Source organism: Equus przewalskii, chromosome 14, assembly GCF_037783145.1.
Source record: "Equus przewalskii isolate Varuska chromosome 14, EquPr2, whole genome shotgun sequence".
In the NCBI taxonomy this organism is placed as follows: Eukaryota; Metazoa; Chordata; class Mammalia; order Perissodactyla; family Equidae; genus Equus; species Equus przewalskii.
In genome coordinates, this window is record NC_091844.1 from 67,354,179 (window position 1) to 67,583,851 (window position 229,673).

Sequence of the window (229,673 nt, forward strand, 5' to 3'; positions counted from 1 at the left end):
AAGATTGCTATTAACGAGAAGAGTATTTAATGAGTGCTATTTAAACAAGAATATTTGCATAATTGAATGAGAATCATGATTGAGTCAGCACAGCCAACAAGGTACTTCTTCCATTTGGAGCTCGTGCATCCTTGTGAGGAATCTTTTTTCAGCTGTGAGAATCTTTGAAAGCAAGTTTAGAAATAAAATTAACCTAAAATGAGACCTTTAAATAGTTGTATCACAAAGCTTTAAATCAAGATTTTTAAAAGTAGTGAAACATAATCAAAATTCTCTCCTCCCTCCAAATATTACTACAGTCATGCGACGCCTAAGGATGTTTCAGTCAAAGCCGAACCTCATAGACAAGGGCAGTCCCATGAGATTAGTACCTTATGGCCCAGGCGTGTAGCAGGCTCTACCATCCAGGTTTGTGTACATGCACTCTATGACGTTCGCACAATGAGGAAATCGCTGCATTTCTCAGAATGTAACCCTGCCATTAAGTGATGCATGGCTGTATTTTAGCAAGAGCATAATGTTTATTTCATCATCCTGTTCTTTAAAAATTTTCTTTTCTTGAATGTTTTACAATTTATATAATACAGTAATGTATGTAATTTATAAATATTTCTGTATTGGGGTGCACTTCTAACATTTTTTGCAGGTACACAATCAAAAAATTGTGACAATCGCTACAGCAGTCTGTAAAACCCTTGGAGGCGACCTGTGTCTTCCTCATCGATGTTTGCTCATGGCCAGCCCAGGACATGTGAAATGAGGCTCTGTTCCGTAGGCTGCCCGGCTGATAGACTGAATAAATGAAGATACCTATTGGTAAAAGTGTTTCTGTCATAGGAAGAGCATAAATATCAACTCAGGGAAAAAAAGACAACAAATAATTGCTTGGCAGAGCGACAAAAGCAATCGAATAGAGTATGAAAACTGAGGAGGCTCCTATCAATAACACTAATAGTATCTAAATTTACGGAGCGTTTGCTCTGTGTCAGGCATCACTTTGTGCTTTACACCCAGGCTTTCCCCGAATTCTCACAGCCACCGTATGAGATAAAGTGCCAGCCCCGGGGTTGGTTTCACAGTCACCTGTGCTGCCTTCTAGAAGGAGGGCTGCCCTGGGGACCAGTCAGGAAACTGCGGCATTTCTTTGTCTCCCCAGGGCATCCCGGACCCAAAGAGATCCAGATCCTGGGCCCTGCTGTGTGAAATGAGTTACAAAAATAGAAGAGAAAGGTCGAAATTGAGCCTCCGTGTAAAATCACATTATCATTGATCTGGTGGTCACAGGAGATATGCTGTAAGCTATTTTTCCAGCAAGTGGAAAAAACCAAGCTGCCCTGTGGCCTCCCTTTGCGCAGGGCATCTCATGCCTGGGGCACCTTCCTCTCTAGGGGGTTGGCATCCCTTGGCCTCCTACTTTCCTCTCCCCACAGACGGGGACAGGGGTGTGGTGTGCTTGTCCCTCTGGTTTTGAGAGCACAGAGCACTAAATGGTCTGGGCAGGGCCAGCTCTGTGGGCATGTGACCTGTGAGTCACACAGAGCCCACGCTCAGAAGAGCCTATGCTTGGTTTAATGCCCTGCTGTCACTATCTTAAAATTCTCAATTTTTCAACAAGGGGCCTCGTATTTTAATTTTGCGCTGGACTTAATGCAACTGGTTCCGCATCTTGGTCAGGATGGGGTAGCCCTGGCTTGGGGGACTTGTCCAGCTGCACTGTGGTGGACCCAGGTCCATTTCAACCTTTGAAATCAAGTGTAGAACTCAACTTAAAAACAGACTTTGTTGTATTCCAGAGTCCCCTGGCAGAAAGGGCAGAGAAAGCAGCTGCCTCCCAGGTGATCCAGGGGCTAGGTGGTGAGAGCCTGCCCTCCTTTGTATCCTGGACCCTGAGATGTTCCCCAAGTTTAGGGCCCACTCAAGATGACAGCACCCGGAAGGAGATCGCACCATCAGTCTCTTTCCTAGGCCTTTTGGGATATCAGTAAAGACAGACAACTCAAAACTGAATTTAATGCTCAGAAAAGAATAGTCAGGCATGCCCTGTGGCCACCGTGTTCGCCTCTGAGTGTGGGACCCAGGGCTGCTGCCTCGGTTGTTCTGTCCAAGGGAGGGGTCTCCCCTTAGGTACCAGTATGACGTAGAAGCTGAGTGATTCTGAGCCTTTGCTAGAAGGCTGATAATTTTCTCTGAGACCGAGGTTGAAAACGTGTGGAGAACCAGAGGAGGTGACGCGGTGCAGAGGGCAGGACTCACGGACAAGCTTTCTACACAGATGAGAATAATTACAGCTCCCATTTATCAAGCCCCTCCTCTGCCAGACCCTTTCCATACGTTTTCTCATTTAATCTGCCAACAGTCTTTTAAGGTAGACATTATCCCTGTTTTATTACAGTTGAAGAAATAGGATCATTCATAAGAATTCAGGATTAGAATTCCTTTGCTCCTGTCTGATCCTCAACTCGCCTACGTCCTGTTCAGTGTGGATTCTTCAATCACTGAGCCTGACTGTGCCGGAGACTTGAACTGATCATGAAGAACGACGTTCAAATGACTGGAACATGGACCGTGTGGAATGCATTTAGGCAAAGCCTCTATTTCTTCTCCTCCTCACTTTTATGTGCCTGCTCCCCCAGCACTACGTGCAAGCATCCTGATGGCAGCGTGTTGTTGCTGGATGGTGCAGCCAGGGCCCAGTAGGGGTGGACTTGGGGCCTCTCCAGGAGGGCACATGTTCCCTTGGCGTACTGTAGTGCTAGCTGCCAGAACAGTGGATCAAGCTTATAGTGACAAGTCTTTGGACATCGCACAGAGATACGGGGGTGCACACTTGAGTGGTCTCCTTTTGCTGAAGCCTGGTGAGCCCTTGCTCCTACCTAACAGCGCCCTGTTGCTAGGGAGCTGGGCCCAAATTGGCCTGCTCCTGGGAGCCTGGTTCCAGGCCAGCTCGATCTGAGGCCTGCTTGGGAACAGCTTTTCCACCCTGGCCAGGAAAGCAGAGCTGGCACAAATGTTAGCTCAGTGACAATCTTCCTCAAGCGAAAAAGAGGAGGATTGGCAATAGGTGTTAGCCCAGGGCCAATCTTCCCCACCAAAAAAAAAAAAAAAAAAAAGCTGAACTCTTGGGTTTAACAGGTTATCTTTGTTGTGACACTGTGGTAAGCCAGGAACACAAGCTGGGATGTGGTGGTTCTTTAGGATATGTGTGATTCAGTCACTATGTTTTTTGGTCCATAGGAGGAAGTGGGAGTAGGTATGCTGTTCCTATCATACAGAAACAGAAATTGAAGCCCAGAAGAACACTGGGACTGGACCTCAATCCTCTGGGGACTCTCTCCTATTTTTCCAAAGAGAGATAAGATGATAAGCTTTCATGAGAGGAAGGCAGGCAGTCTTCATCCATACGTTACTGCCCAACTCCCAAACCTCTCTCTGCACCTCTCCACTTCCCTGACAGTCTGGACTCCATCTCAACTCTTCACGGGAGAGAAAACAACCCGCTTTCGTAGGTGCAGTATTTTAGAGTTAGAGCATTTTTATATACGTTTCTTGTTTTCCATCAGTGCCGTGAAGGAGGCGAGCTGGATGCTCTGATTCCAGTTTTACAGATGAGGTGTCTGAGAGACTGGGGTTCCGGCTGCTGGTGGGCTTTGCTCTGAAGGCCACATTCAAATGCTCTATCCTGTTCTTTGTCATCCCAAGCTTTGGGAACAGAGAGGTACTTAGAACGTAGGTAATGGATTCCTTTCGGTTTATTGAGGTGAAATTCGCATGACATACAATTAGCCTTTTTAAAGTGAACAATTCAGTGGCATTTAGAGCATTCTCAATGTTGTGCAACCACTGCTTCTATTTTCAAAACTTTTCATCATGCTCTCCCTGAGTTTTTGTGCAGAATAAAAGAATCTGTAAGACATCGGCCCAGGGCCTGGCTCCTGGCAGGGGCTGAATGACTGCAGCCTGTGTTATCAGACTCTCTCTGGGTCTCTCTCAGAAACCTGGCAACATAGAAGGAGGAATTCTTTCCTAAATTCAGCACCTTGAGGAGACCAGGTTGAGGATATGTGAAGTATTCATGTCCCAATTCTTTTTTTGACGTTTCAAAATCGCTCTCTTCCAGGAAACTTTTCCCAAGAAATTCCTCTTATTCTCAAACAATCAGACACAGTGACCTACCGATGCCCCAGTACTGAATTACACTCTGTCGTGGAGCTTCTTGTTTTTTGAAGGAGTTTGTCTTTTCAGCCAGGCTGTGGCACGTGCAGCCTTGGAGGTACCACTGACTCAACGTTGTCGTGGGTACAAAACAGGTGCATAACAGGTATGTGTTGGATTATAGTGAGTGCTGGCCGGCCAGGTCCGTAATTCCAGCCACCACCTGGGGACCAGTGTTTTGCCCGTGTTTAAAATAGTAGGTTTGGTGACTGCAGGTATGCTCATTGGGTGCTGGGCTGGAGCCTGCCAGGTGCCGGTCTGGGCTCTGGTTGGCCATCACTTGGGCAGCTCTGGCTGAGCCAGAACCTGAAAGGCTCCAGCTCCCGCACCTGCGCTGGACAACAGATGCAAGGCGAGAGCTTCGACCAGGCTGACCCAAGAATAGAATGACTTTGGCCTTTATTTAAATTCGCTAATTACAGGAGCATAGGCCCCAGGCTCCAAGAAGTCGTGACTGTCCCTTTGGCTTCCTACATCACCCAGTGTCGAAGCAAGCGCTCTTCGTGTGGTGTCCAGGGGTGGCTGTGGTGGAGCGCTGGTGAGGAACATGGCTAGGAAATTTAGGATGAGCACCTGTACACGGCTGGGAGCCTAGAGGCCCATACTGTTCAGGCTCATTGGCAGATTTTCCCTCTGGCGACCTCGTATGGCTCTCCACACCATGACTGTGCCAACGCCAACTGCGAGGCCACCTCCTGCTGCTACTGGCACGGCCCAGGAGATCACCTGGGGGCCTGCTTCAGCCTGGTCTTGGAGTAGCCCGCTGTTCCTCAGGGTGTAGAGGTAAGGGCTCTCCTGTGGAGGAGGAGAGGTCAGGGGTTAAGGGCTTCTGAAAACCATCCATCTGCCCACCTTAGGCTGGCTTCGTCCCCATCCCAGGAACGGTACATTTTCACATTTCACAGTTCATCCCTGTGTGTAAAGCTCCTTCCTCTACGCTGTGCCCAGACTTGCCGAGTGAGGGTGGGTGTCTAGAGTGGTCAACACCCAGCTATACCCTCCTGTGGGTTTCTCTCCAGCATCTCCTTTCTTATCAATCTGACTTTGAAAGATTGGGAACTGATAGGTGACCAGCGGACAAGACTCCTGGGAGCTGCCAGGGCCCCCACCTATGTTTCCTCTGGGCCACCAATGGACAGCTATTCACATCCTCCTGCCCCAGGAGGGCTGGGGGAGCAGGCAAGGTCAGTGTGGAAGGACAGCTGGTTCTGTAGGAGATTAGAGAACTCAAGTGGAAAGGGCCAGGAGAGGAGGCATCTGGGCCTGCCTCCCAGGATTCTTCCCTTCCTCTCAGGGAACATTAACAGAGTGTCGGCTGTGTGGACCCCTGTGCTAGGAGCTGTGACAGTACCTGCGGGTCAGACATAACATCTCTCATTGTCCAGCCAGAAGATAAGATGCGCTCAGAAACAATCGCATCACAAAGGAGCCTGGGTCAGTGTCTTATGAGAGGTGTAAACAGAAAAGAGAGACCAACGCAGGTGTGTGTCTGGGGGCGGGAACAGTAGCCCAGAGAGGGCAACATCAGGGCCTTGAAGGCTGTGAAGATTTTCCATTGTCGGAGCTGGGGGATGAGCTCCAGGAGGAGCAGATGGCAGAAGTAAAAGCACAGACACGGGCAATGGTGGAGCTTGTCTGGGAAGCGGCTCCATTTTCCGGGAGCAGAGCGTGTGTCTAAGGTGATAGAGGAAGGTGAGCCTCCCTCTGGACTCTTCAGGGGGCAGTGGGATCCAGGGAAAGGTTTCAGGCAGCCTTGACAAGACTGGAGTCACTTTCCAGGGAGGCAGCTCCACGTCTGGCCATGATTTTAGAAAGGATAGAGAAGAGAGAGAGGAGACCTGGGCAGCAAGTTAGGGGCTTTGTCAGTGGCCCAGGTAAGGGCAGTAAAGGCCTGGAAAATGGCAGTGGTGGAAAGGGAGGAAGAGGATTGCAGGCTCCTGGAGCAGACAAGGAGTCTTATTTCTCTTTGCCTCCCAACCCCCAGGTCCTACTAGTGTGCCCGGCATGGGAGAGCTCCCTGACGAGTGGTTAAGACAGAGGATGTGTCGGACCCCTCAGGGGTCATGGGTGACTCGGGTTCTGGCCAGTGCTCACTCATCTGCCTCCCCTGAGTGCTCTTCCCCGTCCACTCGGACCTGTTGCTTTCTCTTTCCCCTCACTCATGGCTGCCTACACCCTGAGGAGATGAGAAGTGTCAGGGGCAATGAAGAGAGGTGACATCTGAGAATGGTGGCAGTGAATGAAGGTGTGTGATGATCAAGCCTCCCAGGCGACCTTATGCCTCCAGGTAGCTATGTTACACCTCCCCCTCCCAGGCATCTGTTCCACACTGGACAGGCGGGACCCTTACTCACAGGAGAGGGGCACTTGAGTTTGGTCCTGCTGTGGGTGAAGTTGTTGGCTGTTGTCTTATGGCCTACTGGTTCCAGCTGAAGAGAGAAAAAGGAAAGCTTGATTCCTTCCAAAGCTGGAGAGACCTCCCTGTTGGAGGAAATCTTGTACCACATTCCCTCCCTTTGCAAGGTTGACACCAGCAAAGAGGCAAGAACCACAGCAGACACCAGCAGCCCTGGGGCAGGCGTTGGGCCTGACTTCTGACTCACTGAGTGACAGATCAGAGTCTTTCAGAGCAGGGTGGGACCCTGAGTCTGTGTCCTGGATTTGTTGAGGAGGACACTGAGGACCAGGAGAGAATGACCGGCCCACTGGCCACAGCGAGTGTGTGGAAGGGCAGGGCCCAGAACCTCCATCTCTTGCTTCCCTTGTGGGTGGCTGGGACCACAGACACTTGCATTTTCAATTTTATAAAATGGTAAAACTCATATTTAGCAACTTCCTGAAGTGCGTGAGGATAGTCAATTTCAGGAAAACTTTGAAAACATATTGGTTACCATGACATTGTTACTACACTTGGCTTGTCAACCTTAAGAAATTGGAGTTTTCTCACTTGAGCTACTTTGTATGTTTTTCACATAGATAAAAAGGTTTACTTGAAACATTTCTGGGAGCAATTGTTGTTCAGAGAGGTTCTGCTTAATACTTTCGATCCTGGGGCCCTCTGAGAATGAGCTGGAAGCTGGTTCCCAATGATATTCCGGGAACCCAGGAACTAACTGGCACAGAGGAAGGTAATGATCATGTGGGTATGATGACAGCATCAGTTTCTCCCTTTCTACTGGTTCCTTGCTGTCAGCGCACAACCTACTCTCTCTCCCAACCTTTAACTGCTCTCCCCTTCAGCCCACATCCCCTCTAGCTCCCTTTGCCCATCACTCCTAACTCTAGGAGGAGTTGTTTGTAGTTACTGTTTGCACTTCTCAACCGCTCATTCTAATGCCCATTCCAATTCGTCTCCAGTCTCTGTCACTTGACTAAAGCTCTGGTCAGGGTCACCAATGACCTCCATGTTTCCAGATCCAATGGTCACTTTTTTTGCTTGCTTGACTTCGTCTTGCTTAACTTTTCAGCATCATTTGTCAAAGTGATTGCCCTCCTCAAAATACTCACTTCCCTTGGTTCCCTGGACACAGCACTCTTCTTGTTTCCCCCTCCCTCCCCACTCTCTCCTTCTCTGTCGCTGGAGTCACAAGATGGAATGAATGGCCCGGGGCTCGGGAGTTGGTCCCACCCTCCTTTCCACTCAGTCTTTCTCCAGGAGCTCTCATTAATCCCATGATTTTGAATACCGCCTCTATGCTAACGACCCCCAGGTTTTTTCCTACATCTCCATCCCTGACCTACTCTGAGCTCCAGACTCGCGTATTGAACAGCTTACTGGATACCTCTGGGTGGATGTGTGAAAGGCAGCTCACACTCACCACATCCGAAATAGAGCCTTTATTCCCCCCATCCCAAGCCTATTTCTCACTACCACCTCAATCATCCACCCATTTTACTCAACCCCAAACTAAGGAGTCATCCTTTATTCCTCTTTTACCTCGTCCATCAGCCAGTCTAAAACATATCCCAAACCTGACCACTTCTCTCCTTCTCCATGCCATCACCCTGGTCCCAGTCACCTTCATCTCTCACCTGGACTCCAGAAGCTCTTTCCAATTCCATCTTTGCTTCCTTCCTTCCATCTCCACACAGCAGCCAAAGGGGAAACCCGATCATATGGCTCCCCTTTGAAAGCCATCCAAGGACCTGGCGCCTGCTCTTGCCCACCTCTTTGACCTTGCTCACTTCCCTCCAGTCACACTGGCCTTTATGTTCCTGAGACACTTCAAGCTCATTCCTGACTCCAGGCCCACACAGGTCCTATTTCCTCTGCCTGGAACATTCTGGCCCTAGACCTCTGCATGCCTGGCAGCCTCTTGACATTCAGTTCTCAGTTCATGTGTCACTTCTTCAGTGAGGCCTCCTTCTCCCCCACCACTACTCTCTTTCACATCACCTGCTTTATTATTTTCTTTTTTTGGTGAGGAAGATTCGCCCTGAGCTAACATCCATTGCCTATCTTCCTCTTGTTTTGCTTGAGGAAGACTAGCCCTGAGCTAACATCCTTGCCAATCCTCCTCTACTCTGCATGTGGGATGCCTCCACAGCATGGCCAATGAGTGGGGTAGGTCCACACCTGGGATCTGAACCTGTGAACCTGGGCTGGTAAAGCGGAGTGTATGGAACCTTAACCATTCGGCCATGGGGTCAGCCCCTCTTTTATTGTTTTTAAGCCCTGAATGTGGTCAGAAATTACCTTGTTGATTTTTTTTTCCTGTCTTTTCTCTCCTAGACTAGAAGTCCCATGAGAGCACGGATGTCTTGTCCCTAGCACCTGGAACAGCACCCACCACACAGTGGTGCTCAAGGAATAGTTGAGTGAGTGGATGGATGAACCTCAGTCATGGACGCCTGAATGGAGAAGCTCAGGGGGAGGGGCACGGGGCTAGCCACAGGAAGTGGAGTGGTTTTTCCTAGAACCCACCTTTCCTAAGGCAGACACGCCAACGATGTGGCAAATGACAAGACTAGGACAGGATGAGTGCCAAGGGTTCAGGTGGGCCTCTAGCCTACTCTGGGGATTCAGAGAAGACGTCCTGTGGGAGCTGGCACCTTTGAGTGTTGAGGTGGATAAGAGTGAGCCAGGAGAGGAAGGTCGGAAGGGCAGTCCAAGATGAGAGGATGAGCAAGAGCAGATGCACAGAGGCATGAGACAGCACAGGCGGCGCAGGGAACTTCAGTCCTTACTAGATTTCCAAGCGCAAATCAGAGGGTGGTGGGAGCGGCTGCCAGAGAGGTTAACTAGGGCCAAGTTCCAGAAGGCCTGGCGTGCTGTGCTAAGGGGCCTCCCTTTCTTCTCCAGGGAAGGGCGGGCCTTGGGAGTTTGAAGGCAGGAGTGTGACTTGGTCAGATTTTCATTTATACAGACCACTGTGGTGAAGAGATCTAAGGCAGCAGTCTGCAAACCCTGAGCAATAATATCAGCTGGGGAGCTTTTACAAGTCCTGAACCCTGGTGCTACCCCAGACTAGGTCAGAATTTCTGGGGATGAGACTCAGGCACTGATGTTTCTGTTTTCTGTGTTTTTTTTTTTTAAGTAAACTTTTTATGGAAACTGATGTACATAGAGAAACAAGTACAAATCATAAGTGAACAGCCGGTGGATTGTGATAACGTGAGCATACCCCTGTAACAACATCCAGACTGAGGAATAGAATATTACAGCACTCAGAAGCCCCCGGCTACCCTCTTCCCGTACAATCCACTCCCCAACTTGACTATTTATTAATTTGCTTAGTTTTGAAATTTATGTGTAACTTCATGTTGTTGAAGTTTGTTTATTCTCATTGCTGTAAGGTACTTCATTGTAAGAATGTGCCACAGTTTATTTATCCATTCTACTCTTGGTGGACATTCGGTGACTTTCCTGTTTGGGGATTATGAATAGTCTGCTATGAGAATTGTTGTATGTATCTTTTAGTGACCAGTGTGTACCTTTCCGTTGGGGATATATCAAGGAGCGGAATTCCTGGGTCACAGGGAATACATGTGTTCAGCTTTGGTGGCTATGCCAGAGTTTTTCAAAGTGATTGTAGGCACTAATTGTTTTTGAAAGTCCTTAGATGATTCTACGACACAGCCAGAGTTGAGAATTGCTATTCTAATGGCTGTCAACCTGGGGAGAGGGACACCAATCAGGATAATGTTGTCACCCAGCACCTGTTATGCAAATGTTAGCTGAGAGTGGGATTTTGACAGGAGGGAGCAAGCAAGCAGTGGAGGAATAGTTATCAGAAGAAGGAAGGAAGAATTTTATAAGAAGACAAAAGAAGAAAAAGGAAGAAAAAAAAATTCCCTAATGCTGCCGGTGTGTCTGGCTTTGGTTTTGCAAGTGTCTGGAGGAGGAGGCGTAATCTGTTTGCGGAGGAGGGGCAGAAGATGAAACGGTTTAAAGTGCGTCTGTTGCCGCGGTAGGGTACCCTGGGAGTGTCAGCTGAAGGCTGCAGACACTATGTCATGGGACTCTAATTATGAGACATGAATTCACTGGTTATATATGTGCTTCTCAGGGAGGGAGCAGGGAGGCAGGGTGCTGCTGTGACCAGGACACTAGGGGGTTAGACCAGGGTTCTAACACCTGCTGTGACACTAACTGGCTGTGTGATCCTGGGCAAACTGCTTCATGTCTCTGTGTTTTAGTTACAGAGCATTCTGGCTAGATGACTTCTAAGATCTTTTCTAGTTCTAACGGCCTATTATTTTACGTCACTCTAGGGGTGAGATTCCAGTAAGATGATGATCCCAAAATTTGGCATGATGCAACAGCTTTATATCTGAGATGGTTCTGGATGAAAACACTGGACTACATAATTATTTCCCCAAATTAAATAGCATAGGATAAGACTCTCTTAGATGATTTGTTTTGTTTTGTTTTTGTTGTTGTCTTTAAATTCGGGGTATGGCTGAGACAACGGCTGGGGGAGCCACGGACAGTCTCGTAGTGTTACCGATACGGCTCCATGGCAGTGTTCACCTTTTATTTTCAGATCTAAACCCCTCCCACTTGCCTTTATGTATAAAAGCCTCTCACCTGGGTCAATGGGGAGAACTACTGAGTTACTTTGGGAGAGAAGGCCAGAATCACATTAGTTCATGCGGAAAGAGACCAACAGGCCCTGTTGTGTTCATGTCATCAATACGGCCGTCAAACCCCAGGAGACTCCTGGAAGATCCTGGCATTGAGGCAGGCTTGGAATGCCACTAGAAGGAAGATCATACCTGATGGAAACGCTGGGAGGGAAAGGTTAAGGGCTTAGCGTTCCTGGCCCTTCTTGGAATGGGTGGAGTCCCCTGAGGTCTCTGGGGACAAGTGGGACTGTGCACAGATACCCATTCTTTGGGGGGATTTTGAAAGGAATGAAGTCACATGACTCGGCTACTGAAGGACAACTGGACTTCAAAACAAAAATTTACAAAGGAAACAACCGCTCTCAAGAATTATGAAGTGCAAAATTTGATTTAAAAAATTACTGTGGAGGTTGGGTGGGAGGGAATGCAAAGATTTTGACTGGAATTCAGAGTCCCGGGCTGAGGGAATTTGACAAAAGTTTTAGGAGTGGGCAGAATGTGATGTCAACAGGAGGAAACCACCAGAAAAACAAAATTAGAAGAAGGCTGAGTCTGCAATTAAAGGGGCCAAGGATAAAACCTGCTTACATGCTGTTCTGGGACAAAGAGGTTGCTAGAGAGGAGGAGGTAGTGTAGCTAAGGAGAGAGTCAATATTGTGAGTCAGCCGAGTAAGATACCGGACACGCTGGATGAGTTGACAGATTGGGAATATTTGCACAGTGGTGGTTGGCAGAGACACAGCAGGCCTGAAACCGCAATAAAAGGAGCAGGAGTGTAGGTTGTTTAGTCACTGTGGGAGAAATAAGGGAACACACAGGTTGGGGTGGGGACTGGTTACCTGCTGAGCCTAGATCAAGAGAAGGCATTGGATCAGAAAGGCATTTAGTTGCTCTCCGAAAGAGAATACAGCTATTGGGGTTACCGGTTGAGCTCTGCTCCAACGTAGCTGATTGTCCAGTCATAAAGGACAGAGGCGAGGCACAAGGCCAGGTGTCCTGTGTGTTCGTTTCATAAGGTCCCCTTTCCCCTCATCAGAAAGGACTGGAATAGGTGGCAGCCTGGGAAACAGGCTGGGTGGTTCTTTTCTTTTTGATGCTTAAAGAAATAATAGATGGGAAATTGTTGAAACTGGAGTAATGGGGCTGACATTTGTTGAATGCTAATTATTGTGCCGGGTAGTATGCACACATTATCTCAATTTTCTGAGATCTGTGTCAATTTCATTGTTTTTACAGATGTTGATAGAGAGCGCCAGAGAGTTCATTTGCCCAAAGTTACGTAGTAAGGGACTGCAGCTGATGTTTTCATTTAGTTTATCTGATTAAAGTTATCCCCCACCGTATGGGGGTATTACCAAAAGAATTGAATCTGTCAGGGCAAATAAGTTGTGCTGTTATTTTGAGCTTTGGGGAGAAAGGAGCTATGTCAGCCAGTAGGTTTTTCTTTGTGGGAAATAATATCTTTGGGTTGGCTCCTTGGCCCTCAGGCACTCACCATGTTGTTCCACAGAGCGATGGCCATCTCAGCATGACCACGTTCTGAGAAGTGGAAACAGTCCTCCGAGAAGAAGGTGAGGTCAGTGTCTCCTCTCTGTGACCAAAGGCAAGGGGGTTATCTTTCTGGGCAAAGGGAATGGCTGCCTGGCCCCCACATCCCTGAAGATACCCTGGGCATTTCTCCATTTGTCCTTTCAACTCTACTGCCCAACTGGCTTGGATATTGCAATTTTGGAATTTTTTTTTAAAACAGACATGAATTATAGCTACCCGCAGTCCATCCTTTTCCTTCAGCATCCCTTCCCCAATAGTTGAAAAAGAATAATATTTTTAGGAAACTTTCCATTCTATCCCAATCCACCAAATGGCAGGGCCATGCCTGGGGAGCTTGGTCGCTATCGGTTTTCTCCTTATCTTTCCAAATTCCAATCATACCACAAAATAAAAAGAGGAAAAGCAGAAAAAGCAACCCCTTGGGAGCCCTCTCAGAGAGAGACGGTCAAAAAAAGCCCATGTAGAGAAGGAAATACATTGCCTAAGAATGACCTTTACACACGTGCCTCCCAGAACTGCCCACAGCTTACCTCGCTCAAGGGGACAAGAGTGTTCTGGAAGAAGGGCTGCACGACCACCGCGAAGTCCTCACGCTGCAGGTACTGGTGCTGGTAGGAGAACCTGGAAATGCCACTCTGGGGGTGAGGAGAGAGGCTGCTCAAACCTCTGGCAAGGCTGGACAGACAGCTTCTAGTCCTGCTGTTTTGGGGTGGATGTGCTAGGGCCAAACCACCCCAGACAAAGGCGACCTAAAGGGGCTACTCTAGTGCACACGTTTAGTCTGCACCCATGCATGACACCACCCGGTTCCATTCTGACATCTCTGTAAGACCAGACTGCTTGGGCCAAAGGCCGCCTCTGCTCCCACTGCACGAAGAGGTAAATTAGAACGCAGGGCTCCACTTCCAGCTCAAATGGGGAGCATCTCAACCTCAGCTCCCCTAAATGCCCATGAACTTGGGGATGAGTGTCTATGGTGGTTGGATTTACGGAGTCCCAAAATGCGGACCGTAAAAGGGATAGACAAGATGTGCTTATCCTCAAGGAGCTTATAATCAATCTGGGAAAATGAGACAAGATGTGAAAAACGTGAGAACCAGTGAAGCGCGGGAAGTTTAGTCGGGCGGAGCTTCTTAGAAGAGGGAAGACGACGTGCCCTGTGCATGAGATGGATAAGCTACAGAAGAGCTCAGGGTGGGCATGTCAAGGGAGGGGGCAGCAGGAGCAGAGATGGACCTGAGAAGGAGTGTGCTGGGGAAGCAGACACGAGAGGGTGAGGATAATTTGGGGTAGAGGTAAGTAGGGTGGGGCTAGGCCTTCTGTTCTGAAGGCTGGAGGGGACAAACTGGGCAGCGGACACTTCCCTCCCTCCACTGGGTGAGGGGGTATCTGGAACCATGGTTCTGCGGGACGGGTGGTGTCCACCACATGGAATCTACTCTGGGAACCAAGTCCTGCTCACCTGCTCACGCTGACCCTAGGCTGGGAGGTGGGGATTCTCCCAGCTTCCCCTCAGATTTCTCACTTGCCGCCCCCTCCCAGCCTTGGTGTTTGATACGCTTGGATAAATATTTCATGGGCAGTGATCTGTCTTTAGGGAGTGGCCTTCTTTCAGCTAAAGCCCTGCTCTGGGAGTAACAAGGACTCCCAGCTGGGACAGGAAGAAGAGGGGTGCAGGTTCACCTGGAAGTTCCAGTTCACTTTCTTCAGTTCTTGCATCTCTGAGGAGTTGTCCTGGGAGCGTCTGAGGCAAGTGCAGTTGCTCCTATGAGACAAGGAATCCTATGTAGGGGCTCCCCGGGGCGGCCTAGCTCAGTGCCCCAAGGAGGCTGATCACCCCTCTTCCCATCCCCTGCCAGGCCTGGACCCAGTGCTGCCTGATGTGGGAGGGCGGTAAGACACAGGTGCCTCCACCACACAGCCTTGGGTGACTCTTGGACCCAGGTCACAGACTCATAACTCGGCATAAGGTCCAACAGGTGCTTGTTGAGAGAAAAGGTGGAAGAGTTGGCGCCCGATGCCCAGGTCTCCTTGTGGACAGGCTGCCTATTCCCCTTCCCAAGCTAGTGGCTCCTGGAGTTTCTCCAGGGAAGGGATGGGAAGGGTGGAGTTTGGGGAAGGCTGCCACGATGGCCCAGTCTATCCTCATGTTCCTAAGGCCTTCCCATCTCTACCTCCAGCTGCTTAGGACTCTCCCTCAGGGCTCCAGAGTGGAGAGTTTCTTGGCAAGCTGGGGAAGGTCAACCAGCGTGAGATACCCTGATAAGGTGGAATGCAAGACCGGCCGACTCTGCAGGAGCCATTTCTATTCCCCAGCCAGTGGCTGCTCCACCTGGGAACCAGGTTCCTAGCAGAATGGCAACCTCCTGGTCACCTTCCCAGCAAATCCATTAACTCCTCAGCCCACTGCAGAATCTCCTCCCCCATAGCAGCCGCAGGAATTCTGGGTGACCCTCTGGCCTCAGAAGATGGCAACTTCCCGCCAGGGTCATGGCTGAGCTTTAATAAATTCCAGTCCCCAGCAGGAATTCTCAGATTGCACATCAGTACCTTAGCTCCAAGACTGGCTTTCAAGGAGAGTCCTATCAAGGATGTTATAAAAGCTATTTCCTGCGAGCCTACCCACTGGGGCCAGGCACCTCACATGCATTTTCTCTAGACCTCACACTTTCTTTGCAAGGAGGTATTACAGGTGAGGAGTAAGAGGCCCAGAGAGGTTATGTGGTTTGTGCAAGGTCCCACAGCTCCTAAGCTCATTGCACTTTGCTGCTTCTCAAACATGGAATAACTCGCTAAAGTTGGAGTTTGGAATCATAGACAACGTCAGGGAATCTTAAGGATCATTCAGTCTGTCCCATTTTATGGAAAAGCAAATTGGGGTCCAGAGAAATGAAGTGACTTGCATACAGAGGCATTCAATAATATAGAGGCATTTCCAAGTGGTTTTCCAAGCCCCTGGCCAGCTGCTGATGTCCAGCCCTCCTGACTGGTTCTGCCTGTGTCCGTCTCATCTGTTGGTGTCTGTGAGCCCTGTTCTCCCCAGCTGACCTCACCCCGGGACTGTGACCGCCAACTTACTGAGCTCCCAGTGACATGTAGCATTTCCCGCCTTGGCTCTGGTACAGGCCAGCCAGCTCCATGACCTTCACCACATTGACGAAAGCCCTTGGAAGCTGTGGGGAGCAGAGGGTGGGCTTCATTAGTTCCCAGCCAGTTGAGGGGGCGAACTGGCGCCTGCTGGAAGGAGCCTAGGGGATCATCTGCAGTGCAAATCCTCCCTCCCCAATTTTATCAATAGAGAAACTGAGTCCCAGAGGAGGGACGTGACTTGTATTATCTCACTGAATCTTCTTTCTCGCCCCCACTTTATAGATTGGGGAACAGACATGGAGAAGTCACATTGCTGGTAAGCCACAGTGCCGGGCTGCAAACCAGGCCAACTGGCTCTAGAGGCAAGCTCTTTGCCACCACTTAGAATTTCCCCCGCCGAGGAGCTCAGCAGCTGCCTCCACCCCATCCGGGTGCCCGCTGGCAGCGGGGCTCTGCTTGGCGTACATCTCACTGAATACAACTTGCCTAGATGCACCTGGAGAGGCACCTCCAGTGAGGGCGCAGACAGGCAGGTTGCTGGCAGGAAATGAGACCCAAGGACATGCAGCCGCTCTTTCCTACCTCATAGAGGATGTCCAGAGCCTGCTGGATGTGCTGAACATATTCCCCAGCTGAGTAGGCCTCCTGTGAAGAAAGAAGGGGGCTTTCCACACGCCCTGAGTTCCACTCTGTGAGGAGGACAAGAGTGGTCCAGTACCCAGCACAGGAGGGCCCTAGGGACTGGGATGGTGGCAGAGTGGGTACAGGGGCTTCGGTGGCACTGGATGTGCTGGGAAGCCCAGCCCTTGTTGCTGGTTGACATAGAGTCTTTGTAAGAAGTCATCCCTTGAGCCCTCCCTAGACAGCATGAGCAACCCCCGCCACAGCCCGCTCCACCGTCTCTCGAACCCAGAGGGATGCTGACAATGCTGGGCCCCACCACTTCTCCAGTCTAATCCATCACCGGCCTCAGCCTTCTTCACCCCCAATGGTGCCCCTGGGGACCATGCTGTCTCTTTCCTCGGGGCTTTGGCCCATGCCGGCCCCACCGCCTCCCTCTAACTGCCATCCCTTGTGACTCAGCTTGGGGGTCTCCTCCTCAGATCCATCTCCCGAGTGGAAGCTGCTTTAGCCCCTCCGAAACTGTGGCCTGAGTTAATCCTGGTTGTGACCTTCAGGTCCTTTTCACAGAAAGATGCTCTCAGGAGTGTAAACCTGACTGTTCGCATGAGGACAGATATTCGGTAGCAAGTAGGGGCATTTCCTGCACCAAGTGTCCACAGGTGGTTCTGGGGTCACTTTTGGCTTCCAGGCACTCCTGGAGTTCAGGACACAGTGACACTTAAATCCCCACGGGGTTTGGTGACTTCTGCCTCTGGAGTCTGGGCAGTAAGGGAGAGAACCCCTGTGCAGTGGAGGGTAATTCTCATCAGGAGAATTGGTTGGTTCTCTGAGCCACGAGGAGTGACGGATGCCTTCTCCCCTGCCTGTGACTGTCAGACATTCTACCTCCACCTCTGAGTCGGGGCAGCTGCCTTTTTCTGGCCAAATGAAACACAGGATGTCCCCAACTTAGAACAAGATGTATTCCAAACGTTACAACTTCCAAAGTTTGTAAGTCTGGACATATTGCCCCCTAGAAATGACGTTAGGAATGGGTTGGAGTCCCAGGCTGGCTGGCTGAGGATGGTTGACTGGTGGATGCCCCTGAATGGCTGCAAGCCATACTGTTGGGACCAGCTCACTTTTACCCAACCCCCTTTATGAACCTGTTTCAGCATCCCCCTGTGCACCCTCCCTCCCCCTGAAAAGCAGGGGCAGGGACTCCAAGCACCAGTCACCCATCTGGATACCAGACTGCACTGCTCTCCCAGGGGCCACTCAACAGTGGGAAAGGCCAGGTCTCACCTGGTGGGTGTGACCCTGGGGCTGCCTGGGAGAACAGGCCAGTGTGACTCCCCTGAGGGACATTAGGCCTCTGGGCATGGACAATGACAGAGGTCAGTCACTCCTTTCTCAGGTTCCCAATGGGGTTGTCAGGCCTACCGGATTCTCGCAGTAATGACACAAGTCGCTGCTCCCGATGAAGAGTGTGATCAGCTTCCAGTCTTTCTCTAGGTTGATTTCCTGAGGGGACAGAAGACCCTGAGTTCAGGCATCACTAGGGCGCAAACGCAGGTGATGCTCACCAGACCACACAGCCCCCCAAGCGCCTTCCGCGTCTGGACCACAATGGAGAGAAGATGCCAGTGGAGCCTCCTTGCCCTCACCTTGGTGCTGGAGCAAGGGGCTCCACAGAGAATCCGTGTGTGTGTGTGTGTACATGTGTGTGGCTGCTCACACAGTGCGGAGGACTATTTTCCCTTCGAAATCCTCCTAGGAGAGCTGCAGCCTATACTGAAGTAGAGTGTGGTAACACACCCCTGAAATGTGATCTACAGGCCTTCAAAGGAGCCGAGGGCAAAAGATGCATCTACATAGAAGTGAAAGCCCAGAGCTGCCTCTTAGGGGAGCTCTTCAGGTCTGGGACAGTGCGGGGGAACAGGGAGGGGCCTGGAGGAAGAGCCCTGAGTGGACTGAGAGGTGGGTCGGGGCTGGGGGGCCCTCGGAGGAGCCCGCTTTCCCCTCAGCCACCACCATAATAGGAGTCCTGCCAGGAGCAGAATTCCAAGGTGTAAGCGTAGAGCGTTAAAAAAAAAAGTGCAAGTGAGAAGGGTTAGAGGGGCCGGTGAGTGGGAAGGAGGAAGGATTGGAATGAGAAACCTGTGTTTAGTAGCCAGCATTTACATAATAGGGCTCCAAGAAGCCAACTCTTGGGTAAAGTGGGAAACTGCCAGAGGCCAAGGCCAGCATCTCTGCCAACACCCCTCGGTGGTCTCTCCCTCCTGCGGCTGGCCCTCGGGGCAAGCATACGGGAACTAGGGTCAGGGGGCAGCAAAGAGGGCATCTTTGTGGTAAGACCTGCTTCTTGTGGCTCATTTGGGCTCTCCTAAGGACAAGCCAAGAGCAGGAGCTGCTGAGGTGCACAGGGGCCTCTTTTGGGGCCGCTGCACCCACCCCAGCTGGAGACCCAGCTCCTTTCAGGGTGGCCCGGGGTCCTGTACTCACAGGACTGTTTTTCATTCTCTCCACCAGGTCCCGGGCCTGGGCCGGCATGTCCCTAGGCAGAGGGATGAGAAGGGACGTTAGAGCTGGCTCAGGAGCAAGGGCTCAAGCTGTAGGATGTTGGCCTGGCAAGCAGGTGCTTCAGGAAGAAAAATATCAAAAAGTTTATTCCTTCAGAGTGTATTGGAAGGCTTTTGATTCTCAAGAAATCCCAACCTAGTAATAAGGAGCTGCTGTGGACCTCAGAGCCACATGGATCCAGACCCTGGCAGGGGCTCGTCCAGCCACCTGCTTCTGCAGCCCATCCTCTGGCCACTTGGGGTGGGATCTGCTCGACCTTCCCACCAGGGATGTGCCCTTATACCTCATCCAGCTCTTTGATTGCAAGCTGAGCCTGCTCAGCTCTTATTTGGCTTCCAGTTTTAAAAATAACCTTTTGTATACTTGACAAAAGTCATAGCCCTAAATTATCCCTCAGCTTTCTTCTTTCCAGACTTCCTGACTCCTCTGACCTTTACTTCTAAGTCCCACTCTCTGTTTCTTTAATCCTTTTGCTTTTCTTCTCTGTGGTTACTTTGGATTTCCACACCCTTCCCCATCTTCTCACTTTTTTCCCCTCCCAACAAAACAGGATGGGGAGACAAATATGGACAGGCTTAGTTCTCCCTTCATCTCCCAGATTCCTGCTGTGAATAAGGAAATGAACACTCTGGAGAAGAGTTGTGTGTCAATGGAATACTACTCAGCAATAAAAAGGAATGAGCAATTGATACAGGCAACAACACAGATGTATCTCAAAATAATTTTGCTGAGTGAAAGAAGCTAGACGAGGAAAGAGTAAATAGTCTATGATCCCATTTATATAAATATCTAGAAAGTTAAAACCAAACTACAGTGACAGAAAGCGGGTCAGTGGTTGCCTTGGGCCCAGGGAGTGGTGTAGAGACAGGAAGGGGCCGGAGGGAGAGACTGGTTACAAAGGGGCACAGGGAAACTTGTGGGTGTGATGTTTATAATCTTGACTGTGGTGATGATTTCACAAGCATATGCATGTGTCAAACCTATCAAATTATACACTTTTCATATGTGCACTATATTGCAAGTCAATTATACCTCAAAAAAGTATGTTTTTTTTAAAAAAAGCTGTGTATATGAGAATTTATGTCAGCAAAAGGATTCAGCCGTGGAGTCTTCTGTGGAAGAAGTTATAAAAGCAGTAACTGGTACAGGATGGGCATTTTAAATCTTTGTATGCCCATGACGAGCTGGGCACGTGGTCAAGCACACATAGTACCATCTTTGCCCTTGGTTCTCATTTACACACCAGGATTGTACCCCGTACACTATTGCTATTGATGGGTATATGAGAAAGCTAGAAGGAAAGCCTGTCCCCATTAAAGGCCACCACAGAAGTGCCTATAACGTTTTAATAGGTTTACTGTGTGACTAGGGGAATTCATGGGTGAGAAGCCCTCATGAGTACCGGGGAAGCTGGGAATGTCCACTTCCTCCCCTCTTCCCAGCCAGGTTCTTCCCACCCTTCAGGCTCAGAGCAAGTCCTATCTTCCTCAGGAGCCTTCTCTCCAAGTCATTTATCCACACCTCCGTCATTTCCTTTTCTAGTCCTGGTGCGAAGAGCTCTGCTCTGGGAGTTATGGGACCGGGGTTCTCCTTTCAGCTCTGCTACTAACTTGCTGTGTGAACTCACCCAAGTTACCAAAGCCTGCTAGGGTTGGATTTTTTCATCTTTTAAATGGAGAGTTTGGGCTGGATGATTTCTGGAGTCCCTTCCAGGTCTGCGTCTGTATTTGGACTGCCCAGTCTACACTTCACGCTTTTCTGTTCTCTCAGTTGTAGTCCAAGGTACAAAATCATTTCAGTCTACAATATTGCCATATGCAACACTGTTTTTTTTCCTAAAAGTTATATCCTGTTTGTTTAGTCTCCTTTCCCCTAGCATGGGACATCAGTAAGCTCTTTGTCTGGCTAAGGCAGGGAGTGCACCTTTTGATTCTTTAGTATCTTTTAGTAATAACACCTTGGGGTTCAGACCTTGGCAAGTGTTCAGTGAATTCTTGCTTAATGATTGATGGAAGGTAAATTAGATGTTGAATAAAACTTTGAAACGAATAATGGCAAACTTCTTTTTTTGCAAACACATTATATACTGTACTAAGTGCTTTCCATGGATTATGTCATTTAACCCTTACGACAACCCTGAGAAGTAGGCACTATTATTATCCCCATTCAGAGATGACAAAACTAAGACTCAGAGGTGCTAAGTGACTTGCCCAAGGTCACACAGCTAGCAAGTCTGGGAGCTGGGATCTGGACACAGATGGTCTGACCCCGGGCCTCATTATCTTCGTTGTTCTGCTGTGGTTTTATATTTCTCTTTAGGTGAACTCATCCTTACCCACACCGTACTAAAAGATAGAGTACAGATGAAGGAGTCAGAAGACAATTCTCCCACCTTGCTTACTTAAGTCAATGGCTGACTCTCCTTTCCCTGGCACCGGACATCAGAGACACCAACAAGAAGCTGCAGGTCTCAGCTACTTCCCCTGCCACTGATTCTGGTGGAAGCACCGAGCAACAGTAAAATAGAAGAGACAGCAAGAGAAGCAAAGCAAAGCAAGAAAGGGGAGAGGAGCTTGAATGTCAACAGACTAAGGAATCAACTCCCGGTTAATGAAGTCTGGGCTGTGAAATAATAATAAAACCATGATGATTACAATAATAATAATAATATTAATGGTAAGAACAGCAATTAGGTGTTGATACTACGCCCCCATGAAGCCGTTTTTTGCAGAAAAAATAGGTTCTTCCTGCTTATGACGTTGAGGAACTGACATTGCTTCCTGTGGCTCAGAGACTCCAGCGGAGCTGAGGGCCGGGTTACCGCGTCTGAAAGACCGCTCCCTGTAAACAAAGTGAGTCAAGCCGGTGTCGTTTCCCTGGTGATGTGAGCACAGCAATCCTTCTACAAAGCAGATACCCAGCACGCTCTGTGCTGAAAATCAATGAACGCCGTCAGGCATTTCAGCTTTAATTATCTGGGTTGTTGTCAACAACAGAAATCCAAGTGAAAACAAACAACCGCCAGGCTGTTTCAGGGGCCCTAACATCTAACTCCCTAGTGTCAAAATAGCTTTTTCAGAGTCAAGGACTCGATGTTCCAAGGCGAGGGGGAGAGAGGAAGGGCAGCCCTCTGCAGGGTCATGCCCTGAGTTCTCCTCCGGTGCTGAGAACCGCCCTGCACGATTGACCCCCTGGGCAGGGAGGTCGAGCTGAGGTCAGCAGGACGGCACCCGCAGCCTGGGGAGGACGTGCTTCCTGTCAAGCCACCTCAAGTGCTCCCTCCTGCTGCCCCAGAGAAGCAGTAACAGCTCGGTGGGCAGAGTGAAGGCTCTGATTCAGCCTGGTCTGAGGCTGGCTCCGCTGATAACTTGTTCTAATAACCTTAGGCCATTTAGGAAGTTGTCCAGCCTCAGGGCCTTCGTGCTAGTACCCATCTTGGAGGGCATGAGGATTCCATGAGATAATCTATGTAAGGGGTCGCCCAGGTCAGGCATGCACAAGTGCTCCATGCACAGCAGCTATTATTGCCCATGGCGGGCCAGGCTCCCAGACACCATGCTTCTCTCCTCCTCCTGTGTCCCACCCTGACCTCTCAGCCTTGCCTTCCACTCTCCCTCCCATATCCAGGTCAACTCACCGAGCTCTGGCCCCTTCCACTGCTACATTCAGTCCTGCCGTCTCCTCCTGTGTGCCGGTGGAGAACCCGAGGATGTGAGGGTTGAACTTCTTTAGAATGTCTTTTAAGAGAGAGGAAGCAGGGAACAGAGGTGAGAGGGAGATGGGCATGCAGTGTTGGGGCACAAGTGTGGGGCTGGGTGGTTCTGGGTCTCCAGGGCTGGCTGACTTCCCTCCTTGCAGATAACCTTCTCTTCCCTCACTCAGGGGAAGGCCCTGGCCTCAGCAAGGGGTTGTTATGGCCATAGTGATGGTGCTTCTCTGTGTTGCTACTTACTGGGCAGTGTGGTGTGGGTCTCCAAGATTCCATCCCCTCCAATGCTGGGGAAGAGAAAGTATATTTGTTAAGATCACCCTGACCTGCTGCTTCACATATCGTCATATTTATGAGTCACCACCAGAGAGTCTGCCCTGGTGAATCATTCCTATCACCCTTAGGACTGACATGAGCGTCAGGAGTCTCCTTGCATCTCAGCACTGGGGCCTGGGGATCCAGCCTTGTCTCTGAAGGAGTGACCCAGGAAACACACAACTTGTGCCTCTTCAGGGCAGTGTCATCAATTCAAACTGAGTGGAGAGCAGCCTCACCTCCAGGAAAGTCCCCTCCAGGACATGGGTAGCTCACTGGTGTTGCTTGGGCGGGCTCCCACGGCTGTCTGTGAAAGACAAAGAGAAGGCTCCAGACCTGTGCTCGGCCCAGGGGCAGGCGGACAGTGCTGGTGTAGCAGCCAGGACCTGGATTAACCTTTTCTGAAAATGGTACTGGCTTTTCTCCAGGCCGCCTCAATCTCTGAGTCGTGCTGACTCCCCAGTCCTCCACACACACCAGTAACCCAGTCCTGGGAGAACTAAGATTCTTCCTTCCCAACATCTCTAGCTCCCATCCCTTTCTTTTTGTTCCCTTTGCCGTATTCCCTGCTGAGACTCTCATCTCCTCACCATGGACAACACTGTGGCCTCCCACCTGAGCCCATCGTCTCCAGTGCCTGTTCCCGTCTCATCGGGCTGCTCACTGCTCTTCCCAGCACACCTCTTCCTTCACGCCTCCCCTTTCGGGGCGGGGGGGGAGGGGGGAACCTTCCAGTGAGTCTCCCTTACCTACAGGGTCAAAGTCAAACCCCTTCACCAACTTTCTGAGCTCACCATAATCTGGTTCCCACTGTTCTTCCCCTCGTTGATTCCCTCCTTTGCTGTCCACACGAACCTTCAGGTCTGAACAGATTGATCTGTCACCATTTCTGAAGCATGAGGGCCTTGGACCCACTACCCCATTACCACCCGCTCCATCCCTCCCAGGATGCTGAACTCTCACCTTTCCAGACCTTAAATCTCTAATTCATTCTCTAAGACCTTTGTCAGCTCCTACCTCCTCTATAAAGCTTTCTCTAAATGCCCTGTCTTTTTAACAAAAGAAATTCATCTTCAAACTTACAAGAATAACATATCTTCATCATAAGTAGTGAAATGATACAAAGATTTTTAAAAAAGTAATAATCTACCTCTACCTCCATCTTTTTATGTTTCTTTTTAAGATTGGCACCTGAGCTAACAACTGTTGCCAATCTTTTTTTTTCTGCTTTTTCTCCCCAACCCCCCGCCAGTACATAGTTGTATATTTTAGTTGTGGGTCCTTCTAGCTGTGGCATGTGGGACGCTGCCTCAGCATGGCCTGATGAGCAGTGCCATGTCCACGCCCAGGATCTGAACCAGTGAAACCAGGGGCTGCCGAAACAGAGCACACGAACTTAACCACTCAGCCACGGGGTTGGCCCCTACCTCCATCTTAATCTCACCTCCTGCCACAGGTTGTACATCCCCTCCTGGCCCCTTACGCACATATACACACCACCAGAGCTTATTAATGGTTAAGAATCTGGTGTATATCCTTCCACAGCTTTCACCAAAGCTTTCACGTTCACACCAAAATTAAAACACGTTCACACACGTATGGGGATATGGTATGTTTTTACAGAAACCAATGCCCTATTTTAAAAGCCCTGTATATCACCTATCTGATTATCTATCTACTTCTGTGTAAGTTTCTTGTTTTCCCGGCCGCACAAGTTTCTTGAGGGTTACAACTACGTCTCATACTCCTTTTCCCTCAGAATTGCTAGCAGAGTATCTGGCACACAGCAATCACTAAATAGTTGGCTAATACAATTCATTTAGTGAAACTGTACTATGTGCAGGAATTGGGTTCCTTCTGCCCCGAAGAACAGTTTTTTGTGTTTTTTTTTTTGAGGAAGATTAGTCCTGAGTTAATATCCACTGCCAATCCTCCTCTTTTTGCTGAGGAAGATTGGCCCAGAGGTAACATCTGTGCCCATTTTCCTCTACTTTAGGTGGGTCACCTGCCACAGCATGGCTTGACAGAGGTGAACAGGTCTGTTCCCGGGGTCCAAACCAGCAAACCCTGGGCCGCTGAATTGAAGTGCACAAACTTAACCACTACACCACCGGGCCAGCCCCAAGAACACATTTTAAATGGGATAGGGGGCGCTGGGCAACGTGTAGGTAAGACTCACCATACTATGAACCTGGGTAGATGGAAATGAGTTCTCTGATAGAGGCAGGCCGACTTGGGTGAGTGCCATACACACAGATGAACCGCCTGGGAGTGGCGGGAACGGGGATGGCTGGCTTCTATCTGGGGATGGAGGGGAGGCCTTGTGGAAGAGGTGGTGTTTGAGCGGGACTGTGGAGGGGCAGAGGGCAGGGCATTCTAGATTGCCTGGGGATGTCTTGTGGCTGCCTGGCTGTGTTTGGGTGCCTGACACTAGTAGGTTCTCAATAGAGTCAGCTCAGTGCTGAATGTGCAGCCAGTATGAAGAAAGAGGTGATTCTGCATAGGGCCCAGCTGGGTTCTGAGGTGCCCAGGCCTGGCTCAGCTCAGTACTCACAGTCAGGGAGTCACCCAGGGCGGCCACCACTTTGATGTCTGCTGGTTGGAGCTCATGGACTAGAGGAGAGAAGCAAAAAGATGGATGGTCACAGGGAGGTCTTCCTTTTAAAGTACAAACTTGACTAGGAGTCGAGATTCTGCTCTAGTCCCACAGGTCCCCATTATACTTATTTCCAGCCTAGGACTTTAGCAGATTTTCCCCTTTCATCCAAAGCAACCAAGGCACTGAAGGTAATAGGCTTGATGGCTATTGTCCATCTGAGAGGAGTCCAGTTCACACTGGAGGGGTCCAGGAAAGTTCCAGCTGTAGCAGTCATGAGCATAGGCAGATAGGACCTCAATCCCTGACTGTACCTACCTCACCAGGCAAGGAGGCATGAAGGGCTGCCATTGGGACTAAGTGGGGAGGCCCCTCCACGTGGGAGCCCAGCAGTGGCTGCAGGCCAGCTTCTTGTGGGCAGCCCAGAATCTAGGTCTGCATAGCGTGGGAATAATCAAGGCCTACTGGAAGCTCTGGGGTGTATTTGTAGGGTCTCCCCCCAACCTGACACTTAGCAAGGCCCTCAAGTGAAGGAGGTGACGATGTTTTCACTCACCCGAGGTGGGAACACTGTTGGGAGGATTCCACTCGGTACACAGGAAGTCACTGCCCCAGTTCTAAATCAACAGGAGGAAAGATACGACGCCCAACACTCATTGTACAGGAAGGTTAGCTCCAGCCCAAGAAGGACTAGCTAAGGAATTTGTGATGGAGGCTAGAACTATGTCACTGTGGGGGATCTTGTTAGCATAAGACCTGTTAGTTGTAGATGGACTGAGAGGGAAATTAGAGGGGGGAGGATGGGTGTCTGCTTACCCCTATGCACAATACACGTAATGTGTGTGCACCCGTGTGCACACTCACATAGTCCTTCCCATCTCACCCTATCTCCACTCTTACACGGTGCCAGCAGGCATACCAAAGCAGGGGGGAAGCTGGGAATTCATGCTACAGGTGGTCTCCCAAAGGAACACAGATTTGGAAACCTAATAAGAGATTACAGATGGGTTTTGGTGGTGGTGTTTAACATTATGCTAATAGACACTAATTACAATGCTAGGACTGAAACAATAATTAGTTAAAATATTTTTAGGAAAATAACATGAAATTTTTACAATTGCAAAGTTCCTGGTTTCTGCATATCTTTTTATACGTGTGAATATCTTTTTGCATATTTAACTTAATAGCCAACAACTTCCTTATATGTGTACAAATAAATGTCTATACCTGGGCACCTTTAGTCAAATTTCCTGGTCCCTGGAATACAGAGCACCTTTCCAGATGCTGGAGGAAGGGATGGGGTAGGAAGCAGAGGGCACAGAAATGACCAGCACCAGCAAGTGGGGGAGAAAAAGAGCCTCTTTCCCAGAGTCCCAAACACCTGCATGTCCCCAGGAGGGCCTGAGGGACAAGGGCAGAGCTGGGCGCACAGTAGGGCTCCACAAACAGGTGTGGCCCAGTTGACTGATTCTCCAGGATTGTGACTGCCAGAGGTTTGGGAAGCTCCTCTCTTCTGTTTAGTGAGACAACAGCAGAGACAAGCCTTGGTAAAACACTCGCTTCACAAAGGAGTAAAAATGAAACTTCTTTTAAATATTATTGCTTAATCTGATGTAATTTAGTTTATCCCAAGGGATTGCTCAATTCCTCACACTGATGAATTCCTTCTTCTGTATGGAAGTTTTACTGAAATCAAGAACGTGCTTGTGTGCAGATGACAAATATCCGGGGAAAATGCAGTTAAAACAAAAAGTTCTATGGTTGTGAGCACTTTAGAAACATCCCTGATAGCTGGTGAGCCAGAGACAAGCACGTTCCAGGCAGATTAACAGACGCAGGTTGGAACTTGAGCACGCTCGTCTGTTACAAGGGGAGAACCACACGTGCCTCCTAAACCAGGGCACCCGAATCCCCTGGAGGTCTTGTTAAATGCTGATTCTGATTCTGAAGGACAGAGTTAACTCTCCTAGCAGCAGAAGCAAAGATACATGATTCTGTAAGACCCAAGAGGGCAGGCCCAGACCCACTTTGCTCACCACTGTATACCCAGCTCTTAGCACAGCACCTGCTCCATTTGGGCACCCAATACATAAATAATTAAACCAGCAAACAAATGCCTCATTGACCAGATGCAGCTGACATTTTGATTATAATGGATTTTGGTCAATGGTTTACCTGGGACCAGCCTCCATTGGGCTAACGTGAGCCTGAGAGAATCCAGAGAGGCTGGACAGTGGCATCAGCCCAGCCGTGGAGATGTTATGGTTTGTACCCCAGAGCCTAGCATCTGATAGTCTTCAGTAATTTCATATGGGTTAGTCTTAGCTCTTCAGATGGCTTATAAAGGTCTTTCCTCAATCACTCCTGCTGTTCCCCAATCCATTTTCCGTACAGTACTCAGGGAGATCTTTTAAAAAGGCAAATCAGATCACTTCACTCTCTCCTGGGACTTCTAATGGCTTCCCACATCTCTCCAGCTGAAGTCCGACCATCTTACTCAGGGGTTCAGGTTCTATATGATCTGGCCCCCGACAACCCCTCTGATCTCATCATCTGGCTCTCCACCTCATTCACATGCCCTCACAGCCACTCTGACCTTCTTGCTCTTCCTCAGCCCCACTTCTGAGGCTTTGTCCTCCCTAGTCCAGCCTGGGATTCTGGCTCTGGCTCTCCACATAGCTGGCATCTTTTCATCATGCATGTCCCAGCTCAAATCTGCCCTCCTCAGAGAGGTGGGGCCTGGCCTGTACAGCTCATCAGAACTTGCCACTCCTCCCCTGCCCCATCACTCTTTCTTGCATCAGCTTCCTCAGAGCTGTCATCACTGTCTGAAATGATTATGTTTAGCTATTTATTCGATGTCTCCTCTAGTAGATTGTAAGCTCCATCCATCAGGGTGGACCCATCTGTCTGGTCTACTGCTCTGTCTCCCTGGCATGTAGTAGGTCCTCAGTATGGAGTAACCTCTAACTCCCCAAGGGCAGGACCACATCTGGTACTTCTCTGAATTCCCTCCAGCACCTAGCATGAGATTGGACATAGCATAGGTGCTCAAATGAAGCTCGCAGTTCAGCCCCAATCCTGGTGGCCAATAGACCTGGTCTGGACCAGATCCATTCTGCAAGGCCTGGTGTGGTCCAGGATCTGCCAGGCCATGTCTGGAGTAGCAGTCCCTAAAGCCATGAGTCCCAAATCCTTTGGAGTTCCTCAGAGCTAGAATGATTGACTTGAACCAAACAAGCCCTGGGGACCCAAATGGATATGTGTCAGCTTCCTGTTGGGCCCAGCCCCTGGAATTGAGGTTCTTCCCACTTGGCTTCCACCTTATAGGAACGTGATGGCACATCAAATTGCTGCCTCTCCTTCATGCCTTTTTGAAAGTCTAAGCTGCCTAATCAGAAATGATGTCTGTGCAAAGGCACTTCCTCTAGCTGGTTGCTGACATCAGGTAAGCACTTGAGAACATGTCAGGACAATCCTGGGACGTTCTGGTTCAGAAGTCCTTTCTTTACATTCCAATCTCTGGTATGTAAGGAGGGTACATTTGTGCCTAAGCTAACACTCTGAACCTGCACCACGCCCTGAGTCACTGGCAGGTGGAAATGGTTTCTCTCTGAGAGAGGCAGACATGCGTCAGGGTTTACCTCAACGGCTGGCTTGGTGGGGTATGTGTAGTTACTGTTCCGGGAAGTTCTCAGGAAGGAATCGCTCTAAGAGAGAAAAGAAACCACAGGGAGAGGTCATCTAAAAGCATCAAAGACTGCTTAGGAAAGAAAGAATTAACAGTTCTGTCCTCATTTATCTAACAAGATTCTTCTGCATTTAAATAGAAAGAACTGTATAAACAGAATTTCATTCATTCCCTAGAGGGTTTTACATAACAGCTTTGGCAAGAGATGCACAATAAGAGGGCTTTGAAGGGTTCCACACACGTTCTACTCAGGGTCTATGCTTTCATTTTCCCCCCTCACGACTGAACATCTCCCTCGTCCTCAGAAGGATCTACTTTCTTTGCTTTGTAACTTCTCTGGCAAGAGGTTCACATCATAGCATTTTTTTTCTTTTCTGAAAAGTGTTATGCTTATCAATATATTTTCATATGTAATTTTTTCTTTTTGCCTCCTTTGAACTGTGTTGTCTTACCCCCTCAGGTTGGCTTCACACACTTTGGTCTTGTTCTTTCTCATGAAACACGATCTTCACTCCCTACTTGCCTATCTGTGTTACAACTGGCTTCCACACAAGCCTAGCCAGGAATCCGGGTCTCTTTAGTCGCAGGCGATGGGTCATCAAAGAAGGAAGAAGAAAGTAGATGAAGGATGAACAGGAGGAAAGCATGCTAATGAGAAAACGTAAAAATGATAGTGAAGCAAGAAGAAGTTAGTAAGACAGAGATCAGGAAGGTTAGTAAGACCGGGCCCAGGGCTGTAGACACGCTCACAAGATGTGCTCAGTGGATAGAAGGGCCGTGGTCTGAAAGTTCGGGAATAAAACGGGAATAAGAAGGAAGAACAAGAATGCTGGAGAAGGGGTCACTGGAGATCTGTTCCAGGGGTTGAAAACTGACTGCCCATGGGCTGGACTTAGTCAAGAGACATTTTGTTTTGCTTTGTTCTGTCCTGAATGATGGTTAAAAAAAAAAAAAAAAAAAAAAAAGGGAGGAGGACAAGGTAGAGGAAGAGGAAGGGGAGGCGGAGGGGGAGGGGGAGGGGAGGAGAAAGATCTGAATGCTCTCAGAAGAGGCCTGTTGTCTTGAGTTCTGGCCCCACCACGTCCCCTTGTCTTGTACAAGATCCCGTTTGTACAGTCGTGTTCCTGCCTGCCACTGCATCTGAATTTGCAACCCCTGAAAGGCCCCATTTTACAGATGAGCAGCAACTGAGCCCAGAGTAGGGAAGGGACCTGATGCAGGTAGAGAACAGGTAGTGAGAGCAGAGCTGGGGCCTGGCCTGACCTGATAGGCCTTCCTGACCAGGAATGGCCTGCTTCCATTCCTCACGCTGGGGTCAGGCTAACAAAAGACACTGCTGGTCAGACAGAGAGGAAGAGGAAGAGAGGGACTCTGAGGTCACCTTGGAGGACAAAATCTACACGTGTACAACTCCCAGCCCCCAGCGCAGACCTTGGCTCCCTGGAGCACCACACGTCTCTCCTTCCCTCTGAGTCGGGGTGTTCCTAGCTGAAACATGGACCAGAGGAGTAGTCAGGGCCCAGGGTGGGAAATGTGCCCTGGACCATATGTAACAGTGCAAGGCAAAAGAGGGCTCACAATGGCCTGTCGCCATGGTTAACTAGGCTCGTCTCTGGCTAACGTTATTTAGCATCCTCTGAGCATTCATCATCAGAAAAGACCAATCTGGGAGCATTCTCTAAACAACAGACCCACGTTTGCTAAGCACCCCATGTGTTCAGAGCACTTTTCTAGGTGTTAGGATGAGGGGAGGATACACAGAGGCTTACAACCCAGCCAGGCAGAGAGCATGAGAAGCCACGAGGCGGTGAAACACCAAAGAATAGTGTGTCCAGGTGGTGCAGTCATTGCTGAGGAGTGGTTGGAAGATCTGGGATGCGTGGTACTCAAAGATGAGACTCGGTGGGGATGGGTCGTTAATTATGGTTCTTCCCCCATTTCAAGGGAGCCCTGACTGAGCCTAGGGTCTGGGGGCTGAAGCTGGACCCAGAGTGGCCAACATAGGAAGAATCAGAGGACAAAGACCTACCCTGCCCTTCTGGAGTGCTGAGTCAAACTGGAGAGTCTGTTTAGTCATATGATCCAAGGGGTGGGGGAGGGGCCAGAGGAGGAGACTGAGTCAAAGGGGTCAGAGGTCAGGGAGACGCTGGAATGCAGCGGAGAGTGAGGCCAGGGCAGGGACAATGAGAGCAGGTCCAGGGCAGTGGCAGACGGGCGCCCTTGGGTGCCAAGGCTTGTTTTATTGACCACCGACCATGTGGTGTGTGCATGAGTCAGACTGGTTTAAAGGCCTGGAGTTGAGCAGACTCCATGGAAGAGGGATTCCGTTTAGTCAGACTGGCCCTCTTAGGCTAGGTTTGTGACACCAGTAGGGAGAAAGTGAAGCCAACTAAATGCCAGCACAAGGAAGTCTTCTTCTAGTTAGAGCCGTGCAAACACCGAGTGGCCTGCCTGAGGGGGCAGAGCCGGCAGCCACCTGATGTGAGTCACCAGTGTGAGTCAGTGGCTGCGGGAAAAGGTCATGTCATCTTGGCTGTGTTACAAGGTGTAGAGTTCCACAGGGAAGCGGTGGTGGTTTTCTTCTGCTCTGTGCTGCCCGGATCAAACTGGGAGTGTACAGTCAGTCCTGGGCACCAACTTACAGGGGGGCCATGTTCCAAGGAGTCATACCTACTCCATGAGACAAGGTTTGGAAGGCCCGTCTATGATAAAGGGTTGGGGGAACTGAGGAGACTCAGGGAAGGGCGCGGTGGTGGGCAGGAGGAGGATGTAACAGTGCTACACGGAACAGCCTCTGATATTTCTTTCCAATTCCATTCCACTCCATGCCAAACGTGCTGGTTCACGATCTACTACGTTGATTTCACAACCTGTTAGTGGGCAGCCGCTTGGCAGTTTGAAAAGCACAGCCTTGAGAGGGTGGAAATTTAAGCCGAGGCTCTGGCGATGCCTTGGGAGGGATGTGCTGGGAGAATTCAGTTGTTCTGTGAGAGACTACATCAACAGAATGCCAAGGCCCTCCGCTCAGAGCCCAAGGTTGTATAATTCTCTGTAGTTTGGTGATGGGAAGGTAGGAGCAGACAACCTTCAACATACAAAGTGAGGAGGATCTGAACTGGGGTGGCAACAGTGGAAAGGGAAAGGGGACAGGTGGGAGGGAAGCCTGTCAGATGGGGAGCCTGACGTTTCACACCCATAGAACTGCGAAAACCGCACCAATCCTCACAGAACTCGGGAAGTCCTATGGCTCAGAGAGGTTGGGAAGACAAATATTTAGTTTCTACTTTGACACTCCTTGCTCAAAAGATTATTTTCTGAGTGAATGTTGGTTGGGTTTGAAGTGATGGTGAGGACAAGGCAGCACGAGGAGATTTAGAAGTTCAAGGCAGTAACAAGATAAGAGCGTCTGCCATACGTAATTCAAAATAGAAACACCTCCACACAGTAAAGTCAGTGGAAGGGAATCCAAAAAACCGCTGCTTTTTCTCAAAATAAAGGATTGAATGAAATACCCTGTGAAATTATTTCAGTTTCTCTCTCAGCCCCTCTCTCAGGTTCCCTCTCTTTGTTGACACCCTGATCAAACATTTAAGCTGCCTTCTGGGTAACCTTACACCATCTAGGGCAGCCAAGAGGGAACCATCTCTTCAGGGTTAGAAATACAGAGCCAGAGTTTGAGAAAGAAGTAAGAAATGAAGACAGATTGAGGAATCCTGGGCAAAGAGATTTAAACCCTGGAAATGGACAAATCTCAGAGAAAGGGGATGTGAAAAGAGAATAGGGCTCAGACATGAAAATTGCAGAATTTCCACATTTTCGAGGCTGGGAGAGGGAAGGAGGGTCATCAAAGGAGACTGAGAAGGGGAAGCAACTAGAAAAACGGAACAATCACAGTGGCTTTGTGTCCATGAATGTAGTGATGAATGAATTTTGAGGAGGAGGAGGTGGTTAACTTCAACAAATGCTTAGAGAGGCCAAGAAGAGAGGTCAGGTCTTTCTACTGGTTTCTTCAGAGTCTGAGGAGCCACGGGCTACTGCCCCCAGTTAGAGAAGGAGTGGACAGAGAGGTGATGAAAGCAGGAAGGGGACAACAGTCACAATCCACAGGGTGGCTAATGAAAAGTTGGCTGTAAAATAATTTGTCCAACTTGAAAGTCCAACAGAAATCCACAGAGCGCTGTCAAATGCCCAACCTTGCGTGCAGAATGCCCTTGCAGTTGCCTGGGGATGGGAGAGGAGCCGGGAGGAGGCTGAGAAAGCTTCCCAGTACTCACGTCCCTCTCGGCTTCCTCCTCCCTCCTGGGTCCTGCCTGTTGCGTCTATGTTTAGACACAGTTACAACTAAAATATGTGCCGCCTGGCCCCTGTCAGCTCACACTGAGACGCCGGTGGACTTTTATATAGCTCCAGGGACAAAGGAGGGAGCAGATGGGACCTAAGGAACGCAGAATACTACGTTGCCTGGTGCAGTGAACTTGGGCTGGCCAGCAGATGGATCCTGTTGGAATGGGCTCTGGGGTTGCCTAGCAACCGCTTCTCCCAGGCTAGCCCTCTAAGTTCCAGGAGCCTGGGTTTGCTCTCCTAGGCTCACTAAGGCTCAGTCAAGCTCTGTCCAGGGGGAGGAGCGGAGCCCACAGTGGCTTAAGCGCTGGGTTGAGCGGCACCCTTTCCGGGCTCCTTGCCTGGCCTGGGGCAGAGAGTGGCACAGGTTACCTTGAGTCCCATGGTGACAGGGCTCTCCCTGACCCAGTGCCTATGCTCCAACCTGGTACTTAATAAATGTTTGTGGGGAAGGAGAGCAAATGATGGCTCCCTGGTGTGGGTTGTCATTACTTTTACTATTTAATGAAAGGGAGTTGGCAAATTGGAGAGGGTTTTCTGTGGCTGATGTTCAGTATGACCATATGGGTTGTTAAAATATTGAAATGCTTACCTCCAGTATGGTTTGTAGCCACAACTCTGAGTCCCCAAACGTCCCCAGTATCCAGCTTGCCCTGGCTCCTCCCCTATCACTCACCCCCAGAAATGCTCAGGATCTAGCAATGAAAGGGCTTTCATCGGGCACAGTAGGGCCCTTTAGGACCTTGCCCCAGCCCTTCGGCCAGCAGCTGACCCTCTAGACAGGAGGCATCCAAGCTGCACTTGTTGTTATATCATTTGACCATTTTCTTTGCTTCAAGCACTAGACCGGGTAACTGAGCCTTCTGCTACCACTGCCTGCACATCTGCACCCCTTCTTCCCGCTGCTCTTGCTCTCCCAATGGGGCTGAGGGTACACCAGGCCGAGACTGGGTGGGGAAGGCAGCAGACAGGGAGCATGGGTCCTGGCAGGGGTCCACTCTCTCTGGAGCCCTGGCGGACACATGGGGGAGCTGCAGGTCCATTCCCTGCCCTGCCAGGAGGGTGGGAGAGAGTGAAGCAGCCTGACCCAGGAGGGAAACCCAGCCTCCCAGATTGGGTCAGGCCCTCTGCTTTTATTGCCGCTGAGGGCTCCCTGGCCTCAGCCTTATTTGGTTAAAAAGCCATAAGACAGGGCCTAGAAAAGGGAGCCGAAGCAATGGGAATATGAACCTGCCCCCACCCCAGGCCTGAAGTCAAGTTTAACAACTGCTTACATTTTCCTCCTTAAAAGGAGTCCTGAGCTGAGTCTCACCCCAGTTATCGAGAGGCCAGTCCGCCTTGTCCCTCCTCCACACAGCTCCGGGGCTTTCCTCTTTGACCCTATCCCTGCTGGAAACTCTGCCACCACTAAGCACAGCTAGTGAGCCCAGCTGGGCTGGTTTCTCGCTGGGCCTCCAACCTGCTGTCAGGCTTCCCGTCTACACCAAGTGCGTCTGCTGGAGGAGCCTTCCTGTCAGCCTCTGGCTTCCTGACTCCCCTTCTCAAGAATCCACCTGTCTCACCTGATCCTCTCCTCTGCGTGGGCCCTGGCCCCCTCTCCCTGCTGCTTCTCCCATTCCTAAAGAAATAAGTGCTTCTGCGCTCTCTTCCCTCTTCATTCTCATCGACTTCCTTCCATCCTCCAAAGTCCGTCCACTCCTGGAGGAGGCTGTGGTGGAGGATGGAGGGGGCAGGGGGAGGTCTGAGCTCTGGGTTTCTGGAGAGAAACAAAGCAGGTCCTCCCTTATTACCTGAGTGGGGCAGGAGAGGGGGATGTCTGCTGGCAGGTCCAGCGTATCCATTTTCCTTCCTAGTGGTTCAAGCTGAGTGGGGAAGAAAAGGAGACACAGGTGTACTAATCTGTTTCTGCTGAAGCAAACACTCCCTGGCAGCATCCTGCTGTGGGGAAGCTCGGAACTTGATTTTAGGGGGTTTGGCTTCCACTCCTGGCTCTGCCAGTTGCCAGCTGTGGGATACTGGGCACGTCGCTTAGCTTCCCTAGGATTCAGCTTCCTCATAAACTCCTAACACCTCTCTTGCAGGGCTGTTGACAGGCTCTCATGAGACAATGTGGTGTAAACTGCCTGGTGCAGTTGCTGGCACATAAAAGAAAATGTTGAATAAATGTGAGCGCTCTGCCTCGTGTTCAAGTAGAGACGCTCATCACAGTTCAAAGCACGGAGAGGAGGGGCAGTTGATCCTGGGCCTTAAGGATTCCATACTTTCAATTCTATAGATTTCTACAGATGCGCCAGCCACCGCTCCTCTATTGCTTGCAAAGAGAGGCCGAAAACAAACTCCATTCTATAGGGGCTGTGCTTTTCTCTAGACTAGAACCCCAGAGAATGAGGGATGCCCCACTTTACCATGTTGACCCAGAGGGCTCTGGAGAGCTGGGAGTGGAATTTCTGACTTGGGTGGATGCAGTCTGGGGCGAAGAAGGACAAATCCAGGTGCCCATCCTGAAGGAGAGAAACGTACGTCCTCAAGATCCTGTCGGCACAGAGGGTGGAGGGGGAGCCACAGCTGATCGGCCTGACCCCTGGGATTGACTACTCAATGCCCTCCTCCCCCGAGGGTGCTCCCGGCCATTGGCCTTCTACTGAGCCTGCTCACCTCAAGAGGGAGATCAGAGCAATCCCACAGACCAACAGCCTCAGGTGACCTCAAACCGCCACCCTCCTTTCTTGCCCCGCAATTCCCCTTATTTAATCAAAAAAGTGCCATATTTATTTTTAGGCACTTTTGTATAATGCCCTAGCCATGCCATGGTTGAGGGAAAGAGACCCGAGCCTCTGAGGAGGTCTTGGCTAGCCAGCTGGGAAAACCTACTTCCCAGCCCTGAGCCAGCTGGTCCCAGTGGTCTTGGTGGGAAGAACAGGGCCGGGCCTTGGGGCAGACATGGGCAAAGCCAACGCCAGGGCAGCATGCCACCCTCCTCTCTCTTGAGGCACTCAGTGGTGCTCAAAGCTTCTTCAAGCTTCCCTCCAGGTAGGTGAGGCCCTTAGGACGGAGGCCCAGGTGCACAGAACCGAGTCCTCACCCTGGTCCACTCACAGAGTTCTTCTGCTCAGAGTGGAAGTGTCAGGTGGAGAGCACAGCGAGCGGAGAGACGGAATACCCGGCACCCTCCTTTATAACTGCAGTGTTGTGTGTGTGGCAGAAAGTGAATAATCTGGGGTTGGACACATTTAAATCTTGTGTCTCTGTCCCTCATTCCCTACACGATTTTTGGAAGGATATCTCACATCTCTGAGCCTCTGTTACGTGGGGATGCTAATGACCATCTCAAAAGGTAGTTGTGAAGATTTTATGTGTGGGAGGCACAGTGCCTGGCACGTAAGAGGTGCTCAATAAAACGGAGGCTGCTCCTGGCAGTAACCAGAACATCCCACGTCAGGCCGCCTCTGGAAATGCAGCTCAGTGCTAAGGAGGCTGCACCCACCAGAACAGCATCTGGAGAACTGCCTGTGTCTTTCCTGTTTTATTCCTACTCTCATGGAAGCACTGTCCTGTCTGCCTTGAATTTCTGTTTCCTCCCAGGAGCCCCAACGGGGGCGGGGGGGCAGGGAGCATACCGCCAGGATGGGGAGCTGGATGTTGTGGAAGAAAGGCTGCAGGACCACAGAGAAGTCCTCCTGGGTGTCGTAGCGACCCGACTCCACCAGCTCACGCATGCTGCTCTGGGGACACACGCACGGGTGCCTTCAGCACAGGCCCTGGGCTGGCCAGGTGCCCAGTGGGGAAAGGGTGGGAGTGATGGGCAGGACCACTGCCCCCAGCTCCCTGGATGGAGTGGGGTTGGGGGGGGGGCTGACTCAGCCCCTCCCTTGAGAACACAAGTGCACTTGATTGCAAATCTCTTTCCAGAGAATTGAAAACAGGTTGTGTCACCTTTTTATTTTGGTTTTAAGTGAACTGCCAGCTCTCAAGGGCCAGGCAGGAAGTCCCACAAAGAAGAAAAACCTGGGGTCTCTAGAGGGCCCCCAGGCTCGGGACGCAACTGCCCTCCTCACAGCCTGCCTGTTGAGGAGGTGGGTGTGTGTGTGGGGGGGGGCGGCTGGGCCCCCGAGGTGCCGGGAAGGGAAAGGGGTCCCTCGCGGAATCCAGGGCTACGGCCTTCTTCAGGCCAAGCATTGGGGTTAAGCCACCTAGGGCAGCTCAGCTATGAGGACTTTGCCGTCTGGAGTCCTTTGAGGTGACTCCAATCCCGGTATCTGAGACACCCCATCCAGGTGGGGCAGAGGAAGGGCCCAGGATGGCGAAGTCCCCCCTCAAACCCTGAACAGCTCTTCCCTTCCCTAGGTGCCTCCCCTAGGGGGCCCTGGGCTAGTGTGTTAGAGCAAGGGGGAGCAGAACACACAGAATGGTGCCCTTCCGGGTCTCACCTGGTAGGCTTGGGCGATGGCCTCCAACCTGGCCAGCTCTTGGGAGCTCTCCCGCGGGGTCAGAACACAGTTACACAGAACACTGCACAACGAGGGGGAGGCAGGAGACCCAGAGCCGAAGCCCTGGTCAGGGCCCGGCTCTGCTGCACGGGGGCAGCTCCCGGGAGCCCTGGCTTAGGAGTACATGTGCCCTGCGGCCCTGATGCACGTGCTGAGGGGCAGGTTTCAGGCCTGACCCGGGGCCTGGAGAAAGTCCCAAGGATGTATGAATGAGCACCCTCTCACATTAACGGAGTATTGGGCTGCAGGCCCTGGGTCTGCAGAAAATTACGCTGAGCCAATGAATTTAGGCCATGAAAATTCAATGTCCAGTCTTTAAGAATTCATCCTTTGGTCCTGGAGCTGGTATTTTGGGGCCTCTGGTGCTCATGCCCTCAGACACCTCCTTGGTTCACACTAGTGCCCCACTGTGTCCTCTTTTGTTTTATTATGAGTTATTTCACATCCATAAAATACACTTAATGTTAAAATGATATCTCTAAAGTCCTCAAAACAGTCCCTGGTGCACAGTAAATTCTGTAAAAGTATTTGTTAAATAAATAAATGCACGTATAAGGTTGGTGGTCTGACGGTTAAGGTTCGGTGCTCTGACTGTGGTGGTCCACGGTCGTTCCTGGTCAGGCAACCACACTGTCTGTCAGTTGTCACACTGTGGTGGCTGCGTGTTGCTGTGATGTTGAAAGCTATGCCACCGGTATTTCAAATACCAGCAGGGTCACCTGTGGTGGACAGGTTTCAGTGGCGCTTCCAGACTAAGACAGACTAGGAAGAAGGACCTGGCCACCCACTTCTGAAAAAACTGGCCATGACAACCCTGTGAAGAGCAGCAGAGCACCGTCTGATGGAGCACCAGGAGGTGAGAAGATGGAGCCAAAAGACTGGGCAGGGTTCCGCTCTGCGGAACACAGGGTTGTGAGGAGTTGAAATGGACTCAACGGCACTAACAGCCACGTATAAGGTATGAAGAATAATAAAACACACACCTGTATACCTCTCACTCAGCTTCAGTAACAAAACACTCCCGATCTGGAGTTCCCTTGTGTCCCTCTCCAGTTCCATGCTTCCCCATAACGGTAACTGAACGTGTGCATCATTTCCCACTTGCTGTCGCGGGTCGACCACGAATGTACACATTCCTCTATGTACCCCCTTTTCACAGGCCGGGCTCCGCTGTCTCTTGAACACCAGCCTTGTCCCAGCCCTGGTCTCTCCCTCTGTGCTCCCCCACATCACAGAGGTTCCTGCTGGCACCCTGAGGTTGGGTAAGGGGGGCCACGGATCTGACCTCTGAGAAGACGGTGGTCCTGGGGCAAGACCCCCTTTCCAGACTTGGCTTCACGGACAGACCAAGTCACAAAGAACCCAAGGAGTCACCACCATGTGAGCCAGACCGGCGGTGAGCACTTCTCCGGCCAGGGGCAGCCAGCACCTGCCTACCTGGCCTGCTGTACCGGACACTTGTCTGGGTTCCCCAGGAACACCTGCCGCACGACGCTGGGGCTCATGAAGTCCACGAGGTTGACCAGGGCTCTGGGCACCTGTGGGCAAGGCTGCAGATGAGAGAGGGGCCCCAGCGCCTCCTTCGTCAAGCTGCCTTAGGGCCCCAAGAAGGAGAACTGGCTCTAGGGTCCCTGTAGATCTCCAGCTGGTCATCCCTGAGTGGAGTTCTGGGGAGGCGTCTACACGGGGTTACCGCCTAGGGCCCTGCGCACCATGCCACTCACATGGGCTGCAGCGTGAACGGCGCCTCCTGGAGTGGGGACCACATGGCAGACCAGAGTCTAAATGCTGAGAGCTCAGCTGTGTTCAGCCATCAGTTAGCGAACTCAAAATTTGGTGAAATAGGTGCCCCGTCTGCCAGGACGTTAGCCCTCACCAGTTCCCTCTAGCCCAACCTGGACTAACTCTGCTGAGCGGGCTGGGGACTCCACCACTCAGAGAAGCATCTGGCAGTCAGAGTGCTCCCTCCTGGGCAGCCGGAGCAGCTTGTCCATGCTGGGTAATGGGGAGAGAACACGCTGCCGGGAGCAGGACCAGAGAGGGGCTTGCTCTCGACACACCCTATGGCTCAGAGTGCACAGTGCCCAGCCTGGGAGCCGACCAGCTGCTGCCACCAGGGAATGTCCCAGGTAGCGGTGGGGGGACAATTAGTGCACACAGTGCCTCCCCTTCTTCAAGCCTGAGGTCCTTCTGGGCTGATTCTGAATGGAGTGAGGCTTACCTTGACGGTAGAGCCCGAACTCCGGAAAGGGAAGGCGCCCATGCCCTTGGCTGTCTCCTTTACCATCTTCCCCCATCCACCTTGCCCGCACTGTGGGTGAGCTGTGTCCAGCTTGTGGGAGCCCCCCACCCACCTCTCTGTGCAGGATGTCCAAGGCGTTGCGGAGATGCTCAAAAAAATTGGCTGCAGAATACAGATTCTGGGAATAGACAGGAGGGCAGGGGAGGAGCTGGTTAGGGCAGAGGGCAGCTGGGCAGTTGTAGGCCCCCCAGCTGGCTCCTGCCCCAAGGACTTCTTCTCCCTCTCGCCTCCAGCTGTGACAATCTCAGCATGTTGAAATCTGAGGTGAACCATTGACTACTTGCTGTTGTCAAAGACGGGCCAGCCACAAGACTGGAGCTTTCAGCCACAGATTTAGTCCAGGAGCAGAAAGTGCAGAGTCCTCCTTCCAACCGCTTGGGGTTTGCAGCTGCTTCTCTTTCTGAATTCTCAGGAATTGTAAGAAAGGGGAGTAGAAGCACCATATATCTGCCACCTGCTGCCTCACACCACCTGGGATGTGGAGGTGGAGCCAGAACCCTGAGGCTCGTGGGGTAAGAAGTGTGTGAACATGTGTGCATGTGCGCGTGTATGAATTGTACGTGTGCAGGCACACACACGTAAGCGTGTTGGACAAGTCTAGGGACTGCTCTCAAGGAGGATCTCCCAGGCCTACAGGTCAAGGTCAGGGGCAGCGAGCAGCCTGGCCCACCCCTGTTACCGAGTCCGTGCAGTAGTCACACAAATCGCTGTTTCCAATCAGCACCGTGATGACCTTCCAGTCCTCATGGAAATTTACTCTCTACACAGAGGAGGAAAAGGCTGGATGATTCCAACAAATAAACAAAAATGCCACAGCTCTAGGAAATCCAATCAACCCTCTAAGGCTTCCTTGCCCACTTGAACTAGTAGAATCAATCTCAGAGCTGAAGGAATTTTAGAGGTTTATTTATAGACCACAGACTGTAAGGATGGGGAGGGACTTTCAAGGTCATTGTCACCGACAACAAACCTCCCATCATGGACATAATCTCCTCCAGCTGGCCTCACACAGGGGCTGCCCTACTGCTGCTTGAATGCGTCTAGTGACAGGGTGCTTACTACTTTTCATGGCAGTCCATTTCATTTGGGGACTTTAGTGGGTTAGAAAATCAGTGTTTAAAAATAACCATAAGTCTGACTCACATGGTCATCTTTCATCCTCTGCACCAGAGCCTGGACTTGGTTTGTAAGTTCCCTGAGAAGGAGAGAAACATCAGTCCTTCTGTTGAGGAACAGTGCCCAGATTTTTCCTCCTAAAGTGTCTGAACTGGAGGTTTCCATGGCATTATCCCCACTGCATGAGCTGGCAGAGGCTCAGGGACAAGAAGCGACTTGCCTGTTCTGGAGAGTTATTAACCCTTTGAAAAGCCAATTGTGTGTTAGTCCTAAAGCTGTAGTCACGGGTACTGCCAATTATATTTGTTGCTTATGGTCTCCCTTCTAGAACTGCACATGCAGAGTGTCTTTTAGGATTCCATGCTAGGAAACCATTTGTCACCTTTGAAGGACTGGTGTAGACGTTGAATTTAGACCTATGAAAGTTTTAGCATGCTTACCCTTTTCACCCCGGCTGCCAGGAAGCTGAGAATTTGATGTTCAGGCACAATAACCATAAAAATGCTTATATTGACCAGTTGCTTTCTCTTTTTCCCTCTTAGTGGCTGTGATTTTTATCTTCCTTGTTATTTGTATTTTTTTTTTTTTTGTAAACTTATCTAAATGCTTCTTTTAGAAAGAGATGGGGAATAAATTTACACTGTCCATGTGCCTGGGTTTACAACCCCTAGAAGAACTAGATCTCAGGCACCCTGAGATCCCCTCTAACTCAGGCCGCTGTAGGGCCTGGGTGAGATGGATCCACAGCACAGTGTTCTCCCAGGACCTGGCAGTTGGACTACCTGTCCCGAGCTGTTTCTGTTACCAAGAAGGGTCTACCCAGACTGGGTGTACGGGTCTAGGGGCCATGCCCATCAACCAGAGGGTATGGGCCTGAGTAAGAAGATGACAGTTGTGACAGAGGCTCAGACGGCTGGGCCAGGGGCTGCACGGAGCAAGGAGACCCAGGCTGCTGGGGCCTCGAGGAGCAGGTGAGAGGTCTCATCGGGAGAGCATCCTAGAGGCTGAGCCATTCTGCTTCAGCTGCCTCTGGCTTTTTGCTTCTTGTTAGCATGAGAGTGGGCTAGGGACAGGACAGGACTTGTTGCCCCAGAGGCCCCCAGGACTGGAGATTCTGGCTTGTCCCTGCATTTGGTGGGCATATCAGGCTCTTTCTAAGGAATTGCCACTTGTGAGGCTTGGAGAGAGTGACTCTCTCCAGCACCATCATGCCATGGGAAGTTTGGAAACCTGGGGACGGCTGTCAGTTAGTCGAATGATTAGAACATGCTGCACAGGAAAGCAAGGCCAGGCGTTCAGCCTCCAGGGCCATGGCTCCTGTCCAGGCTCCAGCCTCCCAGCTGTGGCCTTGACCACAGGGGCGGCCAGGGGAGCGCACTGCAGAGAGCCCTGTAAATCACTGCTGCAAACAGAGAAATGGTCCCTTTGCACACAGTCAGTGCTACAAGCTTACAGGGACTACGTGCCTCCCACCCCCCACCCTGCAGACCCCCTCCCCAAATGCCGTACTCAGCCTTTGCTCCAGAAACAGCCTGATTGAGGAACGCATTTGTGGCATTGGCGTCACCCGTGCCTACCGCGTAGCCTGTGAGATTGCCGTTAAACTTTCGAAGGATATCTGGAAGAGGAGGGGGTGAACAGGGACAGGGGGCTTAGGACAGGAGGCCAGCATATCTCCTCTGGTCTAAGGTCCTGGGCAGAGGCAGGCCAGGGGAGGCAGGGAGGGGGGTGTGTGCCGATAGGAGTTGAGGCCTCTTGAGTTGAAATGACTCAATGACAGGACGGGCCAAGGCAGCAAGAGCCTCTCAATAGTATTCTTCTTCCTTTTTTTTTTTTTGCAATTCACAGTGCAGCTCATGCTCGCTGTCTCATTGGACTCTCTCTGCATCCTCTTGGCCAGTGGAAGAAACCTGAGGCTCAGAATGTTTGGTAACTTGCCCCAGATCACCTGGCAAGCACACAGAAAGGCCAGGGCTTGAACTCAGGTCTCCAGGCTCCAAATACAGCGTTTATTCCACCCCCTCCAGCCGCCTGTGCACCGGCCTCTTTTCCCATTTCGCGGTAGTCCATAAGGAAGATGTTATTCCCTCCTTTCTTAGCTGAGAGGCGCTCTCAGGAAGCCTGGGGGCCAGATGGGACGAGGGGACAGACTCAAGCCCCTGGCTACTTACTCGGTAAGGTGGTCACATTCTCCAGGGAGCCGTCCCCTCCTGAACTGTAGGGAGTGAGCAAGCCAGTGAGAGAGACTGAATCAATACAGAGTCTCTACGGAACAGCGCCCCCACTTTCCTTAGTGCCCACACCATCAGCGCCTGTAAGAGGTGCCGGACCCTTCTCTCCGTATTTGAGGGATACTGACAAAATTTGAATTCCCCAATGGGTTGGCTCCCCCCAAAGCCGGGATTTGAAGGCAAAAGAGAGCTGTTCCTTTTCTCCACCAAATCAGGAGGGAGAGCACTTAGCGGAGTACATACTTGGTGCCCAGCCATGAACTAGATTCTCTACTTTAGTTATCTCACATCTCCAAACAAGCGTACGACGTTGATGCACCTATCTCCATCTCACAGAGAAGGAAGCTGAGGGGCAGAGCGGTCAGTTAACTTTCTAAAGGAAACTAAAACCCAGAAAGGTAACTAAAAACCAGCTGGAGCCCGAAACCTTTAGAAAATGGATAAGCTCTTCTCTGCCCAGCGGTGAGGTCAGTTCCCCTGGAAGGTTCAGGGGTGGCCTCTCACTGCCTTCCACGCCCTAACTTCATCTAATCTAATCTAGTTTTACGGCCCTCAATCTAACGTCAAGACACACTCAAGAGTTCATTTACGTTCGTGCATTGAATTGAATACCTGTGGGAGACGAGGAGAGCAGTATTTCTGCTTTAATAAAGTCCAGTGTTCAGGTAAACTGTATTTACTGATGTTTTTTCTGTACTTCCCGCCCCCATGCCAGCATTTTACTCCAGGCCAACAGATTTTGAGAACGCAGCGTTAGCATTCACCCTCCAGGACATAGAGACTTCCAGAGGGCAGGCCTGGATCAAAGTCAGGGCTGTTCTTCACTCCAGGGAATGCTTGGAATGAAGGTGACTATTTCATACTAGAGTGGTCAAGGGCTTCCGTCCCAGGCTCAGCAGCGGCGAGAGGACACCGGGTGAGCCTGCCTCACTTCCTCACCCTGGTCTCTCTCCCCAACCTCCCATCAGAGGTCTGAACCTAACTGGGCTGGTGGTGCGGCATTTGTGCGAGCTTACGACTCTTTTCCAACTCTGCACGAAGCTGCTGCTTTAGCTGCTTCCTGATCCTTCTTTCTTTGGACTAAAAGCATTTAATCAACACTTTATACTTGAAAGGAAATTATAAATCCAATCACTGTGTTCTAACTCTGCCTCCTTTCCTCCTTCAATAAACATATAGAGATATACATAAACACACACTTACGCACATCAAGTACTTTCTACTGTGATTTCTCCTCTAAAAGTATCTTTGTTCTAGATGCCGGCCCTGTGGCATAGTGGTTAATGATACGCACTATGCTTTGGTGGCCCAGGGTTTGCCGGTTGGGATCCTGGGCATAGACCTATGCATCGCTTGTCAAGCCATGCTGTGGCAGGTGTCTCACATATAAAGTAGAGGAAGACGGGCACAGATGTTAGCTCAAGGCCAATCTTCCTCAGCAAAAAAGAGGAGGATAGGTGGCGAATGTTAGCTCAGGGTTAATCTTCCTCAAAAAGAAAAAGGAAAAAAGTATTTTTGTTCTAAAACCTGTGTGGTGGCTGATTAAACCAATAGTCTACAGACATCTCTCTCTGAACCCATTTTAAGTGAATAATTCCAGGAAAAAAGAGAGAATTATACAAATAAATATAAAGGGAACAAAAATATTTAAGTTCTTGTTTTGATCAGAACTACATGAAATGTGTTAGAAAACAGATCCATATGGAACATCTAATTTACATGAGACCCTTCAGATTAATGTAATTCATACTACACCATGAGCTCAAAGGCTGTCACCTGTTGTCATCCACAATGCACAGAGAAATACAGAGTAGATGCTCAACAACACTTGTTGAAGGAGTTTTGGTAATGTGAGATTGCACTCCTAGCGAATAACACAAAGAAATGCATTTTTTTGGTATGTAAATTTTATTTTGGTCCTTTGAATGATGCCAAACAAGCACACTTATTTCAACTGAAGAAGAAGCAACACACTAAGGACCCCTGGGCCTGCCACGCTCTTAAGCTGGCCAAAGCTGAAACCTTCCACTGGCACACGATCCTCACAGGCCAAGAGGCCTCAGAAACATTTGCAGCCAAACCTCCTTCTGCAGGTCCTGCTCACGGCCACCCACCTCCCAAGAATTCTGGGCCTACTCCCTCCCCCATCCGACTGTTTGAGGTCCTCTCCCTCCACTTCCTGTTTCCTTGGAGGAAGAGGCTCAAATTGCATTCTGAATTTACCAAAATCATTAATTGCCTAGTATTTCCAATCCAGAAGCTTTAACGGCTTCAGAAAACTGCTTTTCTCAGATCAGTCTACTACATGCCATTTTCTAGGGGATGCTAATAGGTATTAGGAACAAAGAGGGAGTTCTGGGATTAAGGGAAACACTGGATTAAACAGATATGGTTTAAACAGATTTCTTCATTGTAGGGCTTCAGCCTCTTTAACACGCTAACATGCGCATGAATTCCCCAGAGAAAAGACATGGTAGGTAATGTTTCCCCCCAAATACAAAGAATTTTACCCTCTTCAGGAACATGTCTGGGGCTAGTGTTCTATGGGACACACTTTGGGAAACACTAGTCTGTCTATTCCACCAAATGGGAAACTGTCTCTCAGACTCTGACCCAGAACTTCCATCTTCCATACAGGTGGGTCTTGGGACAAGTATTGAAACATTTAGAATAAAGGGTTTAAAGGGACAGCAGCCATTGAATATACAAAGCTTTGGAATTAGAACTAAAAGATTGAAACATTCGGTCTTACTGGACCTTACTTGTAGGAGAAACAGCAATGGCTCAAGGTTTCCATTGCTGCAGAGAGAAGGGTGAGCAGAAGATTGCCCGTTCAGATCTGGATACCAGGAACCTGTCGGGTTGAACTGTTCGTGAAGCTGGGCGCATTACACCGCACAGCCCCGGACTGCAGCGCCAGGAGCAGCTCATCTCTCATCCGTGGGCTGGCTTGTCTACTTTATTTTCCGTTTCCCACTCTGTCATAGGAGGCCACCACCTTCTTTAGCTGAGACTAAGTGCGGCTGCCTCCACCTCAGGCTTTTTCTTGATTGTAATAAGTCTGCTTTCTCTCCCTCTGGCTTTTCTTTTGCTCGAAGCCTCAGTGGGGCAGAGTGGTCAGGAAGCGATGCTCTGTTTCCCTCACAGCCACTTAGAGACACTTGCCTGGCTGAGGGAAGGGGGAGGCCTGGGGGAGTGGGGGACCTGGGAGGCGTTCCCCTCAGCTCTCAGTGGGTACTGTCCTCGTGCTGCCCATACCCTGGGTCCTCTCCCGGGACAGCGAAGGCTGGGTGGGGACGCCTCTCTGCCAGCCGGGGAAGCCTTTCTCTCTGGGACTCTCCTCAGGGTTGACCCCAGAACCGTCCCTACATTGTTCCCTCTCACTTTCTTGGAAGAGACATTTCATCTGAATTCACTGTGAAGAAAAGGGAGAGGGCAAGGCCTCATTGGGCCACCCAACTTCTCATTAGCACTCTGCCCTCTGGTGGCTGGCTTTGTTCTAGTTGTTTTGAATTCTGAGCTAATCGCCAATGACTGTGAAGCATATATTAACACCAACTTTATTAGGAAAGAAAGAAACTTAAGAAAACCCACATCTACCCACTCACCTGACACACCGAGAGCTTTCTACTTCCAAGTCTGGGCTGCCTATTCTTGGCTATCTAATTGCTAATTTGTCAAGACGTAACTGGGGTACCCCCTTCTCTGGGAGGCCCTCCTGTCCCTGCTGGCAGGGTTGGCTCCTCCCTCTTCTATATTCCTGCAGCACTCGGGCATCTTTGATTTTTAAGTAGCACTTCCCAGTTGAGCAGAAGCATTTGCCTGTGCTCCCCATACATCCCTCTCATCCACCGGCCCCAACGCCTAGGACCAAGTCGCCACATGAGAGAGCTTAGCAATGCCTGCTGGCTGTGATTTTTATCTTGGTTGTTTCCCCCTGAAGTGTGTGTTGCATTTCGGAGTTTTCTGGACAGATGTCAACATATACATAAAGGCAGAGGTGTGACTACAGAACGACATGAATAAATACAGATAGTAAACAGATGTAGGAGCATCTACATGTACACAGATACAAGCACACGGGCAGACGAAGACTCAGAGATTTGGTGATTTTCGGGTGCACTTCACATTGGATTTGTTGACCCAGGAGTCTGATAAGAACCCTGGTTTGCTTTTCTGCACAATTGAAAAAAAAGAAAAGGGTTGTCAACAGTAAAATATCCTATCTATTCACCATATTGTCATATCTTGCCGGAACATATAAATTTTCCTTCTGAAAGCCCCTTCAAGGCCTGCTCCTTGCTCCTTTGGTACCTACGCATTTGTAGGAGACAATCCCCCACCCAATCTCCATGGGTGAGCCTGCAGGGGGAGGGGGTCAAGGGTTAACATTACCTATATGACAGCCCCCGATACTGAGTGGTGACGTCAGGAAGGTCGTTTGGTTTGGAGCCAATTCCATTGCCAGCCTTTGAAAACACACCAAAATCCAGAGGAAAATCAGCAAGTCAGAGAAAAGGGAGGCTGTGCAGGCTCCCCACCCTCAGCGCCGCACGAGAGGCATGCTGAATCCGGAGGCAGAAGGCCCTGGGCTGGCCTTCCGAGACACTCCTTCTCAGCTGCGTGCCCTCTCCAAGCTCGGCGGCTTCCCTGCTGAACTGAGGCCACGCCCTGCGTATCTCACAGGATTGTTGTGATGACCAAATTGGATCATAGTTGTAAAAACCATTTTGAAAACTCTACAGTGCTTTGCAAACGTGCGACACTGTTATATTCTCACTACTAGCATTGTGCTCTTAAGTTCTTTCTGAGCACAAAGAAAGAGCGGATAGATGTGAGTGGACTGCAGTGGACAGATTTCTCATAAACGTCACATTTCTCCTCTTTCTCTCTGGGACATTCTGTAAGGCAATCTCATGGCCTTGGCGATCTGGGGGGTAAAAGGCCATATTTCTTGGAACTTAGGAGCAGAGCGTTAGCCACAACTGTGGAATCTTTGCTGCTTCCCGTGCAGATGCAAGAGGAAACAGACGTGAGGGTCTGAGCTGCTCATAGAGCATTATCCAAAGAGAGAAGAGCACCTACACAGGGATGTTTCGAAGACTTTTGGGGTCAACATGACATATTTTTGCAACTGTTAGGAAAGTTTTGTTAGATGTTCAAAGCCTCCAATATGTGAGATGATTCAGTTCACTCCTGAAAAAGATCTCCCCTTGCACACCTGATGGAGAAAGTGGCTGCAAAAGCAAATGATGGCAAGCTCTCGGACTGACAGAATCAGGATGGAGAGGGGATAAAGCAGAGGTCAGGAGTGCAGGCCCTGGAGTTAGGAGGCTGGGACCTGGAACTCACCGCCACCCCCATCCCACCTGGGGCCCAAGAGTCCTTACAGTCAGAGAATCCCCCAGAGCAGCCACAACTTGGATATCTGCAGGTCTCAGGGAGTGTACTGGAAAGACAATGGACACACTTGAGTCCCCAGGAAGGAAGAAAGAGGAGAGGTGCTGAGGGAGAGGAAGAAGAGGGGAGGAATGGATGGATGGTAGAGAGGGGAGAGTGGAGTCCCACCACCTTAGTGCCGGTGGCCACCTGGGATGCCATCTGTGACCTGAGTGCATGAGCGGGGGCACTAAACCATCTGCGATGATGCACAGCCCATTTAAAGCTGGGTTCTGGATTTCCACCAAGAATCTGAGAAATAATCATGTCGGGCCTTTCCCTGCCCCCACATCTCTTCTGAAGACTCCAGGGAACTTTCGAGCCCTACTGCAGGTGGCAGTGATTGCAGAATCTGGGGCCACAGGACAACCCACAGAGTTGGCTCCCTCTTGGGCCTCCCTGAACCCTCCCTCCCACCTCTCGGCCTCCCTGAGGTCACACCACAGGGCTGGGCCACTGAGCGGGGAGCTCATAGGGCTCCTCCACTTGTGTTCCCTTTAACGGGCTGAAGTGGGAGGACAGCACACAGTTCCTGGCCAGGCCACCTTGGGTCCTGCTGGGTAAGATGTCACTACAGCGTGGAGGGGGACAGAGCAGGGGCTTGTCACAGGCGACCACCAAGGCAGGAAGCAAGCACTGGCCATACCTGTGTCATTTAGTTACACATGAAAAACCTCGTCAGGGCACTCACTGGCCTGTAAGTCCTTGTGGTGGGACCCTGGATCCTGGTAGGTCCTCGGGGGCTTACCTGAGGTGGGCGTCGAGGGAGAAGGAGCTGTGTCCCTGCACGACAGCTGGCTCCCATGATCCTGAGGGCGTAGAATGAATCCCAGAATCTCAGAGGTGAAGGGACCAGAGAGAGTGGCTGAGCATCAGACTCACTCAGAGAGCTTTAATGCACAGACTCCTGGGCTCACCCTGCGGAGGGGCCTTGAAGAGCCTTTGAAGAAGGCCCCCGAGGTGATTCTGAATATCGGCCAGGTTGACATCCTCTAACCTAGTTCAGACTCCTCCACCATCCAGTGCAAGAATCAGGGCATCAACAAAATGACAACCCCCCGCCCCCGGCTTCTGCAGCAGCTTTATGAGGAGGATGGTTATCTGCATTTAGTCTTTTTTTTTTTTAAAGATTGGCACCTGGGCTAACAACTGTTGCTAATCTTTTCTTTTTTTTTTCTGCTTTTATCTCCCCAAACCCCCCCTGTACACAGTTGTATATCTTAGTTGCACGTCCTTCTAGTTGTGGGATGTGGGACACCGTCTCAACGTGGCCTGACGAGCAGTGCCATGTCCGCGCCCAGGATCTGAACCCTGGGCCGCCGCAGCGGAGCGCGCGAACTTAACCACTTGGCCACGGAGCCGGCCCCTGCATTTAGTCTTTGAAGAGGCTGAGATTTGACTGGCCGGCCCTGTATCTGGCTGGTTACCAGTGGAGCTTACTCTGACATCCTCGCTGTCTGGGACTTTATAAAGAGTGTGAATCCCCCGTGGCTGCCCATGGGGAACTCTTGCCCAGATTCCCACCCCGCCCTTTTGGGCCAATCCCAGCTCAGGGGCTGCCCACTCCATTGGCTGCTGAGCCGAAAGGAAGCAACAAGTAGGTACCTGCACGCTGTTCTTGTAGGTGCTCAGAAATGGCCAGACCTGTGGGAAGAGTGGGGTGTGCAAGCACAGCAAAGTCAGCTTGCTTCCTGCACTGCTCTCCACTCCAACCCCCCAGAAGGGCTGCCCTCGGTATAAACACTTTCCACACTTTCAGCCTCCCCTGCTCCACGTTCACAAGCCCCTCCCTTCCAGGGTGACCACTGTGGGTTCCCTCCCAGCATGCACTGTGGCCTTCTCTGCAATAAACCCTGCAGAGGCTCCCAGGAACGAGCACGTCTGCTCTCCGCCTCCCACCCAGCTGGCTGTGTCACCTCTCTTTCTCAACCTTGCCCCCTCCCAATGGAGCACCACTTTCTGCTGATACAAGTCCGTGTCCCCTACTCCTTAGACTCTCTCAGAACTGCACGCCACTCCCACTCTGCAGCAGCCCGGGCCCCTTCCGGCTCAGGCAAGAAGAGTCAGCTGCTTTGAGGTCCTGCCCCAAGCACGCCCCGGCTTAGTGTTTCCCGGTCACAGGCCTGGACCCCTCTAGAAATACAGAGGAATTTGCAGAGGTCCAAGAATCTTTCTGACAATTTTTGAGTGAACACGAGGGTCTTGTTCTGATTTGCCTTCGCAGCTGACGTCTGCTTTCCTAGCTCCAGGTTCCAATTGACCCCCCTCCACCTCCATCCTGGCAGGTATTATTCCAGGTCTCAGTTCCTCGCTGTACCCATCCTGCCATGGAAGCAATGACTACATGAAGATGGGGTGTCCTCCTGTCCCATCCTGCCCTTGACATTCTCCCTGCCCCTAGCCTTCACAATGAGAGCTGGATGGTGCTGCCATGTCCCTCTTCCCAGCTGGAAAGAGCTGTGTGCAGCCCAGACTTGGGATTCTAGGGCCTCTTGGCCACTGGGGGGCTGTCATCCCCCGTAGTCCAACCAGACAGGGTACTGTGGATGGTTAAGCAGAGTCTGGAATGGATGGGTAGGTGAACACAGCTGGGGGTGGGAGTGAGAACCTGTGATGAAATGAACTGAGAAGCCTTAATGAGAACCTTTAAAAGGCTGGAAAAGATGCTTTAGATAGACCCGTTGCACGGATGTGCTTTTCACTCTACCTGGTTTGGACATGCGATATTGATCTTGCTTTCAAAATTATGCTGTGTTGTCTTCTGGCCGACGGGTTCCAGCTAAACCAAGAAGCAGGAACATGGGGAGTGAGAAAGAGGTGGTGAGAATGGAAAAGTCAGGACGTAGGTCAGGGCTAAAGACGGGAGGGAGGGACAAAGGAAATGGACCTATCACTGCAGTGCTGGGGTGCTGGGGATCACACAGCCTGAGCAGTGGGCTTCTGAGGGCCCCCGAAAGCTTTCCAGAGTTTCTCTTATCAGAGGGAGAATGATGTCTCTTTCAGTCATCTTACCATGTTATTCCAGAGAGCACTGGCTGCATGGGCATGAGCCTTGCTACTGAAGTGGAAACAGTCAGGAGCGAAGAAAGAGCTGTCAGGCAACCCCTCCTGGTCACAGGGCAGAGAAGAGGGGCCATGTTAGAGACGTGGGACCACACAAGTGTCGCCCAGAAACAGCTGGGCCCGATCTGTGGCTCCCACTTCTCTGCGATGCTTGCTTTCCTTACCGAGGTCTTTGGCATGTCCACTTTTTCAAAGAACGGCTGCACGACCACTGTAAAATCTTCCCTCGTGTCGTATCGCCCACTCTCCACCAGCTCATGAGTCCCCTCCTGCAGGAGGAAAAGGGACAGGCTCAGGGGCTGTCTGCATCTGCTCAGTCTCTGTGCGACCTCTTCCTCCTCCACAGAATTAAACAGTCTGACCTCTGAGTGAAATCTGTGCAGCAAATCTCAACTGATAGGAGCCAGCTGGTACCTTTTTAGATCAGCCTTTATCTCTACCCCTGTCCCCACCCTCTGCTGCAATTGCACATCTTTGACCCAGGCTGTGGAAACGGGGAAGGTGAGGAAAAACCTAAGTCCATCAGCTTGATCCCCTTTTAAAATTTCTGATTAAAGACAGGGTTAGGGGGTTAAGTATTTTATTAAGTGACTTTTGGGGTAATCCTTACATTAATTTATTTCTGTCTTACATTTGTTCATAAACTCAATGGTGAATGAACAGCTATTTACATCGCCGGTGCATCGTGTGTGTGTGTATGTGAGTGTGTGAGCACGTGCTCCTGTGCACGCACACTTCTTTGAGACTCTCAGATCTGTTTAGGAGGGTCACAGAGCTGGCGCTCTCACAGCTCACACTTGGGCTCAGTTCCAGGAGACCAGTTATCTCAGGTCTGGCTCCCACTTCTGCCACCTCTGCCATTTCACTGTTTGCCACATTTCCACCATTCGGGGCCAGGACCCTGGCTGGAGAGCGAGCTCAGGCTTACATAGCCGGGAACATGAGTGTGGTCACTTCAGAAGACACCATGCATTTTTTTCCCAGGGTCAGCCAGAAAGAGAGCCCCTATACTGGGGATGCTCACCTCTGACCTCCCAGGAGAGTCTCCTCCAGTTACAGGCAGAGCCTTGAGTAAGGCAGAAGGTGCAATACCAGTAACTAGTTGTGTGACTTTCAGCAAGATGCTTTCCCTCTCTGGACCTCTATTTCCTCATCTGTAAATGGAGGATGTTCAGCAAGGCCCGGACTGTCCCTCAAATCCCTTCCAATGCTACTGGTTACTCTGTGGATCAGCCACAATGGCTCACAGCAGCACCAGGCACCTCTTGAGAAATGAAAGAAATAGTGTCTAGAATGCCTGGCACATGGTGGTTATTAATTGCAATGACCATCTCCAGGGAGAGTGATAGGAAGCACAGCTTTTACAGGAAGAAGGGCGAGAGCATTCTGAGAGAGGGCTTGATGGCCTCACGTAGCTGGGCTGTGAGCTTCTCCAGTACGCCAGATCAGGCTGTCAAGATCAGGCCTGGGAAGAGCTGGCCAATCTAGAGAGGTTGGGAAAGGCAATTTTGGTGAATAATTCTTCTTTTTGGCTGCCCAGCATCCGAACACACCTCCTATGTTCAAAAAACTCCACTGTATGAAGAGCAGCCTGCCTCCCACTATAGAAGGTGAGAAAGACAAATGCCGGCTTTCCCAATGCCCCTCACAGCTGGGGCATGGGCACATGCCCAAGGGTCTCCCAATTGATGCTCCCACCTCAGGCTTTGGGTTGGAAGCTAGTGTTAGAAAGATGGAGGGATGGCACAGAATCCATTCTGCTGAGGGTGAGAACTGCATCCAGTTCCTAGAAGCAGCAGTGACAGCGGTGTCCACGGTGTCTCCACTGGACTAGTTCTTTGGCCTGATTTTAATTCTTATGGCTTGGCCCCCTAGAATTCCATGATTCCACAATTTCTGGAGGGTTGGCCTCTGACCCCAGCTTTCCAGCTCTTCCAGATAGTCTGCTTAAATAACAAATTGGCTTACACTAACAAGAATTGCATAAGCTTTTGTTACTTGCACCCAAGAAGCTCACCTGGAACAGGTTTGCTCTCACGGCCATAACCTCGGCTTCCTTCCTTCCCTGCGTAGGGGCCTGGAGACACAGGCGCCTGCTCACAGCAGAAGGAAGTGCAGCAGGGGAGTCCCCAGAGGGCTGGGCAATGGGGTCTGAGGATTCCATTCCCCTGAGCCCTGATACCCTGGCAGCTAGGGCTGCCTGGAAAGTGTCTTCAGGGAAGCGGTTCCACTCCAAGGACTCCATGGGCTTGAAGCATGGACCCACCCTGGAAACTGTTTGCAACCCACTCCAGGAGAGCTGGAAGACTACCACCGTCCTCTCCAGTGACCAGACAGTTATGTGGGGGACACTCAAGATAGTCAAGGGAGTCAGCTGCTCTCGGCAAAGATTTGACGGGGAAAGTCCTAAAATGAATAACCCACAGCTGTCTAGAGATCATCCGCTGACTTTCTCTCTTCCTGTGCTCCCCAGTAACACCCATTCCCCTGGGGGTAGGGCAGAGGGAATGCAGGTTATCTCACTGAATCCTCCAGACCCTCTTGGGTGGACAGGCTTTCCCACCTGGGAGCTGGAAGCCGATCACACTCCCTATGGACAACTGGACATATTTGTTTCTGTGTGAGGCCAGGAACTGAGACGTGGTGAAGTGTGTTTAGCGCCTTGGCGCTACAGCCTGATTCAAATAAATTGAACCACGGTCCCTGCTGCCTCGAAGCGTGGCTTTAAATCTGCAAACTGGTCAGTGGCAACCTCACCCCCAGTCCGGGTCAAAATAACGTGAGCACGTACTCATTTCCCACCAGAACAATCAAACCACACAGCAGTTCCCGTGCGATCTGAGGACCTGCCCGCTTACCTGATACTTCTTATTCAGTTCCACGAGGGAGGCAAGTTCTGTGGAGTTGTCGTCAAACTTCAGGACACAGGGGCACAGAGACCTGTAGACCAAACCAAAGACATGCCCCCCACGCCACCCAAATCACCATCTGAACGCATGCTGCAGAAACGTCAGCTCGAGGTTCAGAAGATATTTGACTTGGAGGAATCAGAAGTCTGGGCTGCAGGGGGCCCTGGCTGGCTAGCCTGTCGACGGTACCACACGAAGCCAAAGAAAATTTCCCAGACCTGGATTTGCTCATGAAAATGATATAGCTACGTCTTCTGACATCTGCAGGAGTGACTTACGGAGCTGAGTTACCTTCTGACTTTCTGAGGACGATACTGCACAGTTATGGCACATCTCCTTCTACATCACAATGGTGACAACAATAATAACGGCTGACGCATAGTGAACATTTTCTGTGCCAAGAGCTTTATGGTATTAATCTGTTCAGTCCTCAGCTATTCTAGAAGTTGTATGATCGTTATCTCCATTTTATGGATGAGAAAGCTGAGGTCCAGCATGGTTAAGCAGCTTCTCAAGGTCACATGAATGCTGAGTATGGAGCCAGGACTTCAACTGAGTCTGTCTGTCTGAACCTGAGCTCTGAATCCCTATTTCTGTCCAGTCTGTGTCTCTGCCCTGGCTGGGCATCTTGTAGACCGGGCTTTTTGTCCAGGGGCATGAGATGGTAACAGTGTGGATGGCCCAGTGTAGCCTCAGCACTATCAAGGAAACCACGACCACTGAGACAGAAGCAGAGAGGTGAGGAGTGCAGAGCAGCAGAGAGGCAGCAGGACAAGGCGACCCTGAGTCTGCCTAGCTGGGCAGTGACTTGACCATTTCAGATCTGAAAACAGACCTGGCAAATACCTACTCTAAACCTTTAGCTTAATTGTCTAAAAACCCTGAAGTGATCGGCAGCAAGAGGCTTTTGAGTGAACTGCTCCGAAGTGGAATGAATACCCTGAACCCCCATGTGGCCCAGTGACTGGAGAAAGTGGGAGCCACAGGCTGAGTCAGCAGCTGAAAATAGCGTGCCCGACACCAGCTGCGTCAACAGGTATGTGTCATCCAGCAGCCGTCCTGCCTCTGCTCATAGCATCCTCAGGCTGTCCCCAGGGGACCTGTGCAGTCTGGGCCCCCCAGGTGAGGTTTGGTATGGATCTTTAGGGGAGCAGCCAAGATACCCCTTAATTTCCAAGAGCAACTCTGACCCTTGATAACCATTCATTCAGCAAATGAATGAAAACTCAGCACACAGCTGCTGGGCCCCTATGCTGTGCTGGCGTGACTCAGTTCAGGGCTATGGTGGAGAGGCACGTGAATAATTGCTACCTGATGTGCTCAGGGCTGTGGTGGGGTCTGTACAGAGCTACAGAGCTGGGGGACAGGGAGGGGGTGGGCACAGCCCCCTCGACCTGGGCTAATGGCACAGAGGAGGCCTTGCAGCAAAGAATGCCGTGAGAAATGTTCCTGCGTGCGTCAGAAGGACATCTGATTCCTGAAGGCCATGGAGATGTGTAATGGGAGAGAGGGAGCCACCTTGGTGTGGCTCTGGGGGTGGGGATGAAGAAGGCCTCTCAGGGGACTTCCCAGGACTGGGGTTCTCTGTTCTTGGGGAAAGAATCTGTCCTCTAGGCCCAGTGATTCTGACTTGGCCACCCTCTCCTCCAGCAAGTGACAACAGCCCTACATTTGTGAGTGTCCAGCCTGGAGCACCCACACCAAACAGAGGTTCCCTCTGTGCCTCACGCTCTACCCCTCCTTCCCTGGAGGACTGAAGGGTGTCCCAGGCCCCACGACAACAGAAGCTTGGTTGGGTTGTGAATGCATACTCGAAGGGTAGCTGTGACCCTATACTGGGGTCACAAAAACCCTGGATGTCCCCTCCGCTAGGCCTTGTCAGATTAGAAAATGGGGCGGTCTAAGCGCTCCTCCCACTTCCGCCTGGGTTTTCCAACCAATCAGAGTCACTTTCTGCTAAGAGTCCCATAGTAGCCCTTTCAGGAACAGGGGAGAAGCTTCCACCTCACCTGAGGATCAGCCTTGGGCAGCTGACACTACTCTCCTGGTACAGCTCCCTCAGGTTGAAAATCTGCAGCGTCTTTACCAGGTTCACAAATGCCCGAGGAACCTGAGCAAAGGCAGGATCAGTCCCCAAGAGGGTAGAGTCTGGGCAGCTCCAGTCTCTTATCTGGATCTGGGCCAGTTCCTCTGGCTGGATGTCAGGCCTACGGCCTTGATCTGTCGCCATCCGCCTCCTTCATCCCTCCCTCCCCTCTGCTCCCCATTGACCCCTATGTGTTCAGGCTACTGGGACCAGGACTGACAGCATGTTCAGTGCTGGTCTCCAGGGAAATGGGACCTTGCAGGGAGGTCTCAGCAGAAAGCCAGAGCCACCTCCAGGCTCGGTCTGAGGCCCAAGAAGGACTCAGTTAATCTGCTCAGAGGCTGCGTGACCCTGCCTCCGTACCTCAGCATGGAGGATGTCCAGAGCCTTCCCAATGTTGTCTGTGAAGTTCTGGAGAGAATAGCGGGCCTGCAAGAAGAGGAAACGTCTAACACCATTCATCACCCAATCTCTCTGCAGACCACGGTCGCTTCTTCCCTTGAGAGCCCTCCTTTCCGTATTTCAGCCAGAGTGGGCAACACTGAAACATAGGTTTGCCTTTGGGGCCTCAGCCTCCATACCCACCCCACGGTCCTCAGGCTTGTCTTGGCTGTAACCCTCAGGAAAACACCCTTTCTTCTGCATGGAGCTATGGAAAGCTCTGGATTCACTACATATCAACTACAAGCAGGGCCTTAGCTAAGACATATCACATCTCTGGGCCCCTCTAAAAGGGAGTGTCGGAGCAGTGGACCTCTAAGATCTCCTGCAGCTGAACATCTTCTGGTCCTATGGCCTGATCCCTTCTGTTTAGAGCCTTGAGTGCCTAGGGCCCATAGCCCAATCAGATCACTTAAGGAGATGAGACGCGCCCCATCCTAAACTTCACTCTGCTGGCCCCCTTTCGGCCAGATGTCCTTGTCTTCAAGTCCCATTGGAAAGTCTTCCTCTCTGTGTAAACCTCTCTGACACCCCCACCCCCACCACTCTGAATTCCCATGGCAGTTCTAACTTCAGACCTCTCTTCCATGTGCATCACTAGAACCACATCGCGCTGTTTTTCTCATCCTGCTATGGTGACTCTGTGCCTCCCTCCCCTGGTACTGGGAGTTCCTTAAGGATAGAGCTGCTTCATTCGTCTGCTTGGCTCCCAGCACAGTGCCTGGCATATAATACTTGCCAGCAAATGATACTAGAAATAAAAAATGTTCTGTTTATCAGAAAACACTGTAAACAATGTTAAATGGAAAACAACAAATAGACAACATATTTGACAAAGGGTTAGTATACTTAATATAAGGGGTTTTTACAAATCAATTTAAAAAAAGATAAACACTTTAACAGAAAATGGCCAATAGGCATAGTATGGGATTTAGTAAAAGGAAAAATTCAATTGAGCATTAAACAAGGGAAATGAAAGTTTATTCCTACCTAGTAATCAAATAAATGCCAATTTTGAAAACAAGATACAATTTTTCATTTACCAGATTAGCAGCTATTAAAACAAGTGATAACATACATTGCCAGCTGGAGTGTGGGGAAGTAAGTATAATTAGTACAAACATTCTGGGATCAATTTGCCATATGCAAAAGCATTAAAAATGTGCAGTCACCAAAAAATAAGATGGATGGACAGATAGATATGTGTTAAGGTAATAGAGCGAAATGTTAGCAACAGTGAAATCTAGGTGGTGGGTATGTGGGCATATACATACATATGCCAATTGAAAATTATTTCAATTTCTCAGTATATTCAGAAATTTTCATAATAAAACATTTTATTTTTTAATGTACATATGTACATATACATAATGTACATATTTTTTGCTTAAAAACGTTTCTACTTAGAATATATGCAAGGAAACAATTACGGATGTACATAAAGATGGATATTTAGCCAGTTATATTTATTATATGTTATTTATAATATGCAAAATTAGAAGTAATGTAAGCTAAGTATCCAATAATTGGAAACAGTTAAGTAAATTATGGTGGATCTATATTATGGGCTGCTTATACCATCTTTAAGAATTATTTTATAGAAGAATAAATATTGACATGGGAATATCTTCTCAATATATTGCTATTGAACAAAAGCAAGTTACCAAACAATAATTTCAGAATGATGCTACTTTTAGAAAATAATAAAGCCATTTCTCCATAGTCACAGAAAATGCTAGAGAGACATTTACCAAAATGTTACAGTGGCATTTCTGGATGTTGTAATTACAGAGAGTATCTTTTCCTCTGTACGTTGATGTGTTTCCTATGTGTCTTGCTTGTAAAATTTTTTTTAAAAACTATTATTTTTAAAGTCAACTGAATTGAATGTAAAAGGGATGCAGGTACGCCCAGCACAGGCAGAAGAGGTAGGAGTTACAAGGAGCTAGATTTGGGCTTAACACAAAGAAACACCACAAAACAATTTGCACCTGCTCCTAGTACTAATTAAGTCTACCTTGCAAATTAAAGAACTGCCCATTGGTGGGAATGTTCAAGACAAGAGCTGGGTTCTATGGAAGGGATTCCTGTCGTGGCTGGGAGACTGGTCAGTATGGCTCATGGGATTTCTTCCAACTCAGAGATTCCGGGGTTCCAGGAAGACGCACGACACCCACAGGGCAGCAGCCTGGCTCTTGGGTTCCCCATCAGCCCCAATGACTTGGCTCTGAACCTTGCTCAAGTGCTTGCGTTAGCAAATCCACTTTCCTTTACAAGTGACAGCATGAAGGTAGAGACAGCCAGTTCAACACTGGAGAAAGGAGCTGACTTAGTATCTATGAAGATGTGCCAGACTTTTCTAGATCATTGGAATGTTATCTTGCTTTCTAGAATGATATGGGCAGCCTCCCTTGATAGGAAACTTATTCAGGATCAATCTCATAATCAGTCCTGCTTGTCCTATCGAATCTCTCTCCAGAAGTGAAGGCCCTCTCCATCTCAGGGTTAATCCTGGGCTGGATCTAGGCCAGACCACAAGTCCCAACCCAGCTGTACTGCTCCAGCACCAGGGGTGGAAATCCTTCCCTGGGGGGAGTCTTGAGTTAAGGGCCTGGAAACCTACCGGGTCATTGCAGAAATCGCAGAGGTCATTGCTTCCTATAAACAAGGTTATTATCTTCCAATCTTCCTGAAAATTTATCTTCTGAAATGAAAAGGAAACAAACAAGTAAATGCCTTGCCCCAGAGTCAGGTCAAGGAAAATACAAAATGCTGAACACTAGCAGGGATGTATCTTCACACACCAGAGGATCTAGTGGACATTACTATTTTCCGTTCTTTGGTTTTGGGGTTCTGAGGTCATAGGTCACAGTCGTAGGTGCTAAATCATTTGTGTGTGGTTTTTTTTTCGTGAGGAAGATTTGCCCTGAGCTAACATCTGTTACCAATCGTCCTCTTCCCCCTCACCCCTCAAAGCCACAGTATATAGTTGTATGACCTAGTTGTAAGTCATTCTAGTTCTTCCACGTGGGACACCGCCTCAGCACGGCTTGATGAGCGGTGCTCGGTTGGCGCCCAAGATCCGACCCAGCGAACCTGGGCCGCCTAAGCAGAGCGCGCAAACTTAACCACTGGGCCACAGGGCTGGCCTCATTTATTGTTTTTTTTGAAGGTGGACTCTCTGGATTTGCATGTGGCCCCGTCCTCCCCACAAAGCTGACCCTCTCTGTCTCCATGGATTTCTCCTGGCCACTCCCTGTTCTGGGGCGTCTACCTCAAGTGGTCCCAGGTGGCACCTCCCCCAGACTCACCATGTCATTCTTCATCAGGTCCACCAGCCTTCTGGCCTGAGCAGGTAACCCCCTGCGGGCACACACAGGAAGAAGTCGTGTGAGGAGCAGGGACTGTGAAGCTGGGGCAGGGAGGGGACTCAGCAGAGAGGGTAGGAATCAAATATATAGCAGGAAAGTGGGACTGAACACCATGCCCTGTCCCAGAGCTCCCTCCCCATTCAGTCTCCACCGGGTGGGGCGTCCCGGCTGCTTTGGGAAGGGCAGAGCGCTCCACACATGACCAAGTGACTGTCAGTGGGATTGTCTTCTGATCGGCATATTGGATGATATACTTTTCTTGCTCTTCCAAGCCAGGCTCACTCAGGGCAAACAGAAGTCTGCATGTGTGTTTCATGCCTCAGCATGAGCTGTTTCTGCAGGTGCCATGAACACAGCCTCAAGGGTCCCCTTACTCTCAAGGTGACATGGTTGAGTCAGACACACTGGGTTCGACACTTAGTTGCCTCTTTCTAACTGTGGGAATGTGACTTAAATTCTCAGCCTAAAAAGACTGCAAACAGAGAGATAGACGCCCCTGGCTTAGAAGGTCAGTGGGAGCATAAATGAGACGGGCAAAGCAGCCCTGTGTAGTAAGAGCCACTGCTGGTGCTCAGGAGCAGGAGTTTCATCCCAGTTCCACCACTGATCAGCTCTGAGACCTTGGCAAAGTAACTTGCAAATCCTCTGATTTTTCCTTTGTAAAATGGGTGTGGTAAGCATACCTTCTTCATAGAGTTGTTGGGTAGATTAAATAAGGTGCTTGTTAAAAACTTAGAACAGTACCTGGCATATGGTAAGCATCCAGTTAGAAATAATCCTTTGAATTATTTCTACCATTCTCACCACCACCACCATCATCAATAGAGTCCCTGGCAGAGTGCCTAGCAGGAAACATTAGTTATCATTCTCTTAACTATTAGCCCAACTGACCTGGTCTTAGTCATAGTAGACTAGGTATCAGATAACCTGGGTGGGGACTTTGGGTAAGCCACTTAACCTCTTTGAACCTCAGTTTCCTCATCTGTGAATCTGAAGTTATCATGGCAGCTGCTCTTTCTATGGACCAGAGTTTCAGGATGATTATTCGACCTCTCTGAGCCTCAATATCATCGTTAAGAAAACATGGGTATCTGACCCTCTGCGTTGTCCATCTCACAGTTATTGTACGGAATACACAACGGATAATCAACACGAAGCTACTTTCTAAATTGCACACTGCTGTGTATGTGTGAGGGGTTATGACTGGACCTGGAGTAAAGCCTGCAGGGCACAAGGAAGGCAGACCACATGGTTGAGATGAAGAATTTGTTCAGGCCACTTCAGCTCTTTGTGCTAGTTTCTTCATCAGTAAAATGGGAATATTAATCCCTAACTCTTCCCTACAACCCTAGAGGACGTGCTTGGACCAATGGATGACTTGCACGAAAGGGCCCCAGGGCCTGGGAGAGAGCAGGGAAGAAGTCCAGGGCCATATTGATCACACTCCATGTTGGTTACTTGGTTACGCTCTCCTTCTTGGATGCCCTCCTGATCTAGTCATGCTTAGAGCTGCCTCCCCTCTTATACCAACAGCTGACATATGCTTGGAAAAAAGCCAAATTATGATAATATTAAAGTTAGCAAAGAATTGTAAGAAATAAATTGGCAGCCTTTCACCCTTCCCCCACAAAGGGAAACGAAGCCACGGAATTCGTTATAAAATCTGTTAGGTTTTGTATGATCTCTGCTTTGGATAATTTGTCACCTTTCCTGTCATGAATAAATGAGACAGTTACTCAGGCAGCTCGTAGCCTCAGGATGGTATTGAGAGCTAGAAAAATGATGTCAGGGAATTTAGGAAGCACAGGAATTCCCAGGAACTACATGGTAAAGTGAGGTTTGTGATTATTCTGGAAGGAAATTAGGATTAAGAAACAGAAAAGGTCTTTCCATTTATTTTTCCTAGATTGGGCAAGGCATTCACCTGTTCTCTGACTGGGCAGCAAACCCGCAGAAGCGCTCAAGGCTCTGGGATCGTGGAGAGAAATGGAACCGTAGGACCCAGGAGAGCCGACCCTGCTCTCGGGGACCTGCCACTCAGTGCCTACAGACCTGACACAGTGGTCCCTGGGCTCAGTAACAGTTTTCCCCAGGTGGGTCTTGCAGCCCTGCTGCCTTGTTGCTGGGACCACCATCCTAACCCAAGACGTGTGCGCCATTTACAGCTCACCAGGGCTTCACATTCAGCAGAGGACTGAGCCCCACACACGCCCTGCGGCAGAGGTTTGCAGCCAGCCCCATCTCCTAGGTGAAGCTCAGATGAGGCCGGGGGGCCAGGACTCAGGCTCAAGGCTTCCCCTCCCAGGACCAATGCTCTTCCCAGGACATAGGAAGGACACAAAGTCTAGAGCCTGAAGAGGCTGCCCAAAAAGCACGTCTGAGGAAGGGAAGGAGAGGAGCACACAAAAGAGAGCATTAACAAACACAGTGATAAGAACCGGGACTCCGATGAGCCCTCTGATGGCCATTGTCTTATATGGACACGAGAGTCCTGGACAAAGCAAGGTAATTTGCTCAAAACAGACACCTGGTATCACAATCAATTGTGACCAGTTCCTGGGGTAGGGATGGACGTGGGATAGCAGGTTTCTGTGTCCCACAGAAAGGGACACCCCCAAGAGAGCCCACCCTGTCCATCCTCTGACCTTCAGACCCCTCCCTGGACCCCCCCCCCCCCACCCCGCAGCCTTCAGCTATACACCCCTGTCTAGGCCAAGCCTCCCCCCCAGGTCCCCAGAGGATCTGTGCTCTTCACCCCCAGGGCTCCCCTGCTCACTCAGTTGTGGCTCCTGCCACGGCCTGGTTTAGGAAGGCTCCAGGACTGTTTTCGTTCCCAGTGCCAACAGAGAAGCCCATCAAGGAAGGGTTGAATTCCCGGAGGATGTCTGGAAATACAAGGAAGAGATGTGCTTAGTAACTACCCCAAAGCAATTTTCAAGTTCCTTTGATAAGCACCAGTGGGCACTGGGGATAAAGCAGAGCCCCACCCCAAAGCCCTTCCCCTTACTGTTCACTCAGCACAGAGAGAAAATGTGCAGCAGGCTGATGCTTAACCACCTGGCGGGACACACAGATGCTTAATGAATTATGGCTGAATGAATGTGAGTCTGGGTCAGGTGCTTCTCTCATGCATTTTCCTTTTTTTTCTTCTAAATACATAATAGCTTTATTGAGATATAATTCACAAACCATAAAATTCACCAAGTGAAAGTGTACAGTTTGATAGCTTTTAGTATATTCATACAGTTGTGCAACCATCGCCACAACCAACTTTAGAACATTTTCATCACCCCAAAAAGAAACGCTGTACCCATTAGCAGTCACTCCCCCTTCCCTCCAACCCCGTGGCAACCACTAATTTACTTTCTGTCTCCAAAGTTTAGCTTATTCTGGACATTTCCTATACACGGAATCATACAATTCCATGTCTTTTGTGTCTGGCTTCTTTCTCTTAGCATAATGTTTTCAACGTTCACTCACGTTGTAGCATCTAGCAGTACTTCATTCCTTTTCATTGCGGAATAATTGTCCATTGTATGGATAAACCACATTTTATTTATCCATTCACTAGTTGAAGGACATTTAGATTTTTCCCACTTTTTTTGGCTAGTATGAATAATGCTGCTATGAACACTTATGTACAAGTTTTTGTGTGGATTTCTCTTGGATATATACGTAGGAGTGGAACTGCTGGATCATCTGGTAACTCTGTTTAACCTTTTGAGGAACGTACAGACCTTTTTCCAAGGCAGCGGTACCATTTTATGTTCCTATCAGCAGTGTGTGAGGGTTTCAATTTCTCCGCATCTTCACCAACACTCGTTATCTGTTCGTCTGTTTTATCATAACCATTCCAACGGATGTGAAATGGCATCTCATTATGGTTTGATTTGCATTGATGGTGACTGATGTTGCGCATCTTTTCATGTGCTTATTTTCCATTTGTATCTCGTCTTTGGAGAAATGTCTATTCAGATCCTCTGCCCATTTTTATTTGGGTTGTTTGTCTTATTATTGAGTTGTAAGAGTTCTACTAGTCCTACTATTGCCTAGATACAAGTTTCCTGTCAGATACATGATTTGCAAATATTTTCTCCCACTCTGTGGGTTGCCTTCTTTCTTGATGGTATCCTTTAAAGCTCACTAGTGTTTAATTTTGTCCAACGTATTTTTTCTTATGTCACTTGTGCTTTTGGTGTCACATCTTAGGAGGCTTTGTTTAACCCAAGGTCATGAAGATTTGCTCCTATATTTTCTTTTAAGGGTGAGTTTTAGGTTTTAACTTTAGGTCTGTGATCTATTTTGAGTTAATTTTTATATATGGTATGAAGGAGGAGTCCAACTTTATTCTTTTGCATGCGGCTATCCAGTTATCCCAGGAACATTTATTGAAAGGACTATTCTTTCTCCACTGAATGGTCTTGGTGCCCATGTTGAAAATGAGTTAACCATAAATATGAGGATCTATTTGTAGATTCTCAATTCTATTCCATTAATCTATGTGGGCTATCCTAATGCCAAAACATGCCATCTTGATTGCTGTAGCTTTATAGGAAGTTTGGAAATTGGGGAGTGTGAGGCCCCTGAATTTGTTCTTTTTCAAGATTGTTTGCCTAGTCTGAGTCCCTTGAATTTCCACATGAATTTTAGAGTCAGCTTGTCAATTTCTACAAAGCAGCCGGCTAGAATTTTGATAGGGATTACTTTGAATCTGTAGATTAATTTTTTGGGGGGGGGGCGGATATTGCCATCTTAACAATATTAAATCTTCTGATCCACGAATGTGGGATGTCTTTCCATTTATGTAGGTCTTCTTAAATTTATTTCAGCCATGTTTTGTGATCTTAAGAGGATAAAAGATGCACTTATTTTGTTAAATTTATTCCTAAGTACTTTTTTTATGCTATCGTACATGGAATTGTTTTCTTAATTTCATTTTTAGGTTGTTAATTGCTAGAGTATAGAAATACAATTGATTTTTGTATATCGATTTTGTGCCCTGCCATCTTGTTGAACTCATTTACTAGTTCTAATAATTTTTAGTGGATTCCTTAGGATTTTCTACATATAAGGTCATGTCTTCTACAAATAGAGGTAGTTTTACTCCTTCATTCCCAATCTTGATGCCTTTTCTTTCCTTTTCTTGTCTAACTGCCCTGACCAGAACCTCCAGTATAACGTTGAGTAAAAGTGGCAAGAGCATCATCCTGATCTCAGGGGAAGGCATTCTGCTTTTCCCATTAAGTGTGATGTTAGCTGAGGGATTTAGTAGATGCCCTCTATCAGAATGAGGAAGTTTCCTTCTATTCCTAGTTTGTTGGGTGTTTTTATTACAAAGAGGTGTCAGATTTTGTAAAATGATTTTTCCAGTCTATTGAGATAATCAGGTTGTATTTGTTCTTTGTTCTATTTGATATAGCGTATTAATTGATTTTTGGATTTTAAACTAACCTTGAATTCCTGGGGTAAATCCCACTTGGTCATAGGGTATAATCCTTTTTATATGTTGCTAGTATTTTGTTGAGGATTTCTGCATTTATATTCAAAAGAGATACTTGTCTGTAGTTTTCTTTCCTTGTGGTATCTTTGTCTTATTTTGGTTTCAGGATAATACTGGCCTCACAGAATGCGTTGGGAAGTATTCTCTCCTCTTCTATTTTTAGGAGGAGTTTGTGAAGAATTGATATTCTTTTCTTTGAATGTTTGATAGAATTCATCAGTGAAACCAGAAAGCCTCGGCTTTATTTGGTGGGATGTCTTAAAATTACTAATTCAATCTCTTTGCTTGTTATAAACCTATTCAGATTTTCTATTTCTTCTTGAATCATTTTCAATAATTTTTGTCTAGGAATTTTTCCATTTCATCTAAGTTATCTGATTTATCGGCATACACTTGTTCATAGTATTCTCTTATAATCCTTTATATTTCTGTAGTAATGTCCCCTCTTTCGTTCCTGATTTTGAGGCTCTCGTCTCCCCCATCCCCCTGGGTCGATATAACTAAAGCTTTGTCAATTTTGTTGATCTTTTCAATCTCATGCATTCTAACACCTTTACCACACTGGATCTACACTTGACTTTTCACTTTTTTACCTCCCCAACTTGGCTGAGAACTCTTGAGAGCAGGGTCAGTATATACCCCAGAGCCTCGCATATGCTCAACAAGTGTTTATGGACTAAATTACAATGGGATAATTACAAGAAAAGTAAATGAGAATGGGACCCATTAAATTCATCTCAGGCAAAACTACTAGCCAGAAGATTTTAACGGAAAAGAATGCAATTGTGACATTTACTGCATGTGTACTTTAAGAACAAGCACTGTGATGTGTATGCACGAAGAAGAATAGCAAGACGAACAAGGCAGGGCCCTTCAGAGAACGTGGGCTTTAAAACTCATTCCAAGCAGGTCCCTTGGTGAACTGATTGAAGGAAAATGTCGGGCCCCAAATATGGCTGGGTTTGCACCGCCTGAGCAAGGTAACGTCATCCCTTACTCCTGTAAGAGCAGCGTTTCGTAGAGCGACACACAGAAACTCAACGCCTTTGTATGCAGTGGTGCCTAATGCAGCCCGTGACCGGATCAATGCCTCCCAGAAAGGTGATGTGCGGAGAACGACAGGCCAAGCAGAGACAGGTGCCCTTCCCTTCTTTCTTGACTCATTTCTTAATAATGACTTGCACTAAGCTTTGGCGTGAGCTCTCCATTCCTTTCTTGCTCTCTTCTTTCGTTGGACACATACAATTTCTCTTAACCCCGCCCCCCCATCCCCCCCACAAAATTCTCCGTGGCTTCAACCTCTCAAGCAGCCGAGCAGGCCACGGCCTCGGAGAAGCAGCGCCCCCTGCCGGCCGCGGCGGTCCTCTGCCGCCCGGTTCCCTGCCACGCCCGCGGCCGCCGCCAGGGGGCGCTGCAGAAATGCGCGGGGCGGGGATGGGGGGGCGCGCGTACTCACTGGGCAGGGTGGTGACGCTGCTCAGGTTCTGGTCGCCGCCGCAGCTGTGGCGGGAAGAAGACAGAAAGTGAAGGTCGACAGTGCCAGCGACGGCGAACACCCAGACACCACCAAGACAGACCTTTCTCCTGCTGAGAAACACCCTGGGGGCTTGGAGCTCGCCCTTTCCTCATTGTTTCAGGAGAAACATGGAAAACAAACCAGCATGCAGCAAGTCCTCTCCCCTCTCCCCACAAACGGCAGCATCCAGCAAGAAGCTGATTTAAACAGTCAGGGCTGACTTGGTTGATTTTTACTTTGACCCTCGGCATGGGGGCAGGGGAACTCAGTGGGCCCCCATCACCCCTGTCTTCCGAAGGACGAGGGACCCCTCCTTGGAGCGGAGCCCAGCCTTGCCCCACTGGCCACTGCGGCTGCGCATCGTCATCGTCTCTGAAGACGGTGAGGGGCTCTGCCCTCATCCTTCTCTTGAGAAAACCCGGTTTCTAAAGGGTGTCTTCTAGAGAGCATCTCATTTTCCCAGCCACTTCTAAAATTCCAAGGAAATCAAAGTTGGATGGGTTTCTAGACATGAAGACATGCAACATTCCAGAGTTCATTGGATTCCCTGCTTTTCCATATGCCCTCATTCTCTGCCAAGTATGTCTGGGAACATTTAGAAGGTTCTCAGAATGTTTGGAGTTTAACTCTGTGCAGCATCGCGAAGGACAATGCTGGGGATTCAACACTCGGGTTCCAGCTGGTGTCAGCGATGCCAGACGCCAGGCCGAGGGAACGCCACACCTGCCCTCTCATGTTTGGTGTGAGCCAGGAGTCAAAGCGCAGAGGTAAAGCAGAGTCCTGCTCCCTGCAGCTTGTGGCGGCCTGGGTTTGATTACAGAGCAGGAGCAAGCCTGCACGAAGCAATGCACCATGGGGGAATGCGCCGGAATAGGGGTCAGGAACCATCTGTTCTACTTCTTGTTCTTTTACCATCTGGCTGTGTGATCTTGGACAGGTTACTTGCCCTCTCTGAGCCTGGCTTTCTCATCTGTAAAATGAAGGCCCTTTAATAATGATGCCAGCTACCATTAATCCTACTTTAGGTCAGGCACCGTGCTGAGTGCTTAAATTGTCTACAATCCTCACAGCAGTGCTCAAGTAGTATTATTATCCCTGAATCAAAGATGAGGAGACAAGTTCAGAGAAGTTAAGTAACTTGCCCAAGGTCACACAGAGGTGGGCAGCTAGGATTCAGACACATCTCTGGTTCTAAAGGCCAGTGCCTCCCTCTGAGATTACTTCCCAGAGGGAGAAATGGAAGCTAGAGAAGCTTTTCCAACCCAAACATTTATGTAGTTTCTCCCCCAAACTCCTACTCAGGTCCCAGTTCTTGTTTGGGGGAATGTAGTGGTTTGGGGACATGGATAAATGTCTTCCTCAATTAAACCTAGAAGTTTCTCATGGAAAAGCTCATCCCTCTGCCAGAGGAGTTGTTATCTATGTGCTCAGGGGTCCCTCCTGCCCTGCGGTGAAGGGGTCTTCAGGGCCTTACCATGCCCTCACTCACCTCCAGGACAGGCCTCGATACTGAGTCAAGACGTCCAGCAAGTTCCCAGGTGTGGACCCGGCCCCGTTAGCTGCCTGAGAGGGAACAGCATGGGGTGAGTGTCCCTTCCCGCCAGCCAGGAGGGCAGCGCTCTCGTCCTGGCTGGGGGGCCTGGGCACTGGAACCTGCAATCTAGAGAGTGCCCTGTCCTAATGTGCATCCTGCCTTTTCAGAGATGTGGGAGCTCTCCTGCTGGGGAGGTTGGAATCCTGGAGCCCTCCCCAGCTTGGCCTCACCTCGAGAAAACCCTGCCACAACCATGACCGAGTGACTCAGGGCTAGCAAAAGTGCTCTGAAAATTAGATTGCTGGGTCCATCTTTCAAAAGTACACATTTCAGGGTCCCATTTTCCTCATTTTAAAAGTTCTTTTCTTTTTTTTTTTTGCTGAGGAAGATTGGCCCTGAGCTAACATCTGTGCCCATCTTCCTCTATTTTGTATGTGGGATGCAGCCACAGCATGGCTGATGAGTAATGTAGGTCCGCACCCAGGATCTGAACCTGTGAACCCTGGGCACCCGAAGTGGAGCGCCAGACTTAACCACTGGGCCAGCTCCTCCTCATTTTTTCTAAGTTGTGAAATATATCATAAAAGGAAGCATAGTGTAATCCTTTTATATTAATATATCTCCATATGTACAATTTAAAAAATAGTAATAAAATGAAATGCCTCGTACCCACCCCTCAGTTGAAGAAAGAGCAGCGTCTTTCAAAACCACAACCTGGACACACTCTGCAGGGGCATGTCCCTTGCCTAAAGCCTGTTCTTTCTGACCAGGGCTGGCCCAAAGGTCATGCTGAAGGCTGGCCTCCAGGCCACCTGGGTGAAGGGCTGGCCTCCATGAAAGGCCCCAGGGTGTGATCCCTGCTCTCTGGTGCCCAGCGCCTCTGCTGCCTGCCTGGTATGTCACACTCAAAATGCAGCCTCCCCAGGAAGTCCTGACCAGCTGTGCTAATTCTCAATGACTCCTTATCCAGAGGGCATCAAGGAGACCTGGGCTTCTGGGAGGGGCGAGGGGGCCACACCCAGCAGGAAGTGGTAGGGATAAGCAGTGCTGAGGACCCGCCTGCCTGCCCTTTCCGGAAGCTTATGAGCAGTAGGGCCTTGGGGTGAAGAGTCGCCAAGAGGTCATGGGGCTACAGTACAAGGATAGACTTAGAGTCGGGACACGTGAGTTCTGGTCCTGGTCTGGCACTGCCAGCTATGCGGCGGTGGGAGCTCACTTCTCCCCCAGCTTCACTTTCTTTGTTGGTTGAGTTTAAGGAGAGTCACACTTGGCAGGATTTTGTCCAGGGGAGGATATCAAGTGAGATAATATCCGTGTGAATAGGCCACATGACATGAGAGTGTCAGCTGGTCTTTAGGGAGGTTCAGCTGGAGGCCCTGAATTCTGCTGACCCAGAGAACCGCAGCTGGACTGTGTGTAATGAGCCGCTACTGAACGGGAGCTTGTGTCTGGGACCCTCTGGGACCCTCCCCCCAGCTCTCTAAGGGCCCCCTTTTGCTTTTCACAGAGGGCTCTTTGCAGGGCCTGAGGCATCACCATGGAGCCGCTGCAGAGATGGGCTGGGATCGTTTTTAGTGGCTGCGTCTCTTCCGCTGACCCCTGTTCCCCCGGCCCCCCAGCACTTGTCCTGACTCATCATCTCTTCGCCCTCCCGTAACTTTCCTGCAGGGACGAACCAAAGTGCCAGATCTGTGAGGAGCCCACGCCTGTGGGTGGAGGGGGAACCTAGTTGCATTCCACCCCCGACAGGCGGTGTGATTTGGTGATTTGAGCTGGGTCCCTTCCACCACAGATGTTCCCTCTGGGGTTCCCCCACTTCCGGCTCTCTCCATGCCCTCGTTGGGAGAGGAATGACGAGGTTAGAATGGAGGTGGGAAAACACGGTGGGCGAGGAATGTGGGATTCCAGCATGGGCAGGGGGGTGGAGAGGGCCTGGGGATCAGGCCTGGAGAGGTGGCAGCCTTTAACGGGAGTGAGATATTCTCTCTCCAGTTCTTATATTAGTCACGGTCTTTGCCTCTCCTGCCCCCGCCTTCTGTAGTCAGGTAACTCACCGTGAGAGAGTCGCCCAGTGCTCCGATTACCTTGATGTCCGCCAGCTTCAGCCTGTGAACTGAGAACACAAGCAGGAGTGAATGGAAGATCAGGGGTCCTAGCTCCTCTGAAAATAAGTGAAGACCTTCCAGAAAAACGGAAAGTTTTTAATAGCAATTCAGCTTTAGACAAAGATGTAAAGAGCCCGTCCTTGTCATAAGGCTCAGCCATAGCAGCCGTGGAGCCTGACAGCGGGGCTGCCCCTTGAGGGGCCTGGACTGGACGCAGGGTTAGGGAGCTGGAAGGTGGACCAGCCTTCAGAGCAGAGTCTGCTGGTGTTTGGTGAAACCTGATGCCACAAGGTGAGCAGTTACTCTCAGGGTGTGAAATAGCTCCCGGCAATGGGATTCGGGAGGAAGGAAGGAATTGCGGTGGAGATGCAACCAATACTTAATCTATTCTAGGATCTGTTGATATTTGGGATAAAATATTATATCATCCTATTAAAAAAATCAGCTCAGTATTTGTAAAGTGAAAAGGGAAATGCTTTTATACTGCTATTTTTTTAAATCAAGGTGAAATTCACGTAACATGAAACTAACCGTTTTAAAGTCAACAATTCCATGGCATTTAGTACCTTCTCAATGTTGTGCAACCATGACCACTGTCTAGTTCCAGAACATTTTCATCATCCCCAGAGGAGACCCATGCCCATGAAGCAGCCACTCCCCACTCCCCTGGGCCCCTCACAACCACTAATCTGCTTTCTGTCATTGGAGTGACCTATTCTGGATATTTCATATAAATGGAATCATATAATACGTGACCTTTTGGGTCTAGCTTGTTCCACTAAGCATATTTTCAAGGTTCATCCATGTTGTATGATGAATCAACACTTCATTCCTTTTTATGGCTGAATAATATTCTATTGTATGGATACATCACGTTTTGTTTATCCATTCATCTGTTGGTGGACATTTGAGTTGTTTCCATCTTTTGGCTATTGTGAATAGTGCTGCTAGGAGCATCACGTACAAATATTTATTTGAATGTCTGTTTTCAGTTATTTTGGGTATATACTGAGGAGAGGAATTGGAGGGCCATATGATAATCCTATGTTTAGCTTTTTGAGGAACTGTTTTCCACAGCCTCATCCTATTTTTCAGCTCTTGAATTTAAGCACAGACTATGACGTAGCTAGGCAGCTGTGTACCCGTGTGACAAACATATTGACCACCAAGCAGTGACTGGATGCTCTGGGGTCTATGTAGTGATGGGAGACGGAGAACTCCCCCAAGAAGCTCACAGCTGATGGAGGAAATGAGAAACTTCCATGCTTGTAATAATTTATAGGCTGAGAACCTCTGAGAGCTATCAAGTGATATGAAATTTGGCAGCTGGAGCGATGAGTGACCCTTAGGGATGTGTCGGGGGGACGGTTCAGAGCAGGCTTCATGGAGAAGGTAGTGTTTGAACTCAGGATATGATGAGATAAGGTTGAAGGAGAGCAAGGCAGGGTGATGGAGAGAAAAGCATAAAGGAGGGGTACCATCTGGTAAACTGTGTGAGCTCTGTAAAACAGCTAGTCATACAGTTTGGCTTAAGTGAAGGGAATAGGAAGGAGACTAACAAAAAATAACATTGGAAAGGTAGGTCGGGGCCACAGGCCTTTTATGCCTGGCTGACAAGTGAGGAGATTAACATGAATATTGCTATATGTTTAATAACTTGCATCCATACACCTGTATAATATCTATCTAACCCTTTAGCTTATACACATATAAAAATGAATCAAAGTGCATTTGGGGACCACATCTAAAATTCCTTATGCCATATGTAGTTCTGTCCCCTCAAATCACAAGCTCACTTCCCGCTCCCTTGGAATACCTTAGTCCCATAGTTATCCTGACTTTGATGTAGCTCCATCTTTACTCAGATGTGCCTTCCATTGTCCCTGATGGTGCGATGCTGAACTAAATTGTCAAATAGCTTTCGTGCCTTGGAAGAAGTCTAATGCAGCATTTGTCCCAGGAGCAACCCACCCCCTCGGGGAGGAAGCCCATCATTTCAGCGGGTCATTGCTTAAGATGGGTAAACTGAATCTTGTCTGCAAGGAGGCTTTCTTGACGGCCATTCTTTGCCAAGTCGCTCTATAAAACATGCAGTGAAACAGAGAACAAGATGCTTTCAACACAACTGGACTACATTTAGCCCATTGTACCCATAAAGCATGGGTGTATAATTACACTTGCGTAGGAAGCTGTATTAACACTCAGTGGAAACAATGTTCAAAGGGACTGGAGATCCAGGTCTCGGCTCCTTCCGTGGAGACATCTTGTCTACCTGACTTCCATGCTGTCTGCAGATGGGGAACTGCCACCCCCACTCAGGATTTGCTCTCATTGGAAAAGTAAAAGTCCCTGACTTTTCCTATGACAGCATGCAAACTTACACATAGTTGTGAGTCTATGTACGCAAAATCTATACATTAGTGGTCCTCAAATTTGAGCATGCATCAAAATCATCTGGAGAGCTTGTTAAAACACAGATGGTTGGTCCCCAGCCTCAGAGTTTCTGATTTAGTAGAACTCGGGCGGGCCCAAGGATATATGTGGTTAGAAGAACAATATCAAATCACAAAGCCAGCTGCACACATTAGCACGCGTCCACGGGGCTGAGCCTGAGAACTTTAAAATGACCTCTTCTCAAAGAAAGCAGGCTGTGGGTAGGAAAAAAAAAAGCCAACAAAACAGAAAATAAGACCTCCTCCCCTCAACTCTAGAGGGTTTATTTTAGCTCCTGGTGATGACAGTCAATCACCATATTCTTGTTGCTGTAATGTGTGATACAGTGAATTCTGCGAACACTAGCTAGCGTGCAAAGGTGAGGGGGAATCTTTGGGGCTGATAAAATATGGAAGAGAGAGACAGATTTGCTTCAAAAGCACATTACAGTTTGATAAAGAGACAGCTGAAACTGGCCATTCTTGTCTCCTAAATTTGTAGTGGACAGAAAGGAAACACACACTCACTTATGTGCATGCATGTCTACATGCATGTGGTGTATATATGTGTAGACAGACAGATTGATGGGGTGGGGGTGCACGGGTTCTCATGTTGGTCATTCTGAAGGATTCCCTGCAAGAGATAATAAGTCAAATGAGCCAAGCCTGGATGGGAGGCATTTGACTTGTCTGGGGTTTTATTAACATAGAGCCCAACACGTTTCATTGGCTTAATATTCTGTAGATCTTGATTTGAGCTTTGTTAATGTCATCATGTATGACAAAGGCACAGCCTCGAAACACAGTAAAGCACTTTAGCAATTTCTCTCCTTGGGGAAAGAACTATTTAGAGATAAGATTAAATTTGTGTGGGCTGATTAGCTAAGCATTATCTGGTACAGACTGTCCACCACCTTGAAAGAAGTCGATAAACACACCATTAACTCATCAAGATTTCTAGAGAAGGGGCCTCTTATCAGAAGCCCATGCAAACTATGATGAAATATCATGAATAGCAAGGAAACAGTAGACTATAGAATTGGGGAAACTGCCCACTATACGTGAAAACTTACACCCAGGAGAAAGACTTGGCACTTTGGAGTTTTGTCTTATGTAACCCAGCAATGTAAACCCCCTGGGGCCTACTGAGAAACAACTTTCTTGCAATAGTCAGCTAGGGCTGCCCAACCCATTTGCTCTCTGGTTTGGGGGGCTCATGTGAAGACTCCTGCAATGGTGGTAAACTGCTGGCACAAGGTTGGAACCTTGTTTCTGCCTTTGAGTCCTTCAATGTGAGTTTATATGAAGAATTCTGTGCCTTGCACATGGTAGGAGCTCAAGAACGGTGTGAAGTTGAATGAAAAGCTAAGTGTGTGCCTCTGTATCAGGTACTTGACAGTTCTCAAAGCTGTGAACCATGGAAACTATGGGGAAGGGAAACACTTATTCATCCAGCCATCTTGGAGTGAGTTTGAACTTGCTCCGTAGGCTGGTCCTGCCTAGGGACAAGCAGGCTGTTACTCCCTGTGCTGAGTCATTACTTCCTGGTCACGGGCTAGGTTAAGTCACAAGACCCATAAGCAAGGGGTGACTATAGAAACAGCTTTGGGATCTACACTGGACATCACACTGCTGGCTCACAATGGAGTGAAACTCCTAATGATCACCCAGTGCTGTAACCTGGGTCTTTTTCAAATCAGCTTTTGAAAAGCTCATTTTAGCTAAATGGGTCAGATAATTGACATCAAGAGCTTAGAAAGGAGTCAATGGCTTCAAATAAATGAATGAGTTTTTCTGATTCATACTATTGGTGTCAGTGGCATATGATTATCTTTGTAGATCCCTATTTTCAACACTATGAATTTTTCCCTCTGCATGGAATTAGCAGCCTGACGTCAAGATAGCCATCTTCAATAGACAGCCCGCCGTGGCCCCTCTGGCTCCTTCTTGCCACTCTTATTTGTACAATGTTACTCCTTTTCTCGCTAGGAAAACCTTAAGTCAGCTGCTAGACCCAATGTATTTTTCTTGGTTATCCCATCTATGTTAGGGACAGGACCATGTAGTAATATAAAATGTTGCAAGTATTTATGAAGTTATAAAGCCCACAGGAGGCAGCACTTGGCAAATTGCATGTGTGCACTGACTGGGAGGAAAAAATTAGAAGCTTTTATTTTATTTTTTGGCTACCAAATACCAATGGTTATAAAAAACCCTATCTATCTCATACCAAAGGCATGGGAGTGAGGCACCAGGGCTGCCAGGGGCCATGGCCTGTTGATGGAGGTACTATCCTGTTTTGAAACATCTTTTGGTTAGCTATGAGTATCTGTGGATTGGCTTGAGAGAAACACCAGAAAAGGGGACTACAAGGAAGGCTTTTTTAAAAAAATAATTATGATGGCAAAATAGTTATTTTATAGATAGTCTTAGTGAAAAATTGTTTTAATGAAAGGCACTTTGGTCTAGTTGGTTTTTCAGATGTTTTTCAACCCTGAGAATTGTTGATTTGGTGAATTAGAATTACTCAATAATTCAGATTAGTTCAGCAGACATGTGCTGAGCCAGCCCTGGGGGCCTAGTGGTTAAGACTCGACGCTTTCACCGCCATGGCCCAGGTTTGTTCCCCGTCAGGGAACCACACCACCCGTCTGTCGGTTGTCGTACTTTGGTGGCTGCATGTTTCTGTGATACCGAAAGCTGTGCCACCGGTATTTCAAATACTAGCAGGGTCACCCATGGTGGACACGTTTCAGCGGAGCATCCAGACTAGGATAAGGGACTTGGCCACCCACTTCCAAAAAAATTGGCCATGAAAACCCTATGAATAGTAGCAGAGCAATGTCTGATATAGCACCGGAAGGTGGAAAGATGGAGCAAAAGACCAGGCAGGGTTCTGCTCTGTTGAACATAAGAGTTGCTGGGAGTCGGAATCAACTCCATGGCACTAACAACAACCATGTGAGTCATTGGTATAAAGATAAGAGTGACCCACTCTTATAACTATGTATCAGATGCCTTCATATTGATTAGAAATAGCAAACACCATCTCCAGAAGAGTGAACGACCTCACAGAAACATGATGATTATCAAGGAAAAATCATAGTGTGGCCTTGTGCTGAGTCATTCTGCCTACCCTTGCTGTCACAAGTATGGTTAAAATGTCCAGTCATAGATCATGCACAGTAATGAAATGTGTTTTTCATTATTGTCCACTTATCTGGGGCCATTTTTCTGAATGACATTTTTCAAGTGAGACTCAGAAGTGCATCTGTGAGTGCTGCCACCCACCTGGAAGCGTGCGTGTCTTGGTCCCACGCCCACTTGGTTGGATCAAGGAGGCCTAAATCTACCCGTCTGCTTATTCTGACAGCTCCTATCACTAGAGTACCTCAGATCTCAAGGTCTTGAGATTTCTTGTGCTTACATCATCATGTGCTGATAAACACAGTAATCTTCAGGGTCAGGGAATAAAGAAGAGGTTCACATTTTATTTGGCTTTCAGATGTTGAGATACGCTCTCATGGATTGGTTGGTTATCATTGTTATGACAGGAACATAATCTAGAGAGATTGCAAAGCGCTTTATAGATCAGCCTTTCAGAATGATAAGATTAAAAAGGGGATGGATATTATTTCACTGTAAAGAGAATGGCTACAAAGACGTTAAGTTCTCTCTCTCTCTCTCTCTTTCTATAGACACGTACATATGTACCTACGTATACCTTTGAGTTTCTGCTGTAGGAGCGCCTACACATGAAGCTAATAATTTGTTTCTGCTGCTCACGTCCTGCTAGTAAACTAAGGACAGGAAGGAGCTCTCACCAAGCATGGGAGGAAAATGTCTGAAGACTGCATGTGTGAGATCTCTATCCCCTTTTTCATGCTGCAACTTAGAGCCAGAGTCAGTTATACAAACAAAGCTTTGGTGAGAAGATTTTGAACTTATTTGCCAGTAATTTGGCTTAATTTGAGGGTGTAGAGCTAGGATGTGTGTGGAGGGGTGGCTAACAGCCAAGGCAATTATTTGCTCTGCTGACACTCAGCAAAAGGAGACCATCCGACTGCAAAGATGTGCATCCCTGGAAGATTCCTTCTAGGCACTGTGACATCCCCAAACTTACTTTTCTCTCCTGGAAGGCACATAGGAGGCATTTGGCAATCACCTAATAAATGCATGATCAAGTGAACAAATCAACGAACACGAGTCACCCTCCAGAACCATGCACGGGCACCCATCACACTGTTGCAGAAATGCTCAGAGCTGATCTTTTGAGTCATGAGGGTCACCATACAGTCCTCCTGTGACCTCCCACGGTTATATGCACACAGCCCTCCAGGCTGGCCCGCCTGGAAGCAGAGGTTCGGCCTTTAGGCAGCCGTTCTTTGGGATGGTGTCCACTTAGAACATTCCAGGAGTCTCATTTTCATGACCCAGCAACAGTCATTTTGGAAATACTGAGAATCAGTGAAAATGACACTTTCCTCAGACAGGGTGCTTTCCTGTTCTGTGTGGTGCTTGAGTGCATTCTGCATATGGGTCTGACGTGGAGTGTGGACTGGTTATTTTTGCTTCCTGCTTAAAGCTAGTTTTGCTTTTTGGAGAACAAATTCACTTCATCAAGATTTAAAGGCAGGGACAGTGACATCAGCTCACTCAACTAACACTGGGCTCCTTGCAGAACATGGTGTGGCACACAGTTAATGCTTAGAAAATGTTTTCTGATAATGATGTATTTTGGTTAAAAAAATAATGAAACACAGGCATGAATTTACAAATGTAAATACAGAGCTACTTCTATTGTCCTTGAAACACCTCTCAGGTATGTCTCGGATTGTGTGGAAAGCCCTTGTCATCTTAAGGTTGCTCCGTACTTTGATGACTTGGGGCCTCAAATGAAATTAACAATTACTTGACTCAAGCCATGTACCTGAGGTGGGAATCGAGTCGGAGGGGTCCTTGTCAGGGCACTCGATTTCCGTTCCTTCTCTCACCTAAAATGAGACACACAAAGAAATAAGGAGAAATGGATCTTGCAATGTAGGAAACTGGGTAAAAAGCGGGGCCTCTATTTTGGAAAATATCACTTAATATAGAAACCAAAGTATCTTTTACGATTTCTTGCTCTCCTTCAACACTCATACCCAAATATCCACGACATCCTTCCCAAATGCTCCCGATCCTGTCCCCTCTCCGGTCGTCCCTCTACCTCAACCTAAGTTCAGGCCTTTGTTCTTTCTTGCCTGGAATATTGCAGGATTCACAGCATCACCGCTGTCAGTCCTGTGGCTTCCTCCCCAGCTTCTGAATCCATCTAGAGGACTCTTTCTCTCTCAACATAATATAACTAGGTCAAATTCTCAACTTGCCCAAATTCTCAGCCAAAAAAGGGATTTTTGTCTGTTTTGTTTATTGTATCTCCAGAGCCTAGAACCGTGCATGGTAGATGCTCATAAATATTTGTTGGTTGAATCAGCACATTTCTAGTCTGTGTTAACATCAGCATACAGTCCACCCTCTTAGTGTGGCCTGAGAGGCCCCCGGACGTTCTGAACCATCAGCCCTTTTCTCTGCTCCCCATACTCTCCATACCTCTATCCTTTGCCTAAGCACTTCCCTCCACTCTCCCTTGCTCTTCCCCTCCCTCCATCTGCCCACACTCCCATCCGCCTGGCTCAACCTTACTTGTCCTTCAAGGCGGAGGCCGTGGGTAGTCTTTGGGAAGCGTTCTCAACTCTCTCCTGTCTGTCAGTTGCTCTTCCTTGGGTGCCCAGAATACCCATGGAAAAGTCAATTACAGCACTTATTACATTGTGCTGTAATCGCTGGTTAACTCCACTAGACCAAGTTCCTTGGGACAAGCAATGTATTTTATTTGTATTTTTATCTCCTATGACTGAGATCTATCCATTGTCCCACCCGCCCATTTAGTCATTCAACAAATAGTGATTAGGGACCTATTCTGAGTCCCTGCCCTCACGGAGCTTGCACTCTAGTAGTACACAGCAGGTATTCAATAAATGTTTCCTGAAGGAACGTATCACTCCTTAGATGATAATAACAGCAACACATACAGGCCTCATGGCACGCCAGATACTATTATACATGCTTTATACTTATTAACTTATTACAATTTAATAGCAACTCCATGAGGTGGGACTATGAATATCACCATTTCCCAGATTAAAAAACCAAGGCAGAGAGGTTAAGTACCTTGCCCACTGACACAGAGCCAGTAAGTGGAAGAATCTGGATTTGAACCCAGAGCCAGTTCTCACTCACTGTGCCATGCTGCCTCTCAGGTGTATCCTCACTGCTGTGATATTAGTTAGAAAGTGTGGCACAAGTTGATAAATCAAGAATCTTTCACGCTGTGTTGCTCAGGCTTTGTGGTAAAGGCCCAGGTCTTCAGCTTTGCCTCTACCCCCTGGAGTAATCTCCCCCCTCTTTTATGCCATAGGGAGGCAGGGATGGCACTAGGACCGAATTTGTCTCTACCCATATCAGTTCCCAGTCCTCTGAGAACGAGGAAATGAGCCTTCAGGAGTTTCTTAGATCCTCAGAGGAAGGCAGGGTGCCCTATCTAACCTTGCCAGAAAGTATCAGAAAAATATTCATGAGATAAGCAATAAGCAAGACGTGAGTAAGTGTGAGGTGGCCTGGGTAGGTGTTGGCCAACTTCTGAGGCCTTTGGGCTCTATGCTGTCTGGTTTGAGGCTTCAACACATTTCTCTGCCTTTTCTTAACTTTCTCTTGGATTAAAGGCTCAGATGAGTTTAAAAGAACTTGTTAGAGATTTCGAAAAGGCCTGAAGAGTCCTGTCTTACATCAAAATAGATGGGGAGCTGGTAGTGCTGAGCACCCCAACACACCCCGTGAAGCAACAGGGTGCTGGTTACCAAGGCTGTTCTAAAGACGGAGCTTCAAGCACCAAGGGGACAGCCACACACTTGGTCCTTCACCCTCCCCAGCCTGCCCACGGGATTCCAGGACGTGAAGAACTGTGTGGAAGTTTCCAAAGACTCAGCAAGAGGATGGCCCCTGGTTCATTTGCATGTTTGTCAATCACAGAAAATCTCTCCATACCTCAAGCCTCTCATGGAGTTTTGGTGACATGGGCAGGTAGTTGCTGTTCCTGTAGGTGAACAGATAGGGATTCTCCTGCAGAGAAAGGTAACGTGTTGTAACCAAGACCCAGAAATCTATATCCTTTCATCCAGCAATGCCTTTGGCCAATTTGGAATATTCATACCTCTCATCCATTTATTTAGCAACATTAATTACACACCTACTACATATTAGGCACCCATCTTCACATTTGGGGCCAGATGAGCTGTGGCTTTGTCCCTACGTCCCTAGGCTACAGGTGTGGAGGGAGGCTCAGTTCTGCTAAAACAGCTTTCCTGGCCCACAGGTGTAAACCTTAGATGTGCCAAGTGTGCAAAGCTGTGCCCAGGCCCAGAAGAACAGCCCCAAGACTCCAATAGGGCTAATGTCTCAGCTGGGGAAGACCGCGCTTCACAGCCAAGCCCACGTGGTGATTCCATCTCTCTCCCCAGTTCAGCAAGCGATTCCCTCCCCTCCCTAGTCCTTGCCTACCTCAGAAGGACATTTCACCGGCCTCCTCTCTTTTGCGCTGAATGGCTCATCTTTCTGTCCTGCTGGCTCCATCTAGAAAAGAAAGTGATCTTTAGAACAGAAAAGCTTGCACAGGTGGCAGCATTCCAGGGTACCACTGAGAAAGAAGCGTTAGCCCAGCATTTCTCAGAGTTTGACTTTGGACCTGCAGCATCAGCATCGCCTGGGAACACATTAGAAATGCAAATTTCCAGCCCCGACCCCAGACCTACTGAGTCAGAAACTCGGGGGTGGGGTCCAGCTCTCTGTTTTAACAAGCCCTCCAGGGGAGTCTGATGCACGCTCTAACTGAGGCCCTCTGCACGAGAGCATCATTGATTCCTAGTCCACCTCCCCTGATGTTTTGGTGGTTGTTAGTGCCATGGAGTGGATTCCGACTCCTAGCGACCTTGCGTACAGCAGAGCAGAACCCTGCCTGGTCTTTCTGTTCCACCCTCTCTCCTTCCAGCGCTTTATTAGACAATGCTCTGCTTCTGTTCATAGGGTTTTCATGGCCAATTTTTTTGGTAGTGGGTGGCCAGGTCCTTCTTCCTAGTCTGTCTTAGTCTGGAAGTTCCGCTGAAACCTGTCCACCACAGGTAACCCTGCATGGTATTTGAAATGCCAGTCCCATAGCTTTCAGCGTCACAGCAACACTCAGCTGCCACTGTATGATAACTGACAGATGGGTGGTGTGGTTTCCTGACCAGGAAATGAACCTGGGCTGTGGAGGGGAGAGTGCCGAATCTTAACCACTAGACACCAGGGCTGGCTTTCCTGAAGTACAGAAGGGGAAACTGAACACCAGAGAGGCTGAGCTGGGACTAGGACAGTGTCCTGGTTCCAACTAAATCTCCCTCAGTGGGTCACCAGCTTCCTGATCATCCAGTGGCCAGTTACTCAGCTTGACTTCTTATCCCCCTCCTGGCTGCCCAGCTGCTGGCTGGCCCACTGATCAAATTTCCCTCAGAGAGGAGAGCAGGGATGGGAGGGAGGGGCAAATACACAGCCCTTGTGTAAAGCTCCCCTTCCCTTTGTGGGTGTGAACCCATGGCTGGTCGGGAGTGAAACCCTCTGTTACCTGGGACCTGCTTAGACAGCCCTAAGTGAAGCCACTTATGGGTCCTGGGTCAAGTCCCATGTCTTAAACTAGGATGCAGGAACAGTGACATGGGACACAGCACAGCCCCCACACACAGACAACTAGAGTGTCCGGTGATTCCGGAATGAGTGACATGGTATCAGCTCTCATAAAGGCAGCTACTTTAGACGATAACTGAAGCCCATCTGGCAACCTAGGCAGAAAGTGTATGGTGCCCCGGCAGATGCTAAACTCAGGTGAAAGCATTGAAGGGAAGATGCAAAAATGAAGGCAGCTGAAGAATTCGATGGGGGAGGGTTTTATTTTAGTTCCTTTTGTGTTTTTAAATATTTATTATGTATATGTGAACACAAAAGAAAAATGCAGTGGCTTTGAGAGATCACAGATTTTCTTGTGCATGTGCCATTTTCCTGCCGCTTGGCACCCTCATGTTTGCTGTCAGTCCTAATGCCCACAGATGCTAGGCTCCCATGGCACCTTGGTCCCTCATGTCCCCTTCCAAGGACCTTGACAGGGGACAACAGGAGGAGGCTCCAGGATGGAGCACCCTGTCTGGCTCCGTGACAGGCTCTGCCATCCTCCACCAGGATTTTAGATTCTTCAGCAATATCTTATCCTGGCATTAGTGCCCAGTAAAGTAGAAGCAAGGAAAGAACTTTACCCTTCTCAGGATTGGCTTTTCAGCCAAATGGACAGCGTCAGATAAGAGGGTGTAATTAACCTTTTGGAAAAGGAGTGGCAACATTTTCGCTTAAGGCCTGGAGGAGGAACTGGGCTCCCCACCTTCTTTCAGTTTTATTCTGATGGTGGACGCTCCTAGAAATGGGAGGTCCCACCAGAATGTTCAGAGCTGCCTGAAAGGGAGCGTTTAGTGGGCCTGGGTTGGTGGCCCCATGTCGTCTGGCCTGCCTTCTTCTCTTCTCCCAATTTTCAAGAATTTAATCAATAATAGGGTCTGGAAAGAAACATTGAAAGAGCAACATCTTAATGGTTCTGGTAGAATGGACATAGCAAGGCCTATTTTTGAAGGACCTCACAGAAGGAAAATTCATAGATTTTCTCAACAAACTCATTAAGAACGTTGTCCTAAATGTCTCTTTATCAGTCACCCACATTTTTTCCTGCTGCCACTAATCCTCTTTACATTCACTCTGACCCTCTGTCCTCATCTATCTTCAGAGAGGATGGAGAATGATGCCACTACTTCAAATGATCCCTCGTGTGTCCCTCCTTCTCCTGCCACCCTGGGCTGCACACAAATGCACGTCCGCTCCAGGGTGGGGATGCCCAGAGCTGGTCTTTGTGCTGACTCGACTTTTCAGTCCTTTAATTGCTGACATCTCCTCTGCACAGCTGCCCTGCCACCCTGAAATTAACTGGACTATGGGAGGGATGACCTTAGACATTCTCTCCGGGGAGCAAATTCCCACTCGAATGTGAGCAATTGCTGAGTGTTCTCATCCTACTCACGGCTCTAGCACCTTGCACAGGGCTTGGCATAAGGTGGGGGTCAGTGATTGCTGGAAGGATCTGGCAATCAAGTTCCCCACAGGTGGGTCTGTTCAAAACTACTGCTGTATAAGAATTATCAGAAATTATTGAGGAAGAGTCAGAAAGGGCCTAGGGAATGAATTATGTCCCCAACACAAAATCCTCCTCAGCTTTGTGCCGGGAGCTCAGCTTCAGTCTGGGGCTCGTTCAGCTGGGATGGTTCCAAGTGTGTTTCAGAAACAGGGTGGTTCACCACCACTGCAGGCGGTGTGTGGGGTCTTCCTTTACTGGCCCTGGGAGCCTAACACACACTTTGAGGCTTGGTCAAGGGAGAGAAGAAGCTGGCATGGCCCCTGCACAGCCTCACCCACCATTGTGTCCTGGAGTGTGGTCAGGAGAGAAGCTGTTGTTAAAAAAAGAAATAACAGGCCCAAAATGGAGTCATGTGACCCCATGACAGCAAACCAAGACTTAATTACAGTTTCAATGCATCCTAGGAATGTGAAGTTTTTAACCGTCAGTCTGAAATGTCCTGATGAGCACTAGTGAGGTGATCTGCATAAAACCCCTGCCTTCCTTTCCCCCTCGAAGAAGGTATCCTGGCCTGAAACAATCCTTTCTTGTCTTTGCTAACAGCTTCCTTACCCCACCCTCCTTTTGCCTATAAAAACCTGCCATTTTGTACGCTTCTTCGGAGCATCCTTCGAATTGCTGGATGGGACGCTGCCCCATTCTTGAATCGTTGACTAAAGCCAATTAAACTTTCAAATTTACTCTGTTGGAATTTTGTTTTTTATCACAGTAGAACCTGGCCCCTGTGGTTGCAGCAATTCTGCTGTCCCCTCTGCTCCCACGCATGAGGGTGGCCCTCTGTTGGGGCTCTGTGTGTCTTTGAATGTGGGCATGGATGGACATATGTGGCTTTTACCTCTGTGGTCTCAGGTAAGCCCAACACAGCAGAGACTCACGGAGGTGGAGGCAGAGGCACGCCCGGCCTCCCTGTGTCCCTGGGAGGACACAGGAGTGAACCCAAGGGTGAGCCGCTCCTGTATTTTCCCAAGGCCCTCTGAGGCTGGCAAGCAGAGAATATGGAGGCCCAGAAAGACCATGGGACTTGCTATTCCATTCCCAATTTCTCATGGATTGACCCGTGCCTGCAGGAGCGGTCCATGTGTTCTGCTGCGCTCACTCTGGAGCTGTGGGATAGTCTGGATTTTGCCCATGAGGAAGCCAGGGGCAGACGCCTCTGGAGAGACCCCTCCCTCCTTGCTGGTCCCACTGCAGGACCCTTGAGGACTCTCACTGGGAAATGACTGGTGGTTGGTTGGGCAGGTAAATGCCCACCCAGGATAGCTGCCTCTTCCTCCTCAGAGCCCCTGTGACACCTACCGTGTCCCAGTCCTTTGGCCTCAAGTGTGACAGCTTCTGTTCCCCTCCGTGCACCTGCCCATCCTCACCCTCAAGTGGGTTAGGGGACACTGTGTGTGCTGTGTGCCCAATGAATGCACAGGACATCACTTGGGCTCAATACAGGCAGTTATCCCTGCTGCCACCACCACCTGTGACAGTCAGTAGCCAGAGGAAAGGAGAAAGAGAGGAAGAGGAGCCCTTTCCCTGGGGTCTGCTCTCTCCAGCGTCCTTCTGTCTGGCGTTCAAAGTGCTTCGTTTGTTCTCGGGGCCTCCTTATCCCCATGTTTCCTCTTGTATCAGACCAGCCTCCTACTGCCCCTTGCTAATGCATTTGGCTCCTTCTTTTCTCCAAGTCCTTTGCTCACAAAGGTCCTTTTGCCAGGGAAGGTCCACCCAACCTCCTCCGACACATCCCACAAAGCCAATTGGAATCCCATCCTCGTGGGGCTCTGACCTCTTGCCCCTGTTGCTTTTGGGTGCACAGTCCAGCACATTATCTTGTTCCTCTAGGTGACTGACCCTTCCACCTACACCCTAAGCTCATAAAACCAGAAGCCATTTGGTGTCTCCTGTATCTTGCTTGGACCTAGCATAGGGCAGAGCATATTGCAGGTGCCCGTGGCTTGCTTGGGAGAAAGCTGATGTAGGAGGAGGGGACAGGTTTGGCTGAGCTGGAATAATCAGCCCTTCCCGCTGGGGGGGGGGGGGGTGGGGGTGAAGGAAGGGCAGCCCCTGCAGGACAGGGCAGGTTCCTTTTCTCTGCCCTTCATAGGTGACCAGCAGAAAAGTGATTTTCTGGGGCAATATCCCACCCAAGGGTCAGGCTCACTAACAAGGGTCCTTGTTCAAAGAAATCCAATGCCTTCTCCAAAGGACAGTGTGATTCCATTGACCTGGCTATCTGGGGCCACTCCCTCCCCGCCCCCCTCCGCCCCCGCTCTCTGCCTTGGCTGGTGAGGGCTGAAAGGCAGCTGCTCATGGTCCTCAACTTAGCGTGTCAATTGAAGGTATGGAGAGAAATTTTTCTAATGCGAGGAAGAAGAAAACCAAGTTTCTGTCACTGGAATTCTAAAAATGGGACAGCTTGGACGGGGATAAAATAAATGGCAAAGTCAGGTCCCTGTCTGGTGCCCTGGAAATGTTCAGAGTTTTGACATTACATTCCATCCACTGACTAACCCCCAGAGCCCTGGGGGACCTTCGGAGTCTGGGAAAGCCTGTCATAGTTGCAGTAAGAAGGGCCAGTACATGCTGAGAACTCACTGTGGGTCAGGAGTGAGCTGCACGCTTGACATGTGTGGGGTCAGGCGTTATGATCTGGTTTTTGCAGAAAGGGAGTAGAGACCCTGAATTCACGCAGCTTGTGAGAAGTGGAATTAGGATTTGAACCCAGGTCTTCATCTCTCTAAAGTCCATCCTCATCCCAGGTACCACCCTGGGCCTTTGAAACCACACGAGGGCACTCGGTGTAAAGTAAGTGAAAGCTGGACCGGAATTGCAATGTGAGCCGGATCACCAGTGCCCCACTCCAAGTGAAGTCTCCCAGATGGACTCCCAGGGAACTTCCCTGCCTCCAGGAAGAGCAGGACTGAGGCTGCCCAGAGAGAGCCTGCCCTTGGGACCAGGAGGTGACACTCCCAGGCAGTGGCAGCTGGGCTGTCACAGGGCATGGGAGGATCCCTGGGCCCAGAGTCATCGGCCTGGGATCCTGCTGGTGCCCTGTGACCCCTCTGTCAGAGTAATGGGCAGGGCGGGCAGGGTGGTAGACGCCCTGCTCCTCCTTCTGTGGGCCAACGCCCAAGGCCAGCACGGTGGCCTCCTGGGACCCCAGACACTCACCATGTTGTTCCAGAGATTCAAGGCGAGTGTGGTGGGATCCTGGAGTGGCTGCTCCCCCTGAAAAAGAAGCAGATAAGGACCCCTGTGTGCCCCCAAGGATAGGCTGGACCTGCTGTGCACTTTGGGATGGGGTGGCCCTGATCCACGCAGACTCTTTCCCTCAGCCCCTCCCCACTAGTAATGACGGCACTTATAGGACTGCTGTTAGGGTCAGGCCTGCAGGAACACGTGAAATGTCTGGCTGCTCCTCATTTTCATGGGGTTCTCCATAAGGGAACCAAATAGCACAAGGAGTGGTGACAGGGAAGTGATTCGGGTGTGATCTGAGTAGGGGGAATGGGACCGAATATTCCTCCTCCCTTTAAACCACAATTTAAACATCGTTGGAGTCCTAGAGCGGCACGATGACTCCAACAGGGCCGGAGCCAGGAGCGGAGGGAGGGACTGTCCCAGACGCACAGCGCTGAAGCCCCAGAGGCGTCACAGAGACTTCAGTGAGCACATGTGGACCCCCACAGCGCTCATGGTCTGAGTGGCCCCACTGCGGGGAGGGGCATGTGCCCAGTGACCTAGTGGGGAGGAATTCAAACTACCCTCCCTCCCAGGATGGATGTAGAGAGCATGCAGAGGGAGGAGTGTGGTGTGGTGTCCTAGAAATTCTATCCTGAATCATCACAACTAAGAGACACTGAGGGCTTCCCACGCACCAGGCGCTGCTCTGAGTTCCTCACATGTATTTATTCATGTGATCCTGACAACCACCCTAGAGGGATGGAATGTTGATAATAGACCTGATTTCACTGATGAGGAACCAGGGCACAGACAGTTCAAGCAACTTGCTCAAGGTCACACAGCCAGCCCATTCCAGAGCCAGGAGTCTGGCTGGGTCCATGCTCTTTACCTCGAGGATTCTCTGCCTCTAAGAACCTGCCTCATGGGGATGTCCAACCCCCTGGGGAAATTGTCAGGAAAGTATAAGAATATTGCAGCATTTCCCTCCAGGACTATATATCCTGGGCTCAGTGAAGCCCAGCTGGGCTGGGGCTTCTGCAGTGGGGAGGGTGGGAGAGGGAGAGGGTATGGTTCAGGCTCCTTCTGATTCAGCTCCTGCGGCCTCACGGCAGCTTTCACTCACCAACAGGGCTGTCTCGTAGAAGAAGGGCTGGAAAACCACCGCGAAGGACCCCTGCTCGTTATACTTGCTGGAGGCCAGGAGACGTTCCCAGCTTTCCTGCAGAGGGGAGCGAAGAGATGTGCACCCAGGAGCACGAGCAGAGCCCAGCCTGCCCATGCTCCACCCAGGGAGTCCTCAGCAGCCCTCTGTCAGGTTTACCCAGCACGTGCTGAATTCAGTGCTATTCGAAGCTCTTTGTGTCTTACACTTTGGGGCCCTTTGATTAACTAAATTGGGTTTTCATCTTCCTCTGAAGCCCCAGCGTGACAGACCTGAAATACACCCTCTGGGAGGCAAAGGTGTGCACCAGCCCTGCACGTGGCCATGGCCACTTACTGTACTCTGTTCAGGGGTGAAGTTCTATAGAGAGGTGTGCCATTAACTACCTAAAAAATGTCATTTCTGATGTGGAAGAAGTGCCACGTAGATTAGTGTGTAACTTTCTTCTTAAACAAAAATCATGATGTTGATACTTAGGTAGGAACTGCACTTTGAGCTGTTTGCTGAGAGGGACGATGGCTTCCGCTGAGCCATCCTCACTCTCTTGGGGTCTCTTCTCTGAACTAGAAAGCACATCTGTGGGAGGCCTGAGTTGTCCTCGGACGGCAGTCTTGGGGACAAGCCTAGCTCAGCAGCCACAGATGCAGTGGTATGAGCAGTGATGACGACCAAAAACATTTCAGAACGAATCTTCAAGTTCTCCACTGTCTTTCACCTGGAGTACCAGCACTGTCCCCCACCCCACCCCTGCAGTAGTGTGGTCTCCACTTTACATGCAGAAAGTTGAATCATCACCCGGAAGTGAACTGAGAGCAGCTCCATGGTTCTTGACTCTTAGTCTTGAATTCAGTTGGAGAAGTTCTACATTAGCAAACTTGTACCCTAATTGTTCCTACCAGCCCCCCGTTCTCCTCCATGACCACCCGCCCCTGTGAGTCAACAGCCAGTCTCCCAGAACGGGCTCACCTGATAGGACCACTGTGCCACAGCCTTAGACAGCCTAGAGGTCTCCTCTGAGCACCCATGGGGCTCTGCTGCAGGGCTGCAGGTGAAAACAGGCCGGAAGTGAGAGCGTGGATGCAGGGTAGGGCCATTCAGGCTGTCCCTTGGGGGAAGCAGGGGTCTGGGGGACCTGGCAGTTGCTTAGGGAGCGGAGAAGGAGAAGTTGGAAGTCTTAGAGGGTGTGAGTGAAGGAAGGAAAGAGAACAAAAGTTGAGGAGAATAAAGGGTAGAGTGGAGAGTTGGTACCTTGTGGAGATCTGGTTGCCCGGCTGTCCCTTCCTTGGGGTGGGGAAGGGATGTGGAGACAGCTCCCTCTCATCCATCTCCTGACACACCGCCTCCCCTCATTGCTCCTCACACCAGAAACCCACCCCCAGGTCCCCTCCCCTCCTCTGTGCTTCCTTCCTCCTCAAATCCTCCTCTCCTCTCAGCACTGGCCTCTCCTTTCTGTTGTCACTCCCTCCAGCTATCCCTGCCCTGACTTTTTCCATATGAATTTCTTTTCTGGGTGCAAAGCCAGAAATCCTAGGATTTGGGTTCAAGGAGTTTAAATTCTAGGAAAAATTTCAGAAATATGTGAGAATCAAGTTTTGTGAAGATAACATACATTTAGGTTAATTTTTTTTCTTTCCAATTTCCAGAAGTATCGCTTCTTGGCTAAATAGATGTTGTGCCAAACCTGTTTTTAAAACTCTCTAATCATTCTGGTGGGGGTAGGCCATCTGGCACCTCTTCAACCAGACTGAATATTTCATTCTTTAACTCAGTCCCCAAAACAAAACTTGGCAGAGGGCCCTTCCCCCAGCCTGACTCTGCGCTCACTGGCCAAGATCTCGCACATGACGACTAATCTCTCTTGGCCTCTATCCTTTTTTGGCTCACCCTCATAGGACCAAAGCACATGAAGTACGCACACAGGGCCTGGTGCGTGGCAGCCAATCAACAAATGCTGGTCCCATTCCACTTCCCTTATTACCTGAGCTGGGTCCCCTGATGCCAGGGAGAGACCCCCATCGCCTCAGAGAGATCCACCAGGTTCACAAATGCTTTGGGGACCTAGGAGGATACAAGGGAGAAGATGAGCATTTGCAAAGTCACCATTGCTGTCCAGGGGCTACTCTGGAATCCCTGGTTTGAGCCCAGTCTGGGGGTCTCATTGAGCACAACAGGCCTCTCCTTGGTTAAACAGGTGGCCCCTTTGGGACATGTTTGGTTGGTGTCAGTCCAAAGCTGCCAGCTGTGTCATTCCAGAAATGCATCATTCACTGTCCCTCATGGTGGGCAGGGCACCTCCCCAGCACAGTGTCATCAGAGGAGCAGGACCATGGTGGCAATGGGGCAGTAGACCCTCTCTGACTGAAAAGCCGACTCCCCAGGGAAGCCAAGGGGATGTGAGAGCCACAGAACTCCCCTTGGAGTCTCAGGACCTGAAGTGCTTATCATGGTCGCTCGAGAGAGGCCATCAGTGCCCCAGACTCAGTCAGAGAGAGGCCTCAGGAAAGAGGGGGCTCACCGAGTCCCCAGGGAGAACTGTGCTCCACTCCTTCTTCTCTCCAGAAGGCTCTCTCAGAAACATCCTTTGGAAGAGTGAAGAGCTCTATACCTGACCCGTTTTCATCAGAAAGGTGAGGAGACTGGCTCCTCCCGGGTTTCCCTTTCCCTAGGGTCTTGATCTCCCTCACAGGAGTCCACTTCCCCCATCCCAGTGGAGGCCATTCGAGAGAAAACCAGAACCTGCCCCACCCACCCTGGGAAGGGCAGCTTCCTTTTGGCTGCTGAAGGTGCCGGTGAGGAAGCTCTGGGTGTGTGTCCCACGGAGCTGGGGAAGCCGCAAGCCTCACCTCCTGGTGCAGGTAGTCCAGGGTTCTAGTCAGCTTGTCCATGCCACTCGTCACACGGCTTTCCTGTAAGAGGAGAGATGTGCAGAGTGCACATGGAGACCGGGGCGGGGGGGGGGGGGTGCAGGGACACAGGGGTAAGGACACCCAGGCTCACGGCCAGCCTGTCCCCCTCCCCCTCCCCTGGTCCCTCAGCTGAGGTGATGGTGGCAAAGGCCCCATCCAGACACCAGTTTCCCACAAACAAGTGTAGAGTTCCCAGAGCTTCCTGGGTTTTCTGTCCATTCTCTGATTTCCCCAACTATCACCCATCAGTAAAAACCAAACTCCCCCAGATGAGAAGTTCATTGTCAGGGAAGGGCAAACTCAAGGTCAAGGCAATTCTAAAGCCCACACAGAGGGATGGGAGATCCAACTTACTCCCAAAGGCTGAGGGAATCACTTTTATCTGAAGAAAATCTGTTCCAAAGGGGGAATACATTACCCCTGGATTTAAGGACCCAGAGGGGCTTCGAAACCTCTGCGTGGCATGATTTTAGCAGATCTCTCCCTGCCACATTCGCCCCAAGTAAGAAGAGGGCCCCCAAGACAGGCTGAGAGGGCTCCCGTCACTGGGTGGTGTTTCAAGACACCCCCTACCAACCCAATTCCTTGCAGGTAATGAAAATAAGCAAATGAGAGCACCCGAAAAGGTTTACCTTTTCAATGTAAACAAAAACACAAAAAACAAAAATAAACTTGACAGACCCCTGAGCTGCCTGCAAACTGGCTGTCCCCCCAGGCGACTTGGCTCAGACAGGAAGACAGGAAGGCAGAGGAGCTGTTCTATTTCCTGGAGGGACGTAGGCAGTGTCTCTGGAGACAGCTGCCAATCACTGGGGCTGGGATTGCGCAGAGGGCAGCCCCCACCCCACGTCCCTGCCTCCGTGTGAGGTTGTCTCTAGAGGCCGGTGTAGCCGCTCTGTTGCGGTACCAGTGATAAAGCTTCAGACCAGTTTTCTTCAGTTAAGCGAGTCTCTGCCTGAGCATGACACTATGTGTCTCACTTTCCCTTCTGAAGAGCCTTGGGAAGTCCGTCTAGAACCGTCCTCGCTGCCCACCTGCACCACATCCAGGGCACCCACCCTCCCCAGGGAAACCGGGGAAGCCCTGGGCGGTTCTCCCCTGAGGGCGCACCCTGCTTCAGAGGCTCCTCAGTCAAGGTGCTTATTCAGCACTGCAGAGTGAGTCGGGGCCACCCAGTCACCCCAGACACGGAATGGCTGTCCCGTGGGGCACCAGCTGTCCCTGTTCCTTAGTGGAAGACGTTATGCTCCTATAAAATGTCACTCCTGTATAGGGTCACGTATAATAAACACCTCCTTGAACCCAAAGTCAGGAAAAAGCTTAGTTCTCCAAATAACTTGCACAATTCTACTTATATTTTTTGCCTCCAGATTCAGAAGAAGGCTGTGAAGCATGATGACTTTTGTCATACATTTATGACCAATTAAAAGTATGTGGTTGCAAGTGTGAATGAACTCAACCGATATATATCAACATGACTAGGTCTTGAGGGAATGTCACATATTGACAAAAATCATTAAGTTTGATAACGACAGATATTGGGAAGGTTGTAGGAAGCAGGTGCTCTCAGATGCTGGGGGGACACAAATGGGTTCAGCTACTCTGGAGGGCATCAGGCAGTCCCAACCAAGACTTAGAGGTGTATATATCCAATGAGCAGAAATGCCAAGCTTAGGAACCTGCTCTAAGTACTTTTCTTCAAACTATTTTGACCACGACGACAGTGTGAGACATGTTTCACATTGCAACCTAGAACATGTATGTAAGTAGAAAATGAAGCAAAAATAATCACGAACCAACACTTGCTCTACTACATGCAATGAACTCTAATATTTTATAGTTTATAAATTTGGTTGTAATCTTTAAAACTGATTTTTGACCCACTAATATACTTCAATCTACAATCTGAAAATCACCATATTTAAAAAAGCACACATCTTCAAGTAAATGAACAAGACTGTTTATAACAATGAGAAACTAGAAACACCTAAATGACCATCAATGGGATATGCAGAAATAAAATGTAGTGAATTTACACAATGGAATACTATGTAGCAAGTAAGAGGGATAAACTCAATCCATAGGTATTAACATGACTAGATCTGAAAAATAGTGAAAAAAATTGCTCAATAATACACATGATAGAATACTATTTATGTTAAATCTCTCTCTCTCATTCACACACACACGCAAAATAATATTAGGATTCATAGATATGTAAAAGGCTTGGAAATAAAAAGGGAGAGGATTGGAGGCGTTAGCCAAATGGTATTTTAGCTTTAATGGTAATGTTTTAGTTTTTCAAAAGAAGAAAACATTTGTACATTGCCTGTGTAACTAAAAGTTAATAAAAGTAAATAATGATAGATGCATGCACAGAGGAATGCATCACGTAGTCAAGAGTGCTTGAAGGCATATACATGAAAGAATGCAAGAATTCACACAGGAATGCTTGAATGTGAGATAAGGTATATGGAAGAACTCATGAATGAGTGTAGGCATCAATGAATGCATTCAAACGTTTAAAAAATCAAAGGAACGCTAGCAAGAACAAACGCATCATAAATACAATAGCATGTGCCTACATGTGAGAGAATGAATTTATGCATGAATATGATAATTTATGGACGGATGAATGGATGGATGGATGAGTAGATATAAGAGGAATGCAGCAATGCCTAAATACTTGTTTAAGCACTTCGTTCATGAATAAATGTTAGTATCCATCATGACCAGAACGAGGGCAGAGTGCATAATGACCAAAGTGGGGTGGGGCAGAGAATGAACACGGATTGTAAATTTCATTTGGCATGGGCAAAAACAGATGGTGAAGCAGAACAATAAACCTTCAATATCTGTATGCTACAAACCCAGGAGATCTGCAGGTATACTGTTCAACAAGAGCTGGTTAGGGAAGGTGGCCTTCCATCTGCATTTTCCCAGGGCCAAACATCACAAAAGGAATGGTATTTGATGGTGGGTCAGGAGTCAACGGAAGCATGGGGCATTTGGAGGAAGACAAGAGTGTATTTTGTGGAAAAGGGGTTCAGAAAAGAGGAGGACAGCATCTCAAGAAATTTCACCTATTCTTGTGCCACAGCCTGGCAGAGGTTCTGGAAGGTGGCTGAAAGGACAGTGGACAGGTAACTGGACGCCATGGCAGGACCACCTTGGTGGCAACCAGGCTTTAGTCTCCTGAAGGAGAGTCTGTGTGCCATTTATGTCATCACAGCCTAGATTTCTAAACCACTCCTTAGACTTTCAACTGATCCTAACCTGGACAATCTTCAAAAAAGACTTAAGTCATAGGTAGTCACCTACATAAATAATAAATAAAGCCACATTTTTCATGTCCTGTTCCCAGGAAAGCCAAAGTGCCTGGAAGACACAGTGGGCCTACAAAAACAGCAAGCTTCTCATTACAGCTAGAGTCTACAGGCCAAGAGGTTATGACCAGAGTACACAGCCTACTTTATTTCCAAAATTCAGTACTTACACGAAATCAGAGTTAAAACAGGCAAAATCATTTTTGACCGGGAAGCTGATTTTGCTCCGTTGCAGAATGATCTTTGACTCAGCTTATCTATACCTCAATTTCCTTTTCCTGACATGAAAGATGGTAGCTAAAAACACTGTCCCTGTATATGGTCCCTTGAGATCTTAGATGTCTATATCCATTTGTTTATCTTTCTGTCTATTTGCCTAATTCTGAAATAGGTGCCACCAGGCCCAGCCTGACAGGAGCAGATTTATTTCATTCACTCTGCTCCCATCCCCACATTTGCAACCCCTCTGCCTCCCAGCCTGCTGTTTACCTGTTGGGTGGAGGGACATAGGTGATCCTGGCTTGCATTACTGAAGAACACATTGATGAGCTTCCAGTCATTTTGAAAGTCAAGTTGCTGAAGAAAAGGGCAACAGCATGAAAAAGAGATAATGGTAAGACCTGACACCAAAAGAACATCTTTCTTTCTACGTCTTTCAATTTCGTAACCCATGGCCACAATATCATCTTTATGGGTTTTTCTTTTTAAAAGAGGAAGTGTATGGTAGGAATCTAAAGTTGTTTAACTCTCTGGAAGGAGATTTGGCAAAGTATATCGAAAACTTCTTTTTAAGGGCATACCTTTTGATCCAACAATTCCATTTCCTAAAATGTATTTTAAGGAAACAGGGATACGTGAAAGATTTACCTACAGTGAAGAAGCCTTGTTCATAAGAGTGAAAAATTGGAAACAACATAAATGGCTGAAATCGGGGACTGCTGTGTAAATTGTGGAACATTCTTAAGATGAAACACTGTAGCTATTAAAATGATGCTGGAAAATGTAATTATTGCCTTGGGAAATATTATATTGAGAAAAGCAGGTTATAAAAAGCATCTACATCTAGTAACATCCCTTTTTTATAAAATACATACAGATAAATGTGCTTAGAAAAAATATGGAAGAAAATATACACCAAGTGTTAGCAATTATCTCTGGGTATCAGGTTGAAGGATGGTTTTAATATTCATTTTGTTTATCTGTGTTTTCTGATTTTTCTACAATGAACATGTGTTACTTGTAGAACATTTAGGAGGCAGCCTGGTGTGCTTGAAGAGCACTGAACTGTGAATCACACTCTAGATTTTAGCTCCAACTAGCTGTGTGAAGTCGGACAGGTCACGTGACTTCTTGGGACTTCAGCCTCTTCCTCTGTAAAATTATGGGGTTGGATTCAGGACCTCCCAGTTATTCTCAGGAATGTTATGATTACTCCAGAAATTCTGGATTTCTCCTGTTACGGGGAAACCAACTCTTTACAGCGTAGCTCCTGCACTTGTCACTGTCCCTGTATAACCTTGAATGACCCAGCTTTAATCCCTGAACCCTGGAATGAATGATGGTTGGCCAAGACAGTGTCTTCCCTCGGTTCCAGTGGTCCAAGCCCAGTGCCTGGTTAGAGCCAGCTTGGCAGCAAGGCTTGCCTTGATTTGATACTCGCCCAAGAGGAGAGTGTAAAAGATTGGAGGATGCTTGATACAAACTCATGTGAGTTACCAAGTAAAGAGTGTCTGAACTGCTAGGAGAGTGGGTATCAGGGCCCCAAGATGTATAGTACAGAGGCCTCCACCTAAGAACTAAAATGAGCATAGTAACCCATAATAACAGCAATCGCCACTTCAATGACAATGACAGCTATAGGCTTTCACTGAGCATTGCCTCTGTGCCAGGCACATCCAACACCTGGCTTAATCCTGAGTCTTGTGCTGCAGGCTCTTTTATTGCCCCCCTTTCATAGGTGGGGAAACTGAGGCTCAGAGAGGTTAAGTGCCTTACCCAACATCGTACAGCTAATAGGTGGAGAATTCAGGATTCACCCTCACACTCGTCTCCCTCTGGAAGCCAAGCTCTCAACCACCTCCCTAAGTGAGAAGTTATCTAGTCCACCGGCTGACTTTTGGCAGAACAGCATTGTGAACACAAGAAGGGGCCCTGTGTTAACGGCCTCCAGAGAATCCCAACAGGAAGAGCATTTTTGGTGCACCCAGGCCACACGGGTGCCGCGGTCAGGGCATGGTGGCCGCGGGGCCCCCACCACCTGGTGTGTTTGGTCCAATTGCCCCACAGCAAAGCCAGGCAGCTCCAACCACAGCGCCAGCCGGATCCTTACCTGGTTCTCCTTCATGCTCCTCACCAGGTCTTTGGCCTGAATCCATAAGTCTCTGCATGGAGGGAGAGGGCAGAGAGAAAAACCAGTTAAATATAAGCTCGTTGAGGGCTGGAAGCTTGCCCCTCGCCCCAGCCCAGGTACAGTCTCTGAGCCTGAGGCTACACTGCACCACCCCTGGCTTCTGGAGGGCAGATAGTGACATGATTTTAAAATCAGGCCCATCAGGCAGACTGAAATCCACGCAGGAGACACATTTGACTTTCATTTAATCCAGATCTCTACTTTTAAGCCACTCTGATTTTGTCAGCACCCCCCAATTCTTCCTTCTAGATGCCTGGGACAGGATGAGCAGGAGAAAGCCAGAAAACGGACTTACTCAGCACCAGTGGAGGGTATCACTCTCTCCCTAGGGGCACACACGGGCCTCAGAACAGAGGGACTGAAGTGTCTGATGACGTCTGAAAGGACTAAAGAGAGAGCTGGTTTGAGGCTGTGGCCTTGAGAGCTCGAGGTCACCTGTGAAGACTGACCCCTCTAGGGTCAGGAGCCAGGGCTGCTGCCCCTTCCCCAAAGCACAGCCTTCACCCTGGTGGGGGGTAGGGGGGGGTGGGGCGGCGGTTTTGGGAGGCCCCTGGAAGTGAATGGAGCTAAAAATGAGCATCTGTCAAGTGCTAGGCCAGGCCCACTGCTAAGTGTCTTATGGGGAAACTGAGGCTGAGAGAAGCTAAGCCACCTACCCAAGGCCTCAGGGCTAACCGAAGTCGCTGGGATCTGAACCAGAGCTCTCGGAGGCCAAAGCTCTTAACCGTCAGGCACTGCTGACTCCTTAGGGAAAGTGTGCTGGGACAGGGACCCGGCAGGCTGCCTCCTTGCCCCCTCCCTCCTGCAGAGAGTGACAGCGGGGCGGGAAAGCTCCGGGGAACACACATCCCAGAGCTGACAGCCAGAGGACCACTAAAAATAGCGCAGTCAGGAGCAGTTAAGTTGTATCTTGCTCCCAAGAGAGGAGAGGGCAGAACGGGAAGAGTGTCATGCGAGGGAGATGCCTCCGCCCCCGTCCCACTCCCCCTTTCCTTTCTCCCCCATCCGGAGTGCCTGGGGCTTTGTGGGTGCAGAATCCAGCTGACGCCACCGTGCAGGCAGCAGAGAGGGTAGTGTTGGGAGAGCTGGGCTGGAAGTCAGGAGATGGTCACTTGGCTTTGTCTCCTTGGGCAGCCACCTCAGTCACATGTGACTTGATCTTCATCCTCAACCCAAAGTAATGAGCTTCCTTTTCTGAGCCCTGACTGGCTTGCAGAAGGAGTCCATTCCCACATGTGGTGAGAGAACGGAATGTTCCAAAGCCGGTTGAAGACTGCAGGGGCAGCATGAGAGTGTGTGCGCTTGTGTGTGCACGTGAGGGGGCGGGGGTGCGGGAAGACCACGTTCCTTCCCTCACTTCAGGAGAGCCCATGAGGACAAATGACAAAACGCGAGTATCAGGTGGTAGGTTTTTGAAAGAGAATTGCTTTCCAAATTAAAAGTATTGGTATTGTATTGCTTCTTTGTGATCAAACATGACCTTGGATCTTTTCACACAAATCTGCCTGTCATTTTGTTTTAGGTCCGCTCTGTACTGGTCAGTCCTCGCTGCCTCTCTCTGAGTTCCCAGTGGGGTCAGAATAAAGGACACAGGCTGTGGGTCTGGACTACTTGGATTCTCTAGGGATCTGCCATATACTGACCATGTAACCTTGGGAAAGTCTGTTTACCTCCCCGAGACTCAGTTTTTCTATCTGCAAAATGGCCATGGTGGGCGAGGGCATGGCTAGATTGGAAGAGCTCTAAAGTTCTGGGATTGGGGGGGGTGGGCTGAGCCAAATGGGGCTTGGGCCAACCCCACCATACAACTGCATGGACCTGATGTGCCTGGAGCACTTTCTCCTTGGAGGACCAGTTGCTCCTCTGCGGCTTGGCCACCCAGCTGGCTCCAGGTCTGGCACCCCATCCTCCCCCTTTCCCCTGCATTAGGGAGGCTGGATTCACCAGCAGCTACAAGTGAGTCCTGCCTTTGAGGACGTCCAGGCGCAAGATCTGCCCTCACTGCCCTTCCTTCCGCAGCGCCTCTGGCCAGGTGGGACTTCTGGTCACTCTGGGCTTAAAGAAGGGCAGTGAGGCCTTGTTGCCGGGGGAATGAAGAACCAAAAAATGGAGACAAATTGAGAAATCAGGCAAAGTAATAGCTGTATTTGTGGTTTCAGGGTCTAAAGTACATCTCCTCTTCCCAGACACCACAAATATATCACTTTCTTTCTTTCTTCCTACCATTTAAAGGTAAACAGGGCCAAGGCTGGGCAGAGCTGTGACCGTGAGTCACTCAGTCAGTAGGGGCCTCCTCTTTCAGAACCCTTTGACTGACCCTTTGCAAGGGGACTCCCTCACCTGTCAATCAGATCCTGGAGGGCTGCCTACCAGGCCTCAAGCCCCCCTGCTGGGTGGCGAGGGCTAAAGGCAGGGGCAGCATCTTATGCATCCCTGTTCTTGTGGAGAGCCTAATTGTGCCCAGGCCCTTGGTAAAATCAGTGGCTGAACTGACAGGGCCCTAGCCACCTCACTTACTAGTCTCAGCGGGAATGTCAGCTCAGCAGAGCATGGCATTGAGGTCTGAGTCTTCTCGCTCTAATTATGGAGTGAAAGGTGATTTCCTTGTTCTTGACTTGTGAGCACCAAGCATAGGCAACTCTACCATCCCACTAGGCTAATTCGGCCGGCGTTAAGGGCCACGGGGGTTTTGGGATTACTTAACAGAGTTACAGGGTATGTCTGATAGTAAACGAAGAAAAGAAAGCGACAGATAGCATATTCATAAGCACATTCACACATACAAAGGCCAAAATATTAATGATGATTATCTCTAGATAGTAGGATTACAATTGATTTTCATTTTCCTGAACCCAATTGATATGTTTCTTTCATAAGCAAGGGAGTTATTGCAAAATGAAGTAGGCTGAAAACCAGACCTGGGTCTTCTCCTTGAGGGCGTTGGGGGGAGTGAAGGGCGCACAGTTTCCCCAGATAAAGTGCTTCAAGTCCTGCCCGGGGTCCTGGGGGAGCAGGAGCCTCAGGACTCCGGCCCAGCCACCCCTGAACCCTCTCCCATGGCCCCTAACCTAACCCAATGTCTCCTGGCTTCTCTGCTCAGAGACCCTGGGGCACATTTCTCACCTTCTCCTTTGAAGTGTCCAACTTTTCACACCCTGGCCCCCTGTCTGTCCTCTCAGAACGCCTCCCCTTTCTCCTCAGGCTCTGTGAGGAAGGGGTCAATAGGGTACATTCTCTTCATTAACCCAAAGGCTGCTGTGTCGGGAGGGACAGGAATAATCCGGAATCTGACGACAAATGCACAGAACTCACCTGTCACCACTCCCAAGCACTCCTGCTGTGGCAGTTTGTCAGTCCTGTGAGCAGAAGCAAACAGGAGCGTCAGGCTGCATTTGTCGCCCACCAACCCTTTCCCTCTGCTGCCTGAGGTCTATTCATAACAAGCTTAGGCTCAGCCTTGCTCTGGTTCTGGAATTATCCTTCTTGGAGCCAGAGACACAACTTAGATGGCAATGAAATCACCAAAATGAGGTGAACAGCTCCGTCTGGATCCTCCTCCCCACTTTTCCACTCTGGCCCAAAGCTGGAAGGGGATGCAGGCCCCGGTGTAGAAGGGGCCTGCTCCTGGTCCAACCCCACGCTTCCTCCAGAGCAGAGCAAGGAGACTGGTGGTGGGAACAGGAATGCCGCATTTGGCCTTTTCCACTTTTCTTCTCATTCACCCAGAGGAGCCAGGGGCATTCAGAGGCACAGGGAGGGTTGGATGGGGAGGTAGGAGGCTGGGTTCTTGTCCCCGCTCTGCCACATGTTCTAAGGGAGCCTGGAGTAAGGCATTGACTCCCTGGCCCTCAGGTTCCCCCATCAATGAAATACGGAGATGAAAGATCATCTCTGAGGCTCCTCTTGGCTCTATGGCTCTGTGGTTCTAGAATAGTTACCATTTTTGCTTCTCCACGTCGACTGTCCCTGAGTCTGGAGGCTGAAAAAGATACGAAGTGTGAACAACCCAGCCAGAGAAGGCGGCAGAGGCTACCCTGGGGAGACGCCGGCTGCCCGTCAGACACACCCTCCCTCCAATAACAGGGGCCCTGCGGATGCAGAGAAAGGCCACACCTGCCCGCATCAGCTCTGCAGGGAGGCAAGAATGCCAGACTTCCTCGGCAGTGTGCTGGTGGGAACTCAGATCAACAGAAAACGTGAACGTTTTCCAGAACAGAAAACAGGGGCAAGAGACTTATATTTAAACACATCTTGAAACCTTATTAACATTCTACTTAGAAGCAAAAGAGATAGTTTTGTTGTGACCTTCCGTAATCTAAAATTTATTTTGTTTATTGTCTGTTTCTCCCGTCTAGAATGGAAATGCCATGAGGGCAGAATTTCTGTTTTGCTCTTGCCTGTGTTCCTTGGACATAGGACAGTGCTCGACACATCATAAGGACTCGATAAATATTTGTTCAACAAATATCTTTTGAATGAACAAAATAAGTTTCTGATTTTCCTCTTGGCAAAATGCTGGACAACACAGGACGCTCTCTGTTCCCTGGTTTAGGGCTGGGGGTGAGACATGGTCACCCTCCTGGGAATCGCGTCCTTTGCATGGTCCTAGGGATGCTTGGAGTCGTGCCCAGGACACAGAGAGCGTCCAATACCTATTAACTGTTGTCAGTAGTATTATTTTCACCGGTTCTGACACAAATTCTCTCTCTCACAAATCCTAGAAGATGGAGTCTCCAGGTGCGGTGGTGACAGGTGACAGCTGTGCCCTCCCTCCCTACACCCTGCCTGCTGCTGCTTCCCTTTAAAGAGCCTGCTTAGTCTTAACCACCCAGCTCAAAGGACAACCAGTCTTTAAAACTCGGTCACTCCTCTGGTGCCCTCTGGGGAGAGCAGGCTGACCGTGACTTTCCTCTGACTGGGATGGAGTCCTTTACTCCTCAATGAGAGGGAGTTTGAAAGGCAAAATTTCCAGGGAGGGGTAACAAGTTAAGCAAAATACCATACTAAAATGCAAGTCAGGGATCACCAACAAAGACACAAGACAGGTGAAGTCATGAGGGCAGCCGGCCTCCTGGGGCGGCGACGAGGTGAACAGCCTGTGCCCAACCAAAGGGGATCTGACGGAAGGCAGAGCCCTTCCTCAGAACAAGCCCGATGTGGGGTGGGGAGGGGGCGTAGGGGGAGAGAACAAGAGCAACAAGGTGGGGAGGTGCGGGGAAGAGCTCAGGGAGAAGTCACAGAAAGGGAAGGCTGGGACAAACCCAGCAAACTCCTAGCTCTCCATTTTGCCTGCTGCCAGCCATTTTCTTTCCACACTTTTCATGGCCTGAATGTTCTGTGGCGCTGGAGACACAAAGCTGAATAAGACACAGGCCCTGCCTTCAAGGAATTTGATATAGTGGATTGTAAACTCCCTGGCATGGAAAATGTCTGTGACTCTTAGTTAAGCAAAAAAAAACCCCATAAAACAAGTCACAGATAGTCTATTGCAAAATGACCCTATTTAGGTTTCATATATGTATGCACACACACTCTCTCTCACCCTACATATTGGAGCGTGTGTGTGTGCTGAGGCAGGAGAATCAGAGATGTGAAGGACATCTTTAATTTTTTATACTGTATATATGTATTTTGATTTTTTCTTATATTGAACATGCATCACGTGTGTTAGTTTGGAAATAATTTTTATGACCATTTACAAACCTGATCTTTAAAGTTCTCTGAGGAAAAGGGAGTCCAGAGCAATTAAACAAGTGTTCCTTATAGTCACAAGTGACTGTGCCTTCTTTACAGAAAGCTGCAGGAACTCAAGGCAAGACATCCGCATTATAGACTTTTTTCTTTTTAAATTCACCATCTTCCATTATTTTTCCTTGGCCTGATGTTTCTAATCTGCCAGGCGAAGTTCCTGACAGCCGTCTCTGGGGGGACAGAGGAAGGCGGCCTCCGAGGAACCGTGACTCCAGGATGGATCCTGAAGGCAAAGGTGCCTGTCAGCAATGAGCGCGATTCTGGGGCCGGGACACCAGCATGGACTGGAGCTGTGTTCTGTGCCGTGGGCCTCAGGCTCATGCAGGAGAAAAGGGGAGCTGAGTGACAGGCAGGAGCTGTGGGCCTGAATAATTCATGAGCGAGAGAGCTCGTTCAGAGCTGGGACCAGAGTGGGAGTCATTGATTCGTTCAACTTTAGAAACCTGACTGGGGGTGGAGGTTTCCCTGCCGTGAATTTCCCCCCCAAGGTGGAAGAATGCGAGTCCTCCAGCGAGTGCCACACGTTCCGGGCCCTGGAATGTAACGATCAGCACGCAGAGACACACGGGCTGAGCAAAGTCAACGTGCTCCCCGTGACATGAAACCTCCTTTCTCATTTATTCCCATCTCCCCCTTCACATCTCTCCCACTAGGAAACCTCCACCTTCACCCTCATCAGCACGCACAGACAGCACACGTGCAGTTTTACCACCCCCAGCACAGGTAGAATAAGACAAGGGTGGGAAGCCCCGCCTGCCAGATTTCTCTGGGCCCGAGGTCAGTTTTCTCATCTGAAGCTCGCACTTCACATACGACTGGCACTGTGCATGGGATGGTGGGCTGGGGTTGCGGTGAGGTGGCAGGCTGGGCCCAGGGGAAGGGGCTGAGGGTGCAGGGAGTACAGACTGCAGCTGGGATGCAGAGGGACAGTGGGAAGGAGACGTGGGGGGTGGGGAAGAGCACACTGGGGGGAGGGGATCGACCGGTTTAGGTAGGGGAGGTACAGCAGGGCTGGGGGCAGAGCCCGGTAAGTGTTCTGTTCAGCTGGGACTGGGGGGAGGGGGGGGAAGCTGGCTGCAGATCTTTACTAAGACAAGGCCAGGCAGGATGGTGGGAAGCCAGGGCTGATCAGGGAATCACAGTGGCATTCTGCTCTGCTCTCCAACCCTCTTCTCTCCAGATGCCTCACTTTCTGCTCATCCCTCTCTCTTTCCCTCTTTCTCTTCTTATCGCTTTCTTTCTCCTTTACCTAACCATATAAAATATACCAATTAAAATTTATTAGCAAAGATGGATGTATTTTTAAAAATTTACCATGTGAGTAAGGGCATTTTTTCTTTATCTCATAAATAGAGAGTTTAAGAGATTATTTTAAAAATTCTATGTGATCTTTGACTTAATTTATCAATGAGTTTAATTTATTAATGAGAAACTCCAAAAATTTCCTCATGCTAATATAAAGAGAGGCATTCATTTGATTAAAAAAAAAAAAGGACCCAGAACCCCCTAGATTTTAGGATTTCTCCCATTCAGAGAATGTTCTTCTCTCCCCAAATGAAACATTCTGCCTGGTTACTAGGCACTCATTCGGAGGGTCACTGTGCCTCCCACCTCCGTCTCTTTGAAATACTCACAGTTTCCACATCGCCAATGGCTGCCACAAATTTAATATCAGAAGGTCTCAGAGAGTGGACTGTGGAGACAGAACGCATGGAAGACGGTCAGATCTATATTCCCCATGGTGTGGGCCGAGGACACCAAATGGGAAGGGCAGACCCACATCCCCCAGCCTGACTCAGCTGCAGAGGTTGAGTCTGTCAGCCACGGGAGTGGAAAGCTGAAGACCAGGCAGTCGCTGGGAGCTCTCGGAACCCCACCCAAAAGAGGCTCCCTCCTCTCCGGAGGGCACAGTGTTAACTGGACTCACGATCTCCAAACGGGTGGCCCATGGAAGGTCACTCATGGACCTTGTTTTCCCTCTCACTTGCCCTCTTTCTGCCTTTCACTTCCCTCTGTCCCTTGGCTCTCCATTTCTGGGCCACTATTAATAAGTAAGAGGGCAACAAATTAAAATGAAAGCCACCTGGGTATAAAAGGGATCATGTTGGTGTGAAGATTTGCAGAGAACAGCACTCAAAGCCCATGAACACACACAAACATCAGATGCAAGCCTATGCAAATAGTCACCAGAAAGCCTCCATCACCCCCCAGGCCACCAGTATCTTTAGAATGAAGTCTCCCTAGAAACCACTGACAGCCTCCCTGGTCGTGCTATGGGGGCATTATAGGTAAACCTCTTAAAGAAGGTATTTCCTAAGAAGCACATCAATTTCTTTTTCCACCTACACTCTTTACAGAACAGAATAGTAAGAAGAGCACGCTTAGCTGGAGAGCCTGGTTGGTGCAACGCAAACATAAACAAAGCCATTAGACACAGTCTGCAACGCCGTCACTTAATGGGATAAAGCCTGAGAAGAGGACCAGCTCAACAGCAACATTCATGGCATCAACGGACTAGACAAATCTAGCCCATTATAGGAAAAAAATGTCTAGAGCAGCCACTGTGGCTACATTACAGGATCGGGGAAAGCATGTGGGGGATCAACCCACAACTTCTGTGACATTGTCCGCCCGCCTCAAGGTGAGCTCCCAGAGGTCACCTTCACCCAGGCAAGTCACTGTGGGGCCATGTTGGTTTTATCTCGGAGTGCTGTGTTGGGCTGTGTCCCTCCATAGAAATAACCGAGGGGGAAAAGGAGGAGGCGTGAAGGAGTAAAGATGAGGAAGAGGCAGGACTTGAGTGGCCAAAAGGTGAAGAGGAGTAGGGTTGGAGCCTCTGCCAGTCACATCAGAGAGAAGATGCTGGCCTTCCTGGTTCATGGCTCAGGGTCGTATACCTGACTTAGAAGGCACACTGGATCCTGACTTCTTTGGGTTGCATAACAGAAAATTCTTCAGGGTCTGCAACGAAACCAAACATCAGAAACATCAACTGCCTTGTATGGAAATATTGCAGATCTTGAAAGCTTGGTGTAGAAATGACCCTGTACTTGTTCTATCTAGGTTCGAAATCCAGAAATAACAATTGTGCTAGTCACGTTCTTCTAACCCTACCCAAGTCACCTGGTAAAAAGTGACATGTGTCTGTTGACAACGATTTTAGCAGGTTGCAAGTAAGGATGCCCCAAAACAGTGGGGTGGAGAAGGAGGGAAAATAAAAAAGAAGAATAAAAACCAATTGTTGGGATAATGAAAAAATTCTGGAGATAGATAGTGGTGATGGTTGCACAACATTGTGAGTGTACTTAACGTGATTGGATTGTACACTCAAAAATGGCTAAAATGGTAAATTGTATGTATATTTTACCACAATAAAAAAAGAAATTATTGAGAAGAGACTCAGTATATATAGACTAAAAAATTAAAAAGTCCATTCTATGCTACTATATTTTTTGTATTACCTACCTCCTCTCTTTTAATTTGATTATTTACACAAAAGCAGGTGTATGAGGCATTACGTTTATTTGCTGCTGGAAGCTGGGCAAACTTGAAAGTGGGAGACTCTCACATCCCCACTAGATGGGTGTGCCCTAAGCCCAGAGGGGCTGACAGCAGCAGAGGAGGGACTGGGTGAGCAGTGCCCGGTCCTCAAAACTACTCGGGCCACCTCAGATGCTCGTGAGTCCAGAGCAGCCTCTGCTTCTGTGAACCACATGGAAGGCTTTGGGAAGGGAGATCACATGTTTTCTCCCCAGAATTGAGAGTGGAAGGGGAAATGCTCCAACAGGGGAAAATGTGCAGTAAATCAGGAGCCTGACCACGTTCGCCATCATAAGAAGACACAAGTTAATTTCTCTTGAATTACTGATTGCAGACAGAGATAAAGCATTTACTCTCAACTCTTATCTTGTGGATGTTCTGGGAAGACCTCACCCAGATGCCTTCAGATAACTCACGGCATCTGCTTCAAGGTTCACAGAGATAATAAGCCCATTTATAACTCTCTTGGGACACTTCTGGGAACCGCCTGCTCGGTCTGCAGGGATGATGAGCCCCAAATTTCAGGAGACACGGTTATGCTGTCTCTGCCCTGCCAGGCAGCCAACAGTCCCTGGGGGAAGCTGTTCATTCAGACCATTCCCTCAAGGCCTCAGGGAGGGACCTGCCAACTTGCATCAAGACTTGGATTTACCCACTAGAAGAGAATCCCACCCTCCTCCCATGAGGGCAAAATCCTCACCTCTGGCCATAACTGCTCTTCCAATGTATTTTCTCCAGGAGAAGTATGGGCCTGGGTGGTCCCTAAAAGAAAGCAAAAATAGTTCAGGTTATTTAGCTGGAATTAACTCCCACCCAGATTTGTAGCTTTCATGCCCTTCCCCCCAGCCCTACCTATATGCCCAGCTCAATAACATCCTTTGTGTTAGGAAAGCCCAAATTCTATTCTTCCAACTATCACCTCCATTGTTTGGGACACTGTGCTTCCATTAATGCAGCCAATTAGGGCAGAATCCCCAGGCTCAGAAGCAAAAGTGTTATCTGGGTGGGGTCAGCAATAACCCTATATCATGCATAGGAACGTTGTCATAGATTCCTTTACTGTTTCCTTAGCAAAAGGCAGAACTCTTGAGGAAGGTAATGTTGGACAAAGAGCTGTTGTTGTTTGGCAAGGCAGGACAAAGCGGTGAAGACGCAGGACGTTCCAGGATAGTCTGAAGGGTGATGTGAGCTTAGGAGAAGAGCTAATCATTGGATTTCCGGCAGCCACGACCATTCACAATAGCTGGACAGGGATTGCGTTGAGGGGTCTCCCTGAATGTAGGCGAAGGGGAAGAGGAGGCAGGTAGAGAGACCACAAAGATACTATCCTCGTCCAGCTTACTTTAGGTCCACTTTTAAAACATTTAAATTTTTTTACTTTTTAAAAATATAATTTACATATGATAAAATAGACTCATTTTAAGTATCCAAGTCAATGAGTTTTCCCATAACACATTTGGCCTTTTAAATATACAAATAATACCGTAGTACAATTAACAGCACTCTAAATAAAGAACCAAAAAATTGCCCACAGTGCCATTACCCCTACAACCCAAAGCGGTTTCATTTGTTCACGTTGTTCACAGTCTCATGTCCACCACCAGGCTCTGATGCGACACACTTCTGGTTCAGTTGAATCAATGTGGATGCAATTGTGTATCCTGTGAGCTCCCTTTAATGTTGTACTGTAAGCATTTTTCATATTGTTACGTAATCTTGATGCTTACTTCAACAGCTTCATGACACATTGATGAGACTGATATGTAATCAGAGATCCGAGTCCCTGGCTTCCTCTGGCTTCTCCCTGCCCAGTTCTCTGCCCAGGTGCACACTCCTTGTAAGGGCACACCATTCGAGAACCCCCAAACGGCATTAGGCAATGCAAAGGGAGGCTTGATTTCTCTTCTACCCCTGCCTTCTTTGGCAGCTTTAACTTGTTGACCCGGAAAAGAATTTATTGGGCATTTCAGGACGAGCAAGAATATATTTCCATTTCATACCCGCTGCGAGATCAGGCACTGATTTCCAGGTTGGAGCTCATAACAGGAATGATGGCTATGACCTCCTCCAGACCTCAGCGACCCTTCTGAAATTCCCAGCAGAAAGCTTTCTGGGCAGAAAGAGGCACATGATGGAAGGTGCAGAGGTGTGGACAAGAAGGAACACTGAAAAAGGCTGGAGCACAGGGTTTGTAACTGGAGGGCAGGGAGGGTTGGGCAAGGTAGATGAGGCTGCATGAACAGACAGCAGCTGGGCTGCGGGGCTGCAAATGCCAGGCTATCCCATGACCAACAGGGAGCCATGACCCATCTTTGAAGAGACGAGCATTAGGATGTGTTCTAAGATGATTGTCACTCTGAGAGTGGTGGGGTGGGTGAATCACCAGGGCAGAGATTTGATGCTATTATGGTATATTCTTTAACAAAAGAGCAAAGGCAATACAATGAAGCAAAGACAGTCTTTTCAACAAATAGCACTGGAACAACTGGACATGCACATAAAAAACTGAATCTAAAAATGCAAAAATCATTCTTAGCTTACAGATCATGCAAAAACAGGTGGCAGTCTGTATATGGCCCACGGGCGATAGTTTACCAGCCAGTCCCTGATCTAGACTGGTACCGAAGAGGTCATCAGGGTGAAATAGGAGGATGGCGTCTCTCAATAGCCCTCAGCCCCAAGAATGCCTGAGATTGACTTCTAGATTCCCAGGCTGGCTGCAGATGCCATAGCTCCTCATGGGGCTTTGCTGGGACCTTCACAGGTAGAGGAACACAGCTGCTGGGTGCCAAATGTCCCCTCATTTTTGAGAAATGTCACCTTCAGAACATCTAGTCCTCCAGGCTCCAAGCCTGGGAGAAATATAAGATTGCTCCTCAAAGAAAGCCTTTGGTCCCCTGCTTTAAATAGCAGTTTTCTTAAAAAAGATTTTTATGACAGCAAATATACTCAGCATTCTATATTGTTTATAACATTTAAAAAATCAATACAGCAGAAGATCTAGCCCAGTGCCTGCACAAAATACATGTTGAAATATGTTAATTTTGATGAAAGGTACCGTCATTTCATTATCAAAACAATCCAGGGATACGGATGTCGTTACTAGTATAATTTTATAGCAGCAAAAGTTAAAATTTTTCTTTAGAGAGGTGGGGCTGGGTTGAGAGCTCCTATCTGCTGATTCTAGATCTAAAAGGTTTGAAAGGGGCTCAAAAGAGGCTGTTTTTTGAAGATTATCAATGGATTCCTACATCTTTTCCTGCCTCTGCTATGGAATCTTCAAGGCCTTATTTTTGATTCTACAGACATTCTATTATGCATTTCCACATTTGTGTGTGTGTGTGTGTGTGTGTGTGTATATATATATCTGTTGAGAGCCTTAAAGTTAGCAAGAACTTGGGTGTCAAGAGCCGGAGACAAGAGAAGTGAAGAGAGTGAGCCCAACATTCGATGCTGTTTTTACTCTTGAAGCATTTGCCAAATCACGTTCAACAGAAATCAGCAGGAAAAAGGCTAATGTGCTGTGCAGACTTCAGGCAGTTCCATGGAGCTGGGGGAAAATACTGGAGTTCATGTCCATCCAAGAGGAGGGGCCCTGGTAAGCATCCCAGGCTTTCAGTTGGCACTTCAAAGAGCTAGTCCCTTGGCACATGGATAAACTTGAAACAGACCAGCTTCTAAAAGGACTGAAGCCCTGCTTTAATTGGTTTGATTCTTGCTTAGGTTAAGGTGATCTTCCCCAACCCAGCTGCCTGCCAAAAGCAAAAAAGTAAAGCCTTTAGGGAGGAAGATGGCACCATCCCAGAACATAAAATTATCTCTCAAATTTTTTATATATAATGACTGGATTTCAATTTAAAAAAATTATCAGGAGACAACACCAAATAATCAAAAACCAAGAGAGAGGAAAAAAACAAAACAGATAATAGACCAGTGAGAAGTGGTAGACTAATGTGGAATAAATGGGGAATATCCACAGCTTTGCTAGCCCGATGTTTGGTTTCCAGTTGGGGTGAGAGGTGAACCAATCAGATATTTAATGAGGCAATCCAGGAAATGAGAAGGGCTGAGGCATGCTCTTTACATCTTTCTGGCTGACTGGGAATCTATGCATGTGCTGCGAAGACCGGAAAGAGCCCCATGTCAGATTAAAGCTAAGAGAAAGTTGAGAATTGGCCGCAACTTCGTGTTCATTCCCCAGCCTACACACAGCTCAATCAACAGAGCCTTACAGGCTCACGGTGTTTGAGCACATCTTCTGCCCAAATCACTACTGATCACTAAACTGTGCAGATCCAGGGGTGACTCCTAGGAGGCCGGGTTAAAAAAATTAAAATAAGAATTAAAAAACTGAGCAAAGACCACAGTGGCTGCACACCATGAGAGAGACAGATTCCGCAGTTTAAGTGCAGGCAAGTTACTAAAAAACAAACCAACCACCCTCAGAAAAATAGGACAGAATTCAGAATTGCTAAATGTTATTAAACATGTCCAGTTTTCAACCAAAAGTTACTAGACATGCTGTGAGACTGAAAAGAGAGTCCCATACTCAGGAAAAAAGCAGTCAATGGAAACCAGTTCTGAGTCAGTCCAGATGTTGGATTTTGCAGGCAAAGTCTTCAAAGCAGCTGTTATATATGTTCAAATAATAAAAGAAAAACATGAAGACTAATGTTTCAATAAATAGAGGCTATATATACACATATTAAAAAAAGGAAATTCCAGAGTTGAAAAGTACAATAATTGAAATGGAATATTTGCTGGGTAGCTCAGAACCAACTTGACGTGACAGAAAAAAGAGTCAGTAAACTTAGAGATAGAGCTATAGAAAGCACATTCCTGAAAAATCCAGAGGAAAAAGATGGGAGGAAAATAAACAGAGGCTCAGAGATCTGTGGATACTGCCAAGCATACAAACATACAAGTAATATGAGTCCCGAAGAAGCAGAGAGAGAAAAAGGCAGAAGAAGATTTGAAGAAATAAGGACTGAAAACTTCCCATGTTTCATGAAAAATATTGAGTCACAGATCAAAGAAGCTAGGAAAAAAACCCAAAACTTTAGGTAGGGAAAACACAAAGAGAATTTTATCTAGACACATCAACTATAATAATTGACGTGTCTAGGTGTAGTTCTAAAGCCAAGGAAAAAATCTTGAAGACAGCAGAAGAAAAACAACTTTTCACATACAGGAAACCAACATAATGATTAACGACTGACTTATCATGGGAAACAAAGAAGGCAGTGGAGTGACACATTCAAAATGCTAAAAGGAAATGACCCCAGATGGAAGCATGGCAATATAAGAAGGGTGAAGTAGAGAAAGAATAGATATAAAGATAAATCCAAAATAATATTGACTCTATAAAACAGCCCACAGACTATTTTTGTATGGCTCTCTAGGTAGGAATGGTTTTCATGTTTTTAAAGGTTATTAAAACGAACAAACGAAGAATACATGATAGAGGTAACACATGACCCACAAAACCTAAAATATTTAGCAAATGGCCCTTTCCAGAAAAAGTTTGCCAACCCCAATATAAACAATAAAAATATGGCGTGGGGTTTAAAATATGTGTAACACCTTGCTGTGTGTGCAGACTTGGAGTAAATGGAGTTACACTGTTCTGAGAAGGTCTTTCCTTGATGTGGGAAGTGATAAAAGCACTGATTTATATTAGACTTTAGTAAGTCAAGGATGCATGTTACAATCTTAATGCCAAAATAACAAACAGCATATAATCAGCAAGCTAATGTTGGGCAGGGCAGGGTGGTAGAACTGAAACAATAAAACGGAATCCAAAAGAAGGCAAAAAAGGAGGAGAAAAGATCATAGAACAGGTAGGACACATTAAACAATAAATAGTCAGATATCATATTTAAACACAGTTGGGAAGATGAGAAAAGAGAACCTGAGGGGTGTATGAGAACCTCCTTCAGTATCTGAAGGCCTGGCCTTCTTCCATGTGGCCCCCAAACCAGGACTGGAACAGTGGAGACAGGTTGTCCCTTGGTAGAACAGTGGAGCTACTCAGACAAGAAAGGGCTGCCCAGGGCGCTGGTCCAAGCAGAGGCTGGGGATCATGGTGCCGTGTGGCACACACACTGGGCAGATGTTAGGACTTTGGACACTCCTGATCTTATCAATCTTGCCAAGCCTGTTTCCTCACCCATAAAGTGAGGTTGAACAACCAGAAGGACCTACAACTAGAATATACAACTATGTACTGGGGGGCTTTGGGGAGAAGAAGAAGAAGAAAAAAGATTGGCACCAGATGTTAGCTCAGGTGCCAATCTTTAAATAAATAAATAAATAAAATGAGGTTGATAATCTCTGCCTCATGGAGTCGCTGTGAGCGTTCAGTGCTCATACACGCAGCACAGCGTCCGATGTACGTGGTGAGGGTGCAGTAATTGGTAGTTACACTATTATGATTTCAGCATCAAGGAGGTAGTCGGCATAGACCGTCTTTCAGATCCTTCCAGTCTCAACATTCTGGGATTTCCTCATCTAACTAAATGCTCAGAAGTTCATGGTTTTAACTTGATGATAACTGCCTTGGGGTACCACAAAGAGGCTGTGCCTGGAATCTAAATGTGAAGTAGTTAGACCTGAAGACCCAGATGAAAACTTAGGACCCCTGGGTCCTGTCGCCACTGACTCCGGGAGTGACTTGGGCCCTCATTCCAGTTCTCTGCTTCCCCCCAGGTAAATGGGAAGAAAATTCTTGCTTATTCCCACAGCACCCCAAGGCGTTGTGGAAGAAATTGTCAAAGCACCTGTGGCATGATTAAGCCCCAACCACAGGATCCTAGGGGAATTCTTCCCTTTCGGAAGGTTGTTTTAGCCTCAAGCTCATGGATCTATGTACGGCCGAGAACTCCCTTAAAAAGTCCCAGCTCAGTAAGGGAGAAAAACCCTGTATTTTTCCATCCTGATGAGAATGAAGGAGAAAGACATCTGTGCACACTGTGAGAAACAGGTTTGGCTGAGATTAGTCATCCAAGTTGGACAGAGCTGTGACCACTTGGGTCCTGGAATCAACAAAAGGCCACCGGAGCATCAGGCCTTGGCTGGGTTGGGTCACACACAAGTCTCCCTTAGGGAAGCACCTTCTGCAGCAGTGCTTTCAACCCGTCACCTGCTGCCCAGCCCCCACACACAGACGCTCAGATTTGCTTGGGCTGGGCTGGGCTGGGGCTTGAGTACGCTGGGCACCAGCAGCTTTTAAACGCCCTTTGAGTGATGTTCATGTGCTTCCATGCTCCGAGGTCAAGAGCCCTGACTCTTCAAGAAAATTCAGCTGTGTTAGCCTAACAACTGGCCAGGGGTAGGTAGGGTGATTTCAAAAGCAAAATTAAAACAGCTCATGCACTATTAGTAGATTTCCTTTATGTTTTTCCAATTATACTGTGTCTGGAGCACAATTTTCCACCCCTGTCCCTGCCCTGAGGAAAGACAGCCATTTGTGACCTGGATCAAGCCTTAATCTCTCTGAACCTTGACTTCTTCATCTATAAAATGGGGATAAGACTGGCTTCCCTGCCTTCTTGATGGGGTTGTTGTGAGGATCAAAGAACAGGAAAGTGCTGTGTCACTAGGAGAGGGCTGTGCACACGCTAGGGGTGACCTGTCTCCCTGGATGAAAGGCAGGAGCTTGCCCTGGGCAGTGGGGAGGACTGTCAAGGCCAACACATGTGGAATTGAGGCCACTCTTCAGCGTGCATTAAATTCTTGGGCTCTTTGAAAAGTGTAACATCCTCACAGCATCTCTAAAGGGTAACTAGAGGCAGGATTTATGACCCTGTTGGCATTTTCACAGGCTCAGAGAGGCTGGGCGACTTCCACCAGCTCAGACAGACCACATCAACAAGGGTAGGGCAGGCCTCGTGTCAGCACTGCCATCCACTCAGCAGGGGTGGTCCTGGTGAGCTGGGAAGGAGAGGCTCCAAGTCGGCCGGTGTTTGTCCCCTGTGCTCTTGGGGATTGTAAGCAAGTCTTTGGGGCTTTATCTGTCACTCATGCAGCACTTCATTCCCATTCACACCCAGGGCCTGTGGGACGCTGCTGTTGACCTGTGAGCAGGCACTGCACGTGACTATCTGTAGGTGCTGAGTCAGAAACCATGAGTCACGCTGGCTGCTGCTCCAGCACCAGAATTCCTGGTGCTCCAAGGAGCGTGTATGTTAGCGTCCCGTCAGTGTGATGCCTGGGCAGTCACATGCCACAGTCAGTGGAAAGTGACACTGAGGGCCAGAAAACTTTTCTGGGGTAGCTAGACTGACCTCTGAATGTTTGTCTTAGAATTCTAGAATGGCCCATGTGGGCGGATGTTTGAGGTCATCTCATTTAATACCTCAGGAAACTAAGACCCACAGAGGTTAGCACACTTGCCAAAGACCACTCAGCAAGTTACTAAAAGAGCCATGTGTGGAACTTGATTCTCCTTAACCTAGTCTGGAATGCTTTCCTTGGGACCAGTCTTTTTAGAAGAAAGTTACAAAAAGGCTTGTTATGTGCATTGTTCTATAGGCTGAATTCCCAGCACATGGAAACCTATTCTTTTGCCATGTCTACAAGACCAGTGTTTCCAGCTGCCCTTACCCATCAGTCAATCTAGAGTCATTATCAGAATGCCAATGAATGCTGTAGAATTAATACCATCATGACCTTTTGGTAGACATAACTTCTAGTCTGATGAGATTACAAAAATCATCAGAGACAATTTGGAAATTCCCAAACTACCATTCTCTAACTATTCCATGTCCTGTGCTGAGGACCACAGGGAGACACCAGCACCCATTACGGATTCCATTCCAAGCAGAGACCAGTGCGCCCTCCTGTCTCTATCCCGATGCTCTTCCAATATCAAGCATCATACACTCTGTGCCCCAAGAGAGGGAAGAAGGCTCTCAGGAGCATCCTAACAGGAGAGAGCATATTCAAAGTTTCTTGAGATTTTGCCCTTGGCTCATTGTATGACCTCAGACAAGGAATGCTCTGCTTTCAGATTGTATTTTCCTCAACTTCCTCATGGGGACAATCGAGGCAGAACCGGAGCCAAGAAGGAACAACCTAAAGAAGAGAGTCCCAGGATGAAGGCGAACAAGTGGTACCTCGGCGGTGGCAGGCCAGAGCCCTGATCCCTCTTATACTAGTATCTTCCACCATCACTCGCAGCTGCAGCTTTGCCTTGGCCACCATGGGCCAGAACTTTAAAGGGGACCAGGGAGCCCTAAAGCTGGATAGGGGCAGTAGCAACGATTAGTGAGCTCCAATAGGAGGGGAATCTCAGGGAACTGTGTGGAGGCCTCACAGTCTCCCCCATTAGGAAGGTTTCCTTCCAGAGACAACTGGAAGGTTCTGGCATGAAGAAGGGCGCATTGCCTGAGGACCACTATTTCTCACTGAGATGCAAGAATGAAGAGCAAATGGCTACCTAAGGCAGGAGAAAAGCACTCGGCCTTCCCAGAGCACAGCAAACTCCCTGCTGGGCCTCTTTCTAGGAGTGAGGCACACTGATTCACCAGTGTGTTGCCTCTTCCAACTCATGACTTTTCATGTCTGAAGCTAGCAGACTCACCTTGCCCAAAATACCACTTGTATTAGGCCACTCCTCTGCTGAAGAATCTTTAATAGCTCCCTACTTCCCACCACAGCAAACCCAAATTCTAGGCGTGCTGGGTGACCATGGGCCAGTCGCTTAACCTCTGTAGTGTTCAGTTTTTGTAAATGTAAAATAAAAGATTTGGAGTAAATCATTTTAGAAGTCTCTGTAAACCAAAAGACACTATGATAATCTCTATTCTTCTCGTTTGGGGATTTCAAAATTCCACTTTATCTAACTCGTCACCTCCCCCAACACCAACCCTGCACTCCAGTCCGGCAGGCCTGCTCCCAGCTCCTCAAACCCATCTTGTGGAGCCCCCACTTGACCTGTGGGCATGCTGCTCCCTGCCCTTGCATGCCCTCCTGCCTCCTCTGTGTTTCTCTCAACCCCACTCATCCTTCAGCACTCAATCGAGTTTCACCGCCCGCGTGAAACTTCCCAACCCACATTCATCTCTCAGTTCTCTGAATCCTATTGCTTTTCTTATAGCTACTTGCACCTATTTTGGTACTTAATTCTTCTCCAGTGATTTTATGCAGATCAGTTCTCTTTCCCCAGAGGGTTCCTTACATCTGGTTTATTATCTACCAGGCAGGCTCAGCCCACCTCGGTTCTTAGAAGGGTGCTCCGACAGTTAACTGACAGTAGCAAAAATGCAACTTGATGAAAATGATGATTGACAATAAAGTCCTAAAAATCTACAAGGTACAGATGACATGCCAAGAAAGTAGGACTCCGGAGCCCCCACAGAAAATCCCATACCTGTGCTTGCGGCTCCGAGTAGGAATTTGGAGGCATGTGCAAGTTGGAGTGGGGGTGGGATGGGGATTGAAGCATCTGACGTAGATGAGGGAGACTGCCACCAGAGTTCCAGGGGCGGCTCTGCCAGCAACTAGATATGCGACTCCAGCAACTCCCTGCCCTCTCTTGTCAATCACTGGAAGGACTTGGGCCCCCAGAAGTTCTCCAACATTGCTTTCTACTCTTATTTGGAAAGACAGTATTTCTAGAAGGCCAGACTGGCCACCTCCAGGAAGGACTCTAGGCCCTTGTAAAACAAACGCTGACTGACTTTACTTGTTCTGACACTGACAGAGGTATTCTTTTCCTCACACAGTGAGTTCACCCAGCTCCCACGTTTGCTTTGCAGTGACAGGCCTGGAATGGGAGCATTGCCAAGGCAACGAGTGTTCATTCATTAGCATGACGACCTCCTGGGGAACTTCTGACCCATTCCAGGAAAATCAAATTCTAGCGAAAATGGTATTTTTTTTTTTAGAAACAGTGATTTATTGCCAATTTGCTTTTGCCAATTGCAGTTTGGAGATAATGATATTTTAGTGTTATAAACCCAAACTTTCAGAACAGGAATCTGTTTTCATATGTGTTGTTTGTTGAGCCCATTTTAAAGTGTAAATAAAAGCCCAGTGGTGATTCTTTCCTCCCTTGGGCTCGACTGTAATGCAGGGTGGTAGTAGAAGGCCCTGGCTCCGGACACAGACTCAGGACTGAATTTTGGCTCCTGTACTTATTAGCTGGATGACCTTGAGCAGGTTATTTTTGAGTCTCAGTTTTCTCATCTGTAAAATGGGGACAATAGTGCATCCTTCTTAAAGGGAAGTTGTTATATGTGTACAGTGCTTAGCATGGGGCTGGGCTGTTCTAGAGACCCTCACACTATGAGTCTAGTTTGAAGAGATCCTCGAATGGTAATGTCCCCAGTGCCTGACAGGATGACATTTATACAGTCTCTGAAGACAGATGTCTCCATCCTAGGCCTCAAAGAACCTCACAAATAATTTTTCAAGGAGTCTGAGCAGCACACAATAGAAAATAGCCGAGCACAGAAAGAAACAAGGTCTCCAGAAGCAAGAATTAGCAGGAAAAAATAGAGCAGAAACAGATCAAAGACTTCGGATACTGAAATTATCAGATAAAAATTATAAAACTACTATGTTTAAAAAAATTTTTAAAAATGGAAGTAGACCATCATCTTACACCGTCACAAAAATTAACTCAAAATGGACTGAATGTAAGACTTGAAAGTAAGACCCAAAACCATAAAATTCTTAGAAGAAAACATAGGCAGTATGTTCTTTGATGCTGGTCTTAACAGTATCTTTTTGAATATCTTATCTCCTCAGGCAAGAGAAAGAAAAGAAAAATTAAACAAATGCGACTACATCAAACTAAAAACCTTCTGCAAGGCAAAGGAAACCATCAACAAAATGAAAAGACAACCTACCAATAGGGAGTTAATATACAAAATATATAAAGAACTTACACAACTCAACAACAACAAAAAACCCAATTAAAAACTGGGCAGAGGGGGCCCAGCCCTGTGGCCAAGTGGTTGGAGTTTCGTGTGCTCTGCTTCAGTGGCCTGAGTTCGTGGGTTAGGATCCCAGGCACGGACATACTCCACTCATCGGCCATGCTGTGGAGGCATCCCACATGCAAAGTAGAGGAAGATTGGCACAGATGTTAGCTCATGGCTACTCTTCCTCAAGCCAAAAAAAAAAAAAAGAGGAAAATTGGCAACCTTCCTCACCAAAAAAGAAAGAAGAGCAGAGGATCTGAACAGACATTTTTCCCAAGAAGATATATAGATGGCCAACAGGCACATGAAAAGATGTTCAACATCACTAATTATTAGGAAAATTCAAATCAAAACCACAAGGAGATATCACCTCATGCCTGTCAGAATGGCTGCTATTAAAAAGACAAGAAATAACAAGTGTTGGAGAAGACGTGGAGAAAATGGAACCCTCATACACTGCTGGTGGGAATGTAAACTGGTGTAGCTACTATGGAAACAGTATGGAGATACCTCACAAAGTTAAAAATAGAATAACCATCTGATCCAGCCATTCCACTTCTGGGTATTTATCCAAAGAACATGAAAACATAAATTCAGAAAGATATATGCACCCCTATGTTCATTGCAGCATTATTCACAATAGCCAAGACTTGGAAACAGCCTAAATGCCCATCGATGGATGAATGGATAAAGAAGATGTGGTATATATATTTGTATGGTATATATGGTACACATACACACACACACACACACACACACACACAGTGGAATACTACTCAGCTATAAAAAAGATGCAATCTTGCCATTTGTGACAACATGGATAGACCTTGAGGGTATTATGCTAAGTGAATAAGTCAGACACAGAAAGCCAAATACTGTATAATTTCACTCATATGTGGAAGATAAAACAACAACAACAAACAAATACATAGACACAGAGAATAGATTTGCAGTTACCAGAGGGGAAGAGGAGAGGGGAAGGGCGAAAGGGGTAAAAGGGGCACATATTTACAGTGATGGATGACAACAAGACTTTTGGTGGTGAACACAATGTAGTCTACACAGAAGTCAAAATATAATGGTGTACACGTGAAATTTACACAATGTTTTAAACCAATGTTACCTCAATAAAAAATTAATTAAAAAATAAAAGACAAATGTGAGGATATTTATAGGAACACAAAATTATTTTAAAAAGTAACATTGCAAATTTGGTAAAGAACTAAATATAAATTAAATTTGAAAAGTAAAACCAGTTTTCAAAATCTTCAATGATCAGGTTTGATAGCAAATGAGACACAAATGAAAGGATAAATGAGGACATGTCTCATAATAAATTATTAGAATGCAGCATGGAAAGACAAAAAGATGGTTAAATTGGAAGAGAAGCTAACGGGCATGGTATATAAAGTGAGAAAACCAAACAAACACTTAATTGGCACTCCAGAAGAAAAAGAAATGATGGAGAAGCAATTTTTCAAGAGATATTGGCTGAGAATTTTTTCAAAACTGATGAAAGATATTAGGATTCAAGATTGCTATAAATGCCCAGCAAGATTAATTCACAGGAATTAATGACATGGGAAACAAACCTACAACGTAGACTGTGGTGTACTTTTCCAACGACGGCCGTGGCATTTCCTCCCATCCTGGTTGCCCTTTTGAAACATGACTTTTACCACTCCTCCCCTCCAGAGGTGAAGTCTATTTCCTTTCGTTTGAATCTAGGCTATCCCCGAAACTTTCATTGACCAATGGAAGCAGCAGAATGACTCTTGGACCTAAGCATTAAATGGCCTTATTGCTTCTATTTTTGCTCTTTTGGGGCCCTGAGTCACCAGGTAAAGAAGCTCAGGCTGTCCATATAGAGAAGGAGGCCATTGGAGGAGCACCAAGACACCCTTGTACCAAATCCCCAGACACTTTAGATCCTCCTAGTCGATCCTAGACAACATTATGTGGAACAGGAACAAGATGTCCCTTCTGAGCTCTTCCCAAATTGCAGATCCACTGAATTGTGAGTAAATAAAATAATTGCTGTTGTCAATAAGATTTAGAGTAATTTGCTATGCAGCAATAGATAACTATGACACAGAAGATCAGGAAAGTTGAAAATTAGTTCTTTGAAAAGACTAATAAGGTAGGCAAACTCTAGCAATATGAATCAAAGGAAAACAGAGAAGTCACAAATAACCAGTAATGGAAACAAAAAGGAGGCATGACTACTGCTACAGACATCAAAAAGATAATAACAGAAAATCATATATAAATTTATGCAAAAAACTTAAATTTACTTGAAATGGACACATTCCTAGAAAAATAAAACTTTCTAAAGTTTACTTAAGAAGAAATTAAAAATGCAAATAATTCTATAACCATTAAAAAATTTTCAGTAGGCAAAAATCTACCAAAAAATAATATCCCAGGCCCAGATGGCCTTATTAGTGAGTTCTACTACCAATTAAAGGAAAAAACATAATTCTATCCTTATTAAAAACCTATTCTAGAAAACAGCAAAATAGGAAAACTCCCAAATTCATTTTATGAGAATGTATAACATTGGTATCAAAATCCAACAAGGGCAGTGGAAGGAAAGAAAATTAAAGCTTAATCTCATTCATGAGCACATAATAAAAAAAAAATCCTAAAGAAATATTAGTAAACTAAATCTAGCAGTATATAAAAACAAAATGCACCATGACCAACTTGATTTTATTCCAGGAATGCATGGATGGTTCAACATTAGCAAATCTATTCATATAATTCAACATAATAATAAATCTAAGGGGAAAAATAATATGATTATTTCCAAGGATGCTGAAAAGACCTCAACAAACTTTAGCATTCATTCCTGATAAAAATAAAAACATTCCAGAAAATAGAAATTTGTGGATACTTCTTTAATGTGAAACACACGAACACACATATATATGTGTAAGTATGTATGATTCTCAAAGGCCATCATCTATGAATGGATATAGTGTAATTTCAGGATATATTGTTAAGTGAAAAAAATCAAAATGCAAAAAAAAGTGTATAGTAAATTATATTTTGTGCAAAAAGGAAGAAAACATAAGAATATATATTTTCAGAAAGAAACAGAGAAAGGATATGAAAATAGTGACATTAGTTACCAACAGGGCTAAGAATAAGGACTTCTCTGACTGTATCTTTTCACGTAGTTTTGACTCTTGAACCATGTTAGTGTTTTATATATTCAAAAAATAAAGTAAAATTAACGAGAATGGGAGAAACTCTATAACTGAGTACCAAAAGAGACAAACTCAGCTATATGTCAAATAACCACACAGAGAGAACAAAAGAAAAAGACCCAGTCCAAGTGATTTTAAACACAGCATTTTGATTATACACCCTGAGTGGATATATTCTAAGGACTAAAGAACAGCATAGAAATTGTGAGCTTCATTTGTTGATGGTGATGGTGGTGGTGTGGTAATTCCAATATTATGTTGAATGTATCATAGGATTCAGCAAATGAGTAAATTTATTGATGTTTTTGTGACCCTAATGTGTATTGTGGGAGAAGGACAATCCAAATCTGGAATGGGGGAAGGAGATAAAAGCCCAATTCTAAGAAAAATTAAAGATATTTATATAAATTCATTTTTTAAAAAAGAAAATTTTGTTTCTTAACTCTGTCCACTGAGAGGGCTTAGACAAAATGACACTCCAGCAGCAATGAACACCCTAGCACCCAGATCTCGGTTTCTAAACAAAATCCCCTACCAATTGGAACCTTGAAGAAAAAGCTAATTGCATGACTGAGACAGGGAAAATACAAGATTAGCCCAGAATAGCTTGTTCTGTAAAGTTAAAAAGTGCTTAAAAATCAGTGGGGACACAGGAGTCAGCTGGAAGGGTTTTTTCACTGGCCAAATCTGTAATAACTTGAGCATGAAAATGAATAATGACAGGACTAGATTATAACACACTGACTAATAAAAGAATCCAAGTGCATTTTATATTAAAAAGATAAAACGTAAAAAGAGTAGGGAAGAGAAGAGAATCTTCTTTTTATGGAGGGTTGTCAACTAATAACATTACAAGGAATGCTAGACATTTTAAAATCACCATTTTACGCTCACCATGGTAATAATCAGTTCAGGCAAGAATCGTCAGCGGATGCTCAAACCATTGGGTATAAGAATTGTCACATGATATCACAGTCTTTCCCTACAGATAACTTATAAATCACGTGGGGGAAGGTACCATTACAAGGGTGAAATCCAGCAGGCACCACCTTAACCAAATCATCAAATCTGATATCACCAATAGGGTATTCACCAACATCACGTGTATCCCCTAATGTGACACGTCAAGGACACGACAGGATCTCTGTTGTATTTCTGCCCAAAGAGTTTAATCTGATTCTAGCAGTAAAGACACAATTTGGCCAAATCCAAATTGAAGTGCCTACAACAAAAGCCAACCTAAATTTTTCAGTGACACAAAAGAAAGAAAAAGGCTAAAGAACTGTTCTAGATTAAAAAAGATTGAAGAGGCAGGACAAGTAAATGCAATGTCTTTGGTAAATCTAATAAGCTATGACTGAAAAAATGAACAACATAATAAAAAGCCAGTTAATTTAATTTATCACAATAGCAGATTAAAGTAATAAATCATACGATCATCTCAGTAAGTACAGAAAAAGTATTAGATAAAATTCATCATCCACTCATGACTAAAAAAAAACTCTTAGCAAATTAGGAATAAAATAGAACTTTCTTAGTCTCATAAAGAGTATCTACAGAAAAGTTTGTAGCAAACACCATACTTATTGATGAAACATTAAACACTTTCCTTTTGACCTTGGGAATAAGATAAGAATGCCTCCAACCATCACTTCTATGAAAAATTGTAGTGGAGGCAGCGGCCAGTACAATAAGGCAAAAGAAAGAAATGGTATAGAGATTGAAGAGAGCAACAAAACTGTCATTATTGGCAGGATTGTATATATAGAAAATTCAAAAGAATACACAAATAACTTATTAAAATTTGAGTTAATTGGGTTCAAAATCAATATATAAAATCAATTTTATTTCTATATACCAATAACAAACATTTTCAAAATAAAATTTTAAAAATCATTGTATCATACACAAAAATATCATATATCTAAGAATAAATTTAACAAAATACGTGCAAGACCTCAACAGAGAAAACTATAAAACTTCGGGAGGCATTAAAGAAGATCTAAGCACACGCTTATGGTTTGGAATACTCAATGTTGTAAAGATGTCTATTTCCACCAACCTGATTCAGAGAATTCAAAGCAATTTCTATCAAAATTCTAATGGGTTTTTTTTGGGTAGAAATGGACAAACTGATAATAACATTTATATGGAAGTTCAAAGCCAAGTCACTTCCAAAGAAGAAGAAAAAATAGAAAGACTTGCTTTTCCCAAATAATAAAACTTACTACAAAGCTATAGAATTAAGACAATGTGCCATTGGCACAGGGATAGACAAATGGACTAAAAAAGGAGAATTTTGAAACAGATGCAAGCACACAGGAATCCTTAGATGTGAGCAGAGGTGTCTCCGCAGAGCTGTGAGGAAACAACTGACTTTTCAATAAATCATGCTGAGAAAACTACGTATCTACGAGACAAAATATATATAAAATTGGGTTCCTCGCTTATACTAATCATCAAAATCAACCCCACATCTATTAAAACAAGGTTCAAAGACCCGAATGAGAAAAGCAAATTTATAAAGCTTTTAGAAGGAAATATAGGATAATATCTTCATGACCTCAATGCAGGAGAGGAGTTCTTAAGAACAACACAAAGAGCACAAGCCATAAAGGACAATATTAAAAAGTTTAGAAATGGAGAGACCGAATATCAGACAGTGGCCAGACCATAGATGACAGTAGAGCTCTGACCCACACCTCTGCAGCGGCCCGTCCAGGAAGCTCCCCCACCACCCCTGCAGCAATCAGCCAGGCACAGTCGGGACCTGGTCCATGACAGCAGCTTCCAACTCAAGACCAACCAGAGGAAGCCAAATATGTTCCCCAAGTGAATCACTTAAGATGCCTCGCTTCTAGTTAGCCAGCCTCCAGCTTCTTCACGGCAACAGCCTCCAACCAGAGCACACCTGAGCCCCCGCTTTTTCACTATCTGGCTTTCCCACTCCCCTGCCTGCCTTGGAGTCTCTGTCAAACGCAGGTGACCGTGGCTGACTCCCTTGGTATAGCAACCTCTGAATAAATAGCCTCCATTTGTTCTCATCTGGGTGGTCTTCATTTATTTCCCCCAAATTAAGAACTGTGCTCATCTAAAGTCTCCATAAAGAGAATGGAAAGACAAGCTTCAGAGTAGAAGATATTTGCTGTACATTTTACCGAAAAAGAGCAAGTGCACAGCATGTATGAAAAACTCCTAAAAATCAATGGGAAAAAGAACAAACCCCTACAAAAATGGGAGACACACTTGAACAGGCACTTCACAGAAGAGGAATTCAAATGGTCACTAAACGTAAAGAAAAAAAGCCCCTCATTAGTAATTAGGAAAATGCAATCACCCTGTGCAGTCAGCATAGCAGCATTATCATTCTCCCCTACTGGCAACTCCCCATCTGGCACCACTCCCACCTTGCACCCTCCCCCTCAGGCTCAGAGAGGGCAAGTGACTTGTCCAAGGTAAGCAGCAGGGCTTGGACCCCAGCCAGGCCCAGGCCTCTGCCCCGCACCTACTTCTTTCCCTCTGGGGCCTCCAGGGGAAATGCTTCCCACTCTGGGCCCAGGCCTCTCATTTGGAGAGGGTGAAAGATTATCTTTAAGGCCCTTTTCTCTTTAAAAGATTCTGCCTTTCCAAGCAAAAGGAGGAAGGAAGAGCCAGGGGTCGAGAGAAGAGAGGCAGAGAGAGATTGTGGCCCAGACACAATCTTCTAATCATTAGCACCAGGAGAATCCAAAACCCTGGCTGGGAGCTCCCTCGTTTCAATCAGAGTCAACAGCACTAACGAGTGTGGGCAATCCTTTAGAATTTATCATCCTGAATTCTGCCTTCCTCTGTTCTTTTAGCAAAAACAAAACGAAGCCCATAAATAGTAATGATCAAAATGTGCTTATCATTAGTATATCCATTTCAAGGATGAGAAAAAACAAGGTTCAGGGAGGTAGACCATGCCCAAGGCCACACAGCACAAAGAACTAGAATCCAGGTCTTAGTGACTCCCGGCACCCACGCTGTTTCCCCCACCGTGGAGCTGTTGCCCTTCTTGAGAGCTGCCTCTTGCCCCACAGCCTTGGGCACTTAAACCTCAGCATTCCAGCCTGTTTGGGTCTGAACTGTGCAACTTGTGCTCATGGAAAGGACACGTTCCTCTCCCGAGCTCCGTGCCTAAGCAATGTGGGACACCAGCAGGGCTGACCCATCGGTTGTCCTCTGAGCAAATGGCAGACTTACCTTGGCCCAGAAGCAGGAGCAGCCCCAGGAGGAAAATGTGTGGTCGTAGCCCCATGCCAGAATCCTCCAGGTGTCTCGGGCCTTGCATGAACCGTTTCTGCAGATGGATGGGCTGTCACTCTCCCTCCTGCTTTTATGCTCCTCTATTGTCTGATTGTGCACTTGTCATAAATTTTACTGTGTTCACCTTTGAAACGGGGAAGTGGCTGGCTGTAAACGATAAATATTAACATTTAGGCAGAAGAGTTCTCGAGATAGATGGGTCAAAGATGGGTAGCGTGTGTTCTAGACAAAGGCACCAAAAGACCAGGACCACACAGCCCCCTTCATATGGCCTTCCAGGAGGGCAGGTGCCCAACAGATTGCCTGTGTCCAAGGACTGATCTGCTGGGAGGAACGTGGGATTGGAAGTTTGGAAGGGCCACAGCTGTGGGAACCAGGCGGGGCCACTCATACCAGGCTCTGTGGTGTGCTCTTTACATGTGTTAGCACTATTGGCACCTATTATCTACGTAACCTATTAGCAGCTGTGAAAATAACGGAAAAGGTAACCATCAAAAGTGAGAGATGAGGTCCATCGTTTGTTCTTAAATTTTGTTCTCTGATTTTTGCTTCTAAAATGTCCTAAGAGGAAATGTCCTAGAGGAGGGAAGATGCTCCATTTTAATTTTAGCAACAATCAGTAGAGGTGCCTTTTGGGAAAGGTACAGGCCCATGAACTAAAATCTTATAGGGATGCAGTCCATGCCTTACTCAGGAGGCATTTTGGTGACTGCAAAAGCTGAGTTCTTGCTATTGTCCGAGAATCCACAAGGGGGTGCTAGACTAAGCCTCAACCACAGGGCCTATGAGGATTAAAGCAGCACTGGCCTTGGAAGAGTATTTTCCCAGCTGGGGGTTACGACCCATCATTACACCATGAATTTAATTTGGTGGATGATCAGCCCATTTAAAAATATTAAATAGAATATAAAATATCTCAGGATATTGCATAGCATGAGCGTAAGTAATGTTTGGGAAACTTGTTTCAGCTACATGTGGTGATGTGATATGTATTTCTTAATATGGGTCACAGTTAAAAAAAATTGAAAACCACTACCCCAGAGAGTAGTAAATCAGGTCCACAAAGAAATCTATAGACTTTGAGGAAAAGATAACAGAGGTTTGTTTTTCCCTCTGGTTACAGATGCAGCTAGACCAAATTCCCTGGTGCTAGGAGCTAAAAGCAATGCCTGTGATTGATTTTGGGCTTTGCGAAGAAAAATAAGTATAAGTTAAACTTTCTAATGGTTCTGAACAGAGAGTGAGTCAACTTGTCCTCCTCTTTCAACAGGGAAAACCTAGTCCTTGGCTCTTGGGTGGGTTCTGCTAATATGATAGAAGTATGTGTTGTCGGTAGCCTGTCATCTAGGACAAGTACCCATTGGGGACAATTTTACTGAAGACACCCAACTGGCAGAGGAAGAGCCCCTGCCAGAACTGTGAGAGGAGTGGAACCAGAGTACTGTCTATCTCAGAATAATTTGCAGTGATACCAGTAATGCCCTGAGAATTGTCTGCCCCAAGTTTCAGCTTTTCTGAAATATCTCCTGGCCCTCACCACGATGGCCTTGTATGGCTCACTGCCGCATGGAAATAGTCCTGTGCTCCTCATGGGCTTCCTGAAGGAGAGGCTAGGCTTTTCTCTTCTGCCATCTTGGCACCCCCAAAACCCTTCCCTACTGGAGCGCCCAGCTCAGTGTCCTGCGCATACTGGGCCCTTATCAAATCTTCATTCGTTGGTTGAGTGTTCTCCAGGGGCAAAGAGATAACTGGTTTAACCAAGCCTGTATTCTCCAAGACCCTTCCCAGTCACAGAAGGAAAAGGAGGCATGGAGTAGGAATCTCTAAACCCAAATGTTATCCAGACGCCAGTGTTCTCATGTATTCAAAACAAAAGACCTGTGTACACACACACATTCAAAACATTGTCCAGTGCAAGTAACTGGGCTAATTTGATTTCCCATGGGCAGATGCTCTGCTTATGATCAAAACACTAAAGACAAGAAGAATTTAGTTAAGGAGTGAAAAACTGAGAGACAAAATGAAAAAGGGACCAGCAATTTGTATCCAGAAAAAATATAATTTTCAAATACTATAGACTTATTAATAAAAAGAGAAAGAACAATAGGGTCAATCCCAGCAGAACACACACTCGTGAGACCTGGCCTTCCTGTTCTTTGCCATCTCCCAGCAGATAGCACATTCCTGTCATAGCAGGCATTCGTTAAAAGTTGGATGAATAAATAAATAAATGAAAGAATAAAAGGAAAGAGACCAAGACTACTGTAAAAAGATCAGCTCAACAGAACAGAACAGAAAATATGAAAGGGATACAAATCATATTTTAGGACAGAAAACTGAGGAAAAAGAGAGAGGTATGTTGCCCAATGTCATGAAGCATGTTGGGAAGAAAGAATAGAGAAGCCACAGTGAGGTTTTCAGCTCATGGCTCTTTCCCAAGGTCACACTGTTATTCTCCCATGTAGTGACTTTCAATCCTGGCTGCACATTGGAACCACCTGGGGAGCTTTTGAGAAAAATACCTGTGCCTAGGCTTTACCCTTAGCGATTCTTTTCTTTTTTTTTTTGAGGAAGCCTGGCCCTGAGCTAACATGCATGCCCATCTTCCTCTACTTTATATGTGGGATGCCTGCCACAGCATGGTGTGCCAAGTGGAGCCATGTCCGCACCCAGGATCCGAACTGACAAACCCTGGGCCGCCGAGAAGTAGAACATGCACACTTAACCGTTGTGCCACCGGGCCGGCCCCTCCCTTAATGATTCTGATTTAACTCGTCTAGGGTGGGACTTGGGCATCAGTCCTTTTTAAAGTTCACTGATGGATTCTGATGTGCTGCCAGTGCTGAGGGACAAAGAGGGCTCCATCTCTGCTGTCACTGACAAGCGGAAGGTCCCCAGGACAAGGTCTGATGCCAGAACAGGCTATTGACAGTTGACAAAGTCAGACTGACGTGGCAGCCTCTCCAGAAAGAAAACCCATGGGAAAACACCGAATAGGACACTGGGACTTATCTCTCAGAGGTCAGGGAGTAGATGAGGAAAGGGTTGGATTCTAGCGCCTGGACAGCCCCAGTCATTGAGCACCAGGATGTGTAAGCTAAAGTTCCAGATCGACCATGATTCCCCTCGTCACCTGCGGTCATTTCCCTTCGTCGTGTCTTGGTTTCCTGATCTGTGAGATTGACAGCGTGAAGTCCATTCTCTGATGTGCAGTGTGAAGAACAGACCCTTGGCAGTTGGGGAAGGAGTGAGATGAGCTGCCTGCTTCAAGCCCACAGGATACTCGCCCTCCTGCATCAGCCATTACTGCAGAGAAGGGCACTGTGACTTGCTCACCGCCATTTACAGAGGGAGCGTGAGACCCCCCCCACAGCACGAGCCCTGACATCCTTCAAGTCACACAGCTACTCTGCCTGTTGGTCCCTCTCTTTTCTCTCCTTCCCACCATCTCCAGACTCTGAGCTCCCCAGACCCTCCAGTGCTTCCCAACCTCTATGCCTCCTAGCACATGGAAGATGGTGATATTCACACAGGGTGACCAGATGAGGCAATTTGTGGTTTGAGGTGATCAGCTGGGGGTCTTGGATAGCCCCAGGTACCTCCTGGCAGTCCTGAAGGGCCAGGGGATCAATGTCTTGGCCCATCTGTAGCCCTTAGTGCTCTGACAACCAAGTGAAGACTTCAATAGCATTCACTGAGCACCGACTAGGTGCCAGGCATCTCGCTAATCAAACTCATAGATGTTCCCTCATTTATACTAGCTATATTCCTCAGGGGTGAAAGGTCTCCACTAAGGTCCCTCCACTAATGAGTTGTAAAAGGAGCTTCTGGTCCAAGTCTTCTGCCTCCATATCCTTTAGTTTCTCCCCGGCGTGACTGAGAGATGGGCCTGGTGATATGGCCTTAAATGCCCTTCCAGAGGGAAGTCGGGGAAGGTTCTGGATTCTGCGTTGGTGGAGGGCAGCCTCTGGCTCATGCATCCAGTTTGTCAGGAAAGTCTGGCAATTTGACCATTCCCCTCTGGGTGCTGAGTCTGAGGGGACCACCCAGCCTAACCACAACACAGCCCCAGCCTGGGGCACTCGTTCACCTGCAGAGGAAATGTAGCTTCTCCTGGTGGGAGCACCAGAGGCATTGTCCTTGGTACCACCTCAGGAGGACAAGAGAACCAAACAGGAATGCTCTGCGACATCCCAGCTGGGTGAATGCCAGGCTATGACCTCCCCTCCCCTCCTAGGGAGAATCCCACCCAGAGGTAGGAAAACAACAGCGACTGGGTCAGAACCGGGCAGAGAGCACCTTAACAGCCACCTAGTCAGTTCTCCCCCACCCCCACTGTACAAGAGGAAATTAAAGCAAAACAAGAGGCAGGGCTAGTCTGCAACTAAAGGCCTGAGCTAGGTTTTGGATTCCCTGATTCATGATCAGCGCTCTTTTGCACTCATCATGTAAGGCTGAATCACCTTGATCACCTGCTGCAGTGGTATTTTTAATCCAGTTTTACAGATAAGAAACTGAAAACTCAGAGAGGATTAATAACTTGCCCAAGGTTGCTCAACTACTAAGGGTAGAGCCCCGAGCACGTGCCTTCTCTACCACAGCCCAGGAGTGGACAAATTCAAGCCATAGAGACTCGGCACAGGCCCTGTCCTGGCACGTACCAATATCAACATAAAGCCAGGGCACACCTGTCCATTTTGGGAAGAGGGTTCCCATGGAAACATGCTGGCATGGCCAGCAAGCACTGGCACAGAGGAGAAATTCTTCTCTGGACGTTCAAGAGCTGAAAGCCCATGTGGCAGGGCCAGTGGAGTGCTCTGGGGAGAGAATTGGGGAGAGAGTACCCTGCCCATCAAGGGAATCCTGCAGAAACTTCTACTGTGTGGCTCATCTTTCCCTTACTCAAGTCCCTTTGCATCCCGTCTGTGAGAGCTGTGACCTGTTCTTCAAATCCAAAGGGAATAACCAAAGTCTCCCAGCCTTTCCTGGGAATCTCACGTGCTTCAGACCACGCTGGGAGTCTCCCAGTTCCCACAGCCCCAGCCATCGCCCGCAGACCCCACATGCCTCCTTGGCCTGCATTCAGAGCAGAGCACCTGCCCAGAAAGCTTCTCCTGGCCTAGGAATCCAGGAAAGAAAGAGTATCTCTCTACCACTGGCCAGGACAGCTTACCAGCTGGGGACATCCTCCATCCACACTGCCGCTCTGGAATGGGGCCTCTGGGCCTTCCGCTGTGAGGCAGGGGATTGCTGTGGTATGGTGTCATCAGCTTGCTCTATGGCTGGGCTGTCAGTACCCACCAGACACGTGGCGTTAATAGGTTTAGTAATGACGATGATGCACAAATGTGTTTGCTGTGCCAGCTCCAGGCCCACTGTTGACCTTTGATGGCACTACCTGGGGAGAGAGCTGTGCGAGTGGGTAGGGAGAGGGTGAAGGCTGGCCTCCGTCCCAGGGCCCTGAGGCAGATAGACCTGCCTAGACAGGTGGGGCCGGGCGGACAGATCTGCGCTAAGCTCCAGCCAACAGGACAGCCAGACTGGATCAGGCACAGCGCTGAGGAACCTTGTCACCTGAGGTTCTGTTTCCCAGTCACTCCATCCCGAGGGAGTGGCACTGCTGGCTGAGGCAGGCCAGCCTGTTGTTCTTTTCTTCCTTCACAGATTCAGGAAGGGCCTTATTCATAACTGGAGGGTTAGCATCCAGAAGAGAAAATCTAAGGAAAAGGGCTTTTCAATCTCATATTTTCTCCGTTCTAATCCACGCACATTTTCATACTATAACGTTTCTGAAAACAGACTTTGTCTTCTAACCCGCAGATATGTTTAGAAACTTGCTCTGGATGACACAGAGAGCAGGTGGTGATGCCAAAATTTTAATACAGGTTTTTCTGCTTCAAAGGCCAGTTCTCTTAACCCCCACACAATGCTTCCTTACTTTTGTTCATTTGGGTTTGTTCCTTAATTGACCCTTGGAGGCCTCCCAGGGGCCTATGTGGCCAGGAACCTGCAGGGATGTGGGTCTTAATCCCAGGCCCATGAGCACGGCTGGAAGCTCAGTGTGGTCGCTGCGGGACTCCGATGGCCCCTTCTCCTTCCCACACACTTTCTTCTTTGCTTCTGGGAGCCACCTGGAGCCAAGTTTCCAATTGTTCCTCCCTGTTGGCATTGAGATCCATGCTTTCTTAGCCAGTGTGAGACTCCAAACTCTCGAGTTCTGATATTTCTTCCCAGATTCCTATACCAGTCCCCGCAGGCTGGTCACCTCAACCCCTTCCCCCACCCAGGGTGACCTTTTAAAACACCTTCCACTTACTCATCCCCACCCTTCAATGTGGCTTCTGCTCCCAATGCTCTTCCAGAAATGCTCTAAGGTCAACAATTATTCAATCTTACTTGACATCGCAGCAGCATTTGACAGCTGACCTCATCCCTAGTCTCAGAAAACTCTGCCCTTGGCCTCCATGCTTCCGTTTCCTGTTTTCTTGTCTCCAGCTCTTCCTTCTCAGCCTCCTTTGCCAGCTCCTTCTCTGCTGCAGTACCTCCTCAGGACTCTGGCCTGGACCCTCCTCTCTCTCTCTGGCTTGTCTCTCAAGGTAATCTCGCAGCCCCTCTACGTATGGCTTCATTTAAAATCTATGTGTCAATGATTCCTACATTTCAATTCGAGCCAGCCCTCTCTTCTAACCTTCAAACCCCGTAAACTCATTCATTGACTCAACATTTCCACTTTGATGTTTCACAGGCATCTCAAACTGAAGGAGTTAAGAGCTGAACATATGCTCGTCCCCCACTCATTGGCATCCCCATGGGAAGTGGAAACAGTGGTATAGACAGACCCAGGACCCATTCCTGAAGAATCCCTCTGCTCAGCCCCAACAGACCATCAGTTGCTGAGTCCTATCAATCCTAAATCACCCTCATGAAACCCTCACGAAACCCTAAATCACCTCATGAAACCGCTGACCATTCTCCATCTTCACTGCCCCAACCAGGGCCCAGGCAGCCATCTGTGCTCCCGGAATGGCTGCGATAGCTGGCCCCATGTCTACTACTGCTTGTTCCAATCTAATTTCTTTTCCCACAGCAGCGTGAACGATCTTTCAGGTGCAAGCGTGATGTCATACCCTCGTATAAAATGCTTTCACAGCTTCCCACTGCTCTTTGGACACAGTCCAGCCATCTTAGTATGGTTTATAAGGCCTTGCATGTCCTCCTCCCCTCCAGCCTCAAGCCCACTCTCCCGTTCTTCTCTGACCCCAGGCTTATTGGGCTCTTTTCATTTCCTTGAACATGTCATCCTTTTTGCTACCTGGGAGCCTTAGCACGTGCTGTTCCCTCTGCCTGGAATTCTCAGGCTGCGCCAATCCCCTTCCCACCCCTTGGCCTCACTAACTCTCCTTCTGGGCTCCTTTAAATATCTTTTCCTAAAATGCTTCCTCTGGCCCAGTCAGGATAAGGCCCTGTCTCATGCTCCCTGGCCTTCTGTGCTTCTCCTCCACTGCTCAGCACACTTGGAACTGCTTCTTCAAAGTCTGCCCTGTCTGTCTGATGAGAGCTCCAGGAAGGCAAGGACCAAACGGTTCGCAGATGTGTCTCCAGCACTTAGCACAGGGCCTGGCATCAGCAGCTGCTCAACACTGGCGACATGGAAGGAAATACCCAGACTCTCCAGTCGCTCCTCCAGAGGCCCTGGAGAACAAATCAAGTCCCACCTCTCAGAGGACTGACTACTCCTGCCCTCTCTGCAGTTCCATCACTTCACTTACTTCGTCGCATCGAGTATCACAAAATTGGCCCGTTGGAGCTGTCTCTTTCGCTGTTGAGGGTGTGGCCAATGCTTCATTCATCTGTGCAACCCCCTGCACAGGCCCGAACATAGTGGCTTTGCACACAGAAGAAAACTGTGTCCCAAGAACGGCACTCGTGGGACTACAAAGAACACACTGCTGCACAAAAGAAGGGTGTCCCGCTTGGCCTCTGCCTGGCCCAGACAGCCTCCTACGGCCCCTAGACTTCAGAAACCTCTGAAAATAGTCCTCCTAAAAAAGCAGGAAAACCTGAGAATTTCCCAGTCTTGTAAATTATGGGTAGTGAACCAACCAAGGACTGCAAGTGTACTTGAAGGTCAATCAGCGTCTCCCCATTTCCAACAATCCCCCCTAATAGGATGCTTGCCAATCAGAGACTGTCTCATCTTGCCTCCTTTTCTCTCTGTAAACCTCACTCTCCTCTCAGACGCCTTTGAGCCCCTGCTGGAATGAAAGTGACTGCAGATGGTTCCCTTGCGGCTGCAAGTTTATAAATAAACAGCCCAGGCTAATTTTGTCTCCGGTTTTGTTTGAGTTTTGACTGTCATCTTGGTGCTGTGACTCAGATCCAGCCTGACCTGCTTGCCACTGTGGACCTTGGCCCTTGCCCAGGTACACTGCCCCCCGGGCTGCTTGAGCCTCACGGCCCATGGAACACCATCCACATGGACAAGTCTCCACTGGACCTCAACTCTGCTGTCTTTGCGTAGAATTCCTCGGCTGTTTATTCACTTGTCAAATCCTGGTATTTGTGTTTGGTTAATGTTCCCCTTTGGGGCCGCGTCCTTGGTGATGTGCTTCCCTCTGTCCCTTTGTTCTGTGCTGTGTCCTTTAGTGTTATTTTGTCGTGAAGAGGAGGATCCTAGAGTGGAGCCAGTATCTTTCCTATCAGCTGGCTGTTTGAGGCGGGCTCACAGACCGAGAGTTGGTGGTTCTCTCCAGACCAGCACCCTCTGAGGACAGACTCTGCTATGGGTCACCAATAGAACCAAAGGAAATTGTCCTCCTAGCTGTTTGTCCTGAGAGCTTGGCTTTGATTCAGAGAGAGCGCATTCTCTCTCTCATGTATTCCACCTGTCGGGGTTCAGGTTGTTGGGTCTGTGTTTAGAGGTGACTGACCGCTAGATCAGGGCCCAGACACACGGTTAGATGACTGTAGCTTTTGGCTGACAGTAACCAGGAGTCTTCTCAGTCTAACCTGTGACCCCCTCTTGGAAAAATGGCTTCTGACAGGTGCCCCCAAAACTGCTATACCCCTGTACTTCTCTACACGGCAGAACTTCGCCAGGGATGATTTGGGCCTTCAGTGGATGCTTTTGGGGACACTTAATTTAACTGGAACTGCTCATTGGAGGGGTGCCTTAGAACAAAGCTGGAATAAAATTCCTCAGGCCCAAGGAGCAGCATTTTTTGATTGGTACCCTGATGATTCTAAACAGAATCCCAGTTCTTTAAAAAATTTTTTTGTCAAGGCTAAACAAGGAACTTGATGGCAAAGTATAAAATTATCTGGGATAAAACAGCCTCCCTCATTAATCCCCCACCCTCTGGCACCCCCACTCTTCATCATCCCCTCTCTTCCACTTCCCCGCGGATCGGACCCTGATGCCTCTCCCCGTCTGTCTTTCTTCTCCTTGCCTGAAGCACTTGCCTTTTCTTAATAAGCCCCCTTACACTCCAAAACATCAGTTTCCTTTAAAAATACATCCTGTTTGAGAATCACACGTACCTTCTACCATAGAGTTTAAACCTTGGTCCCAGCAGAACTAAGAGCTATTGTCTGAAATTTCTGCAAACCCTGACAAGACAGACACCTCTTTATTGCAGAATTCAAAATCTGCCAGGGCTTGCCAGATCTCTGCTAAATTATCAATGAAAAAAGCTCACTAGACTAATCTGGGGTCAGACTTAAGGGATCTCAGTGTGCATGCTCAACCAGCAGGCTTCAAGAGAGCCCCCAAAACAGGTCAGAATTTACTAAGGGTGACTTCTGGGATCTTCCCTTTAAAAATAGATTGGAATCAAGGGAGTGAGAAGACAAAGTTTTATTTATCTTTTTAGCGTGGAGAATGTATTCCAGTGTTACCTCTATAACTAGAAATTATTTTTAAAGTGGAAAGGGAACAATCGGAACCTTCTAGGAGAGATACTGATTAACTTAGATTGACACCCAAATTCTGCTACTACACTATGAGCCATTTGCTTTTGGGAGCTTCAGTTTTCCTATTTCATCTCTAAAATGGGAATAATATCCTCCTCCAGGGTTTGGAAAGACTCAATGAAATGAATGAGACTCTTTGGAGGGCCCAACGGGCCGGACCTGTAAATATCAGGTTAGTGTCTTCTCCATGTCTTCCATCCACGCCTCTTCTCCTCCCAGCCTCTGTTTGTGCCTCTCCTGCTCTAGATTCTCCCTATACTTGTCTTACTCTCCTGCCCCAACTTTTTAACACATTCTTGCCTTTTATGATGCTCATGAAGTAGGATATAGGTGACTGTTCCTTTTGTCTTGGTGTTTGGGCTCCCAAAGGCCAAGAACAATTTAGTAGGTGCCAAACGTGCTGTACCTAACTCAGGTGCTGGACCACATCTGCTGTTTGAGGAAGAGTCTGGGAAATCAGTCGTGCTGCAATCAGCCCCACATCCAGGTCCTCAGGAGACTGCAGGCACACTGCCTTCAGTCCCTCCAGGGACATTTCCAGTGGGCTTTGTATCACCCCCACCCTCAGCCAAGGATTGAAGGTCTCAAAGAATTTGACAGATGTCCTGAGAACTTGAGGAGCACAAGAAGTGGTGTCTCAGGGCTGGCCCAGTGGCATAGCTGTTAAGTTCACAAACTCTGTTTCCACGGCCCAGGGTTTGCAGGTTCAGATCCCAGGTGCAGACCTGTACACCACTCATCAAGCCATGCTGTGGTGGCATCCTACAGACAAAATAGAGGAAGATTGGCACAGATGTTATCTCAGGGACAATCTTCCTCAAGCAAAAACAGGAAGATTGACAATAGATGTCAGTTCAGGGACAATCTTCCTCACACATCCAAAAAAAAAGGAGTGGTGTCTGACCCCTGAAAAGTGTGAGAGGGAGTGGTAGGAGAAGAGAGAGCTGCCTGGAAGGGCCTGAGCTTCTGGGATGTTTGGAAAACCCCACTTTTCCTGTGTATCTCCTTTGCTGTCACGTCACTATCACGTGACACTTCTGACACCAGATGTGTAGGTTTTGTTCCCACACCAAGCAATTTTGTGACACCAGCTGAGTGTCCTACAATTCAACTCAATTCTGACACTATCTACCTGGAGATAGCATGAGATCCCACAGGTTAAGGGCTCAGTGCTACAGGACTGCCCCCCACACATACACTTCCGACACCCATCGCAAGTCCAAGTTGTCACCTGTGCTACAGAGGTTCTCTTGACTCCCTCCTGGGGTTGGACTAACATGCTAGAGCAGGTCACAGAACCCAGGGAAACAGTTCACTTACTGTTTACAAGCTTATTATAAAAGGATATAACTCAGGAGCAGCCAGATGGAGGAGATGCAGAGGGCAAGGTATGTGGGAAGGGGTGCACCACTCTCCCCAAATCTCTGCTTGTTCACTGACCCGGAAGCTCTCCGAAGGCCTTCCTTTGGGTTTTTATGGAGGCTTCATTACTCCCCTGTAGGGGTAGGGGAACTGAGAGTTCCAACCCCCTAATCGCAGGGTTGGTTCTCCGGCAACCAGCTCCCAGCCTTACGTGACCTAGGGGCTTTCCAAAAGTCACCTTATTAACATAGCAAGAGACATCTTTATCGCTCTCATCACTTATGAAATTCCAAGGGCTTTAGGAGCCCTGTGCCAGGAACAGGGACGAAGATCAAATACATATTTCTTATTATAAATCACAATATCACACAGGGTTCGGTGGAGCAAGGATGGGTGTGAGGGCCAGATCCGAACCCCCCAGAAAAGGAACCTGAAAGGACAAGGTGAGGACTGATGGAGCCAGAGAAATCCCATGCGGGGACCCAGGAGCATGGCCTGTCAGACCATCTGGTGAAAGAACCTCAGGAAGACAAGAGGCTCCAAGTGACTGCAGACCCCCCTCAAGAGAATCCAGCTGGGCAGTCTGCCGTGCCTGAGGACGGGAATGCTGGATGCAGCTGTACGAAGCCAGGCAGGCCCTGCCCTGCCCTCCCTCTCCTTTCTCACCTGCACCCTCCACCCTGCAGCAGCCTGGCTCTCCTAGAAGGGGGAAATCAGCAGAGAGAGCAGCCAGAGAAGACTCTTCTCCTCTGCCGCCTGCAGCTTCCCCAGCCTGACTGGGTGGGGAGACACTTCCAGTGGAACGAGCTGAGTTTGGTGTCCCAGGGGCCAGATGCTTCATTACATGAGCCTGACCAGACAAGCGATGGGAGCTGCCTGGGGGTCCCTGCGGGGGAGGATGGATCCAAAGACATGTTTGCAGGGGCTGATAAGAGAGAATGAAGGTTCTTTCTGTTTGTGCCATGTGTTCAGCACGTTCAGCAAAGCGGTCACCAGGGTTTTCACCGGCTTGCTTCGGTTAGCAGCCTACCTACGCTTCCACAGAGAGGAACCCAGCCTCCTCCGGGTGTCAGGCCTGCGCTTCTCTTTGCCTCCTTTGGTTTCATGCTGTGCAGCCCAGCTTGTCTGATCTGAAAATTTCCCCTGCCCTGTTTGAAAATTTCAAAACGCAGGTGACATGAAAGCTTTTCACCAGTGCCCCAGATCTTCCAGATACCAGACCCCGTGTGCCATGTGGGCCCTGCCTAGGAGCCCAGCCAGCCCACGGGCCTCTGGAATAGCAGCACCTGGCAACACTACGCCTCCCTGTGGGCCGCAGAGACCCTGCTGAGCACGGCCCGGAGGAGGAGCCTTCTCTCCCTTTGCCCCTCCTGGCTTCTTCTGCCAGTAAGACCCCACCTGCTGAAGGCCTCCTGGCTCCCTGTAATTGCCCCAGTGAGAAGGTGACTTGACAGAGGATGTGACTCAGTCTCCAACATGTGATAGTGATTTAAAGAGAACACAAGGGCTGCCACCTTGTGATAAAGGCTGGGAGTGGACTCGCCGTCCTCCTTTCTCATATTGCCAGGACATAAAACAATTCTTCCCCCAATTCAAGGCCAAGCCCCTTGGTCATTCTCTTTTCTGTCCCTGTGACCATCATCTCCCTGGAGCCTTATGCTCCAGGCCCTCTGGGCCCCCAGCAACTGCCCCCGTCCATTGCCCCCAGTGCTGGGCCCAGGTGCTTGCACTTTTCGCAGCACAGGGACAACACGAATCTGCCCCAAAGCTTGGTTACCAGAACCTGGAAGCGTCAGCCCTAAGAGAGCCTAAGGGTCAACAGGAGTTTCCCGAGCTCCTCCTATGTGCCAGGCGAGGCCCCTCACCTCGTGGAATTTATATTCTAGGCTGGTAGAGAGAGAAACATGAATTAAATGGTTTCACAAATGAATGTGAAATGTTGATATGGAAACACGTGACAGAGGGCCTCTCCCAGGCTTGTTTCGAGGCTCTGAGATTAGTGGGATTGTGGGGACTTCCAGGAAGGGAAAGGCCAGAGTGGCTACAATGCAGAGTGAGGGGAGGCTGAGGCAGAGAGGTGCGCAGGCAGCAGTCAAGTCCTCATAGGCTCATAGGCCTCGGTAACATCTGGGCCTTTATCCTAAGAGAAACAAGAAGCCTAAACACATAGCATTGGAGATTGGACTGGTGGTTACCATTGGGGAATGGGGGTGGAGGGAGGGCAAAAGGGGCGATTAGGCTCACATGTGAGGGGATGCACTATAATTAGTGTTCGGGTGGTGAACATGATGTAATGTACACAGAATTCAAAATATGATGTACATCCGAAAAAAATAAAAATTTTAAAAGAAATAAATAAAAAAAAAAGAAGCCAGTAAAGGGTTGTAAGTGGGGAAGAGACAGGATCTGCTTAAAGTTTTAAAAAGATGACAGACGGCTGTGTGGGGAACGGATATAGGGAGACACGGAAGGAAGCAGGGAGCCCAGGCAGGAGACTGTTCCCCCTGATCGGGTGACGGGGGAGGCCTGAAGCATGCTGGCAGTGGTGGAGATGGGAGAAGTGGCTAAAGAGATGTTCTGGAAACAAAACTGCTGGATTCTGCGTAAGAGGAAAGAAAGACGATGCCTCGATTTCTGACCTGTGCACAGCGTGGAGGGCGGTTTCTGCACTGAGTAGGGGTCACTGGGCAGGGATGAGGTTTTTTGAAAGAATGCTAAGGGAAGTCATAAACTCAGTTTCAGACACATTGAGTGTAAGGTGCCTTTAGGACAGACACACAAAAGTTACTAAAGAGGCAGGAAGGTGGATGGATCGAAAACTCAAGAGAATTCTGGGCCAGAGCCAGGCAGGAGTTGGATGTGGTCATTCCAACTGTGGTGGGATGTCTGCCTAGGGAGAGAGGATAGAGGGGGGAAGAGAACAATCCACTGACTGAATCCTGAGGAACTCTGATATTTAGTGGCCGGATAGAGAAGAAAAAATGACAAAGGAGATAAAGAAAAGCTGGCCAGAGAAGTGTCATGGAGAGAAGAGCATTTTCCAAAATGGGGCAAAAATCTGAGGCTGGAAATCTGGGTTTTAGCAAAGGGGGTCATTGCTGATTTTAGTGGTGTTCCTCAGAGCCTTGTCTCAGGACCGGGCCCCTGGGCACCTATGCCCCACCTGGGATTTCTCTTTGCCCGTCAGTGGAGTAAGAGCGTTGGACCATCACCAAGGTCCCCCCAAGCTGAGCATCATTCTACAGAACCATCATGGTGGAGGTGTGCTTCAGCTCCTCCCTGGCTCTGCTCCCCCTGTGTCTCCCCACATCCTCTGGGTATGTTTTGGGGTGACATTCCTAGAGTCCCAGGGCCCATGTGTGGGTGGAAGGGAATTCCCACCCATTTGATGTTCTGTGAGTGTTGAGCCTTCTGCGAGCCAATTTTAGGTGGTATGTGGAAGACAAGAAAGACATAAGATTTGATCGCTACCCTCAAAGACCTTATCATCTCTTTGGGGAGACAAGATGAACATACAGGAAAAATAAAGTCTAGAGACTGTAAGTAAGAGGAAAGAACATACAAGTGTACACCAAGCTGCCGAGTGCAGCGTGAGGGCTTTTCCTGAGGGAAGGCTGCCTGGAGTAGGTAAACCTTGAGCCAGGTCTGGAAGAAGTAATGTGTGCTAACTGGAGGAGCTTGAGCAAAGCCATGGAGGTAAGCCACGTGCCAACAGACAAAGGGTTGACCTGGTAGGTCTGACTAGACGAGCTGGGGATTCCCAGAGATGGGATGGTGTGGGCATGGCTACTTCAGCCTGGGTCCAGGGCACACACCCTGGTCCCCTGTGCAGACCCTGGTCCAGCACATAGCCAGCACCACAGGTCCAATGCCACATGGGACAAGTGAAAGCAGATACCGTCCTGTAGGAACCTGCTCCCCCAAGAGTTGCCTCAGCTCTCACCAAGATACATGGACTCACAGACTCCCAGCACATCATAGCAAGATCAGGGTCTGAGGAAAATATTCGAGTATGGACAGTGTGCTTCTCACCAGGTGCTGTCCCTGCATCCCTCCAACCAAATCAACAGAGGGTCGTTTTCTCACCTTGACCATTCACAAGGCCCCTTTCTTCCTTTACCCGTCAGCCTCACGCCAGGCCCCTCACGCTCCTCCCCAGGGTGGAGCGTGCTGCTGGGCTTCTCCCTGAGGTCTGCCTGCTGCACCTTCAGCCCAGGACAAGCTTCCCTGGGCTGCTTTTGTCTGAGAACACTCCACCGCCCACATGAGGGAGGCCACTCCTCCCCTCTTCCTCTTGCCTCCAGCCCACTCTCCAACATGCCCTCCTGCCTCCACAGTCTTAGTTTGCTTCTTCCCTTCTCTGTCATCACTTCCTCTCTTCATCATTGGGCTTTTCCTCAGTGCTGCCAGAATGGGCCTCTTCCCTCTTGCAGTGATTCCTGTGGCCTCTGGAAGGGGCACAAGCCCCTGGCCCTAGGCCCTCAAGGCCTTCCGCAATGAGCCTAAACTTTCTCTTCTGGCCTTATGTTAGAAGACTCCCTTTGAGCTAAACCACACATGTCTGGTACCACACTGTCTCTGCATCTTTGCTCAGGCCATACCTTCAGCATGGAATGCCCTCCTCCTGTCTTCATCTGACAAGTTCCTTCCCACCCTCCAGACTCATCTCAGACCCCACCTGTCTCATGGGGCAGCCACATAACATGCATATTAGTATGCACTTGGGGGTCGAAGACATCTGAGCTTAGTCTCTGCTTGGCCACTTTCCAGCTCTGTGCCCCTAGGAATGTCACTTCATGTCTTCTGAGCCTGTTCCCCAGTCTATAAAAGAAGAGGATGATCCATACCTCAGAGGGCGGAAGATTAAATGAAATCAGGGATATAAAGTACTCAGCACAGCACCTGGCTCCTGGCAGGGACTCAGGAATGTTTACTATTGGAGCTTGTTTCCAGTCCCTTCCCACTGCCTATGATCCTATGATCTCACTCTCCTTTGAAGCTCTAGAACATTTTTGGTCTCTCTGTCAGCACCCAAATTGGCCACCTATTATAAGTACCAAATTCCTCTAAAGCAGGAGCTCCTTTTGTACCCCTTTGGGTCTTATAGAAAAGGTATTTGTTGAATGGAAATGGAAATTGCTGATGGACCTTAATGACTCACCCTGGGAAAAACAACTTCCCTCTTGTTGGAGATGCCCCAAAGACAACAAAGGCCAGCACCTGTCTTCTGGCCACAAGGCCAGCTCACCATCTTGTCCCACACCTCATCTCAGTGCATTGGACCACTTTGGCCACTTCCTGGTGCCTCCTGTCCCTCCAGCACAATGACCTTGGGCAGGAATGGGCCTGGCTGAGCAGAGATGATCCCCAACAATGACCAAAGAACCTGTAGCCCATGGATCCTGCCTCACCAGCTTGGCCACTCAACATGGTCTCATCTCTTTGTACCATGAAGACTGAATGCCACACTAAGGGAGTTTCCTTCTCAAGGCCCCTGATGTTCTCTCCCACCAGTTGACCTCAGATGGAGCCACCTCCATCCATTAGAGATGTTAATGTTGAAGGGCCCCAATGAGCAGGAGGCAGGCTCCTGAGGCAGCTCAGGGACACTGAACAACCGCCCACCTCCTCCCAGTAAACTTCAAGCTCTGCCTACAAAGGAACATGTGAGGAGGATGGGGCCACACTGTCCTGTCACACTCTTCCTTGCCCCCAGACAATAGCTGTCTACTTCAGATGTCCATCCAACTCAAAGCAAAAAGACTCTGCTCAGGGTGGTGAAGCAGAGTCTCGCCTTCTTCAGCCCCCTTCCTCTGGAATGAGAGACTAAAATGATCAGACCAATCAAGGGTGCCATCCATACAAAGAGGCAAGGCTGAGCTCCTGTCCAAGGGGACGGGACCTTACTGGAAAGTTGAGTGGGGGATGAGTTAATCAGCAGGCCAGCAGCCTTCACAGCCTCGAGGATTCCCCAGAACCCCAAGATAAATTGCAATCTGTGTCCCTGAAAAACCACCCCGCCACTCCCCTTTCCCTCCTTGGTGACCCTCCTTTGGCCAAGCCAGGTGGCACTCCATGTCTCCCCCAGTAACAGCACTTATCTCCAGTCTTTGGATGATCACAGGTCTGCCTGAACACAGATGCAGAGCTCCTTGAGGGATGCCTCTCTATAACCCCATTTGCCAGTGGCTGCTGAATAAGAATGTGTTGAAATGGAGGAAGCCATGAATTCGAGGGTAGATTCATACCTAGAATGTGAACTTCCCCCATTGGCGTAAGGAAGAAGTAGGATGAAGGCTCCTTTTCCTGACATCCAAAACTCTGTCTGAGGGTCTCTGTTCTCCCTGTCTTCCGGGCCCCAAACCTCCAGCATCTGACTCCTTCGTCTTCTTGCCCTTCACCTCCATGAAGCCCTTCCTGACTGCCCAGGTCCCAGGGACAACTCCCCTCTCTGAACCGCCAAGCCTTGGCTGCCTGGTCCCTTCATCTGGTATGTGATTGGTCCTGCCTGGGTTCCTAATTATTTGCAGGCATGATTCCTCTCCCTATCCAGGACTGCAAGCTCCGAAGAGGCAGCAAGTCTGTGTTCTGCTTCTTTGCATCCTCTAAAGAAGAAGCACAAGGTGGGGCCCAAAGTCAGCATTTTGCAAATTTGTGAAATGACTGAGTGAATTGATGAATGGCTTAATTTCCAGGGCCGGGGCGGGGGGTTCACATTATCACAGAACTCCATACATTACCTGTGGGGCACAATGAACATCTTGTGTCTTCTCCAGAGCACATTTGTTGTGGTATGTGGCACATGTAGGACAGTCCCAAATGCTCCCCTCAGTGTGCACAGGACACTCTGCGCCCCTAACATCCCCACACCTTCTGAATGTCCTCTGCTCCCACTCCAAGTACATGTGTTTCTTTTACAAACCCAGCAAAGGAGAAAGAGCTCAGGGACTAAGAGTGGGAGCCTGATGTTGTTCCAGCTTTAGTCCTGACTTGCTGGGAGGTCTGGCTCTATATGCCTCATCTTTCTGTGCCTACGTCATTTTCTTCTTTGTCTCTTTGTTATTGCCATGAAACACATGTTTCAACTTGCCATGTAGTAGGTGTTCTCTATCATTCTCTTTGCTTTCCCTTATGGTTGCAAAATGGCTGCCACACCTCCAAGCATCCCATTTTTACATAACAATGTCCAAAGGTAGAAAGAAATTGCAGCTTTTTTGGTGTATGTCTGTTTTTGTCACAGGCAATCTTTCCCAGAGGTCTCCAGCTGACTCCTCCTCATATCTCACTGGGTAGAACTGGGCCACATCATCACTACTCTTAAACTAATCATTGCCAAAGGAGATGAGATTATCATCACTGGCCTGGACCAAGCACAACTCACCTCTTAGGGCTCCTTGAACATATTGTGGACCAACAGCTAAACAAAATTGGGATTCTACTCACAAGGTAAAAAAGAGGAATGGCTGTTGAGAAGGCAGCCAGTGATGTTTCCCGCATCCCCAAGAGCTCTCAGGCCTCAGCAGCTTTGGTCCAATTGGGAGAACAGTAAGACCCGTTCAGTGGAGTACCAGGCAGTTCACTGGATGCGAAAGACGCATTTTGAAAACCTGCACATTTTAAAGCGCTTGTAAACTAAAATCACTCCCGACAACGTATGGTAGTAGTTTCTGTTTACCAGCTAAAGTTGTATTAACCATGTGGCAAAGCATAAACAGTTTACAATTCACTTGTAGGACCAGATTTCAGATTATGCAATTTGCGAAGAATTTTTAAACGTTTTGGAAACTCACATTATTTCATGTTTTGCATATAATACTTATTAAAATTTTATTACTATTTTAAAATAAAGTAATATAAAAAATTTTAGTAATATCTCTAAGGTGAGTTGCTCAGGCTGGCTTGAAGGGTGCGAGTGGGTGGGATGCTACAGTTCATTTTCCCAAGGCACTGGGAGAAGCCAGGGAACCAGCAGCAAGACTTTAGGCAAATTACTCTCTGCCTCAGTTTACCTGATTTGGTCAGCTAGCTGGTTGAAAGGTCCCCTTTTGCTCTAAAAGTCTATGAGTCTGTGGATCCCAAAATGAGCGTAAAATTTTATAAGCAACCACATTTTGACCCTGCCATTGCATGTTTTACATCTGAAAACACACAAACACTTCCTGGTTCACTGCTTTGCAAAGAGATCAGCAAACAGAGCCATCGGGAGGAGAGTCCGAAGTCACTCAGGAAGCCAGAGGCCAAGGAAAGCCTGATTTCCTCCTCCTCCAGCAAGCAGGTGGATTCTTCACAGGCAGTAGTGTTCCTGCCCCTGTGGTGGGGGTGGATGACGCCTTCCGCCAGGTGGTAATCCAGGCTCGATTGCTCTCTCCACCTGCCCAGAAAACACTGGTGTGAGACTCAGGTAAGCTCCCTCCGGCTGCCCAGATCACAGAGCAGCTGTTCCAAATTGGGCCCTGGCTGCTTGGAGAGACTGGAAGAAAAGGTGGGTGGGCCAGTGACCAGGGTCCACCCAGCCCCAGCCGCCCCAACTCTCCAGGTAGATGACAGAGGTCCAAAAGGAGAACAGAGGGTAGCAGTGGTTTGGTTTAGCCCAGATACTGCTGCCTCACACAACATTTTGAAAAAATTTTTGAATTAGTTGACATTTTAAAATAGGATGATTCTATATTTAAAACTTCCTATTTCTGGCTTCTTTTGAAAACGTGCACGATCTTGAAACACGAGGGCCCACATTCCTGCGTGACAATAACTGGCCTGAGCAGAGCAACTGCTTCCCCCCTTAGCTGGAGCACGTGCTGCCCAGGCTCCTCTGGGCCCCAGTGCTGCCTCCTCTCCCTGTGGTATTGGAGTCTGAGATACCTGCTGCAGCCTGCAGATATTTAGCTCTTCCTGGGTGTCCATTCTCCTGCAGGCCTGGTTCCTCCCAGGATGCCAGCTTGTTGATTTCCCCAAGGGAATGTGCTCCGGAGGGAGGGGTGCCACCCCTCCTACTCCTCCATTATTTGTGCCTGCAGGCCACTCTCTGCTCTGAGGTGGGCTATTTGTAATCTTGGGCAGCATTGTTAGTCACCAAGCACTCAGGTCACAGGAGGTGAGAGCCTCTGTTCTCCGCCCTGGTGTCCTGCATGAGGAGGCTGGTGTCCAATTCTGAAGGCTTGTGTTTTCAGAGAAGCACCAACCTGTTAGAGACCCACCTGCATCAGGAGGACAGCGAGCTGGATGTGAAGGGTCAGGAAACCATGCCAAGCCAGGAAGGACGGACTGAACTGGGGATGTTTACAGAGGAGGGAGAAGACCCAGGCAACGTGATGCCCTCCTTTGAATATAAAAGGACAGTCATGTGAGCAAAGTTAGTTACTACTGTTAATGCACCTTAGTGCACAGAGACTATTAATAATACTAGGGAGAAATCTTTAGTGCTTACTCTGCCAGGCATTGTTCCAAGAATATGCATTGACTCACTAATTTTGAGACAAAAACTAAGAAATGGAAACCATTGGAAGACAAATCTTGGTTTAATTACTGTTGTCCAAAGATGGAAAGGGCTGCTTCAATAAGTTGTGAGCTCTCTGTCTCTGGAGGAATGCAAGCAGAGACTGGAGTCTGAGATGCATCAAAGGGGTGGTTGTATTAAATGAGTCTTCAGGTCTCTCTCACCTCTAACATTCTTTGATCCGAATACTTTAACTACCACAGGGACTAAGTGGAGCGCTGTCTGTAATGGATCAGAGAAGCAAAGAATGAAGTGGCAAGTTCAGCCTTGTGGCTCTCGGTTTGCAGAAAAGTTTGAGGTCAGGTTGAGGAGGATAAAGTGTACATTTACATAAATGTGCTCTGAAGTTCATGTATGCACAACTATGGGAATGGATAGATAGGCCCAGAAAATCAATTGTTATGAGACTTCTTGGGACCCTCCTGTGGCTCACCACCCTGTGAGAATCAGACAGACCAGACCTGATTAGTTTATATGGTTAAAGTGGTGTTTTCCAAACTACTGGTTAGAACCCATTTGAACTGAATTGAGTTATGAAATCAATTTGGTTGGTTGTAACTAGCATTAAAAAAAAAAAGAAAAATATCAAAGTACGTTACAAGTAATTCGTTCAAACTGTTTCATTAAAGTTTTTTTCAATAATGGGTGAGTACATATATAATATGTGTGAGCACTGAATTGTGATGTAAAATTGGTGAAAAATAGTTTGAAAGCTCCTAGTGGAGCTCTCCAGTGGGAGCACCCCTGTTCCGTGGGCCGAATCTTGTCTCAGATTAATTTTATCAGGTCAGGCTCAGAGCAAGATGCCAACCGAGTGCAGTCCTGATTGGAACAAGGTGACAGCCAGGTCCAGGACGAACCTCTGACGGGCTCTGTTCCCTGACTGAAGAAGCAGCAGCAGAAGGCACGGGCAGATCCCAGGCTTTCCTCAGGAAGATGCTGTCAGTCTTCTTGAATGAGATCATTCCCCTGAGTGTCCTGCCACTTGTAGACATGCCTCTCCGTGATGACAGCCACCATCTTGACACTTTCATATTGCCCACACTTCTCACCTCAGCTCAGGATTGAGCTGGCAGCGTCTGCACCCATGATGCCTCTGGAGTCTGCCCATGACCTGATCTGTTCCCTTGACCCTTCCATCTCAGCCCCTTCATTCCTTTCACCCAACACTGTGTAGGTGCCTGAGTTACGGCATAGAATTAGCTGCATAGTCCATACCCTCTCCCTCCAGGCTCCTGAATTACTTATCTGTTGAATAGAAATACTTACTATTATCTGCAAACTGAAGGAATGGACCTAAACAGGAACAATGGTGTGGCCTGTGGCAGAGCTGTGTTGGGCTGTTCTCCCTGTAGTAACTGGCCACCAGGAGCAGCTGCTCCTCAAGGACTCCCCTGGAAGACACCCCGGCCATCAGTTTCGTACGGCAGAAGTACTCTGCTGTCACTCACCTAAGGGCTGGACTAGGTGTAGATGTCATTTTACAAGAACTGGAGCTGGGGCAGAGTTATACAAAGACTTTTGCCTTCATGCTGGAACTTGTTCTCTCACCTCCCATTTCTTTTGCCTTTCATGTTGGAGCTTGTTCTGTCACCTCCCATTTCTACCCACTCTGATTCACGGCAAGTGCCTTGAATGGGGATTAAAAGCCAGGATGCTGTATGGTTCATGCAGCTTGATCCCAGGATGAACTTGTCTTGAAGTCAAATGCCAAGAATAAATCAGCAAATGCTTCAAACACTCAAATTTTTCTACATTTTTTTTTTTGGAATAGGTAATATATGGACATATTACAAAATTCAAAGGCACAAAAGAATGTAGACCCTTCTCAATGCAAGTGAAAAGCACATCTCCCTCCTGCCTCTTCCTCATTCAACCAACCCCCACCCACCCGCATGTGAAACGAAGGGCAGCAACAGTTCACCGTAGACCAGACACTTGTGTCTAAAGCCTAAATTATATTGATTGAAATAGGGAGACCCAGGCCTGTAGTGTATTGTGGAAAAACCTGGGTCCACAAAAACCTGGGTCCACAGGGTAAAGGGTTGCTCTTTGTGCAGACAGAGTAGACTATATTCTGGTTCATTCTGAACGAATAAACAAACATATTTCAAGCACCAGCTATTTGCTGAAACTAACCGTGACCGACATTTGTTGAACACCTACGAAGCCCTTACATATATTATCTCACTTCAACCTCATGATAACTTGGTTGGTGTGTGTGGATTGGCTTCCACAGCCCCCGTCCCATCCTCCTTCCAGGTGCCTTCCCACTGCAGAGGCTGGAAAGCAGCTTGCAGCCGAGGCTCTGGCTATGAATTAGGTTCCACCAATTAGAGGCACTTGCTTGAGTTTTGGAATGAGGAAGGAGGGCAGAAACTGTTTCTCTGATGCTTTCTGCACTAAACCCTGATTGATACAAAATCCGTTGGGCGGGTACTGTTATTACCTCTGTTTTATACTGAAATTGAGGTATAGAGAGGCTAAGTAACTTGCCTGGGGTCACACAGCTAGTATCCTCGAGCCAGGACTTGAACCTGAGCAAGATGATTCCTTTACTACAGGCTGCTGGGGGCTTTCCTAAACTTTCCCTTTTAATCTCGCAGGGTGGACTATGAATTACTATTATTTATAGATGAGGAAATTGCTTCTCAGATGAGTTTCTCATGCAAGGTTACATGGCTAACAAATGGAAGAGCCCAAACTGAGCCCTGTTTTCTGATTCCTAGTCCAGTTCTCACTCTACACTTCCAAACACTGCTTGAGCAGTTTCTTCAGAAGAACATAAAGTTTTCAGGAAAATTAGCAGTCGAAATGCCTGCCGGTCACTTTAGCTTAGTGGAAGATGCAGACGCGCTGTGAAAGATAAGCGAGAAGAGCAGGCCCTTCTGTGGCTCTCTCGCATCACACACGTCTGAGTGACGACCAGTGTCCCCACTGAGACTTTGAAATACAGCCTCCAAGTAGAAAATTTAACTTCCTGCGTGTCAGAAATGAAGTTCACATCGACCGTTTTCCTTGACATCAGTATGGTTTCTGCTGAAAATATTCCACAAAGTTGAACGGTCAGGCTTACCAAGAGGCATCCAAGAGATGCTTTTTACTCCAAAAGGACAGACTTTGCTTTCTTTTCCATGCTCAGGCTCCAGATTACACTGGACTTCTGTGAAACAAGTTTTAACCTAAAAAGGCATTTGTTAGACTCAATTCCAACTAGTTTTTATCTATTTCCAATACCAAATCCACCAACAAAAGGTCACAATTTGTCATCTTTGAGGGAATTCAAAACATGTAACTCAGATTTTAAAAGCAATTTAAAACAAAACAGAGTCCAAAGATATTTTGAGTTGTGGCAATACTCTTTGGAATAGCCTCCCAGAAGTTTTTGAAAGAATGGCAAAACCCATTTGGACTCAGAACTTATGATCTGTCTATTAAAATGAAAGTTAACTGCTTTGTAGTCATTTCTCATAAATAATAATGCTCCAGAGGGTCTATGACAATTCACTTTTGAAAGATTTATAACAACTGAATTTATCATTTAGGACGATTTTGGTTCTAAGCAACACAAAATCCAACACAAATTGGCTAAAAAAATAAAGGGGATTTCCTGGCCCGGTGGCGTAGTAGTGAAGCTCGTACACTCCACTTTGGTGGCCTGAGGTTTGCAGGTTCGGATCTCATGCACCGACCTACACACTGCTCATCAAGCCATGCTGTGGTGGTGTCCCACATATAAAATAGAGGAAGATTGGCACAGATGTTAGCTCAGAGACAATCTTCCTCAAGCAAAAAGAGGAAGATTGGGGGCCGGCCCTGTGGCCAAGTGGTTAAGTTCACATGCTCTGCTGCAGCGACCCAGGGTTCTGCTGGTTCAGATCCTGGGCACAGACACGGCACTGCTCATCAGGCCACAGTGAGGCGGCATCCCACATGCCACAACTAGAAGGACCTGCAACTAAGATATACAACTATGTACCAGGGGGGATTTGGGAAGATAAAGCAGAAAAAAAAAAGAAAGATTGGCCACAGTTGTTAGCTCAGGTGCCAATCTTTAAAAAAAATAAATAAAAAAACAAAAAAGAGGAAGATTGACAACAGATGTTAGGTCAGGGCCAATCTTCCTCACCAAAAATAAAGAAATAAATAAAATAAAGGAGATTTCCTTTGGCCTGCTGCTGCTTTGACTTCCCCCTATTCTGCATCCTCTCATGACAGTCCTCCCCACTCTCATCATATCTAATATGCAACAGCTTCTCTACTTGCCTCCAGTTGCTATGAATGAGCTGCTCGTGATTCTAAGGCCAACTCTCCCCTTTACACAGAGTCCTATCCCCTGTCTCTTGATACACCAATTATTCCTTCTCAACTATTCCATACTTTGGAATACAAACATGGGATAATTTTTCCTAATGTCAAAAATCAAAACAAAATTTCTCTTTATGTCATATCCCCCTCCAGCTTCAATCTCATTTTTCTTCTCTCTTTGATGGTAAAATTCCTTGAAAGATTTCTCCATGCTCCTGGACTCCAGTTCTTCATTTCAGTGAGTTCTGACTCAACCACTTGAACAAAACAGTTATTCTTCAATTCACCAATGACGTTTGTGTTCTTAAGTCCAGAAGCCAGTTCTTAATCTTCATCATTATCTGCAGCATTTGATACAGTTGACTACTCTGCCTTTTTTGAAATACTTTCTTCACTTGGACTTCAAGTCAACACTCTCCTGGTGGTTCTCTTTCCTCATTGTCCACTCTCACTTCACTTGCTTCGTTAATTCTTCCTCCTCATGCTGATCTTTGAGCACTACGGTACACCTGGGTTTCATTCTGGGCCTGTTTCTCTTCTGCAGGGAGACTCACATCTTGGTTGATTTCACCCACTCCCACGACTCCATACACCACCGAGATCATGCCAAACGTTAAGTGATTTCTCTCCGAAACCCAGGTGCATTTCCAACTGGCTAGTGAGCATCTCCATGTGGATGTCTAATGGACTTCTCAAACTTAAGCTGTCTAAAATGAAACTCCTGACATTTCCATTTCCAGGGCAGCTCAGTAAGCATCTGGAAAAACTCCTAGACAAACTCCTGAAGACAACTATGAAACAAAACTTGAAAACAACTACCTGAAGGCCCTGTAGAGTGAACAAAAGCAGGCAGTTTCTGGAGAGGAGTCAACATTTGGAAAAAGTGAATGCCTAGGTTGACTTTCCCATTTTGTTATGGCTTTTAGCCGGAAGATAGGCCAAAGTCAGGTCACACAGGGCAGATAAAATGATAGAAAATCTGCAGTCCTTCTGGCCTGAAGAATCAAAGAATAGAGTTTGAGCCCACCCCAGCCTTTGGAAAATGAGGGCCGGAATCCAGGAGAAGAGAGATTCAGAAAGGAAGAACCACACATTCTGTATATAAACTCTGTCCAATTCCCAAACCATGCATACATGACACAGGCTTAAGAGGCCCAGATAAAAATCAAAGAACTAAACTGAGACTTATACTGTGGCCCAAGAGACAGTTTACAGTTTGATTCAATTAAGTTAATTGCCTCCTGAAACAAACAAACAAATCAGCATTTTGGGGGAGCTATGTCACAGAATCCAGAGTCTCACAACTTAACAATCACAATGTCCAGAATACCCTAAAATTACTAGACACATAAAGAAAATGGAAAAGGTGACCCACACTCAAGAGAAAAGACAATCAACAGAGACTACTTGGAGATGACCCAGATGTTAGAATTAGCAGATCATAATTTTAAAGTAGCTGTTATAACTATGCTTCATGAGGTTAGAGATTATATGTTTGTAACAAATGAAAAGATAGGAAATCTCAGCAAAAGTAAACTCTATTTTTAAAAAAACTAAATGAAAATTCTAGAACTGAAGAAGACTATATTTGAAATAAAAAATTCACTGGATAGACTTAATAGGGGAAAGTCAATGACCTTGAAGTTAGATCAGTAGGAAGTATTCAATCTGAAGAACAAAGAGAAAAAGAGGTTGGAAAAAAGGGAACAGGGTCTCAGAGGCCTAAGAAATATCAAAATGTCCAACATGTGTAACTGGAATCCCAGAAGGAAAGGGGAGAGACTAGCAGACAGAAAAAAAAAATTGAAGAAATAGCCAAAATTTCCAACAAATTTGGTGGAAAACATGAATTTACATATTCAGGAAGCCCAGCATATCCCAAGAAGGACAAATACAAAGAAAACTTCCTTTAGGCACATTGTAGTCAAACTGCTGAAAACCAAAGATAAAGAGAAAATCTTGAAAGTAGTCATAAAAGAGATACATTACTTGTAGGAGAGAGAAAAATAACTCAGATGACCCTGACTTCTCATCAGAAACAATGGAGGCCAATATTCAATAAGGGGTTAATATCCAAAATATACGAGGAATTTCATACAACTCAATAGAAAAAAACCCAAATAACCCAATTAAAATGAGCAGAGGACCTGAATAGACACTTTTCCAAAAAAGATATACAAACGGCCAAACATACATGAAAAGATGCTAACATCACTAATCATGAGGGAAATGCAAATCAAAAGCACAGTGAGATACCCCCTTACACCTGTTAGAATGGCTATTATCAAAAAGACAAGAGAAAAATGCTGGTGAGGATGTGGAGAAAAGGGAACCCTTGTGCACTCTTGGTGGGAATGTAAACTAGTACAGCCACTGTGGAAAACAGTATGGAAGATCCTCAAGAAATTAAAAATAGAACTACCATATGATCCAGCAATTTCACTTCTGGTATATATCTGAAGGAAACGAAACCGTCATCTTGAAGTGATATCTGTACTCCTATGTTCATTGCAGAATTATTCACAATAGCCGAGGTATGAAAATAATGTAAGTATCCATCAACAGCTGAATAAAGAAAATGTGGTATCTAGATACGATGGAATATTGTTCAGCCTTAAAAAAGAAGGAAACCTATCTTTTGCAACAACATGGATGAACCTGGAGGGGATTATGCTAAGTGAAAGAAGCTGGACAAAGAAGGATAAATACTACATGGTATCACTTACATGTGGAACATAAAATAAAGAGTTGAACTCATAGAAACAGAGAGTAGAAAAGTGGTTGCCAGGGGTTGGGGAGTGGGGAAACAAGTTGGTAAAAGAGTACAAAGATGAGTAAGGTCTGAAAATCTACTGTACAGCAAGCTGACTAAAGCTGATAACACCACATTACATAATTGAAATTTTCTAAGAGAGGAGAACTTAAATGTTCTCACCTCGCCCCCCCCCCCCCAAAAAAGGTAAATATGCAAGGTGATGGATATGTTAAATAACTTGATGGGGGAGTCCTTTCACCATGTATACATATGTCAAATCATCATGTTGTGCACTTTAAATATCTTACAATTTTGTCAATTATACCTTAATAAAGCCGGAAAAACAAAAAATGAAAAGAAAGCAGTGGACCAGTATCTCTAAAGAACTGAAAGTAAAAACTTTCAACCCAGAATTCTATATCCAGCAAAATTATCCTTCAAAAGTGAAGGTAAAATAAAGAAATTTCCAGATAAAGGAAAACTAAAAAAATTCACCATTAGCAAATCTTCACTACAAAAAATGCTAAAGAAAGTTCTCAGGCTTAAAGGAAACAATACAAAAGGGAAAATCAAATCATTAGACACTAATGAACAGCATGGGAAATGGTAAACACAAACCCAAATTCTTAGTTCCCGCTCCGCCCACCCAACCTGCTTTTCCCGTAGATTTGCTCATCTCAGTGATGGAAACTCCATCTTCACAGTTCCCCAGGCAAAACCCTTGTCATTAGCTCCTTCTCTCACACCCCAGTAAGTACTCTTGGCTCTACCTTCAAATCAATATATATTCAGAATCTGATCATTCTTTCTACCTCCATTGGCCTCTCTGGTCCAAGGCACGCAGTCTCTTGCCTCAATTACTGCAATAGCCTCCTAATCAATCTCCCTATTTCTACCCTGTGTACAGTCAATGGCACAGGACACAGCAGCCAAAGGGATCCTTTTAAAACCTATGTTAGTTCTTTCACTCTTCTGCTCAGCACTCTCCATTGTCTTCCCACCTCACCAAGAAACAAGAGTCCTTACCACAGTCTACAAAGGCCCCATGTGATGTGGCCCCTCCTATGGCTCTGCTCTCACTCCCTCCCTCTCTTGCTCGCTCTGATCTGACCACCTTGGCTTCCTTGCTGTTCCTCAAATACACCAGCATGTTCCTGCCTCAAGAACTGTGCTCATCCCCCAGTATTCTTCTCTGATATCTACAAGGCTAGCTCCCTCAGTTCTCTGCCTAAATAAGACCTTATCAGCGAAGTCTTTCCTAACCATCTTAAAGAAGCTAGCGATACAACACACACTCTTCCTCCCTTATCTTGCTTTAGTTTTCTTCATAACACTCATGGCCTTCATATTCAATTAAACATTTGTTGAATGAATGAATGAATGACACAGATACCTATAATGCAAGGCTGAAAGCTCAGACAAAGGGCTCTGAGAGTTCAAAGAAAGGAAACTATTATTTATTGAGCATCCTCCAAGTTCTAGCTCTGTTGGTTGTATCATCTAATCTTCATTACCATCCTGTTAAATAATGTATTGCTGTTAATTTACAGAGAGATCTTGAAGCCCAGAGAGGTGACGTGTTTGCCAAGGTCACATACATAGTAAATGATGGCAGTGGAATTCAAACCTAGGTCTTCATAATTTCACATATATTCATTGAATCATACAGCTCCCAAAACCCCATCCGGCTCAGGTGAGGGAAGGGGGAGGAAGTATCTGGAAAGGCTTTCTGGAGGAGGTGGTACCTTGTTCCTGTGAGATAATAGAAAATATATATATATTAGTCTCTGTTCCTGGTTCCTAGCACAGAGCTCCTGAAACCCTTGTAATTTCCTAAGTGATAAGAGCACTAGGAGCATCTTTTGTTATAATGTTTGGTCTTTGAGCCTGGTTTCTGACACAGAGTTCCTAAATCCCTTGGAATTTCCTGGGTGATAGGAGTGTCTCTTGTTCTGATGAGGTGACTCTTGGTGGGTTCCAGGATGGGGGTTGGTCACCAGAAAGACAAAGCCAAGATTAGAAGCCTGGAATTTTCAGACCCACCTCCTGTTCTCCAGAGAGGGGAGAGGGGCTGGAATTGGAGTTAATGATCGATCATGTCCACGTGATGAAGCCTCCCTAAAAATCCCAAAAGGACAGGTTTGGAGAGCTTCCAGGTGGTGGACACATGGAGGTTCTGGGAGAGTGGCGTACTCAGAGAGGGCATGGAAGCTCCTCACCCCTTCCCATATACTTTGCTCTATGCATCTCTTCCATCTTGCTGTGCCTGAGTTATATCCTTTTATAATCAACTGGTAAACAGTAAGTAAACAGTTTTCCTGAGTTCTGTGAGTCACCCTAGCAAATTACTCAAACCAAGGGAGGGAGTCATGGGAACCTCTGATTTATAGCCAATCGGTCAGCAGCATGGTGGACTTGCAACTGGCATCTGAAGTGGGGAGGTGGGCAATCTTGTGGGACTGAGCCCTTAACGTGTGGGAGCTGATGCTATCTCCAGGTAGGCAGTGTTAGAATTGACTTAAATTGTAGGATGCCCAGCCGGTGTGGCAGAATTGCTCAGTATGGGGGAAAAAACCACACACATCTGGTGCCAGAAGTGTTGCAAGTATGCTAGAAGAGTGAGAGAAAAGGAGACACACAGGAGAAGTGGGTTTTTCCTAACACAGTTTCCAAGGACAAGATATAGGCAGGAGGTTATCATTGCTCACGATAACAAGGGGTTGGGATGGAGTATGAAGTTGTTAAAAGGAGAGGGACATTGTAAAACATACGTAAGAGGTGAAGTGATAGTAAGAGCAACCTTTGCTGCTTCACAGTTCCGCCTGAACTTTCCAACAATTAGAGCTGTCCCCAAGTGGAGCCAATGATCTAGGGAGGCAATAAGAATGGTAACGCCAATGATCCCTCATCTAATAGAATGCTTTAGAGTTTACAAAGTACTCTCATACGTAATCGCTTCGTCGGTCCCTTGACAGCTCTGTAACGTAGGACAGGGCCAGTCTTATTTTCCCATTTGATCTATGAGGATGCTGAGTCTCAGCTATGAGGCACCAACACACGTCTTTCCCCTTGGGGTTCAATGCTCTTTCAAGGTAGTGCGACTTCCATCCTTGAAGTGTTCGGTGGAAGCTGCAGGACCCCATGTCAGATTGTTGAAGAGGGGGGTTGTGTGGACAGCGGTGAAAGAACAAGATGGGCTCTGTGGACCTTATGATCCTGGTTCAATCTTTTCTTTTTATTAAGTTTTTTATGGTAGTAAAAAACACATAACATAAAATTTATCATTTTAACCATTTTAAGTCTACCTTTCAGTGGCATTAAGTGCATTCACAATGTTGTCCGCCATCCATCTCCAGGACTTTCTCAACATTCCAAACTGAAGCCCTGTCCCCATTCAACACTAACTCCCCGTCCCCCCCCCCGACCCTGCCCCCGACAACCTCTATTCTACTTTCTGTCTCTATGGATTTCACTACTCCAGGTGCCTCATATAAGTGGAACCACACAATATTTGTCCTTTTGTGTCTGGCTTATTTCACTTGACAAAATGTTTTCAAGTTTCAGTCATATATAGCATTTATCAGAATTTCATTCCTTTTTAAGGCTGAATCATATTCCATTGTGCGTATATAGCAGGTTTTGTGTATCCATTCACTGTTGCTGCAGTCCAGTCTTGCTGACAAAAGGCAGAAGCCCCTTTACCAGAAACATTTTCCCCTTTAGGCTGCCAGCTGCAGGAGCAAATAGAGCAGCTTCCTTTCTCGCCACCCCGGGGGGCTCTCCCCAGGCAAACAGGGCTCTTTGCACAGAGAACTACCTGCTTGAGATCAGATTCCATTGTGAGGACCAGATTTCCCAGAAATTTCTAGTCTTCTAGAAGACAGGACTGTGTGAGGGCCACGCACTAGAACTTCTCTTTCCTTGAAGAACAGAAATGGCAGAATGCTCCAGGTCCTCTCCCTTCCCCAAACCAAGAAAATAGCTCAGCTGCTCAAGTTGCCTGGGGAGAGTGTGAGAGAGGTGGCTCACAGGGCACAGCCATCTTTTCTCTCTGCTTCCCTCATAACCCTCTCCCGGTCACACCCTGTCGGCTCAGTCATTGCCAGCAAGAAGCCAGCCAGAACAGGGTGGTGTGGCCACCTGTCGGGCACCGGGGGTAGTGCAGGCTTGGGGCCCAGAGAGGCCACAGCCTTCGCAGCTAGGCAAGCGGCAAGCACCACAGAACAACATTCCTCTTCCACCCCATCACTGGGGAATGGAAGGGCTTGCAGGCTCAAACTGCTGCAGGAAAAGCGAGATAAAAACCCAAACAAAAAAGCAAAAACAAAACAAAAGCAGCCCCTATATCCAGACAACGGAATTTTATTCAGCACTAAAAAGAAATGAGCTATCAAGCCATGAAAAGACATGAAGAAACTTCAATGCCAATTACTATGTGAAAGAAGCTAGTCTGAAAAGGCTACATACTGTATGACCCCAAATATCTGACATTCTGGAAAAGGTAAAACTATGGAGAGAGTAACAAGCTGAGTGGTTGCTCGGAGTTAGGAGGAGGTAGGAAGGGATGAACAGGTGGAACACAGAGGATTTTCAGGGCAGTGAAACTACTCTGCACAATACTGTAAGGGTGGATACAGGTCATTATACGTTTGTCCAAACCCAGAGACCGGATAACACGAGGAGTGAACCCCCATGTACTCTGTGGACTCTGGGTGACAACGAGGTGTCAGTGTAGGGTCACAGGAGGTAACAAATGTACCACTCTGGTGAGGGACGTTGATGGCAGGGGAGGCTGTGTGAGGAGAGGGCAGAGGTATGTGTGGGACCAGGGGGATTATGGGAACTCTGTACTTTCTGCTCAATTTAGCTGTGAACCTAAAACTGCTCTAGAAAATAAAGTCTATTAAAACCTACAAAAGTGCCTCAGACACCTGAGCTCTGTGTAGCAAGGAGGGCCACCTTCTCCGCACGCCGGTCACTCAGCTCTAGGCTCAGAAAGCCTTGCTCTCCCCAGGAGAGCTCACAGCCCCTTCTCTCTTCTGAGGAAGTTCCTTTTTCCCACCTGCAGGATGGAGAGGCTTCCGCTGCTTTTTAAGTGAGGAGTAGGGAGGGGCTCTCCGGCATCCTTCACGTCCTCCACTCAGTTCCTCGGCTCAAATGTCACCCCCTCACGAGGCCTCCCCTGACCACCCGAGCCCCAGTCACTCTCCCTTCTATTATCTTACCTGGTTTTCTGCCCAGCACTCATGACTCCCTGAAATTAGCTTACTTGCTTACATGTTTCTTTTACATCACCCCCTAACAGAATGTACACCCCACCAAGGCCGAGCCTTGTCCCGAGCCCAGAACAGTGGGTGGCACAGAGCAGGAGCTCAGTAACTGTTTGTTGACTGAATGAATGATTGTGTCACTGACCAGCTGCATAACCTAGGGCAAGGCAGTTAAACTTTTCTGGACCCCAATTTTCTCATCTGTAAGATGGGCAATTAGACAATCATTGAGCTCTCTTCTTGCTACAAAGCTCTGAGTGTTCTAGCAAGTATCAGAGTGACCTTGTTTTTCTACTCAAGGGCTCTGCCAGGCCGTCAGGTGACTGAGTTACTCAGGAAGAGAACTCCTAGTGGCCCAATGCTGCCTCACCTTTCAGGCTGGGTTTGTGGATGCAGGAGAGAGGTCAGAGTGTGTGCTGGGTAGGCTGGGGTGTGGGGCAGTTCCTGCCCTAGCACGTAAGCCCCAGACGGCAGGGATCTTGTGTTTACTTATCTGCATGGCCCGTGTGCCGAGAACAGTGCCAGGAGCACAGCATCCTCAATAGTTTCTGAATGAGCAAAGGAGCGGCGCCCAGAGCATGTGTTCCATTCTTGGGCGAGCGTTTGTTTGGGTTGTGTGGTATGAAAATAGCAGTAATAATCCCTCCCATTGGCGGAGCCCTTTGCAAAGTGTTTGCACAAGCATCATCTCATTTGACCCTCGTGACAACCTCCTGAGATAAGGACCATTAAGTGTTATTAGCCCCAGTCTACAGATGAGATAACTGAGGCTCAAAGAGTTTGACCTGCCCAAGGCCACATAGCTGGTAAATGGCACAGCTGATCTCAACCCCAGTTTTCTGCTCCAGACCCAAGGCTTGTGTGTGTGTGTTGCTGGCTGTGCAAAGCTCTGAGTGTGAGCAGGAGGAGGAAGCCTTATGTTAGAACAAGGCCCTAAGGAGAGAAAAGGTGAAGCACGAGGCTGAGCCTGTGGCCCGTACCTCGGGCTGGGGTTGGGTGGGGGGCTGAGTGAGGGGCAGGACAGTGGGCAGAGACGGACCCATCCTCCACCCCAACAGTGGCCGGTGACCCCGAGGCGGGAGCACCCAGAGAGACCGCTTGCCTCACGTAGGCCCAGACACGCACAGCTCCAAACAGGTCCTTCACGGGCACAGAGGCCAAGGATGTGGGCAAACTGGTTTGAGGACATAAAAACCAACACAAAGCTTTCTTCCCTTTCCCACACAAGGCCCCAGACCTGCCCTGTCATCCCTACACCACGGAGAACCCTTCAAAATGACATCTCCCCAGCCCCCAAATCTCCCTGACTTTGCCAGTCTCATATATGCCTCCTGAATCACACCTCCACACACACAGACACACAGAGTGCCCCCCAGATTTCTCCCCCTGGGAGCCCCCAAGCTGAGCCCTGTCAGGCCCTCACCTCACCTCACCTGTGGAATGCTTTGTTCCCATCCTGCAGGATCTTCTCTGTGCTCTCTGGTCCTGGGCACCTTCCCTCTTCCGCCCTCCAAAGCCAGCTTCAGTCCCTCTGCCCCGGCTCTGACCACACGGGCTTTCCACTAGATTTATCTGTCCGTGGGACTGCTTCCCCTGCAACTGCTGGCTCCCCGAAGGTAAGACTCAAGTCCCCCTACTGGGCCCCACCTGCTGCGGGGTCACAGATCCAGCCAACTTGCGTCAGCCCACCTCAAGAAGCCCTGGGGAGTCAGCACTTACCACACCTCCCTGAGGCCTGGCCCCCAGAAGCCACGAGGCCGTGATGAGGAAATGGAGGGGGCAGGGTGCGGTGGAAGCCTGGACAGGTGGCGGCCCACACACTTGCCTGTGTTAGTTACTGAGAGGGCCCAGCAGAGCAGAGGTCATCTCTAACCCTGGCGCAAGGGGGATGGACGGGTGGGGAGAGGGAGGGCCATCTGCAAAACCAGTGGGAAAAGGCACTGTGTCAAAACGTCCTTCTCTTGCTGGAAGGGTGGTTTTCCTTCCAGACTTCCCAACAACACTCAAAATCCCAAGGGGAGGGATGTCTTGATTAATCACGGGCTGATGTTTTGGGTTTGCTTTATCTGCCAACACACACTGAGCCCCACAACGCGCCCTCCTACCACGTGCCAGCCTCTAGAATTTAGAGTCCTCCTTCCCGCTTCACAAGGACCTTCGGATGCAGCTTCCTCTGATCACCCTGCTGGAAGTGGGCCCCCAGAGCTGGACCAAGTAGACCATTCTTACCACCAAGTGTAGCTAATGGTTATTGATCACATGTTCATTGATCACCTACTCTCCCAGGCCTCCTGCTAAGGACTTCACATGTTATCTCATTTACTTAACAGGACGGCTCTCGAAGATGGTTCTAGGATGTGGGCAGGGGGCACTTCTGACCTGGGTGGGGTGACCAGACGCCCCGATTGCCTGGGACAGTCCTATTTCATGTCTGTTGCCCCAGTATCATTATTATCAGAGCCCCTCCCTCTCTCAGAAGGGTCCTGATTCAGAAGATAAATGATAGCTTTGGGGGACTGTCCACGGGCCGCTGGGGGAGCTGTGTGTGCTGCGAGAGAAGGGCACGTGGGCTGTGAGAGGCAGACACTAGAGGGCGCCAGTGAGCTGCGCTCGGCTGGCGGGCTCCCTGCCGGCGCCCCGCGGGCAGCCAGCCACAAGGCCTCTCCGAGGGAGCGCCAGGTGGAGGCGGGGGTCAGGAGTGAGGTGGGACAGTGCCCAGCAGAGTCCTGGCTGAACTGTTTCCTGGTTTAGGCCCGGCCCGGCCCACCTCCTCTCACCACCCCCATCGGCCCAGCAGAGTCCCAGGGATCTGGGAATCCTTGAGGGAAGAGGAGTCCTCCTACTGCCTTCCCTCCTCCATTTCAGCCTGTCCAGGTCCCTGCCACTCTCTCCTCGGGCTCTCGGGTGTGGCATGGTCCACCCTGGGCTACAGACCTCAGACCACAGGGCCTGCTCTCCTGATGGGCTATGACTGGGCCGCAGATGGCCAGTCGGAAAAAATCGCCAGGGCAGGTATCAAGGAACCTCCACAGCGGTGGGTGTAGGAGTGGGGAGGGCAGGAGGCAGAAGGTGGAAGGCTGATAGCGCCTTGGGTTAGGAGTTGGGACCTGCCTTCTCCTCCTTGACCCACCCTCATTAGCTATAAGGGCTCAGGCGCAAGCTCAGGTCTCAGCATCCTCTCCGGTGGGGCTGGACCACTTGTAACCCACGAAGAGCCCACCATCCTGGCCCCACCACTGCCCATCCAGGACTCCTCCCTGCAATCGGATACGGGATTGGCCTCCAGGGGGGCAAACTCTCTGTTCCCGTTGGGACGGCGCCCTGGCCCCAGCGCCTATAACTCCTCTCCAGCTGCTGGACCTGAGATTACCGAGGCATGAAGCAGTGGGGAACAGCCCTGCTTCCTTCAATGGGATGCCCCAGGCCTCTGTTCTAAGTCCTCTCTCCCAGAGGAGGCCGCACAAAAGCAGGGTTAGGGACTATTAAAACCACACACTTTGGTGTCCAACAGACTGGGGCATGGGTTGCAGCTCTGATACTAGCTCTGTGACTTGGGGCACCTTATTTAACTTCTCTAAGCCCCAGCTGACTTACCTGCAAAAGGTAATAAGAGTATTTTGCAAGGCTACTGTGAGGATTAAGTGCAATAAAGAACATACAGTGCCTAGCTCGGTGCCTACCACCCCAGCAAGCAGGGCTGGGGGTGCAGGATGCTTTGAACAGTGCCAGCAGGGCCTTCAGTCCCGACCCAGCTTTTCTCTTTGTAGTGAGGGGTCCTCATCTGCAAGAAAAGAACAAGATGGACTTTAAAACGCAATCTGGTACACACAGATGAATTTTCTGTTTGACAGTGACATCAATAGATGTAGGAAGTCATGGATGCCTCAGTGCCAACAATCTCAACGTTTTAAAGAGTCATTCATTTGTTCATTCAGATTACCATTCATTCATTCAATTTGTCTCAGATTACCACTGTTGTCCTGACAGAATAATTAATAGCCTCCTTTCACTCTTGAAGTGTCCCAGTTTGGATGATAAATTATATGGTCACCCTACCTACTGTGCCAGGACTGTGCCAGGTCCCATGCAGGCACTGGGGACCGAGAGAGTGATGATAATACAGCCTGTGCCCTCCAGGGTCACTGTCCAGTGAGGAAACAGACAAGGGGGTGCTGCTTTGTGGCCAACGAGCACCCCTCTGCCCCTTAAGAACTTATCAAGAAGCACCCTTTGATTTATCTACCCTTCTTGGGTTCATTTACTTTTACTTATTTAAAAACCAACTTTTTTGGGTCAATTCATCCTATACATTTTCCACTGGATACATGAGGTAACAGTCCTTTTATTCATTATAACATTATTTTTCTCCAGCCTTCTATTTTTCTCCAGAAGCTGCCTTCTATTTAGATATTTGTGGTATTTTTTTTTTAAAGAGTCACAAATATCCCATCTGTTCTCTTCATGATCCTATAAACATCAATTTTCCAGAAGCAGGGCCCTAATTTACTTTTTCATTCTCATGGAAAAGTACATAGCAGGAAAATGGCAGTGATCTAGAGGGATACTCTGAATGGCCAACTCTTCTTAACTTAAGCCAGAAACACCTCCATGACGTTTAATGAAATGGGAGGCGTCTTAGGGCAAAGGAAAGGAGGGCAAAAGAGGCAGGAGTGTCCCCTGGGGTTGGTGGGGGCTCATGGCTGGAGCAGTCACCTCTGGGCTCTGGCCTGATCATCTGAGTTGGGTTGGGAGAGGATGATCGTGGGCAGCCAAGCATGAGCGTGTGGGCGAAGGTGGTGCCCGCCCCACCCCCCACCGGACCCAGGGATGCCTCGGAATGTGGAGGCTTCAAGAGGCCAAATCCTTCTGCCAGGTTCCCACACCACATGCCCATTCTTGTCAGCCCAGGCCTTCTCAGTGAAACACCCTTCTCTTTCTCCCACCTACGTCCTCCCAGGTTCTTCCTGACTTAACTAGAGAGCACCACAGCCCCATGTTTGCAGCAGAGTCTCTGTGTCTGTCCAGTCCTGGGGATCTCACAGGAATCTTATCTGTCCCACCTTCTCATCTGGGGATCAGTCTCAGGATTCTACCTCATCATCACCTGAGAATCATAACTGGGTGAAAATCATGACAACACACCAGCCCTGGGGAGCATTGCCTTATTTAGATGTGCCACCCCCAGAGGAGGAAGAGAAGGAAGGAGGAGGAGGGGGATGAGAAGCAGATAGGAGCAAAAGGAGAAGAAAGAAGAAGGCATGGGTGATTCTGAGAATTAAGGGTAACTAGTGACGTCATCACGGGGAGTGTTTCACCCAGGTCAGTGGGTGGGGGTAAGGCACGGTGACTGGGGCCCTGTGACTCATTTATGAGACTGGCCCCCATATCTAGGAGAAGTCATTCATTTAGCAAGTCATTAATTCTTTCAACACACATTTATTGAGCTGTTATTATGTTGCAGACACTGGACTAGGCACCAGGTAGGGAGAGATAACTGACAGGACCCTGGGAACTCGTGGCCTGGAAGGGAAAGATGGTTCCACTGTAGAGTGTGGGTGTGCGGGGGTGGGGCAGAGGGAGATGTGACTGGAGGCCAGGGGCATGCCTCCACTCAGATGGAGTGGCCAGGAAAGACTGCCCCCCAGCAGGGAAGGGGAAGGTGGGGAGGGGATGTGTGGGATAAGTCGTGGGAGGAGTAGGCAGGAGCCAGACGAAGGGAGGGGAAGGGAGTTTTGGGCAGAGGAAGGAGCATCGTGCTTGAAGGCACGGAGGTTGGGGGTGGGGAGGTTTGGGGAACTGTAAGTAGTTCCTGAGAGGGTGAAGGGAGAGGTAGTGAGAAATAAGATGGAAGATGTAAAGGAAGGGAGATCCTAACAGAGTTAAGACGCTGTTCTCCAGGCAGTGAGGACCCCTGAACGTGTAAACCCAGGACAGCACGGTCAGATCCCCTCTTGGGAGAGGAGACCCTTCCTGTGCCTCTGACAGAAGGGTGACTGGCTCACTCAGGAGACAGGACTGGCTCCAGTTACGGAGCCCTTACAGGGGCCTGGCATGCGCTGGTGTTATCACACATCACCTCATGCCACCCCCCAGTGACCCACAGAGGTGCATCTGATTTCCCCCAGGAGACGGATGAAAAGGCTGAGGTGGGGGAGCCACTCGAACTTGCCCAGGCCCCCAGCCAATAGGTGACAAAGCCAGAATCAGAAGCCAGGGCTGTCTGAGCTCTCAGCTGCTTCCAAACCCAGCCACCAAAAGGCCTCCCTAGCACCTCCAGCCTGAACTCACTTTCCACGATATTTTACACCTCCTCCCTAGCCATGGCCAGTTTCAGGCGATGCCCTTAAAACAGCCAGGATTCACTGTGATGTGTGGCCTGCCCATCTCGACCCTCTTACCCAAGCCCTGTCTGATCCCATCATGGGATCGAGAGCTCCCAGAGTCAGGAGCTGGGGGGCTCCTACCTGTGTGGACCCCTATGCTCCTTGTCCCAAACCTCCACGTCTCTGGGGAAGCCACCAGGGCTCCCTCCTGGAGGAATTGGAGCCAGGTCCTCCTCTAGGCCACAGCCCACCAAGAGGATTGAGGGACCCTCACCCCTGGAATTCTCTTTGTTGAATAGGAAACACAGCTGAGAACCATGAGGATGAGCCCCTGGATACCAAGAGGTTGCTTCTGCATGAACCACAGCAGCATCAGCCTCGCCTAGGCCCACGGTGGCTGCAGTTCCACGTAGAAGGAAGGAAAGACCGTTTCCACCCGGCCTGGGGTGCTGCTATTGCCAATATTTCCTTGCTGGCAATAAATCCCTAAGCCTATTTTTGCTTCTCCCTCTCATGTTTAACCTTGGGTATATTTCAAGAGAAACGCCACTCTGCCTGCCTCCTTCTGATTCATACCCGCTGAGTTCATCAAAACCAGAATTATTTGGTAATAGCTGCTGGGTTTACTGGATGCCCTCCGGGATCTGTAAAAATCTCTGTTCCTCAGAAACAGGAAGTTTCAACAGGACGACAGAGGCTGGTTGCAAAAATCGCAATTTGAATTCTCTCTGCCTATTGGCGAGGCACGCTGTTCATGGCGCTTCCTCCCTGCAGCCCGGCAGCAAAGGTGGATTCAGCGCCTACTGTGTGCAGGGGCTAGGAACACAGACACGATTGCTAAAGTGGGCTCTGAATTAATTTGCTAGGGCTGCCATAACAAAGTACCAGAGGCTGGGTGACTTGACACAGAAATGTATTTTCTCACAGTTCTGGAGGCGAGAATTCCAAGATCGGATATCTGCAGGGTTGGGTTTTTTTGGAAGCCCCTCTTCTGTCTTGCAAACGACCACCTTCTCGGCTGTGTCTTCACATGGTCTTCCCTCTGTATGTTTCTGTGTCCTAATCTCCTCTTCTCCTAAGGACACCAGTCACCTTGCATTAGGGCCCACCCTAATGACCTTGTTTTAACTTAAAGACCCTCTTAAAGACACCCTCTCTCCAAATTCAATCACATTAGACTGCGACATATGAGTTTGGAGGGGACACATTTCAGCTGATAATAGGCTCTGGTCTCAAGAAGTCATTCCCCCATGACAACGTCATTCTCTCTGATCACGATCTGAGATTAGTCTGAGATGAGGTGGTCTAGGATATGTTTCCTATGCTGTTGGCGACTTTCTAAGGCAGGATGACTTGGTGGAATGAGCACTGAGCTGTCAGATCTGGATTCAAATTTTGCCTCCCTGGGTGATGTAGCCCGAGTTACGTAAGCTCTGAAGCCTCAGTTTCCTCATCGGTATAATGAAGATACTGCTACCCGCCTCACAGGGAATTTTTGTGAAGATCCAAAAAGTAATAGATGTAAAACAGCACAAGGTCCAGGAACCCAGCAGGTGCTCATGAAATGGGAGATCCGTTTCCAGGTGTGTTTCCTGCAAGATCTTCTTCCAAGGAACTAAGGATGCATTCCAACCTTTCTCTGGGGAGAAATGTAGCAGGAAACATAAGAAACTCAGGCACAGGGTTAAGACACCAGGTTCCTCGGCCAATCCGGAGCTGACATACCTATATGTAACTCCTAGGGCTCGGTCACCTCTCACGGTCTTGGCTGACCAGCTCACCAACTCTCCATTCTACATGTGGTCTCTTGGCTCTTCCCCCTGGTATTGCCTTGGAAGTTTCTACCCTGCAGACCGTCAAACCCCAGAGCACGAGGAGGGAAAAATGATCTGGAATTGAACCTCACCAGGAGCACCTACTGCTGGGACCTCTGTGAGAGCATGGTGCAGCAAAGGGTGGGGACAGCTGTCAGGTCCAGGCTGAGCCTAGCTTCGGGAAGCTGATCTTGCAGAGAAAAGAAGCCTAAAGGCTGGCAAAGCCTTCTGCTCAGAGGAAGCTCTCATGGTCCAGAGGTGCGGGGCTGACCTCGTCCAGGGACCTGAGTTCTAATCCCAGCTCCCAGTGGTGGGACATTAGCAACTTGTGTGACCTGAGCTTTAGTTCCGCTGGCAAGGAGAAATGGGATAACATGCTAGACAAACGTAAGTTCATATCTTATTAATAAGTCTGAAAGGTACCTACTGGCATCCCTCCTCTGAGCGATGACACTTTCTCAGCTGACTAGGAATGAAGGGAGAAGTCCTATTACTTTGGTTTCCCATTTCCTTAAACTGCCAGCATTCTACAAACACACACACAGACTTACACACACCACACTTTGGACCAGATAAAGGATGTATCCTTTCTCAAAAAGAGTAGCATTTTCAGCTTTGGAGTAATAGGGATGAGGGCTCATTCTGGGCCACATTGCCTCTTCAACATCACCTCTCCCCTACCCTCCCCAAATTACTCATACTCCTGGAAACACGACCGATGACTTCGGGATGAGTAAGAGGCCCATGCGCGTCACAGCCCAATGCTGGGAGGGTGAATGAGTTCAGTGCTCCCTTGAGCAGGGCTGCTTAGACATGTGCCGGGACCCTGTGCTAGGAGAAGGGGACCACAGGACCCTAGAGAGGAGCTAGGCTTTAATTAGCAATGAGCCAGAAGTCCTTTGACCTGTTCCCCTTATTGCAACCCCTGAGAGATGACGGCCTTCTCAGCATGGAGTGACAGCCCCAACACCTTTCTTGGCCTCCGGACAGTGGGTGCAGGGGCTCTCACTGAGCTCCAGGACACTGTGTTTCTCTGACCCAAGCACCCTGGGCCTCACCCCAGCACAGCCAGGCCTGGGGCAACCCTCAACTTGGCAGTTCAGCCTTGGCTGCTTTGAAAGGGCCTTAATCCAGGGCCCAACCTGCAGGGTGCGTGTGTGCAGTGGGTGTGTGTGTTTACTCTCTCCTGTACACCCTAGTCCATGGTGCCAGTCAAGCAACTATTTTTGGTCTATTTTCCATTTTCCATGTGTCCCATTTCTGAACACTTGGTGGAAATGGGATTACAGCAAAGGGATGTATTAACTCAAGGCATTTTGAAATGTCTATTTTACATTCCTGGAGTTAAGGTACAAGCTGAACATGCTAATATAAACCAAACAACATGCCAACAAGACTGCCCTGACACTTAATAAGAGGGCTGAAGCATCAGTTTCCCCATACCTACGATGGGCGTAGTCAGGACATGGATGGCATGGAAAATAACGCCAGGACTGTGAAGCACGAGGCAGCCCCACCTCAATGTTCTCTGCAACCAGGACAAGACGCTGCCCTCACTCTGAGCCTCAGCTCCCCAGACAGTCACTACCACGTGGGAAATGGAGCTCACCTCTAAGCTTTGCTCTACAATGATCTTGAGATATTGTTTGGGACCCACAGGGATGTCCTTTGAATTGCTCAAGACGAGAGTGATGCATTAAATGGAAGGACTTTATTAAGGCATTTCAGGACAGAGGAACTAGAACACAGAAGAACATATTATGAGGATGAATTGTTTGGTAGCATTTTGAGGTCCAATGAAGGGGCTGGAACATAAGTGGGGCAGGTAAACGGACCGGCCAGGGCGCCCCCTGATTACTCCCTGCCTGCTCCTCTCCCATCAGAAATGATGGGTCCTCTCCTCCATCATCCCTCTTTATTAACATTAACCTTAACCATATAAATGTAGTTTGTTACAATTTCCATATAAAGCCAGAATAAACCTTAAGCAATAAATTCAGATGTTTAAGAGATATTACTTTATTTCCTTTCCTATACTCAGCTGAGACACTTTTCCACCAGAGTGACAAAACATTTATCACAGTCAACTCATGACCCCCTTCCCCTTGTCTTATGGTTAGGACTGATTTTCTGGGAGGTTCACAGAGAGCCAATGCCTTGGGGGACTTTCTCAGGGCCGCCTGTCCATACCTCTGCTGGGAGGGTCATTGTTCCAACGCACAGCCCCGTCAGGGCACAGCTCTCCCTGGGCCACAGTGAGGGTCTAGGACTCATTCTGCTGCTCCTGGGCCTTTGGAGACTGGGGAGGCTCTGCAAGACTACCTCATGCCTCTCTGAGGTCTCAGTGACTCCTGAGATCCTAACCCCAGACACAGGGGTGCATAGTCACTCTCTCTAATTCCTTCCATCCAGCCTAGGGGATTTTTCTCTAGTCTTAGAAGGTTGTTGACTGGAAGTGGAGGGGGGAGCTGCTCTCTACCATGCTGTTTTCCCCAAACTTTTTGTCTCTATTCCCCTAAGGACTTGGGCTTTCAAAATCAAAGCCAGGAAGGCCCCCTTTTTTGTGTACCCTGCACCTTGGGATTGTTCTGTCAATCAGCACAGAACTGCTTGAGTGGTGAGAAGGGCAAAGGATACATACTGGAGGGAATGGGTTGGTATTTCAAAAACACGCTATCTCACAGAAGATTTTCACAGCCTGATATAAGACTGGCTGTAAAGCTACAGTACTCAAGACAATGTGGTATTGGCATAAGAATAGACAATGGGATCAAGGAAACAGAGTCCAGAAGTATATCATACACAGATGGTCAACTGATTATCAACAAAGGCACCAAGGTAATTCAATGAGGAAAGTCTTTTTAATTTTACGTGGTGTTAGAACAACCGAATATTCGTATATAAAAAAATGAGCATCGACCTTTACCTCACATCACACTCAAAAGTTATTTTAAGAAGGATTATAGACCTGAACACACAGCCTAAAACTATAACGCTTCTAAAGAGAACAGAAGAGAAAATTTTCATGACCTTGCAGAATGTAAGGTTTCTTAAACAGGTCACAAAAAGCACAAACCATTACAAAATATATATTGATAAATTGAACTTCATCAAAATTATTTTAAAAATCAAGACATTGTTAAGAAAATAGGCAAGCCAGTCTACAAAGAAGTATTCACAAAATATATATCTGACAACGTTCTGTTATCCAGAATATATAAAGAATACCAACAAATCAATAATAAAAGACAACAAAAAAAAGCAAACAGTAAATAAAAGAGAGAGAAAGATTTGCCCAGACATGTCACAAAAGATTACAAATGGCCAATAACAAGTGAAAATTGCTCAACATCACTGTGTTAATCAGGAGATGCAAATTAAAACCACTATGCAACAGCATTACACACCCACTGGAAAGGCTAAACCTAAAAAGACCAACAATACCAAATGTTGGTGAGGACATGGAATGACTGGAACTCAGACATTGTTGGTGGGGGCATAAAATGTTACAACCATTTTGGAAAACTGTTTGGCAGTTTCTTGTAAAGTTAAACGACACCTACCCTATGATTCACCAATTCCATTTCCAAGTATTTACCCGAGAGAAATGAAAACACATAGTCACAAAAAAACTTGTCCAAAAATGTTCACAGCAGTTTTATTCATAATAGCAAAAACTGGAAACAACCAAAATGTCCATCCACAGGTGAGTAAATAAGCAAATTGTGGTATCTTCATACAATGGAATACTACTCAGCAACAGAAATAAACAAACTACATGATGGTAGTTGCTACATGCTACATGACTGATAGTTGCTACGTGGCTGAATCTGAACAATAGTATGTTGAAAGAAAGAAGCCAGCACGAAAAAGTGCATGTGGTATGATTACATTTATGTGAGGTTCTAGAACAGGCAATACTAATCTATGATGATGGAAATCAGAACATTGGTTGCCTTGAGGTAGAGGATGGGGATTAAAGCATGGTGATTATAGTTAATAATACTGTAGAAACAAAGGGGGAATAAGACGACTTTGTGGGGGTGATGGAAATATACTATATCTTAACTGGTTTTGTGGTTACACGATGTACTCATTGAATCTTACACTTAAGATCTATGCATCTCACCATATGCAGAGTACACCTAAAAAAAAAAATGAAAGCAGTGGCCAGGGCTGGGGAGAGGGGAAATGAGGAGTTGTGTTTAATGAGTGCAGAGTTTCGGTTTTGCAAGATGAAAAAGTTCTGGAGATTGGTTGCACAACGTGAATATACTGAACACTTCTGAACTATACACTTAAAAATGGTTAAGAAGGTAAATTGTATGTTATGTGTATTTTACCACAACTTAAAGAAAAAACATATGCTACCACATACAACCTAACAAACCTTATGCATGAGGATTCAAATACAAACAACTTAATTTCTTAATACAATATTTATGTAGTATCTTGAAATAGAAGAGGCAAGGTAAATCATACGTTATGTATATTTTACCACAATACAGTATAAAAAAACCTAAAACATGCAAGCATTGCTGTGAGCCTGCTCTCAGGCACCCAAGCCCTAGCCCTCCCAGTGTTGGCAGTTAGAGGCTCCCAACAGTGTCACAACTTTCTATATTGCGCCATGACGGGTTTTGAAGGGGAGAAGTTCTCATTTGTTGATATGGCTTGTGTTACTGGGACAAAGAAGTTCCAGAACAACTTCCTGATGAAATCTGCCCTAAAGAGCCTGGTTTCTTGTGTCTCTGTATTGGGTCTTTTTCACTCTGGCTCTCCCCCATTCCCACCCCACTCCCTGGACCCGGACACCACCTTACACAGTCCATGGGTGGTGGTCAGCGTGACTGGGCCCCTCCCACATCTCTGGGCCCGGCAGACCTGGCTCAGTAAAGGGGCTGACCTGTATGGATACTGAGTCCTTTGGTCCACACCCACCACGTGAGTCTCCCTGACACGGGAGGCTGGGTCTGCCCACCTTCCCTTCTGTCCCAGGCAGAGGACAAGGTCATTCTGCAAGTCTGGCTATGATGCCCAACATCTTGCTTACTTTGCAGACATTCAGGAGAAAGTGGATTTTGGGGAGGGAGTCTTGAATTTTCCAGAGGTTGACCTTGCTCTCTATTTCCATCGTCGCTATACCTGTGCACTCAGACTGCATCTTCTCCACGCAGGCCAGCCCAGCGTCATGGTGGTGACTTATTAAGCAGTGAGCATGGAAGGTGGTGCTGGTGGCGGTGGAGCAGTAAGTGAGTGCCAGTGTGGACATGAAGGCCTCTCTGTAGGGCTGCCTCACTCTAGGGCTGAGGAACATCACGGACCCTTCAAACTTTGGTCTCTGCCCACCTTGGCTCCCCAGAGGACAGAGAGGGATGGAGCTGGAAGGTTCAGGAGACCTCTCCCATGAACCCATTTTCTGAGAACCTGGCCCCATAAGTCCAGCCAGTCCCCTAGAGATTTGTACATACAAGGAGAAGGCCCTGCCTCAGGTGTGTGTTGTGAGCAACAGGGCCGAAGAGAGGAAGTCGGTGAAGGGATCGTGATGAGCCCGTGAACCTGAACTCCACCGATGACACCATATATGGCCTTTGCCAAGTCTGTCATCTGTTAAAAAAACGTGTGTGTTGGGGGGACACTAGCTCAGGGCCTTCTTTCTAAGCTGAGTTCCTCAGCACTGGCGGGGCCTCTGCTCTGGCTATGCCAGTCCAGGAGCCAGACTGGGGCAGGGCTAGGGGGCGGGGGGCCAAGAGCTAACCCCCAACATGCGGCTGACTGCTAGGCGTGCTGCATGGCTGAGGGGTGATGCGGACGGTGGAATGGGGGTGGCAGCAGCTGTCAGGCCCAGGTGGGAGGAAGGCAAACAGAAAGGGCATCGTTGAGAAGCAGTGAATCATGAATCATGCTGTTCGTTAGCTCAGGCTAATTAAGAGACAAGCATCATGGCCACGGCGCTGGGCGATTCGTTAACACCCAGTTTTCACAGTCCCCATCACCCCTACTGATTAGGCTACCTCATCATTGGTCCTAAGAGTGCCCTGGGGGAAGTAAATGCTTTGGGGGTGCTAACAGACTCTCCTGGCCTTTGGAGTGGACTGCTGCCTTGTCAGAAAGGGAAAGAAAGCTGGTGTGTATTAAATGTCTTCCACGTGTCAGGTCTGTGTTAAAAGCTTTCTTAAGGGTTATATCATTTGGTCCTCACAGAACCCTGAGAGGTGGGATTCATCATTCCCATTTTGTAGATGGGGAAATTGAGGCTCAGCAGGAGGAGGGGACTTGCCTGAGGCCTCCTGTTGAATTAGGCGTAGCCTCTGTCCCCCTTCCCTCACTCCTTCTAAGACTGAAGAAACTATCCAGATTTTCTACTCTGATTTTCTGATTTTCCTCTAGACTTTCTACCCACACTTATGGCTGTCACCTACCCTAGCGATGAACCTCCAGGTCCTTCCCACAACCTGCTTCCCTTGCTGGAGATGGAAACTCCCTCCACTGAGACAGATGTAAAGGGATTGGCTGAAGAATGCTCCCCAGAAGAGGGAAGATGAGATTTCAATTTTTCTGAAATAAATTGGAAAAATAGGAGTATGAATAGCAATTAGAGTGTGTTGCAGAAGTAGATGGAAGAACGAGCTTAGCAAGTCCTAGAGCCTGAAGGGGCCATTGTGTCTGGAGCACAGGGACTGAGGCGGCTGGGGGGACAGGGAAGAGGTTTGCATTTTATTCCAAGGGCGTTTCCAGCAGAGGCGATGGTGTCCACCCACTGCCCCCTAAAGACTGGACGAGTGGTGTCAGGTGGGCAGCTCGACAGGGTCTGGGGCTCAGAAGAGAGACTGGGCTACAGCTAGACGGGAAGCTGTGCTGACAAGAGATCTCCCACTGATCACTTGATTCTTGGGATCCTCAGAGCCTGCCATAGTGAACCGCAAAACTGTCTGATGAAGGAAATGGCTGACTGACTATATTTATCAGATGCCCTCCCTGCGGCCTGGGTGCTTATGATATTTGGAAAAAGATTCTAGAGGAACAGTCTCTATTGCAGGCCCCATCCCACTGAGAAGTCTAGTGTTTCCAGTGTCTCACTATGTTGCTAGACCCAGCCGCATCCACCCGAGGTTCAGAAACATGTTTTTACCATCACTGTTTTCTTCTCGGGCCCACCTGCCATTTTCTTCTCCACAGCTTTCCTGTTGAGCCCTCTGATTCCACAATCCAGTTTCTAAACTCCCAGCCCACAGCAGGACCTGGAAGGCCGGGCCCCAGGTGCACATACAGCTATTTCGGCAATGGCTCTTGACTGACCCATGCCCACATACCAGCCAACCTCACCTCTACTTCAAGGCAGGGGATGTGGCTTCTTGAAAACAGAGAAATGTTCCCCCAAAGACACACGATGGTGAGTGGACAGCACCTTGCAGCTTCTTGGCCGTTAGTTGGAGGACTGATTTGGTCCAAATCTCCACGAGCTGCGGGAGATCTTAGTGACACCTTACACACGAAACCCCAGGAACCCCATCCTCCTGAGCGAAATTTTCAACACAGGAAAGGACAGCAGGCTGCTGAGCTGCAGGTAATACGTGTCCACAGAGAGCCAGAGAGCGGGGAACCCCTCCTGATAGAGGCGTGGAGGATGGCCAAGGTGTGAGGCCCCCTGCCCACAATTCCCCGTGATTGCAGAAGTCTCTTCCTTTTGAAAATCATGGGGAAGGGGTTTGCTGAGGGAGACAAGAACCCAGCTACAGTGTTGACATTCTACGGTCTTTGCAATTGGTGGAAATCCTAAAAACTTGCATCAGCTTTCCTGATACAATAAATTTGGGGATTTAAAAGTATTAGCATGATGTCGTTTAAATATTTAGAAACGTTCTCCACCCCCACCACCAAAGTTGAGTATTTGTTTTTTTAAAAATAAACACTTGGCAAGCATGCTGTGCCCCTGGCACAGGTGACTATTGTGCAAGCCGGTCCACCCACTGCTGTGGGTGGGGACCTGCCCACAGCTGTCGCGCTGCTCCTAACAACTCCTCGGGGCACACCCTGCTCATTAGGCCCCAGCCACGCCCAGCCGCCCAGACTCCTGGTTGAACCAGAATGCCAGGAGCGGGCGGAGGCTCCCTGAACCCTGAAAAGTGGGCTGTGAGGAGTTAATCCAGGCCTAGGGCCTCAGGCCCCAGAGAGCTGGGTGCTGGCCCTCAGGAGGTCCCTCAGCCATGCCTAGCACTGGCCTGTGGGGCCCGGGGTCTCTGTGGGGGCCAGGGAGCAGCAGGGGCCCCCCGACGGAGCCGGGCAGGGCTCTAGACAGTAAAAATAGCCACGTTTAGAGGCTGCCTCCCTCGGTGGAGAGCTGAGCTGTGTAGACATTATCTCACTCCTGCTCAATGTCCCCCCGGGCAGGTAAGGGATGGGACTTGTTCCTGCTTTATAGCTGGGAAGCCCAAGCAGAGAGGACGGGGCAGGCCGAGAGAGGAGGCCGCCAGCACAGCCCAGCACCTGCCCTGAGTCTGGCCACAGCTGGGCAAACACCCCTGCCAGCCCCTGCTGCTGTCCCCTGGGATAGGTGCTGGCACCTCGGGGTGGGCATGTGCTTCCAACCGAAAAAGGCTACCTGCCCCCGAGCCCCACCTCATCTCACACCCCCCTCAAGACAATCCAGACCTCACTCCCCTTCCTGCAGGGTCCCCCCTCGTTTGCAGCGCTGCCAGCCCCGGGGCACCATGTGGCATGAGGAAGGAAGGGGCTGCACAGCCCGGCCCCACCTGGGAAGTATGTCTCACAGGTGTTTCTGCTAACTCAGGATAAACCGGATTGGGGTTAGACGGGTGGCGACATGCTGCTATTTGTGGAAGCTCCCAGCATTTCTGCTCCCAGGACATGGGGAGGGTGAGGGTGGCAGCCATCTCTGCCCAGTCACAGGACTTGGGCCTGCCCAGAGAGCCAAGATGGAGTCACAGGCCACAGACTGGAGGCCCACAGTCTGCAGAGAGCCAAGGAAGCTTCCAGGAAAGAGCCCCGACTTGGGACATGGGAGGCCCCAAACCAGCAGACCCAGCCCAGCCACTATCTGGCTGGGATAGCCATCCCCTCCTGGGGCATCGTCTGTCCAATGAGGGGTTGGATTAGATGAGATCCTGTCACTTCATCATTCCTCCACTGTCATTAGGCTGGGTTCCCCTACTCCCAATCCCTCCATTGCTTCTCTCAATAAAATCCATTCTAATTGGAGCACTAGAATTAACCTCTGTCTAAATTGAAGGCTGGGCAGAGAGTGATGGTGGGCTGTGATGAGCAAAGGCTGTGCAGGTCCAGCTCTGGGTGGGCCGCCCCGGGGCCTCCCAAGAGGACAGAAGAACTGACTGATAGCCAGGGGGCCCCGCGTTTTACCTTCTGCCTGGCCCCCACCCCAAGCCCCGACCTTGTGAGTCTTATCCACTCTGTCCAGGTCTCCAAAGACAGGGCTAAGGCACTTGGGCCAGAGTCCTCTCCTGGAGACATGGGCACAGAGGCCCTATGGGGGTCATGTGGGATGGGGGAATGTGAGCCCCGCAATGGGGAGCCACTCAAGGTGCCAAGGACCAGCCACAGAGCTCGAGGAGGAGTCCGAAGTCCTCTTAAAGCCAGCTCTGCTCCAGACCTTCAACCACTGAGAAATCCCAGACCCAAGAAGCCCCAAGCTCCACAAGCCCCATTACTTACCACTTGAATTGGTTACTCATTCAAAGAGCATGTTTTGGTTAACAAAGCATTTTTCCATATGTGATGTCATTTGATCCTCATAACAACACAATAAGGTATTTCCCCATTTTATAGAGGAGAAAACTAAAGCTCAGAGAGTTTCAGCAACTTGTTTAAAGGATCCCAACCAGGAAGTGGTAAAACCAGGACAGGGAGACTGAAGGTCAAATCCCAAGGACAGTGCTCTCTCCAGGACACCACATCCCTCTCTCCAGGCCCTAGGGAACCAGAAACTCTCCACTGGGCCTCAGACAGTAGGATAAGACCCTCCTTAGCTAGCAAGGCTATGAATCTGCAGTCTAAAGGGTCCAGAGACCCACCATACTGTGCCCTGGGCCCATGTGCGGGTCCACAGAGGAGGATGGTAAAACAATGCCTCTCTGCAGCGAGCCTGGAACTCAGGGCAAACCTTCCCTGAGGATCCAAAGGGTTGGATTTCTTTCCTCTGCTAACCCCCACGATGTTCTTTCTTAGAAGAAGAGACTCATTAGCTGTCTTCTGATCTTGAAAAGCCATAGGGAACAGGCAATGGTCATCTTCTGTGGGGACCACGGATGGAAGGAGCAGGAAGCAGACAGGATGCAGTTTAAGGAAGGACCAGTGTAAGGATGAACTCTCCAGCTGTGAGAACTGCCTGAGGATGTTACTGGCTGCTTTGTAAGGTGATAAGCTCCCCGTTACTGGAGGAGTTCAAGCAAAGACTGGGTAACCATTCTTCCCTGGGAATGTTATAGAGGAAGTTCAACCACTGGGTTGCTGAGTGGGAAGAATGGACTACATGATACTCACATTTCTTCACACCAAGAACCTATGATCTGAAGTGGGAAGTATTTCAGCTTCTTTTGGGACCCTGGATTCCCCTTTTCACAAGTGCCATATTGGATCAAGATAGAGCTATTCAATTTCTCTACCTCTTGCTGTAACAGACTGGGATGGAGTTGGGAGATGGGATCAAGAAGCAGGGATGTAGGTGTATGGTAGCCCCCAGACAACAGCAAGCTGAGGGTGTGACATGAGAAGGTTCTTCTGGAGCTCCATGCTCTGAGGGCTGAGTGCTTTGAGGCCATCATTATCTGCCCTCCTTGAGAGGTAACTGGGATATTCCCATTAATTAGGGTAGCCAGCCAGAGTCCTGCCTGGGCCTCATGGGCAGCTGTCCCCTTTGCCACAGAGACCAAAATGAGTCAGGCCAGGTCAGGCAAGCTCCGCCCCGGCCATAGGTGTTGGACAGCCACCTGCATCCAGGAGACAGCTGGCCAAGTCACTGGCCATCTCTCCTTTGTAGCTGGCTGGGATCTTTCGTATTGAGGAGGAGCTCTCGTGGGACGTCTGAGTACCTGGAATCCAGGGTCTGCAACGGCAGGTGGAGAGCTTTGACACTAGTGTCCCAGCACTGTCCCTGGGGTACCCAAAGCTACAAAAGTGTCTGCCATAGTTCCCTAGGGGTTAGGAGAAACCAGGCCATCCTCCTCTTCCAGAAAGCCTCCCAGGATTGTGCTCAGTTGGTGAATAGAGGGCGGCACCTTTCCTCTACCACCGCCCCTCCTGGCCACCCACCTCCTGCTTGGTTTTTGGCTTTCTCCTGGAGGCATTCACCACCAACCTGAGGGGGAGAGGGCACAACCAGACTTCAGGCTTGGCTCAGCCTGGCCCACGTTCTTCTAGGAGCCCCAGGAGCTGCTCCCACTCATTCCTTCAATCAGTCAGTGCTTACTGAGCACCTGTGAACCCTGCAAACCAAAAAGAACAGACAACTCCCTCGTAGAAAAATGGACAAAGGACTGAACAGGCAGTTCTCAGTCCTGGCTGAGCCACCAACTTGCTGTGTAAATTTGAGCAAGTAACTTAACCACTCTGTGCCTGTTTGCTTATAGGTAAAGTTATGATAATAATGGTTGTAATTCACTGGGTTACTGTGGAGATTGAGTGAGATAATCCACATGTCATGGGGGAATTGTGTCCCCCTCAGATTCCTATATTGAAGCCCTAACCCCCCTTACCTCACAATGTGGCTGAATTTGGAGATAGGCCTTTTGAAGAGGTGATTAAGTTAAATGAGGCCAGTGGGGTGGGGCCCTAGTCCAATCTGACTGGTGTCCTCATAAGAAGATCCACCCTGTCCCCACCCTCCACCAGTCACCTGCTCCTGCCTGCTCCTATGCCCAAGGGGTGGCTCCGGCAGCAGGGCCCCCAGCACCAGGAAGGGGACCGAGTGATGCCCATGGGGGTGTGGTTATGGGTGTGGGGGTTCTGAATGGCAGTAGCCGTGGCCCCTGGGGTCGGGGGAAGGGAGAGGAGAGAGCAGAGGTTCCAGAGTAGCAGAGACGCCAGGAATCCCAGGCACCTGTGCTGGCTTTGGGTGTTGGAGACAGTTCTTGGGACCCAGAGCTCCCAGCTCTGTGTCACAGTGCCCAAGCGCCTGCCATTCCCTCCAGAGCTGTTGAGAAGTTCTCCATATGGAGTTACTCTCAATTCACTTCAATTGTACAAAAGATCTGCGTGCCGGGCTATACACTGGAGAAGGAGGGGATAGGTGTCACAAAGTCAGAGAAACATTGACGGGCCCGGTTCCCCTCGGTGGGGGGTAGGGGGAGGGTGCATCTGGATACTGATTCTGGCTGCAGGTCCAGCAGGCTGGGGGCTTTGGAACGCTCAAATCGCTCCTGGAGAGGGAGAGGTGTGCTGACGCCATTCATTCATTCATTTGGAGCCCAGACATCTCCCACAGGGAGGCCCATCTGCCATGAAGGGGGCCGGAACGTCCATGCAGGAAGCTCAACCAAACCAACCCAGTTTGCAGCAAATGAGCAACAGAGTTGGGAAATAGTAGCAGCCTGTGGTCTTCTGATTCCATTGCCGAATGAGGGTGGGGAGCAGCCGATTAGGGCGTGAAATGCAGGCTATCGATTCTTCTGATCAGAGAGGGATTCTCAGACAAGCTCTGACCAAGGCAGGGGTGGACACAATGGCCCCAAGGAAGCTCAGGCCTGCCGCGAGCTAGCTGTGTGGCCTTGAATGAGTTGCTTCCACTCTCTGGGCTCCACCTCCCTCATGTTGTAATAAGGAAGGATGGCTGAATAATGGTAGCATTAATCATTATCCAGGGCTTGCTACGTCTGAGTCACTTTAAGCCCATTATCTCACGTAATCCTTACAATAACTCTATGAAGTAGGTATTTGAATCCTCATTTTGCAGATGAGAAATTAGAAGTTCAAGAAGGTTAAGGAACTTGTGCAAGGTCTCTCAGCTAATGAGTGACACAGAGGGGATTTAAACCTGTGAATGGCCAGTTCCAAAGTCAGGGCTGTTCACCCCACACCGGGATCCCTTGGGGTCAGCTCTGTGCTCCATCTGCAGCACGAAGAATTGGGAAGAACTGCCTGGGTTCCTTTTCACTCCATCTCACTGCTGACTGAGGACTGGGCTCTGGGCCAGGTGTTCAGGGAATGGGGGGGGATGAACTCTGGCACCTCCACGACCCACACAACATCTCCTGCTCTCACAGGCCTGAGAAGGGCGACTGCTTTGAGTTTACACTGAACTCTTCTTTCCAAGAGCTTATTACACATAACCTTTACACGCTACCTTCCTAGTCTTCCACTCAATAACATAATAACTTCCATGAAAACCTCTACAAAGGACCTTTTCACCCAGGGCTCAGTTAATGCTCAGGACCACTCAGGCAAGGGATGTTATCATCATCATCATCATTTTGACAGTCACCTGAGGCAGCAAAGTGGCCAAGAGCTCACTGTGGAGTCGCCTGTGGCTCTTCAATGACCAACTGGGTGGCCTTGGACAAGTCACCCATCCTTCAGATCCTGAGCGTCCTCATCCGGAAGCTGGGGATGGTTGTGAGGACTAGACGCAGAGTGGCTGTGATGTTCGGCCAGTGCTCTGCTGGTGCAGAGTATGCACTCAACAGTGATAGCTTTTATTTTTATTTTTTTTCAAGTCCCATTTTTTTTAATAGACTTAATTTTTTTAGAGCAGTTTTAGGTTCACGGTAAAATTGAGAGGAAGGTACAGAGAGTTCCCATATTCCCCCTGCCCCACACATGAACAGCCTCCACCACTATCAACATCCTCCACCAGAGCGGTACCTCTGTTGGGACGGATGAACACGCATTCAATTGATAACACAACATGATCACCCAAAGTCCATGGTTTACATTAGGGTTCATGTCCTATCAGTTTTGACAAATGTATGATGACACGTGTCCACCATTATGGTGTCATACAAGTAGCTTCACTGCCCTAAAAATCCCTATGCCCCACCTATTCATCCCTCTGCCCTCAACCCCTGGCAACTACTGACATTTTTACTGTCGCCATAGTTTTGCCTTTTCTAGAATGTCATACAGTTTGTAGCTTTTCAAATTGGCTTCCCTCACTTAGTAATAGACACTTAAGGTTCCTCCAGGTATTTTCATGGCTTGATAGCCCATGTCTTTTTAGTGCCGAATATTATATTCCATTAAATTCCACTAATTCTACTAAAATGTATTCCATTGTCTGGATGTGCCACAGTTTATGTATCCATTCATCTACTGAAGGACATCTTGGTTGCTTCTAAGTTTTGGCAATTATGAACAAAGCTGCTATAAACATCTGTGTGCAGTGTTTTGTGCAGACATAAGTTTTCACCTCATTTGGGTAAATACCTAGGACCACCATTGCCGGTTCCTAAAGAATATATTTAATTTTGCAAGAAGCTGTCAAACTGTCTTCCAAAGTGGCTGTACCATTTTGCATTCCCACCAGCAACAACTGTGGCTTTTATTTTTGTTCAGAAATGAAAAGTGACTTGCTTAAGATGACACAGCCATTAGTTGGCAGAGCAAGGACCCGAAGGCCACCCCTCTGGTCCCACGCTTTGGGTGGTTGACCGCACTGCCCCTCAAGCCAATGTCTTGCCCTCACAAACACACTCACACTCACGTGGCTTTGGAGACCTAGTTCTTGGCACAGATGTGTCCTGAAGCATTCCTCTTCTGCCCAGTCCAGGCAAGCCCGCCTTCTAGTCCCTGCATCTGAGAAACCTGTGATGCTCTTGCACAGTGCCTGGGTGCATAAGGGGCCAGTGCCCAGGTGTCCCAAGCTTACCTGTACCTGCAGGAGAACCAGGAGGTCCTTTCTCCTGTAGGAGCAGACCCAGCCAGCCCCAGCATCCAAGGAGTCACTATGAAATAGTAGGGAAAGAAATAGGGGGAAAGAAATAGCCCCCACACCCATCCCTCACTCCAACTCCAATTTCTTCCTTCCTCCCTCCCTCCTTCCTTCTTTTCTTGTTCTCTTTCCTTCTCTCTCTTTCTCTTTCTTTCTTATTGAGGTGAAATTCACATAACAAAATTAACCATTTTAAAAGTGTGCAGTTCAGTGGCATTCAGTACATTCACAATGTTGTGTAACCACCACCTCTACCTAGTTCTAAAACATTTTCATCACCCCAAAAGAAAACTCCGTACCTGCTAAACTATGGCTCCACCGTCCTCCCTCTTCGCAGCCCCCGGCGGTCACCAACCTGCACTCAGCGTCTCTGGGTTTACCTATTCTGGTAATAGAATAAACGGAATCACACATGTGGTCTTTTGTGTCTGTCTCAGACTACACTTTCTGTAACTCCTGAGGAACAGGAGGAGCAGGGGCCTCTTCTTCTGCCTTTGCCTCTGTCCCTGCCCTCTGGTCCACGTTGTCCTGTGACCCTGGCCCACAATGTCTATGGCCCAGCTCATCCGTTCTATGCCATTTCCTATCTCCTTTAACTACACAACCGGAAGACTTTGACGGTTCATAGATTCACTCAACAAATAGCTCATGGGCTAGCAGGGGAGACGGTAAAGCCCGTCATTACAACAGTGTGATAAGATACGGCTAGGGATTTTTCAGAGAGCAGGGAAGCCCAGAGGAGAGACGTGTAACCCCGATTCGGGGTGAGGATGGTCAGAGAAGATAACATGGAGGGGACTAGGGGCTCGGTCTATCTTGTTCACCCCGTTTTCTCAGCACTTAGCACAATTCCTGGCACCCAGAACAGGATGAATTAACTGGTAAACCAATCAATCAATACAGCTCTTGGCTAAGAGCTGAAGAATGAATAAGAGTTGTCTATACTGGAAATCAGGCATAGCGCATCTGCAGACTTGTAGGCAAGAGGATCAGCCCCTTTAGTACGCTGAAAGATGTTTCAGTCTAGATGATGTTGAGAGGGAGGAGGGACAGGTGGGAGGAGATGGGGCCAGATCATGCAGGGTCTTGGAAGCTCCATAAAGGAGATTAACTTTAACCTGAGTGCAAACAGGAACCACTGAAGGGTTTTAAGCAGATTTACAGTTTAGAAACTCATCTTTCTAATCTAGATTAGAGATTTTGATGACCTAAGGATGTGGCAGGCGGACAGAACAGACTGTTCTTGCTCTCCTGGAGCTGACGTTCCCATGGGGAACAGAGGAACTTACTGCAGTGCAAGGTGCTCTGAGGGAGGCCATGGGTCAGGGAGATCCTCCCCAAGACAGCGACCCTTAAATCAAGACCTGAGAAATGAACAGGAGTTAGTCAATTAAAGAGACAGGCAAACAGACTTCCAGACTTTTTTAGTGCTTTTACACTAAGCTTTTAGGAAGGTCTGAGCAAAATGAGTTGAAGAAGCTGAGGAAAAGAAAAGACCAGTGTGGTTGTTGTGAAAAGTGTGAGGCTAGGAGTTGATCAGATGAGGCTGGGGAGGTAGGCAGGAGTCAGACCCCAAAGAACACTCTTACACATTTTGGACTTACCCTGAGCAAAATAGGAAGTCTTCAATGATGTAAGCGGTATCCTATTTTGAAAAATAGGATTACTTGCATTTCTCTTTTGCATTTCTGTGCATGTGACCTTCTTTCTGGTCAGCACCATCATCTGCTTGCCTTGGAAGTGTAATTAGGATTATCAAAGAAAAAAACGCAGTAAGAGATAAGTAATATTTAGTTTCTGACATCCAAAATAAGATTTTTCAGCCAAACAATAGTCTTGAAAGACAGTGTTTGTTAAGGATATTCTGGAGGCCTTTAACTTCCTCTTTAAGACATTAAGAAGTGAGCCTGACAGAATTGATTGTAGAGTTTTACCTAAAGAAGAGAATGGAGGAGAAAGCCCTGATCTCTGGTCAGGAGGATATTGGGGAGGAGGCAGAGAGGAAGCAGGTGTGTCCTAATTGTCCATCTTCCAGTTGAAGTCCCAGGGAGCGAACACTCTGAAGCTCCCTGGGGGGCATACTGGCCAATGCCCATTTCAAGGGTGGCCAGGGAGAATAATAAACCAGGAAGAACTTTCCAGAAGTAAAAGCCCAGAGACACAGACAACAAACAGAAGAATTCTTCCCAGATCGCTGAACAGGGTGCCAGATGGATTAACCAAGAATTTTACTCCACTGCCTGGAAGGGGGTCTTCGGTCCTCCAGGCCATTGGCACTGAACTTTTTAGTGTCTGATGTGTTCCCTATGCTTCTCTCTTCTGAATGGGAGTCTTTACTGCCCTTATCCTGTTCCTATTCCACCTGGTATATGGGGTAAGGGGTGGAGTCCTTTAGTTTATATGTCTTCAGACCATATGGAGCTACATCTGAAGCCAAAGGAGAGGACTGCACATTACCTGATGGTCCTGGGCCTTGATTGGCATGAGGCTTTGGGGTTGTCTCCCCTGGGGAGGGAAGGAGATGGTCCAATGTATGGGAAAAGGAGCACATGAATTTTTGGGTGGCCAAAGGGCAGACTATGGCAGAAACTGCTGGTTGCTTACCACAGTATCTATCTCTCCTTCTTTAATAATACAACCCCCAGGTCTATTACTAAGGTTGCATATTACTAAGGCTGTACTTAAGATTACACTTCTCAGACTCCCTTGCAGCTAGCTTGGGCCTTCCGAGTCAGTCTTAGCTAATAAAAAAATAAGCAGAAATATCATAAGGTTTTTCAGGGAGGTCTCCATAAAAGACAAGAAGTTAAAATAAACAGGGAGAGGGAAAGTGCCTCTCCCATTCCTCCATACTGCTTCTTGGAAAGCAAATATGATGGCTAGAGTTTGCTAGAACTTGAGCCATGGAAATTAGGGCCACATCTTGGGAATGGACAAGAAGGAAAAGCTGGAGGACAACTTCATGAAACCACCTGGTCCCTGAAACTTCATGGAACCATCAGACCAGCCCTCAACCTCTGGCTCCAGACTTTTATAAGAGAGAAGAAAACCTTGTGTGCTCGAGGTTCTGTTTATTTGGGTTTTCTGTCACAGGCAGCTGAAAGTAATCCTAATTGATATACCTCCATGACAGGCTTGTAGCAGATTTATATCATCAGTTTGGTGATGGGGCCCCAGAACCTGCAGCAGCAGGAAATAGACTGTGACCACACAAAATCAGCTTAGTGTTTTGGCTGCAGAGAGGGGATTAGAGGTGACTGCTTGTCCAGATGAGGGATGATAGGGCCTTGTATGAGGATAGTGGCAGCGAGGCTGGATAGAACATTCAGATCTGAAATATATCTAGGAGGTGAGACAGGGCTTGGTGGTGGTGAGAGAGAGAGATGAGCATTAAGGGCAGGAAGGAGGAAGCCAAAAAAATGGCATTTCAAAGAAGGAGTGGTTAGCAGTGCCGGCTGCTGGGTGGTGGTCAAGGAAGATGCAGGCTGAGGCGTGTCTGTAGGATTTGGTCACAAGGAAGTGGTCTCAGGGCAGTGGGCGTGGAAGCAGACTTCAGTGGGCGGATGCAAGAGAGGGAGGTGAGGAAGTGGGCCAGCAAGAAAAGATAACTCCTCTGAGACTCTGAGCTGGGAAGCTGAAACGGGAGGTGAGGTCAAGGAAGGGGCCCTTGGGGAGGTGAAGGTCAACAACAGAGTAAGAAGAGGAGGAATCTGATTGGCAATGGTCCCTGAGAAGAAAGAGCGTGGGAGGACCCAGAGCTGGGTGGAGGAATGAGCCTTAGGGAGCAGGAGGGACCCTTCTCTGTTAAAGCAGGTGAAAGAAGGAAGGCAGGAGACAAGCTGATAGGTTTGTAGACTTAGTGGTGGCAGGATGAGGATCCCCTTCCAATGGCCTCTGTTTTCTGTGAAGTGGGAGATGACATCATCTGTGGAAAGTGAGGGGGTTTGGGGAAGGTTTGAGAGGCAGGAGGCAGTTTGAACACCCCTTCTGGAGGATGAGAGAGAGAACTGGCCAGGAAAACACAAAGGGCCGAGGCCCAGGCCAATTCATGGAGACATGAATTGATGGTGGCATCAGTCTGCAAAGTTGAGTGATTTTCTCCAGAAAGAAATTCCTAACCTGGGTCTACTCTCCTATCCAGGCTACAAGCTGCAGACCTGCCTCGAACCCATGCAAATCCTGCAAGCTGCTTGCGTTAATATTCTGAAAACTGATTTCAGAACTAGGCGTCCCTATCCCCACCGAGCTCCTCCTCTTGCCCCCCAGGTTTTATTCCTGGATCCAGACATCTTGGACTCCCCAGGAGTGCCTTTTTGCCCTCCCAACGCCGCTGCCAGCGCTGGCTCTCTCCTCGGCTGTCGGCAGGGCCTCCTCACAGACTCTCTGCCCCTGGCCTCCTTCCCCGCAACCTCCTCACCCCTGCCCCAGCCCCACCCCAGTCCTGCATGTCTGCTGCTGCATTAATCTTCCTGGAGTGTGACTGAGGCCGTGTCTCTCCCCCATTCATAACCCTTTGCAGCTCCCAATACCTCAAAATAAAGCTCTCATTTCCACTTACTTTTGGGGTCTCAGTTTAAACGCCACTAGTTCTGGGAAGCGCCCCCAGCCCGACTAGGGAAAATCCCGGTGGTGCCTGCACTCACGACACCTTACACATCTCTGAGACACTCAGTGAACGTGTAATCATTCGATCCTCCCCATTAGATGATGGCAGGGTGTGTATGCACATGTGTGTACGTGTGTGGGCTTGCTTCCGTGTCACCTCTACGGCTCAGAAGACACTGCCCGACACAAATAGGCACCACACTGGGCTGACTGACTGACAAAAAGACTCAAGCCTGTCATTAAGGCCCTCAAGAGCTCAGGTTAAAGTTCCATCATCCCCTAAATCAGCCCATGTCCAGATAGCCAATCCCCAAAGCTGCCCACACTTTCCTCCCACACGGAGTCTTCGCTCAGGCTGTTCCCTCTGCTGGGCATGCTTGCCCTCCACTCCATCTTGTACAGACGTCCACTCCTCCTTCCAGCAAAGGGCCCCTCCCATGGAGGAATCTTCTCTGAAACCCCCCACCTGCCATAGGCCAAACAATGAAAACATTTGACTATGAAGCAAAGAGGTATCTTATATAACACGTGTATAAATAGTGTCTCTTACAACTGTGTCCCCAATGGTGACTTCCATGGTGTCATGCACTTAGTAGGGACACAGAAATATTTTTGAACAAATGAGACATTTTTTCCCTCATACCTACAAGAATATGGCGGTGACAATCTCCATCTACACATTAACTTTTTAAATTAATTTAAATGCAATTCTCCTATGTTTATGACATGAAAAAGGTGTCTGTTTTCATCAGTCAACAAAGTCTGTCTTTTCAGGTCTATTCCATCTTTACTTGAGAAACAAATGCGTGCCTTATGCAGCAGGTCAAGGTAGCGACTGTATTTGCCAGTGTACCAGACATGCCACTGAGTCACGGGAAAGGAATTTCTCCTTGGAGCTGATAATTTCCACCACATTCAGCAACATTTGTCTCTTGAGCTTCTGAACAAGACCATGTATGTGAAGGCGTATGAAATCTGTGAAGCGCTAAAATTAAGAGGAAATTCTATCACTATTCATAGCTATTAGTTTATTTTCCATGCTAATGTCTCATGGTTGTTTTTAGTTCAGAAAATGGAGTCATTGGGATTCTCAAAAATGCTACCTAAATATAAATCCACAGAGACAGAAAGCAGATCACTAGTGGCCGGGGACTGGGGAGAGGGTCGAAGGGGGAGTTACTGATGATAGGTCAGGGTTTTCTTTGGGGTGATGAAAATGTCTTGGAACTGGATAGAAGTGGTAGGTGCAGAGCATTGTGAAGGTGCTAAATGTCGCTGAATTGTTCCCTTTAAAATGGTTACTTTTATATTATGTGAACTTTACCTCAATAAAAAAATTACATGTCACCTAAATAATGCTGAATACTTTCTACATGTCCTACAGGGCAAGGCAGCTACATTCCAAAACAGCCCCAGATCTAAGGTCCCACAGCACCCTGTAAACTTTGCCTTTGGCTAAGGAATGGGGTCCCCCATGTATAAGCAGAGCCTTGTCCTGCAAGTGTCCCCAGAGACGCTTGACTCAGCACCACGACAAACCAGGCCAAAATCGCTGAGTCTTGTATTTTGGGTTGTTTCCCCTTTGGCTGTCATAGGACTTGTGAAGATGTTCAGTGCGATTAAAGACTTTCTAGTTCCAGAGGTGGGGCCTGCAGTGGGTTTTATTTTTTTCCTTTAAACGAGTGGAAATTTCCAGAGACAACTTGCAGACTGTGGATAGAACCCCATACACTTCGCCAGGACTGTCTGTCCACCAGGGTCCAGCGGAGAGGAAGGAGGATCCTGGCTAAAGGGCAGAGTCATGGCTCCAGTGTCTCTTCACTCCAGGGAACTTCTGGGAAGGCAAGGGCTGACTGTAAAGAAGGGTGGGTGGACTTGTCCTAACAGCTCCAGCTTCTTGGGAAACAGTCGTTCTGTTGTCAGAGGAGGAACAGACTCTGTCAGCAAGAGCAAGGGCAGGTGCAAGAGCAGCGTCTCGGATCAGGTGTGTGGCTGGCCGGGCAGGGAGGCCACCAGCCCGCCTCCTCACTGGGGCCTGCTGCGTATGAACCTGGCAGGTCCCTGGGTTAGTGGGGGCTGGGCTGCCCACATATGAGCATCCCATCCATCCTTTAAACACACAGGGCCCAAAGGGAAATCACACCCTTCCGTTTCAAACATGGCATTGGAGCCCAGACCCCAGTGGCTATACTATAATCAAGTTGCATCCGTCAACTTTATGGCCAAAGTCTGTGGGTTTTAACTACTTAAGTTTCTTCCTTATTTTAGCACTCATACCTTTTCATATGCCTTCACCTACATGGTCCCATTCAGGAGCCCAAGAGACAAATGTTGCTGGATGTCTTGGAAAATATTGGCTCCAAAAGGAATTTCTTTTCCCTTATGCAGTGGCAGTCCAATGAACAAAAAATCCTAGTGATAAAGTTGTGTTCACTTGGGGAACTCTAGGTCCAGCAAAAGAGTCTAGTCCCAGGAATCCCTCACCAAGACATCTTTCCCGAGGGAGAGAACTCTGCTTAACCCTTGAAACTCCAACTCTGTTGGAAATATAATCAGTAGAGTTTACGATGAACCCAGGTCACTGAATGGGTTTGGACCAAGATAGACTAAACTTAGCAGTGACTGCAAAATTCCCCAACAGACCCTATTAGGTTTGGGAACCCAACAGAGGGGTCCCCTTATTGTTTCTTTTAAGACTGACAAGCTGTCTGGATCCTTTTAAGGCATTTACAGCTGCGCAAAGAAGCAGGCCTGCTTATGACTCCATCTAATAAGTGCTTGGCAATCATCAACCTCTCTAATTGCCACGTGGGTGAAGAGGTGGAAATTTAAACAAACGAAAGAGATTTTGAAGTGTTACTGGAAGAGGAAAAATGTTACGGAAGTGCCTAGGCATGAGAGGCAAGCACAGACACATGAGCACATAATTCTCTCTGGACAGCATAATCCCCAAGCCTGCAAAAGGCAACGGGGACATTCTGAGCATCTGCCTCCTTAACACTCAACACCACAAGGAGTTGATCAGTTGCTCAGGAAAATGCAGGTACTACCAAGACACCCCAGACTCTTTCTGTGCTGTCTACTCAGGCAGAAGAGGTCACTAGGAGGTACAGGGCTGAGACTTCTGAGTGCCCTGGGCCCTCTCAAGAGGGAAGGTAGGAAATAGTGTATTCCTTCCCATGTGGGGGCTCTTATAACGCCATCATTACTTTCCCCCTTCACAGACAAGGAAACCAAAGCTCAGAGAGGTTAAATGGCTTTCTCCAAACCTCAACAGTGGGGGCAGGCCTAAGATTCAGGGACCCTCCAAGTGTTCTTGGGTCCTCCAGAGAATGAGGTTTGCACGCTGAGCTTGTCTGAAGCAGATTTGGAGCAAGTGGTGCAATTTCAGGGCTAATTCTCACAGTTGCCAACTTCCACGAGCATTAGCTAATGACAGGTGTGCCTCTCTACCATTTACACTGCAAGGAAAGAGCCCCCAGCACAGAGATTCCCACTCACTCCAGGTTTCCTGGTCTACGGGAGAACGGGGCCTGGGCTGACACTTCTGAGAGTTCCACACCTAACAACCTGGGTCTATTCCAAAAGGAAATCTGGAGATGTGATCATCCCTCTTATTGCACACTTTGGTTGTCTTCAGAGCCCTTTCCTGTGCATGATCTCATTTGACCACCTGGACAATCTGAGAGAGAAATTTAACTGGTTCTTTGAAGATTCTTGGGTTTCCAGAGTCAACCTATTCAAATAAAATACCCCAGGAAGGGCCAGTACCTTGTTTATTGGCTCACACCTTGGCAGCAGTTAACAGCTGGCCGAGAATCAGGCCCTGAGGAGTGGGAAACAGGACTGGGAGGAGGGGGAGAGGGTCAAGAGGAGGAAGCAGCACAAGAAGGGAGGTGGCCCCTCCCAATAGCCCACTCACAGCTTGGCAGAAAGAGGTTCCAGGAGAGCCATTCCCTGAGCCCCTCCCCCAACCCACCAGAGAGACCAACTCTCCCCACAAGGCCAAAGGTGGAAAAGACTAGAAGAAAAAGAGAAGTGACAGGAGAGATGGGAAGAAAAGACGGAACAAACAACCATCAGAAGCTCTTCGATCTTAATTCATTTTATTCTACAAAATGCTACTCAATTAAAAGTGGAAAAGCTAACCAAAAAAAAAAAACATCGCAAAGGAAAAAAACGTTTTAATATGTTCTTTCTTCCATAGCAGCGAGCTTTTTCTAACAAGCTTTCTTTAGTGCAAATACTGTAGGCTTGTATTACCGTAAAATAATGAAACAACAAAAAACACCACCAGAGATGCTTCAGAGCAGAGCAACTCCTCAATTTTCAAACCTGTACAAAGATTTTTGAACTCACGGTCCTGCCTGGAGAGGCGTATTTAGAAGCCTTTCCAATGCAACCATTTCACCAATACTTGAAAAAAAGAAAGAGGGTGCTCAGAAAGGTAATTCAATTCCCCATAGAGCGATAGGAATCTTGTACAACTTGTTTGCCTCCGGATCTTATAGCAGACTTGACGCCACATCATTGACATATCTCAAATACAGAAGCACGAAGCTTATGATTTTCCACTATATACCAAAATGCTATATATACATCTCCCACTGGAGGAAAGACACCCTGACACCTATTCTTTGTACAAAAGTGAATATTTTCTTCCTCGACATCAAGTAATCACAAACTAAAATAAATGGAATAAACTTTTAATCACACAGAGAAAATAGTTTTTGAGGAACAGTGTAGGATCTTTCGTTGTGTTCTCTTACAATGTAGACTTCTTGGTGACCACTGTCCCCAGAGGAATGACAATCCATCTTTAAAAACAACCATTTCATACAGTTTATACAGCACAAGTCACAAATCATTTTAGAAACAAAAAAGCATCATTAGCCTAAATTAAAAAAAATATAATAAAGAAGAAAGAGAGGGAGAGAGGAACTGGATATTTTAATGCTATCTGTTTCTATTCGGTCTTGGTACAACACAAAGATGTAAACATTTAAAATAAATAATAAAATAAATGTCAATTTCTTCTCCCCCTCGCCTTCCCATACCCCACTCAAAATTTGACCCAGCCCCTCCTGAACATGTGAGCACTGGAAAATTAAAACCCTTTATTGATGGATGGCTAAAACACTAGAAGCATGAGAAGATGTCAAATGAGTAGTGGGATGACTGGGCTTCCTTTTTAAAAGCAGCAGGAGGACGTGGGCACACCTGGAAATGTACACACCCACACACACCCACACACACACACCACACACACCCCAACCTGTCAATAAATAGTGAGATGCTAGCTTTTCAGATGAATGCCAAGAAGACTCAACAAGCAGAAAGTAGTAAGACCCCTCATGTTTTTAAAAGAAAGTTACACACACCACATCCTATTGGTCCACAAATTCTATAAGGACTGAGGTTACCCCTCCAACCATCTGAGGAGCGCAAAGGAGCACATCACAAGGTGGAGGGGAAAGAAGTTCCGAGGTGAGAGGAAATTGTAGGGGATGAGTTTTTGAAACAAACTTCGGAGTGAAGGCAATGTTGCCACAGATCTTTGAAGAAAGACATCTCACCTCCAGGTGTGTTTGTTTGCCCATTATTCAGGGACCTTTCATAAGGAATGCCCTCAACCCTTAGTCTCATCCTAAAGAGGGTAGACATATATAAAAGTGCCTGGCACATAGTAGGTGCTTAGTCTTTTCCTTCTTAAAGGGGCCACGCAGATGTCTGACCAGGAAAGGAAATCAACCTGAAAGTTAAAGGGTGAGATTGCAAGGGGCACTGTTGGTCCATCAAGGAAAGGGGAGAAAAGTCCCAATGCTTATAGAGTTCCACCCACCCTGAAGCTTGGAGCCTAGTGGTAGCAGAGAGAAGACTCCTTTCCCCAAAGCCTGAGAAAGGGAAGAAGCAGCCTCTGATGGCTCTTGGTTTTGAGACACTCGTGTGACTGGCCACCGTAGACACACCTGGCCTTTCATACAAGCAGAACAATGCTTTCTTTCCGAAGACCTCCCCAGTGAATTCTCTGCTTAGAGTTGGCTCCGGCAATTTCCCAAGCTTCACATGGGATCTCCTCTCTTTCCTGTGTCAGCAGCTGTCCCTATCCACCGGGCCAGGAAGAGGACTGTGCCCAGAGAGGCCAGCCAGGTGGCCAAGAGGACTGTGTGTTTCACACTAGCCTGTCAAGGAGTGCCTGCCCTATGCTGTCCCAGAGCTGCCTGCAGCCCAACTGGAGTCCACGCCAGCTGCCTAAAGGCTGGGGACACAGGGGAAGGACAGCAGCTCCCAGCCCAAGCACAGAGGCACCCCCACTGCAGCTGCTTCCTTAGCTGGAGCCACGGAGGAGGAAGCAGCGAGCCTGGTGTCCGGCGATTCCGGAGCAAGGGTGTGCGTGTGCCTGAGCTTGGAGAACAAGCCAGAAGGAAGTAACTGAGGATATGCACGTGATTTAGGTGTGGATATTCAGCCTTCCCCAAACCATCTCAGGCTCTGGAGAAGCCAAACCACCTTGGAAAACAAAGCCAGAGGGTCCTGAATGGGGACGTAGCTTGGAGACCTCCAAAGCCCTGGGGAGGGGCTGGGGTTTTGCCTTCTGCCGGTCCCAAAGCCAACACAGCTTGAAACCTGAACTAAAGCCAAACTCTGTCTCAGGAATGTCCAATCTGGCCCTAAGTCACAGATTGTGACCTGTCTTGGAATCAGCGCTGTGCAAAGTGGGGCATAAAGGGATTTTTAGAAATAAAACACCAGAAAGCAGCTTCATTTAAGAAATATATATATATATATATATATATATATAGATGCACAAAGAAGCAAATCGCTCCCAATTGGCCACAAATACCTCTTGAGATGATTAAACCTTTCAGCGCTGAGCGCACCCGTTTTCTCTGCCCATCTCCTGCCACTCCTGGCTGACTTCTGCTTCTTTGATTAATCTGAAGCCAGAAACCCAACTACCCAGTCTTATTAGGTATGCCCCTCCCAGAACCTCTGGGAAACCAGGAAGAATGTGGGAAATAACACTTTTTAAGTATTTCTGGACAAAATCCTTTCTCTTTTTATCTCCTCTCTCTGCGTGGCCCATCCTTCCCCATGTCACTCCCAGTCATAGCGGGCTGTGTATTTAAGCACCCGCCGTCCCATTCCGTGTGTCTGGTGCATGGTAAGCGGAGGATGGACGTTAATAAGGACCAGCACTGGAGGCCTGGGTGTGTGCAGGGAACAGGTGAGCGAATGCATCACCACTCTCCCCGAGTCTGACTTTGCAACTTAAGCCCCACTGGGTTTGATTTAAATAACATCTATATAGTTTTAAGTTATCATACAATGATCTCTAGAGCTGAACCACAACAGCAGGGTCTCCCTCAGAGCACTAGCCCAACAGGGACCAGTTCTGGAAGGTCAGCGGGAGCTATGCCCTAGGGAGAAAAAGGCTCAGAGGGGTGGGAGGCAGGGACCACGCTGAGCTATGCTGAGCTCTCGAGGGAGGCCGGGAGGACCCCTTCCCCACCCTACTCCCACCCAGTGGGGAGGGGGCAACTCTCCTGCAGTGGGAAGCAACACATCTTATCTCCGACTTCAGCAGCCCCCAGGAATGGCGCATAAGCCAAAAGCCATGGCAACAGCTCTGGGCCAGCTGTTCACAGCTGGCTGACTGGACCCGAGGAGCACAATGGGATGAGGGGGTGCAGTACAAAAGAGAAAGCACTTGATCCATCAGGCAGCAGATGCCCACAGAGGGTAGAAAAGGCCCAGGCAGCCAGGGCAGGGCAAGCCAGGAGCCAGGGCTGTTGTGAGGCGGATCTCACTCCACTTGCCTTCCTCCTCGCTCCTCTGCCTCTCCATCCACAGCAAAGGCTCCTCTGAGGCTTGGGAAGGGGCCCCCGGGCAGCAATCTGGGGAGGGTCCAGGCCCACGCTCATTAAATCTCCATGGGTGGCATCACCCTGAGAGCCAGGGTGGGGGAGGGCGGAGCCAGCAGGGACTTGGAGTGATGCATGGTTCCTGGAGAGGGACGCCTCCCTGGTCTGGAGAGAAGGATCCAGGGGCAGAATGGCGAGGCAGTAATCACAGGAGACGTCCTGCTCAAGACACAGGGTGAAAGGAAGCTGCCTAGGACACCCATGTGGCTTGTTGCCACTATTTCTGGCCTGGTAATTAGGCATTTGGCAAACCCAACCCACGCCCCGGCTGTCTCACTCACACCCCATCTTCTGGCCAAGCCGCTCCTCCAAGAGCCGTCTCTGAGGATGGGGAGGAAGGGTCCTCTGAGCCTCCCAGTGATGGTGGCATCTCCTTGTGAGCTCAGGGAGCCCTGCTGGTGGTTCTGAAGATGGTGGTGGACCGGGGAGTGTCAGGGGAGGGAAGGTTCTGTATTGCACATTGACTGTCCCCTTCCGGACAAGTCAGCCCCAGTAGAAGAGTCACCTGCTGCGCCATCTCCAGAAATGAAGAGTTTTAATATGCAGACCACCCAGATGAAATGTCATGGCAAATTTGATAAAAACCAAGAAGCAGTGAAATTGACACTAGGGGAAGGAAGGGGCAAATAGAGGGAAGGTGAAACCAAAAGGCACTGAGCATGCTTGGTGGGGTGGGGAAGGACACCATCACTCCAGAGACATAGCGTAACAAACGGACAGGAACGGTCCACACCAGCTTTAGGCTCTTCAGAAGCCAGAGAGACGCCTGAGTCCACCAAACCAAGTCCTCCAAGCTTTTCAAGAAACAGGATTTGCTTTGCAAGATGAATGAGGGAAGAGGTCCCATGACTTCCAAGAGATATCCAAGTCCTCCGATGCCTCCCCGCCAAATCCCACCTGGGTCTCCCCAGAGCCAGGAAGCTCTCTGGCAGGGTCCCCCTCTTGCCCTCATGGTCCTGGAGCACTTGAAGGTGCTGGTCCCTGGGAAGGAGGCAGTGACGAGGACCCACTGGGAGCTGGGTTACAGAGCCAGCAGAGTGGGGGAGTTCAAGGAGTCTGATGACTGGTCCCCACTGCTACTGCTTCTTCGGTGAGCCTTGGAACAGGACTCAGAGGGCGACGCGGGCGACTCCTGCTCCAGGACGCTGGGGTAGGTGAAGACGAGGTTTGAGGTGCCCGGAGTGATGGCAGGCGTGGAGGTCACCACGATGGGGGTGTGCAGGGGCTCCTCCCCGTAGAAGCCCCCAGCGATGCTGATGGGCTTGATGACGGAGCGCTGGGCCTTGTCCAGCCCTGCTGATGAGGATGAGGGGCTGTCCTCCTCCAGGGGCTCCTGTTTCACCACCACGGCACCTACTCCGCCAACCCCACTGCGCGGGGGCTGCAGCCCAGAGGCTGGGGGCGATCGACGCTCCTCGGGGCTGATCTTGCACACAGGCCCATGGGCCACCAACATGAACTCCAGCTTCTCCTTCTCCTTCTGCAGCTCGGCAATCTCTTTCTGCAGGCCTGACTTCTCCTCCTCCAGCTCCTCCGTCTCCTACGGGGGGAAGAGAGGTGAGTAAGGGACAGCAACCTGCCAGGGACCTGCTAGGGAAAGGGCAGGGGGGCAGTTCAAATCCAGGCAAGAAAGGGAAAACCAGCAATGTCCTCAGGCCCAACCATGGAAGCAGCCAGCTCACACACCCGGCCAGAGCCCACCGGTTCTGAGTCATCTGGAGACTCAAAAGTCCTTTTATTTCTAAAGCTCAAGATGGAGAGAGGAGGAAAGCCGGCTTGGAGCAGACGTGAAATAAAAATCGTAGCCACCATGTTAGAGTGCGGACTTTGTGCCAGGCACCATGTTAAGCATTTCACAGGCAGGATCTCATTCGATCCTCTAGCAGTTTCTTGAAGCAGGTATTATCATTAACTCTTTTGCAGATGAGGAAATAGGTGCAGAGAGGTTTAGTAAATTGCCCAAAGTCACAGAGCAAGCAGGTGGGGTAGCCCAGATTTGACCCCAGTGTATCTGACTCCAGAATCCATATGCTACTATGCTTGACTGACTTGATGCCAGGATCCCCACCAGGCACCCTTGAAGGGGTGAGTAACAGTGAGATTTAGAGGCGGGTAGCACACATGAAGCCTGCCTGTGGATGCATACATGCTAAATTCTAAGCTGCACGACCGTGGAGACTGTCTGCACGCACAAGCCTGGGACCGTGCCTGGCTGGTAGGAAGTGCTCCGTCCGTCCTGGTTGGATCATCCCAGCCCCTCTTCCCTTTTCTGCTCTAGTGTCTGAAGCACATGTTTCAGGACTCACAGAACCCTGGGAGAACATTCAGTGCATCTGTACTTAACAGATGAGGAACCTGGCAGCCTGAGCAGGCATGTGAGGATGGCAGGGTCCCGCTGCAAGGACCTCAGCCCCCACCTTTCACACAAAGCCAGAGAAGCAGTGAATGCACGTGGAGGGAGTAGATATGGAAGATGAAAGGTGTGTGTCACCAGCCTCCTCGCAACTTTTTCCCTAACACAGATTCCTTTTCAAGAATGAGATGATACAGGCCGGAGCTTCACTAAGCAGAGTACAGCATATTCCGGAGTGAAAAAAAAGTTTCCATCTGTCTCAAGGGTCTGATGAACGTCATGAGCTTATGAGAGGTTTCCTGTGGAGGATGTGGCTCAGGGGCCTGGGTGGCTGGGCTGGGGGTGGGGAGGCGGGGGAGAAGGGTGTGAGGCTTCTGGAGGAGGGAGGGAGGAAAGCAGAGGGGCCTCGGAGGGCGGGGCTCTTCTGGGGCTGGTGGTAAGGAAGCACCCTGGGCAGACCCAGAGGGCCTGGCTCCTTGAAAGGTCAGCGGTGGGGCCGGCTTTCCTGGGGAGTCTCCCCGAGGAAAGCTCGTCACTAATGGAGCCACCTCTCTGGCATCAGAGAACTCCCACTCATCCTGCCCGTCTCTAACTAACATCTCCATGGCACATCCCTACAGGCATCACGGAATTCACACAGTGCACATTCAATACCCAAGAGCGAGGGCTCCAGGATGGACAAAGGGAAGCTGACACAGGTGCATGGCACCTGGGAGGATTAAATAAAGTGATGGGATGTGCAAGGTAATTTGTGCTTTCTAAAGCCACATCCTGCCTGGTCACTATAGGGATCACTGGCAGAGTCTCCCTCATCTCACTTTGAAAACATTCCACCCAGGAAAGTCAGTCCTGGCTTCAGGCTTCCTCCACATGGCATATGGCCCATCCTGGAAGGCTGGCTCTGGAGGGATTTATGTGACATCAGTCAGGTCAAGCTTTTGAGAGGGAAGGGCAGGGTCATGGGCCTCCAGGAATGGGCAATTAGGCAGCAGGGGAGAGGGACTCACAAGGGCAGAATGAGGTACCAAGGTCACAGCTTCAGGCTCAGCAGAGGTGAGGAACCCTCTGTCCTTAAAGGATATGAGAAAATCCCAAGACAGTACCACTCAGCTGGCACATGGCCCACCCCAAGAGACCCAGAGAGCATCAGGACGCCTGCAGAGGTGCGGGAGCCTAGACAGCAGGTCTTCCCCCTCCGCAGACCAGCTTGCTTAAGCTAGGCTGGCCCAGTACTGCTGGTGGCAGGCACAGGAGTGGCTGGAATCTTGGAAGTAGCCCCGGAGGGGACACATCGGGGCCTGCCCTGGCTCCTGCAGCCCGGTGATGTCCATACCCTCTGCCACCCCTCACCCAGGAGCCCCAGCAGGTCTGACAGCAGGGAACGCTCAGACCCTGAGTGAGAAACAGTGCTGGCCCTGAAGAGGCTGTCCAGGTCTCTCTCTCTGGGCACAGGCTGGGGCCAAAGGCCACTTGCTCCCTCTCTTCTTTTCCTTACTCAGGGCAATGCTAAGCCATGTGCCCAAAGGAAGGAATGTTTCTGTCTCCACTGACTCATCTTAGGCCACTAGTGGGCAAGGAGAGAGGTGGGAGGGCCAGGAGCCCTGCGACTCTGCTCCAGCCCACCCAGAAGTGCTCCCACCCCACGCACAGCTCCTCACCGCCTGCAGCTTCTCCGTCAGCTCCCGGCGGCGATTCCGGCACTTGGCTGCAGCCAGCTTGTTCCTCTCCCTCCGGATTCGACGCTTCTCTTCCTCTTCAGGGGACAGCTAAAGGCCAGGGTCAAGGATCACAATTAGGTTCAGGTAAATGGTTCACCAGCTTTTTGGGTTTTTTAACTGCATGTTAAGTAGGGCAAGAAGCCCTTGTGGGTCTGTGGAGGGAGGCAGGAAGACAAGAGGAGCGTGGCCAGGCTCAGAGGTCCCAGAACACGCAGCTCACTGCTGTCTGGCTTCCTGGGAGGGCACTCAGAGCTGAACCCACCCTGGAAGGTGATGTCTTGTGTTCGACGGGAGAAGAGGGCAGTGATGGGTCAGGGACTCACCAGCCCAAGCATGATGGCAGCATTTGTCATGTCAGCCCTGATTCAGCGCCAAGGTCAGAGAAGAGGAGCTGGGACTGCTTCCCCCAAAGTCCTCTTGTGTCAGCCAGGCCTGGCCCCACCCACTTAAGCAGCTTCTTCCAAACCCTGGCTAATTACTCCTCCCCATCACTCTGCCTGCTCTGCAAGCCTCACGATCCCCATTTGGTTAAGTAGCTGGGCCCAGAGTAAGAACCACCCGGGGGGAATGTTCTGCAGCCAGAGGGAGGTCCAAGCATGCCACCCCACTGCCGGCCTCCTCTGCCAGCCCTCAAGTGCCAGCTGCTCACGGTTGAACCTGAGGACTCACCAGTGTGCCTGGTAAAGCCTGAGGCAAGAGAGGATGGGAAAGAGGAGGAGGAGCCCTCAGACATGTTAAATCTTGCTGCCCACACATCCATTCACTCAACAACAGAGCACTTCTATGCACCAGGCAGGTTGGAGGGGTTTGAGATTTATCAGTGAACCAAACAAACAGAATCCCCGTGAGCTTACAATCCAGCTCCTTACACTGAGGCTGGTGAGGGGCCTGTGATTCATGCCCCAGGGCAAGAGTGCTGCTCCAGCAAGCAGGGCGGATGCTGTATCTACGTAGAGCCCTCCAGAGCTGGGACCCCAGTGCTCCTCACAGGCAGAGGAGACACAAGGAGATGGCTGTGGGCCAAGGCAGAAAACCACTCAAGCGCAAAGACCTTCCCATTCCGTTATCAGACATTAACGGCACATCTACTTTGTACCAAGTGCTGGGCTGGGGGCTTAGAAGATTCCAAGGGGAATAAGATCTGGGTCCTGCCTTCAAAGGATACATGGGAAAAAAGCCAAAGCCATTCTTTAGAGGAGATGACAGAAGCTGCCCCATCGAGGGAAGCTGCCTTGACTGCGGGCCACCCCATGATGGTGGGAGCCACTCCCCTGGCTGGGCCCAGGTCACAGTACCCAGGACGCTCCCTGCCGCCCTGTTGCTGTGACGTCTTGAACAGCAAAGCAAGGCAGAGCATCGGAGAAGACAATCTCATCCCTGTGAACACTGAGGTGACCCCATGGCCCCAAGGTGCCAGAACCCGCATCTAACGCTCCAAACACTGGCAGGAAAAACGTGTCAGTCGACTGCTCAGACCTGAAGTCTCTCTAAGGCATCAGGCCATCTGAGCACACAGAAGCTCATCACATCTTCTAGACTTTCAAATCCTCCTCCAACAATCAAGGCACGTAGCCCAGAGGGAGGCAGGAAGCCCCGCAGGCTGGGGAGACCTCCAGGGTCTCTTGGTATCTCAGATCTCTGCCTCCCAGGCTTTGGCTGAGCTGTGCTCCTGCTCATTTGCGTCTGCCTTGGGGACCTCCTTCACTCCAAGGACACCCTGATCATGCTCCATCACCTCCTCTACAGCGCCCCCCTCACTGGGATGAAGAGCAGGGCCCAGCTTCCCCTTTCCACGGGCTCCTCTCTCACTGTGTCCATTGCCCCCTGCAGCGGCCTCCAGGTGGGGCGCACGGAGCCTGTCCAGCCGTTAACATCCCTGTGAGTCTTCAGGTTGCTTCCAAAGACCTGATCTTAGGCTCCCAAATTTGAATCCTCGCTCCACTTCCCTTCTAAGCCCCATCCTCAGTCCCAGCCTCTGAAGTCTGCGGTCTCCCAGGGAGGGCCAAAGGCTCCACACCCTCTCTTCTGACAGACACCAGGCAGACAGAGAGCAACACTCAGATACAGTGGCTGTGCAGCCTTGGACAAATGACCGAACTCCTGAGCCTCAGATTCTCCATGTGTAAAATGGATTAATAAGACCTGCTTGGCCCTCCACAAAGTTTCTGTGATGATCAGCTGAGATGCAGTAGGAGAGCCCTCTCTAAACTAGAAAGTGCTAGAAAGAAGAAGATCCAATTCAGAGGTCTCCTCTCTGATGGTTTTTCTGAGTCCTGAGAGTCCAAGTGGACTGGAAACCCAGAGTCCACAGACTCAGGAACCTGCTCTGTGTGGGGATCAGCTGCCCAGCTGAGGTCATGAGGCCACTTGGCCAAGGTCCTGAATACTGGCTGCTCTTAAACCTGTCAACCCGAACTCACCAGAGTTACCAGGAGGGCCTGATGGCCTCGCTGCAGTCCTGGGTTCAGGCTCCCCTTGAGGCCCAGCCAGCCCCTCTCATCCCCCACTGATGAGGGGCAGAAAAGACAGAGAGCTGGCCGTGGTCCACCTTGGCCTCCCCTTCCCCCTTGGCAGCTTCTGGACAACTTCTGCCCTCCTGATCAGCCTAGAAGTCTCTCCCCTATCTGGTGAGGTGTGGGGCAACCTGAAGGAGCTGTCAGCATAGGAAGTGTTCAGGGGCAGTGACATCAACATGGTTACAGCTTGAGTGTGTCAGCACCACCACGTACTCACCCACAAGCCACACACCCTCCCCTCCTTGCCTCCTCAGTCACCGACACTGGCCTCAGAGGGAGCCTCCTCCGGCAGGAGGACGACAGTGAGGCACCAGGCTGGCTCCTGGTAACAGGCTCCTCCCCCTGGGGGAGGTCCCGAAGGCGGAAGTAAGCTTCAGAGAAAAGACCCGAGGCCTAGGAACCCAAAGAGTCCAGGTTCTAGGACGCTACCGCCCAGCTTCCTCCACGCTACCGGATGATCATCTGAACTTCTAACGTCAGTGGGATAAAATGCTCCTGGTTCTCTCCCTCCCTCTCAAAAAAAGGAAGGAAATTCTCCAGACGGATTGTCTTAGGGCACACCTAGGTGTTGTGATGGGAAAACCACAGGGCTGAAGGTCAGTGAGGCAGATTCCAGTCCTGGCTCTGCTACTAACTCACTGTGTGACTCTGGACAGGGCCCTCTCCTTTCTGGGCCTCAGTTTCCTCATCTGTAAAATGGGTGCAGAGGGAAAACTAGAAAAGCTGGTCTCCAACGTCTCTTCCAGATATAAACTTCTAAATTTGGTGTAAGTTAGGCCCAGAAAAGGAGGAAGAGTGTCCAGCACATCTTGCTTTGTTGTCCTGCTAGCCCAGAAGAGTCCCTCACGAGCCTGGCTCTCGCTCAGGGGTCACTCACATACAGGGAGAATCCAGCCCATCAGTGACTATAAAGTTAGGCACCTTGGACTCCCCGAAGGAAGCATATTTATAAAGGACATTATGGTCACTGCTCCTGCGATCGTTACAACTGCAGTCGTGGACAGCAACAGTGAGGGGAACACTGGCCCCCTGCCACAGCAGCAGAAGCTCCATGGCAGCCGTGAGCTGTAACCTGTGAGTGTCTGTTACCTACACTTCCCCATGTCACCCTGCACTGGGGCCTGCTGCTAACAGAACAAACCAGCACATAGCAGATACAAGGCCCAGCTTTGTCCTCAGAGGAACAGGGCTCCTGTGAAAGCTTCTGGTTCCTTGGAGCAGCAGTCCTTGTAACTCTAAGTATCCTGGGGACTACTGGCACTGGACCCCTGACTATCCACTGGGACCATGTTTGAAAGGTCCTTGTATTGGAACATTGTGGGCCAAGGGATGCCAGAGTGGAGGTGGACAGTGGTTGAAATGGGGAGGTTCCAATGCTGTAACTGGAGCAGTTCTCCAGGTAACATTTCATCTGAAAAAGGAATTCCATTACTAAAGTATTTTCCCTTCCCTTGGCATGGAATTGTAGAAAAAGCACGGCACAGGAAGTCCAGAGAACCGTGTTCTAGTCCAGACTTCCCCACTCACTTGCCAAATGGCCCCGGGCAGGCGTGTCTGGGCCTTGGCTGTGTCATCTGTGAAGGGGGACAGATGGGGCTCTTTGAAGGCTCATTCCCTCCTTTCTGGAATTATGCATGATTCCAGTTTCTTTCTCTGGAACCAGGGGGCCCATCGCTGCCCTGGCCTACTGTTGATATAGACAATGGGCCTTTTGAATATTGGGTAGATGCTGCTTAAAGAACAGAGGCCCCGCCACTTTCTGGCATCCTGCCCCGCCAGGCTGACTCCTTCTCAAAGCTGAGCCCCTTGAGGGAAAGAAGACTGATGCCTGACCTCCCACCCTCACCCCCCAGTCAGCTAAGCAGCTGAGCAGACTCCTCAGACCCCAGAGTCACTGCACTTGTGGAACGTGCATTTCAGGCACTTGAAATGGGCTCCTGCTTTGAGTTGGAGGCCTGGGACACTGAGAAGGAATGGCAAGGACCGCGGGCTTTACCGGCCTTGAGCATGACCCTCTAGGTCTGCTGGGTGTCTTGTCTGTACCAGATACCGCATGAGAGTTAAGGGTTAATCCAAAAGAGCTCCCAGCCAGGGTTCACTGGCTGCTCGTCACATAGCCCCTCTGCCAAGGGTCAGAGGACACCACCATACGCAGGTCCTGACAGTCCTTCACACTGACACCTTATCACTTACAACATGCTTTCCCACACGTGATCTCATTCAAGCAGCAGCAAGTCCTGGCTGGCAGGGACCATTATCCCCATTTTGCAGTTGAGGAAACTGAGACTCAGATTCTAAGGGACATGGGCAAGATGACTGAGCGAGGCCTGATCCTCAGGTCTCCAGCTCTGCCTCCAATGATGAGGGTCACATGCTCCTGGTCCCCAGCTCCCTGTTCTCCCAAGGGCTCCCAGAACATTAACCCTGATCCCCACCAGGGTGCATAAAAATGCTGTGTTCCAGGCCTTGAAAGCCACAAACGTGGTTCCTTCGCGCTAGTCTGAGCTATACCTGTTCATCTCTCCTCCTGCGGCCCACCGTGGTGCCAATGGTCTTGATCACGCCTGGTCTCGGGAGGGCCATGTGCCCGGGGACAGAAGCCAGGCCCGGCAGGGGGCTGTAGGGGTGCGAGCGAGGGTACGGGTTGGACATGGAGGTGATCACCGTGGGCTGCACCATCCACTGCAGGTCCTGGCTGGTCGTGATGGCGTTGATAGTGGGGATGAAGGCGCTGCCTGAGCCAGGCATATCTACCCGGAATTTCTGAAACGAGGAGAAAAATGTGATTGAGCCAATCAATACTGAGCAGAACAGGATGAGCAGAATAGGATAAGCGGAGCCAGGAGGCAAAAACCAGCAGAGAGTAGGGCCAGTGCTTGGGGGGCAAGGTCAGGACACCAGGTGAGCTTCTCTGGACAAGTCCAGGCAAGTCTTGCACATCCGAGACTCAGGGGAATCTTAACTGTTCCTGGAGCCTCAGATGGGATGCATCTCCTGACTGGTGTCCGGGGAACTCCATCCCCAGGTGGCTCAGGAGGATGCAGTCATATCCCAGTGACTTCTAGGACAGATGTGGTCCCTAGCAGCTCACACTCAGCAGGCCCTCTCTGCAGCCCTCCAGGCCAGCTATGCCCACATCTGCAGGAGGGCACCCACCTGAGCTCTCCCGAGCCCCTGAGCCATTTGTCAATTATCCCCCAGGTACCAGCTCAGGACACCTTGAGATTTGCACACCAATAGCTTTGGAGCAACAAAGACCACCAGGAAGCTTACTGTGCCCGCTTTTGTTACATTCCAAACAGGCTCAGGATGGGGCTGTGACCCCATTAGGGTGACATCAGGTCCATGAAAAAGTGTCCTCCAACCCATGAGACTGAAAAGTGGTAGCGTTTGTGGCTAGACTCCCCTTGCTGTCCTCGTCCCTCCTCCTTGCCCTTCACCTCTATCTTGCTTGGGATGGACACACTGCGTCTCTCTGTCTCTCTCCCTCTCTACGTAACTGTCTATCCAGGTTCACAGATGCGTCTGTGGGAAACTTCGTGCTGCTAGCTCAGAGTTTTCTCCTTGTCTCTTAATTTATGCCCAGACCACTCTGCAGAGCTCTCTGGAACATGCTGCAGGAAGCATTCTATTTACAATATAGGATGATGACAGAGTACAAAAGCTAAAATGGGCCATGCTCCTCAGCAGTTGAGCTTGACCTTTCTTCAGGGCAGCTACTAGAAAGTGAGAAGAGGAGGGAGATGGCAAGGACCCCCACTTCCAGCTTTTCAGGGGAAAGCTCCCCTAACGGAAGCCTCCTCCGCAGATGACGATTCCTGTTTCCACAAAAACGTTCTGCAAGTCCTTTCTCCCCCAACCTGGCGGGTGAAGTGATGACAACCATCGTAACTCACGCTTACTGAGCACTTACTAATGACAGGCACCATGCTGGTGCTTAACCCGGATGATCTCACCAGTCCTCCCTCTGAGGTAAGAACCACCATTATCTCCATTTTTGAGGCAGAAATTTAGTCTTAGAGAGATTAAGTAACTTACCCGAGGCCACGTGGCTAATAAGCATTGGGGTCAGCATTCAAACTCAGTTCAGCCTGACAAGGAGGCCGGAGCTCTTAAGCACAGTGCTATAGAAGCCTCTGTAGCCCTGCTTCTCTCTTCTTCAAAATCCAGCCCCAAGTGCTGGTATCCACACCCACTTCCCCAGACAGAGCATCAGCTCATCCCTGCCGAGGGTCCCTAACATACCTTGCCTCTCACCCAGTAGACCCCAGCGGTCTGTTTGGCTCCAAATGAAATTCTGCTATAATCAGCATGGACGCTATAGCATCCCCTCTATTCTGGCTCAGTCAGACCAACCAGGATTAGAAGCATTAGCAGCAATGGCAGCTGCCACCACCACTGTCTTTACCCCAGTAACAACAGCTGGGTTCCTTTGTGTAATGTGAAGCTGAGAGTACCTCACTGTAGCTGACGGAGCTGGGGACCCTTCTCGCTCACTCCCCTGCCAGCTGTCTGCCAGCAGTCTGGGTGGTGGAATGCGGCTACCTCACCTCCCAGACTGCCCGGGCCCCCAGGCCAAGGGCACCCAGTGAAGAGAACCACCCAGCGCAGCGGATCCTGGGATCCGGTAAGGAACGCAGCCCAGTGCAGCAGATCCTGGGATCGCGTAAGTAACGCGGCCCAGCGCAGTGGATTCTGGGATTCTGTGAGAGGAGCTGCCCAGGGCAATGGATTCTGAGTTGCACCTCTGAAGGCAAAGACAACTGGGGTTTTTATCAAGAGCTGACTGAAAAGAAGCAAGTGTGGGGGCTGGCCCCGTGGCCGAGTGGTTAAGTTCGCGCGCTCCGCTGCAGGCGGCCCAGTGTTTTGTCGGTTCGAATCCTGGGCGCGGACATGGCACTGCTCGTCAGACCACGCTGAGGCAGCGTCCCACATGCCACAACTAGAAGAACCCACAACGAAGAATACACAACTATGTACCGGGGGGCTTTGGGGAGAAAAAGGAAAAAATAAAATCTTTAAAAAAAAAAAAAAAAGAAGCAAGTGTGTACAGGTGTGCGTGTGTGAAGGCGAGAAGGGTGCAGTGAAGAAGGAAAGATCCAAGAGGGAAATGATCTTCAAGGAAAACAAAGGGACATCCAGGGATGGGCTGCGAGAAAGCAGAGTACTGAGAACATGCGGGTGCGGCCAGGGCGTGCAGAAGCACTAAGGCCCAGACAGCTGTTCCTCTCGGGCTGCTGGATGGCAGGGGCGGGATGGGGGGGTGCCTGGCTTTGAGGCCTGGCTCAGCCACTAAGTGCTTTGCCTTTGGCAAATGGCTGAAGACTCAGTTTACCTTTCTGTAAAGGGGAATAATAATACCAAACCCACTGCATTGTCCTGAGGATTAAATACGTAGTTACTTGGAATCACAAGCTATACAAGCACACTCATGGTTCTCAACCCTGGCTGTACATCAGAATATTCTAGGAGCTTTTTAAAAACACCAATGTTGGAGCCAGCCTTACCATTAGAGTTCTAAAATAACTGGTTTGGGGTGAGGTTCTGATACGGTATTTTTAAAAAATGCCTGAGGAGACTCTAATGTGCAGCCAGGGTTGAGAAACACTGCTCCAAACAAATGGAAGGTGGCGTCCTTATCATCACCACCATCATCACGCATCATTATTGTGTCTGCGCGCGCTGCACAGGGTGGTTCCAGGGAGAAGTGCCAGCTTCCCACTGCTGGGAAGCACCCAACATTTTTATTCCATTTCTCTCCCCAAGTCAGGTTCTGGGTTTGAAGAGCATGGGAGGCATTCAACATGATGGTTTAATGTGACCCTCCACCTCTGTGGGGGAACTGTCAGCTTTCCTTTCAGGAAAGCACCCAAGAAATTCACTCCTCATTCCAACAAACAAAAGGGCACCTGTTTCAGGCTAGGGGAAGCCAGCAAAAAACCTGAAGCAAAGTCTGGAGACTAAGGTTCCTTAGGAACAAGTGGACGACTCTCAGCCCCTCTCTGGGGGCCCTCCAGTCCACTCGCTCTGTGATGGCAGGTCCACAGAATGTGCTCCCCGGCCACCAGCCAGATTCCTTGCAGCAATGGCTTGGTCTAGACAAAACAAGACAGCAATAAAAACAAGGCAGTAGGTAATGACTGCCTCTAAATGCATGTACAACTTGTTTCAGAGGGAGGTAAAGCCATCTGGATAACACGCTGGCTCTAAACTGCAAGGAAAACAATGTCCCATCCCCAGAGGGGACTGGGGCTCTGATAAAGGAGGTTTCTGTCTCCCAGAGGAGCCTCTCTGAGACACACACACAAGTTTACGTGAGATCTGGCACATGTCTTGTCTCAACTCAGAAGGTATTATTCAGAAAGCGACACTGGGTAGGAGAGAAGAAGTGAGGTTAGGAGTTTGCGGTCCCAGAAGTTAGCCTGGCATTCTCCCAGGCCAACAGACCCAAGAACCAGTCCAATGTCATGTTGGGCATAAATCATGATTCTCTACGAACGGATTAGCGCTGAATAGAAACCAAGAGAGGGTTTCCCAGCTGCGGGTGAGGGCAGTCGGATCCCTACTTTGGCCCCAGGGTGTGCTGGGAGTGGGGGGATAGGGGAGGGGAGCCGGGACCTCACTTGACTCCCCTGGGGCTCTCCAGTACCCTTGGAAGCTCCTCCTCTAGGGACAGGATCGAAGATGCTAGATGGCTGTGTGGCATTCCAGCCTGGCAGAGCCTCCAAATGCCTCATTTAACTGTTGACTTCTGGGTGGGCAAGAATGCCTATAAAAGGACAAACCGGCCCCCACCGACCGCCTAGAGCAGAGTCGGGCAAACTTTTGCTGTAAAAGGCCAGATAATAAATATTTTAGGCTTTGTGGGCCATACGGTCTCTGTCTCAACTACTCAACTCTGCCATTGTAGCGTGAAAGCAGTCACAGACAATATATAAATAAATAGGCGTGCCTGTGTTCCATTAAACCTTATTTACAAAAATACTTAGGCCACAGTTTGGCAACCCCTGTCCTAGAGGATCTTTCTCATCTCCTATGCTCGGACTGGGGGAAAAAGAATAAAGAGTGAAAACGAGAAAGCAAAAATTCAGAACTGTTCCTCTAACTCAGGGGGCCAAAGAATGGACTCTCACCCATTAACTTCAATCTCCAGACCCGGAAACCAAAGTTCGAGCCCTTACAAGCCTTGTGGTGGGTCACTGGGCATCAGAAGTTCCTTTATCCTGCAGCACTCTGTATTTAAGGGTGCCATGGGGCTGTTCAGTAAGTGTGTGTGTGTTCTCCTCCCACTGCCTGTAAGAAAGACAGCTCAGAACACAAGGCCCTAGGGCCACTCAGCTTCATCAGGCCAGAGAGGGCCCTGCAGGCCCAGCAGTTGCTGATTTGGGAAAACGACCTCTCTGAACTCTGCAGCAGGGCCTTGGATTCAGAAATGAGGCTCACAACCATGGCCTTTTACAGAAGGGTCTAGGAAATAGAAGGAAGGGTCTAGGGTTCCCATTTCCTGCAGACATGGATGGGACATGGCTTATCCCAGGGACTCCTGAACTGCGCAGAAATGGCATTTGAGATGGAAGTTAGGGTTTGCATTCTTGGCCCATCCCCCTGGCCAGGCATTTCTCCATCAGACTGATTCTCGACTGGGCCAAGAAACACTCAAGCCATGAACCCCATGAACACCCGTGACCTGCCTCAGCAGGCAGGTAGGTACGCTTGTGCATGTCTGGGAGGAGACTCGGTTCTTTCTCTTAAGAACTACGTTTTTTAGATTCCCTGCAGGGGAAAAGGAAAATCCCAATGTCGCAGGAGACTGGCTCAGGGGAAGAGAAGGTAAGGGGAAATGCCACCTCATACGCCCCAGAATACCCCTGCTGAGGTCCAGTTTGACTCAAATGCTCTAGATTTTTACTGAATGAACTTGGGATATTCTCCAAAGCCTTCTATATGGATTTCAACCAGTCCTCACAGATTCTGCATTGGACATCACTTTCACCTTCCACCTTTCGTTCCTATCTGAGGAAAGCCACTTATGTCACAATGGAAATGGTTGCTAACAACTCATGATTTCTCCAAATTTTACAGTACACAAACACTATCTCTGGTGACCGGCCTGTCACCTTCTTCTCTTTCCCAGGTTCACTTGAAAGAACCACGCTATCCTCTGTCACCTAACTGCCAGGGTGAACAACAGCAGGGAAGAAAAGCAAAAGCAAGGTCAGGAAGGAAGTGGCCGATGTGGAGTTATCCCCAAGTTCTTTCCTCCCAGGACCCTTTTAGCCAGAAACCTACTCCAAAGCACTGGGGAACTCACTCCACCTTTCTGTGGACCCCTTGTGTACCCCCACCAGTCCCCGGACAGCTCTGCACTCGACGGGAAGGGCATACCTTCTCACTTTCCCAACACCACAGCACAGTGACTACGGCCATGGCACGGCTGACACGGCGCTGGGCGGGGGAACTCTTACATCTTCCCTCTCTGACCCAGTGAGTCAAAGAGGGATAGAGTTACCAAGTGGGGCTCGGAACAGATAGATTCGCCTCAATCTGGGCAGCTGCCGTCATTCTGAAATGTTGTGGCCACCAAAACATACCACATACAACATGCATGAGACATAGCCACAAAATAATGATGCTACTTTCTTTTCTTACTTTCAACAAATAGACCAGAAAGTTAGCTTCCTGAATTCTCAGGAATTCGGTATCTTTATTCCTGTTTAACAGAGGAAGAAAATCTAAGGTATTGATGGCAAAGGTGCCTGCTTTGCTGTGCCCTGTCTTGGCAGCCGCTCTCCCAAGCAGACTCCTGGGACTGAGCCCAACAGGACTTGGGGTCGTGATCTGCTCTGGACCCAGCCGGCCCACCCAGACCTTCTATGTCAGACTTGGTTCTTTATGTGTCTGATCTTTTGATAATTTCCAAATATCAAATTCACCTTCAAAGGACAAAGATTTATTAGGGGAGGATTTCAAAAGAATTTGCTGAAGGCAAATCCAAAAGAGGGGTGTTGTAAAACCTTTTGAGTCTGACTAATAGCCACAGCATCCAAATAAGTATTTAGTCTCCTCAAGAGACAATTATGAAGGGGACAACAGTGATTTGGACGTATGAGTTCTGGTGGGTTTGGATTAAAATAGAAAAGAAAAATGAGGCTCCTAACTTGACACTCACCTTCAAAAATAAGGCGGGTAGAAATAAAGAAATGGAAATGCACTCAGGGTTTTGGTCAGGAAAATTCAACTGCCACTCAGACAATACATGATGGCTTTTTCACCCCGTTCACCATGATGAAAAAGTGAGGCTGTGTTCCACCATCAAGAATCAGTGGAACAGTCAAATTCCTGGGATAACCTTCTCTTTGATCGTAATCTACATCTTTAAGGTCAAGGCAAAAGAAAAAAGCACCAGAGCCTTAATATACACCTCCCACCTTCCCATAATTTCTGAAGACCGCCTCCCAACACACACCCAATTCCCAGTGTCCTAAAGAAACACATCAAGAAAACAAGTCTTGAGAATATGAAGAAATTGTGCTGGCAGCCTAATGAACAGACAGACACCAGAAGAGGGAAAGAAAAAAAGCACTCCTTTTTCAACCAGGTTTTATTCAAAACAAAACAAAATTTTAAAAGAAACTACATTTCGTAGTCAAGCAGTTCCTAGTTAACCACTGTTAAATATGTGGCATTTATTTGTCCTGAATTAAAAAGGAAAAATCCTAAGAATTCGGAAAACTCACCAAATTAACAGTCCCTGGGGCTGGAAAAATACATTTCCCGGCTAGTTCTTCTAAGAACGTCCCGTAGGGGGCACTAGAGAGATATGATTGGGGCTGACTTGGGAATCACAGTCATTTCTGGTAAAAGTTCTTTGATGTGAGGAATGTCCCAGCCTGGTACAGTTGGCAAAAGTTCACTCCGGGGAATTTTGTGTGTGCGTGTGTGTGTGTGTCTTGGGAAAGGGTGGTTGCCGAAGAGAAGGGCTAGTCTGGTATTCCTTTATTCTAAAAAGGAACTGTCTCCCTTGATTTATTTTCACAAGTTATCTGAGGAACAAATGGCAGCCTTGGAAAAGTTCTGGGTCTTGTTTTTGTTTTGTTTTTTCATTAAAAGGGGGCCCAGCTGATGAAAACAAGTTATGAAATGACCTATGTTTGTGTAACTGGCTGGATTGCGTAATGCTCAGGGCCTGAAACCGTAATAGTCCAGCAGCCAGGCAGGGCATCTATCTGGGAGGTGTTTTCCTAGGAAAGTTAGGAGAGACAGAAAACGACAACAACAACAAGAAAAAGCCAGGAGGGGGAGGTGTATGTAACTATTACTGACAAAACAGAATCACCAAAGACCAACCTTTGAGATTAAAACTATAACTGGAACAGGAAATATTTCTCATGCTTCAAGTTCCTGCCGTATACAAAAACAGAGGTTTTCACAAAGAGTTATCTGCCTGCCCCCCCAAGTCACTGGAACTCATGGCCATGTGTGAAGATCAAGCTTTATGAAGCGAGAGAGGGGAGGAAAGTTCTGGGTTGAGTAAAACTAGCAACAAACTTATCAGGAACATTGGACCCCACAAACAAAGAGATCAGGAAAAAATCATATCCACTTGCCCAAGGAAAAACCAGCGAGCACTCGTCCACTGATTGGCCCATTGAGACGCCACAAAGGAGGAGGGCCCATCACTAACTGCCGGAAAAGTAGCCCCGTAAAGGAAGCTGAGAGAAATAAAGTGATTACGGGTTTTATCGCATATGTAATAAAGTTACCTTGAGCCCGAGATCGGGTGGAGTCACAGCACAGACTTTTGAGGTAACAAAAGCCTCTCAGGTCAGTCCTTAGGACCACACAACAGCTTTGCTCAAAGTTGGAGAGATGATGGAAAAAACCACCCCCTCCCCCAGGACTGGACAACTTGTCTAAAGTGGCGTGACTTTGCCAGTCCCTCTGGCTTGGAAGCTGCTGGGCCGAACGGGCAGGCATATATTCGAGAACCCCGTGCACTAGTTATTACTAATTGCAAAATCCTCATGTGTTACAGCATGCTAGGAATTAGCCAACAGCTGCTTTTTGCTTCGGTAATGAGGCCCCATTACACTCTGCTGGATGGAGTTCTCTTCCTTCTTCCTAGCACTGGTTTCCTGTCTGATTTTCTTCCAAAACAGGGAATTGCCTCCGCTCACATCCTGGGCTCAAAGCCCTAGTGACACAGATTATTGAATCGGGGCACTGATGTCCGGTCTGACTTCCCATCCAGGCCCCAGGGTCTGAGCAAAGACAGGCGGCGAGACTGCAATATTTCAATGATGACCGACACAGAAATGGCAATGAAAGGAAAAGACAAGAAATCAAACGATCCCTTTCTGATTCCAGGAGGAAGAGAGGGACATTTTGGGGTTTGTTGAATAGGAAAGTGAGGGAATGGGTATAAATGACTCCAATCCTTTGCCTAATGGTATTTGGATTCAATACAAACCACCAACGGGGCTGGAAAGCAAACAAAACCAAACACTTTTAGGACAAGATTTGAAACTCATCACCTTAGAGCTCATTATTAGGGGTGCACTGACTGCACCCGCAATGCACAGACTAGTCTCTCTAGAGTGGGTGCTTATGGGGACCAGGGGAGGTAGAGGGAAGACCCGGAGAAGCCATTTGGGGGACTCACCAGGTATGGGGAATCACTTTGGAACAAGGTGTCCCTCTTCAGATCCCGGAGAACTGTGTTTCCATTTTATTCTCCAGCAGAGTCCAGTCCTCCCTGGAAGCCCACCCCAGGCCCTCCTGGATGGCTGGCTTCTAGACGCCAAGGCCACCGCCTTACCAGAGCAGCTCCTGCTGCAGCCAACTTGGCCAGACACTCCGCAGATGGGACTGAGGAGGGCTTCAGGTTGTAGTGGCCCTGTGTGCTAAGCCGGCTCCCTCACAGACCTGGCGGGGCCCCGCTGCAGTAGGCAAGCACCCCAGCAGCACCTTTCTGGTATTTATAGACACACGGATCGCATGCACAACCCCTCCAGAGCAAACCAGTTCCACGGCTTTAGAAACAAGTTGTTTTTCTGCTTCCAGAACCACCCAGGAGCCCAAGCGAGATCTCTTCCCCCGACTTCTCTCTGCAGGCGTGCTTGCTCCAGATACCCTGGACCCTCAAGGCGCCCCTTTTGGTGTGAGTGCAGGCTCCTGCTCCGACCCTAACAGGAGACGTATGGGCGCGGGGCACCTAGGCGCCGCCCCAGCCAATCAAGGCTGACCTCCTCCTTCCTGACCTTCGCACCTGATTCCCAGAGCGGCAACCCTCGCCCTCACACTAGATTACTTGAAGGAGTCCAACAATGTTTCCTAGTCCCCAGCCTCTTTCAGAAATTAACTAAGACTGACGGAGAATACGAGAAGAGAGACGGCTTTCCCGCAGGAATAGGGTCCCTGGATGTCGGGAGCGGCCAGTGGATGCAAAGATTTTTTTGTCCACCACGGAGAGGGGAAGGGGGGGGGGGGATTCCTGAGAGAGGCGGTAACAGGCTCCCGGGGACGGGGCCTCTAATTCCAGGAGCTTGTCTGGACGAGATGTAGTGTGAAGGAAAGGGTTTGTTGGCTCGTCAAGCCCACTGCCCGCTCCAGTTAAAAAAAAAAAAAAAAAAGTGGTGGCGTGGGATAGGAGGGGTGGGCAACACAAGACGAAAATCCAGAACTTCACAACGGTGGCCCGTGGGTATTTTCTCGCCAAGCCAAGAAAGGAGAAAAAAAGCAAAAGAAGCAGTGGCGGCGAGAGGAGGGCGGGGGTCCGCCCGCGCCGCCAGGTGCACTCGGGGCCCGCACCTACCTGCTGGCCGCCGCCGCCGCTGGAGTAGGACTCGGCGTGCGCAGGAGAACCGCTGCTGCCCCGGGATGAGGTGTCAAAGTTCCCGGGATAATCCTGGTACATGATCCGCGGTGGGGGCCCGAGAGGAAACAGGGTGTTTTTCTTCCCCCGCCCTCGCCGCGGCCGCGCACCGGCTGCTGCGCGCTCGCTCCCTGCCGGCCGTGCCTCCGGCTCTAGTCGTCGCTCCTGGACTTCTCCCCCTCGGCGGCGAGCGCGGACCGGGAGGCGACGACACCCCGGGAACAGTGCCCCCCGAGTGCCTGGCACTGCACTTCTTTCCTGCTCTACGAGCGCCGCGGGACCAGTTGTCCACCCAGTCCCTCCCTCTAAAAAGTCGGCGCGTCCCTCAGTCCCTCCCCTGCGCGCGCCCTCCCGCCCCCGCGCGCCGCCGGAGCCCAGCCGGGACCTCCGGCTCAATCAAAAACTGGAAATTAAAAAAGAATAGGAGCCTGGCAAGTCGCGTCTGCCAGATCTGGGGGCCCTCGATTTCAGACAGGGCAGAAAACGCGAAAAGAAAGGCTGCCCGCTGGGAGAAACTTCTATTTCCTCCTTTTAGAAAAGGAGCTGAGAATAAACTTCCTGTGGCCGACTCGCCGCCGGAGTTTCGGAGCGGCTCGGACACTTGTCTAGGGGAAGAAGGCAGCCTGCGCTCGTCCCGCGGCCCGCGGGGGTCACGCTGAGCCGGCGCTGAGAGGGACGTGGCCCCGCTCCCCGTGCCGTGGCTCCGGCGCCCGGACCTGCACCCCTTCGCCGGCGCCCGCTCCCGGACGGGCCTGCCTCGCCCGTCCGCGCCTCTCTCTCCCTCTCTCTGTCCCCGCCGAGCGCCGCTCGCTTGCTCGCTGCTTCGCTCCGAGCCCCTGCGCTCAGCCCGAGATGAGTCACTACAATGGCACGAGTTCAACTCACACTCTTTATTCTCCAGCCCCCACCATGTGGATTCACTCACGTCAACTCCAGACTCCACCTTGCGGGGAGGAGCGCGGGGGGGAGGGGGGCCGGGGAGAGGAGGAGGTGGAGGTGGAGGAGGAGGAAGAGGCGCGGGAGGAGGCGGGCGCAGAGCTCCCCTCCCTGCCCCGGCTCCCGGTCGCGCTGACGCCAGCCGCACACCCCGTGCGAGGAAGGAAGGCGGTGGCGGGGGTGGGAGCGGACCGCCAGCGCGTTTTGGGGGAGCCGAGGCAGCCCTGGGCCCTTCCTCACCCTCGCCCACCCCCCGGGCCCAGCGCCCTTGGTTTGTTCCATTGGCGCACGTTGCCAAAGATGGTCATTTGCGTTAGAGGATGCGAGTGCGGGTTCCCTTGCTTTCGGGTGACGTGGAGGGAGAGGGATTCCCTCGCCTGCTCCCGAGCGCGCCGCGGCCTCCCCTACCCACCTCCACCGCCCTGGGAAGGGGCGCGGGGCGGGGCCCCCGAGAGCGGCCGCGCGGGCCTCGGCGCCAGGTTTTAGAAATAATCACAGTCCTGAAGAGCGAGACAGGCGGTTCAGTGCGGCGCCACCGCCAGGCCGGGAGCCGGGCACGCAGAGCCGCTCGCAGGGAGGGCCCGGCCGCGCGCGGTCGTCGGCGCCCTCCGCGGCGCCGCCCGGTGCAGCAGGCGCCCCGGGCGCGCAGGGTTCCCGCGCCGCCCTGCGGCCGGGTCTTGGCGGGGCGCGGCGCCTCCGGGCGAGGTGGGCCAGCCTATTTTTCCCTCGGTGGCTGGCTGCCCACTGCTCCCCCTACTTTTTTTTCGGCTCTACAATTAATTTGTTAGGAGTAGTCTTGAAGACGAAATTAACCAGTCAAGACATTGCGGCCGCCCTCTATGCCGGACATTTGGGTCGCATCTAATAGGAGTAATCGGGCATTATAAGCAAACTCCAGGTTGTTATGTATTTTATTTAAAAAAACAGGGAAGGAGGGATGCCCGGGACAGGGTGTGCCCCAATGTTGTCTTCAGCTGTTTTGGAGCGAAGTTCAGGGAGCAAATAGTCCGGGCTCCTGGGTCTTCCCGCCTCGCTGGGCGGGGCGGGGCGAGGTGCGGGGTAAAGAGCACAGGCCTTGGAGTACGGACACCAGGCTGTGCTATTTGCGGACTGTGACTTTAGGCGAGTCCCTTAACTTCTCTGGGCCTCAGTTTCCTCCTATAAAATGAAGAGATTGGCACAGATGATGCTCTAAGGCCCTCGTCAGCTCTGGAACGTCAGTCCTGCAGAGATGACCCGGAGGAGCACTGTACCAGGAGTCAAGGAACTTGGGTTCTGGTCCAGGCTCTGCCTTAGTCTGAGTTTACCCAACTCTTAAGCGGCGTCATCTGTACGTCCACAAGGTCCTCGTGAGGACCCAACGGGAAGATGAGTGAAGACTGTGAAGAGCTATGCACTGTAACACATCACAGTTCCGGTCCTCAGTTTCCTTATCTATAAAGTGGGGGTGTTGCTAGGAAAGAAAAATAGAGCCAGGAACTCAACGCTTTCCCTGGGCTCTATATAAAGCGCTGGCGTTTCCGGGACGGCTGGCGGCATCTGGCCGCCCTAATGGCCCTAAAATACGGTAATCCCAAACAATACTCGGGGTCATTGTTTACAGCTATAAAACACATTCTGTCCCAAGCTCCATCCCCAAGGACGCGCGCGGCGAGGCGAGGCGAGGCGAGGCTGGCCAGACTCCTCGAACCTCCGCTGCTGCCCTCCGGGCAGAGTCTCCAACTTGCAGACCCAGGCGAGGGGTGCGGGGCAGGCGGATGCGCACACTGGCCGCGGTGCATGGGTTCTTTTTTTTTTTTTTCATCCCTGCGTCCAGCCTGCCGGGGTGTTTACACGCCTATTCCAGCAGGACTGAGTAAATGCAGTCCTTTGACGCAAAACCGATCAGCCCTTTCCCCAGCGGCAGCGGCAAAACCCAGAAAACTGGGGGTGGGGACTGTGTGGGGGGAGCACAGGAGAAGAAATCGTGACACTTTCTCACTCGCCTCTCCGTCTCCTGCGCCACACAGGCCCCTGGCCGACTTAGTAAGGTCTCGGGGGGCTGTAAAGGTTGGCACGGCCGGGGCGTCCAGGACCCTCCCAGGAGCAGGCGCGTGTCGAAGCGGCGCGAACATACGCGCTTTTGGTTTTCCTTTGAACACCAGTGACTACCTGGCCCTCCCCCACCCCGCGCTCGAAAATCTGGGTGCTTCTGGGTCTCTCCCACACAGTCCTTCCAGTAATGCGGGGGGAAAGGAGGAGGGGGAAAGGGAGCCGGAGCTTCCTCCGCGGCCTCAGCCGTCCCGGGCGCGCCCAGACCCAGGCAGGCGCCGCCGGGAGCGCGCGGGCGGGCGAGCGCACCCTCGCTCCCTCGTCAGCCCCCGCCCAGCCTGCTCCCCGGCCCTTTCCTTTCTTGTGGGTTCCCGTAAAGCCCAGCAGCCTCGAGACGTCTGCAGAGCATCACGGAATCTGTGCTGATGCAAGTCGCTAGCCTCCCTTTGGTGCGCCCCGGCCTGCCTCGGAGCGCTTTGATCCCGGCCTTCCCCTGCTCCAGAATTTGCGCTGGCTCCCTCTGCCCGCCGGGAGGCCTGCGTTCCGCAGTCGGCCCTCAGCTTTGTCCCCGAAGCGCCAGACACACGGAGCTGCGCCCTGGTGCTGCGGGGACTGACCGGCTGGTCCGGCTGGTGCCTCGGCCGAACTCTGGCTGCCAAACCAAGAGTTCAGCCTCCAAACAGAGCTCACTGCCCTCTACGTGGGGAATCATTCCAGGATCACTCACTTAGAAAGGGTCCTCTGGCTCCCCAGAATAACAGACTAAGAAGAATAGAGGCCCACTTTTACTGGGGGCTTACCAAAGTCAGGCACCAGCTGAGTCCTTTACAGGGATTGTCTCGTGCAATCCTCCCAACAAACGTTTGAGGTGGGTACTATTCCCAGGTTGCAGATGAAGAAAGTGAGAGTAAGGAACTTGTCCAGGAGAACTGGTTAGTGGGTTAGTGACCCAGTTGGAAGTGGAGCTGGGCCTCTGTGACACCAGGCTCTTCCTCTTACCCAGGACACTGCATGGCCAGCCTCCTACTGGAATGTCTTTGTTTCTCTCTTACTGGTCTCCAGAAAGCATGGACTTCATCTAGTGCATGACTTTGTCCTACACTTATAGGTGCTCCTTAATTCTCTGAGGAATCACTCAGCTAAGGCAAGGTCAACTGGAGTGAGAGCAGGGGAGGAGGTAAGCTGTGGTGGGGAAAAAAGTGTATCTTAGTCTGTCTTCTCATTGCCTCTCTGGGTCTCTGGGACCTCCCTGCCTTGCAGTTGCCAGTTTCCTCCTTTGTCCCTCCAGCTCAGTGTTTGGGCCCTGACTTGAATCCCAGAATGGCTGCCGGCTGTGGGCTGCGCTGGCCCGCACATCTGAGAGCTGGACAGTTCATGAAGCCCTTTCGCATACTTGGCCTCACTTGTCCTCACACAACATCCCTGCTAGGGATGTGACAGCAGTCGAGGTGACTCTGGGTTGCCCAAGAGAAGGCAAAGGAACAGAGAGGCAAGGCAGCCTCCTCAAGACTTCTCAGCCTGTGGGTGTCAGAGCCTGAACTCAAGCCTGTCTCACCTGACTTTGCGCTCAGCGCTCTGCCCTGACCCATGCTCCCAGCTGGACAGGTCAGAAGCAAACTCCATTCCTTAATGATAAACAGTCATCCATCCGTCATGCCTGGGCAAATCTGCCATCATTTCCCTAGAGGAAGTTCTACATTTTGATGATGTTTTAACATTTCTGAAAGCCAGCGCATCTTATAACCAATGACTATTTAATGTGGAAGCCTTTCTGTTTGTCTGTGGACCTCTGGATTAGTCAGGAGACCTTCAGGAAACAGACCAACCCGGATGGTTCAAAGGAAGAGGCCTTAATGGAGACTCTTGTAGAGAGGTGTGGGCAGGGCTAAGAGAACAAGAAGAAATCTTGTGACACCTAGTAACAGCTGGAAACTGCGACTGCTGCTAGGCTTGAAAAGGGGAGGAAATAGTGTTATTAGAGCCTAGTGTGCACTGGGGCCGTGGAAGAGCGCCACGCGGCAGGATGGAGAGAAGCAGCCACTGCCTAAGAGAGTGCTGAAGAGGTTGGGGGAAGGGATACCAGACCCATCTCCCCCATGTCCTCCCCACACCTCTGGCCAAAGGCAGTCCACCAACGTTGGCCTCCCGGGGCCCAGAGAAGGCCAAGGAAGGGTGGACGGTGGATCTGGTAGGGGTGGGGAAGCCACACTCAGCAGTGGGGAATAACCAGTGTAGATGCTGTTGAACCCAGACAAATCTGCTCATGGGTGGCATTTCAGGATGGGGGAAATACAGTCAATCTGTGAGTCTCACACCTCACCCTGAGTGGGGGTGAACGTCAGAATAACCTGCTTTTTCAAACCGCACCTCCCCTCCCTTTAAACTTCCCTGGTACACTGAGCCACTCATCTGGAAGAAATGGGTTGTATCCCTCAGGTGTGGGGGCAGAAGAAAGGTTGGGAACCACTGATCAAAAAAGATCAGCCTCTGGGGGAAAGAGACGGATGAATAAACAATGCTGACTCCCTCCTCGTGGCCTTCCATGACCTCCTTTAGATTCCAAGGGGACCCTCCCAGCTTCAGTATTCTGAGACATGACTTGTACTTTCATGCACCATGACTCCCATTTGATGTTTGGGATATACACCAAAGAGGAGAAATGAAAACAAGGGAGTCGAGAAACTCTGCCTCTTGAGGCAATTATAGTAGTAATATTAAAACTGAACATTCTGCATCTGGGGGGTGGTTACACCTATAAGCAAGGAAAAAATTCATCAGGATCAGCCCCATGGCCTCGTGGTTAAGCTCGGTGTGCTCTGCTTTAGCTCTTCTTCAGCAGCTCAGGTTTGGTTCCCAGGCGTGGACCTACACCACTTGTGGGTGGCCACGCTGTGGTGGTGACCCACATACAAAATTGAGGAAGATTGGCAGCTAACAGATGTTAGCTCAGGGAGAATCTTCCTCAGCAAAAATAAAGTAAAATTCATCAAGCTCTCCCCTAAGATTAGGGCAATCTGTTTACTTTACTGTATGTTACTTTTAATTAAAAAAAAAAAAAAGCAGAGAACAACAACAACAAAACCTTTTCATTGCCTTAGACCACATTTAGAGTTGTGTTGAAGTTTGTGCAAGACTTCTCAGAAAGCATATGCAAATGAGGCCTTCCTGGCCACCTGCTCACAGCCCCTGGGAGACTGAGTAGTCACTGCCCTAGAAAGACTCTGCAGGAAAAGAGTACTTCCCCAGTTGTTTTTTTTTTTTTTTTTTTTTTAAAACCGGATACATTCCAGAGATAAAGTGAGCAGTGCTATTATTCAGAAATATCTTTATGAGTCAGAACAAAAGTTACCCCTGGTAGGAATGTTTGTCGGGTCCAGAGAGTATGAACAGGACAGCTTCCCTCACTTCTTCATCTGGGTCTAAGATCTGCCCAAGGAGAGGAGGCTCTGGGTTGGGCTTCAAGTTGGGAAACGGAGGTCCAAGGACGGCCCTGCTATGGCTGCCTCTGTGACCTGGGCCAAGTCCCTTGACATCTCCGGGCCCCTGCTTCCTTGTCTGCCACCAAGAGGCTGGACTGAACATAGGGTCTGTTGTAGGGCAAGGGAAGCACAGAGTCCTAAAGAAGGAAACTCGTTCCCACTGCTCCTCCTGCGGGGATGTCTCCTGCCAGGCGTCTTCACGTCCCACTTGGAAACACATCTCTCTCACCCTTGTCTTCTGAGGATCTAGAAGCAAAGGGGGAAGCAGCCATCCAGACCTCAGCATGAGCTTTCCTGCTCCTGCCCTACACCCAAGCCTAGGAGGCTCCATCACTTCTAACCTAGTCAGAGCCGGGGACCCTGCCAGCCTCTCATGCCATCTATCCGCCTGGCCCTGGGATTTGCCAGGCATGTACTGGGGAAGCAAGAGCATGAGAGAGGCCTGAGGCCTGGATGGGCCCTGCCCTCAGGCAGCTTACAACCCGGCTGAGAAGAATAAAGAGTAATGCACAAAATAGTAGGGTCATGAAGCAACAACAATGGTGACACCTATAAAAACCTTTTATAGGGCTTACCTTACCCCAGACAGTGGTGTAATTGAGTCATATATATGAACTCAGGTAATACTCACAACCACCCTATGAGGTAGTGACAATTATTATCCCCGGCCAACAGATGAGGAAAACTGAAGTCAAGAGAGGTGAACTCACCCAAGTTTCCAGAGCAAAAGAGAAACAGGGCTGGGATTTGAGCACGTACATTCAGGCCTCAAACTTCCAGTACGGAAGGTGTTAATGAATCTTCCTGTGAGCATGGCTCTGAACCGTTACAAACCGTCTCTATGCACACAGACACACCCCCCACCAGGATTTCCTCTGATCCTGTCCGCTGATGCAGTATCCTATGCAGTAGACAGGGCCCACATTACTGGCCCTATCTTCCAGATAAAGGAACTGAGGTTCAGGTGAGGTTAAGTCATGGGCTCAAGGTCACACCAGTTTGCATGTAGCACAGGGCTGGACCCCAGTGTCGTGACTCCCATGTGCCAGGCCTTCTGCTTTTCTCCTCTACACAGTGGGCCCACAAAGGAGCCCAGAGAAAGGCCAGGTGCTTGTTCCAGGGCTCCTTTCAGCTCTGTTGAATCTCTGTCATCTGGCTGGCCCACCACCTAGTCCCCCTTTTTCTGGTAAGAGTACCCTGATTTTCTTTTGGGGGACCTCCACTTCCCCATTCCACGTGCCATAGGTTGACCCTACTCTTGAGCTCTCGGGAAGACATAAGAACCCAAGATCCAGTGCTGGCCACATAGAGCACCCCTCTTCCCTGGCTGCACTTACTGATTGGTTCAGGATTGGGCAGATGACCCATGACTGGCCTTTAAGAGTCAGACCTGAGGCTTTGGCTGAAGCCCTCGGAAAAGAAGCACTCTCTTTTCAACTGGGAGACTACATTCTTTACTACTGCTTGAGGGAGAGGTGGGAATAAAGCCAACCCAGAGGGCAGCAGGGCCATGTGATGGAGAACAAGTTTCTGATGACATTGTTTGATCACCTGAACATCGTTGTGCCTAAAGTGGTTGTACTCCTGGACTTTCCATTATACAGCAAGAAATTCCCTTTTTGGTTTAAGCCAGTTTGAGTTGGGTATCTGTCACCTGTAGCCTGGAGTCCTAACACACCAATGAGCACATAAAGAGCACCTACTGTTAGCACTTACTGTTGGCTCAACATTTCAAGAAAAACAAAGATAGGTGAAGAAGTGGCTGTCTTTAAAGACTTTGGAATCTAGTGAGGGATGAGAAAGATTCTCAAATAATTCTAAAACAAGTCAGGACATAATAAATGCTGCAAGGCAGCTGCCAAGGTTCTCTAGTTAATGCAGAGGATGAGAGCGCATCAGACGGAACCCATCAGAAAAGGCCTTGAAGATGGTGGCAGTGACACTGGTCTCAGGAGTCTGACGGGATGTTGACAGGTGAAGGTAGGGGAGGCTGCAGAGCAGACAGCATTAGGGAGGGTCCAGGTTCAGGAAAGTATGAGTATGCATGGGCAAGAATAAATTGATGAGATTGACTGAGACCAGGGGAACGGTCTAAAATTTGTAACCTGGGTGGGTGGGGGTTGAGGAGAGAATACCTGAAGGTATTCCCTGTGGAAAAAGAACTAGGCTTATGTGGTCTGGGTCCAGAGGACAAGGCTGGGGCTAATGGTGGATGCTGGTGTTGGGGGAGGAAGAGTTGACCTCAGCTAAGGAAGGTATTACTGCCTGAAAATATCCTGGGAAGTTTGAGGGAGATGTTCAAAAGGAGGCTGGGACTTGGTGTGTGTTCTAAAGGGGATTCAGAAACCAGATGGGAGTCTGAATCAGCTGACCTGACAGTTCTGTGAATTCTGCCCCAGACTTGGGAATCTCCTGTGGCCTGGATGTCATTCCAAAGGCAACGCTCATATGCACCAACTTGTGGAGTGAGGAGAGGAGGCAGGAGCATGATGGGGTCAGAGCTTCACCTGTAGCTGTGAATCTCTTTTATAAATACACAATTTGAGAATTTTCAATATGGACTGTATATTTATGATGCCCAGGAACTGTTTTTAATTTTCTCAGGTAGCATAATAGTATTCATTGTGCTTATGTAAGATAATATCCATGTTTTTTAGATGCATACTGAGGAACATAGGGATGAAATGACATAATGTTTGGGGTTTGATTTAAAATATTTCAGCAAGAAAAGGGGGGACAAATTATATATATATTTTTCACATGCATGTATGTGTACATGTATATATTCACACGTATACGTATACACATACATATTTATAAATGCATATATGTGCATGTATATATACTACACATATATACATAGTTGCCAAATGTAATGCTGAACAAAAGAAGCCAGACACAAAATGATACCTGTTGTATTGTTCCATTATATACATTTTTTTAAAAAAGACAAAAGGAATCTATGTTAGAAGTCAAGAGAGTAGCTGCCCTTGCAGGGTCAGGCAGACTGGAGGGGACACGTATATGTGTGTGTGTGTATGAGAGGGGGAGAGATCTGAATTGTGATATACATGTGAGAGGAAAAGCAGTCCGAAGCAAACATGACTCCTCCCTTGATAATTTCTTGAGAAGAGAGAGAAGACATGAGCTGAACTTTGCTTGTAAGCCTGTTTTCCGAACAGTTTTGAATGTTACCCTCAGGGGGGAGTTTTTTTTTTTTTAATGACTCAAGGGACATATATAATAGGCTGCAGCCTGAACTGGAAAAATCTAGCTTTAAGCTGATCACCCTGGTGGCAGGGTAGAGGAGGGAAGAGAGTGGGAAGAGCCCAGAGTGGAGACCGAGAGGAGAGAGGGAGCCAGGGACCGCAGTGGGCTGGGGGATGGGAAGAGGCCAAGTTCAATGCTCCCACTGGGGCAGTTCCTGCCACTCCAGCTGTCTGGGGTGTGCTCAGATGGAGAGGGCAGACCTGCACAGACTCAGCCAGACACCCCAAGGACGACACCCACAGAGTGGGGCCAAGTCTGCCAGTGCCCCTGCTGAACACCCCCTGGGTGTCAGCACACCCCGCCCTGACACCCTGTGGATCTGTTGCTGTGGGTCACTGGGCACATGGGCTGCTGCATGGGACCCGCACGCCCCCACGCCTCTAAAGACACACAGAGCCGGGAGCGGTGGCTCTGTTATCTGCACAAGCGAGCACATCATGCGATTTCCTGTGTGGGACACAGAAGCACTTGAGAGGGGAGGGGATGTTCCTGGAAAGAAGGAAGCAAGGAAGGAAGAAGAAAAGGAGGAAGGGACTCCACTGGTTTTTCTTTTGAGGTGGTTGTGATGTTTCTAGAAGCAGCCCTAGGTTTGTAGGCAAAAGACAGGGTTTGATTCCTGGCTCTGCCGCTCAGAGCTGCAAAACTTTGAGAAAGTCACTTCATCTCTACACGCCTAATTCATTCATTTGCAAAGTGGAGTGAAGGATGCTGATGTGTGCATAGTTCAACGTGCAGAAGAGGCCATGGGCTTAGATCAAAGAGCCCTGGGTTCCAGTCCTGATTCTGCTGCCTGAGAGCCAAGGGACGCTGGGAGGTTACTGCATCCCTCTGAGCCTCTCTTTCTTCCCTTGTGATGTGGTGACAGTAATAACATCAATCTCAGGGCCGTGGGGAGGATTATCATGTATGCATTTATCCAAATACCCATCCACCATCTATTTATTTATACTCTGCCTTATTCCCAAAAGGATTTCTGTAGTTATGGGGAAGAGTAAAGGAAGCAACGTGGGGAGGGCCTGGCACATGGTTAATGCTGAAAGCATTGCATTCCTTTCTCTGCCTCTCTTGCAAGGTCACGGTGAGGTTCAAATGGGAAAATGTTTCTGAAAATGTCTCACAAACTGGGAAATTCTGTACACATGAGAGCCACAGAAAGTGGGAAAGAAAGGAAGGGTTCAGGGAAGCTGAGGCAGGAATGGATGCCCAGCCACCTCACAAAGGAAGGGCTTGGGTTCTTGGAGCTCTGAGGTCTTCCACCCACCAGCTAGGGCTCCATATAATTAAAGCAGAAAGGGACTCTGGGAGGAGCCGTGGCCACAGGGTCCTGTAATGTCAGAGCTGGAAGGAACATGAGAGATCATTTAGTGCAACCTCACCACCGTTATACTGATATGGAAACTGAGGATCAGAGAGGGAAACAGGCTTGCCTCAGGTCACCCAGGGTGGAAGAGGCAGAGCTGGGACCAGACGTCAGTTTCCTGATGTCAAGAGCAGGGCACCATTTCCCCATGAACAGCAGAGCCCAGGGTGTTTTCCTCCCTCCGGTCTGCGGCACCCTGGAGCAGGTCTGCAGGAGCCTCACTTCCCAGGGTGAATTCTGGGAGCTTAAGGCAGGAAGCCTTGCTCCCCTCCCCTGGTAAGTGTGCCTGGGGCCCCACCCTGGCTGACGTGCCCAGGGGCTCTTGAGCAGTGACTACAGCCAGTGAATATAACCCACGGCCGAGAGCAAACACAGAGCCTTATTGTTAGGGACACCGATTACTGCACTGGGTTGGGCATTTATTTATTATCACATCTATTTCTTTTCATTAACAGAAGGCAAACATTCCCCACCCCAGTAACTGGAAGCCTACTACCTGTACCAGAGGATGGGTCATGTCTCTCCAGGCTGGGTTGAGAGGAGCTCCAACCTACTGACATGGTCCATCCATCAGATCCAACTCAGGTGAGGGTAGGAGCGACTCAGGTCAGACCTAAGGGAGAACTGCCCATGCCATCAAGATCCAGAGGCTGTGTGCATTACTACACAATGTTGAAAGCTGTGGGGTAGGATTGGGAGCCAGAGAGAGCTGGTCCTGTTCTTGCTTTGCCTCTTGACTTTTGGCAAGATACTAAACCTCCCTGACCCTGGTATCTTCACCTGTAAAATTGTAGAGGTTGTGAGGATTAAATACTGTCCGCGTGAAAGCCGCCAGCGCAGTAGCAACACCTGAGCGCTCCGTAATCAACAGACCCGAAGCTGCGTCTGTGAGCGCGGTGAGCCCGTAGCTGCAGACGAACTGTCAGGTAACAGGGACTCTGGACCAGGTGGATCTGAGCTGAGTGGCCCCTTCTGGGGTCTTAAAGACGGGAGAGGATAGTAGCCCAGGGGGAGTCTCACTTGGGGGCAGGGGAATAAACTTGGTGGCCTTTTCAGTCCACTCCATTCTCCTTATTTGGCTTCCATTTCAGCGTTTCTGGCTTTCTCTTGGGCCCAGTGTTGGAACCCCCACCCCCACCCATCCCATCCTCCTGCTTTCTGCCCTTTCCCCTTGAGACACACCCCTCAAGGCCTTCTCTTCCCCCACCAGCTCTGTCTTTCCCTCGGGAGGCCCAGCTATTCTTCTCCTCCCATTTCATAAAACCCAACTTCTTCGAGATTTGTTTTCCCCAGCAAAGGTAAAGCTAGAAGGGATTTAGTTGGGACCTTCAGCAAAAGCTTCAGGAAGAGTCAGGTTCAGAGGTGGTGTTACCTAACAAGGGAGGGGTTAGGGAGGGCTGAGCAGGTGGCGTCTGAGGGTGAGGTGAGGTCTGGACTCACGGGTGAGCGGGCCCTTCGGGGCAGAGTGGCGGAAATGCTCTTTCCTCCCCTGGCTTCCTCCCACAGGTGCCGGTGGGTTGGTGCCAGTCAGGGACCGCCTGGGGCCCCTGGGAGGAGAGCATCCCGCAACCTCACCCTGGCTGTCTGCAGCTTGGGGCAGGGGCTTCTCGTTTTCCAGATTCTTGACTCTCATCCTGTCATTGATCATTTGTTACCTCCAGCAAAAGGCTTCGCAACAACTCTGGGGATGGGAACCAAAGAGAATGAACTTGAATTCAACCATTTGGTTTGACCTCAACAGAGGCCTGGAAAAGACCCTCAGGCATCAGAGAGACCTTGTTTCCCAAAGCAGCACAGAAATTCTGCAGGGTGGTAAAAGAAGATGGTCATTGATAAAAAGACTCTGTGTCAAATAAGTCTGGAAAATACTGACTTAAATGGGTTCCTCTACTCAGGACTTCTCAGAGCCTTTAATTTGCCAGTGAGAATTGTGAATATTCAGGATGCATTTCCCAAAAGTGTCCATGGAAATGGTGATTCAGCCAGCTCTCTGGCATTATGGTGAGGAAACTGAGGCACAAGCTCCTAGGGACAGAGCCACCGTGAGTCAAGGTCTCCTGACCCCAGGGTCTGTGCACTATCCCTGACATCAGGACTAAGCTGGCTCATCCTTTTTCTTATTTTGTTTTTGCATTGTAACTGGGGGAGGGAGTAGTGGGAATAGAGAGTTTATTTATTTAGCTGTATTTTATGTGCTCTGAAGGCCAGAACTTGGGCCAATGGGCAGAGGTTCCTTTAAGTAGAATTTCAACTCCATGCAAGTAAGAACTTTACAATAATTAGACCTGTCTGAATGTGAACTGAGCCTACTGATGAGGTAGTGAGCTTCCCACTGCAGGAGGTGTCCCAGCCACAGCTGGCTGACCGCTGGGTGGTGTAGTGTGTTGAATGGTGACCCCCGAAAAGGGATGTCCACATTCGAATCGCCAGAACCTGTGAATGTGGCCTTATTTGGAAAAAGAGTCTCTGCAGATATAATGAAGTGAAGGCTGTCAACGTGAGGAGGTCATCCCAGATTATCTGGGTCGGCCCTAAATCCAATGACAAGTGTCCTTATAAGAGGGAGGCAAAGGGAGAGCACACACCCAGAGGGGAAGCTATGTGAAGATGGAGCAGACAGACGCTACCAAAGCTAAGAATGCTGTAGCCACCGGAAGCTGGAAGAGGCCCCGCCAACCCCTTCATTTTGGACTTTAGGTCTCCAGAACCGTGAAAGGATAAATTTCTGCTGTTTTAGGCCACCGAGTTTGTGGTAATTTGTTATGACAGCTACAGGAGACTGAAAGAGGCGAGGGTGCTGCCAAGGAGTGATAGGCATGGACGGGTGAGGGAGGCCTCACTTAATGACCTTTGGGGCCACTCCTGACCCTCTGCCCACCGGCCATCACCCCTCGATGACACCTTTGATTCAGGATTGGGAAAGCTGTGCCAGGATTGCCTGTCCCAGGAGGTGGAAGCCATCAGGGTATGAGACCAAGTTAGGAAGGGCAAATGGAAGCAGCTTAGTGGCCGAACCCTGGCTGGGGCTTCTCATAGCTGCCAGCAAAGGCACCACTTTGGTCTCTTTAGCAGAGTGTCCCTTAAAGTCAAAGAACCCCCAAGCAGCTTCCAGCCCCCAGTGGGTCAGGCCATCTCCACTGAGTGATCAGATGGCCTGTCAGGCAAGGCCATGAGAGGAGCTTCCGTGTCAACCAAGCTGGGTCCACCCTCTGTCCTCGGGTGCCCTGCCTCAGGGACAGAAATCAGCCCGATGCCACCCCCCACCCCCACAGATACACACAGGGAAGGAGGGCCAGACACTCACCCCTGCATACAGTCCGTTCTCTCACTCTGCCACACGCATGCACATTTACACGCACTCAGGGGCTCTGTCGAAACCGCCTCTCTGCCCCGAGACAAGCGATAACACGCCCGCCTGCCCGTCTCTTCTTGCCTTTAGTCCCTGGCACGGTACAGCCAAACCCAAGATGCAGGGCAAAGGAGGCACAGTTGCCAGGCAAAGGAGGAGGCTGTGCTTTGACTGTCTCAGCAGCAATCTGGGGAGACCTGGGGACAGGAGAGAGAGGGGCTGACGCCAATAACCCCCTCACAGCCACTGACTGCCCAAATGCCTGCAGCTGTTCGTAAAGCAAGTCTCTGCTGCTTTGTCCCTAAAGCCAAGAGCCCAGCCCATCGGGCACATCAGCGCCGGCTACTGCCTTCCTCCTCGGGGAGCAGCATGAGCTTTGCCCTCCGGGTCGAGCTAAGCGGGGAGCTGGGCAGGAGCCCCAAGCCTGGCACACCTGTGCGTGCTGTCTCACCGGCTCCCTGACAGCCCAGCTGGCCCTCAGGGTGGGGAAGACCCCCACCAGCCCCCCAGAGACCCTGGAGAGTCTTAGAGGTGGCGTCTCTTTACTTCCTCGTTCCTTCTTTCCACTTTCCAAATTCTCCACTGACCCCACCCAACGCACGAGTTCACGGGGAAGGGAACCATGGCACTATCCCCTTTCTGGGTCAGAAATGTTTTGTAACCAAGCCTTCGGGCTCTGTAAATGTTCGCTTGCAGGGCTGTTTTGCTTGGCTGGCGCAGGGTTGGGCTGAAGCCCCCCTGTCCTCGATTGCCTTCTTCCCCTCCCTTCACCACC

The 229,673-nt window shown here is 49.0% G+C and overlaps 2 protein-coding genes and 2 long non-coding RNA genes across 7 annotated transcripts; 1 reads left to right on the forward strand and 3 right to left on the reverse strand.

The window, feature by feature from the left end:
- The first annotated feature begins 4,117 nt into the window (after positions 1-4,117).
- LOC103549428 (uncharacterized) lies at positions 4,118-11,063 on the forward strand. 2 transcript variants are annotated; one of them, XR_011526152.1, is made up of 6 exons: positions 4,118-4,995; positions 5,507-5,646; positions 6,197-6,457; positions 7,189-7,340; positions 8,945-9,030; positions 10,927-11,063. It is a non-coding gene; the product is annotated as an uncharacterized lncRNA (long non-coding RNA). The 2 variants fall into 2 exon arrangements; XR_011526153.1 differs by lacking the exon at positions 4,118-4,995 and having other exon boundaries at positions 6,197-6,499.
- On the reverse strand, positions 4,595-131,577 carry PLB1 (phospholipase B1). Its single transcript, XM_008517767.2, has 59 exons — positions 131,460-131,577; positions 126,224-126,433; positions 107,558-107,619; positions 106,215-106,278; positions 104,952-105,010; positions 101,505-101,545; positions 100,879-100,922; positions 97,862-97,952; positions 97,486-97,537; positions 95,646-95,732; positions 91,768-91,830; positions 90,903-90,982; positions 89,891-89,966; positions 88,886-88,981; positions 87,751-87,807; positions 81,891-81,962; positions 81,378-81,452; positions 79,222-79,285; positions 71,809-71,867; positions 69,710-69,783; positions 68,161-68,204; positions 63,981-64,089; positions 61,145-61,196; positions 60,457-60,537; positions 57,756-57,821; positions 57,316-57,416; positions 55,256-55,337; positions 52,562-52,666; positions 52,347-52,442; positions 52,042-52,113; positions 50,940-50,978; positions 50,083-50,143; positions 49,286-49,344; positions 48,291-48,364; positions 43,836-43,879; positions 43,174-43,282; positions 41,692-41,743; positions 41,228-41,308; positions 40,601-40,666; positions 39,684-39,784; positions 38,187-38,268; positions 37,377-37,481; positions 36,165-36,260; positions 35,550-35,621; positions 29,372-29,437; positions 26,284-26,344; positions 25,686-25,744; positions 23,371-23,438; positions 23,060-23,103; positions 22,745-22,844; positions 19,030-19,081; positions 17,968-18,048; positions 16,504-16,566; positions 15,910-16,004; positions 14,515-14,596; positions 13,362-13,466; positions 12,776-12,871; positions 6,567-6,641; positions 4,595-5,007 (listed from the first exon to the last, which is right to left on the reverse strand). Exons 2-59 carry the CDS (start codon positions 126,309-126,311, stop codon positions 4,804-4,806), a joined length of 4,404 nt encoding a protein of 1,467 aa, XP_008515989.2. The 5' UTR covers positions 126,312-126,433; positions 131,460-131,577; the 3' UTR covers positions 4,595-4,803.
- A 13,698-nt stretch (positions 131,578-145,275) lies between these two features.
- LOC103549443 (uncharacterized) lies at positions 145,276-151,869 on the reverse strand. Of its 2 annotated transcripts, XR_544541.2 has the most exons (4): positions 150,190-151,869; positions 148,383-148,507; positions 146,815-146,936; positions 145,276-145,991 (listed from the first exon to the last, which is right to left on the reverse strand). It is a non-coding gene; the product is annotated as an uncharacterized lncRNA (long non-coding RNA). The 2 variants fall into 2 exon arrangements; XR_011526154.1 differs by lacking the exon at positions 150,190-151,869 and having other exon boundaries at positions 148,383-150,124.
- Positions 151,870-191,254: 39,385 nt separating this feature from the next.
- On the reverse strand, positions 191,255-215,358 carry FOSL2 (FOS like 2, AP-1 transcription factor subunit). Of its 2 annotated transcripts, none has more exons than XM_070572966.1 (4): positions 214,414-215,358; positions 204,111-204,362; positions 199,024-199,131; positions 191,255-196,552 (listed from the first exon to the last, which is right to left on the reverse strand). In XM_070572966.1, exons 1-4 carry the CDS (start codon positions 214,513-214,515, stop codon positions 196,034-196,036), a joined length of 981 nt encoding a protein of 326 aa, XP_070429067.1. In that variant the 5' UTR covers positions 214,516-215,358; the 3' UTR covers positions 191,255-196,033. The 2 variants fall into 2 exon arrangements, with proteins under 2 accessions (XP_070429067.1, XP_070429068.1); XM_070572967.1 differs by lacking the exon at positions 214,414-215,358 and adding an exon at positions 213,262-213,806.
- Positions 215,359-229,673: the final 14,315 nt, after the last annotated feature.

Coding starts and splice junctions, on each gene's coding strand:
- PLB1 (XM_008517767.2), bottom strand. CDS start 126,311: ATGCAAGGCCCGAGACACCTGGAGGATTCTGGCATGGGGCTACGACCA. Junction 89,967..90,902: donor CATCAGGGGACCCAGCTCAG/GTAATAAGGGAA, acceptor TTTCACCTGCAG/CCCTGCAGCAGAGCCCCATG. Junction 57,822..60,456: donor GCGATTTCTGCAATGACCCG/GTAGGTTTCCAG, acceptor CTCTTCTTGCAG/GCCCGCTATTCTCTCCAGAA.
- FOSL2 (XM_070572966.1), bottom strand. CDS start 214,515: ATGTACCAGGATTATCCCGGGAACTTTGACACCTCATCCCGGGGCAGC. Junction 204,363..214,413: donor GCGGCGGCGGCGGCCAGCAG/GTAGGTGCGGGC, acceptor TCCTCGTTTCAG/AAATTCCGGGTAGATATGCC. Junction 199,132..204,110: donor GCAGGAGGAGAGATGAACAG/GTATAGCTCAGA, acceptor CCTGGCCTTTAG/CTGTCCCCTGAAGAGGAAGA.